Here is a 281,537-nt window from a genome sequence, read left to right as displayed (position 1 = left end):
AAAGGTCATACAAGGGAAGTGTCCAGGATAGGAGAAGTGGAGAAATGTTGGAGTCTTGTGACTCAGGCTTTGGGAGGGGCCTCCTGGCTGGGTCTTCGGCAGTCTTGCTCAAAGTTTCTTAAAGAACCAAACTTCCACCACTTCCCCTTGATATCCCATCCTCAAGCGTATAACCCAGATGTTTTTCCTGATAGACAAGGGAGGTGGAGGCTGAGCTCCCAGCTCCAAAACCAGGAAGTCGGGAGGTCCGAGTGTCAATTCCAACCTTGGGTGTGTTCCTTAACCTCTTGTGAGAGGTTGAATTTGAGGACAAACTAAAGGGAACATGCTTATCTACCTCCTGGGCAGGTTAAAGCCGCAAGTATTTATAAAGCTCTGCTTCAAAGCACTGTGATGTCTTTATTTTCCTGTTCATTCAGTTTATTTTTCACCACTAGGCTGTTTCCTCTACATCTGACTGGGTCACTTTACACCTGGTTGTGGCCTTAAATTGCATATGACCCTGCATAAGTCATTTCAACTCCCTGGGCCTTGGTTTCCCGTTTGCAGAGCACTAGAAAGCGAAGTTGTTATATAAGAGTCTTTTTAAAGGCCTTTGCAACTCCCCTTCTAGATCTCTAAGTGGGGAGATTGGTGTGAGGCATTAGACGGATGAAGTGCATTAGACAGGAGGTGCAGGGTCTGTTGAAGTGTTAGGAGAGTTAAAAGACAAAGCATTGCATGATCTTCCTTGTCCCTATCCCCACCCTATTCTGACGCCACAGTTGGGAGCGTTTGGGGTGAAACTTACTCTCACCTGTTCTGTGAAAGTCCGTGCCAGCTTCTTTCTCCAATTTAATGAAGAAAAAGAATAGGTTCTTAAAATTTTAAAACAGCTAAGGCAACATCCATTAACTTCTCAGTGGCCAAATATTTGGAATTATCTCTGGCGGAGAAAGTATGAGCCTGGCCACAGACTGGTGTTTATCTGATACCTCAAGTTACGTGTTGCTTCCTAGATTCTTTCTGCAAAGGAAGCTGGACTTGCGTAAATAACAACATTCATTGAGTACTGCACGTGGTGCCAAGTGCTTTACATGTGTTGACTCCTTCAGTGCTCAGAGCCCTTTGAAAGATTTTGTTATGTCATGCCCATTTCACAGATGAAGGAACTAGAGCTTAGAGAGAGGTTAAGAAACCCTAGTCCTTACATATGAGAAATGGTAGCTAAGGGATTCAAATGAAGGTTGTCTGGTTCCAATGGCCACGCTCCTGTCCTTCAAAGTCATCAGTGGTTCTCAGCCTTGGGTGCACGTTGGAATCACCTGGAAACTTTTAAATACTGATGTCTGGATCCCACCCCCAGAGATTCTGATTTCATTGGTCTGTAGTATGGCCGGGTTATTCTAAGATGAAACCAAGGTATAGGGCCACTGATTGATTTTATGCATGAAGCGTGTCCTGGAGGCTAAGTGGTAGTGAGTAGTGAGTGGCCAAAGCTGAGATTCAAACCCAGATGCTTCAGGTTCCAAAGCCCATGCTATTAATAGATACCACTGCATATAAATCACTTGAGATCTTATTAAAATTAAGATTCTGATTCAATAGGTCTGGAGTAGGACCTGAGATTTCTAGCAAGCTTCTTCTTGGTGCTAATACCGCTGGTCCACGGACCACACTTTGGCTGGCAAGGAAATAAACCTTAAGTCTTCCTGAGCGCAGGATCTACGTCTGATTAATCTCTCCCTCTGCAGTGTGTAGCACTGGCCCCTCCCTGAATGTTGTCACCTCTAGAATGAGAGCAACAAGTCCTGAACTGTTAATGGCTTCAAATTCAATTCTAGGATGTTTTAACTTTTGCCCAAGTTGGACAGAAGTTCTTGCCTTCTCCCCTCCCCACCTTGCTTTGAATTCCTTGAACAAAGAAACTAACTTTTGGCTTTCCTGTATTGTTGACGGAATTACACCACATCATAGACTTCTAGGACCGAAGAGTTTAAGTAAAGATAGAATTCCTAAATTCTCTTACAACAAATGCCATCTCTCAATTTCAGTAGGTAAAAGGTCACCGAACAATTTGAAAGCAGTTAGTGTGAAGGATCCCTGAGCAGGGCTTCAAATAAGAGTCAGAAAATCTTCCTGCTCGTTTGGCTTGAGAATAATGAGACTAATTCCTTACATTCCCAAAGGAAATTTATCTGCCCCTTTTCCTCGGCCAAGCCTGTTCCTGTCTTCCCTATCTGAGTTAATGGTGTCTCCATCCTTCCAGTGTCAAAACACGAGACGCACCTTTGACTCCTTCCGCTCACTCCTCTCTGTGTCCCAATCCAACACCAAGTCCCGTTGAGTTCCTTCTGTAATCTCTCACATTGGTTACTTCCTCTTTTATCTCACTGTCACCGTCCTTGCCTGTTTTTGTTCCCCTTGCCTGGATTGTTAACACTACTTCCGAATTGGTCTCCTACCGCCACCTCGCCCTCCAGTCCATCCTCCAACTTGCTGCCTGTGCCTCTGCTGCTCAAAAACCTACAGTGGCTCCCGAATGGCTATTAACTAAAGCCCAAATCTTGCTGGCGTTCTGACACTCTGTAATCTGGCCTTAGCCTAGCCCATTTTCCCCACCATTATCTTGCATCTCCATATCATGGACCCTACAGTCTCCCAAATGCCATTTCTCAAGGCCGTTTTCCAATTTCCAAATCTTCACTAATGCTGCCATGCACTTGCTGGGAAACAGTCCTTCCCCCATCTCAGCCTCTTGAAAGTCTACCCATCTTTGAAGGCAAACACTAATGCTGTCTTCCCCAGGAAGTGTCCCCTTCCTATAGCCAGAAGTGGTCTTTCCTGCCCCTTTGTTCCCACTACATAATATAGCATGAGGGTTGAGCACAAGGGCTCTGGAGTTGAGCTGTCTGGATCTGAATCCAGGCTCTGTCACTTAATGGCTGTTTGACCGAAGGCAAGTTACTTACCCTTTCTGTACTTATTTTCCTCATCTATAAAGTGGGGCAATGATAATAATACCCACCTCCTGGGATGGCTCTGAGAATTTAATGAGTTACACACATGAAATGCTTAGTACAGTGTTGATAAATGATAGCAATTGTTACAGCACTCTGAGTAACGCCTGTCATGGCACTGGATGTGTCTCATCTCCCCTGGGCTTAGTACTGTAAGAGCTGGACTTCTATCTTATGTATATTTCTATATTCTAGTGCCCAGCACATGACACACATCCAGGAAATGATTATTCACCACGTTTATCTTTCTAAAGAACTTCCAAACCCCCTCCTTACTACAAAACAACAAACAAATTAATTATATAGAGATAGGAGTAAATATTTGAAGTTAAATTGCCATCTTTGTAGGTATCAAATCTTAGCTGCAATGCTCTGGGTATAAAAGAAGATGTATTCTTATGCCCTGAAATGCATCGTGACATACTTGGGCTTTAAAATATATCAGTTGCTGCTACCACGTAGGAAGTCTCGGTTTGGGGGTATGACATCTTTGTGTGTCTGGACGACTTGTACTATGTGTCACAAGTAATTTGTTTTAATAAGATATTGAAATTTGCAAATTTATTTGCTTTAAAAAAATAATGAGAACAGATTCAAGAGATTAGGGACAGGCTAAGTAAGGGGCCCCAGGCTTCCTATCTGAGAAGTAGATCTGAGTGGCAGATCTGGGAAACAAATGGAGGTTGTCTGGTTCCAACAGACGGACTCTTATCCTTCAAAGTCATTGAATCTCAGCCTTCAACGCACTTTGGAACCACCTGGAGACCTTAAAATTCTGATGTCTGGATCCCACCCCCAGATATTTTGGTTTTGTTGGTCTGTGATGTGGCCTGGATGTACAGATTTTGTAATAAATAATATCACTCTTGCTCATTTATACTCAAATATACTTTCTTCAGGGAGAGAGAAAGGGATGTAGTTGCAGCTAGAACCCCGGAAATACATTAATTAATTTGTTAACTCATTCAGTAACTATCTTCCAGCCTGCTGTGGGCTGGTTACCATTCTAGGCATTGGTGATGAACAAGACAGACAGGGGCTTCCATTCCAGTGATGGAGGCAATAAACAGGTAAATATAGAAACAAGATGATTTCAGGTTGTGACAAGTCCTGTGAAGGAACCAAACAGGGTTGATACGAAAGTGAAAAGCTAGTGAGTGAGGATGTGTTTGGGAAGAGCGGCCATGGAAGCTCTCTCAGAGGAAGAGGTGTTGGAGCTTCCTCCTCAAGGATAAGAAGGAGCCAGCCAGTTAGAGAGCTGATGGAAGAGTGTCTTAGTCTGAGGGAACAGCAGGAGGAGACCCCTGAGGCAGGACAGGGCTCAGTGTGCTTCAGGAACAGCCTGGTTGGATTGTGGTTTGTGAGTATAAGACCAATGGGGCCGCAGCTGACTCACCTCTAACCTGATGGGGACATTTCCTGTCATCTGTGTCTCCACAGTCTGCTGGGTAAAGTCCAAACTCCTCAGTGTGACAGGCGGTCTCTCCAGAGTCCGACTCAGCCTCCTCCAGCTTCATCTCCCATGACTGTGCCCTACACTTGACCACCTTGAACTCTTCTTTGTGCCGTTTCAGACATCTGCACCTTTCCCCTTGCTGGGTCCTCTGCCCAAAATGTCTCCTCCACCTCTTCTTGGTGAAGACTTCCCTCCCTCGAGATGCAGCTCAAATTTGTCTCCTTGGTGAAGCATCCCTCAACTCCCTGCAAAGTGAATCACGTCTTCCTCTGCATTCAAGAGCATCTTGTACATTACAGCCGTTGTATTCTTTTTTTGTGTGTGTGTGAGGAAGATCAGCCCTGAGCTAACATCCATGCCAATCCTCTTTTTGCTGAGGATGACTGGCCCTGGGCTAACATCCGTGCCCATCTTCCTCCACTTTATGTGGGACGCTGCCACAGCATGGCCTGACAAGCAGTGCGTCAGTGCGCGCCTGCCATCCGAACCCCGGGCCGCCAGCAGCGGAGCATGCTCACTTAACCGCTAAGCCATGGGGCCGGCCCCCAGCTGCAGTATTCTTTATGAGTGAGAAGTGCATTTGTTTTCCATTGCATCTAGTCCTCCATGTAACAGCAGCCAGTAGATAGTCAGTGCTTGATAACTGTTTGCTGAATGGATGTTACACAACCATTGGCCTCTCCAAAAGGAGTAGCCTAGTTAATCATTAAATGTGTATCCCTCTATGTAGAATAAACATGGGGAGATTTTCTATTCAAAGAGAGGCTCAGATTTCTACTGTAATGATGAGCACCGTTGGAGAAAGAAGGGAAGCCTCAGGTTTTTTTGTTTTTGTTTTTCAAAAAGAGCCCAGAAATCCCTGTCACAGTCTCAGTAAAAATGCTGTCTGTGAACTGAAGGGAGGATGCATAAAAGGTCAGATCAGGCAATGGTAATAAGAAATATGATTGCATGCTGGTATTCTTTTAATTTGAGGGTTGAATGCAAATTAAGCAGGCATGCCCTTTCTGGAAGCCTTGTTTTAATCAATTCTGCTGCTCTGGTGGAAGAGTTGAAGCTAAAAAGAAAATGATAATAACGTTTCTTTCACTTGCCATCCGAAACGAAGGCATGATGTGATATGACAGTAGTTTGATGGACAGGCTTTACTTATTTATTTATTCTGATTGTCTGTTGAACATGCAGCACTTTTGTGTCACTGGGGTTGTTTTCAAGGATCTGAGGTTCCCAGTGGTGGACTCAAACCCAAGAACTTTCAAGAAAATCCTTTAATGTCTTTTCTTCCATATCCATGTGATGGGCAGCAGGCACAGTTGGAGAAGGTGGCGAGGGTTGTTTTCTGGGCCCCACCTCTGACCCTGTGTGGCCTCGGCAAAACACTTTTCCCTGTGAGCCAGTTTCTTTAGTAAAATGAGGTATTGGACCAAGATCGTACTTAGGCTATTATCCATGCCCCAAATTATATGAAACAGTTTCTCTCCTAGCCAACTTGTTGGGGGAGATGGTGGAGTTTCGATGACTTTCTTGAGGTAGATCCAATCACCTGGGCAGCTCATTCTGGAAATGTCATTAAAATGGAAAGGGCATTTCAAGGCTTTCTTTTAAATAAATCACCGACACTGACATTTGAAGGACAAGATATGGAAGAGAGTCGGAGATTTTGTCATCCATTTCCCTCATTAGATATTGTTTCACATAACTTTCTTGTCAGAGGTGGAATTTGTTCAGAGTATCATCGTGAAGGCTTTGATCTTGAAAGTTAAAGGAGAAACCCTTTGGAGATCATCCCCTACTTGAACTGCCTTCTGATTGGGCCAAGTCCAGTCGGAGGCTCTCCGCCCTCGTGGGTTCAGGCTGGCTGACACTGGGGGCTGGTGCTGCATGCAGGGCAGCATGGAGAGAAGGGTCATTGGTGGGAACAGCAGCAACATTTGGAATACTAAAGGGAGCCCGAGCATCGGAAGCCAAAAGGGCAAGGGTGGGATAAACTGAGCAGAACCGAGTCCAAGAGTGGTTGAGACACAAACACCCTAATAGAAGCATCTGCAAAAGCTGTGAACAGGCAGTATGCAGAAGAGAAAATCAGAATGGCCAATAAACACATGAAAAGATGTTTAACCTCACTAGTCGTCAGAACACTGCAAATTAAAGCCACAACGAGATGCTGTTTTATTAGTTCAGCAAAAAATGTAAAAAGTTGATAGTATCAAGTATGGGCACAGACATGGGGAAATGGGTGTTCTTCTATCCTGCTGGTGGGAGCAGAAACTGATACATTGATACATTGTGTCTGGAGGACAATTTGCTGCATCTACACAAATATAAAGCATGTGTACCATTCAGCGTGTGTACCATACAGCGTTCCACACCTGTAAAAATCTATACTACAGGAGTGCTGATTTAAGTATTTTAAGATGTGTACAAGGATGTTCATTGCAGCATTGTTTGTAAAAATGGACAGAAAGAGATAAATGACCATCAGGAGTAGCAGAGCAGTTGAATGAGTTGCAATGGAGCCATACAATGCAATCCTGGGCAGCCAGTAAAAAGACTCAAGAGACTCTATAGTGACACGGGAAGATTTCTATGAGATATGATTCCTTTGTATGTCAAATTATATGGTGATTATTTGTTTACTGGTCTACCTCTCTTTCTTGACTTGAGCTTCTCAAAGACAGGGACTATGTGTATTTTATCTCTGGCAGGAGCAGAATTAAAACGCAAACCTGATTGGCTCCAAAATCTGGGGTCATTGCTCGCTGCACGCTGAGTTGTCATTTGGGAGCTGGTGAATTGGACTGGACATGGAGGTATGAGGAGGAACAGGAGAGAAAATGGAGAGTGCGGTGACTTGCCCAAGGCCACACAGCTCTATGCTTATGTGGCAAACAGGATCCACATGGCTGCTCTGTCTGATAACTAACGAGATGGTTCACCCCTCGGCGAGACTGGAGAAATACACTTCACTTCTCTGAGGTTTAGTTTCCTCCTCTGAGAAATGAGGCTAACAACCGTGCTTCCCTTCTGGGGTGGTTTTGTGGATTTGGTAGCAAGATGATTGCACGTTGCCTGGCACCATGTAGGTGTGCAATGAATGTGACCCTCTCCAGTTGACAGGTGCAGCCTGCAGTGGGGCTGTGAGACAACCTGGACAGGCAACAGAGCCGAGGTTTTCCAGAGAAGCGGGAGGAGGGCTGACGGAACACAATGCCCCCCTGAACAGTGGCCCCCAGCGTAGTGTTCCCTGTGAGTCAGCTCTGGGCTAATTGGTGGACAATGGCGCTAATGAAAAGGCCATGTTCCCTGACAAAAGCCCCCACCCAGCTCCTGAGCCTGGAGACAGCTTTAATCAGTTGTGGAGCTCTCATTTTGGGGGAGGATTCCAGCCTGCTGGTGACCTGGGGGTGCGGACAACGTCTTGCGCCAGGTCTGGGCTCCAATGTGTTAGCAAGTCCAGTGTCAGGAATCTAGCTGGGGCCTGGACTAACTCATGGAGCATCAGCATGGGGAAGACCTTAGAGACCTATGAACTCCCTTTGCTCTACAGATAGGGAAACTGAGGCCCACAGATGGGAAGGGCTGAGACAGTAGCAAAATTAGGGCTGAGCCTAGACTTCTGACTCCCCACCCTGGACTACTTGCGGGACTGCAACTAGATCCTGAAATGTTGTGCAGAGCTGGATGCGTGGACAACAGAGAGGAAGGGCTTGCTGGCAGGCGGACATGTGAGCGAAGATGTGAGAGTGGGACAAGGAGGCCCATCGTGGAAACCGTACTAACGACAGCGAACACTGACTGGGGCCTACTCTTGCCAGGCGCTGCGCCAAAGGTTGTACATTCGTTGTACAGTGTTCCTCATACTGACACCATGATATAGGTTTTCTTGTTGTCCCCATTTTGCTTTATTTTAGAAGAAACTGAAGCTCAGAAAGGCCACATCATTGTCCCAGGTCACACAGCTGGTAAACGGCAAAACTGGGATTTAAACCCAATTTTGTCTGACTCCAGAAAATGTCTGACCATTTTGTCTGGTCAGTCTTCATCAGTTTTTTTTCTTTTTTTTTGGTGAGGAAGATTGGCCCTGAGCTGACATCTGTTGGCAATCTTCTTCTTTTGCTGAGGAAGATTGTCGCTGAGCTAACGTGTGCCTATCTTCTTCTATTTTGTATGTGGGACACCTGCCACAGCATGGCTTGATCTGCAGTGTGTAGGTCCGCGCCCGGGATCTGAACCTGCGAACCCCGGGCCTCCCAAGCAGAGTGCACAAACTTAACCACTACGCCACTGGGCCGGCCCCAGTCTTCACCAGTCTTAACACAACACGCATGGGTAATGCATGTGGAAAGGCTCGGCACTTTGTGGGCTTGAGAAGTGTGAGCTGTCAATTTCCATGATTCAGAGTCAAAGTCACATTTTTCCAAATGCCTACTAAGTGTTAAGTATTTCCTCATGTATTATCTGTGGATGGTGTGTTAGCTACTATTACTACTACTACTACAACTATTATTAACTATTATTACTACTGCTATTACTATCACCACTGCTACTATGCCTATTACTATTACTACTACTGCTACTACTAATATTCCTATTACTATGATGAGGATTATTACTACTACTGCTGCTACTACTATTATTACTACTACAACGATGACGACTATCACCACTACTACTACTATTATTACTACTACCACCACTATTCCTACTACCACTGTTACTGCTGCTACTACTACTGTTACTACTACTATTACTACTGCTATTACTACTACTACTACTATTGTTATTACCTCCTTTGATCAATGTGCCAGTTCTGCTAGGTAAGGATATTTTCCCCAAGTCTTAGAAGCAGAGCTGAGGCCCAGAGAAGTTAGGTGGCCAGCCCACAGAAACACAGCTGGCTGGTGACAGAGGGAGGCATCAGACTCAAAGAGATAAGCCTAAAGGACGGCCTGGTCAGGTCTCAGGAGGTGGGGAGGGATGGGGCAGGACCAGGCACAGGGCAGCAGCCCCTTCCTGGCTTCCTGACAGTGCTATTGTTTGAAGCCGGTTCTTGGACATCCAGGAAATGGGCGACATCACTCCCAACAAAGGAGAGGAAGCTGCTTGAATGTTTCAGCTCCACCTCATGCGCTCGCCCTGGGGCTGGAGATGGGAGCCCGGCCAAGGCTGCCTGACCCCTCCGCGCAGCCAGGCCACCCAGCCCCCACGCTCGCGTCTGGCCTGCTCCCTCTCCTCTCTGCACGGTCAAATCCAAACCCTTCAAGCCCTGACCAGCAGACCTCCCTGCCTCACGAGACATCCCCAGAGCTCCTCTGATGTCCCTCTTTCTGGGGCCTGCAGCTCCTCGCGTCCTGTTGGATGGGACTCGCCTTCCACCATGCTCCGTGGTGGGATAGGAGGCTGTACCTTTAATTCTGGTCCCAGCCCTGGCTCTGCCTCCCAGGGCCTCAGTTTCACCACGTGTATGGAGGCAGAACTGGTCAGGTAGGGCTGGTCAGGGTCAACTGAAAGGGCACTCTTGCCTCTGATGCTCTGGAATTCTGAGTCTAAGCATCTTTCCTGCCTGGATGAGGAGGAAGGGGGTGCCATGGGCAGCACCTGGGGCTCCAGAAAGAAGAGGCAGTGGAGTTTCAGGGACCAGAGCTGTCACTGAGTGTGGGACAAGGTAACTAGGTAAAGCAGAAATCAAGGATGGTCTTTCTACTGGAATCAGATAGCCCTGGGTTCAAATCCCAGTTCTGCCACTTATTAGCTGTGTGACCTTCTGCAAGTCACTCCACCTCTCTGAGCCTTTGTGTCCTCACCCATGAAAGTCGTAAAGACCTACCTTGCAGAGTGGTTGTGTGAATTAAATGGGTCATGGGCATAAAAGGGGCATGAGGCAAGCACGTGATGGCTTTTTCTTTACTTCGGTGACTTTTCTGGCAGGAATTGGAGTGATGTGGAGAAACAGACACTGCAGCAACCTAATCAAGAAACTCAAGGCTCTGATGGAGTTGGGAGAACACGACGCTCTTCTGTTTCCCGACTCTCCATGATGTGTGTGAAGCAAGGCCCATCTGTGCCTGGTGTTTGGCAAGCCCAAGGGTCACTGTTGCCCAGGGTTGCAATGTCCCGTGAGCTTGTCTTGATATAGAACAGAAACCACAGGCTGTAGGAGTGGATGTGGCCTTGGGGGTGAGCTGATTCGTCTTCAAATCTACAGCACCCGTCAAGTGAGGCCCCGAGATGGCAAATGACTCCCTCCCCTGAGGTCACAGAGCCAGTAGGGACTGGAACCCAGGCCTCCTGCCTCTCAATCCGGGGCTCTTTCCACTGAGGAGGGCTCTGAGAGGATCTGAGAGGCCCTCCCTCTGCCCCCCAGCTGCAGCCCAGGAGATGAGGGCCAGACTCTTGTCAGGAAGTGGAAGAAAGACAAGGTCGTCTGTTTCTGCTGGCAGAGAAAGGACCATCCCTCCCAGACAGCCTTTCTCCTGGGGCTCCGCAGCAGTCCTGACCTGCCCCATCCAGCTGGGGCTGGGGACTTGGGCCCTTCTCTTCACCTCTCTGACCTTAGGCTCCTCTTCTGTCAAATTGACATTAAAAAGCCTCTTCAGGGGCTGCTGTGAACCAACAGACAGGAAGCACCTTGAAGCCCTGTAAAGGTGAGGGGTTGTTTTAGACCTTTCATTTTGATAACAGCATAAATTGAGCACGTAATACATGCCACATCATTGCCCCAGACCCGACAGTGACCCTGTAAGGGAGGATCTCACAGATGAGGAAACGGAGGTGCAGAGAAAGGAAGGATCTACCCAAGGCCACATAAGGTGCCGCTGGCTTGTTTGAGACCAGAACTCTAGTCCCTGCTCTCAGTCCGGGGGAGACCTCTCCCAAATACTATGCTGTCCTGGCCTGGCAGTCCTGCCCTGCTGGGGGTGGGGGAGAGAAGAACAGGAGAAGAAAGGAGGGAGATGGTTAGGATCCCCACCCCCCCCATCATAGGGAACAAATCTCCAGGAAGCCCAGCGGGTGGCCAGGTCCCAGTGCTGATTGCAGGAGATGGCACGAGGGCCCCATGGTTGCCATGGCGACTTCCTGAGGTGCAGTGGCTGTTCCCGCTGAGGCTTTGGGAAGTCGAAACATACCTGGGCAGCCCCTGTGCCCTGCTGGGCCTCTCCGAGGGGGAGGACACACGGGAACGTGGCGTGTCTGCTCACATAGAATCCGCACACGTGTGCGTGAGCTGTGGCAGCAGCAGGCGTGTAGCCGGAGCACGCACGCATGCCAAGGATGCGGAGATCCACGTGTGGCTGGGCGCAAACCTTCCTGACAGAGAGTGGAGCCTCTAGGGATGAGAACAAGCAAAGGAACAGAGAGAATGACAGGGAGGCGCTAGAGAGCACGCCAGGGAGCCACGGGGCAGGAGGATGAAGCTGGCAGGGCCAGATCCTATGGGGCTTTGCATGCCAGGCTAAGGAGCTTGGACCCTCACTTGGAGGCACTGGGGAGCCAGAGTGGGCTTTGAAGCAGAGAGGTAGCATGACTGGACCTGAGATCCTTCCAGCAGCCGATGGAGGATGAGTCAAAGGGGCGAGAATGAAGGCAGGGAGACCAGGGTGGAGGCTGGTCCTCCTTATGTGGTGGTTCCATCGTTTTTAGTTAGCATTTATACTTTCGAACACATACAATGTACTTCTTTATAATGTCTGTTTATTGTCTGTCTTCCGCACTAGGAAGTCAGCTCACAAGAGCGGAGGGGTCTGTCTGCTTTGTTCACTGGTGTATATCAAGCACCAAGAAGAGTGCCTGGTATATAGATAGTTGATGAGTGCTTGCCGAATGAATGAATGAATGAATGAACGAGTCCTGGACGAGATGAGTGGCAGAAGGCATGGAGAGAAGTGTAAGGACTGAGAGAGACTTACAAGGTAAAATGGTTGGTTGGACTAAGGTTGGGTGGGTCACTTGGCAGATGTATCCATGAGGCCCCTTGTGAGTAGGTGAGTGGGCCCCGAGCAGATTCCAGCTCAGGAAGGAGGCTGTGGGGTGATTCCAGGTGGGATACAGGATGCTGGGGCCACGAAGAACTGGAGGGCTGGATAGGGAAACGGAGGCAGACCCCACGTGCTGTGCACTGGGCCTGAGTGCCCTGGGAGGGAGCCTTAGGGCACTGTAACTGAGTGTCCAGGGTCTTCCCTGACTCCTCTGGGGTTGGCGTCTGCAGCATCTTCTAGACTCCTCTGCAACAGACACATAACACAGGCCACAAAGGTGAGCCGCATTTGTCATTTTAAATGTTCTAGTAATACGATTCAAAAGTAAAAAGAAACAGGGAAAGTCAGTTTAATAGCATATTTAACTGAATGCAATATGTCCACAATATTACCATTTCAACAGGTTACCAATACAAAAAATTACGAAGGAGAGACTTGACATTCTTTTTTTGGTTCAAAGTCTTCGAAAATGGTTATGTATTCCATATTCACAGCACACATCAACTTGGCCCAGCCACATGTCAGGTGCTCAGTTGTCATGGGGCCAGTGGCTACTGCACTGGACAGCACAGCTCTTGGCTCTGGAGCCCACCCATCGGTAATGAGGTCCTGGGAGGGGCTGAGTCTGCAGCGGCGCATCAAGGACACCCACTGATTGGGGCGAGGGTCGGGGGAAGGGAACCATATGGGTCAACGCCCAGCCTTTTGCTGCGGGTTTCTTTTGGTTCAGCCCGTCTCACTCGCTCACTGACTCCCTAGACTTTTATTGAGCATTTACGATGTGAGATGCTGTGCTAGGTGCTAGGGCTAGAATAAGTGAATCGGGCATGGAGCAGTCATTCTTATTATAATACTATTCCCGTCTCTAGGTGAGGAAGCTGATGCTCAGAGAGGTTGAGTGCCTTTCTGGAGGTCACACAGCTAGCAACCCTCTGAGCCCTTTCCCCTGTTGCATGGGTCACCTAGATGTAAGTAAAGCCCCCAGGAGGGAGGAGGTTGGGGGACAGGTGGGATCCCCAAGGAAACCCATGCCTCTAGGCTTTACACCTCTCTGGAGACATGTTTCCTCTCCCTCCATCTCAACCTCCTCTCTCCCAACTGCCTGAGCTGTGATGCCCAGGCCCTGGGAACCAGTATTTCCCAGTGAACCCGCATTGAGGCCATCTTCTTCCTGGGTCACACTCAGTCCAGCAACCCTGCAGAAGGGACAGTGATTGGTGGTCACTGCTGACTTGGCAGCTCCAGAGACTGGACCGGAGCCAGCCTGGATGTCCCCAAGCTGAGGCCCATCTCTCACAAGGCAGCAGAGGGGGTGGGATCAGGGACGGGGGGACCACAATTCTTAGCGCTCGAAGGCGTGAGTTCAAGTCCTGACTTCTTTGTTTCCAGTTGGTGACCTTGGGGAAGAGATCTCGACCCTCAAGGCTTCAGGGTCTGCTCCATAAATGAGCAGAGTAGCCCGCCTCCCAGGATGAGGCCACGCGATGGCCCTGAAAGCAAACTGTCCATAAGAAGGGTCACACAGGGCTTGGAAAGAAACTGTTTTTCAAGAAAGACAAACGGGGCCGGCCCCGGGGTCCAGCAGCTAAGCGCGCGCACTCCGCTTCGGTGGCCTGGGGTTCGCAGGTTCGGATCCTGGGCGTGCATCGACGCACCTCTTGTCAAGCCGTGCTGTGGCAGCATACCATGTAAAGTGGAGGAAGATGGGCATGGATGTTAGCCCGGGGCCAGTCTTCCTCAGCAAAAAGAGGAGGATTGGCAGATGTTAGCTCAGGGCTGACCTTCCTCACAAAAAAAAAAAAAAAAAAAGAAAGACAAACTCATGTGAGTTTTTCTTAGAAACCCTGATTCGGTTGTCTCTGGCTGCTGGGGGCCTGGCAGGGGTTCCTCATGAGTGACAGCTCTGAAACATGTGTCTGGGCTCTGGGCTCTGGGGACAAATCTAGCCAAGGGGAACTCTTCCTTTGAGCTCTCCTTCCTCCTATCATTTACTAAGCACCAAGTGCCAAGTAGATACTAAGTTAAATAGCTCTTCTTTACAGATGAGGAAACTGAGGCACAGAAAGGTTTGGTGAGTTACCCAAGGTCACCCAGCCAGGAAGTGGCAGAGCTGGGCTTTAAACCTTGGCCTCCTTGTCCAAAGCCATCGCCTCTGGCCTCACCCAGCACACGGAGGTGCCAATGGGCTGTCCCCCAGGAGTCGCTCGTGGCATCTGCCCTGTGGATAGCCTGGGGACTCTCGGGCTGGGGTCCGCCACGCAGCAGGACAAGCAAGAGCAGGGAGGCTGCGGCTGGGCGCGGCCGGATTCACAGGTTTAAGACTGTCCCTCCGGGCTTCCGGATTCCGTGCCTTCCCCCGCAGCCCCTTCCCCGGCCGCCTCCCTTCCTGGCCTGGTGCTGGGGGTGACCAGCGGGTGGGGTGGCATCCGGCTGGGTCTAGAGCTGTGAAGAGGGTGTCTGGGCAGAGACTGATGGCCTGTCAGTTGGCTGCGGGCACATCCTCAAATTCTTTGTCTCTGTGAGGAGCACGGACTGTGCAGGGGATGGGGGTGGGGCAATGCAGAAGAGCAGCAAGTGGGGGTGGCAAGTGGGGGGAGTGGGACATCTCTGTGGCCTGCGCCTCTGCTCTGGGCTAGCCTTTAGGCTTGGTCTGGGGTGTGTGGGTGTGGATGCGTGTGTAGGCATGTATGTGTGTGTATTTGTGTGTTTGTGTCTGGGGAAGTCAGGCCTCTGCCCTGTGTTTTGGGGCCAGACAGACAGGAGTTTAAATCCTGGCTCTGCTCTCCACTTGCTGGGAGACCGCAGGCAGGTGTCTTTCCTGTTTCCCTCCTGGACCTCTGTTTCCCAATCAATGCAATGGGTCTGTCCAGCTCCAACACACTGTCAGCATGTGAAGCTGAGCTGATGAGAACATTTGGACCTGAAATTCCGGAGGCCTTGGGGTTCCCCCAGTGGAGGGAGCAGCAGGGGCTGAGTCTCAGAACTGTCTGAAGGTTGCACTGAGGGGCTGGTGAACCCCCCAACCCCACAGGGCCTGCCAGTAAGGCAAATGCTGCTCCTCTCCCCAGCCTGGGCACCTGGCTGACTGTGAAGGGGAAGTGGGGCTGTAGGGGGTGGTCAGGGAGGTGGTCTGGAGAACAGAAGCTGTCATCTGTCCTGAAAGAAACAGCCCCCCAGCGCCTGGGCCACCCACATACACAGTCCTGCCAGGTCACTTGGCCCCAAAGGTCCCACATCCACAGACAGACAGACACACGGTCACATAGCCCTGCTCACACAGCCTTCCCTCAAACACACAGCCACACTCAGTCCCGGTCACCTAGCCATAGCTGGGCAGCCACACTCGGCTCCATGGTCTCAGAGGGAGCCAAGCAACCGTACACACGGTCACAGCCCACCCCACTCACACTGGTGTATCTGCAGATGGACCTGTACACACACGCACATACACACACAGTCACAGGGCACACAGGGACAAGCACACAGGCACAAAGCCCTTCGTACAGTCACACGCTGACTTGCAGAATCCTAGGTGCCCTGGGGCATGCAAACCCTGCTGCCAGCAAGCATGTAAGTTCACACATGCACGCATGCCCTTTGTGGGGAGTCAGGGCTGTGCCCAGCTCTTTGCAGAGCCGCTTTGAATCCTCAGCGACACACACAGTGTGGGGCCTGGGGCAATGAGGAGCCCCCTCTGGGCCCCTGATCCCCCTTTAATAAAAGGAGCTGGATGGGGCCCTCCCCCAGCACTCCTCACATCTCCCCATCCTCCAGCACCCCCCAGCAGCCCCCAGCACCAACGTCCAAAGCACTAGGTATCCCTTCTCTCAATCGATGCCCCTCTAGTTCTGCAGGGTAAGTGCAGTTAGCGCCTCTCACAGAGGGGCAAACAGAGGCTGGGGAGGAGGAGGGGGAATTGCCCAATGATAGAGCCAGGAGATGTTAGAGGCAGGATTCGAACCTGGGCGGTGGGCCCCCCAAACCCGCGCCTTCCCCCGGCACCCCCTCCCATCTGCGGGGCTGAGGACCCCCCAGTGTGCTCCGGTGCCCCTCGACCCCAGCACCCAAGGGCCTACGGGCACAAAACCACTTGGCGGCGCTCGAGGGGGCGCGCGTGGGAGCGCGCGCGGGGGCCCGCGTCTCCGGCCAAGATGTTCCCTCTCGGCGTGATTGACAGGCTCGAGTGCCGAGAAACAAAATTGTTTATGCGCTAATGAATAAGGCCCTGATTGCAAGATCCTGTTTGGAAAATTATAGTGCGGCGGCGGCGGCGGCGGCCGCGGCGGCCCAATTACAGCCCGCGCTGCATATTCATTTTGTCTCTCCTTTGCATCGAGATGAACGGGCGGCCCCGCGCCCCGCAAAGGCAACGCCAAATTTAGTCCCAGGTTCCGCACTCCTCCGCGCCATTGTCTGCCCCGGACCACCTGCCTCCTGCCGGCCTGATTGCCGGCCACGGGCGGCCGCCGGGAGGCGAGGAGGGAGGCTGAGAAAGTTCGCCCTGCCCCTCCGCCCTTTACCCCTTCTCTCTGTCCTCCGTCTCCCCGTCTCTGACTCTCTCCTTTTCTCTCTTCCTGTCTTTAGTTCTCCCCCTCGTGTCTCTCTCTGTTCTCCTGTCTCCGTGCTTCCTCGGGCTCTCTCTAGGCCTCTAACTCCGTGCATGCGTCTCTAAGGTCCAGATCGTGAAACACACGGAGTCTTTGCAGCCCTTTCCTCCCCTCCCTCCTCCAGCTGCAGAAATTCCCTGGGTCCTTGGGGACAACAGAGGCAGTGATGGGGACCTGTCTGTTTTGTGGAGGCCAAGGAGATAGGAGGCAGATCCCACTCCGACCTCGGCTTTGAGGATGGAGTGGCTTGGCCAAGCCAGGCTGCTTGGGAGAAAGGTTCCTCCCTGTTCCTGCATCTCCCGCCTCCCCCATGTATCACCCCCACACGTCCTGCTGTCCAGGCACTAGCCTGGCCAAACTACGCTCTCTCACACCTCCGAGACTTTGCAGGTGCTGTTATCTTGCTGGCACATCTTCCTGTCCTCCAAGACCCATCCCAGGTACAGCCCTAAGAAGCCCTCCCTTCTCCCTACCACCCCAGGCAACAGGACAGCGCCCTCCCCTGAGCACCCTCGTTTCCAGGCCTCCTCTGTCATAGCAGTGGGCAGGGGTACACTACATCCTTCTCCAGGGGCCTGACCTGTGAGGCCTGGGGCCTGGGGCCGAGTCACCCTGGGGCCCTGGTGTACAGTTCAGGGCTGAGCAAACTAAGACACCTCCTCTGTGATATGGGGATATATTCACCCCATCCTTGTTGTAGGGTGTTGGTGGGTAGGAGCAGAAATGAGGCTGGGAGGGAGGGCCTGGGGGGCTCCCAGCCCACATGGGCCCCACAAGCCTGGATCCACTGTGCCTCCAAGCCCTGGGCCTGGAGCCAGCACATCTGCCCCTTCTCACTGGGGTCAGTGCCCTAGTCTACAGGTGTGGCCAGGGAGTGTCATGGTGATGGTGATGGTGGCAGGGGCTTTTCAGAGGGTGAGGACCATGCACAGGGTGAGGCTGTGCTCCTCCCTGTCCTTTCCTGGGGCCCCCAGAGTGACAAAGATGCTCCTTCTTGGGGTGGGAATTGGGGGACCCAGATGTGAACAAAAATGGATGACCATATACACCAACTGGCCTAGACAAACATCTCCATTAGAGACACACAAAGTAACACACACACACACACACACACACACACGCACACACACACACTCTCCCAGAAAGACCCATACCACGAGACACAAAGACAGGCTGGTCCCAGGGGCCGTGTATGGGGCAGCACTGCCCTCTGGTGGCTATTCTGGTAATCTGTCTGTCAGGCCCAGACTGGCTTCCTGGAGCCATAACTGAGCCATAAGGAGTTGGGGGGCGGCGGCGGTACCCAGACCCTGGGAACTGGGACTCCCAGGGAGGAAGAGGCATGTCAGTGTTCCTGAGAAGGAGGGTCTCTCGAGTCACAGTTCCCTGCCCCTGTCCCCACGCATTCCCGGAGCAGAACTTGCTAACAGGAGGACCTGTCCAGTGATGGTGAGAGGGAGGGAGCTCTGCAGCACGGGAGGTGTACAAGCTGAGCTGGAGCCACCCGCAGATTGGTGGCCTTACTGGCAGAGTGGACAACCTTGGGGGCTATCACCAGCTTGGGATGATATGTCCAGCTTTATCTTACCCCCACCCGCCTGAACACCCTCCTGTCCAGTTTATTCATTAGCCATCAAACTTCGAGACCTTCTCAGCACCTGGAGCATTGGTGTGAGATCATGAGTGGCGGGAGATGAGGTTGCAGAGGGTGGCAAGGCCACATCTTCAAGGCCAGTCTTAGGAGCTTGGACTTTACTTGGGGGTAACCGGGATCTGGGGACAGGCTCAGACAGGGAAGGGACATGGTCAGATGGGCATGTGCGAGTCAGCTAGTGAGAAGAAACTAGGGGCAGGAGGGCCACCCGGGAGGCACAGCAGTGGCCTGGACCAGGGCAGGGGCAGGAGTGGGTGGTGAGAAGGACGCAGATCCCAGAGTTGTTAAGGAGGTTGACTCAGCAGGCTCTGGTGAGGGATTGGCCATGGTAGGAGGGAGCAGAGGAGGTGAGCATGATGGGGAAGTTACATTGGGGATATCAGTGCTGGATAAGGGGGTTAGGGGAGAGATGATGAGAATGATCTGGATCTGTTGAGCCTGAGAGCCAGGGGCACACCTGGGGGAAGTAGCCAGGAGGCAGTTGAAATCAGGTCTGGTGACATCCACCTGGGAGTTGGAAGGTTACCAACAGGTAGTTAAAAACAATGAAAGATGAGGTCACCCAGGAAGGGCCCTTAGAAGCCCTAAGCAGTGAAAAGATGATGGTGCTCACTCTACCTTGTTAGCCAAAAGGAAGGATACTAAATTGCAAAACATCACACTTACGTGTATTACAGATATTTCATTATCACCAAATAGATGGGTTCATAGAAACTGACATTTTCCTGCCTGTCTTCCTTTTCTGGCACTCCTGGTCTGATGGTGCCCTGAGGCTGCCCCGGCCTGCTAGGTGATCCAGCTGCAAATCCAGGCAAGAGCAGGGAGGTCAGAGGCTCAGGAGACATCAACAGTCAGGGCAGAGGGGAGCAAGAAGCCCACAAAGTAAGAGAGGCAACAGTCAGGAGGTAGGAGGAGAGTGTCTCTTCATTGGGGCCAAGGAAAGAGAATTTCAAGAAAGAGGGTGTGATCAGTCATGTGGGGACCAGAGAGGGCAAGGAGGTGGGGACTGAAGACATGCCCCGGACATGGCAGTGGGGCTGCCAGGTGGGCCCTGGAGCAAACGCTTGCTCAGCAATACGGAGCTGGTCAACCCTCCAGGTGTCCCTGCCCAAGAAGCCACGTTGGGTGGAGAAAACTTGGGTGTCCTTTGACCTTGAGGCTCTGCCAGACTGAGAAACTGGGAAGGGATGATCCCTTAGGGCAGGGGAGGAGAGGAGCTGGCTTGGGAGGGAGAAAAGTAGACCAACACTTCATCTGTGCATCTGCAGCAGAGGTGGCAGTCCCTCCTATGACCACAAGGGGGCAGCAGAAGAACAGGTCATGCTTGAGGCCAGTGTTCTGCGTCTGAGGCCTGTATTTCCAGATCTAGCGGCATGATCTTGGGATCCTTGGGTCTCAGTTTCTTTCCCGGCAAAGTGGGGCAATTGGTCATCATAATCTCTTGGGACCCATTGGGGATCCCCTTCATTTCGTATCCTCCCATCACCCACCTGGACTTCCAGCTTTGCTGAGACAAACCCCAGGACAGAGGACAACTGTGACAGCCCCCCAGCTGATGGCATGCAAGTGTGTCAAGTCAACAGCACAGACACGGAATGCGAGCGGGAACACAGAATGCTGGCCTGACCAATCCCATGGGTGTGTGCAAGGTCCGCAGAGCAAAGACCCGTGAATATAGTGACAGTCTCTGAAGGTGGCTCTGGCTTCCTCTTATGGGGCGTGCTGGGGAGGGGCCTGTCTCTGCCCCTGCGGTCTGTGCTTATGGACAGAGTCCAGCTGGGAGGCCAGAGCCTGGGGCCATAGGCCACTGCTGACCCTCTGTGTGACTTTGTCCATATCCCTGCCCTCTGTGGGCCTCAGTGCCCCTCTGAACAACGGTGGGAAGAGGGCATGAGAGCTTCCTCAGCATCTCCCCATCCTCAGTCCTCTGAGGCACCCCTGCCTGTCCTGGAACCCCTCCCAGAGCTGCCTCTGTGGAGTGGCAGTGTTGAGGGTCAGAACAACTGGTTCCTGGTCTGGTGCTGTGGTCTGACCTTTGGAGAAGCTGGAATGAGGAGTCAGGCCTGGAGTCTCGTTCCCATGTCTGACCAAGTGTGGTCTTAGTTGATCACTTCTGGTGGGGTGGTGGGGTAACCAGAGCTGGCCATGGGCAGGAGTGCTGCCTAGGGAGACAGTGCCCGCCTGGAGGCCCCCCTTCCACTCTGAGCCTGAGCCAGCCCAGGGCAGCCTGCGGGGAGTAGCACAGGCGAGCACTCAGGAACCAGCTGGGCAGACCAACTCTCCTGCTGTGTGACCTTGGACTAGTGGCCAGCCCTCTTTCGCATTGGCGGGGGGACCTATCTGGGATTCTAGACAGCATCTTGCAGGCCCAGAGTAGCCCTAGGATCAGGGTGAAGAGGGGCAGGCAACCCTGGGCCACTCACCTGTCCTCAGGGGCCCAGTCCCTGGGAGGATGGCCTCAGGGAGCCCATCCAGGCTCTCAGGGAATTGGGATCCAACTCAATGAGGTCCTGGTACCAAAATCTTGGCTTGGAGGTTTGATGGGGCAATTAAGGTACTCTGCAGTCACATGGGCTCGGCCACTGCCTGGACAGCAACCCTGTGCAAGTCCCCTCTCGTCTCTGAGCTGCCATTTCCTTGCCCTTCTGAGTTCCACCCAGGGCATGACCTTCAGAGTGCCCTACTCCCACCGGCCTCAGTGTCTCCCAGGAGTTGGGCTGAGTTGATTTTCTGGGCCCTCTCTTCCCCAGGTGGGCCCTGAGCATGGCCCTCCAGGACCTGCAGTGCCAGGTGCACAGTTGGTGCACAGGGGCTAGTAGCAGGGGCCTCCCTGCGGGCCAACGTCTCGGCACTTAGCTGGGCCTCCAGGAGCTGCACCTGCGGGGCCGTGGCCAGTCAGGGCGGGGCCCGCAGGATGGAAGGGGCGGTCTGGCACCCACCCACCCAGCTTATCTGCCCACTAGCTACTGTCACCTGACGTCAGCCTTCTGCATCTGCTGCTGCTGGAGCCTGACCTGAGGGGCTGGGGCCACGGCCGGGTGCCCTGCATAGAGGAGAGGGGGAGGTGTGGGGAGTAGGCTCAGGCGAGGAGGTGGTGAGCTACTCTCCAGACGGGAAGTACCTCCTCATCCCTGTTCTGATGCGTCACCCACCTGTGCGCAGCCTCACACCTGTGCCTGCACACCTGCAGGGGCAGCCTTGAGTACCTTGAGGGAGTGGGAGGTTGTCTAGGGTCTGGGGACCCCAGAGCCCGGAGGTGGGGTTGGCACTGGCCTTGCTGGTGGTGGTGATGCTAGAGTTGAGCCTTCGGGCATCTGTGCCGTCCCTGTTGGGGTCTGCCCTGTGCGGTGGGTGCTGGAGGCTGAGCTCACGGCAAACTTCGAAGGCCCGGGCCCTGGTCCTGCCAGCTCTGCCGTGCTGCTGGCTCTGCACACACAGAACACGTGTGCACAGATGTGGGGGCGGGGACACATGCGCACAGCCCCTCAGGCTCAGGCAGGTGTAAACAGCTCAACCACACGAATGCAGAGACAAGCACCAGTAGAGTCATGGGCTCAGCCACATGTGCAGACACATGTACAGGCCTAGCTAGGTGAACACGAATGTGTGGGCGTTGGTAGGTCTGTATAGGCCTGTATGTGCACGGTCACGCACACAGGCACAGGAAGAAACACAGACCCATGAATGTGTCAACAGCATGCATATATACATATGCACATGTACACGCAAGCAGAGGCACACACGGATGCATGGTCATGGGCATACTCCCAGGAACATGCAGATACACAGGGTAACGTGCCTTACTCAGAGCACACATTGCTCCTCCAGGCCTCCCAGCTGTCCAGATGGGACATATGCCCCACCCCCGCGCTGGCAGGGAAGGCTGAGGGGGAAGGAACTCCACCTTTTTCTTGGACGGGAAGACATGCCAATGGAGGGTGTCTTGGGCGCCATCGTGGGTGATGTAGCCAAACGTCTTCAAGTCCAGGGAGTTGTGGCACACATAGAAGATTCTGGAGGAGGGGAGGTGCAAGGCATGACCTACACCTGCAGCCACCAGGCCCCGTAGGAGCTGGGCCTGAGCAGGTTGTGTACCCGGGGGCTGACGCTGAGCTGAGGGATCTCCAGACCCTTGGATGGGATCCTGTGGCATTAGCGCCGTGCCCGCATCCCTTGGCAGCTCTGGCCTCTGCAGAGAGACAGGGGAGATGAAAAGGGCCAGGCCATGCTCTGGGGTAAGGGTTGTGGGGTCCCAGCCTCCCAGGCAGGAAACAAACAGACCTAGGCCCAGCTTAGCTGGGAAAGAAAAATTAGAGTATGCCTGAGTTCCCTATGGGGCTGGTATCTCCTTGGGACACCGTGGCAGCTGTGACCACAGGGAACTCCTGCAGCCCTGCCCTGAAGATAGTCCTTGAGCAGAGTCAGGACTGGCTGTGCCCTTGGCCTCTCAGGGTGCAAGGACTTCAGCCAGAGCCTGGCCACAGAGGGTGCTGGGAGGGACGGAACCAGGCGAAAGGTCAGAAGCTGCCCTGATTCCAAGAAGGGGGCCACGCTGTGTGGCCGGGGTGCTTGGACTGTACCTTCTCTGAGTGCCCACCTTGGGCCTGGTGCTTTGCAGCCCATTTCTCATTTGATCCTCATCAAACCTCAGACCAGGTGGACATTGGCACTTCCATTTTGGAATTTTAAAAATTGCGATATAATTCACCTACCATAAAATTCACCATTTTAGAGTAGATAATTCAGTGCTTTTTGGTATATTCACAGGGTTGTGCAACCATCACCACTATCTAGTTCCAGAACATTTTCATCACCCCCAAAGAAACCCTGTATCCGTTAGCAGTCTCTTCCCACCCCCAGCCCTTGGCCATCACTAATCTAACTGTCTCTATGGATTTGCCTACTCAGGACATTTCAAGCTAAGGGAACCACACAATACGTGGCCTTCTGTGTCTGGCTTCTTTCATTTTCAAGGTTCTGTGCTTCTATTTTATAAAGGAATAAACTGTGGTCCAGATGATGGGGTGACTGTCCAAAGTTGCTTGGCAACCAGGAGTCAGGCCCGCATACAGTGCTGCCTTTCTAAGGGCCTCAGCTTGGGGTCTGTGGTGCTGGGGGACAACGGAGGAGCTCACACTCCATCTTAAGGGGCAGCTATTACTCAGCTCTGACTGTTTTTTGCCATGGGTGAGGGAGAATGTGGGGTCAGCATTGCCTGATACTAATATGAGTAAATAACGGTAAAAATAATAACAGCTAACATTGTGAATGCTTCTTTTGTGCCTAGTGCTGTTCTAAAGAAGTGCTTTGTAGGCATTTTCTCGTTTAATCTTCATGACAATCCAGAGGCAAGTACTATTATTATCTCCATTATGCAGATGAAGACACCAGAGCACAGAGAGGTTAAGTAACTCAGCCAAGGACATACAGCAAGTTAGTGGCAGAGCTGGGATTGGAACCCACATAGTCTGACTTCACAGACCCTGCTCCTATCCACCTATACAGGGGCACTACCTCTTCCAAATTTTCAGAGGAAAGCAGTCATACAGATTTTAACGTGAAATCTCATAATTTTAAATGTTTCTAAATGTTGGCAACTAATTAACACTGTTTTTCAACACTGTACAGGCTACAGGCCCGAAGCCTGGAAAGTTTGGTTTAACAGAAAGGGAGGGGACACCGACCTGTGGCATTGTCCTCAGCATCAGTGCCATTCCGTCCACGTCATTCCTCCTGACGGTTGTGGCAGAGTCAGGGAGAGCCTGTCCCCAGGAATCCTGGGTCCAGCTGTAGGCCATGCTGCAGCAGGCCGCCCCATGCACCAGTGACCACCCTGTATGTGGCAGTGTGACTCTGGGCCAGGCCCTTCCCCTCTCTGAGCCTCCATTTCCCTGGGGAGAGAACTTCCCCGCAAGATTAAATGCTGTAACTCTGGCGTGGAGTGGCGGCTCGGTAACTGTTCACTGACTCGGAATCAACTGGAGATGCAACAGCCCAGCATGTGGGTGGGGAGGCTGGTGGAGCCAACTATTGTTTATGGGGCACTTGGACAATTCCAGACACGGCGCAAAGCACCTTACACGCGTAGTCTCCTTCAACCCTGAAATCACCCTGCCATTACCAGCCTGGGGTGTCAAGCAAGGCAGCCTTGCTTGAATCTGACACTTCTTAGCGGTGTGACCTTCTGAACATCTCTGCTTCCTTCCCTGAAAGATGGGGAGACGAACCCCCACCTTTAGGGCTGTGGTGGGGATTCGGTGAATTAAAACGTGAACCACTGGAGGCGCTTAGAATAGCACCTCCCATTCAGTGAGCACTTTCTACAAGTTAGCTTTTCTCCTTCTCACTATTAATTCTCATTTTACCGATAGGGAAACTGAGGACAAAGGAAACAATGTGACTAGTCCACGGCAGTGGTTCTCAACCAGAGGTCCTTTTACCCCGGGGATGTTTGTCCATGTTTGGAGGCATTTGTGGTTGTCACGTCTCAGGGGGTGCTACAGGGGTGCTGCTAAACACCATACAATGCACGGGACAGTCCCCGCAACACAGAATTGTGCCGCCCAGAATGTCAACAGAATCAGGGTTTGAGCCCAAGCCGGGGGGCTCCAACAGTGGCTGGTGGGAGTAGGGGACTCTGAAGGTCCTGCCCTGGGTGGAACTCAGAAGGATAAGGAAATGGCAGCTCAGAGACAGTGGCCATGACCTCTGTGCTCTACTGTCCCCGAGGTGAGTCCTGCAAGACCAGTGCTGCCTGGGGCGGAGCGCTGGCCTCTGGGAAGCGGCAGTGGGAAGAGTCCCGTCTCCTGGCGTGAGGTCCCCACCACGCGTGGCTCCTGCACCTCTCCGGGGCTCTGCTGAAGCTGGTGGGGGCTGCTTAGGGTTGATGTTAACTAAAGGGCAGGCTTTGGGGGGTCCTGGTCTCATAGCCCAGCATATCAGAGCTGCGAGGGTCAGAGAGACCACTGGTCCCAGCCCTCATGGGACAATGGAGAAATGGGGCCCTGAAAGAAGGTCACAGCCTGAGGTCGGGAGCAGAGCCAGGACTGGATCCTGGTTTGGGGCCTCCCTGCCCCAGCCTTTCCCCCACAGCCCCTGTCCCTCTGCGGTGGCCAGCAGGCAGGCGTCCCACCAGGGAGCAGAGCTCACATGATGTATGGGTGTACCCCGCTTTCAGCAAACCCCACACACTCCAGCCTGTGCCCCAAACCCAGTCATTTAGAGGGCGATGCGTTGCACGACAAGAGTGGAGCTTTTCCCCCAGGCTCATCAATCCAGGGCCTCTGTAGGGCCTGGCCTTGGGGGGCAGGGGGCCTCTGAGGAGGCTGGGATTGCTGCTGGCCAAATAGCACCCCTGGGGCCACTGGCTGGGCAGCTGCCAGGGAGAAAATGTCTTCATCCCTCAGGGAGTCTGGGCTAGGTACCCCAGGGAGCTGGCCCGAAGCCCATGTCCTGGGCTGGCCGGCACAAGGGGCTGCAGACAGACCCCTGCAGGGTCTGGTGGGCTCATTTGCCCAGGCACTGAGCCCCTCTTTGTGCAGCCCCAGACACAAGGATCTCATGGGAGACAGATCAGGAAATAAGCCAGAAGGATTAGGGTTATGCAGAGGGATGGCTGGAGTTTGGGGGCACAGAGCCAGAATAACCCACTTTTTGCTGAGGAGAGGCAATTAGCACTGGGCTTTGAGGGGCGAGAAGTGGCACTGAAGCAGGAATGCCAAATGGAAGGGACAGAAAATACCAAGACAAGCGTCAGGAGGGGAAGAGCATGTCTGGGCATGGTGGAAGCCCATTCTGGCTGCAAAGTGGGTGGGCAGCCGCGGAGGCAGGCGCTACCGAAGGCTCTGCCAGTGAGCAGGTGTGGGCTTCTCTCAGAGGAGGCGGGGACCTGGCCCAGGGCAAGGGCAGGAAGAGGGGACCTGAGGTCTAGTTCTTAGGACTTTATACCCCAACGCCGCTGCGGGAAGAGGGACGCTGAGGACACTTCTCTCTCAGGCTCAGAGTAGCCGTGCAGGAAATGGGCGTCTCCAGAAGGGCGCACCCTCTGTTCTTACCCAGGCCAGGCCTCCACGGCAGAGGGCTCAGGGGGCCCACCCTCCTCCCAACATCAGAGGCGCCACCAAGGCCAGGATCGGGGTGTGGAACATTTTGGAGAAAGTAGTGATTTTCCAACCCTTAGACTCAAGCAGTCTCCGATTTCAGCAGAACAGAAGGTGACAAAAAATGAAAGAGAAAGAATGAGAGAAACAGAGTCTGAAGCAAAAACCAAGACAGTTACGGACACACGGAGAGACACACAGTAAAAGGGATGAGTAGACGGAAACCTTGCAAAACACGCAGAGACAGTAAGAGACACACACAGAAAGACACAGAGATGTGGGGGAGGGCGTGGAGACAGAGAACACAGGGAGAGAGAGAGAGAGAGAAGCGGCTGCTGCTGGGGCCCTCCTCCAGCCGAGATGTGACTCCTGCCCAGATGCTGACACTGGTGGGGACAAGTCAAGACCCTGCCAGGGCCTTTGCATGTGAGTATGCGGGGGGTGATGAAGGCTGCCCTCTCCTCTCTGTGTAGTGCTAAGCTGGCCCCTGCCTCTCTGAGTACCTCTTCCCCATCAGGCCTCTGCGCCAGGACAGCCCTCCTGAGATTTGAAGATGGAGATAGCCATGGAGTGCCCCAAGTCTCCCCCCTTGCACGTTTACTGAGCACCTACTGTTTGCCAACCACTGTGTCAGTATAACTTCCCTAAACCCTCTCAATGACTTTACCAGGACCCTGAGGCTCAAAGAGTTTAGGCTGCTGGTCCCAGGTCACACAGTAAGTATGCCCTGAGGTAAAATTCAGACTCAGGTCTGTCTGTCTGGAGATCCAAGGATTTTTCCATTGCCCCTTTCATCCTCCGACTCCATGGTTTTAAATGCCTCTGCTTCAGAATGTGCTTCAGTTTGTTTCAGTATTTTTAGGAATTTTTTTCCCTCCCCCGTCTCCCAGGTTTGGTTGGAAAAGGAGAGAGCATGGAGGAGGCAGAGGTGGGTGTCGGAGGGGTCTCCTCTGCTTCCCAAATTGCGTCTGGATCGTTCCACCGTAAGCATGGCAGCTTCTTCAGGCTCACCTCCCTCCCTCCCTGCAATCCCCTGGCCTCTGCAAAAGCTGGAGGAACAATTGCTAATCAGCTTCCGAGGGAGACTGGGGATGAATGGAGGTGCCAACAGCACGCCTCGATTGCTGGCAGCTGGTCCTCCCCAAGCGAGTGCAGCCCTGACGCCGGCTCCTAGCTCCCCTTCTCACTTCCAGTTTTTCCTCCCTCTGCCCGATTTTCTCAGGTCTCTTTACGTTTCTTCCTTGACCTGATGAAGCTACAGGGGTTGAGAGACCGCCCCCCGGCCCCCCTAGCTGAAACACCCCTTCCTTCCCTTGCCTCCCCATGGGGAGGCCCCCATTTTCATCTCTAAGCCTTGCATACCCTACTCCTTCTGCATGGACAGCCCTCCTCTAGCTGGCAAACTCCTACCCATCTTCTAAGGTCCAGCTTACATGTCACCTCCTCTGTGAGGCCCTCCCAGACCTCTCCTGCTCCTCCAAGGCAAACTCCCCCCTCTGGCTCCCATAGCAGTGTCCACGCTGTGATATTCATGGCATGGTCCTCCTCTCCAGTGGCCAGGACAGGGCCTGGCCATGCAGGCAGTCAGTATGGCAGCACGATGTGGTAGGAAGAGCACTGGAGTGGAGTCCAGTGGATCCAGTCATGGCTCTGACTCGTAGTTGGGCAAATTACTAACTTGAGCTGCTTCTCTGACCTGCCTTTATCTGGCTGCCTCCCACTCCTCCTCCGCTCAGGTCTCAGCTTCTCTGCACTTCCTGGGGTAGCCTACTCTCCTCCATCTCTCCTCCCAGGGCTCCCTTTCCTCCCCTCGTCCCACTACGAATGACTCACTCGGTGTCCCTGGGCTCCTATAGGACAGTCCTGATTGCATGGTCACCACTGCACCTCAGCACTTGGGGAATGATGGATGGATGAATGAATGAATGGACACTACCTCGAGTTTCTCATCTGTAAAATGGGGATCGTAGTAAGTCTGCCTTCCCGGCCAGCTGTGAGCATTGGCTAAGATCAGAGTTTGCTTTTTGCCAACTCAGTACTCGTGCTCTAACTATGATATAAATATTGATTGACGGGAACGCAATTCCCCCAAGGCCGTCCTGAGGGATTCCTGCAGGCAGAGCACCTGGAGGCTTCATCAGAGGAGCAGCCTGCTGCTCATGGGAGTGGGGAGGATGTAGAGGGGCTGAAGGATTTGTAGTGTGAGGCTGGAGGCACAGGCCAGACTGGCTGGCCAGGGGCAGCTGTCCCCCCACAACCCAAAACTCCCGACTGAGCCCCACGCTACAGGGGCTGAGGAAGCAAGATCAGAAACGGGGCGGAGGAGGCCCTGGCAAGTGGTGACTGCGGTCCACGCGGGCCGGGAGAAAGGCTGGATGGGGCCTGTCGTGCCGGTGGAGCAGCCAGCGCTTCCCCGTCACAGCCCAGCTCCTCTCCGTCTCCCCACTGCCTGTGAGCCCCTCCAGCTCAGGGCCTGGGGATTCTGCTCAGCTCTGCACCCCCAGCTTAAGACCCGGGACAGGGGGAGTAGCGAGCAAAGTTACCGAGGAAGAGAATGAATGACAGAGATCTGGAATCCTGAGCACTGGCGATGGACCAGCATTCTTGGAGGGAAGGGACAGGGGTGAGGCGATAGAGTCTGAGCCTGAGCTTGATCAGAAGGCAGTTGAGCACCGAAAGCAGGTGGCAGGTCCAGGGCAGGGGCATCTGGACACGGACATGAGTGGGGTGCAGCCTGGCCCAGCCACCTTGGCCACCACTGCCCAAATCTGATGGGTCCTGGCTGAGACCCCCCAAACCCAGCCATCGAGGGCCTCGGCTCAGAGGAAGCCCAGTTCATGCCCTGCCCCTGGGAGGGAGGCCACAGCTGGCCAGGGCCCTTCTGAAAATGGAGCCCGAAGCTCAGAATAGCAGATGGGGCAGAGCTGGTGTCAGCAGAGTGGGCTGCAGGCAGATGGCACTGGGCTGAGCCTGGAACAGCTGGCCAGGCCCGGCCCACTTCTTATTTTTGGAGGGGGAGGCGGGGAAGGTCCCTGCTGTGATGTCACAGAGGCCTGTGCTCAGGTCCCAGCTGCTTCCATGACTGGCTCTGAGACACTCGTCATGTAAGGAGCTTCGTTTTCCTTCTGGCAGAGTGGGGCTGGTCTCAGTGTCCACCTCACAGGGCCTGAGTGAAGATTCAGTGAGTAGAACAAGTCACGCTCTAAGCACAGCACGTGTAGGAGGTGCTCAAAAAACGTCACCTGTTGCTATGACTCAGACACAGGTCTGCTCTTGGGAGCTCACGGCTTCTCAGGGGGAGGCTGCCCTGCCATGAGTAAGCCTGAGATCAGAGACGGAAGAAGAGATGTGGGAGCTCGGAGGAGGGAGCATTATTCTGACTTAGGTGGATGTGGGGAGAGAAGAGCAGGTGCAATGAGGGTAGGCTTTCTGGAGGTGGCAGCCTTCAAGCTTAGCCTTGAAGAACTGGTGGGATTCCCACAGGCAGACATTGGTGGATGCCTCCCAGGCGACTGAATTTTGGGGCCACTGTGGGCCAGAGGATTCCTTTGGGTCCTGAGCCCTTCAGCTGAGCTCCTTTGTCTTCTGCGCTCCCTGAGTCAACACTCCTCTCCCGGGAAGAAAGAGAGGAGGCTTCATCAGGTTCAGGGGGGCCATGTGGGGTGGGGACAGCGTGACCTCGTGCCTGTGGACATCAAGACTGGGGATGGTGGTACAGAGCTGACTGGGATGTGCCCCAGGCAGCCACTGTCGGTGGCGTGGGGTGGAGAGGGGGCTTCTTTCCTCTGCTCTTAGCCTTCCCCTGACCCTGCTCCCTCTCGCCTCCCTCCTAGCCCTATAAGATTATTCCCGGCCTGGGGAAGAATAGGCCTCCCCAAAGCCTTGGTTCTTGGGCCTTAACTTTGCTTCTGGGGTCTCATAAGCCAATAAAAGCAAATATATCAGTCACTTAGTGAGTGGTTATTATGCGCCTGGCCTCTTGATAAGAATTTTCCCTGGATTATCTGGTTTAACCCTCAGTAATTTTCTTAGCCCCATTTTACAGACAGAAAACTGAGGCTAGAAGATGCATCTGTTCCCCTGCCCCTCAGCACCCTTCAGAGGTTGGCAAACAGTGTTGAAGTCCCCCGGCCTCCCCCCAGACTCCTTGGCCACACCTGGTTTCCCCTCTCCTCCCGCTCTCTCCTCTGAACAGACGAATTCTCACGGGTTTGCCCAGCCCGCCAGCACACACCCCTGGACCTGCTCTGGTGTCCCCTTTCTCACATCCACTGCCAAAGGGCTCCAACGGAAGAAGAAACAGACCAGGAAAAGGTGAAGGCAGCGACAATATTTGGCAACCCCAAAGCCAGGCTTATTGTCCCCATGACATAAATGGAAGTTCAGGGCTGGGAGATGTCTCCACTGGCTCCACATATGTCTCAAATCCAACATGTCCAAAAGTGAACTCACTGTCGTCCCCGAAACCTGACGCTCTTTCTGGTTCCATTTTAGTGAACGACGCTTCATCCCTCAGGCAGTGTGGGGACACCCTGAGAGTCACCCTGGACGTGTTCTGTCACTCACCTCCCTGATTACCTCCCAGACATCTCCCGGTCCACCCCCTTCTCTCTGTCCTCACCATTCCAAACTGTGCCCAACACTCGGAACAGTGCCTGGCACATGGTAGGTGGTTAGTGAAAATTTCTCGAATGAATGAACAGGTCAGGCTCTCACCAGCTGCCTCCAAACTCCCCTCCAATCAATTCTCCACTCGGTAGACAGAGTGACATGTTGGAAACTGTCAATCTAACCCCGTACTGCTGTGGTTCCAAACTCTCAGGGTCCCCCCCACCCCACTGTGTTCATGCTCCCCCTCCTGGCTTGCAAGACCCTGAATAACCTGGCCCTGTCGGCCTCCCCAGCCTCCTCTCCCACACTCTGCTATATATAGAGATGTTCCAGCCGTAACACGGTGCTCGTAGGCGGCCAATTGCACAGGCTGTTTCCCACTTCTGTCGTGGCACACGCTGGTCCCTCCGGCTACCAGTCCTCCCCCACTCCACTCCATCTGCCTGGTGAACTGGCTTCAGGAGCTCGTTTAAAGGTCCTCCGGGCCAAGAGGCCCAACTTGACCCCCTTGCATGTCTCCTTCTGACAGCACTTCAAGCTCTGCTGTCACTGATGGATGCGCCTGGCCTCTCAGTGGACAGGGAGCATCCCCAGGTCCAGGGGCCTTGTCTTAGTCATCTCTGGGTGGAAGGAGGTTTCTCAGTGTCAGTTGAACCTGAGGCACAAAGGCAGCCATGTCCAGGTACCCGAGCATGATCTTGTACATTTATCTTGACCAAAAGAAGGTCATTCTTTCAGCTATTTATTAATGCATAATAAATGACCCTAAAACAGAATTGCTTAAAATAACGGCAACTTATTATTTTTCCTGGTTCTGAGGGCTGACTGGGCTCCACTGGGAAGTTCTGCTCCGTGCAGTATAGCTGAGGTCACTGTGGCTGCATCCAGCTGGGAGCTCAGCTGGGCTGGAGCTTCTCGTCCTTGATGGTCTCTCCATGTGGCCTCTCATCATTCTGCAGTCTTCCCTGAGCATCGTTAAAGCACAGTGGTTGGCTTCCATCAGAGAACATTCCAAGATGACAAGTCCCAGTGTGCAAGACCTGCTTAGGCCTTTGCTGGCATCATACTCGCTTAGGTTCCGGCGGCCAAAGCAAGTCACGTGGCCATTACCAGGGCTGGGGTGTGGGTCATCAGTGTAACCGTCTACCACCATCATGCTTCCTTCTTTAGAAATGGCCTTAAGTACAAGTGAGAATCCTCTCCACCTGTCAGGTCAAGGCAAGCCGAGTTAGTCAAAGGCATTTGAAGTGGCCTCTGATCCACTTGCTTTGAACCTGAGGCCCAGCCAAAGTCGGGGCCTGTCCCATTAACCAAGGTTGAGTCTGCAGGTGGGGCCCTCAGGGAGACACCCAACCCCAACGTCTGTGTCGAGCCTCAACCTTGCCTTACCCCTGCGAAGCTGGGTGTTTGAGAACAGTCCCCTCCCATGGGACATCTGTCACTACAGGCAGTAGAAGAGGGAATGTCATTCTTTACTTTCTACCAAGATAGATAGCAGGAGATTCCCCTGAATGATAGCACAAGATTTCCCCACTTCCTCACTCCCCATCTGTCCCTTCCTCATTTCCCTTCCTTCTTTCCCATTTCTGATTCAGGGACTTGGGCTAAATGACTGTTAAGATCCCTTCCATGTCTCTTCTTCTAACATCACCCTTTGGGGGCCAGGTAATGCTGTATTTATTGAGTGCCTACCATGTACCGGGCACTTTACCTGCCCTCACCTAGAGGTCCCTGGAGGCTGCTAAGCACCCGGAGTTCCACACTACTTCCCTTTAATGGGTGGTTCCTGGGATCTGAGGCCCATGGCCCTGGTCCCTATCTGATGTGCACTGTGGTTGTCAAGAGAGAGTTCACTAAACATTTCTGGCTCTCTGCCTTCATCACATGGTAGGATTGCCTCTCTTCTCCAACTCTGAAGTTACGCTTGCTCTGGTCAACGCTATATAAGCAGAACTGTCATGCATCGCTTCTGAGTGAAGCTTTAATAGCCAGTGTGTAATTCACCACGGCCCCCTTCTTCTCACCCATGATGGTCATAGAAACACGTGTTGAAATGGAGCTTCTGTTAGTCTATGACCTTGAGTGATTACCGTGTGCAGAGCCCCTGCTTTGGATATGTCCTGTGAGTGAGAAATAGACTCTCCTGTTAAATTGCTGAGATTTGGGGGACGTTTGTCACTGCAGCATAACACAGCCTATCCTGACTGATACACATGTTCAAGTTCAATGGAAGGGAATACACGGCTGCTGGAATCACCTCTCTGGTCCTCATCGCTAGCCTTTCTGGAAAATGGCAAGACGTTCTTCAAGCTCTCTCAAAATCCATTTGGCAAATTCCAGTAGAAGCCAATATGGGTCTCAGTGGCTAATTGGTTGCGGAGAGGTGGGAGGAATGGAGGAGTTAGGTATTCAAAAACAGAAGGAAATCTCCTCCTTAATTCACCTCTAAACCATCCAGGAAAAGGATTTCTTCTCCAATTGGGCCACTTGGGAACATCAGAGATTTATCTTCCTCCTTCCCTCCCTCCCTCCCTCCCTTCCTTCTTTCTTTTCTCCCTTCCTTCCTCACTCTCTCTCTTCCTTCGACATTGCTTTCCAAAGTTGGGTTACAATTGGTCTCCTAGCAGTGTTGCTGTTGTTTTTCCTGGTACAACTCTACTGATACACTCTGACAGCCCCCAGTTTTTGACCTGGGTGAGGCATCTCTCTTGATTGCACACAGATGATTGCTTTATAAAATATTTTTACACCCTGACAGCTCTCCAAGAGAGAAGCCTGTTAGAAGAGTGCGGTGGCTTTCAATTTCTCTTGACCTTTTAGGAAAAGTAATTTGAAGTTTAGTGTTTATTCTCTGCCCCCACAGGGCACTTGGGGACTACAAGGTAGTGTCATGTTATCAGTTACGTTACTTCCAGCTACGGCTTCACACACCTGGCTGGTATTCCATTACCTGTGAGTAGAGCATCAAGCATCTCCTCTTCTCCTAGGGGCTGGCACGAGAGTCCAGTGAGGGAAGCAGGAAATCCATGCTCTAGACTTAATGCTGATGGCACAAGATGCATAGTGCACACAGCCTGGACCCAAAGACCCAGCATTTCTACACCATCTTCTTCACCAATTTGTAAAATGTCATACTTCCAGCTTGTTCAAGCCCTTAATGAACATTCTGGCCAACCTCCTTACATGGCACAGGGCAAACAGAAGCCCAGAGGGTAGGAGGCCTGGCCAGGGCCTCCCAGTGAGTTAGGACCTACCAGTAGGTGACAGCACGATAGGATGGCAGAATGGAAAGAACACGGACTCAGCACTGGACAGACTGAACTTTGAACGTCAGCTCTGTCACTTACTCACCATGGGGATAAGAGCCTCCCCTTGTCTCAGGCTCAGCTCCCTCATCTCTAAAGTGGGAACCATATAACCATCAACATTTATAGATCACTCAGGTGCAGGCACTTTACATATTTCAGCTCCCTTTACACCGACACTCTGAGATAGGTACTATTATTACTGCTCCACTTTTCAGATGAGGAAAGTAGAGGAGAGAGGAGTTATCAAATCTGCCTGAGGTCACAAAGAAGGATGCAAATTCTGTCACAGGTGGTCTGACTACTCTGTTCTATATCAGGGGTTGGCAAACTACGGTTGGTGGGCTGAATCTGGCCCACTATATATTTTTTAAACATTTTTATTGAGATATAATTCACATACCATACAATTCATATTTTTAAAGTGTATAATTCACTAGCTTTCAGTATATTCAGATTTGCATATCCACCACCACGGTCAATTTTCATCATCCTGAAAAAAGAAACCCTGCACCTCTTAGCCATCACCCTCCATTCCCCACATGCCCCCAGCCCTTGGAAACCACTAATCTATTTTCTGCCTGTAGATTTGCCAATTCTGGGCATTTCACATGAATGGAATTATACAATATGTGTCTGGCTTCTTTTACCTAGCGTCATGCTTTCAAGGTTCATGTATCAGTAACTCATTCCTTTTTTTTTCAAATTTCCATTTTTGCTACAAATCTTTGCGGAATCTCACGTCTTCCTCTTTCTTGTTTTACTCCCTCATTTTGGTAGAGAACATTCTCAGTAGTTCCTCAGAAGCGACACTGAGAATGTAAATTTTTGAGGCCTAGAGTATATGAAAGTATCCTCACACTTGATAGTTTGGTTGGGTATAGAATTCTCCATCACTTTTTGACTCATAATTTTGAAGGCACTGCTCTACTGTCTTCCAGATTCCTGTGTTGTTGTTGAGAAATCTCATGCCATCCTGCTTCCCATTCCTTATAATTTCATTTTCCCCCCACACTGTCTCCCTCTGGAATGTTAGGATCTTCTCTTCACTCCCCATGTACTGCAATTTCAAATGATGTGGCTTGGAGTGGACTCTTTCTCTATTCATTAGGCTGGGTACACAATGGGCCTGTTCAATCTGAGATTAATGTCATTATATACTGAGAAATTTCTTGTATTATCTATTACTTCATTTCTTTTTATTGCCTAATAGCACTCCATTGAATGGATAATACCACATTTTATTTACCCACCTATCGGTTGAGGGATATTTGGGTTGTTTCCGTTTTGGGGCTATTATGAATAGTGCTGCTATGCACATTTGGGTCCAAGTTTTTGTGTGGACCTATATTTTCATTTCTCTTGGGTCTAGACCCGGGAGTGGCCTTGCTGGGTCATATGGTAACTCTGTGTTTAACCATTTGAGGAACTGCCAGATTGTTTTCTAAGCAGCCGCACCATTTTACATTTCTGCCAGCAGTGTATGAAGGTTCCAATTTCTCTACATTCTCACTAACATCTACCTGTCTTTTCTATTACAGCCATCCTAGTGGGTGTGAAATTATATCTCATCGTGGTTTTGATTTGCATTTCCCCGATGGCTAATGATATTGAGCATCTTTCCTGCCTGTTTTTGTAAATAAAGTTTTATTGGAACACAGCCATGCTAGCTCACTCATTTACATACTGCCTGCAGCTGTTTTCTCACTATAGCCGCAGAGTGGCAGCAGAACCTACAAAGCCTAAAATATTTACTCTATGATCCTTTACAGAAAAGGTTTGCTGACCCTTGCTGTAGATGATAGAGCCTTATAATGTTGACCATGAAGGATTGTTTAGGTCAAGTTCCCAGTGTTGGAACTGCTAAGCAAATGTTAGTTTCCTCCCTCCCTCCCTCTCTTCCTCCTTCCTACTTGGAGAAGATAAGATCAGTCCTCCTTCTGCAGCCTACTTTTCTCCCTGGAGCCATCTTCCCCTCTCTCAGGCCCTCCCCTCCAGGTTGGTCTGTTCAGCAGGTGCAGCTGCTCACCTAGCCCCTGTCTTACATCAGCCTTCTCCAGGAGGCTTCCCAGGACAGGGGCTCCACGGGAGGGTGCTGCTATCCTGGGGATCCCCTAGAGGCCACTCACCCACCTGAGGGGAGGGTATGCCAGCATCGGGATTGATGGCATCATCAAGGTAATCTCCCGAGGGAGGAGTGTGCAGGAGGAAGGTGCCTAGAAGGGAAGGAAGCCGGGAGTCATTCCACCCATCCTCAGGATGATAACTAGAGGGGGCCAGGGTCCCCAGGTCCTCCCACAGGGGGTTGGGAGCCTCACTGTGGAGACCAGGGCTGTGGGACCCCAGACTCACTGCCCTCTCCCCAGTGTCTTCCTGGGCTGAGTGAAGGCATTAAAAGGATGTCTTCACGGACAGTGAGCGAGGAGGAGGGTGGGGGTCTCTGGAGTCAGGCTGGTGAGAGGGAGCTCAGGCCGAGCACTTGGGACCAAGGGAAAAGGAGCCTGCTGTGGCCCAAGCAGCAGGAAAGTCCCCAATCCCCTCACCCCTCACCTCCCACAGACCCCGCCTTGTCACTTCTGCTTAACTGCAGCAGACTGCTCACTGGTTTCTCCACCTCTGGTCCTGTCCCCCCCCCCCCTTGCAAGGCAGAATAGGTTAAGGGTCAGGCTCTAGGGCACCATCGGCATACCTGCCCACCTCTTCCAGCTGTGTGACCTGGGGCACCTGCTCACTCTCCTTGGGCCGTGTCCTGAGCTGTAAAATGGGGATACAAATGGCACCTACCTCCATGGTTGCTGTGAGCTCTAAACTGGATAACCCATTTAAGACTTAGAACAGTGTCTCACTCAATAGGTGCAGTTACTTTTATCTCTCAATGCTCATAGCGTTCTTTCTGAAATAGAAATCTGACCAGGTCAGCTCTCTGCTTGAAACCCTCCCAGGGATCCCCAAGGTAGGGGAAGGGGCTTGTTTTGACGCTGACCTTGCCAACCTCCCCATGTCTGTACCGCCCCCACCTGCCCACACCCCATTGCTCCCCTACATCCCCGGTCACCACTCCGGACCTTTCCTCAAGCTATGTCTCTGCCAGGCTCTCTCCTCTTGTCTCTGTCCCCTTCTCTGGGACCCCTCACCTGACTCCTCCCACAGCATGTGCATATGGCGACCAGAGGTGGGAAGGGACGCTCATTTGATAGACACCACGTGACATTTTGCGAGGCCCTGCCACGAAGCAGAGGCCCAGCCCCTGTGGACTTTGCCCACTGTGGATCCCACTGACCCTTGTTGTCTTTGAAGATATCCCCCATTCTTATCCTCTCTGCACTAAGCGGATCACGTATGGCTAGGATTCATTTAAAATTGGAGTCACTTAAAATTTATTTTACGTAGAGCCAGGCGGGAGCTGTTCGGGTTTACTCAGACACTTGTTGCTGTGGGACCTTCCTTGCACCGCATCCGCTCCAGCCTCTTCAAAAACCGGACCTCGGGCGCCACCTGGTGGTGGTCTCGACACTAACAGGGCGTAAACAACCAGGGGAATAAAGCTGTCCTTCAATTGTCCCTTCCTGTCTCTTCCCCCAGAAACAGACTTGCTGTAAAAGTGACAGAACAACAATCAAGGAACTTTTTTTTATTTAAAAATTACATGTTTCCAGTTATCAAAACAATGCATGCTCATTGTAGAAAATTTGGAAAATATAGCAAAGAATAAAGAAAATGTCACCCTAATTCCATCACCCAGAATAACTACTGTTAATATATTGGCATATTTGCTTCCAATGTTTTTCTCTGCATATAATTTTCACATAGCTGAAGATTTGTGTATATATATTTATGTATAAATACATATACATATATATGGACTCAGTTATGTTTAAACATATGCTGAGTACTTGTGTGCACAAGGTCTTGGTGTGGGGGTTACTGTGCGTGTTGACAGATGGGTACTAGTGTCAGACCACCCTGGGTTTGAATCCTGTCTTTGCCTTTACTGGCTGTGTGACTTGGGCAAGTGACTTGACTTCTCTGAGTAACAATTTCCTTCACCATCTGTAAAAGTGGTTAATAATGGGACTTATCCCAGGGCTGTTGTGAAGATTAAATAACACAACAGATGCAAAATGCTCAGTACAGTACCTGGGACAGAGATGTTTCTCACTGGTAACAGATTAACACGTAAAGCTTAGTCCGCCTTTCTGATTCGTAGCAGAAATCTCCAGAAATGGGATGGATTTCTGGGTCTAAGGATATGAAAAGCCTCAAGGTTGATAGTTTGCCAAAACTGAGAGGAAAATTTCAACCAAGATCTCACGTCACCAGCACCACAGCTGTTCTCATTTCTCGCTCTATTCTTACAGGCCCTGTTTACGCAGAATGGTTTTTAAGCATTGTAATTACAATGCTTGCACCAGTATGCTTCGTGTTACATCATCGACATTTTCCTAAGTGGCTAAAGCTGTTACTGACAACATTTAACATAGTTTGCTTAACTGTTTCCGTATTGTTGAATATTGGAGCAGTTTAGTTTTTCATTCATTTAGTCATTCAAGAACTAGTTATTGAATGCCTGCTCTCTGCTGGGCACTGAACCAGGCATGAGGATATGGTGACCAACTAGAACAGTCCACTCCTTACTTGTGGCACTTGGACTCTGGCCAGTGAGACAGACCATGACAAGTCAACAAACAAGTAAAACTCTCCATCAGCTGGGGTGAGTGCTGTGAAGCACAAGGAGAGAACTCTTGGAGAGACCTGCTTTTTTACACATTTGTGTATTTTTTGGAAGTAGTCCTAGTCCCTAATTATAACTTGCTCTTTGTTCCTCGGCAGCCATAACTGAAGCTTCTCTTTGAGGAGTCCCATGTGGGGTTGGATTTTCCACTAACACATTTTAGAGTTTCCTGAGAAGTCAGAGCTCACTGTGGTGTTTGAAGACCTGACAGTGAGCTCAGATGGGCTTTGTCTCCTGTTCTTCCTCTATGGCTTGTATTTCAACTGGTCCAGTCTGCTCCCTGCCCCCTGGAAGACGTGTAGGATCTCCTTCTTAAATCTACTCTCACTGTGCACTTTCCTCACCTCCTTCTGAATACAGGACCTCCACTAGCCCTGGGAGCCTGTGAACCAATCGGCAAAGATGCCCCCTGCGGGTGAACAAAGCCTCGATGAGTGAGGCTGGGTGGGCAGAGCACAACTGGATTTCAGTCCCTTTGAGCCTCTTAAATCGCCTGCACTACTGTACATGGCAGCCCTGCCCACAGCCTCTGGAATGACCACCTCCCCTATTTTCCGTCTACTGGATTCTTACTCCATCTTGAAGACTCAGCTTATATTCTATCTCTTACATGAAGTCTTATCTAGCTTTCTAATTCACGGTAAATTCTGCATTCCTTGAACTCCTAAATAATTTTTTTAACTCTTTTCCTCACTTGGCACTTAATTGTATACTACTTTGTGATTCCTCCTATTTTGCTCTCTTGTATCATTATTTCACCTGAAGAGGTCTGATTTAGATTGGAGAGATCAGAGATGTCTCTGTAGACATATTATTTACACTGAATGCTGAAGGAGAGGTAGGCAGAAATCTAGAGACAGAGCGTTCTAGGCAGAGCGAAGGGCATGTGCAAAGGCCCTGAGGCAGAACACTTTTGAGATGCAAGGCCAAAAGGACTATCTCTTACACGGAATGGTCTTCCCAGATTTGACAAATGAAGTGGGGAACAACTTATGAAGTTACGCATTCATACTAATTTGTGAGGGCCTTTTGTTTTAGCCACTGGAAATGGGGATATAGAGATGAGATAGGCCAGCCATGTTCCTTTCCAGACTAATGGAGGAAGCTAAGATGATTTCCATACAGTGTGACACACAGAACATGGTGGAAAGTTATCATGCATGTCAGCAGAAGCGTAGAGAGAGTAACTAATTCTGCCTGTGGGCAATGGGGAAAGCTTGTTCAAGATGGAGACATCTGAGTGGGGTCTGATGTAGGAGTTTTCCAGGCAGAGACACAAATGAGGAGAAAGTCCAGACGGTGGGAACAGTGCGTTCAAAGGCATGGAGGCAGGAAGAGGAGGGTGATTTCAGAGAACGGTAATCAGGAAGGGTCTCTTAGGACAATTAATGTGCTTGAACTTTATCTGAAGATGGCGGGAAACCGGGGGAGGTTTCTAAGCCGGAGAGTGGCAGGTCTGGCTGTGGTGTAGATAATGGACGGGGTGTGGTGGAGACTGGAGGCAGGGAGACCCACTAGGAGGCTGGTGCAATGGGCTAAAAGCCTGAATTGGGACAATGAAAACAAAGATAGATAAGAGGAAGATGGGAGACAGTTCAGTGTAAAACCTGTAAGACTTGGTAATGGACTGGTTTTAGGAGGACAGGGAGAGAGATATATTGAGCATTTGCAACTTTCAAGCATGGATGACTGAACGAAGGTGGTGCCCCTCGCTGAGACCAGGGATGCCAGGAGGAGAGACAGGATTTGGGGGAATAGGTTGGTGGAGAGAGATTGGGGGGCAGAGAGGGCTTCTTGGTACCATGGACAGCTCCAAGACTCTCCAGAGGCCTTGAAATAGATCAGTGTTTCTTGATCCTGGCTGCCTTAGAATCAGCAGAGGAGCTAATGGAACATGCGGACTCCCAGGCCCACCCAGATGCTCTGTATCAAAGTCTCTGGGTTCTAAATAAGCAGCCTAGATAACTCAGGTGCAGGCGGACAGATGACTACACTTAAACACTGAAATAAAGCCATGGTGGGCTCCAGAGGAAGAGATGAGAGCACCCTCTGCTGCTAAAAAGGAGGTTTGAACCTCTTGAGTTTCTGACTTGTACATTTCAAGGCAGTTCATTTTGGCAGTGAAACTCTGGCCAAAAGAAAGAAACAAGAGACCTAGGGAGATGAGAAAGGAAGACGGGCCACCTTATTTGATAACTTCTGTGTTCCTTTCACCCTATGGTGCAGAGTGTGGCAAAGTTCACTGGCGTGCAGTTACGGTCACTGTCTTCAGTCTGGGGTGCTGTTACCCCTTGCCAACTCCATCCCCTGAAAAACCAAATGTGGCTCCCGAAGGTGAGAGGCGAGAGCCCTCTCTTTGGATTGGCTTTAAAAATACACGGTAACCCAAAAGAATTGAAAGCAGGGACTCGAATAGGTATTTGTGCATCCGTGTTCATAGCAGCATCATTCACAACAGCCAACAGGTGGAAACAACCCAAATGCCTGTTGATGGATGAATGGATAAAGAAAATGTGGTAGACGCATAAATGGAATGTTACTCAGGAATGAAATTCTGACACATGCTACAACATGGATGAACTGTGAAGGCATTATGCTGAGTGAAATAGGCTAGACACAAAAGGACAAATATTGTATGATTCCACTTATATGAGGTACCTATAGTCGTCAAATTCATAGAGACAGAAAATAGAATGGTGGTTGCCAGGAACTGGGGGGAGGGAGTTATGGGTTAATGAGTAGAGTTTCAATTTGAGAAGACGAAAAGTTCTGGAAACGGATATTGGCGATGGTTGTTGCACAACATGAATGTACTTAACGCCATTGAACTGGATGCCTAAGAACTGTTAAAATGGTAACTTTTATGTTATGTTTATTTTACCACAATAAAAAACATGACATAAGAAAGCAGTGGTTAACGTCCTCCACTTGACTGGGAATCTGTAGGGCGTCTCCATGGCTTCCCCACCCCATAAGGAGCTCTCTGAGAACTGGAAAAGGTGTCTCCCCTCTCAGTTTGGGGGCTCTCCCAGGCCCAGCAAGGTGTTTCTACCAATGGCGAGCTGCTCCCCGAGGGCCTGGACTTGTCACTTCCATCATCAGACCAGGTGCTTCCTGATGGCGGAGTTCCCTAGGACGGGTGAGCTTGTGCCTCCTCCCTCAGACTGGGAGTTACCCCAGCGAGTGTGTACGGGGGTAGGGGAAAGCGGGCCTCCTGTTGGACATTTCTGTCTTTCCTGCCCAATCCCCAGGCTCTGAGCCCCGCAAGTGCCCAGCACCTTTCTACCCTCATCTCACTTCCAGCCTCTCCAAGTTCTGCGCGCTCAGAAAGCAAGCGCATCTTCTAGGGGCGGGGGCTTTCTGCCCTCTTCCAAGATGGCCGCCGCCGCCTCTGTGACAAACCCGGTCACGTGGGCACCCTCGCCTATGAGGTGGCTGAGGCTTGGTCGGCGATTGTCCCCTCCCGGGCCCCGTCCCGAGGCGGAGACCGCCCTTGTCAACCGGAGCCTGAGCGATCATGGCAACGGGCTCGGGCGGGGAGCGCGTGGCCGCGGTGGCAGCGGCGGCAGTTTGGTGGCGGGCCGGGGCGGCGGAGCGGCGGCGGCGGCGGCACTGGCGCAGGCACCGGCCCTGAGCGCCATGCAGCGGGGCAGCTCCGAGAGGGAGCTGGCGGCCCGGTGGGAGGCGGCGGCGGCCGAAGCGCAGGCGGCGGAGCAGGTCCGCGTGGACGCGGGCGCGGCCGGGGAGCCGGAGCGCAAGGCGGGGCAGGAGCCGCCCGAGGACCCGGTCCCCGAGCAGCCCCGCGCGGCCGACGACGGGGACGCCCGCGGCCTGCCCCGGCCGCCGCCCGCGCGGCCCGGGTCCGAGCCGAAGGCGGCGCCCGCGCACGGCCTCTGCCGGCACGGGAAGCCCAGGAGCAAGGGCCGCAGCTGCAGGCGGAGCTGTCAGCGGCCCGTCACCGTGGACAGCTCCAAGGCCAGGACCTCCCTGGACGCCCTGAAGATCAGCATCCGCCAGCTCAAGTGGAAGGAGGTGAGGCCCGCCCGGCCGCGTGGGCACAGGGGGGTGGACAGGACGACCTCAGAGGAGCCGGCCAGGGCCGAGGCTGCGCTCCTGCCGTGCGCCACGCTTGAGACTGCTTGTCAGCCGCAAACTGCTCGTCCTTCGAGGCCTAGCCCCGAAGTCACTTCCTCGAGAAGGCTTTCAGACCCCTCCAGGTCAAGTTAGCCACTCCTTTCCCTGGCGCCCCTACAGCCCTGTGGCCTCCAGCCATCAGCACTCGCCTCCCCACAGTGTAGATGTTCATTTATATGTCTGCCTCCTCCGCCACCTCGTGAGTCCCCGGGACCCCAGACCTCCTCTTTCACCTCTTCATTTAAGTTATATTTGTTTAGCATTTACTCTGCGGCTCTTGGGCAGTTGAACAGATGATACTTTGGAGGCAGACAGACCTAGGGTCTCACCACACCCTGCCGCTTAGCTGTGTGGCTTTGAGCAAGGTGCTTCACCTCTTAAGCCTGTTTCCTCCTCTGTCAAGTGAAGCTTATAATACCTCTCTCCTAGTTCTGTTAGTATTAGAAGACTCACTGCTTGTTGTAGTATAGCACAAGTTTGCAATAATCTTACCACCCTCTCCTCTCTGTCTTGCACCATCACCATCACCATCATCAGTATCAGTGCAGGTACTGTATTTTATGTTCCAGGGCTTGGCATATAGCGGGTGCCAGGAAGCAGTGGGTGAAAGGGTGAATGAAGGAGTGGGTTATTTGTCCATGAACCCATTTTAGACCTGATAGGGGCTGGGATGAAGCACCAATGACATCCAGAGGTGTCTGTTGGCTGAGTGGATAAAGCCGTTTGACTTTATTTGCAGCATCTAAGGTTATTTCATGGCCTTCAGGAGTGGCAGGGTTGTGATTTGGGTAGTCAAGTCTGGAAACTCGGACCCAGATGGTCTGCTGATGGAACAGGGCTCTGCAGCAAGCAACATGAGGATGTGGGTACTTAGCCCTGGGCCTTGGCTGTGGTAGACATTCAGGGATGGGTTTTTGAAGATGGAACATGCAGTGAGATGGCCACAGAAAGGATTGATGAGGTCAGAGCGTTGATGTCCCAGCGAGAAGGAATCATATGGTTTGGAGGGAAGTCAAGAATCAGGCAGGGCAGTCTTGCAGGTAGGTAGGGTGACTGACTAGGAAGACTGACTCCAGGTGTCAGGGCCCCCAGCCTGGGTGCTTGGGATTCATGGGAGGACTTTCATGCCTAGGAAACCTGGAGAAAGTGAGGGAGGGCTCCCAGTTCTAGACAGGGTCCCGGGTCCAGGCTAGAGATATGAAGACCAGAACAAGATAAAACTGGAGAACTTGTCAGTGCTAATGAAGAGAAATGCAGGGACTGAAACCAGGCCACAGAGTCAGACAAGCCTGTGCTTAGCTTAGCCCCGTGGGAGAGAGAGATGTGAAGCTGGCTAGATCTTGAGAGATGGAGCCAGATAGACTCAGAAATCAGCAGGCATCCGTGGCGGCCCAGGTTCATTTACTCATTCTGCAACTGTCTGCTATGGATGCTGGGCCCTAAGAATGAAAGATGCTTAAGATGTAACCCTTGCCCTCAAGGACCTTACAGTTTAGTAGAGGAAAAAACGCAGGTAAAGAAATCATTGCAGTAAGTACAGGGCCTCTGCCGCTGCTTCCTGAAATGCTCTTTTCCCTGTTATTTCCCTGGCTTACTCTGTCACTTCAGATCTCTGATCAAATGCCACCTCCTCAGAGAGGCCTTCCCCCATGATCCCTCCACCCACCCTTGCTCTTCTTTATTGTTTTTGTAGCACTGAACTCCACTGGACATCATATTTTTTATTGTTTGTTTATTGTCTGTTTCCCTCACTAGAATGGAAGCTCTGTGAGGGCAGGAGCTTTGTTTTATTTACTGCTGTATCCTCAGGTGCTTGGCACATAGAAGCTGCTCAATCAATTCTTGTTGACTGGACGAATCCTTACGTGATGAGTGTTTCTCTCTCTCCCCTGCTGTGGGAGGGAGAGGAGGACCACCTCAGAAGGACTTCCTGGAGGAGAGAGACCTGAGCTGAGTTCTGAGTGCTGGAAAGGAGTAGGAGTTATTTAGGGGCTGTCGACTTTGGATCCCTTGTACGGGGAGTAGAATGGGCAAAGCAGAGGTCCATCCAGGGCGCTGCACAGAGTTCACTATGGCTGGATTATGGAGTGGGAGGCCGAGGGGTGAGAGATGAGGCTGGAGAAATGAGCAGGGGTCAGATCGTGTGCCACGCTGTGGGATTTGGACTTTTTTTTTGGAAGACTGTGTGAGCCACTGGAGAACCTTAAAGTTCTTCCATTTATCAGCTATGCTGCTTTGGCAAGTGAGTTAAACTCTTTAGGTCTCAGTTTGCCTATCTGTCAGATGGGGTGGGTTAAGCTAGTTCAGTGGTTCCCATTCTCTCTTCCGCTGCAGCCACATAATGGTAATGTTAGTCTACATGAGGACATGCCCTGGTGAACCCAGTGCGGTGGGCAGTTTCCATGGTACTACCTGTAACTGGCTGCTGCACCCCGAAGTCTGCCTTTTTCTCCCGCTCAGAAAGCAGATTGGCGTGTAAGCGGAGATGCTCATTCTAGTATATTTTAAAACATAGTTTGCTCACAACAATAAGACTTTTCTATTAGATGTGTGATTGTTTACCTGGTGTCACTCTTCCCTATTAGTCTGTGAGGTCCTGAGGGCAGGAGTGGTGTCTGACTTGTGTCCCCGATGCCCAGCATGTGGTAGGTGTTCAGTAAGTATTCACCAAATGAATGAACGAAATACTTGCAACAGAGCTCACATCTCGGCTTGACACCCTACAGTGTGGAGTTTGAAAAGTGCCAGGTGGAAAACTTTAAAGTTCCTTCCAGCTTTAACCTATGATTATGGTATTTTGAGTACCTACTACAAAGTTGACTGTGTGACAAGTAACATATCTATAAATCAGGTACGAAGTGCAAACACAGCCTCTCCAGGCCTCAGTTTCCCCACCCATTACAGGGGTGACGTTGGACAAGATCCTCTGTAATGCTCAGCCCTAATGTTCTAGGAGCCGGAATGTCTACTGGGGTCGGGGACCCAGGAAGTGAGCCACGGTGTCCCTTGCGTGTCATGATGTGCTGCTGCTGTAGGATTTGGGAGTCCCCAGCTGGCTGGCTTTGGCAGGGGAGGGTAGGTAGCCCAGGAAAGAAGTAAGGTCATGAACACTAACCAGAGTGAAAGCTTTGTATCTTCTTATGTGTGTGGTGAGGGGCTACACAACACGGTCCGTTTAGCAGGAAGCGATCTCCCTTCCTCCTTCACTGTTCTTTATTCCACAGACATCTAAGAACAATAACAGTAATAATGAACAACAACAATGATAATGAGCCCTTACATACCTCTCCCCTGTGCCAGGCACTCTTCTGAGTGCTTTGTATATATGCAATGATTTGATTCTCCCAACAACCCAGTAAAGTAAATGCCTTTTTGTCTCCACTTTATGGAGGAGGAAATCGAAGTACACAGAGGTTAACTTATGCAGGGTCATATACCTGGTACGTGGCAGAAACAGGTTTTCCATTTGGAACCAGCCTTCAAGTCTGTCTCTTCCCACTGCTCCCTGTTGGCTGTCTATCAGCAGACCCCGGGTTAGGGTTGCGGATACAGATATGAATGGGGTTCACTCCTTGCCCTCCAGCAGCTCCCCGTGTCGAGGGGCAGACACGCATACAGACGATTACAGACCAGTCTGGGAGTTGAATGGGTAAAGGGCCTTCCATACAGAGTAGGAACAAAGGCAGGGAGTTGCATGGGGTTTTATATGCAGGATGGGATGATGGCAGCTTAGGGAGCATGTAGGATAACTGAGAGAGAGGAAGAAGGAGCCAGATCATGGAGGACATTGAAGGCCATGCCAAGAAGCTGAGCTTCTGACTAAATATGATCGCAGACTCCTGCCATATATAGAGCGAACTTCGCTGGCCCACTCTCCATCAGTCAGAAGTGAACCACGCCAACTGTCTGGTGACTCAGTTCTCAGTCATATCCACTCTGGCCAGGTCTAATTCAACTGTGTCCACAATGCTAAATTTGTTTCTCAAGGGAAAATTCACAGATGTTAGCTCTGTAAACTTGTAGTTAAGACAAAAGTTTATTCTAGAATAGCGAATCACGTTTACAAAGTCACTACCGAAGTTGCAACGTGGAAGAGAGGGATGGTTCCCTGCTCATAGTAGATGCTCAGTAAATATTTGTGGAATCGTCCACACAATTCCAATCATCTGAGCCTCTCTCCCCATCCACTGTGTATTCTTTTGCAGTTTTGACACCCTCATTAAAGAAACCTTAGGGAAAAGACACCATGGAGAATAAGTGCCACTATTGTTGTGAGCTGCCCTCCTTGGAGATGTAGGCAGTGTATGTGCACAGTAGTGCCATGGACACCAGCTGGCGTGAACGAGGGCACCAAGAGATTTGATAGAGGGACCTTTGTTGATAACAGTTTGCATAAGCCCCTGTCCCGAGACCTATTACAGTGTGAGCCCTTTGTTTCAGAGAGTCAAAACTGTGTGTTGTTTTCTGAAATGTATCTAGCCTTTCTTCAGAACATGCATACACTTAGTATATTGTCCTACTTATAACTTATGTAACATTAATTACTGTTTATTAAGTATCTATGATGTGTTTCGCATCGTATTAATGCTTTGTGTTCGTTAGAAATTGTATGGAACATTTCCTATGGATTATTTCATTTAATCCTCACAGCCACCCTCTGAAATAGATCCTGTTATCATTTTCAGTTTGCAGATGGGGAAACTGAAGTTTAGAGAGAGGCTGGTACAGGGCTAGCCCAAAGCCACACAGGAAACAAGTGGCAGAACCATCCAGGGCCTGTGTTTGCAGCCTGTATACAGTCCTGCACGGTCTTCTTTTGCTAATCCTTTGCTAAAATCCACCCTGTAAGGAGTTATTCTGTTATTATTATTCCCAGATAACAATTGAAGAAATTGAGGTGGGCACAGCAAGTCAGTGAGAGAGTCAGGGTTCAAACAGGAGGCTGACTTGTTCCAGAGCCCACTTTTTAGTGTGTTTCATAATTCTCCACTTCCTCACCCTCCCATTCCTCATCTGACTCATAACTCTCAGATGGCAGTGGAGTGGCTCAGAAGTAGGAGAGCGATATTCCAAGTAGGACTTAAAATAAAACACATCGAAATATATCCCGCCAGGCAGAGGGAGCATTTGGTGCCTGTACCTCCCGGTCCTCTCTTGTTGCTGCCTTCAAAGGAGAAGTGATTCCGTGCCGTCAAGTGGCCGAGTTGTACTGCTCCCTGTGGAATGTGCGCCTGCCATGTCTCAGATTGCTTCTGGAAGAAGACAGAGTATAAAATGAAAAATTGGATAGTTTAACCTTCCCTCCCTCTCATTTCAATGATAGTCACTTACTTTCCATTTTTTGAAAATAGCATCATATTTAAGAACAGTTTATATCCTACTTCAACAGACATGTTATTTTAACATCTAGACCATGAGGATTTTTCCTTTGCAAGTTAAGCGTGTCATACCATAAAAATCACAATTCACTACCACTGTTATTTGAACAGTACAATATGTGTAATAGCTCCATGAATCCATACTAACGCCTTAAGCAATCCTTAAAAAGACGATAAATTCCAGGAGCTCATATTCAAGTTCTGTAACTACTACACATTAAAATTTTGGTTTCTTAGCAGGTGCTGTAATTGCTAGGGCTCTTTTCCACGTTACATAAACATGGAATATTTGTAAATAGCCTCATTTTTGGTAGCGTTCTGGATTCTGGTTTTGTATCAGCAGAATTGTATGCAAAAATCCAATCGTACATTTTCTTTTTCTTTTAAATCTATTGCTTGAAAAGAACTTATTATAAAAGTAACCAGCTACTCTGTAAGCACCTTCTCTAAAGGGGAAGTGTTGTATCCTGGAGTTGGCATGGACTCTGAGTTCAGACAGATGAGTTAAAATCCTTGTTGCTAACTACTTGTGTGAGCAAACTGATTGTGTGCTAAATACAGAAACTCTCTGAGTCTCAATTTCCTCAACTGTAATGATGGGCTGGTGATACCTATCTTGCAGAAGTTTTGTGAGATTAAATGAGGAAATGTGTGTAAATTGCCTTCACCCAATGCTTGGCACACTCTAGTATTCAGTTAATGTTAATTCTTTTCCTTCTGTTGGGTGATTATAGGCACGGTCATTTGATCTATTTGTTTTAAAACTAGAAAAAAATTGTTATAGAATTTAGTCTGCATATATAGGTTACTGGTTAACCAGAACAGATATGACCAGCTCATTTGAATCGTTAACAAATATTTTTAGACCTACTTTGTGCCAGACTATATTTGGGCTCTGGGGATACAGCAGATAACAAAAACACAAAGATCTCTGCAGGATAAGGGACGGTTACATTTTGAATGAATGTCAACAAGATGTAGTCTAGGTTTAAAATTTTTTTAATAACGCTGATTTCAAGTTCTTTTCTTTTAAAATCAGTTATACTTTTAAGGTTTCGTGAGTTTAATGGAATCTTTTAAAGCCTCCATTCTGGACCTGCTGCCTATTTCATACTGTGCTATATTAATCACATACATCACCATAGGAAACTTATTTTAGCTATTTGAGTGACATCAGTATCTTAACTTTTGTGTTCACAAAACAAATAAGGTGACGAGTTCGCAGAAAGAACTGAGGTGTTATATGTGAATATACCCATTATCTGCGTGGAAGATGCGAATTTCCTGGGCTGATTTCTTTACTCCTTACTTTAATCCGTAGGCAATCCTCCTCACTGACCCTGGGAAGACCATAGCCAGACATGGGTTTGAATCTTGGCTGTGTGACCCTGGACAAGTTGCTTTACCTCTCTGAGCCAAAGGTTCCTCATCTCTAAGAGTGAGCATAAAATACTTGATAGGGTTGTTGCAAGGATTAAATCACAAAATCTTTAAAGTACCTGGTGCTTAAAGTAAGAATACCTGTTGGTTTGGCTTACCCTCTGATGAATTTTTGTGACATCTTAATTAAATTTTATAACGGAAAATTGGTGGTGTGAACAGGCAAATAACCTTGCTATTCCTTTCATTCGTTTTGAACCCCTCCTTTCCTTGTGGTTGCTCCTCTGCAGCTGAGTCATGTCCCAGAAATTCCTCTGCAAAGGTTATTGTTTTGCTGGAGAGAACAATGTTCATGTGTCTCTCTTCCAGATGGACTAGCATCTCTCCTTTCATGTCACATCAAGTCGTGCCTTGCCTTCACAGCTACCTAGACTGCCATTTGTATACACGCTGGTTTCCCTGGGTGTTTTTGAACCATTATCTAGTAATTTTTATAAATGTTTTGTAAGTCCTAGCAGGCCTTTCTGACAGCTCCTTCTCTTCCCCCATCTGCTTCTGTGTCATCTGAGAGTAAAACCTTCTCATCCTTAACAGAGAATAGGGCAGTTTGTCTCCTGTGCTGTCATCCCCAGATACAGTGTTACTCTTCCAAGAAGTCCTTCAGTCCATCTACCTAGAACTCTGAAGAAGGCTGGTTTTCATATTTTGTTTTTTATGCTCGTAGGGAGATTTTATTTATCTTTGTGTCAAAAAAGCAACAATGGAAAATTTTCTGGACATCTTAGATTATTTACAAATACCTTTGTTCAATTTCCAAAAACAATATGTGCTTATAAAGTTCCCAGGTACATAAAATGAAAACCAAACATCCCCACTCCTTGGCTTTTCCTCTTCATCTCTAATTCTTCTCCCTGGGGGTAACACCAGGATTACAGTTTGGTATGTATCTTTCCAGATTGTCTTTCCTATTCTTGTATGTATCAGGATCACTAAATTGTGCTATAGTAGTAAGCAACCATAAAACATCAGTGATTTAATACAAAAGAAGTTTATTTCTTGCTCACACTTAGGGGTTCAATGCGGGATGGTGGGGGTTGGGGGACAGGGGGCTCCCATCATCTTCGTTATTCAGAGACACAAAGCTTCCAGCTCAACACCAGCTTCAGTGAGTGCCTGAGGGGAAGGGAACATGGTAAGTTGTGGGCTGGCCTTTAAGACTTCTACCCAGAAGGGGCTCTGCTCACATTTCATTCGCCAAAGCAAGTTACATGGCACAACTACCTCCAGAGGGGCCAGGGATGCGCAGTCCTGCCATGAGGGGTACGGAGGAGAATCTGCTATCCGTGCTAATGACCACCACAATATAAGTCGTATGTAGAGATACAAGAGATACATATATATTGTATATTAATATAAGCATAAACAATTTTTACTTTATTTTAAATGTCGCAGTTATACTATATATATATATATAGTAATATATAGTGTTTGGCAACCATTTTTTTTAGCAGTGCATCATGGACATCTTTCTCTGTTAGTACATATAGATTTCTTTCATTTTAATAGCCACCTCATAGTCCATTTTCTGGATGTACCACCATAAAATTTATTGATGGATGTTGTTTCCATATTTTTTTTTGCTGTTACAAAGAAATGTGCAGTGAACATCGCTGTACAGATGTTAAGTACTTATTTGTGCAAATACTTCTGCAGGACAAATTCCTAGGAATTGTTGGGTCAAAGGAGACCTGCACTTTATATTTTGGTAGTTACAATCAAATTGCCACCACCGGTGTTTGAGAGTGCCTGTCCTCATATTCTCTCCAATACTGTATCCTATTAATTTTCCAAATCTTTGCCAAACTGGTGGGTAAAAATATGTTCTTTTAATTTACATTCCTCTGATCATCATCAGGGTTGGGCTTTTTGTATAAGTTTGTTGTCATTTGTACTGCTTCATCTGTGAAATGCCTAAATGTATTCTTTCTTTATTTTTGGGGTTGTTTATGTTTATATTTTGTTTGTGTTTTTATTATTGGTTTGTAAATATTATGGGTAGTTGTGTTTTTCTGCCAAGTGTTGTAAATCTTGTTCCCCTGTTGAGTATGTAAGCATCTAATAGAGAATCATTTGCCTTGCATGATCTACATTATTATAACTAAAGTTGTTTTCCTTCCTATTCTCTAAAAGTAGTCCTTAATTATTACTGACTTGTTTGCTTAAGAGGGCAGAAGAAACACACAATTCTACCTTCAGGTGCTATTAAACTTCTAGTGAATTAACATGTTTTGAGCGTGCCTTAGAGTCTTACATTTCTATGGCACTAACTATCTCATGTGGAACTTGCACATACGTTTATCTGAGTTGACTTTCACTTTGTGCAGTGAGTATGGCAGACTTTGTTCTTTCTTTTGTACAGATGTCACTGGGGCGTGGAGTTAGATTTGGGTTTGGATCTCCCACTTCTTAGTTCTGTCACGTGGGGCATGGTGATACTTATCTCATAGGGTCGTGTCCCATTTTAATCACATGTAACATGCATGCCAGAGACAGTGTGCAGGAAGCATTGGTTCTGCTTCAACTCTCCCATTTTTCAGAAGTGTTAAGTGACATACAGCTTAGAACTAGAGGCCGGTCTCCTGGCTCTCAGGCCAGCTCTTGTTCCAGGGACAGCACTGTCCCTCTGAATAGAGTGTGATTTCCTGGCCCCTTAGAAATAAGACCATCCGGATATTAGTGTTTACTTAAGACATTCAGTGCAGGCCTGGGCTTTGAGTCTGGCTGTTAGTTGTATTTAAAAATAACATTTATCACTTGTATAAATAATTTCCTTATACATTGTTTAAAATATTAAAAATTTGGAAAAAATATTTATAATCCTACCATTGAGATGCCATGACTATTTTCATTTTGAAGCATTTCATTCCAGTATTTCTTTTAGACATAAGTTTTATGTTTTATGAAGCTGATAAATAATTATGTTAATGTTAATGTTTGACAAGGCTGGTATAATTTTTTTATGTTAAAATTAAGGCCCATGTTATAATTTAAACATTTTCCCATGCTATACAAACTATTCATAAATGTCATTTTAATTGTTGCAAAAGATCTCATTCAGTGAAATATATTTCATTATTTATTTTCATGTTATTAAATGTCTAGATTGATTCCTCTATTAAAAAATTTTCTGTAGTGTTTTATTCCCCTGTATTTCATATTATTTTCTTAAGATAACTTTTCAGAAATGAAATACTTGGGTTAAAAGGCATGTACATTTTAAGGCTTTTGTAAGATGTTGCCAAATTGCTTTCTAAAAGAGTTGTAATAATTTATACTCGTGTATGAGAATTTCTATAAGTGCTTACTTTTGAAGAATATAATGGCAGGTATTGGAGAAAAGCGTGAAATAAATGAATCTTCTTCCTGCCTTTACCAAATCTAATTCGAATAATCAGTGCCTAGTTCAAAGCAGGGCATTTTGATATGGCTATTTTGGTGTAGCCATTACATCTAAATTGAAATAGACATATCAAAATGTAAAGCCACTTTTTAACTTTCAAATAATGTATTCAGTGGACATGCTTGACTTTCTCCCTATCCTTGACCCTCTCTGCAAATCTAATTCCTTACCTCATCCCTGATCTTCTACCCATGAGGTAAGACTTAAACATTTCACATACAGTTGGGCAATGAAACTGCTGAAAATTTCAATAGGTTATTTCCTAGATTTTGTCTGAATACCTCTGGTGTAAAAGAAGGATACATTAAGGGCTGTATTAAAATATCATATGCCATCAGTAGTCATTAGGGAAATAAATGTCAAAACCATAATGAAATGTCACTTCATATCTACTAGGATGTCTATAACGAAAAACACCGATAATAAGTGTTGGTAAGGATATGGAGAAATTGGAACTCATACACTCCTGGTGGGAATGTGAAATGGTGCAGCCATTTGAAAAACAGTTTGGCAGTTCCTCAAAATGTTAAACATTGAATTACCGTATTGTAGCAATTCAACCCTAGGTATATACCCAAGAGAAATGAAAACGTATGTATACCAAAACACTTGTACACTAAGGTTCGTAATAGCATTATTCACAATAGGCAAAAGGTGGAAACAACCAAATGCCCATCAACTGATGGATAAATGAAATGTGGCATATCTATACAGTGGAATATTATTAATCTATAAAAAGGAATGAAGTACTGATACATGCTACAGCATGGATGAGCCTTGAAAACATGTTATGTGAAAGAAACCAGTCACAAAAGACCATATATTTTGTAATTGCATTTATATGAAACGTTCAGAATAGGGAAACCTAGAGACACAAAGCAGAGTAGTGGTTGCCGAGAGCTGGGGGTGGGGACGCTTTGGGTGGGAGTAGAGGGGAGTGACTGCTAGTGGGTGCAGGATTTGTTTTGGGGGTGATGAAAATGTTTTTAAATCAATTGTGATAGTTGCACAACTCTATGATTATACTGAAAACTGTTGAATTGTACACTTTAAAATGGGTGAATTGTATGGTATGTGAATTATATTTCAATAAAGCTGTTGAAAAAAATGTCATATGCTTATCCAGTTCTCATCACTGAACAGCACTTGTCTCCTAGGTAGTAATTGGAAAAATGCTTCAGGAACTCACATCAGTCTAGCGCCCCCTGTTGTTAATCCTGTATTGCTATATTTCCTATTAGTGGTGTTGGTACTCCTTGGACACCTGTATCTAATGGAATTCTGTCCTGGTGGTACAAAATAGTGGCAGCTGTAACAACACTCCAAACTTTCATCATAAGAGTGAGTTTTGGTTTTTTTAGTGGGTGGGATTTGAATATTTGCTTGAAGAATAAGGTTCAGGCTCCTTATGAATGCTCCATATGAAGCCTTCCATGACCTGAGATGCAGTGTAGCGTGGTGGTTGAAAACGTGGAATTTGGACCCACACAGATATGGGTTTGAAACAACTCACTATGGAACACTGGGAAAATTTTACTCTGAGCCTCAGTTTCTTTATCTGTAGAATGGGCATAATACAACCAGACCTCATGGAGTTGTTTGTTGCTAGAATAAAAAGATATAATCATGTAAAGTACTTAGCTTATAATACCTGGTACACAGTAAAGACTCAATTGAGTATATTTTATTAACATCTGTCCCTAAGCTTCTCAATTCACTTCACATATTCCATGCCTTGAACTTTATCCTCTACTAACACCACATTGCGTGTGGTTCTCTTGTATCTTCATGCTGTGCCATTCCTCTTTACCTTAGTTCATATTTTTCCTTCTCCTTAGAAGGCTCTCTTCCTTTCTTTGGCTAACTCTTACACGTCCTTCAAGGATCAGCTAATGACTCCCCTTTTCCATAAGTCTTCCCTGACTCCCACACACACCCCAGTCTAGGCTAAATACCCTTCCTTGGTCACTTATAGTATTTTATATGGATCTCAATTTGATTAGTTTTTCCAAAGAAGCAACTTTTGGCTTATTGGTCATTTCTATCATATCTTTGTTTTCTATTTCATGGCTTTCTGCTCTTTATTGTTTCTTTTTTTCTACTTTTTGAGGTTTATTTTGTTGTTCTTTTTGTGATGCTAAGTTGGATGCTTAGTGTATCATCTTTTCTAATAGAAGCATTCAAGACTATAAACTTGCCTCTAAGAACTGCTTTAGCTGCACCCACACATTTTGCTATGTACCATTTTTAAAAATCGCCTTTTAGTTCTATGTATTTTAAATTTTCATAAAAATTTCTTCTTCAATCTATGGGTTATTTGGATTGTGGCTTTTTAGAGTTTCTAAACATATGAGGTTATTTGTACTTATCTTTTTATTATTAATTTCTAACTTAATTGCCTTGTGGTTAGGGGAGATTCCTTCTTTCTTTGCTTCTTTCTTTCCTCCCTTCCACATGCCCTCCCTTCTTACTTTTTTCTTTTGCAGTTGTTTGCTTTATAGCCTAATACACGGTCATGTTCTATGTGTACTTGGAAAAGGTGTGTATTCTTTAGTTATTGAATGCAATATTTTACATATGTACATTAGATTAGCTTGTGGATTGCATTATACGAATTTTACAGCCTTAATTACAGCCTTAACATTTTTGTTTGACCTATTAATTACCTGAGGAGTTATATTAACATTTCCCTCTATGAGTATGGATTTCATATATATATATATATATATATTTTTTTTTTTTTGTGAGGAAGATCAGCCCTGAGCTAACATCCGTGCTAATCCTCCTCTTTTTGCTGAGGAAGACCGGCTCTGAGCTAACATCTATTGCCAATCCTCCTCCTTTTTTTTTCCCCAAAGCCCCAGTAGATAGCTCTATGTCATAGTTGCACATCCTTCTAGTTGCTGTATGTGGGATGCGGCCTCAGCATGGCCGGAGAAGCTGTGCGTTGGTGCACGCCCGGGATCCGAACCCGGGCTGCCAGTGGCAGAGCATGCGCATTTAACCGCTAAGCCACGGGCTGGCCCAGATTTCATATATTTTTTGTTTGATTTTTTTTTTTTCCCCACTTCACCCTGTGCTAGTCTGGAAGTTATACGTTCTATTTTTATTCTTATAGTGGTTACCCTAGAAAATGTAATATGTGTATAATGTCACAAAGTCTAAAGTTAGTATCTTTACTCTCCTTTTAACAACACAAGGAGCATAGGATGCCTTCATTTTGTTGCATCCCTCCTGACTTATATGCTTTTGTTGTCCAATATTTTAGTTCTATCTTACTTTACCCTTTTTTGAACTTCACAAATTAGACATTATTATTATTTTAGATAGTCTCAGTGTATTTTAGATTTACCCACATGTTTACCATTTTCTTTGTTTATTATTCTATTTTACAACTCAGACCTTCCCTCTGGGATCATTTTCTTTTTCCTGGAAGTAGTCTTTTATAAGTTGCTGTGGTGAGGAACTATTTGTAATAAACTCTATCTGTTTTTGTTTGTCCAAAATTACCTTCATTTTGCCCTTATTCTTGAGAGATAGTGGTGCTGCACATACAGTGCTAAGTTGAGAGTTACATGATCTTGGTGCTTTGGGAATATGCCACTGTTTACTCACCTCTGTTTTTGCCGTTGAGAAGTCATCTCTCAGTCTACTTTTTTCTTTTGCTGATAAAGTATCTTTTCCTTTCTGGCTGCTTTTAAAATCTTCTCTTTGCCTTAGATGTCTTCAGTGTCATTAGACTTTCTAGGTGAGGATTTCTTTTTATTTATTCTGCTTGGGATTTATTGAGATTCTTGTCTGAAGTTTGGTATCTTTTATCAATTCTGGAAAATTCTCCTCTATTTTCTCTTTCAATATTGTCTCTCACTCAATCTCTCTCTTCTTTCTTCTTGGAGTTCTGAATTAGATGTTTGTTAGACCTTTTTTGAGGTGAGCTCCTGTTCCTTGGAGCTTTAATCTCTGATAATTCTTTGAGGCTTGAGTTTAAACTGAGGATTTTCATCTTGTGCAGAGGCCTCAGAGGGCTCTGCTAACCCAGAACACTTAAAACTAAATTTTTGGTCTTGGGATTTTTAGGTTATAGGTGTAGTTGAATTCTGACTCTGGACTTGCATCAGGAAGTGTTATGGTTAGGCATTCTGAGAGAAGAGTTTTTTTCTTCCATTTCTCCTTCCTTGAGCCAAGGCCAAGTCAAGCCAAGTTTTCTTCTAGTTCACCCACTGAGGATGTGGTCTTGCAGAGGGCCTGGCTTGACAAGGGGGTTTACAATGTGATGCTTGCCTTGCCAGCAGGCATTCAGGGGCCAAATCACATGCAGAGGTCAGACCATTGCCTATGTACAGGGAAAATGATGATTACACTTGCCTTTTGAAAAGTTCACTCTGGCTGCCCTATGAAGAATGGATTAGAGTTCCAGAATAGAGGCAGAGGCAAGTTATGATGCTATTGTAGACCTCGGGGGAGAGATGGTACTACCTGGCACAGGATGGTGCTGGGTGGGAAGGTTATTGATTGAGGTGGTCTGTCTTTTCCCCTGGATTGTAAGATATTCAGTGGCAGGGAGCTTGCATTATTCATCTTTGAGTCTTTCAATGCCTGGCACAGAGAAGGCATTCAGCAAATGTTAATTGAATTGAACTATGTAATTAGTAATGGTTTAGTGCTATGTTTTTGTACTACCTTCAAAGTGACTATTTTCTTTAAAGGGAAATGACATAAAGGGGTTCTAGGACGTGAACTCATCCTGCCTCTGGCATCGCAAAGCTCAAGCCAGAAATAGAGAGCCAGCTGTTCATAAGCTCCTGCAAGCCTTAAGTTTTGGCCGGGTTTACTTTCCATGATAACATAGCTTTCTTTAGCCTGTGCACTTGTTCCTTTCTTAAGGAATCTCAGGCTCTATTTGAAACTACTTGCACAAAGCCTTACCATCTTACTGGATTTTTATGACACTTTCTCAGAAATTACTAAACTTTACGACTCTCTAGGCAGGTTGCAAAGATGTTCCTCTAATGGTATACTATAGCTGTGAAAACTTCTCACTTGTAAGACTTCTCAGAAAAACTGCTCTGTGTCTAGGGAACAAAGGGAGAGGTAAATGGTCCCTGCTGGGTGACAGTTTAATAAGCTTCAGCTCGTCACTAAGGACTGTTGTTCAAAGAGTTTATGCAATACTATTCCATTAGAATCTGCAGAAGTATTTCTAGAAAGTATGGTGAGATAAAGCATACATATATGATTTTAAGTTCTGAGGCCTTGAAGGTCTTCATTATTCATTCGACAAATATATGTTGAATGTCTACTGTGCCCCAAGCTCTGTGCAAGGCACTGGTGGTAACGATACAATCAGACGCCATCCCTGTCCTTGAACCAGGGCCCCTACTGGCCCATGCTGTCCTTTCGTGTGAATTAGAAAAAGGTACACCTTCCTCAAGGAAAAAATATTAAACTGGTCGATATATTATTTACATCTCAAAAACAAATTTGTTACAGCAAATGGATTATTAATGATAAATGATTGTTGGTTATTAAATAATATTTTACATAATATCATAATGAAGTACCTTTTGAATTAAACTTGGAATTCAGAAATATTCTGGCACAGCAAACAAAAATCAGATGATTGGACTGCAACGTGAAACTTCAGATTTAACCAGTGCACTAATACCAATGAAGGATTTTTTTTTTTAAGTTAAAAGTACTCACCAATTATACATCAGATGTAAAAGCAGGTCTTATTCAGAAACACAGTCTGTTTTAGATGTTATTAGATCAACAAAGTCTTTTGATACTCCAATTTGTCAAAGGGGAACAATACATATTATCTTGTTAAAATAAGACACTTGCCTACTACATGTCAGAAAATTCTCATTGTAAATATAAAATTGCCCCAACAAAATCATCTGACATTTGTTTACCAAACCAGAATATTTCTGAATTCCCAGTTTCAATCAAGTACTTACCTTATGATAATATGTAAATAGTATATAATAACTAATATTTGTTATCATGAATAATCAATTTGTTATAGAGTGAAAAATATAATTATAGGGGCCCGCCCGGTGGCATAATGGTCAAGTTGGGTGTGGTCCACTTCAGCGGCCAGGGTTCGCGGGGTTCGGATTCCAGGTGCAGACTTACACACCATTCATCAAGCCATGCTGTGCTGGCGAATGACATACAAAATAGAAGAAGATTGGCACAGATGTGAGCTCAAGGGCCAATCTTCCTCATCAAAAAAAATATATATATGTATATATACATATAATTATAAAATATGAAAAGTGTTCAAAATATTAAAGATGCATGTGTGTAAACAGCAGCATGGCACCCTAGTACATGACCTAAAAAGCCACACATGGTGGCCTTGGAGGCCAGTCTAGGGGGAGCAGAGAGAGCTGATGATTCCAATGTGCGATGCTAAGAGTGCTGTTGGAAGTATGCCCAAGATGTGGTGGGAGACGGAGGTAAGACAAGGTCAACCTGGAGGTATTGGCAAAGGTTGTGTGTGCAAGGGGCACTCAGGTGAGTAAGATGCATAGTCTTTTTGCCGTATTTTGGCTGTTAAGTAGCCTCTACTCCTTTTTTCTGGGTTTCTGCTACTTTCTGGATAAGTGAGGTAGCTAAATTCCATATTTGTGAGGTGTTTCTATTATTAAGTAGACTGCGTTGATCTTCTCTCTTCCTGCCTACGTCTTCCTCCATCTTCAGGTCTCTGCTATCATAGCATGGATCAGCTTTATTGTTACAGTGTGTTCAATTTTCTTTCTTTCTCACCAGATTTTAAATTCAACTAGTGCAAGGGCCACATCTGTCTTGTTTATAATTGTTTATTATGGGATCCTCACACTCTAGTGCACAGAACCTGGCATACTATATAATAAGCTTTAATAGATATTGGCTGAAATGATTTTTTCATTCATTCCTCGCACATTTCCTTATTTTGTGCCTTGGACCCCATTGAGCACTTGGCAAACAGAGAAATGACACCCGTGGGTCCCTCCCCTCAAGGAGCTCACTCCCTGGTTATTATGATCCAGTGGAGGAAGAGCAGCGTTAAAGGGTGGGGGGCAGCTGACTCCGATTCAGGGCTCAGTGAGGGCCTCTGAGCTGAGTCTGGATGGATGAGCTGGGTGAGCAAGGTTTCGAGGGGTACAGGCAGGACAGGTACTCAGACAGGTCTCAGCATGCACGGTAACATTGTCGCAAGCTAGAACAAGGAGAACCGGGGGGACTGCAAACATTTTACTCTGGCTGGAGTACAGAATCTGAGGATGGGAGAGTGATGGATGATGCAACCTGAGAGGTAGGCAGGAGCCGAGTCATTAAGGTCCAGACTGCAATCTGAGAGCTCTGGGGAGCCGCTGGAAGGTTTTAAACACGGGTGTGTGTGTGTGTGTGTGACAAAAATCACATTTGTATATTAGAAAGACCCCTCTGGCTGTGGTGTGGAAGCTGTATTTAGGGGTTGGGTGGTGCACTGGAAAACCTCCTTGAGGGCAGGGAGAGTGGCTTCCTGGTCCATTTCCAGCATCTGGCAGGTGGCTGGGGTATAGTCAGCACCAAAATGATACTTTGGAACTAAGTCAACCTGCAGAGACCAGCAAACTAGGATCACAAGCCCTCCTTGCAGAACCACTGCTGTCCCTTGGTGGAGCCTCCCAGGAGCCCTCTGAGGCAAGTAGGGTATATATCATTAGCTCCACTTTACAGACGAGGTAACTGAGGCCAGGACTAATCAAAAGACTCAAACCCAGGTCTTGGTCGATGCCAAGTCAGGTGCCCTCTCCTCCATCCTGTACTGCAGGGCAAGGTGGGTGGCAGTGCTGGGGACAGAGTTGGCTCACTGGTGTCTTTCTCCCCAGGGACCTCTGTCCTCCTCTCTGCCTAATGTGTCCCTCCGGGCAATGGTGCCCCGTTCCCTGAGCCTCCTTCCAGGCAGAGAGACGGAGGCCCAGCGGGCAGCTGAAAGCTGTCTTCACCAGAGCAGTGGGGAGAGATTTGTGGGCTGCTCGCATCCTCATCGCCTGGCTATCACGCTGCTATTTAATAAAAGCCTCATTGCTTGAAGGGCCATTGAGTAACCAATGATATATTTCAACCTCATTGAGGAGGAAGACGCCGAGTTAAATCAAATTCAGACCGTGTGGAAATAAAAGAATAAAGAGGCTGTTCACATGCATGGCCCTCTCCTCAAGGGAACAAACCATCATCCAGGGTCCGCTGTGAGCCAGGCGCCGGTTAGAAGCTTTCGCATCGGTTTTCTGACTTAGTACTGACAGCAATGCCGACAAGTAGAGACGGTGCTGTGCATTTTGTAGGTGAGGAAGTGGAGTGCCTGGGACACCAGCCGCCTAGAGGAATCTCAGAATCTCAGCCCTGGGTCTGACCTCAAGGCGCCCGCTCCTTCCACTGCCCCACGCTGCCTCCCCTGTGCATCTGTTCTCTCCACAAGCCAAGCAATCATTTGTTTTTGTGCAGAGGGTGAATGGTGTGGAGGTCAGCAGCCTGTGCCAGGTTAGACCGCACACTCCCCGAAGGCAGGAGCTTGTCTGTTGGCCCCCTGGTCCTGGCGGTGCCACACACACAGCTGGATGAGGCTGGTGGGTCCTCACCGCCCTGTGCAAGGTGTCGCTGGCCTTTCTGTCACCCTCTCGTTACTTGCCCTTTTGTCTGTCCTTCCCCCTCCTCCACACTCTGCCCCTCAGAGACACCTGTCTGGCCCTCCTGAAGACAGTTCTGAATCCATCCTGAGACCTTTGCTGGTTAGTAATGAGCAAGCTGATGGAGAATTAGTTGTGATTCCTCCTCGGGGTGTCACATTAGAAGGAGACTATGGAAGATGGTCTCATCTGTAAGAGCCAAAGGGATGAGGTGCCTCTGGTGGGATGAAGGGCCGTGGGGTGGATGTTCTCTCATTTACAGTCCCTACTCACATCTTGGCAAAGCGTTTAAGATCCTTGGAATCTCCCTCTGCTGCCCTGTTAACCACACCCCGCCAGGCGCCCTCCTCCCCCTCCCCCACTCCCAGTTAGATTCTATCTGAACAGCCCATGTTCGTTGGTGCTGCCATTCCTTGCTCACACTGCTTTCGTGGACTGGAGCAGCTGTGGTTCCCCCCATTTCCTGCTGGCTGAACTTGGAGCCCTGCTTCAATATCCAGTCGGTTCTGAGCTCCACCACGAAGCCTCGCCCTCCTTGCAGAAGCAGTGGCTTCTTCCTCTCTGTCCTCTTACCACTTGGCGTGTCCCCTGTGTATATTGCTTTTCACGGGGGATGATGATTTGTTTATGGTTTGAGGACAGAGTGTTCCGTGTGTGTGTGTGTGTGTGTGTGTGTGTGTGTGTGTGTGAGTGTTCTCTAGAGCCCAGCCTAGAGGAGGTGCGCAAGGAGGAATTGTGATGGGAAGACCGTGAGGCTGTGCACCAGCGCTGGCCTCAGCTGCACAGGGGCAGAGATGCCTTCTGTGAGGGGGTGAGTCCAGTCCTATCGCTCTCCTCTCTCTGCTTCTGTCTCTGCCAGGAAAGGCTGCTTTTGTCTGGGGGTGATGCTCCTGGGTCTTCTCTGGGGCCGTCCAGCAGGGTCTTTCGCCTACCCTCACCTGGGAGAGTGACCCCCACTCCGTCCCCTGTCCCGCCCCCCAGTCCCGGCCTCACTTGTCTTCTGTCCAGACACCCTCGCTGCCTAGTAGTGAACAAATGGAAACTTGCTGTGCTCCCTTTGCTTTGAAACATCTCTGACCTGGCCTAGGGAGATAGGGCTCATGTACCCGGGAGCCTGCCCACAGCCCAGGTAGGGACTATCCTAGTCATCGCTGATCCCAGCCTGACTCATAGTAGGTGCTCACTGACCATTGTTGAGTACAAAGGGGTTTCAAAGCCCAAAGCACTTCTTGGTCTTTGTTTTCTTTGTTTGCTGTGTGTATTCGTTAGATGAGGTTAAACTGTTGTGACAGCTAGACTCAGCATGCAAGGGCTCAGCGTGATGGCAATCTATCTCCTGCCCTGGCAGCAGCCTGGGTAGAGTTGTTCGGTCTGGTGGGGAATCATTCAGGGACTCGGGATCTTCCGCCTGTGGCTCTGCCATCCCCTGGGGTCTCTGCGTCATTGACAGCCAGGCAGCAGTAGAGGAAAGAGCGAGGAGGTGCACACACGGGAGGTTTTCTCTGAGTCCTGGAAGCGGCACATATCGCTTCTGCCCACATTCCAGTGGCTGGAGCTCAGGCACACGGTCACACTTAACTGTTGTTGAAGGAAACCTGAGCTGGACAGTAGTGGCAAAAACAGGTTTTATTCAGGAGCTGTTGCAATAAGGGGAAAGAGACCTTGGTATAGAACTGGGCTCACTTCCAAACACAGCATGGACAAGTGGGGATTCATAGCCAAGGAGCAGGTGGGGTCAGTGGATGGAAAATCACTAAGAGGAAACATCAGGGGTAAGAAGTATGCTGGCTAAACCAATTTGACACGGTTCTTGCTGAAGGCAGGCCAGGGTGATCAGGTACCAAGGGTGGACGATGAGGAGTTTGATCAGGTATTGCGGGGGATCAGATACTGAGGGTGGGGGATTCTTGCTCAACTGACTTTAGCAGGATTGTTGCTACAGGGGGGCGATGCAAAGAAAAACACCAAAGCCCAAAGGTGGAGGCCTAGTTGGCATAAGAGTTCAGAGGAGCTTGACTAAGTTTTGGTCAAGGAGAGAGTCTTTGTCATTGCAAGGGAGACTGGGAAATGTAGTCTAGTGCCGTGTCCAGGGAGAAGAGGAAATGGATTTGGGTGAACATCCCACAGTCTGCCACAATGCAGTGTAGACGAAGTACAGGATTTGGAGTCTGCCAAAACTGGGTTCAAATCCAAGCTCTCCTCCTTAATACCTTTGTGGATTTGGATGAATTATTTAGCATCTGTGAGCCTCAATTTCCTCAGCTGAATGATAGGGGATAGTAAACCCCACCTTAGAGGGTGATTAGGAGATAATGTAAGGAAAACCCCAGTGGTACATAATAGGTATCCAATAAATTATGACTATTATTACTCTAGCCATTATTATCTTTATTATTGCCATGTATCTCAATTTTACTGATTAACCAAAAATTTAATAACATGCACATGGTAAAAAATCTACATAGTATAAAAGTAGAAACACTGAAAAATATGTCTCTCCCTCATCCCACCTTCAGTTCCCTTCCTCAAAGGCAACCACCATTAGCGGTTTCTTGATATGTTTCCAGAAATATGCGTATACAAGCATACATATATAAGTAGCCATTTTTATTTACCTAATGCTTTCAAATGATACATTCTATTCTGCACCTTTTATTTCATTTAACAATACGACTTAGCTATTGTTTCATATTAGTATATATTGATTTACTGCATCCTTTTTTTTTATGGCTGCATAACATTCCATAGTATGAGGGTACCGTCCCTTAACTGGTGCCGCACTGGCCCGCATTTAGCTGTTCACAGGGTGTCGCCACTCTATACAGCAGCCATGACCATATCCTTGTGTATATGTGTTTGTGCACCTATGTGAGAATATCTGTAAGATAAAAATCTAGGATTCATACCATGTATTTAATTCTCTTCAAGATTAGGATTTAAAATTTGGAACGTTTTCGCTCTGGTAACTGGTGTGGAAAGAAAGGATTGGGAATTAGAGAGTTAGCTTGTCATGAGACGATGAGATATAAAGTATGTTGTTTTTGTATTTTTAAAACCTTTACTAACACAGACCCTTGTTCCCTATTCCCATAATGCCTTGGATTCCAGATTCCACAGCAGGAATATTTGGCAGATTTATAAACCAATGCAAATTGGCTCCTAGCTTCAGAGTTTATTTTCCCACATAAACAAATTGTCAACCAATTTTCTGAATCCCACACCCATTAAAGAAGTTGGATTCACCATAATAGAAACAAAGTTCACTTTTTTGTTTTGTTTTTAAGTGACAGAGAAGCAAACATTATTGAGTGCTTTCTCTGTGTTAAGTATTTTTTATAGATTATCTCATTTAATCCTTGCAAACCTTTGAGGTGAAAAATATTTTTCCTGTTTTCCAGACAAAGAAAGAGGTGGGTTCACAGAGGTTAAGTAACTTGCCCAAGGTCCTGGAGAACCAAGATCTGAACTCAAGTCTTGTTGACTAGACCTCTCTGTGGGCCTCTCTTGTTCTTAATTAGGGGATTCGGAAGAACTTTCCCAAATGTCAAATACATTTTACCTATTGCATAAACATCTGGTGATTAGCAGTGCCTCTTAAAGATTTTGTGGCTTTTCTGAATTTAGTAGAGAAAGAGAGCCTGTCATGTTCCCAAGCTCGGTATCAGGCATGCTTAGACCTTATGTCATTAATCCAGCAACTCTCAGGCAACTGTACAGTCCAGTCTACACTGTCAGCTATGCTGGGTTTCACTTTTGGATTGTTTCTACCCCTCAGTTCTAAGGCAGGATTGCTGTCTATATGACCTGAACTCCGGCTTGGTCCTTCCCTGGTGTCCTCCCTACATCCTTTATCAAAATTCTCTTAGTGCGTTTTCTGTCTCTTAGCAAAGGAAAGTCATTTAAAGCACTTTCTAAGTTGTATGGCATTATTATTACTAATGACCTACAACCCCCCGCCCCCCAACCACTCTGTTCCTGCAATTCTCCAGCCTTTGAGCTGGCATCACCTCAACTTGAAATCTGCTCTCATTTCTGGAACCTGGGTTCAGTTCTTCCAGCTCCCGGGACATCCATTACCTATGAACAAAAATTAGACATTAGAGCTCTCTCCCTCCCCCTCGTTTTAAAACATCGTATCTCGAGAACCACATTCTAATTCAATCCACCGTATACTGGGAAGGGCCTGTTTTTCCACAACATAGCTTAGAATCAGTGCTTTGTGCCTGTGAATCTCTTTTTTTATTAATGTAATATATCTTGATTAACTGTTGGTTCCATATTAGCACAGTCCTTCTCTTGTTGGGCTGTGCAGTCACTCTTGTTTTATTATTTACTAACAAACATTTGTTAAGGGCCTGATACCTTGAGGCCACCACCTCCATTATCTCATGTATTCCTCAGAAAAAACTCTGCAGAGGGGGTAGTATTAGCCCCCTTTGCAGTTAGGGAAAAAGAGGCTCAGAGAGGTTCATTAACTGGGCCATGTTTCATCTAGTAGGTGGTAGGTCTGAGATTTGAACCCAAGTGTTTGATTCTAAATCCCCAAACTCTCCCAGATGAAAATCAAGGCTTGTAGTTTATTATCTTGCTGCTTCAGTTACTCTACCCAGCTCTTTAATTAGTGATGACTCCAAATCAGTAGCATGTTCCTGAGCCTTATGGTGTGGGGATGGGTCTTTTTTTGACAGCAGTCACATAATCTGTATGAAGTAGTTATTACTTAATCCAGAATGAAAGACAGTAAAAAATCCACAGGAAATCTGGAAGAAAGGAGGGGAACATTTTTATTTGGCTGGCTGATTGATCTCTAGAGGTTTCTATTTTTTTTCCATTCCTTTTCTCCCTGGAAGTCTAAATTTCTTCAAGGAGCTCCACCCAGTTCTTAGGAGGTTGCAGTTAAGTAAATTCCTAGCGTGTTGGGTTTTAGGTTTTCTGAAGCCTTAACTCAGCATGTCCCAAACTTGTCTGATCATAAGAATCACCTGGGGCATTTGTTAAACTTTGATTTCCCAGTAGGAGTGGGACCTGGAGAATCTTTATTTTTTTAACAAGCCCCCTTAGGCCATTCTTATGATCAGACTAGCTTGGAAAACACTGAGAATCATCGCTGGGAATTAGATCCTCTTTGTAGACCATCCTCTTTACATTTGAAGCACAGCTGGTCACATTGTATTCCAGTGGAGAGAACATGAATTCTGGAGTCAGAAAGTACAGAATTCTGACTCCAATCTGACCATTTATAAATTGTGTTATCTCGGGCACATAACAACGTTCCCATCTCGAGACCTCTGCTGCCATTTCTTCTGCCTGGAAACAGGAAATTGTTTTCCTTTCTCTCTTCATCTCCTCTCATCTCCCTTCTTCTTATTCTTCAGCTCTCAGGGGCTCATTTCCTGATTCCCACCAAACCTGGGTCACTCATAATTATTTTTGTAATAATCTGTTAAGTGTCTATCATTCCCCACTAGACTCCAAGCCCCATGAAAGCAGGAACCATGACTCTCATGTTTATTATTTATGACTGTAATATTCATTATTTTTTTTATTATTATGAATCTCACATTTATTATTGCATGCCCAGCACCTAGCAAAGCGTAGCGTGAATGAACTCTGGGCTTTGTTTTCCTCATCTGTGAAAATGGATGATCACCATCTAACCACAGGGCTGTTGGGAGATTTAATGAAATAGTGAGCATGAGAGCAACTGGTATACAGTAGGCATCTAATAAATGTAAGTTTTTGCCTTTGTTTGGAGAATCCACTTATGATTATTGTACCGAACGGAACAGATTATAACCGAGCTTAAGGCTCTTTGCTTGATACACCATTCTAAAAAGTTTCTAGTATTCTTATTTTTTTTTAAATTTTTTGTTTATTGCAGTAACATTGGTTTATAACATTGTATAAATTTCAGGTGTACATCATTATACTTCTATTTCTGCATAGATTACATCATGTTCACCACCCAAATACTAATTACAACCCATCATCACACACATGTGCCGAATTATCCCTTTCACCCTCCTTCCTCCCCCCTTCCCCTCTGGTAACCACCAATCCAATCTCTGTCTCTATGTGTTTGTTTATTGTTGTTATTATCTACTACTTAATGAAGGAAATCATATGGTATTTGACCCTCTCCCTCTGACTTATTTCACTTTGCATAATGCCCTCAATGTCCATCCATGTTGTCACAAATGGCTGGATTTCATCATTTCTTATGGCTGAGTAGTATTCCATTGTGTCTATATACCAAATCTTCTTTATCCATTCGTCCCTTGATGGGCACTTAGGTTGCTTCCAAGTCTTGGCTATTGTGAATAACGCTGCAGTGAACACAGGGGTGCATGTATCTTTATGCATTGGTGTTTTCAAGTTCTTTGGATAAATACCCAGCAGTGGAATAGCTGGATCATATGGTAGTTCTATCCTTGATTTTTTGAGGAATCTCCATACTCTTTTCCATAGTGGCTGCAACACTTTGCACTCCCACCAGCAGTGTATGAGAGTTCCCTTCTCTCCACATCCTCTCCAACACATGTTGTTTCCTGTCTTGTTAATTATAGCCATTCTGACGGGCGTGAGGTGATATCTCATTGTAGTTTTGATTTGCATTTCCCTGATAGTTAATGATTTTGAACATCTTTTCATGTGTCTATTGGCCATCTGTATATCTTCTTTGGAGAAATGTCTGTTCAGGTCTTTTGCCCATTTTTTAATTTGGTTGTTAGTTTTTTTGTTGTTGAGATGCATGAGTTCTTTATATATTTTGGAGATTAAGCCCTTGTCAGATGTATGGTTTGCAAATATCTTCTCCCAATTGTTAGGTTGTCTTTTCGTTTTGTTGATGGTTTCCTTTGCTGTGCAGAAGCTTTTTAGTTTGATGTAGTCCCATTTGTTTATTTTTTCTATTGTTTCTCTTGCCTGGTCAGACATGGTGCTTGAAAATATGTTGTTAAGACTGATGTCGAAGAGCGTCCTGCCTATGTTTTCTTCTAGAAGTTTCATAGTTTCAGGTCTTACATTCAAGTCTTTAATCCATTTGGAGTTAATTTTTGTGTATGGTGTAAGGTAAGGGTCTACTATCACTTTTTTGCATGTGGCTATCCAGTTTTCCCAACACCATTTGTTGAAGAGACTTTCTTTTCTCCATTGTATGTTCTTGGCTCCTTTGTCAAAGATTAGCTGTCCATAGATGTGTGGGTTTATTTCTGGGCTTTCAATTCTATTCCATTGATCTGTGTGTCTGTTTTTGTGCCAGTACCATGCTGTTTTGGTTACTATAGCTTTGTAGTATATTTTGAAATCAGGGAGTGTGATACCTCCAGCTTTGTTCTTTTGTATCAGGATTCCTTTACCTATTTGGGGTCTTTTGTTGTTCCATATAAATTTTAGGATACTTTGCTCTATTTCTGTGAAAAGTGTTGTTGGAATTTTGATAGGGATTGCATTGAATCTATAGATGGCTTTAGGAAGTATGGACATCTTAACTATGTTAATTCTTCCAATCCAAGAGCACGGAATATCTTTCCATTTCTTTGTGTCTTCTTCAATTTCTTCCAGCAATGTTTTATCGTTTTCGGTGTACAGCTCTTTCACCTCTTTGGTTAAGTTTATTCCTAGGTATTTTATTCTTTTTGTTGCAATTGTAAATGGGATGGTATTCTTAATTTCTCTTTCTGCTACTTCGTTGTTAGTGTACAGAAATGCAACTGATTTTTGTATGTTGATTTTGTATCCTGCAACTTTACCATATTCGTTTATTACTTCTAAAAGTTTTCTGGTGGATTCTTTAGGGTTTTCTATATATAAAATCACGTCACCTGCAAATAGTGACAGTTTCACTTCTTCCTTTCCAATTTGGATCCCTTTTATTTCTTTCTCTTGCCTGATTGCTCTGGCTAGGACTTCCAGTACTATGTTAAATAGGAGTGGTGACAGTGGGCATCCTTGTCTGGTTCCTGTTCTTAGAGGGATAGCTTTCAGTTTTTCACCATTGAGGATGATATTAGCTGTGGGTTTCTCATATATGGTCTTTATTATGTTGAGGTACTTTCCTTCTATACCCATTTTATTCAGAGTTTTTATCATAAATGAACGCTGTATCTTGTCACATGCTTTCTCTGCATCTGTTGAGATGATCATGTGATTTTTATTCTTCATTTTATTAGTGTGGTGTATCACGTTGATTGATTTGTGAATGTTAAACCATCCCTGCATACCTGGAATAAATCTCACTTGATCATGGTGTATAATCTTTTTAACGTATTGTTGTATGCGATTTGCTAGTATTTTGTTGAGGATTTTTGCATCAATGTTCATCAGTGATATTGGCCTGTAATTTTCTTTTTTTGTGTTGTCCTTGTCTGGTTTTGGTATCAGGGTAATGTCGGCTTTGTAGAATGAGTTAGGGAGCTTCCTCCCTCCTCAATTTTTTGGAAAAATTTGAGAAGGATATGTATTAAGTCTTCTTTGAATGTTTGGTAGAATTCACCAGGGAAGCCGTCTGGTCCTGGACTTTTATTTTTGGGGAGGTTTTTGATTACTGCTTCGATCTCCTTACTGGTGATTGGTCTATTCAAATTCTCTACTTCTTCTTGATCCAGTTTTGGAAGGTTGTATGATTCTAAGAATTTATCCATTTCTTCCAGATTGTCGAATTGGTTGGCATATAGCTTTTCATAGTATTCTCTTATAATCTTTTGTATTTCTGAGGTGTCTGTTGTAATTTCTCCTCTTTCATTTCTGATTTTACTTATTAGTGCCTTCTCTCTTTTTTTCTTGGTGAGTCTAGCTAAAGGTTTGTCAATTTTGTTGATCTTTTCAAAGAACCAGCTCTTGGTTTTATTAATTTTTTCTATTTTTTTTGGTCTCTATTTCATTTATTTCTGCTCTGATTTTTATTATTTCCCTTCTTCTACTGATTTTGGGCTTGGTTTGTTCTTCTTTTTCCAGTTCCTTTAGGTGCATTGTTAGATTGTTTATTTGAGATTTTTCTTGTTTATTGAGATAGGCCTGTATCGCTATAAACTTCCCTCTTAGAACCGCTTTTGCTGTATCCCATAAATTCTGGTATGTCGTATTTTCATTTGTCTCCAGGTATTTTTTGATATCTTCTTTGATTTCTTCGTTGACCCAGTCGTTGTTCAGTAGCATTTTGTTTAATCTCCATGTATTTGTGGCTTTTCTGATTTTCTTCCTATAGTTGATTTCTAATTTCATACCATTGTGGTCAGAAAAGATGCTTGGTATTATTTCAATCTTCTTAAATTTATGGAGACTTGTTTTATGGCCTAGTATGTGATCAATCCTGGAGAATGTTCCATGTGCATTTGAAAAGAATGTGTATTTTTCGGTTTTTGGATGGAATGCTCTGTATATATCTACTAGGTCCATCTGTTCTAGTGTATCATTTAAGGCCAATGTTTCCTTATTGATCTTCTGTTTGGATGATCTATCCATTGGTGTAAGTGGAGTGTTCAAGTCCCCTACTATTATTGTGTTACTGTCTATTTCTGTTTTTATGTCTGTTAATAATTGCTTTATATATTTATGTGCACCTACATTGGGTGTGTAGATATTTACAAGTGTTATATCCTCTTGTTGGATTGTTCCCTGGATCATTATGTAATGACCTTCTTTGTCTCTTTTTACAGTTTTTGTTTTAAAGTCTGTTTTGTCTGATATGAGTACTGCTACCCCAATCAGGCACCCTATGCCTTTTAATTGGAGCATTTAGTCCATTGACATTTAAAGTAGCTATTGATAAGTATGTACTTACTACCGTTTTTTAACTTTTTTCTTCTCAGTGTTTTAGTAGTCCTTCTCTGTTCCTTTCTTCTTCTATATAGACTTGATGGTCTGTTTAGTTTGACCTCTGTCTGAAAGCTCTACTCTTTAACTCCCCTCCTCCCTCCTTTTATGTTTTTGATATCATATCTAACCTCTTTTTACCCTCTTATCATGGAAATAGATAATTTTTCCTATTTGTGGTCTTCTCTTTTCCCCTTAAATCAGTCCCTTTAACATTTCTTGTAGCACTGGTTTCTTGGTGACAAACTCCTTTAATTTTTGCTTGTCTGGGAAATTTTTGATCTCTCCTTCCATTTTGAATGATAACCTTGCTGGGTAGAGTATTCTTGCCTGTAAATTTTTTCCTTTTAGCACTTTAAACATATCATGCCATTCTCTTCTAGCCTGTAAGGTTTCTGCTGAGAAGTCAGCTGATAGCCTTGTGGGATTTCCTTTGTATGTAACTTGACTTTCTCTTGCACCTTTTAGGATTCTCTCTTTATCTTTAACTCTGGACATTTTGATTATGATGTGTCTTGGTGTGGGCCTCTTTGGGTTTATCTTGTTTGGGGCTCTCTGTGCTTCCTGTACCTGGATGTCTGTTTCCTTCCTTAGGTTAGGGAAGTTTTCATCTATTATTTCTTGAAATAGATTCTCTGCCCCTTTGTCTCGCTCTTCTCCTTCCGGGACACCTATAACACGGATGTTAGTGTGCTTGATCTTGTCCCAGAGGTCCCTTAGACTGTCCTCACTCTTTTTAATTCTTTTCTCTTTTACCTGTTCTGCTTGGGTAATTTCTTCTAGTCTTTCGTCTAACTCACAGATCTGTTCTTCTGTATCCTCTACTCTGCTTTTGAGTCCCTCTAGTGAATTTTTCATTTCCAGTATTGTATTCTTCTTTTCTTATTGGTTCTTTTTATATCTTCCATTTCTTTGTTGACATTCTCACTGAGTTCATCTATTCTTCTCCCCAGATCAGTGAGCATCCTTAACACTCTTTGTTTGAACTCTCTGTTGGGTAGGTTGCTCATTTCTGTTTCACTTAGTTCCTTTTCTGGGGTTTTGTCCTGTTCCCTTACTTGGAACGTATTCCTTTGCCTCCTCATTTTGCCTCTTTCCTTGTGCTTGTGTCTACGTATTAGGTAGGTCAGCTACGTCTCCTGCTCTTGTATAGGTGACCTTATGTAAGTGATGCCTTAGGAGGCTTCCAGTGTGCTTCCCTCAGTTCTCAATGTTCCAGGGGTGACCCCTATGTGGGCTACGTGTGTCCTTCTGTTGTGGCCTGTTTGCTCTCCCTATAGGCGCCCAGGGAGGCCGAGTTATGCTCCTGGCCAGCTGTTGTAATGCTCAGCTGCTTGTAGTTGTTGTGGGCCCTTCAGTCTCTTTATCAGGTGTGGGGAGCCCCAGCACAGTTGGCTGCAACTTCTAATACCACATTTGTGTTGTAGTATTTCTTTTAAGTGAGTAGGCCCCCAGCGTGGCAGGTTGTTAGGCTCAGGGCCTTACAATTGCTATAAGCCTCCAGCCTTTAGGTCTCTTGTCAGCTCTCTGAGGATTGCAGCTGGGTGGGGCTAGCCTCAGGCATGGGAGCACCCAATTGTTTCAGGCTTTGGAAGGTGGGGCAAACCCCCTATGTGGGTCTTTGAGAAGCACAAGTCTTCTTTAGCTGACAAGCCCTGCCACCCACAGGTCCACACACACAGTCAACACAGTCCTGCCCCGTGTGTGCGCCCCAACCTCCCAAAGCGGACCCAGTCTCTCCACGGCGGGAGCCCCACATGCTCCACCACTGCCCCACACTCTCCACCCGCTCCTTGTGCCTGCCCTGCCCCACTGAAGTCGGTTCAGTTGCCAGGCTGCAGAGAATCCAGTCACCAATCTATGCAGGCCCACAAGTTGCCTGAGGGCTTCTTGTTGGGTGGGGCCAGTCTCTAGGGTGGGCTGCCTGCCCTGACTGAGCTGGATTAAATCGGTGCTCTAGCGGGTGGGGCAGACCCTTGGCTAGCAGGCCTCAGGGAGAACTCCAATGGCGTCTGTGTCAGCACGCCCACACCAGGCCACAACAATGGCCGCCGCCAATGTCCCAGTCCCTGGAGAGGTCTCACCCCTCACCGAGATGCACTCAGGGCCTATTAGGTGAGTCTCTTTTCACCAAAGCACTGTGCACCTTTCTTTCTGGTGATTTTAGGATGCTTTCTGAAACGGGTGAGTTTGCGTGTGGGCCCTTTGAGAGCCGGTTTTAGTTTGTTTGTGTACCGGGTTTTCTGGGGGTGCTCCCCAATGTTTTAGTAGCAGGCAAAGTCAGATATTCTGCCACTCCTCTCGATTGTGCTGGGTCCACAAAATGCCCACAGCGGGGGCGCTCCCGGCTCAGGGCCCCACGCCTCCAGGGAGGCTGCGGACCTGTGTGCTGCTCCCGGGTGGCCGTGACGCTGATGGCTTGTGAAGGTGGCGTTTTTCCTCTCCAGAAGGGAGTCTCTGCCTCTTCTACCTCAGTTAGGATTGTCCGTTGTTGCAGGAGTTCCTCTTATCCAGTTTTCAGTTCTGTCTCAGGGGTAGTTTTTCCACGAGTAGTTGTAAATTGGCTGTGTCCGCGGGAGGAGGTGAGTTCAGAGTCTGCCTACGCCGCCATCTTGACTTCCTCCCCCTCTAGTATTCTTAAAGGTTCAGAATTTAGTTTTCTTTTTTTCTCCCAAGACCAAAGACTGTCTTCCACTGGTCTTTTAACTTTGTTCTGGTGACCTATTTCAAGGTCTCTAATAATTTTACCCGATTTCCTGTGGATAGCATATCTTTATTCACTTCGGTGCTGAGAATGAAAATGATATAATTATAGATTGAACTTAATATTTTAAAAAGATCGTGGGAGTTAGAATGGATTTCAAAGGTAGCTTTATGGAATCTCCTTTCCCGGAATTCTTTAGAAAAGAATAAGAACATTGACTTGTGAATATTTCTTCTAATCCTTTGACTGTGAAATCCAGACTGATATTATTAAGTGAACTAAATTCAGAATTTTATTTTGTTTCCCCACCCAGTTAGGAATAACTTTTGGATGTATGACTACCATTTAGAGTTAAAGAGACAGACTTGCTAGTAACAGGCCCTTCCACCCACACACTGGGAAATGGGAACTGCCCCAGTGCTAGGGTGACCAACTGTACTGGTTTGCCTGGGACTGAGGCGGTTCCCCCAGGGCACTAGACTTTGTAACACTCAGACTGTCCTGGGAAAACTGGGATGAATTGTTTGGCCATCCAACCCAGTGCACAGAGTAGCTTGTTGAAGGAGTTGGAGTAACAGTGAAGTAAGCATTAGCCTGCTTTTCTGTTGCTTTAAGAAACAACAGAAGAAGTTAAAACTGCTTTTTTTTTTAATTTTGTGAAAGTTTTTGAAAACTAATTTCACTTTTAAAGCCGCTAAACTAAATATAGGCGGTCTTAAATGTGATTGCTTTTGCACCATTTAAAAATTCAATGGCAGTCTTATAGAAATTAATGGTATGGTATTGTAAAACCCAGCCTTGCCTTTGCTGCACCTGAATGGCTACAGCTAGCCAATTGATGTGACCCATTTTCTAGCGTTAATCATTTTCACTGATATGTTGTGAACAGTTCATCTCTGAAGTATTTTTTCTAGTTAAACATCAATAGTAGAACTGATACTATCACTGATGAATCTTGAAAATAGGTCAGTTTCAAAGAAGGGCCTTAACTCATATAAGTTGTATATTATCACAAGGTAAGTCTCACAAGGTAAAATTTAAAATTATCTTAATATGTATTTATGCCTATCTTATTCCCCAAAAGTATGTAAAGTGGCTTTCAAAAATACATACATTGTTATGTTTTTAAAAAGTTTAGGCAAAAAAATCAGGGCAAAGGAACAATAAAAATGATGCAATAAGATGAAATCAGGGAAAATTTGTGTCTAGAAATGCATGATCTTAAGATCTTGCAGTTTTTATGATGAGACACACATTTGGTTCTGAGCTTTTTGGGTACCAAGGGAAAACAGAAATGTACCAACTGGTAAGTCATGGTGCCTGTAAGATAAAATAAAAGATGTTGCTTAAGAGAAGTGCAGCTTTTCCTAGCACTGAAGGCTGGGAGAGATTTCCGCAGAGGGCCTTCATAAAGGAGCCCCCGTGTGACAGGCCTCTCTCCAACATCCTCTAGTCAATACAGTATCAAGGTTTTGTATGAGATAGCGCCCCTCAGTGCCCTCTAAGGATATGACAACCAAGTGGCAATAAGACGGGTTAGTGCATTTAATACAGTGGTCCTTCCCTGGGGCTGTGCCTCAGTCTCCTGGCAAGCTTTTTAGCATTCAGATTTCTCAGTCCTAGCCCACCTCTAATAAATCAGCATCTCTGTACTTTTGAAAAGCGTCTGGATAACCCTGATAGAGAACCACTTAGAGTTTTTTAAAAAAGATATTCAAAGAGGAAACCCAAATGTCTAATGTGTTTGAAAAAAAATAATTTAATCTCACTAGTATAATCATGAATATGCAAATTAAAACATTGATGAGATACCATTTCACATCAGATTGGCAAAAATATTTAGCTGTAGCTAGCATAGTTGAAAATGTGTGTACTCTGTGATCCAAACAGCTTCACTTCTAGATAAATTCTTATCCATGTGCACAAAAAGATACAATGAGGATGTTTATTGCGGTGTTCTTTGTAACGAGGAAAAATTGGAAAGCCCCTATATTCCATCAGTGGTAGGATGCATAAATCAATTTCTGTTGTGAGTTGAATTGTGTCCCACCTGAAACATGCCCAAGTCCTAACTGGTACCTGTGAATATGAACTTATTGGGAAATAGAGTCTTTGCAGATGTAATTAGGGATCTCAAGATGAGATGATCCTGGTTAAGAATGGGGCCTGAATTCAATGATGCGTGTCCTTGTAAGAAACAGAAAAGGAGAAGACACGGAAACACACAGAGGGCCATGTGAAGACAGAAGCAGGGACTGGAGTGACGCGTCTACGAGTCAAGGAATGTCAAGGGTTGCCAGTGTCCATCAGAAGCAGCAGAGAGGCGTAGAATGGATTTTCTCTCAGAGCTCTCAGCAGGAACCAACCCTGTCGATGCCTTGATTTCATATTTCTGGCCTCCAGACTGAAAGAAAAAATTTCTGTTGTTTTAAGCCACCCAGCTTGTGGTAATTTGTCATGGTGGCCCTGGGAATCTAATAAAACCGAGATCGCCCCCCAAACCACAGCGATACCTGGAAGACGGTATAGTTATGGGGTTCTCCCTCCACCAAGGGAATGAAGACATGGAGCTAATAATGTTCCACAGTGCAGTTGAAGCAGTTTTATCCTGATTTGAGGCTGAAAGAGCCCTTGGTGACCATGTAGTCCAACTCCGCCAATTTTAAAGATGAGGATGCCCAGACAGGAAGTGACTTGCCCGAGACCCTATTGCTAATAAGGGGCAAGCTTGGATTTGAATCCAGATCTGTGTGACTCCAAAGCCTGTGTTCGTTCCACTTTGCTGTGGCACGGGCACTAGAATGTATCCAGTCCTCTCAGATCAATATGGCAGCATGGCTAGACGAAGGAGCTCAGAGGCTGGAATCAGAACACTTGAGTTAAAGTCTCTGCTCCCCATGCTCTGCCAGCACGGCAGGGAAAAGATTATTACCTTCTCTAACCCTTAGGTTCCCCTTCCTGACAGTGAGGCTAAGCTTTGCTCCCAAAGCAAATTGCTCCCTGAATCTCTGGATTGTAAGGCTTAAGTGAGAGAATATATGTGAAAAGGTCTTTATTAAGCTGTAAATCACTGTACAAATAGTAGTACCATTATCATCTAGTCGAGCCTCAGACAAGGAAAGTGAAAACTCAGAAAGTGTGGTAAGCAGCATCTTAAGATGACCCCTAATGACCTTCACACGTGGATTATCCTCTCTCTTTGAGTGTGGGTGGGACCTGTGGGTATGATGAGATATCACTCCCATGATTATGTTACATTATATGGCAAAAGGGAGATTTCCCTGGGTGCGCCTGACCTAATCAGGAGAGCCCTTTGAAAGCAGAGTTTTCTCTGGCTGGTTGCGGAAGAGGAAGTCAGACAGATGTGCTCTGGCTAATCTGGAAGAAAGCAAACATCCACGTTATGAACTGCCCATGGGGGTCACTATGGCAGGGAACTGTGGGCAGTCTCGAGTTGCTGAGTGTGGCCAGGCTGACAGCTAGAAGGAAAACGAGGACCTCAGTCCTACAGCTGCGAGGAGATGAAATCTTTCAAACAGTGAGTATGGAATATGACCCTGAGCCCAGACGAGAACCACAACCCGGGTGACACCTTGGTTTCAGCCTTGTGATAACCTGAGCAGAGAACCCAGCTATGCCGTCTGACCTAAAGAACTGTGGGCTGATAAATGGGCATTGTCTGAAGCCACTAAGTTTGTGTTAATTTTTTTGTGCGGCAACAGAAAACTAATACAGAGAGATCAAAGGTTTTTCTCTGGGTCATAGTGCCATTAAGTGCACATGTTTCTATATCCCTCTAAGAAACTCTGAGCTCTTCTAAGGCTGGAGTCAGACTGGCTGGAGTTGTGCCCTGGCTCTGCCACTTATGAGGTCGAAAACTGAGGCAAGTTACTTTATTCTCTGTGTCTCAATTTCCTCATCTGTAAAATGGGTATAATAGTACTTACTCCTAGGGTTGTTAGCAGTGTTAAGTGACTTTATACATGTGAGGTGCTTGGAACTGTGCCTGGTACATAGTAAGCACTCAGCGAATGTGGTGATGGTAGTTTTGTTACGTCTCAGTGCCTCGCCCAGTAGCTGGCACATAATAGGCACTCAATGAATGTTTGTTGAGTGGATGAATTAATTAATTAGGACCATAATCTTGATCACCTGCTTCTTAATTCTATAATATTTCTACTAATCATTATGGGCAATAGGATACAGATTTTTCCAAAGCTAACTTGACTGGCCAAATTTCTTCAGGATGTACCAGGAAAGCACCAGATTTATAACACCATGAAAATACAGAGGTGTTTAAACTGGTATAAAAGTTTAAAAACCTGTGTGCTGTAGAAGTGGACTGAAAGCCATGAGTGGGCTGGCTTTGCCTTCATAGGCCACTTCAGCTGATCAGGGTGACATCCACTTAATGCAGTTGCCTAATTATCTGGTCATCGGGGAAATGCCAGCTGTCGTTGCCAGCTGAGCTGGGCCATCAATCAGTTTGTGCTGAGTTCATTAAGTAAATTAAAAGGTATTGCTTAAATACTTAGTAGAGGAATAACAACTCTCGGCTCAAGGAGCTAGTGAAAGCAGCGGTTTTTGCCACAACTATTGACTGTTGAGCTGTGACAAATGAGAAGATTTGGAATGTGACAGTATCATTCAACATCAGAAACAAAAGGAGACTCCAAAATTTGATAAGGATGCCCATACACTCTCACGCCCACTCCCACCACATTTGGATTGTTGTTGCTGTTAATTCCTTTTAAAATTCTAAACAGTAAGGTGGCCTAGTGCTGTGAACTGGCCCATCACTCCTGAACTGGTCCACACTGAGAGCATCCCTTTCCCTTCTCACAGCTGCCTTGTTCACCTGCAGAGTTATTACCAAACCCTGGGCTGGAGAAACGAATGACCAAAGCCTGCACACGTCTGCTGGATGCCTCAGAAGTTTCACATTAAGATTTGTTTTGAGGCTTATAGATTCTGGTTCCACTCAGTTCCCCTTCTGTTGCAAAACCCCATAGTCATCCTTTATTCCCTCCACACCGAACTACATGCCATTTATTCCTCCAGCGTCCATTACTTGCCACTCCCTCCCAGGCACTGGGCGAGGCGCCCGGGATACAGAGGTAATTAAAATGTTGCTTCTGCCTTGGAGAGACTTCTAATCATGCTCCCTCATGCTCTCATGACTGCACATGGGGCCCTTTCAGCCTAGACCATGTTCCTCGCTTCTGGGCTTGGCAAATTCCAGCTAATCTTTCAAATTTCTACCAAACACCACCCTTTCCCCCAGAAGGATAACTCATACCCTGCTTCATGCTCCCGTGGCCCTTTGACACTCATCTGCTGGAGTGTTTCCCACTTTGCATTGTGATTTATTTACTAGTTCACATCCTAAAGACAGGAACTGTGCCTTATTTTTCTCTGAATCCCAAGTGCCTGACATTGAGTTGGTGCATAATAATGTTTGCTTGAATGAAAGACTAAGTTAATAAAACAGTATAACTATTCTTATGTAAGGTGTGTAGGAGGGTAGGGGTGGGGTTGGAGCAGAGAATAAATGTGCATTTCCAGTATCTCTTTTACCAGCAGGGGGAGAGATGTGTTTAGTTTATAAATATCCCATCACATAAGCCTTTAGGTTCTATGGTCTGAAAGGCCAAAGAGAGGCTCAGGGTCTTCAAATTTATATGGAGCCATTTTACTTCAAGTAAAAGGGGGTATGAGCTTGATTAACTTGAATCATGTTATCCTATGGAAGGCTAATTTCTATTTTTCCCTTGAATACTTTGTCGTTTCTTGTTTTTTTTTTTTTTTGGAGGGAAGTTTGGGGAGTAGTTGTGGCTATTTATTCACTGATTCAAAGCTCCAGGCAACAGCATTCTGTCCTCTGTGAACACCTTTCAATGCAGTATTGGGGTTGGAGAGTTTAGTCATTTGTTCCTGGTATCCACTGTCTAGGAATGCTGGGGAGGAGTCCCCTTTCCTCTCTGACCCTGGCCCTTGGCTTTTCTTTCTCAGTAACCACCCCAAATGCACACACCCTTTCTTCACTTCTCTCCTCTGTGACTTACGAGTTTGCACTTCTTGCTTTGACTTCTCTCCACTCCCGTTCCTGTATTTTTGATCTCTCATAGGATAGTTCCAATCAGATGTCTTGTTGTCTCCTCAAGCTCAGTACTTCTAAAAGTTAATGCTTCTCTCCCAGAGGCACTCCCATTCCCATTCGCTCTATTCTGTTAATGGCTGTATTGGGCACTGAAATCAGGAGGTGAAGGTTAGGGCAGACAGAGATGCTCAGGCAGAAGGTGCAGGTGCTCTGAGTCAGAGTACTTTGGCAGAAGCAGTTCAGCACTCTGGAGAGCTCCCAGGTGGGGACGACGCCCTGGCTCTTGTCTCTCCCCTGCCCCTTCCCACACACATCAGCCTTAGTACACGCTTCCTTGTCACTGGAGTTCTATGGGTGTTAAAGAAACTTCATTCATTTCTCCTAGGCTTAGTTCTCTGGAGATTAAGGACTTAATGGGGCTGGGTTCTGTTCTTTGCTCTACCACTTACTGGATACACTACCAGAGACTAAGTTACCTAATTGCCCTGAGCCGCGGTTTCTTCATCTGTAAAATGGAATTGCAGTATATCTACCTACTTGATAATGATGTTGTGACAGTGAATTGAGATAGTGCATGTAAAGTATGCAGCACATAATATAAACTCAATAAATAGTAGCCACAATTTTTATTATTCCAGAAATTATTGGTACAACTGTATTAATTCTTCTTAATAGTATGCAATGGTATGCTTGAGGCTCTCATGGCAGTGGCATGTCTCTGGGAGATTACAGGCTGTTTTAGGGGTCAGGAGGAGCACATGAGTTTAGGGGGACAGAGCCCTCCTCTTTTATCTGGTAAGTCACCAGGGAAACCACTTCTTTGTCCCCTGGGTACATTATTAAGACAGGTCTGGGTGCTTTAGGGTCACTACAAATCATAATCAATTGTTGGAACAGAAGAATAGACCCTCATAGATTTGCAGAATGGGAAATACCCTGAATGTGGCAAATAGGAAACAGGCCCGAAGAGATCCAATAATGCCCAAGGCAGCTCAGTGAGTTAGTGGCCACAGGCAGAGGAGGACTGGATCTCCAGGCTCTTGCTTGCTCTTTGCTTGGTCTTTGCACATGCTGTTTCTTTCTCCCATGGGAGCCCCTTTCCCTCTCTAGTCTTGGCAACTTCTCTCTCATCAAGAGTCAGCTCAAATGTCGCCTACCTCTCTGAGCCTCAGTTACCCCTTCTGTTAAATGGGGCTATGACAGCTATTCACATGGTTGTGTGAAGATTAAATGTGACAGTGTGGGTAAAGAGCTTAGCTCTGAGGCAGGCATATAGTGCAGTCATGCGTCACTTAATGACAGGGGTATGTTCTGAGAAATGCATCGTCAGCTGATTTCGTCGTTGCGCAAATATCCTAGAGTGTACTTACACAGACCTAGATGGTATAGCCTACTGCACACCCATATGTGCGGTCGGTTGTTGACTGAAATGTCATTATGCAGAGCATGACTCTACATGCTTAGTAAGATGGTGGCTACAGGCATTACAATGATCTGTTTGTGTCTGCCTCGGCTGCTGCACCGTGAGTTCTTTGAAGGTAAGGACGGTTTCATTCCTCTTCCTATTTTCTCCTCTCCAGCTTTGTCTCCTACTGCTATCCCTCTGCTCCCGTGTGTGGAAGCTCTCAGCATCCCCTGAGCATACCGCCTGGCTCAAAGGCGCGACTTGCTTGCGTGTTGAATGAATGAATTGATGTTCCAGCTAACCCGTGGTGCCTTAGACCGGCTTTCTGGTGGGAGTTGCCATTGTGGAAAGTACTGAAATGGCCTGAGTATCTGGTTAACTGGGGATCAGCTGCCCTAAGAGGCGTCAGGAGTGACTTCGAGAGAAGTTGTTTGATATTCTGGGTGGGAGGAAAGTGCTGCTGGAATGGAAACCTGATTTGCTTTGTTTCCATTTCAGCTAATAAACACATTTAAAATTTTGATGTGGAAGAGACTGGGTAATTTGAGGCCTACTGGTGAACTGATATAAATTTACCCACACTGAGTGAGTAGAGAGCAGGGAGATTACTGCTGATAATTTTGCAAGGCATAATGGAGTTAATTTATAATTTATAATTGATATTAGAGCTCTTTTCCATAGGGTGAATTATGATGGAATGGAGTAAGAGTCATTTAACGTCATTATTTGGTTGTTTGTGTTACCCTTGTGAATTGGAAAATGGAAAAAGAACATAGTGCTAAATTAGTATCTAATCTTTTCAGAGCTATTTGCTAAATAAACTGGAATTTTAATTAAAACTGCAAGCCAAGAGGTAAATCACTTTAGAAGTTTGTGAAGTTTTTCTTTTTCTCTTGCCTAATATAATTACTACTAATAAAGATTCTGTGCTGGTGGGAAATTAGACACCAGAATAAATAACTGGATTGCTGTGGGGCACTGAAATTATGGAAGGGGCAAGGTTATCTTCCCCTCTGCTAACATGGGCTTTTTTTCCCATAGTTAAATTGTTTGGTAACAATTTTGATCTCATTAAAAGTATTATGACCAGAAGCAGAAGCAAGGTGGATGACAGCCCTCCCAGCAGCTCTTGCAGCTTTATTCATATGAGTCAATTATAATGAATGGATTTAATAAAAAAATACAGCATCCCTTGGTGATTAACTCTGTTAACAACGAATGGTGGCTTACCCAGAGTATCATATTTGCAATAATGAGGAAGTGAACAGGAAAAGGAAACTTCATAGATCACAAAAATTGCTACTTTCCAGCAAAAGGTTGTTAATTACTTATCCTCTTGTTATATTTATTGGCTCTATTAGAGGATGAGTAATTATTGTCTTCCTGGGAAACCCATTGGAGCCAGACGGCGCCTTTATTAAATTGGAAGGCTCCTCAGAGTGCTAGTTATCCCTGTGGGATGCTCTCCATTCAGAGTCTCCAACCACCAGAAAGCTGGAGGAGGTGAGTCAGGGATGTCAGCTCGTGGGCGTGAGAGAAGGGCTTCTCTAAAGTGCGTCGGCTGTCCCAGTGGTTCTTACACATGGACTTCACAATGTGTTCTTACTCCTCCCCTGCCCCTACTCCCAGTGCATTCTTTTTCTCTTTGCCCAGTCACAACTGCCACCCTGTCCCCTTTCTTCCAGCCTTGGCCAGCTTCCTCGTGGGTCTGGCTGCCCTCAGTCTCTATCTCCCCTCCATTCTCCATTCAGCACTTCCCTTGGCTCTCCTCTCCCTGCAGGATTGAGTTCGAGCTCCTCAGCTTGCCCCGTGAGCCTTTCATGATCTGTCCAGCCCTATGGACCTCTCCAGCTTTGCCTCCTCCCCTCACCCTGGGCTCCAGGCATGTGGAATTTCCCTGCTCTCCCAGATGCCCTGCCTTCCCTCTGCCTGATTTCCCTTTTTCTTCATCTCTGCCTGGCAAATGCCTACTTCACATCCAGCTCAAATGGCCCCTCCTTGGTTAAACTTCCCTCACCCTGAGCAGACACCATTGCTCCTCCTGGGCTCTAACACAGCACTTTGTCACGTAGAATGCCTCTATCTGTTAATGCATCTGCTTCTACCCTCAGGCTGGCTCCTGAGTCCCTGGACCTATGTTGATTCACTACTGTTTTTCAAGAGGTGGATTTGTTGAGGGCCAGCCTCTGCTTTCTCCACCCTGGGGCATGTCTGGGGACTCTCCCTCTCTGCCTTTCTCACCATGGGACTTAATTAAGTGAAGAACCATCCAGGAGGCTTGCTCTCAATATTCTGTAATTGGACTAATTTAGCTCCTACTATGTGCCTGATGGTTCTGGCTCTGGGTCTCTCATGAGGCAGCAGTCAAGTTGTGGGCCAGGGCCATGGTCTCTGAAGACTTGACTCGAGCTGAAAGATCCGCTTCCAAGCTCACTCACACGGTTGTTGGCAGGAGGCTTTGATTTTCTGCCTCTCTCTAGGCTTCCCCAAAGTGAGTGATGATGAGAGAGAGAGAGAGAGACTGAGAGAGAGAGAGAGAGAAACCACAGTCTTTTTATAAAGATATCCTAATATTGGAAGTGACATCCCATCACTTCTGCTGCAGGTATTGTTCACATAGACCAAGCCTGTGACAATGTGGGAGAAGGCAGCACAAGGATATGAATTCCAGGAGGCAGGGATCATTGGAAACCATCTTAGAGGCTGCCTACCACAGATGGGTAGGTAGGGGAGAGGCTAGAAAGAAGAATAAAATGTCTCTACCCTGAAGCACTCTGTTGGTGGAGAGGCAGTCATGTAAACGTAAATACTCTACAAGGCAGTGGCTGTACTACAGGCATTAGCAGAGTGCAGAGGAAGCATTGGAGAGAAATCTATTAACTCTGCCTGGGGGCATCATGGAAGGTTTCTCAAGTGCAAACACACTGTGGTGTTCTTGTTCAAGAGCTGTCCAGTGACGCTTGATGTTTGGTTGGCATCTTTTTAAATTGAAGTTACTCATTGAGGTGATTTGCTTGGACAGTAAAAATAATAACCTATCCCATATAACAGCAATTTGCTTTTTGCAAAGTGCTTTCCTGTGCATTACCTCAGTCCACATAACAGCCCTGGGAGGAAGACAGGTTTTATTGCTGTTGTTTTCCTCCATTGTAGATGAGCTGCTGAGGCTTAGAGGGGCAAGGTCAGTGTGTCAATGTCTCTGGGTGGGGTGTGGCGGGTCAGGGCTTGAGCCAGGGTCTTCCTAGTCCAAGCGTGGTGCTCTGGCCGCTGCACCTTCCTTGTGTTCCGCTTGAGTGCTGTGGGCCCCTCACTTTAAAGCAGCAGTTTGGGTCATTCGCCCTGCAGATGCATTACACATATGCTCGCCCATATCAAAGCTTATTTGCCACTTTCACGCCCAACCACTTGAAAGACTTTCTGTTCATGAAGAACCTTTATCATTCACAAAGTATAGAAATGTGAATTGTGCTTTCATCAGCATTCACTGTGAAATTTCATTTTGCAAAATCCCTCGGGGGTTTGAACTTACTCTTTGGACTGTTAGAAGAGGGACCCGAGACTCAGTTCCTTAAGCACAAATATGCTCAAAGGACATTTAATGGTTTCAGTTCTTGCACTAGCCTGGCTATTTTGCAAGATTTTAAATTCCTTCTGGGCAAGAGGGAAAATGATTTTGGGTCCACACAGGTGTCAATGCTGAGGGAGGAACTTCTAGTGTGGCAAAGATGGTAGCATGTGGGGTGAGGGTAGGTTAGTTACAATAGATCATATGTGACTAATAAATACAGCTATAGTGATCAGTTCAAGATCAGTTGTGTGCAGTGGTTAAGTTCATGGCCCTCAGAATCAGCCAACCTGGATTTGATCCTGACTCTGCCCTTATTAGCTCTGCGACTTTGGGAAAGTTATTTAATCTCTCAAAGCTTTGGTTTCTTCATCTGTAAATAGGATTAGTAGTAGCACCTTTCTCATAAGGTTGTTGTGAGGATTAACTGAGATAATATACATGAAGTGTTTAACACATAGACATAGTAATAAGCATTACATAAATGTTAACTTTGATGATGGTGATGACAATGTATTATTGGAGTAGCTACTACTCATAAGTTCCTTTATTCATGGATTCATTCATGAAACACACTGCGGATGTTGCCAACAATGGTGTCTGTGAACAACTAGAGGCTTTGGGGAGTCTTTGAATCTCCTAAAATTATATGGAAAATTTTGTGCATATGTGTGTTTTTCTGGAGAGAATCTCATAGTGATTCTTGACGCCCAAAAAGTTAAAAACAAAGTCTATGGTGTGCTGAAGACTTGGTGTTAGGGATACACACATGATTATGAGACTGTCTTCATCTTCAGAGTTCACAGAGTGGTGAGGCAGACAGACTTACAGACAACATGTTGCAGAATGGCCTGTTTTAAGGGTATAAGCAACAGAGGCCACACAGAAGGGAGAGCTGGTGAGACAGCTTCATGGATGAAGGGAGCGAATGGTCAAGCTGAGTCAGAAGATCCCAGGCAGAGGGAATGACAAGTAGAAACCCAGGTCACAAAACAGTAAAGTGCTATATACTCAAATATCAGAAGTAGTCTTGTGCTTACAGTGCAAGTGCCCACCACGAAAGTGGCCCAACTTGAGGCAAGCAGGTTGGCAGAGGGGAGTTTGGGAAGTGTCTTTCAGGCCAGGCTTGGTGCTTAGACTTGATCCTGTGGTCCACGGGAGGGCATTGAAGAGTTGTAAGCAAAGGAGTGACACAGTCAGAACTATTTTACAAAAAAATCCCTCTGCGTGGTGGGGAGACCCTGGCGGAGGGGAAAAGTTGGGGAGGAGGCTGGTGTAGTTCTCATCCAGGCGAGAGATGAGACCTTGAACTAAGGCAGTGGCAGTGGGGATTAAGGAAGGAGAAGAAATTTAAAAATAAATTAGGAGAAAAGGAAGAAGACTTGCTGACCAGCTGGGTACTGGGGAGAGAGAGGATGTCGTGGGTGATTCTCAGGATTCTGACGTTTAATTTTCCTGTGGGCTTAGGACCCGTTGGACACCTGGTTAGACATCCCTGGAGACCTGAGACAAGTGTGTCACATTGTTCCCAGTCCTGTAGATTCCTAGTGTTATGAGGAAGATAAGGGTTAAGCAGGAAATACATAACAGTGCAGACAAATGACAAGCAGACTAAGTGCCGAAGGGATCAGGAAGGTGAGCATTGTGGGCCGAAGTGGTTCCAAAGCTCTCCACATCATTACATTTGATGGGCAGTTGTTAGTTTCCATCTCACTTGGCCTCTCAGCCACATTCACACTGCTCACCACTCCCTTCCTCTTGAAACACTTGCCCCTTGCCTTTTGTGACTCATGCTCTCTATCTCTCCGGTCCCTGCTACTCAGTCTGCTCGGTGGGTTCCTCCTCCTCTCCCCATGACCTACTGTTTTTGTGTTCTGGCACTGGGGTACAGCCCTACATGACCTGCCTCTGCCTAAATACTCTGCCTTATCTCAAAGGACTTTCCTCTTGTTCTCTGTGCCCCAGCCACCCTGACCATGCTTCAGGCTTTCCAGTTGCCATGATCTGTCCAACCTCTGGGCTTTTACACATGTGTTCTCTCTTCCTCCCTCATCTTCTGCCTGCTCTTCCTTCCAGTCTCAGCTCAAACAGCCCTTTCTCAGAAATAAGGTGGCCATTTAATTTGTTGCCCAAATGGGATACATTTGAAAGTGAAAAGAGGTGCTATTAATAATATACCAGGCCAACAGGTGTAAACTGGAACTGTCCTGGGCTGATGCGTACGTGGTCACCTGACTCAGAGTGGCCTTCTCTGACTTCCCAGATGTGATCGGGTCCCCCTGTGCTCTCATGCTCGTGGCTTTCTAGCCTCATTTCACAGCCCTTTCCATGGTTTGTAGTGATGCATTGGAGTGACTGTTTGATTCGACTCTTCCTCCCTGATGGACTGCGTGCTCCATGAAGGCAGATGTGCTCCCATGTGACTTTGGTGCCTAAGACGCGTTGTGCCACATAATTGGTTCTTAATACTTATGAGTGAATAAATTAGTGATGAACTCAGATTTGCATTCTGTGGAGTGTACAAAGCATTTTCGCTTTTGTCATCTTGTTTGGTTCCTATTGCCAGGTTTTCTCCCCTTAATCTACTGAAGACACAGAACTTTTGGTTGCCTAAGATCTCGAAGTTAGTAAGTGACAGAGAAAAGTCTAGAACTCTCAGATCCTCTGACCCTAAATCCAGTTCTTTTCTAAAAAGGGTTGAAGAAAAGGAAAGATGACTTCCAGATTTAAAATCTGGGTAACTGGTGCTGACCTTGAGAAAAATGGGAAGTGGAGAGTCTGAGAAGCATTTGTCAATTTTCAATTGCCCCATGAAAATCCGCATAGCATTCCAGGCTACAGAGAGCTCAGAGTAGAGCTATGAATGGCCCATTAGCCTCAGGGGGTGTAAGCAGACAGTTTTTTTGTTTGTTTGTTTTATTGTGGTAAAATACACAGAACATAACATTTACCACCTTAACCATTTTTAAGTATACAGTTCAGTGGCATTAAATACATTCACATTGTTGTGCAACCATGCATTTCCAGAATTTTTTTCATCTTCCCAAACTGAAACTCTGAACTCATTAAACAAATAACTTTCCCTTTTTCCCTCCCCACAGCCCTAGAAACCACCATTCTACTTTCTGTCTGTATGAATTTGACTACTCAAGCTACCTCATATAAGTGGAACCGTACAATATTTGTCTTTTTGTGTCTGGTTTATTTCGCTTAGCGTAGTGTCTTCAGCATTCATCCATGTAGTAGTAGGCGTCAAAATTTCACTCCTCCTAAGGCTGAGTAGTATTACAGTGTATGTATATGCCAGATTTTGTTTATCCGTTGATGGACAGTTGATGGACACTTGGGCTATTTCCACCTTTTGCGTATTGTGAATAGTGGTGCTATGAATGTTTGTGTACCAATATCTGTTCAAGTCTCTGATTCCAATTCTTTTGGATGTATACCCAGCAGTGGCATTGCTGGATCATGTGGTAGTTTTGTTTTCCACAGCGGCTTTCTACATTCCCAGTGCATAAGGGTTCCAATTTATCTACATCCTTGTCAACACTTACTTCCTTTTTGTTATTTTTTTTTATGACAGTCATCCTAATGGGTGTGAAGTGGTATCTCATTGTAGTTTTGATTTGCATTTTCCTAATTATTAGTGATACTGAGCATCTTTTCATGTGCTTATTAGCCATTTGTATATCTTCTTTGCAGACATGTCTATTCAAGTCGTTTGCCCATTTTTTAATTTGTTTTTTTTTGTTGTTGTTATTGTTGAGTTGTAGTAGTTTTTAAATATATTCTGAATATTAATCTTTCACCAGATATACGAATTTCAAATATTTCCTCCCATTCTGTGGGTTTCCCTTTCATTCTGTTGACAAGTATCCTTTGATGCAAAACAATTGTAATTTGATGAAGTTCAATTTATTTATTTTTCTTTTGTTGCCTGTGCTTTTGATGTCATATCCAAAAAATCATTGCCAAATCAAATGTCATGAAGCTTATTCCCTATATTTTCTTCGAAGAGGTTTTATAGTTTTAGCTCTTATGATTAGGTCTTTGACCCATTTTGAGTTAATTTTTGTGTTTGGTGTAGGGTAAGGGTCCAACTTCATTCTTTGTGCACGTGGCTATCCAGTTTTCCCAACACCAATTATGGAAAAGACTGTCCTTTCCTTTCCACATTGAATAGTCTTGTCATCCTTGTTGAAAATCATTTGACCATATTTGCAAGGGTTTATTTCTGAGTTCTTTATCCTATTCCACTGGTCTATATGTCTGTCTTTACCAGTACCATACTGGTTTTTGTTAATTTATTTTTATAATTTTTTTCCTTTTTTTTTTTGTGAGGAAGATTAGCTCTGAGCTAACATCCGATGCCAATCCTCCTCTTTTTGCTGAGGAAGACTGGCCCTGGGCTAACATCCGTGCCCATCTTCCTCTACTTTATATGGGACGCCACCACAGCATGGCTTGACAAGCAGTGCGTTGGTTCGTGCCCAGATCCGAACCTGCGATCCCCAGGCCACTGAAGCAGAGTGCGCACACTTAACTGCTATGCCACCGGGCTGGCCCCTATAATGTTTTATCTACAGCTGTTTTAGGTTCACAGCAAAATTGAGCAGAAGGAACAGAGATTCCCCATATATACACTGCCCCTGCATATGCACAGCCTCCCCACTATCAAAATCCCATGCCAGAATGGTACATTTGTCACAATTGATGAACCTATATTGAAGTGTCATTGCCACCCAAAGTCCATCCTTTATATTAGGGTTCATTCTTGGTAGTGTACATTCTGTGGATTTGGACAAATGTATAATGACATGTATCCACCACTGTAATATCATACAGAGTATTTTCAATGCCCTAAAAATGCCCTGTGGTCCACCTATTCATCCCTCCCTCCCCCCAAACCCCTGGCAACTACTGATCTTTTTACTGTCTCTGTAGTTTTACCTTTTCCAGAATGTCATATGGTTGGAATCATACAATATGTAGCCTTTTCAAATGGGCTTCTTTCACTTAGAAATAAGCATTTAAGATCCCTCCATGTCTTTTCATGGCTTGCTGGCTTATTTCTTTTTAGCACTGAATAATATTTCATTGTCTGGAAGTACCAGAGTTTATTTATCCATTCACCTACTGAAGGACATCTTGGTTGCTTCCAAGTTTTGGCAATTATGAATAAAGCTGCTATAAACTTCGTGTGCAGATTTATTGTGGACAGAAATTTTCGACTCATTTGGGTAAATACCAAGGAGCACAATTGCTGGATCATGTGGTAAGAGGATGTTTAGTTTTGTAAGAAACTGCCAAATTGTCTTCCAAAATGGCTGTACCATTTTGCATTCCTACCAGCAATGAATGAGAGTTCCTGTTGCTCCACATCCTTGCCAGCATTTGATGTTGTTAGAGTTTTGGATTTTGGCCATTCTAATAGGTGTGTAGTGGTATCTCATTGTTGTTTTACACACTGTTTTGATTACTGTTGCTTTGTTGTAAGTTTTGGCATCAGGAAGTGTGATACGTCCAACACTGTTCTTCCTTTTCAAGATTGTTTTGGCTATTTGGGATTCCTTGAGATTCCATATGAATTTTAGGGTGGATTTTTCTATTTCTGAAAAAAAAAAAAGGTCATTGGGGTTCTAGTAGGGATTGCACTGAATCTGTAGATTGCTTTGGGTAGTACCGACATCTTAACAGGATAAAGTCTTCTAATCCATGAACATGGGATGTCTTTCTACTTATTGAGTGTCTTTCATTTCTTTCAGCAACATTGTATAGTTATCAGTGTACAAGTCTTTTGCCTCCTTTGTTAATTTCTAAGGATTTAATGTTTTTGATGCTATTATAAATGAAATTGTTTTCTTAATTTCCTTTTTGGACATTTCATGGTTTGTATATAGAAAAACAACTGATTTTTGCATATTGATTTTGTATCCTGCAACTGCTGAATTCGTTTATTATTTCTAACAGTTTGTGTATGTATGTGCAATCTTTAGGGTTTTCTACATATAAGATCATGTCATCTGCAAGGAGAGATCATTTTACTTCTTCCTTTCCAATTTGAATGCCTCCTATTTTTTTTTCTTGCCTGTTGCTCTGTTAGAACTTCCAATACCATGTTGAATAGAAGTGATGGAAGTGGGCATCCTTGTCTCATTCCTAATCTTAGAGGAAACGATTTCAGTCTTTCACCATTTAGTATGATGTTAGCTATTTAAGCAGCTTTTTTAAAAGATTTTAAAAAGAGGTAAGATTAAGAAGTCCTGGGACCTATTTAAAATTGTGTTTCTCTGTGTTCTCAGTGCCTGGCACATAGTAATTATTGAATGAATAGATTTTTTAAAAATAAAAGGAAGTTTCTCAAAACTGTGTGAGCTAAAGTCACTTCCGAATGAAGGGTTGATTTGGGATTCACGAAGTGGCAAGGATTGAAGGGCGACCGTAAGGATGATAAGAAGTCATTGATTGTCCACTGACATGGAGCAGGTGTTGGTCCTATTGTGGGCAGCAAAGCCACTTGGATCTTAGTAAACTTGGCCTGGATAGTCTGCTTTGTAGAGAAATCTCTTTGGTTAAGTTATTTTTCCCTTCTCTATATTAGCACTTAACAGCTGGAAGAAAATAACATATGTTGTATCTCTTTGTATTTATGACTGCTGAATTAATAACTTCAGTTCTTTGGATACAAAGAAAATGAGTGAAATGCTATAAATTATAGATGGCAGTTGTTAATGCTTATAGAGTGTGTAACATATGCCACACTTTGGCACAGCTTTGAAATCATGTGAATGATTTAAAGAGCTTCAGTCTGTTTGCCTTCATTTTAATTCGGAATAGCTGGAAAGATTCGATTCACCACCAATTCATTAGTAATGCTCTGTTCTTCCATTGGAACTTAGCCCTCTTAACTTGGAGTAGATAAAAATTCCAATTAACTACAGTCTTAGAATGGGAAAATCAAATGATTTTATTTAATATGTTGGCATTTCTGTTCATTTGGACTTTTAACAAGCAGGTTCTAAATATGAACTAACATGTCCTTACTTTTTTCTTTTAACAAGGGTCATCTGAGTTACAGATTTAAAAAATACCTTCTGTAAATGCAGAACTTCTTGGTAACTTTGAGACGCAGCAGGCTGTAGTGGAAAGAACAGGCCCTTTTGTCTCAGTGAGGGATTTTCTTGTTGGAAATAATTGAAACACTATAGCTTGTGCAAAGAGGAGATGTGTCTTCAGGATACGAGGCTGTCTTACAAAATCCAAAGACAGGAGGGACAATCAGGCTCAGGAGGGTCTGGGCCTAAGACCTGGAAGCCCTAGGAACTTAGGTCAATCAGTCTATGTCTCCAGGGCCACGTGGTCTCATCTCCACTTTTCTCTCTGCACCTGCTCTTTTCTTCTCTCTCAACAGACTGGCTGCCTTTGCTTCTCTGTGCACACAGCCAAGCACAGCTGCCCAGCTCTGGCTTTTTATCGCTTCCAGATCAAGGGCCAGCAGAGGCTGCCTGGCATCTCTGATTTCCAAATTCCTGGAAGAGAGAATCTGGTTATCTTATCTTAAGTAAGATGACCACTCCTGGTTTGTTCCTTTATTCATTCGAAAAGTCTCTATTGAATGCTGGGAACTCTTTTAGGCGTTGGGGATCCATCCTGCCCTTGTGGACTTTGTGTGGGTGGGTGTGGGTGTGTGGATGTGTCTGTGAGAGCGAGAGAGAGAGACACTGTGACAGCTCATTCTTTTGGGACTGGGTTGAGTGTTGCAATTTTCAGAGAAAGTATGGGCTTGGAATTCAGATAGCCCCGGATTCAAATCCTGATTCTTCCCATTTTTGACTCTATGTGACATTGGGCTTATTAGATTACCTCCCTCAGCTCCCATTTTCTCATAAGTAAAGTGGAAATAATCCTTTCTAGGGTAGTTATGAGGGTTAAAATGAAAGGTGTCTGTAAAGTCACTAGTATAGTACCTGCCGCATAGAATCAGAGCTCTGCCCCTCGCTAGTGGTTGTTAGTCAGTAGTGGGTAAGCAGGTTACTTAGCCTGTCTAAATCTGTTTCTTCACCTATAAAATGGGGAAGAATGTCAGCTACCTCACATGCTTATTATGAGGATTAAATCACGTGATGTGTGCCGGGTGCAGGGAATTTGTACATAGTAGACATTGTGGTAGCTGCGCCTCTTATTCTTGTTATTAATCACATTTTTTTTCTCTTTCTTCTAGTTCCCATTTGGCCGACGCTTGCCTTGTGACATCTACTGGCATGGAGTTTCGTTTCATGACAATGACATATTCTCTGGTCAAGTGAACAAGTTTCCAGGTATACGCTGTTACTGTTGGCATTTAAAAATGTTTCTAGGGCTGAGTCTCGGGGTACACTCTTCTACAAAAATCTGACAGTGTTTTGAGATGAAACTCGAGGACACTTAATTGGGACTTGCTGCCTGCACTCCGCCCACAGTACCATTACCTCGGGAGGGAAGTTAACGCAGAGGTAATAAGGACTTAACCCACCAAGGGTTTAAAGATTGGAGGTTCAAAAACATAAAAAGACAGGCTCTCCTGGTCTGATTTTACTGGTGGAAGAACATGGTTTTCACCTTTTGGATTATCAATATAACAAGGAGCTGTTATGAGGGGACCATATTCTCAAAATGCAAAAAATAGAACATTGCACTCAAATAATTTGCAGGAAGCAGAAGGACTAAAATTCTAAGAATATATCACAGAAATGGAGTTAGCAGCTTCCGTTTTCTTTAAGTATCATATTTGGAGGTACCATTTTTCAGACCGAATACACCAGTCTCCATACTGGGAACAATAGGCCACAGACAGCCTCTGGTTTTGCCTGAGGACATCATCCCAGTGAGACTTACCCTGCAAGGTGACTCTTACTGACAGAAAAGTGTCACAGCCAACATTTTAAGATACCCCCCTCCCTCCACTCTCAGCCTCCCCATATACTTTCTCATTACATTTTTAATCTCTACCACCCTCTTCTGCTACAATTGCTATTCTTTTTTTGGCGAGGAAGATTGGCCCTAAACTGACATCCATTGCCAATCTTCCTCTTTTTGATGAGGAAGATTAGCCCTGGTCCAACATCTGTGCCCATCTTCCTCTATTTTATATGTGGGATGCTGCCATGGCATGGCCCGATGAGCAGTGCACAGGTCCACGTGTGGGATCCAGGCCCACAAACCCCGAGCGGCCCAAAGGGAGCGTGGGAACCAAACCACTATGCCACCAGGCCGGCCCCAACTATTCATTATTTTTAAGGGCTAAGTGAAGATGGTGGTTAAGGTTAGTGGGAGTGCTTAGGAGGAGGAGAACATTGGTTAAGCTGGGTATGATCATAGCCAAAGGGTCTTCCACTTATTTTCAGAAATTTTAACATATTGCACAAACCATATTATAGTACAATAATAAATAATTTTTAAAAAGAACATCATCCTGAATCCCATTCCTCATTTAACAAACCACATTGTGAATATCTCTATATTTCCTCCCAAACGTTAACCATGTATATGTATCATTTTTACGTAGTGGCAGTCAGAGTGTAGTTGCCTGAGTATAAGGTATTTTCTCTTAGTGTTATATCATTTATGCTTATCTTAAAAAAGAGAAACAATTTACTCTTTTTCTTTGGCATTCCATGCCACGTCTTTAAGACACACCTCTCAGAAAACCCAGTATCCATGCATTATACACTGGCTACTTGTGCCATGTCCACTAAGGGGTTTTCCACTAGCATGCGGACTACCATAGGCCTCACTTGGCTCAGATTCACTGAGAAGGATATGGGGCAGGAGACACAGCTTGCCAGCCAACCAAGGCCAGGCATTTCTCCCCAGTGGCATCTTTGCAAGGGTTCCAGGGCTAGTCTCTGGCCCCTCAAGTGGGAGCTCAGCTACAAGGAGACGAGATCCACGTTGGTGGCTGTGGATCTGTCTTGGTTTACACACCACATAGGAGCCAATATCTCATGCAACTCCTCCATAACATAGCTTCTATAACATAGTCCTGCCAGGGCCACGCTAAGTTACGAGAATCACCATGCTCAGAAAAGCCTAGAGCTGTGGTCTCCTACCAAGTGTTTATGCAATTTGCCAATCAGGGATCATTTTATCCATATGCCTTGTTGTCTAGTAACACAGCTAAATTTCCACCTTTATTGGTTTCCAGGGGAACAGAGCTAGAAAATTAATCCAATGTCAAATTTGTCCTCAGGGGAGGAGAGAGAGTTTTCTTAGAAGACAAGAACGGTTCTTGTAGCCGGGGTTCTTGCATATGGTTTAATGGGATAGCTAGTATTTTCTCTGTCTTGCTGCTCAGAAAAACTGACTTTTTCATGCCACTAAAAGGACTTCTTGGGATATTGGGAGAACAAAATTTGGAAGAGAACAACTCTTTGAATGAAGACCGAGTTCCTGAGACAGGAATCAGCAAATGTGGCTTCATTTACATGTTCCCCTTCTGTTCATGCCTCATCTAACGGCTGAGAGTGGAAAAGAAGCAGTAAGCATGGCTCTACGTTTGGAACACAAATTATAAATACAGAAAAAAATACCCCCAAAGGGCTAGTTTCATTAAAGGTAATATAAAAGTATTCGTTCCAAAGGAGCAAGTTTGCCCCGTCTCATATTCCACATGCCAGTGATTAGAACATACAATTTTCCAATTTACTAACAGCAATTAATTAACTCTAATGACAGAGCAGGCCCTGGAACCTCTAGGCGAAGGAACGGTGCTGCCACCCCTTCTGCTCTGTGAAAGACAGCAGTCCTTAGCAAGGGGTGATCACAGAACAGTCCGTCCTTTGGGTCCAGTTTATGTCCAAGCTTATCTTTCTCTTCTGTCTCTCATATATCCCATTATCCTAAAAATGCATTTTGTATGCTTTGTATATTACTTCAAGTAAGTCCTAGTGGATGTGCCAGGCAAGTCTAAACACTTCACATGCTGAATAAACTGAAAACTTTTGGATACACATATGGAAGTAATTTATTTTGTTTGTGTCAGCACATTAGATTTTTGCCACTTTTCTGTGGGCAATTTCCTTCAAGATATGTTATTATATCTTAACTGATGAATTAAGACTTTCTATAAAAATTATCTGATTTGGATATGTCTCTGCTTTAAGAAAGTCCAGAACTGTCAATTCTCAGCGTACAAGCAACAGTCTTTTGCTGAGTTTCAGGGTCTGAGATGTAGGGCAGCACATGGCACGTGGTGCCTGAGGGCCCACCAATGAGGAGGGGACGTTCTGTAGAGAGGGAGAGGGCTCTAGTGGGGAATCTAGGGGGGCAGCCATCTGTCAAGTACTGGTGTGGGCTGGGGATACAAAGACAAGGAGGAAGGCAAGTAAAGAGAGAAGTAAAATACAAAATAAGTGCAATGTCAGAGGAAGCTTGGGATGCTGTGGGAGTTTGGAGCAAGGGCACATGACCTAATTCAGATTTGCTTGGGTGGAAGGCAGGATGAGAGATCCCAGAGAAGTGGATTGACGTGTAAACTGAGCCTCCGGGGACGGATGGGCCTGACTCTCATGCAAAACGAGGGAGCAGAGTTGGTGCAAAGACGTAGAATGCTTAAAGCGAACCATTCAGTGAAGGGCAAGTGGCCCATGATGGTTAGCAAGGGTCAAGTATGAAAAGGACAATGGAGAGGTGATAGGCAGGGAACAAAGCACAGCATTGTTATATCCTGAAGGTTGTGGGTAGTCACTGAGAAATTTTTAAGCCAGAGAGTGACTAGCACCAGCTTGCATTTTAGAAAGATCAGTCAGAGGGATGCATTGGAGGTGGGTGGAAAGGCTGAGAGAAGAAACAGATATAGAGCTAAGAGGCCGCTGCAGCATCCAGATGAACTAATCAGTGGCGATGGGAATAGAGGGAAGAGGATGGATCTGAAAGAATGTATTTGTTGTTTGGTGGTTGTAATGTGTTTTTGCCAAGAATTGTTGTTATAATGATATTTGGATTGAATGTGCTCCCGAGGTAGCTAGATTTTGTTCCGTTTTTGTGTTGAGTAGGCCTTTGTGGCCAAGCCTGAGGATCAACCTGTTACGATCTTGGGTAACTCCAATGGGCCTTGAGACTCCGGTGTAGCAGACAGAAAAACCCAGGCCCAGAAGGAGTGGCAGGAGGCAAGCCTTTTTTCCACTCGATAGGGGAACTGACATAATAGGGACATCTAGGGGTAGACCTTATTAAGAAAGCCAGGTAGGCAGTCAGCCTCAGAAGACCCTGACAGAAGGTAGCAGTAGCCCAGTCACTGGTTTAGTCACAGGTGAGAGGACCCCAGCCCTTGCAGGATAGTCTTGGGGGAAACAGAGGAGGAACACTGGGGAGAACAAGGCAAAGGCGTTGCTAAGGCTGCCACTCAGGTACCACCAGCAAAAGACACCTTACCAAAATTGGGGGACAAAGCAATGGAGCCTCAGAAAAACAGCTAAAATCCTCCTTACCTAATTGGAGTACAAAGTTGGGGTCAAAGTTTTAGCAGGGAGGAGCTGATGAGTAGACCAAGAGATTCCACCTCACGTCAGAAGGGGGCCCAGAATCTACAGCAAGGGTCACAGGTAGGGGGCAGGCGCTGCAGCTGCTTCGAGAAGGGAGCAGAGTCTGGAGCCAGCAGGGCCTGGCAATGACCTCCCTTTTCACGTATTTACTTTGGGAACATGTGGTCTGCCTCAGCCAGAAACCCAGCTACTGAGAGAAGATGACACTCCCCACATCTGTCTCTGAGCCACCACCAGCACTTGGTGGGAACACAGCTCAGATATGGCAGAGGAAAAAGCTTTTGGTGGGAAATGGATTGAGGGAGGTCTACACTGGTGCCTTCCGGAGACAGGTGTTCAGGTAGACTTAGGGGTGAGCCGTCTAAAGCTTACCTGCCAGAAGTGTCTGGGAAAAGTATCCATTGGCTTGTAGAGATGCTTCTTAAGTTCGCTATTTTCAGTAGAGAGCTACCTGGAGACAGACACAAAGGTAAACTTGGAGGCAGATCTATTAGCTGGTGTGGGGACTGATGATCCACATTCCAAAAGGAGCCATTGCGTATTTAAAATGAATATTTACTCAGTTTGCTGGACACTGATTTTCACAAGACTTCTCTGGAACGTTCAGACTGCCCTCCTGAACTCACAGCACTTCTGGCTGTGTTGTGTGAGTCCGTCTGACCTGCCGAGGGGCTTCTGAAAGGGAACCTTCCCCTGTCACAATGCGATTAAAATGCAGACACTACCACCACACTATCTGGTCAGGAGGTGCAATCTATTTGGTGTAAGGTGCTGTATTACAGTTAGTTATGAAGGTTTTTAGTTTAAAACTATAACTAAAATGTTAAATAAGTAAAAAGGTTCAAAAAAAGTTGAAATTTTTTTGTGTGTACTTTGTGTTAAGCTCCAATGTTTATAACTCAAAAATTCTAATTTCATGGGGGAATAAAAGAAAATAGCTATAATTTTCAGAATTCATACTTTTTTTGTGTGAAGCTCAGAACAGTGTCTTCAGTGAGTTTTAATTTCGAAGAGTCCACATTAGAGCACAGCTTATTAGTGCTTTTTAAGCTCCTTTAGTTCTCACTTAATCCTTCTCTCTATCCCTCTGAACAAGAACTAAGAACCTGGGCATTGACATCTTGAAGCTGCGATCTTTAGATTTATTGTTTGTTTTTTTTTTTTAATATGCTGAGGGAAGCGAGAAGTAGGTTATTAAAACCTTGATTCTCAAATGTTCACCCTTTGCTTCCTGAACATGGGAGTTTAGAGAAACCTCATTCATTCTAACTGTGTCCATTTGGAACGTGTGATAATTCAACATGCCAAGCTGACATGGAACTTTGTACTTTCTATTAAAAATAACTTTGTTCATCAAATTTCTAGTGTCGGTAATGGAACTGTGTAGCGTCTTTCAGGGCGAAGGCCATTTTTAGTCTTCATTTTTACAGTGGTATTTGCCTTAAGAAATAGTATGCTAAAATTTAAAATAATTTTTACCTATTTGCTTAAAATTTGCTAAGACATGTATTCAGTTTCTTCTCTTGTCAGAGCTACTAAAGATATTACAAGAAAAAAAATCCACCATCCTTTAATGTTTTATAAGTGAGACGTTTCAGTCCCTCTGGACAAATTAATGAGATCTGATCAAAGTCAGCATCAGTACTGGTAACTGAAGAACTCCTACGGGTTCCATTTTTTCCCTTTAAACTATAAATTATCCGATGATATTCTTTCCACTTCCTGCCCTTATTTCAAGGAGACAGATTTTATGCTGAAAGGTGCATATTTTTCTATTTTATACCTTTAATGCTCATGGGCGATTAAAACAAAGCAACTTAATAAGCTTCTCATAGTGTAATCAGAGTCCACTAGATAATATTCTCTAGAGTATAAAATGGGAGGAATCTAAGAAGCATGTGTGGTGGCCCAAAATTAAAGAGGATATTAACTTTTAAGTGTAAGATACAAATGCTTGTTTTTATTCATTATCTAGAGGACTGACAAAGAATGGAATAATAAACTAGGTGGAAATTCATTCTATCAAATTGCTGCTTCATTTTTATAAGGAGAAAAAAAATAACTGTCTTTTACCTCAACTTTTTCATTAATTGGTGGGTCTTTCCAAACCATGAGTCATCACTATGGGGAACAACTCATACCTTTTTTTTTATTCTATCTGAAAAAGTGATTGTGGTGGGAGTGGGGGGGGGCGGTTAAAAGTCCCGAATAATGGCTTATATAGCTTATAGCTCGTGGCCACTGTTGTTAAAACCTCACAGCTTCTCTTCTTCCCAGGCATGACGGAGATGGTGCGTAAAATTACTCTGAGCAGAGCAGTGAGAATCATGCAGAATCTCTTTCCTGAGGAGTACAACTTCTACCCTCGCTCATGGATTCTGCCTGACGAGTTCCAGCTCTTTGTTGCTCAGGTAGATGGCACTCCGTCCCCATGACCCTTGAATTATATTATGGTTGAAACTGTGTCCTGGGTCCTGTGTGCTGGGAGCTGGGGCAGAGGGTCCCCAGGAAGATGAGACTGGTTCAGGAAGTGTCTTAACAATACACAGTAGGTGTTGGCAGCGATCGAGGCAGCCTGCAGGGTTGAACGAGTAGACTGACAGGTAGGTAAACTGAAGAAGTGGGTCTTGACATGAAGAGACAGGCCTGGGGCTGATACTAGGAGCTGGATTGTGGAGTCAGTGTTTGGAGAGCCAGGGAGACAGAGCTGGAGCTGGTGGTCGAGTCCACAAGTGGACTGGACTGAGGCTGTTTGGGTGAATCCTCGAGGTTGTGGTGTCCCCAGCACCCTGTGGTATGACGTGTGGGAGGTCGGGCTTCGTTTCAAGGCCAGGGAGTCGGTCTGACAAACAGAGGGGGCAAACCTTTTAAGTGTCCTACTTTAAATTTCTTTCAGAATCAATTTTCAAATCACCCATTCCATATCAAAGCAATATGTTTGAGCATGAAATACTTCGGAGCCTTCACCAACAATTGTGAAACAGAACCAGTAGGGAAGCTGAATTCAGAGTTGCCATTTGGTTAGTTTTTTAATGGTTTCCTTTAGGACCATTTCAAAGCCTTTGCCAACAGGTTCCACGGTCCATACCATACCTCTGAGGGTAACTGTGCAACAAATGTCTGTCTCCTTGTGATGAAGCTAACACCATTTGTTGGTCCCACTATGTTCCAGGCATTGTGCTAGAAGCTTACCATTATTTCTTTTAATCCTCACAGCAATCTTGTGAAGTTGGTTGTATTATTATCCCCATTTTATGGATGAGGAAACTGAGGCTTTGAGAAATTAAGTGACTTGCTTGAAAATTAGGATTTAAACCTAGAACTTATTTCAACGCTTATGCTTTTTATAGTCTTTATTGCCTGCATGTTGTTTTGGTTTTAATATTAAATTATAAAACTTGTAATAAAATTATGATTTATTAAGCCCCCAAAAAGCTCAAAGTGGTAATTTTTAAAAGGAAGCTGTCTATGGGGTGGTGGTCACATAGGTCTATATATTTCTTAAAATTCATTGAATTATTAACTTAGAATGAGACATTTTATTGTATGCAAATTATAGTTCAATAAAGTTAATTTTAAAAATTAAAGTGAACCATCAGCTGTTTTCCATACTCACCTCCCAATTTCCACTTCTGTGGCTCTGCTCACGCTATTGTCCCTACATGGAATACCTTTCCTTCCCATTTCTACAACTCTGTATCTAACTGTTCTGCAAGGCTGAATTTAAATGATACCAACTGTATCTTCAAAATCAGATAAGTGAGAGAGCATTTCCATCATCCCCCAAAGCTCCTCTGTGCCTTCTTGTGGTCAGTCCCCTCCACCCCCCAGCCCAGGCAACTGCTGATCTGCATTCTCATTATAGATTAGTTTTGTCCATTAAAGAAATTCATATAAATGGAATCATAAAGTGTGTACTCTTTTGAGTCTTTTTATTTCCAGAATTATGTTTTTGAGATTCATCCATGTTTATTGTGTGTGTCAGTAGCTTGTATTTTTATTGGTGAGTAGTGTTCCATTGTATGAACATACCACAATTTGTTTATCTTTTCACCAATTGATGGGCATTTGGGTTATTTCTAGTTTGGGGATATTATAAATAAAGCTGCCATGACTATTCATGTCAAGTCCTTTTGTGGATATATGTTTTCATTTCTCTTGGATAATACCTAGGAGTGGAATTTCTGGATTATATGTTATGTGTATGTTTATCCTTATAAGTTGCCAAATTGTTTTCCAAAGTGGTTCCACTTTCCACTCTCACCAGCAGTGTGTGAGAGTTCTCTTTGTTCCACATCGTTCCCAATACTTGGTGGTGTTAGTCTTTTGAATTTTAGACATTCTAGTAGATGTGTAGTTGTATCTTTTTATGGTTTAATTTACACCTCCCTGATGACTGGATGTTGGGCATCTTTTCATGTGCTTTTTGGTCATTTGAATATCTTCTTTGGTTAAGTGTATATTCAAAATTTTTGCTGAATTTTATGAGTATTTTAAGTTGTAGGGTCTTTATATATTTTGGATACAAGTCTTTTCATATGTATTGTGATGTATTTGTATACGTATTGTGAATATAATCTCCCAGTTGACTTTTCAAAGTCGTAACCTTGAATTTTCATTTTTTAACTCTTGTCTTTTAAAGAGCAAAAGTTTTTAGTTTTGATGAAGTTGAATTTATCAACGTTTTCTTTTACACTTTGTGTGATGTCTAAGACATCTTTGGCTAACTAAAGTTTATGAAGATTTTATAGTTTGTCTTTTTCTAGCAGCTGTATAGTTTTAGCTTTACATTTAGGTCTGTGATCCATTTCAAGTTACTTTTTGTGTGTGGTATGAGGTTAGAGTTGAAGTTTACTTTTTTCCGTATGGATATTCAGTTGTTTCAGTACCTTTTGTTGAAACAATTGTCATTTCCCCCATTGAATTACCTTGGCGTCTTTGTTGAAAACCAATTGATCATATATGTTTTGGTCTGTTTCTGGACTCTCTGTTCCATTCATCTGTATGTTTACTTGTATGCTAATACCCCACATTATCTTGATTGCTATAGCTTTATAGTCAGTTTTGAAGCCAAGTACAGTCATGTACCACATAATGTCGATGTTTTGGTCAACGACAGACCACATATACGATGGTGTTCCCATAAGATCGGTACCATATAGCCTAGGTGTGTACTAGGCTATACCATCTGGGTTTGTGTAAGTACACTCTATGATGTTTGCACAACAACGAAATCGCCTAATGATGTGTTTCTCAGAACGTGTCCCATCATTAAGTGATACATGACTATAGTGCAAGTCTTCCCGCTTTATCTTCAGAATTGTTTGGCTGTTATAGGTCCTTTGCATTTTCATATCGATTTTGTAATCAGTTTGTCCACTTCTACAAAGAAGCCTGCTAGGACTTTGGTATTACACTGAATCTACAGATCATTTTGGAGACAGTGGACATTTTAACAATGCTGAGTCATCTAATTCATGACTTTTACCTCCATTTGTTCATAAATCTTCCTTAATTTATCTCTGCAATGTTTTATAGTTTTCAGAGTACAGGTCTTGCATATGTTTTGTTAAATTTATCCTTAAGCATTTTCATTTTTATGCTATTGTAAATGATATTTTTTGAATTTCATTTTCCAACTGTTTGTTGCTAGTACATAGACATCCAATTGTCTTTTTAATTTTGAACTTGTATCATATGACTTTGCTTGATTCCCTTATTAGTTCTAGAATTTATTTTTTTTAGATTTGTTAGGATTGTCTATGTATACAATTAATTCATCCATAAATAAATATATTTTATTTCTTCCTTTCTAACTTATGTGTCTTTTATTTATTTTTCTTATTAAACTGCAAGACATTGTTGTCTTGTTCCCAATCTCATGATGAAAGCATACAGCATTTCACTGTTACGTATGATGTTAACTATAGGTTATTTGTAGACACCGTTTATCAGGTTGAGGAAGGTGCCTTCTATAGTTTGCAGAAAATTTTCCGTGGCGAATGGGTGCTTAATCTTGCCAAATGCCTTTTCTGCCTCTGTTAAGATGATCATCTGATTTTTCTCTTTATTTTTGCGATATGATGAATAGCATTGATTGATTTTTAAATGTTAAACCAGCCTTGCACTCCTGATATAAACCCCACTTGGTTATGATGTAATACCCTTTTTATATACTGCTGAACTCTATTTGCTGATATTTTGTTAGGAATTTTTGTGTCTTTGTTCATGAAAGATATTGGTGTATGATGTCTTTGGTTTTGCTATGAGGTAAGCCATATTAAATGAATTCACAAATGTTTCTTCCTCTAGCTTTTTGAAGATTTTGTATAAGATTGGTATTACTTCTTTCTTAAATGTTTGATAGAATTCACTGTTGAGGGTATTTGGGCATGGGGCTTTCTTTCTGGGAACATTTCAAGTTTATGAATTAATTTTTTTAACACATATAGATAATTTGTGTGTAAAGGAGAAGGTAATTCTTCTTTCAAAGAATTAGTCCATTTCATCTAAGTTGTCAGATATACTGACATAAAGTTTTTAGAAATAGTATTCCATTATTATTTCTTAATGTCTATGAGATATGTAGCGCTCTCCCCCATTTCATTGCTGATATTGGTAATTTGTGGGTTTTTTTCATGATCAGTCTAGCTAAAGGTTTATCAATTTTATTGAACTTTTCAAAGAACTAACTTATGATTTCATTGTTTTTCTCTCTTCTTTGTCCATTTTCTATATCAATGATTTTTGATTTTTATTATTTTCTTCTTTCTATTTCTTTTGGGTTTAATCTTCTCTTCTTTCTCTAACTTCTTAAAGAGGAACCTAAGTTCACTGATTTTTAAACATTAAAGTAATAAATTTCCCTCTAAGCACTGCTTTAGATACATCTTAGAAATTTTTGTGTATTACATTTTCATTACCATTCAGTTTGAAATGTTATGTAATTTCCTTTGAGATTTCTTTGACCCATAGGTTATTTAGAAATGTGTTGTTTACTTTCGAAATAATTTTGGAATTTTCTAAGTATTTTTTGTTATTGATTTCCAATGTAATTTTGTTGACATTAGAGAGTTTATTCAGTATTATATCAATCCCTTTAAATTTGTTGAAAGTTGTCTTATGGTCCATATATTGTCTGTCTTGGTGAGTGTTTCATGTGCAGTTGAACATAATATGTATTATGGAGTTGTTGGTGTAGCATCCTATTAATATCAATTAGGTCAAGTTGGTACTTGGTACTGTTCACGTATTCCTTACTAATTTGCTGCCTACTTATTCTGTCAGTTACTGAGAGAGTATGTTGAAATCTCCAATTCACATTGTTGATTGTCTATTTCTCCTTTAGTTATGTCAGTTTTTGCTTCATGTATTTTGAAGCTCTGTTACTAGCTTGATAATTTGACTCCTTTATAAGGTAACTTTCCTTATCCTGAAGTCTACTCTGTCTGATATTAATATAGCACTTCCAGATTTCTTTGACTTAGTATTTGCATGGTATATCTTTTTATTATTTTCTTACTTTTAACCTATCTTATTTTTTGGGGGAAGGGGGAGGAAGATCAACTCTGACCTAACACCCATGCCAATCCTCCTCTTTTTGCTGAGGAAGACTGGGCCTGAGTTAACATCCATGCCAATCTTCCTCTACTTTATGTGGGACGCTGCCAGAGCATGACCTGAGAAGTGGTGCATCAGTGCGTGCCCGAGATCCGAACCTGGGCCACCAGCTGCGGGGCATGTGCACTTAACCGCTACGCCACGGGGTTGGCCCCAACCTATCTGTATTTTTAAAGAGTACTTCTTATTGACAGCATGTAAGTGGGTTATGGTCTTTTCTCAAGCTTGATAATCCCTACCTTTTAATTGGTTTGTTTAGCCCATTTACAATTAATGCAATCATCAATATTGTTGGATTCAAATATATCATCTTGCTATTTCTTTTCTATTTATCCTATTTGTTTGGATTAATTGAATATTTTTGGTGTTTTATTTTATCTCCTCATTAGCCCTGTTAGCTATACCTCTTTAAAAAATGTTTTTAGTTTTTCTCCTATCCCTAGAATCTAGGGTTTACAATCCATCTTTAACTTATCACATTTACCTTTAAGTATTACATACTTCAAGTAAAATATAAGCACCTTACAACAGTGTACTTCTATTCCCGCTCTCTTTCTTTGTGCTATTGTCATATATTTTACTTCTATGTTATGAACCCCACAATACACTGTTATTATTTTTGCTTTGAAGAGTCAATTTTCTTATAAAGAAAATGAAAAATGAGTATATTTGTCTTCTATCTCACCCATATATTTATGTTTTCAGTGCTCTTTATTCCTTTGTGTAGCTCCGGGGTTCCGTCTGGTGTTACTTGCCTTAAACTTGAAGAATTTTCTTTAACATATTTCTTGTAGTACAGGTCTGCTGGTGACAAATTCTCTCAGCTTTTGTTTGTTTGGAAATGCCTTCATTTTACCTTCAGTTTTACAACTATTTTGAAATAACTTTTGACTTACAAAAAAGTTGCAAAAACAGTACAGAGAGAGTTCCCACATACCTTTCACTTAGCTTCTCCTAATATTAACATCTTATACAATTACTGAAACTTGGAAATTAAAATTGATCTAGTATTACTAAATAATCTACACATCTAATTTGCATTTTTCCTATCATCCTACTAATGTCCTTTTTCTGGTGTGGGATCCACTCCATGATCTCTTATTGCATTTAGTTGTCATTTCTCTTTAGTCTCCTGTGTTCTGTAACAGTTCCTCAGTCTGTCTTTGTTTTTCATGACCTTGACTCTTTTGAAGAGTATCAGTCAGTTATTTCTGTAAGAATGTCCCTCAATCTGGTTTTGATTTTTTTCATGATTAAATTCTTATTACACATTTTTGGTAAGAATATCACAAAAATAATGTTATGACCTTCTCAGTGCAGCAGATCAGGAGTTACATGATGTCAAAATGTCTTAATTCTGGCGATGATAACTTTGATCACTTAGTTAAGGTAGTGTCTGCTAGGTTTCTCTATTATAAAGTTACTATTTTTTTCCCTTTGTAATCATTAAGTATCTTGTGGAGAGATATTTTGAGACTATGCAGATAGCCTATTTGTCTTATAATTTTTTAAAAAAGTAGTTCTATTTAAAGTATAATTCACATAAGATAAGCTGCAAATATTTAAAGTGTGCAATTTGATGTGTTTTGATATATGTAAAAAGCCATGAAACCATCACCACCATCAATCAAGATAATGAACACATCCATCACCCCAAAATTTTCCTCATGTCCCTTTTTGGTCCTTCCTTTCTTCCTCTCCCTGCCATCTACCTCCCAACCATGGATCTGCTTTCTGTCAAAATTAGTTTGCACTTTCCAGAATTTTATATAAATGAAATTGTAGAGCAGGTACTCTTTTTTTCTTTTTTTTCTTTTTTTGGGTCTGCCTTCTTTCACTCAACATAATTATTTTGAGATTCTTCCATGTTGTAGTATTCATCAGTAATTCATTCTTTTTTTATTACTGAGGAGTATTCCATTGAATGTATATACTGCAGTTTGTTTATACCTTTAAATAGGTTCTGGTACCAATTCCAACGTGTATGTGGGGGTCCCCACACCAACAAGCAATTCTTGGGACACCAGCTATGTGTCCTACAGTTCAACTCAATTCTGTCACTATCTACCCAGAGACAGTATGAGATTCCACAGGTTAAGAGTTCAGTCCTCGAAGACTGCTGCCCCTCCGATCAGGTGCCAGTCGCAAACTCAGATTGTTACTTGTGCTTCTGATCAACTGGCTATAGATTGGAGGTTCCAATAGACCTCCTCCTTGGATTCAGACACCAGTTGCAAGTCCAGGTTGTTACCCGTACTTCTGACCTGCTGGCTATAAATCAGCGATTCCCAGAACCCCCTCCTTGGGTTTGATTAATTTGCTAGAGTGGCTCACAGAACTCAGAGAAACATTTTACTTGCTAGGTTACTGGTTTGTTATAAAAGGATATAACTCAGGAACAGCCAGGTAGAAGAGATGCGTAGGGCAAGGTGTGGGGAAAGGGTGAGGAGCTTCCATGCCTTCTCCAGGTGCACCACTCTCCCTAAATCTCCACGTGTTCACCAACCTGGAAGCTTTCCAAACCCTAGTCCTTCTGGGTTTTTATGGAGGCTTCATTGCATAGGCATGATTGATTAAATAATTGGCCATTGGTGATTGATTCAGCCTCAGCCCCTCTCCCCTCCCCAGAGGTGAGGGGGTGGGAGTGAAAGTTCCGACCCTCTAATCACCTGGTTGGTTTCCCTGGCAACCAGCCCCCATCCTTAGGTGATTTGCAAAAATCGCCTTTATTAACATAAAGCCAGTCATGGTGGAAAGGGCTTGTTATGAATAACAAGACACCCGTTTTTTATTAACATAAAGCCAGTCATGGTGGAAAGGGCTTGTTATGAATAACAAGACACCCGTTTCACCTTTGTGGCTCTGAAGCATTTTCAGGCAATGAGGACAAGAGACCAAATATTATAACAGAAGATGCCTCTATTGCCCTTGTCTCTTAGGAAATTCCAAGGGTCTTGGGAGCTGTGAGTGAAGACCAATATATATGAGAAATATATTTTGGCCATTTGAAATACCTAATAATATATATATTTCTTATAAATCACAATATCGCAACCTTCAACTGCTGCTGGACGTTTGGATTGATTCCAGTTTTTGGCTGTCACAAATAGCAATACTATGAACATCCGCGTACAAGTTTTTGTGTGAACATGTTTTCATTTATCTTCAGTAAATGCTTAGGACTAGAATGTCTGGATCATATAGTAGGTGTGCATTTAGTTTTAAAGAAAGTACTAATTGTTTTCCAAAGTGGTTGTGCCATTTTTTTTATCGTCATCAGCAATGTATGAGCATTCCATTTCTTCCACATCCTTGCCAAAACTTGGTAATAGTCAGGCTTTTTAATCTTAGCCTTTATAATAGATGTGTAGTGTTTTCTCGTTGGTTTTAATTTGTATTTCCCTGATTATTAATGATATTGAACATCTTTTTGTGTGCTTATTTGCCGTCCAAATATATTCTTTCATGAAATGTCTATTCACATTTTGTGCTCATTTAAAAAAATTGAGTTGTTTATTTTTACTACTGAGTTTTGAGAATTCTTTACATATTTTGAATATAGTGTTTATCAGATATACTGATTGCAAATATTTTCTCTGTACTTGTCTTTTCATTCTCTTAACAGTATCTTTTGAAGACCAAATTTTTAATTCTGATGAAGTCCAATTTATCAGTTTCTTCTTTTGTGGATTATGCTTTTGGTGCCATATATAAGGAATCTTTACCTAACCCAAGCTCACAAAGATGTTCCCCTATGTTTTTGTCTACAAGTTTTATAGTTTTAAGTTTTAAGTTTAGGTTCATGATGCTTTTTCAGTTATTTTTTAATATAATGTGAGGTATGGATTGAAGTTCAGTTTTTTTGCACATGGATATCCAATTGTTTCAGAAACATTTGATGAGAATACTAACCTTTCTCCCCCAAATTGGCTTTGTACTTATGTTGAAATGTTAAATATGTGTGGGTGTATTTCTGAATTCTCTATTTGATTCCATTCATATATTTGTCTATCTTTATGCCAATACCTCACTGTCTTGGTTACTATAGCTTTATAAGAAGTCTTGAAATCTGGTAATGTAAGTCCTCCGACTTTGTTCTTTTTCACAGTTTTCTTGGCTATTATAGCCTTTTGATCTGCCGTATGAATTTTAGAATCAGCTTATCAATCTCTACAAAAAAGCCTGCTGAGATTTGGGTTGGTATTGCATTGACTCTATATATCACTTCAGGTAGAATCAACATCTTAACAACATTGAACCTTCTGATCCATGAAGTTGGTATATCTCTCCTTTTATTTAAGTCTTCTTTAATTTCTTTGAGCACATTTTTTAGTTTTTGGTGTATAGGTCTTCCACATTTTTTGTCAAATTTATCCCTAAGTATTTCAAATTTTTGATACATTGGCAACGTTTTATTTTTAAACTTCAATTTCTAGTTGTTTATTTTGTGTACATAGAAATATAATTGATTTTTATGTTTTGATCTTGTATCCTGCAACCTTGAGGAACTCACTTAATAGTTCCAGTAGCTTATTTTGTAGGTTCCATTGGATTTTCTATATAGACTATCATGTCCTCTGAGAATAGGATGGTTTTATGTCTTACTTTCCAATCATCCCTTTGTTTCTTTTTCTTGCCTTATTGCACTGGCTGGAACCCCTGTACAGTGTTGAATAGAATTGGTGAGAGCAGATGTCCTGGGTCTGAACTTGTTCCTGATCTTAGGGGATAAGCATTTAGTTTTTCATCATTAATTATGGTGCTGATGTAGATTTCTTGTAGCTGCTCTTCATTAGATTGATGAAGTCTCCTTCTATTCCTTGATTCCATGGATTCTGCTTGGTTTTTAGTTAGGAGTAGATGTTGGATTTTATTACAGTTTCTTGGGTCTATTGAGATGATTGTGTGCATTTTATTTTTTAGTTTGTTAATGTAGTGAATTATTTTGATTGATTTTTAAACATTAAACAAACCTTGCATTCCTAAGATAAATCCCACTTGGTCATGATATATTATCCTGTTTATATATTATTGAATTTGATTTATTAAAATTTTGTTTAGAATGTTTGCATCTATATTTGTGAGGGATATAGTTCTGTAGTTTTCTTTTCTTTTTTTTTTGCCATGGCTTTGTCTGGTTTTGTTATCAGAGTAATGCAGGTCACATAGAATGAGTTGGAAGTATTCCCTAGCTCTAAAATTTTCTGGAATAGTTTGTGTAGAATTGACATTATTTCTTTCTTAAATGTTTGGTAAAATTCACCAGTGAAGTTATGTGGACCTGCTGTTTCTTTATGGGAGGGTTTTTAACTAAAAATTCAATTTCTTTAACAGATAAAGTCTATTAATATTATCTACTTCTTCTTAAATGAGCTTTGGTAGTTTGTGTCTTTCAAGGAATTTGTCCATTTTTGCATTCCTATAAATATTCTTGAACTTCGTTATGGGATCCAGTTAAGCTACTTGGACATAGATTTTGGGTCTTGTTTTTAAGGTTTATTAGGCAGGACTGGAGCAGTACTCAGTCTAAGGCTAATCATTCGTCACCACAGAAGCAAGAATCTTGTGTATACTCTACCCAATCCTCCATGAATCACGGTTCCTTTGTTGCCTCATGTCCAGTGCTTTGAAAACCGTTGTGTACAATATTTTGTCCATTTTTGTTTGCTTCAGGTGGGAGGGTAAATCTAGTTTCTGTTACTGTCTCTTGGCTGGAAGTGGAAGGCCTCTGAATGAATCATTACATAACAATAACAATAGGAACATTTATTGAGCATTTTTACCTGGAGTACCTATCTTAAAATTCTTTAGCAACCTTAATAGCATTTTTCTGTTATTCATAGGAGAGGAAACTGAGGCACAGAGAGGTTAAGTAACTTTGCCAAGGTAACACAGCTTGGAAGACTGGCTCCAGAGCCAATACTTTTACCTTCTGTGTGATAATATGGGAGACTGTTTGAATAGATGTGTAGATAAGGTACAGAAATATTCCAGAGAAGAGTAAAACTTTGCTGGTGGTGAGAGGATGAGGGTGGGCAGGGTGAAGGACAGATGGAATAAAGGGAGAGAGAAGGCTTCCTGGTGGAGGTGACACCTGACCCCATTTTGAAATGAGTTTACCTGGCAGACTAGCCAAAGAAGAGCACTCCAGCCAAAACCAATGGCTTGTGCAAAGGTACAAAGACGTGAAATAATACAACATGTTGGAATGATAAGCAGTTGGGTGTTACTGGAGTTTAAAAGAAGAGGGTTTGATGGTAGATAAACTGTGAGAAGTAGAGGCCAGATCATGAAGGGCCTTGAATGCCAGGTTAAAGAGCTTTACAAGGAGAAGCCATGAGGGGTTTTCCGTAGGGGGTGGGGAGGAGGGTGGTCAGGTTTTAGTATTAGAAAGGTAACCTGATGGCAGAGTATGGAGTAGATTGCGGGGGTGGGCAGGGGAGGGAGACGTATGGGAAAGGCTGTGCTGCTTGTCCAGACAAAAGAGATGCTGAGGGCTGTGTTAAGACATTAGGACAGGAGTTTTATGCAGAGAAGGGCCAGATGTGAGGAATATTTAGAAGGTGGAATCTGTGGCACTTGGAGACGGATCTGCAAGGGAGTGAGGAAGAATGCAGACGTGATGCTTCCAGGAATCTGGTGCGGGTGCTGTCTGCCAAGATGCCCATGAGGAGGAGCAGGTTTAGCGGAGAAGGTAGAAAGCTGAGCAAGTGCTTGTTGTTTAACTGTTGGCTTTCCGATTTTAGCCGTTCAGCAGAGTCCTTTCTCCTCGGTACGATGGGGAGGTGGGGTTAGGCCACTGCTCCCTGTCTTCCGGTTTTATATTTTAGCATTCTAAGCCCTGAAGTGTCAAAGCCCATTTGATTGATGCTGAAGTTACTTAGAACTGGATAGATCTCTAACATAAAGGAAGATTTCTTTGTGTCTAAAACAGCTTTAATTTAGAATCTGCTGATTCAGGGCCTGGCACATGTAGAATAAGGCTATGAAAACCCCACTCTAGTTGTTTGCTGGAAAGCCCTGACACCACCGCTTATTTCTTATGGCATCTCAGGCAAGTCCGTTCTCCTCTTAGCCCCATTTCTCCATCTGTTAAATGAAGAAATGATCCTAACCTCAGAGCAATCGTGGGCATCCAGTGAGTATTTGATGATGAAATGCTTTATTAGCTGCAAATCTGATAAAAACATGTGGCATTCTTATTTTTAATATCTCCTTTGTTTTTATATAAAACAATGCATTCACATTAAGAATTCAAGTTATATAGGAATGTGTATGAAGTAAAATTGTGAAAAAAAAAATCCCCACTCCTCAGAAATTACTTGAATACTTTGATGTGTATCCTTCCAGCTTTTCCTATGTATAAACAAAAATACACTGTAATACACACAGCTCTTTTTTCTTAAAAAAATGGGATTATACTATACATTTTCTTCTTTAGTCTGCCTTTTCCCCCACTGAATATGTTTTAGACGTCTTTGCCTGTCACTGCTGCATAGTATTCCATTGTATGAATGTACTATAACTTTTAAAATCACTTCCCTGTTGGTGAACATTTAGGTGGTTCTCATATTTTTTCGTTCAACAAATAATGCTATAAGAAACACCCTCATGTAGTATCTTTATACATCTGTGCCAGCATTACCTCCAGGTAGAAATCTCAAAGTGGAATTGTTGCATTAAATGATATGTGCGTTTACATTTTTGACAGGTAAAACCAAACACGAGGCTGTATTAGAAATGGTGTGCTTAATTATGAGGATGAACAGTATCTTGCCACTGCCTTGGAAGTGAACTCTCTAAGAAGTGTTTGTGGGCTTTGCTTTGTGATTCCTGACAACAACAGGAGGAGGTGTGAGGAGCTGTAAAACATTCTGAAACCTGACACTTTGTAGGTATTTTATTTCTCACATTAATTAGGAATAAATTTACTTTGTTAAAGAAAGGGGGAGATCCACATCCCCTTTGCTATCCATTTGCAAAACTGGTACCCAAAAATGATCAGCAGGTGGCACTAGGTGGAAGCAAGTAGGAAATTTCTGAGAAGACTAGAGGAGGATGCAGGCTTTCTTTCCAATTTTAGCAGATGGCCAATAAAAAAATTCCTTGGAGTTTCTTTTGCATATGGTCTTCCATCTGGGTATTTGAGAAAAGTACAGTTTTGTTATCAAAACAGTATTTATTATGGTGAGGGAGTTTGTATTTCATAGCAGAAGAATTTTGCAGTAGATAAAGCCAAAAACCTGTTCAATAATGTTTTGCAGTTTCTTGGAGGGAACCAGCGAGCCTGGGGTTCTTCCATTTTCCTCTCCGGTTACCATCCTAAGTTTGCTTTTATTGATTCAGCTCCTCAAGGCTGAATGAAGTGCATTATTTGCAAAAACTCCAGAGAACTGTGTTCTCCACTGGGTTTAGGAATGAAGAAAATCTGGAGTTATAAGTGGGTCAGAGTCAAGGCAGAGAGAAAACCTACCGTGTGAAGCATATATTTCTTGCTCTGATTCCATGCGTATCAAATAACCTTCTGGTGAGTTGGTTACTTACATCATTTTCCTTCATATAGACAATGTGCTGATTTGGCTAGCGTTGGGTCACCCGATGGTTTATCAAAAGGAGGAAGTTTAAACTCCTTCACATGCCTTCACTCCTTCACAGCAGCTCTACGCTGCTGCCACCTCTGCAGGGTCAGCGCACACCATTTCCAGCCTCTTGCTCTGGGATCCTTCGGTATTCAGCTTTTTTAGGAATTCAGTGGTACCACAGCCTCTCTTGCCTCTGCATCTTGCACGTCTCTCCGTTTGCCTGGAGCACTTATCTCCATCCTTTGTGCGCCTTTCCTACCTCCAAGGCTGCTTTCTTTCACTTGACCAATTTTGCTAATTCTTCAGATCCCTGCATATCTTGTACTTTCTCTATAAAGCCTACTCTGCCCCCCACGTCTGGGAGGGGCACCTTGTTTTTCTCTCTTCATGTACTTATGCCTGCTACACTCTTTAGTGACTACATGTTTAATTATTTTTCTCTCCTGTTCTAAGTTCCACAAGGACAGCGAGTGACTGGATCGGTCTTATTCATCATTGTTTCCCTAGTGTCTATCACAGTGCCTGGACTGTAGTAGGAACTCCAGTGTATTTGCCAAATTGAATTGCAAATTAATACGCAGATGCCACGCTTTAAAATTTTTCCTCTCTTGTGAGTTTAGCCGTCAAAACTTAGCTTCTCTGAGGCCAACGGTATCAACATGACTCAGCCTGTCACTTTGCAAGGGTGCGTGCCAGACTTGGGCCATGAAGAACTTACCAGAATGATGCCATCCAGTGGGATGGTGATCAGCCTGCTGACCTTTCCCCGTGATGCCCTACACAGAGCTCTTACACAGTTGCAGCAAGCTTGGGAGCCAGCATGGAGACTAGAATGCCTTCTGCTTCTGCGACATGGCGTCGCTGGAGGCCAATGCAGTGGCCCAGGGTTCTGGTTCATAACTAGGAAAAGACTGAAGACAGAAGCGAGGGGACTCCAGCTGTCAGAAGAAGGCAGATGATTCAGAGCCGCTGGCAGAGACTCTGTGGGAGCCATGGTTTCACCTCCCCATCTGCTTCAAGTTTTGTTTCCTTGGTTGCCAAAAATAGAACTTCACCTCCTGCTTAGATACATCATGCTGTTCTTGTGCCCCTTGCTTAACAGCTCAATTTGTTTACTGGAAAAATGATATGGTCTGAAACTCAAGATGCCGCTCCTCTCTGGAAAAGCGTACTTAGGCCCTATTCATTAGGAGGTCCTTTGAAATAGCCCAAGTGACAGCTGGCATCTGTGTAGTGCTTTGCAGTTTACCAAGTGCTTTTTATATACATGACCTTTTTTATCCTCACTCAATTTGGGGAGTTGTCATTATCTCCGATTTACAGATGAGGAAATAGAGGTTCAGAATCAAAGGTACTTGCTCATGGTTATACATGACTTTGCAACTGCCAGTGCACTCAGATTTCTGACTTCGTTTAGTGCAAATATTTCCTGAGACCTACTAAGTGCCATGCTAAGGATGCAAAACAAGTTAGATATATCCTTGCCCTATGCAATCATTCAATGTGAAATGAAACACTGGACTGGAATCAGGAGACCTGGGTTCAAGTCCTGGTTTCACCCCTTCCCCCCCACCAGCTTTATTGAGATATAATTGAGATGTAACATTGTGTAAGTTTAAGGTGTACAACTGGATGATTTGGTACATGTATCTATTGCAAAGTGATTACCACAATAAGGTTAGTTAACACATCCATCACCTCACACAATTACAACTTTTTTGTGGTGAGAACATTTAAGACCTACTTTCTTAGCAACGTTCAAGTATATAATACAGTATTGTTAACTGTAGTCACCATGCTGTATATTAGATCCCCAGAACTTACTCCTCTTATAACTGGAAGTTTGTACCCTTGGACCATCATCTCCCCATTTCGCACACCCCCAGCCCCTGGCAACCACCAATCTACTCTCTGTTTCTATGAGTTCAGCTTTTTTTTAGAACATTTTTTTAGAACATTTAAGTGAGATCATACAGTATTTGACTTGCTCTGGCTTATTTCATTCAGCATAATGCCCTTAAGGTCCATCCATGTTGTCACAAATAGCAGAATTTCCTTCTTTTTTAAGGCTGAATAATATTCTATTGCATATATAGACCACATTTTCTTTATCCATTCATCCGTTGATGGACGCTAGGGTTGTTTCCATGTGTGGGCTATTGTGAATAATGCTGCAATAAACATGGGATATCTCATAGAGATAGTGATTTCATTTCCTTTGGATATATACCCAGAAGTGGGATTGTTGGATCATATGGTAGTTCTATTTTTTGTGTGTGTGTGAGGAAGATTGGCCCTGAGCTAACATCCGTTGCCAATCTTCTTCTTTTTGCTGAGGAAGATCAGCCCTGAGCTAACATCTGTGCCCATATTCCTCTATTTTGCCTATGGGATGCCACCACAGCATGGCTTGATGAGTGGCGTGTAGGTCCGCGCCCAGGATCTGAACCTGGGAACCCCAGGCCGCCGAAGCAGAGCACGTGAACTTAACCACTATGCAACCGGGCCAGCCCCCGGTAGTTCTATTTTTAATTTTTCTGAGGAACTTCTATACTGTTTTCCATAGTGGCTGTACCAATTTAGATTCTCACCAATAGGTGGCAGGTGGTATCTCATTGTGGTTTTGATTCGCATCTTTTCATGTTCTCGTTGGCCATTTGTATGTCTTCTTTGGAAAAAATGTCTGTTTGCGTCCTCTGCCCATTTTCCAATCGGATTATTTGCGTTTTTTGCTATTGAGTTGTATGAGTTCCTTATATAAATTGGATATTAACCCCTTATCTGATATATGGTTTGCAAGTATTTTCTCCCCGTCTGTAGATTGCCTCTTCATTATGTTGGCTCTTTCTTTTGCTGTGCAGAAGCTTTTTAGTTTGATGTAGTCCTACTTGTTGATTCTTGCTTTTGTTGCTTGTGCTTTTGGTGTCGTATCCTGGCACCACCTCTTAACTGGCTGTTGGACCCTGGCCAAGTCATCTCTCCCCTCTCCCAAGCTTTTTGCAGAGCATCACTAAGGTCCCTTCCAGTTCTACTCTTTTGTGATTCTGTGAGTTTGGCTTTCCTGGGCTTCCATAAAACTCCCAGCTGGAGTTAAAATCCTGCACAAATTTCTGCTGCCAAGGTTTCAGCTGGAGCACAAAGGGCCTTATGTAATCAATCATCTTCTTGCTAATGCCAGGTCATTGTAGCCCGGGGCTTAGTGAAGCGCTGATAATGAAGGCTGTGATACAGCTGCATCTGGAACAGCACTGTGGGGCTGGCCAGCACAGGCACCGGGGCAATGACAGTCTCCTCACCTCGGCCTCATCCCCTCCTGGGAGGGTGACTGAAGCTGTGTTTGCACACTCCTTCCTGAGTAGTCCTGTGGCGTGGTTGGCTGAGACTAGCAAATATTGGCTAAGCCAAGACAGCCTTCCTGTTGGTTCCCTCTAAAGCACATTCAGAAAGATCCACATCTGCCCAGATTCTCGAAACTCTTGGCTGTTTCTTTTGCTGGGGACACCCTTCCTGCGCTTGTCCACTTGACAAACACTAAGTTTCCCTGTGTCAGAGTTGATGTCACCAAATCCATGAGGGCCTTTTCTGACACCCCCTCTTGCACTCCACCTCCCACTCTCCTGCTGCCCTGACCCATGGACGGCCTCTCTGGGCCCCAATTCCATACAGTACTCCCCCTCAATTATAGGACCCCAAAACACAGTATTGTTTTTTCAGTGTTTCTGGTTGAGAGATAGTGAGGCAAGGGTTTGGGTTCAGTATAGATGTAGGTTAAAATCCTTCCTTCACCACTTTCTAAGTGTGTACCTTGCATAAGGTACTTAATTCCTTTGAGCCCCGGTTTCCTCATCTGGAGCACCATAGGGATGCTATGAGAATCACACTGCATCCCCTCAGTGAGTGGACATAACTTATCTGCTGCCCCTGCTAGATGGGGGCCCCAGGGAGCTGGAACCTAGTCAGATTCACCTCCATCTCCCCAGTGCCCAGCGCAAAGGGCACCCTCAGGCATTTGTGTGAAATGAATGAATATTGAAACAGGTTTTTCAGTCTTAGATGGAAATTTAGGCTGGAGCTAAAAATGCTTAGACAAAGCATTCTGGGTGTTTCTGGCTTATTGGAAATGTGGAATTGGACTTACTTTAATTTTTAATAAAAATCTAATCTTGAGACTATCTCATTATTTTATGATATATCATTTAGGAGAGGAAAAGAGCTAAGACTTCTCTTTGACTGAACATCATCCCAGCTTGGCTTAACTTTTTTTTTTCCCCTTAGATTTTTTTCCCCCAGAGACAGCCCTGTACAGTAATACTTTTTAAGAGTAGATGCTCTACTGTTTAATTTTCTAAACTTCAATTTGGCCCCAAATACATTTAGTGTTTTAAATCACAACTATTATAATCTTGCTACTGATTTATTATGTGGACTTTTGAGACGAATATAATCAGTAGAGGGCCGCTGCTATAACTTGCTTTTTTTCCTCTAATGGCAAGCTTTTAAAAAGAAAAAGGGAAAGAGGTAAGCATTTTTCTGGGAGACTATTTTAAAGGTCAAAAAAACCCTGCTTCCCAAAGTGAGTAAAAGGTCATCTTTCCCTCTTCAATTTTTACCCTTTCATTTCATTCTGCAAAAGTTTTTAGTGATGTCACGTTAGTCACTTGAGATGTCTAATTTTCTGCAAGAAAATGGTGGAGCCCATCTTGACTTCAGTGCCTGTTTCAAAGGGAAATTATGAAAATTGCTCTGCCTGTATCTTCTTGCCTCATCTCCAAGGAAATGGAGAAATCGCTCTCACTCCGCTTCTCCTTCAACTTCTGTGCTGTGTAATTGCTTCTTGGAGGAGTTCTAATGAAAGGCGTAGCGAAGTCGAGATTCGGATTTAGAAAGATGTTGTCATCAAATTCTCCGGCCTCATTAATGAAATGATTCTCTTGTCCTTTCCTCTCACCCAAACACAAACCCCCTTCTCCCACCCTCCTTCTGAAATTAACCCCATCCGTTTTCTACAAGAGTTAGAAGAGTCGGATAAAAGGATTTGTTTGGCTAGAAAAGATCCAATAACAGTGCTTCTCTATCCTTTTGGACCTAATGGCTCCCTTCCATTTTCATTTAACTTTTTATTTTGATATAATTTCAGACTTCCTTAAAAATTATAAGACTAATACAAAGAATTTCTATACATCCTTCACTCAGATAACCCCAAATGTTGACATTTTACCACGTTTGTTTTTTCACTCACTCACTCTCTCCTTTTTGAGAGTAAGTTGCATAAGTGATGCCCTTTTAGCCCTAAACACTTCTGTGTGTGTTTCCTAAATAAAAGAGCATTTCCTTTCATAACTACAATGTAATTGTCAAAATACCATTGATACAATACTACTATCTAATCTAATCATATTCAGATTTTTGACAATTGTCCCAATGATGTCTAGTAAAAGAAAGTCCTGGATCGTGCACTGCATTCAGTTGTTGTGTCTCTTTAGTCTCGTTTAAGCTGGAAGGATTTCTTAGTCTTTGTGTTTCATGACATTGGTATTTGTGATGAGTACAGGCTAGTTATTTAGCAGACTGCTCCTCAATTTGGGTTTGTCTGGGGTTTCCTCATTATTAGATTCAGGATATGCATTTTTGGAAGGAATGGCACAGAAGCAATGTAGTATTTTTCTCAGGGGTATCATCTCTGGGGGCACATGATGTCAATGTGTCTTATTACTGGTGACGTTAACTTTAATCATTTGGTTAAGGTGGTGTCTGCCAGATTTCCACTGAAAAGTTACTATTTTCCCTTTTCTAATGACTAAATATCTTGTGGGAAGATACTTTAAGACTACACAATATCCTGTTACTCTTCAAACTTTCATTCTCTATTTCTAACCTTTCTTAATCATTCTTGCCTAAATCACTTATTATTGTCATGGTTGCCAAATGGTGATTATCTAGCTTCATCATTCCTTTTACATGTGTTAGTTGAGTTTCTACTGCAAGGAAGAACTTTGCCTTCTCATGTATGTATGTATGTATGTATGTATGTGTATTAATGTGGACTTGTGGATTCCTATTTTATTCAACAAGTTATAATCCTTCAATATAATTATTTATTTTGATGCTCAAATCATCCAGGACTTGGTCAGTGGAGCCCCGTGTCCTTCAAACAATTCCTGTTGCTCTTTGAGCCCTCTCTTTCTTTCGTCACAAGATGTTCCAGGCTTTTCTTATATTTTCCCTGCCCCAACCTGGGAACCAGCCAAGTCTCCAAGAAGCCCTAGTTTCTTTTTGTGGGTGCTAAGTGTACTCATTACTCCAGAGGTGTCATTCCAATGCCCTCTCCCTTGTATAAAAAATATTTTGTGACATTCTCTTTACCATCCTGAAATGAAATATAATCAACCTACACACATCGTAAAAAAAACAAACAAAACCCCACCCTAAATGTTCTCTAAAAGAGAAAATAAGGTTCCTTTATGACAAAATGCTATACATTTCAATAAGTAAAGGTTTGGCAGTTTTACACTAGAAGACATAGTGAAGTGGTCACATGTTTGCACCTACCTATAATGAATAAGTTTGGATATAAGAAAAGGAAGACAATTTGATTCAACATTATAGTCTCTCTCTCTATTATATATATATGTATATTTATGTACACATACACCGTATTTCTTTATAGTTCAAATTATTTTTCATATGTAATCACTGCATGTTATATGGGTGACTCAGATACCATAGGCCACCATGCCCTCAGTGATGTGACACTTCTGAAGTATTGAACAATTCTTGATAAAGTTTCAGGAAAAAAGGGCAAAGTATAATTTTCTATTTACATGATTGTTGCATTCCTAGAAAATTGTGATGCTCCATTTAGATCATGTAGAAAATTCTTTTTGTGTATATATGTGACATGGAGCTGGGTTCTAGGCTATCTCCATGTTTATTTACAAATAGGTCTTTCGTTTCACGAAGGTGTGGCAGGACTGCCCAGTGCCTCACAGGCGGTCTGGCACTCAGGATCCTGCCCACCAAATGCCACTAATACTCTCCATTTACTGTGACAAGCAAAAACACTCCTAGAAATTTCCCAAACCCTCCCTAGGTGGCAGTACCAGCCTCACTGAGAACCACTGGTCTGTCTCTATGGAGCAGAAGCATTTCCATCTCTCCTCCTAAAGAAACACAAATACTGTTTTACTGTTTGAAGGTGTTTAATTTGAACACTTTCCAGAATTATGTCTAACATTACAGGTATCCCTGATTCTCACTTTATTTTCAGAGTGAGGATGACTCTGCTCTGTCTCCCTGGGTGGGGAAGCAGCCTTAGGTCACTGCCTTCTGTGGCCAGAGCTTGCACACAAGGAGGGTGTCCACATGAAGGAGGAGGGTTTGCAACCTCTCAGAACACAGCACCATTCTGCAGGCACTCTTGTCATAACCCTTGTTCTCCAGAGAGCATATAGAAAAGATCCTGGAAGCCCTAAGCAGACAAATACCTCCCTTGTACAGATGAGGAAACTGAGACCCAGAGAGGGAAAGAGACTTGGCCAAGTCACACAGCGAGTCAGAGAGACTAATTAGGCCTAGAGTTGAAGAAGTTGGTACCAAAGAATAAACAAATCTTAGGGATTGGAAAGGACCTTAAAGAACATCCACTCTTTCTGGGTGAATCCCCTCCATACCTGGACGGGTGACCAGGCATCTTCAGAAAGGGGCAATTTAATATTTTTCTAGGCAGTTCATTCCACCATGGGACTGTTCTAAATTTTAAAATATTCCTCAATTGAGGCCTTTCTCCCTGTATGTCATCCTCCCTTGCCCGCCCCCACCGGAGGTGGTTTGGCCCTCTTGGTCCGTGGGAAATGTATGTTCTCTGTAGACCCTATGACGACTCTTTAGGAATTTCAAAATGGCATCCAAGTCTCCTGAGCCTTCTTTGCTCCTGTCTCTGGCACTGTACTTGGCACTGAGATTACTGTGACGAACAAGCCTGACGTAGTTCTTGTCCTCATGGAGCTCTCAGCGTAGTGGGAAGGCAAATACCACACGGGTGTGGACACACAGGCTGAGGCTCAGTCCCCACTTCCTTTTCCAGTGTGGTGTAGTGGAAAGGGCTTGGGTTCTGGGGCTGGCCACACCTGTGTAGACACCGTCCCCTGCTACGTGTGTGCTTTGCATTATTCCTTCACTCTGAGCCCCGTTACCTCCTCTATAGAACTTGAATAAGGACTCTGCCTCATGGGGCTGTTGGCAGGTGTACGCGAGACAGAGTATTAAATAAGAATGCTGGAAAGCCCCCGGCACTGTGATGCTCAATGAATGGTCGTTTCTTCCTCTTGCTCTTTTCCTTCCTCCAGTGTGACATGTTGAAGCGACTTCTAGATATTTGGAAAGGGCTTAAAGCTCAGAATAAAGTGATTTATCAGAGTAAAAATCACTCAGATGTTCTCTGCTGCTCTTGGATCTGCCCTTCCTTAGATAACCATGGGATCCTGTAAAAATTATACGGGCAGGGGCCGGCCTGGTGGCATAGTGGTTAAGTTTGCGCACTCTGCTTCAGCGGCCCGGGGTTCGCTGGTTTGGATCCCGGGTACGGACCTACCCCCTGTTCATCAAGCCACACAGTAGTAGCATCCCACATACAAAATAGAGGAAGATTGGCACAGATGTTAGCTCAGGGACAATCTTCCTCAGGCAAAAAGAGGAAGATTGGCAACAGATGTTAGCTTAGGGACAATCTTCCTCACCAAAAAAAAAAAAAAAATTATACAGGCAAAGCACTAACAAGGAGTCCATCCCATTTGAATTCAAGTTGAAGGCAAAAAAGTAAATGGTGTCTCAGATTAATTGTTGTATATTTAATGTTATGTTATAATACATATTGACTAATGTCACCACTGACTAATATCACCATATCACCATGTCTTATATATTGAGATTATAAGCGGTCCACATTATTAATCTGAATATATGTGAGCTCCTGTTGGTGTTCTTCAAGTACATTATAATTTTAAGTGTTCCCTGGTCATGCAAGTCTGGGAAATGCTGGACCAGAGAGGTTTATTTTAATCACCATTAGATGGATAAAGATATTGATGCTGTAGTGTAAGAAATACCCTACTATTTCTTGCACATAGCTCTCTGTGGCTGTTTAGTTTATGGGATTGTATCCTGACATGCTGCCCTGTGGAGGCTGTAGCATAGCTGTCCTGTCCTGTCTTCATAGGTCACAGATGGGGTCTCCCCTGGAGAGGGCGGACTTTCCAATGTCAGTGTCAGGGCATCTACAGCTGGGCAGGGGATCTCTTAGCCAAGCCCCAGGGAATCTAGATGTGCTCCTAGGGCATGGGAAAACACTGTCTTCTGCCATCCAAGGGCACACTTCAGAGCCCTGTCATGCTGAGATGAGAGTATCTATAAACAGAATTATCTGGTTGCATGCTCATCTCTGTATTTATTTCCCCTCTGCTCTCCTTGAGTTATTAATAAAGTCTTCTAAAGCTTGGTTGCATCTGAGCCATGGAGAACTAAGGAAAGAGTTGGAGCCTGTGCTTGGTTCAGAGCATTAAAGGGGATCAGACTCCCCTTCTGTCCTAAGTCCATTGTGGTGGGGACAGTGACTGGTGAGATATCCCCAAACGGAAGTGGATTTGGAGGAACAGTCAGGCGAGCCTGTTCCCACACAGACAGATGGCCTCCACTGCCCTTCTCTGATTTATTGAGGAAGCAGGCAAATTTCCTTCAGGTGACCACCAAAGTTAAGTGACTGGTCAGAGGTCAGAAGGGGGCACTGGGTAACATCTCCTGTGAGCCCATCTGAGAGCTTAGCCAAAGGTTTTGTCCACTGGCCACCTGCTGCCATTGAAATAAAGGGGGGAGGGAAACAGACAGTGTTTATTTAAGGAAAAGTGGCTTATAGAGCCAGCCTTCAGTGGCACAGTGGGAGTTCCTTTGTAAAACTCAGCCCAGCTTGGCTTCCAACCAGCACGCTCATTTAGAACACCACGGAGCTTCACGGTGATCAAAGGCATGTAAAAGTAATTCCTTACATGTCAACACCTTCTTGCTTCTCCTTGAAATTTAAACCAGTGGTTGAAATCCAGCCTTGCAGGAGATCCTGTTCTCACTCTCCTGGCGTAAATGATGAGGCTAACGACGGTCTGGTTCCTGGGCTGGCACTTGGCTGCCCAGCCTGGTTCTCAGAGTGGATTGGTTTCGTGGTTTGTCAGTTTCCAGCCAGTGCTTCTCTGGTAGAGGTCAGACGCTCACCAGCGCCACCAGCACTGCACGGTGTCCATGCCTGCCCGGTGACCTTGAGCCAGGCAGACCCAGCGACAGGCCACGCCCCTGGTACTCAGGGCGGCAAGTGTCCAGGTTCATGGCTCTGGTTCCAGAGTCATCTCAGACTCCCCTTCCTCGCCCCACACTTGCTCTTCACTATTCCTGCCCTCCCGATGTTTTGACTCGTCACTTCCTGTGTGATTTGCAAGTCACCTGACTTCTCCAAATCTCAGATCTCTTATTTATAACATTACTAAAAACAATATCACACATATACACAAAGGATACTAAAGAACAAAACAAAAAAATATTTTTTAAACCAAAGAAGAAAAAACAATATCAGTGGATTTCTCATGGCATGGCTATAGGGATTATGTAAAATAACGAATATAAGGCGGATAGAATGTGCTCATAAATAGCAGTTATTATTGCATATTATTATTAATTACATTTTAAGGTATTAAGCTGTGAGCCTTCCTCTAGGAACCGGCATATGAACCTTGAAAGATGATATGATTTAGCAGAAAAAATATGGCCTTTGGGAATTTGAACGTACACCTGGGCTCAGATCCTGGTCCCCTGGTGTACAGACTGAGCTTGAGGAAAGAACTTATCCTTTAAGGCTCAGTTGCCTCACCTGTGATGGGGGGGAGGGGTGTGATAATAGTATTAGATTGAAACCATATGAAATTGTCAATATCTATATGGCTGTTTTTGACCTATCAAAAAAGCAATTTCACATGGCTCACTCTTTAATGCCTACCTCATAGGGTTGCTTGTAAGGATTAAAAATAACATATGGGACATAGCCGGCACAGAGCCTTCAAATCACTTAGGAAGCTATTGCAATAATAGAGGTAGGAGATGCTGAGACGAGAAGAGGACAATAGGATGTGTTAAGAAGGAGAAGTGTCAGAATTTGGTGACTGGATGGGGTGGGTGATGCGAGAGAACGTAGAAGCCAGGGTGACTCGCAGATTTTGGGCCTGGGGACATGGGCATGTGGTGGTCCTATTTCCTGATATAGGGAACACAGAAGGAGTGGATGAGGAAAGAGACAATGGATTTAGTTTTGGCCGAGTCGAATTTATGCTGCCTATGGAGATGTCTAATTATGTGAGTCTGGAGCCCGAGAGAGAAGTGTGTGCCAGCGACAGAGAATGGGGAGTCAGCGCACTCAGGATGAACTTTAGCTGAGGTCTTGGGAGTGGTTGAAATCACCTAGGATCAGCATTGGAAGTAATGTTACCTGTGATCCCGGATAAAATGTAACAACATCGAACAAAGTGAGACAGCAGGTTGGGTTCCAACAGGCATTTGCCAAGTCCCACTCCAAGCAAGGTTCCATGCTAGTGGGGACAGATGGGCGGAAGAATCTAGAGGTACAGGAGTTATTTTCCCTGCCTTCGAGGAGTTAGCAGTCGAGTTAACTCAGCCTCTTTTTCATAGGGTCTTGGAGTATGGGGAAAAACCTCTAGTTACAAAGAATAAAAGTGAAAATACTATTATACCTCCTGGAGGATTAGATAGCATGCATATACATTGACGTGCCTAACCCGATGCTTCGCACTAGTCAATGGTGCAAATGGTGGTGCTATTTTAGCCCAAAGAACATCAGGAGGGAGGACGCTTGGAGTGTTGCAAAATATGACGTTGATGTTCTTGCATTTTTTAAAAGTTCGATGTGTAAAGTCTGGCGAGAATGTAAGAGCCATATGAGGACTGTGGTGTTGGGAAGGAGGAAAAGCCAGGGCCAGTGATCTGAAGCGCTTCCGATTACAACGTAGTCGTGTACATTTTGAGGTGAGCTAAAGATTATTTAGCCAGTTCGTTAGCAGGAAACCCTCAGGATTGGGAAAAATGATTTTAGCTGGAAGGGGAGCTTCGTCAGCAGTCGAGGGCTGTGTTCTGGACGGGATGGCTCTGATGCCTGCTGGGCTCTCAGGAGGAGACCGTGGGAAGAAGAAAGGAGGAGTGAGGCCTGTGAGGCAGGGGGACAAACCAGGCTGTGGGTGCACCCTGCTGGGTGGCCCAGAGGAGGAGGGAAAGTGAGGCTGCCATCTGAGGGGACCAGGAAACAGCAGAGGGTCGGGAGACAGGCCTCCTCACAGAGGGGAGCGCTATAGGACAGTGTAGGCGGGCCTTCAGACTCCAGCCAAGTAGGTCGAGCTGAGCCTCAGTAGGAAAATCTGGAGGATGATCAAGAAACCAGGGCAGAATAATAAAACATGAAGTAAAGTGAAATAAAAAACGGTACCATGTTAAGTACAAATGCAAGATATTATTTAATCCTCGCAGCAGCTGTACAAACTAGGCGCTATTCTTCCTGTTCCACAGGTGAGGACACTGAATGCACACAGGTGAAGTAGCTTGGCCAAGGTCATGTAGCTAGGAAGTGGCTGAGTGAGGTTTGAACCCAGGTCTGTCTGACTCCGCAGCCCATGCCCTGGGCTCTGCTGCTCCCCATGGACACTCAGACACATGGACCTGGTGGTGGTAAAGGGAGGCTGCAGCCCGAAGGGCCCCCTGTGCTCAGGGATCCCCCAAGGCCCTTAGGATATAGCTTCAGGCCCAGTAAGCCTGGGAGAGCCCCCGTGTTAGGGGAACTAGGGAGAGATGGGAGAGGGTGGGGAGGTAGGGCTGCCTGGCCTGGCTGGTGAGCCAGCTCTCCTCGCACCCTTGCTCCCCTCACTCCGCTCCAGCAATAAGGGGTCAGTGCTGAGAGAAGACCTGACGGGAAAATGGACAGTCTCATGAAATGACTGGTTCCTTCCTACTGAAGAGGTTTTATAGTCCCGGGTGTGTTCTAGAGTGGCTTTTCTGATTGCTCACTAATGATGGATAAATTATGGCCCACATGAGTTTGCTGTTCACTAAAAGTGGAATCCACTAAATTGCATTGACAACAGGCTGGATCTGGGGTAAAGCAGGCAGAGAGGCTTCTCCTGCCTCTCGGTTTTCAAGATCAGAAGGGCCAGCCTCCTGGAGCAGCCCGGGTGACGCTGTGTCCACCTCCCAGGTAAATTTGAGAGCATCTTAGAAAGACAGGGCAGCTTGGGCCCAGGACTGCTGCTGGAGTTCCACCTCCTAGCCGGGCGACTGCAGGCTTGTTACTTGACTCTCTGGGCCTCAACTTCCTCATTCTCCCTGGAATGGAGACTTGAAGATTAAATATGGTGGTAGTTCTGAAAAGCATTAACATTTATTATAAAACCAAACACATGTGTCGTCATTATTCAGAACAAGCAGAGTGTACTTATTTCCAAAGTCTCTTGTGAAAGAACTCTTCAGATGCCAGAATCAATTATGGCAGAAAGAACTTCGGGTTGGAAATCTGGGGATTTTGTTTTAGCTCTGGCTCTGCCGCTAGCTGTGTGGCCTTGGGCAAATCTCCAGTTTCTCTTTTATAAAATATGTGTGTGTGTGTGCATGTGTCTGTGTGTGTGGTAATTCCTTCCTGGCCTGGCAGGGCTGGATGTGAAGACACAAGGCAGCTCTGTGGCTGTGTAGAATCCCGCTTCCTACACTGCTGGCCTCGGATGAGGCAAGATGAGTCTGTCAGCTCGGCTATAACTATGTTTTCCCACAACCAACTCCTTCCTTCCTTCACCTATTAAACAAAAGTTCCTGTTCTCCTTATCTATGTGTCGGTGGTTACCTGAGGGGTAGGGGGTGGGGGGAAGGTGAAAGGGGTAAAGGGGCATATATGTATGGTGACAGATAAAAACTAGACTATTGGTGGTGAACATGATGCAGTCTATACAGAACTGAAATATAATAATGTACACCTGAAATTTACACAATGTTATAAGCCAATAAAATAATTAAAAACAAAAAAGTTCCTACGTGTCAACTGCTTTGAGTTTTCCCAAAGAACCTAGTTGTCATGGAAAGATCACCGACTTTTGAATCTGATCATTTGATCTGATCATTGAAACTTGATTTCAAATTATAATTTTACTGCTTGTTAGCTGTGTGACCTTGGCCCTGAGACTCCACCTTTCTGAGCCTCTATTTCCTTGCAGGGTTGTTGTGAGGATTCACTAGATCATGGCTGAAAGCACATAGCACAGAATACGCTTTCCACAAATGGTGGTTTCCCTTTCCTCTTTCTTACTCATTAAAATAATTTTGTTTCCGTAGGAGAAGTTGGTTTATCTGGCAGTCTGTCAACTGGATATCTATTAACTAATGTTTCTGGGGTTCATAAATGCCATAGCAATCAATCTTCCTAATGATTTCATTTCTGAAAATATTTATTGAGTACCCACTCTGCTATGTACTGGGAATAGTGAGTAAAACAAGGCGTGGTCCTCATTCTCCATGAGCATGTAGTCAAATGGGAGAGACGTCATAACAATGGATAATAATAATAACCCACCATGCGATAACCCCGGCACTTCACATTCTTTAACTTTTGCAATCCTCACAACAACCCTATGGCAGAGGCATTGCTAGTACTTCCATTTTCCAGATGTGCAAACTGAGGCACAGAGAGGTAGGAAAATTGTCGAGGGTTACACAGCCACCGAGTGGCAGCAGGACCAGGCTGGAAACAGCACTGGAGGCAATCTAGCTGCAGCGTCCATGTTCTCAGCTTTCATAATATACTTAACTATGTAGCTATAACACAATGTAGCTCTGAACTTAGACACATATGTAGTTACATTACAGTGTGATAGAGACGAGCTGTAGAAGGCTTAGATGGGAGCGCAGCCATGGGAGCACAGAGGACCAGAGTGGCCACACTGCTTGGAGGGTTGTAGGCCAGGAAAGGATTCTCAGAGGGAAGCTTTGAGCTGGGTCTTAGGTGATGAGCAGGAGTTCTGCAGGCAAAGAAGTGGGAGAGAGGCCGATGGAGGCTAGGGGGAAGCTTGTGCAAAGGCAGAGAGGCATGAAAGAGCGACAGGAGGGAAAGGAGGGGAGTGAGGGGTGGGAAGGGGCAGGAACTGAGGCTGTGGAGGTATGTAGAGGAGCCTGCCCAGGAGGCCATGCCAAGGAGTTGCACATGAGTGGTCAGCTTCAATTCCTTGGGAGTAATTAATGTTATTTCTTTTAAATTGTTCAAGGAAATCTAGGATACTCATCAGTGATAAAAACAGACAGGATTGTGTGTGTGTGTGTGTGTGTGTGTGTGTGTGTGTGTGTGTTTTGCCACTTGGGTTTTCTTAGAAGCCTAGGAGTGGTGAGAATGTTTGACCATGCAGTGGCCGGTACTGCAACTCTCTGCGGGGCTAGTGGCTCCCCCACTAACCATTGGGCTGAGAGGTTTCTTTGGTACCCTTCCTCCAGTTCAAGATATTCCACATCTGGGTTTAAAATCTGAGTCTCACCTCTGCCAGACAGCAGTTCTTATTTTTCCTAATTCGGGGAGAGTTAATGTATCAAAATTAATCATCTGCATGAGATGTTGGACAACATGGCCCGGCTCCGATGAACAGGAAGGGGCTGAGGAATGAGGTGATGAAGTCCTGCCTGGGCTCTGTGGCCAGCGGTGCTCAATTAATAGTCATTCTACGAAGTGAGCTCCTCATCTCCCGCTCCCCACCCCAGACCTGCTCCTCCTCCTGTATTCTCTAAGTCTGTACGTAGCACCATCCCCTCACATTGCTGAAGCCCCCTCTCACCCTTCACCTCCATCCAGTCACCAGGTGCCCCCGAATCTCCCTGTCTCCTTTCCCCATTTCAACCCCATCGCCACTGCCCCAGCTCAGGCCTTCAGGGTGTTGGAGCCCCTGCATCTTCCTGCATCTAATCTCATTCTTTCCAAACTGCCCTCCTCATGGTGCCAGAGTGATGTGGGTGCCAGGTCGCCCACTCGTTGAAAATCCACCGGTTGCTTACAGATCAAACAAGGCATTTTGTGGTCTTTTCTGCCTGCCCCGGCCTCTCCTTCCCAGGTGGGCTCTTCTCCCTCTCCATACTTTCCCTGGGTAACCTGGCCCATTGCAGAAGCTTCAGCCCTCATCAGGGGCCTGATGACCCCAGATCTCTCTCCCAAACTCCACACACACATTTCTAGATGACTGTGGGACCTCTCCAGCTGTGTGCCCTCTAGGTTCCTCAGTCTGACTCCTCCTCTTCCCCCGTCCTCCCCTAAACCTTTCTTCCTCTTCTTTATTCCCTGTGAATATAACCACCATCCACCTAGACATTTGTAAGTTGTCCTACATGCTCCTGTCTCCCTCGCTAGTCACCCAGCTCTGTCAATTTTACCTCCAAAATATTTCTCAAACCTGCCTTCTTGCCCCGCACCCCTCACCCCTCTCGCCAGCCTCAGTTCAGGCTCTTCCTCTCTGCCCCCGACCATCTCCCTTCTCCAGTTCATTTTCTAACAGCAGCCAGAGGGATATTTCTAATTAAGTTGTTTCCTTCTCAGAACCCTTCAGTGACTCCCCATCACTTCAGGACACTGTCCAAATTCTCTAAAATGATATTCAAGGCCCTTTCCCATCAGGCCCTATCTCATACCCAAGCTTCGTCTTCTTTATTCCGCTTCCTCACGTACATCCCTCGTCACTCTAGACATGGGCTCTGGAACGTGACTGCCTGTGTTCAAATCCTGGCTCCACATCCTATTGGCTGTGTGACCTTTGGCAAGTTACTTAACATCTCTGGGCCCCCATTTCCTTATCTGTAAAATAGGGTTGTTGAGGATTAAATGAGTTAATACTAAAGCGCTTAGAACAGTGCCCAGGAGGTGAGTGCTGATGTTACTGTTATTGTTATCGTTGTAATCTGGCCCTGCAGATCTCGCTGGGGAGATTTCCAGTGCACGCCCCACACCACCCACTCTCTGTGCTCCAGCCATCAGAGGCACTTGCAGTTCCCCAGACATATCCTGCTCTCTCCTGCCTCCGGAAAACCCCACTGTACATTCATAAAACCCCAGTGCGGCAGCATGTTCCCTGCTGAGTCCGTCCTCTCAGCCTCACCTGTCTACCTCCCACTCTGCCCCTTGACTGGTCCTTTTCACCCTTCCTGTCTGACCCTTGGTAACCTGACTGCCTCTTTCTCCACCGGCTCAGAAACCGCCTTGAACACTGGGAGTAGGCATTTGCCCTGGGTGCAAGGCTCGGCCGCTGAGGCTGGGAGGGGCTGGTCCCTGCACCCCGTCCAGCCTGTGCTTTGTGACATCTGTTTGTCTACCCAGAGGCTTGTTTTTGCTTGAGATCTGCTGCCTGTGCCACCAACGGTCTGGGCTGCTAAGATTGGATGGAAGCCACCCGAGTGACAGAGGACTGCTCTAACTGGCTTTGACTTCCCGGATACTGCAGACACAGTATTTCTTCAGAAATTGTCCTGTTACCTGCCCCTCGCTGCTAATAATGTTTTGTGGCTTGGTATTCCAGTTGCTGAATTTCTCTCTCAAAATATTTTAGCTTGCTTCCCCCAGATGCCCAGCTGACGTCCCCAAGTACATCATAAATCTCCAGTCCAGGTCTCCTGCTCTTGTAGATCATCCTCATGCACTGATCACAGTGCGCAATAGGAACTCTCCGCTGGTTAATGTCACTCGCGTGTTTGTAACATAGCCTTCAGCTTCAGGGATATCAAGATAAATCATTGTTTAGAACCTGTTAGCTGAGACAGCCACGGCCCTTAGCGTGACCCCTTTATTTTATGGGTGAGTACCACAAAGCCCAGGAGCGTAGGTGACTTTCTCAAGGCCACACAGTCAGAAGTTACCTGACTTAATTGGGACTAGTATCCAGATTTTTTGTTTTTCACTTCAGTACTCTAACTCACCGAAAGCTTTTTCTTTTTTTTTTAATTAAAAAAATTTTTTTAACTTAAAAATAATCGTGGTAAAATATGCATAACAAAATTTACCTTCTTAACCATTTTTAAGTGTCCAAGTCAGCAGTACTAAGTACACTCACATTGTTGTGCAACCATCACCACCACCCATCTCCAGAATTTTTCATCTTCCCTGACTGAAACTCTGTACCCATCAGAATCTAACTCCTCATTTCTCCCTCCCCCAGTCTCTGTTCTATTTTCTGTCTTTATGAATTTGACTACTCTGCGTACCTCATATAAATGCAACCATACAGTATTTATCTTTTTCTGTGATGGCTTATTTCACTTAGTATAATGTCCTCAAGGTTCATCCATGTTGTAGCATGTGTCAGAATCTCCTTCCTTTTTATGGCTGAATAATATTCCGCTCTATGGCTATACCACATTTTGTTCATCCATTCATCTGTCAATGGACACTTGGGTGCTCCCAGCTTCTGGCTATTGTGAGCAGTGCTGCTATGAACATGAGTGCACAACTATCTGTTTGCCAAAAGCTATGCCTTATGTAAATTTTTATATTTAGAGGCACTTGCTGCTGCCTATTATTGCTACTGGTATATTTTTTCCTATTGGGAAGTTTGGAAAATACAAAAAAGCACAATGAAGAATATAAAAGTCGTTTATTTTTTTGTGCTATATATTCTGAGGATTTCATATTCATGTTGCCCATAATTTTAACAGTTTTATACCGACTGAGAGAGAATTTTGACAGGTAGGCCAATCTGTGTAGTAGGGAGAACACTTGAAATATATTTAGGTTAAAAAATATTTGAGACAGAGAGCATGAAAACTGAGTGTGACCTTGGCCAACCCTGGCATTTTAGAGATGAGTTCATTCCAACTATGAGTTTACCTTAACAGTGCTACAGAGGGAAGTCTTGGTGATGACGCCTCTTTAAGACCCCTTTAACATCTTAATAGAGTGTCTAAGCGCTAAGAAGAGTTGGCATTTTGAATGGGGATCTTTTCCAGTCACGTTTCTCAAATATCCACTAGGGGGCAGTAAAAGACACATAAATTTTTCAATGGGGCGCTGAGCATCGAGCAATCAGACCCCTACATCCTCTCTCTCTTTCAGCCATCCGTGCATACAGTCACAAGGTAATGGATTTCACATCCAACAGCAGATTAGGGGATAACAGGAGATACCATCAGCTGTAGCCTAAGTGCTGGTCTTCATCGTGTTCAGGCTAACATCAGTGCATCAAACCTCATTCAATATGTTGGTCCCAGATTGTATTTTTATTTAATTCAAATTAGTCCAGTGATTCTCAAACAGAGTAAACATCAGAATCACCCATCATGCTTTTTCCAAAATACGCATGCCCAGGTCTCATCCCAGATCTATTAAATCAGAATTTCTGAGGCTGGAGCCTAGTTATATAGTCTCTATTTAGATTCTGGTCCATGACTTCTTGCTAAGAACCAGTGTATTAGTTCTTAACTTTAATAACTTTAATAACTCAGGGGAAAGGGTCACCCTTGAGTAAAACCTCAGAGGAGAGTACATATGAATTCTGGAAAATCTTTTTCCATTTTAAAAGTGGAAGTCGTTGAAGGGTCTGATGGCTCTGGGAAGGACATTGGGCATAGCTGGGGGCTTTCCCGTAGATTGTGCCTCTATTGTAACAAGCCAAGAACCTGGACAAAGCTCTGGAACTGGGGGCAATCCTGGCAAACTCTGGATCTACCGTTATAGATCCAAGAAGGCCATACTGAGGGGCCAAACTCTTGAGAGTGAGGCCAGGGCTCAGATACCAATACTGTCTGTTATATTAAGAGAATCTTTCCTGTAGTATCCAGGAAAAAGAGACCTATAATTTTATCTTATCACAGGTAAAAATGACACAGAACCTGTGGTGACATCAGAAGATCTCTGTTCTCATCCTGGCCATCCCACTAGCCAGTTATGAGACCCAAGGCAAGTCATGTCACCTCTCAGAATCTCAGCTTCCCCGTGTGAATTATGGGAGGATTGGATGATGCTGATCTCCAAAAATCCTTCCAGTTCTAAAAAGGCAGTGACTCTATTAGTATTAATAGTCTTGATTTGTGTGGTACTACTCTGGCAAAGAGCACAAGAAATATTCTGTAATGCAACGAATGACAGAGACTATTGACCATGTGGTTTAATTTATTTAAGGCATATACACTGAATTCAAAGGAGAAAATATTGCTTCCGATAATATATTGAACTGTTAGTATCTTCAGCATAGCAAAATCTTTCCAGAGGGAAAAATTACCCATCGGTGCAAACCTGACATTTTTCACTTCTTGATCCATAACTGCCATTTCTCCAGCACGCTTATATTTACTGTAAAGGGCCAAATGTATGAATGCTGTGGATGAATATTAAATAACTACATAAACATCAAGGTCACAGTTCCAAGAAAGGCTCAGTGGAGGGCCCTGGGAGGCTTGCATTGATCTCTTGTGAAGTTCTGTTCTCGAATCCTGCTGACAAGGGGAAACAATTGATGTGGACCATTATTAAGCCTTTAAGTGTTTCTCCGTCATTAAAGATCTTTTACAAGCCCGGAGTAACTGATAGTGCCCGAGGAATTGGCAAAAGCTTCACTTAGAAATATAGGCTGGTCAGAGAGATCAGTCAAACCGAGAGTGCAGACGCCCTGGGTTGGGGCCTGCTCTGAGTTACAGAGTTCAGAACGGTAGGAAGACAGGCCTGTTCTCCTGCTCTTTCAAGCCACAAGCTGCAGAGAGAGTGGCTCCCTCTTGCAAATCCACCTTTACATTTCCTCCGGCTTCCCGCCCCCGGGGGAAACCTCCTCTCCTGCCATCCAATCCCTCTGTTCTCCAGAGCTGCACGAAGGATCTGACAAACGTCTGGGGGAAGTGGGCATGTATGAATTATGCAGACCCAGCGATCCAGACTGTCTGGACTGGTCAAGTGCCCCAGACAATTATGTGAGTGTCCTGCTGACCTGGAGCTGGGAGGAGAACAAATATTATGGACAGAATCTAGTCTCAAAAAGATCTCAACAGACTGAAGGATTGGCCAGGTCTACTAGATGAACCTCATGAGAGATGTTAATGTAAAACTAACATTTGCCGTGCCCTAGCTCTGTGTTAGGTATTGTGCTTAGCTCTTTGCACATTTTAGTTTATTTCTTCTTCTTCTTTTTTCTTTTTTTTTTTTTTTTGCTGTGGAAGATTAGCCTTGAGCTAGCATCTGTGCTAATCTTCCTCTACTTTATATGTGGGTTACTGCCATAGCGTGTCTGACAAATGGTGTATGTCCGCGCCTGGGATCCGAACCCACGAACCTGGACTGCCAAAGCGGAACGTGCCCAACTTAACCACTATGCCACGGGGCCAGCCCCTAGTTTATTTCTTCTTTATGATGACCCAGTGAGGGTAGGTTTTTATATCCCCATTTTTAAGATGAGGAAACGGAGATGTGGTGGTCCAGAGGAAGATGCAAGCACTTTAGAGCCCTTGATCTAGATTCCAATCCCAATTCTGTCCTCAGTTAGCTGACAAGTTACTTCATCTAAAAAATAGCACTAGCCAGGCTTGATGGCTGCCTTTTATGAGTCAGTTTCTGTGTGCTTAGCTCTTTGCATTTTTTATCATGTTTTTTTGTGTGTGTGTGTGAGGAAGATCAGCCCTGAGCTAACACTCATGCCAATCCTCCTCTTTTTGCTGAGGAAGATTGGCCCTGGGCTAACATCCATCCCGATCTTCCTCTACTTTATGTGGGACGCTGCCACAGCATGGCCTGACAAGCGGTGCGTCGGTGTGTGCCCAGGATCCAAAGCCAGCCCGCCAGCAGCGGAGCGCATGCACTTAACCGCTATGCCACGGGACCGGTCCCCTATTATCATGTTTGATCCTCAGAATAATCTTACTCCTATTTTACAGATGAGGAGGGTGCAGATAACCTAAGTAACTTGACCAAGGTCACACAGTAAGTAACAGGGCCAGGATTTGAGCCCAGGCAGTCTGACTCCCATGCCCACACTCTTATCAACTGCTGCACCCTCTCCATTTCCTAGATTATTAAACGAGAAACACTGTACAGATGAGATAACTTACGTAAAGTGCCCAAGATAGTACCTGGTGCATAGTAGGCACTCATCAATGCTACTAGCTCATTATGGTCATCATCGTCATTGATTAAATGACTCACTCGTATAGGCAGGGCCCATTTTGTCACTCATCCACCAAATGTTTGCCAAGGCCCTGCTCTGCCTTGGGGGTCCAGAGGGGAAAAAAACCACAATGCTAACCATTCTTTCTTCCCCCCAGGTTCGAATGGTGAAAGATGGTGACCCCTCCTGGAAGCCCACTTTTATTGTGAAACCTGATGGTGGTTGTCAGGGTGACGGAATCTACCTCATTAAGGACCCCAGTGACATCCGCCTAGCAGGGACCCTCCAGAGCAGGCCGGCAGTGGTCCAGGAATACATCTGCAAACCTCTCCTTATCGACAAGCTCAAGTTCGATATTCGTCTGTATGTCTTACTAAAGTCCTTAGATCCCCTAGAGATTTATATAGCCAAAGATGGACTCTCTAGATTTTGTACTGAGCCATATCAGGAGCCCACCCCCAAAAACCTACACCACATCTTTATGCACTTAACCAACTACTCACTGAACATCCACAGCGGTAACTTTGTCCATTCGGACAGTACTAGCACAGGCAGCAAAAGGACTTTCTCGAGCATTCTTTGTAGGTTGTCCTCCAAAGGTGTTGACATCAAGAAGGTCTGGTCTGATATCATCTCCTTGGTGATTAAGACTGTCATTGCCCTGACTCCAGAGCTCAAAGTTTTCTACCAGTCGGACATCCCTGCAGGGAGGCCGGGGCCCACGTGCTTCCAGGTAACCACTGCTAGTTCCCAGCCTGAGTTCTCAATCTTGGCTGGGCCTATAGGGAGCTCCCCGGCCCTATGTGGGGTGAGGGATGGAGTGGGATGGCCAGAGTGGGGAGGGGTGGCTGTTGGCGTTAAACCAGGGTCTGACTTCCAGTTTTTGATTTGCTAGCTGTGTGATTTGGGCACGTTACTTCCCTTTTCTTATCTGTAAAATGAGACTAATAGTACCTTTCTTAAAGGATCCTTGTAAGAATTAAATGAGATTACGTATGTAAAGCCCAGTGCCTGCCATTCATTTATTCATTTTTCCCTCCAGTAAATTTTACCACCTGCCTAGTAGGGGCCAGGCACTGTCCAAGGTCCTAGTGAGACAGCATGTCAGGTCCCCGCTGGCTGATGCATAGAGTCTGCTATTGTGGGAGACAAATAATTTAAAAAGCAATGAGTATACAGTGTCACAAGCACTAGAATGGAACAAGAAAATTACTGGGAGCTGTGAGATTGTGGGACCATCCAGCATTTTCTGAGTGGGAGTGAGGGTGGTCTGGGAAGCCTTCCCAGAAGAGGCGGCAGTTAAACTGGAACCTGAAATACAAATTAGATGAAGCAGGTGAGACTGGATAGGTCTGGGGGAGACAAAGTGTTCTAGGGGGAGACGTGTTTGCAGCCCTAGGGGTAAGAGGGGAGCATGAAGTGTTCGAGGAACTGAAAGAGGTTCCATATGGTTGGAGGGTGGGGTTTGAGGCAGAGAGGTGGAGGGAGATGAGGGAAGATGAAGTGGGAGAGGCAGGTAGGGGCCAAGTCATGGAGAGCTGAGGCAGTGGGGGCCCCTGGAGGATGTTAGCAGGGGACTGATGCACTCAGATTTGCATTTCTGAAGAACAAACCAGCTGCTGGGTGGAGAATGGATTGAGGCAAGTCTGGGAGCAGGGAGGGAACTAGTGAGCCAGATGCTTTCATACAAGCAAGAGATGATACTGGCTTAGATTAGAAAGGTCTTGGTGGAGATGGGGAGAGTAGATTTGAGAGCCAGTAGGAGGCAGAACGTCCAGACTTGGTGATTGCTTAGGGCTGGGAGAGGGTGGAGAGACGGAGGCAGTGAGGGAGGGAACCAAGGCTGACTCACAGGTGGCTTAGGCACTTGGATGGATGGACAGAAGCCACTGGAAGGGGACCAGGCTTGTGGGGGGAAGGCCAGGAGTTGGGCTTGGACATGCCTTTGAAGTGCCTGTGTGACATCCGAGTGGAGGAGTTGAGTGGACAATTGGACATTTGGGCCTGGAGTTCAGGAGAGAGAGATCTGGGCTAGAGGGGAAGACTGGGACCTCATCAGTGGTCAGATGGTGACTGAAGCCTTGAGAGGCCACAGGGTGAGAAGAGCCCTGTGGGCACCACCTTTTAAGTAAGGGACAGGCAGAGGAGGGGGACCCAGAAAATGTGGCCAAGAAGAAGTGGCTTCAGATACAGAAGGCATCTCAGGACAGGGAGCACCCTAAATGCCAAGGAAGATGTGTTTGGAGAACAAGCAGGTGGGGGTCCACTTAGGCAGGTGCTGCTAAGATGTCACCCAAGACCAGAACTGAAGCTGTCCATTGTACTTACTGACTTCAGCCAGAATTGTCTTCGGTGGAGTGAGGGGCCAGGGGCCAGAGTGTAGTGGACTGAGCCAGAGTGAGGCAGGGAAGGAGACTGGAATGAGGGTAGAGCATTCTTTTGGGTCATCTGGCTGTGAAGGCAGTGGGGGACGTGGAGTCCAGGCACTTAGTAGGCGCACAATTTCCTGCCACCAGATAAATTTGAATGGGGAGCAGATGATAAGACAGAGTACCTCCGGGACCCTCTCCATCTAATCTTTAAAATTATTTTGTAGCAGTTGCTGTATAGAAAAGAACACATGGAACATATACGTAAGCTATGAAGCAGAACAAAATGATCATCCCAAACCCATCTCCCAGCCTAAGATCTCCAATTACTGTGCTTTTCCCCCATCCCATGTCTCCACTCACCCCCCGAGGTAGCCATTACCCTGAATTTTATGTTTATCATTACCTTGCTTTAAAAGTACTTTTATTACACATGAATGTATCCCTAAACAATATATTGTTTTGTTTTGCTTGTTTTTTGAGCTTTATAAAAACGCTATTATAAAGTATGTAGTCTTCTGCCACATTCTTTCCCGCTACGTGTTGATGTGGGTCGTTGGTACCGTTTCATGTGCACTGCTGTATATTCCACTGTAAATAGGCACAATTTGTTTCTCTGTCAATGAACACTGGGGTAGTTTCTAGTCCTCTGTCTAAGACTGTGGCAGGAGAGTAACAGGTAGCACAGAACAAGAAGGGAGAGGGGAGGTAGTGGGGCAGCGTCTCTAATGGATGGGGCCTTCATTTAAAAGCAGGAGAGGAGGCTGGTCCTAAGGTGCAGCCCTGAATCCAGAGAGGCTACCCCGGGGGCTGGGCACCAGTCTTCAGGATTTCCAGGCAGGCTGGTGGAGCCCTTTGGAGGGGGATTTGGGCAGTGATCAGTTCCAGGAGGGCTGGTTGTCATCCAGAGATCTGTCCTTAGGTGCTTGGACCCCAGGCAGGATGTCCGGCTCAGCCATCAGGCAGGTGCCTTAAGGCATTAGAGAGAGTAAGTGGGCAGAACTTGGACGTAGGACCAGAGAAAACAAGTCCTGGCCCGAGCCATCAAAAGGTCAGGGCAAAGGGGACAGTGGCAACGTGGAGGCACCCAGGGGTCATCTGGGGGACTGTGGTCACATCTGTTTGACAGTAACAGCTATTCCAGGAGTGTCATGTGGGCCCGGCATGCATGGCCAAGCCACAGAGCCCTGGCATAGTGCGGGCGCAGGGTGGAGGACCAGGGCGGCAGTTTGCTATGGACAGGCTGCATGGGGCAGCCGTAGGGATGGAACCGGGGCCCCAGCTGTGGGGACTGGAGTGCAGACAGGGAGGGAGCCACTGGTTTGGACAGATCCCGTCCACCCAATGGAACCACAGCCCTGTGCCGTTTTCCATTGCCTGACTGCACTAAATGCTTCCAGGCCTGGGGTCAGGAGAGGAGCCCAGGGCCCAGAGTAAAGCCCTGGGGGGAGCTCCTCGCCTTCCAGCTGTGTGACCTGGGGCAAGTTTCTTCACGGCCCTGAGCCTCCATTTCTTTCTCTCTGAATCACCTACACTCACTTCCCTACCTGCCTTCCGAGGAGTATTGTGAAGTGATGCAGGTGAAATACTTTGACAAGCCATAAAGTGATAGATAAGTGATATTTGTTTTACCATACATTTCAGATTCACAGTGATTGAGGAAAGATTATTCTTTTCTCCTTAGAGTCTTCTCTTGCTTTCTTTATTCTTATCACTTGTTAAAACACTTGTTAGTTTGGATCTCAAACACTTGAACTAGTTTGGAGCCCAAAGATTTAGGGTCAATGCATCATTCTGCCATTGACTTGCTGTGTGATCTTGCATAAGTCACTTAACTTCTCTGTGCCTCAGTTTGCTCACCCACCTCACAGAGTTGTTGTCCAACTCACCTGCGCCAAAGATTATGAAGGGCTTTGCAAACTATGGTGTTCTGTGCATATGTAATAAATTATCTCTGCGTTGAAACCCCTTTTGCTTGTAGCCTGGGCCTGGCCCAGATTGCATTCCAGAACATAAACCCTAGCCAACAAAATTACATTTATCTTAAACATGTGACTGTGACCCCTTTCCAATCACAGCCACAATAACTACTTGGGAAATTGTGATGGCCCAGAGCAGCTGCTGGCGCGGCTCAGGCTGTGGGCAGGTTTCCTGTAATCTGTTGCCTAGGAACGTGGCTGCCCTGTCATTCGGCCTGTCCCCCTGTCATTGCTCAGGCAGCCCCCAGCAACATATCCTCCTGTCAGTCTTCTTGAGGGCAGCAGTGTGACCCTGGCTTAAACAGCGAGGGCCATCTGTGTAGATGATTCATGTGGCAGAAATACACACACAGAGGAAAGATCTCCAGCTCAGCTTTCCAGAACATTCTTTCCCAATTCCATTGCTTGGTCTCTATCTTCCCCTATCTCTGTGTCTAATTCTCTCCTTGGCCATGATCCTTCCCCTTAGATGTCTGGAGGAGACACCTTCCCTACATCCTAAGGTGCTTCTCCTCTTTTTCCTTTGTTCTTTTAACCTCCTCCTTCCCCTCAGCCCCAGACACCCCACAGGAAGGAGGCGAAGAAGCAATCCAGTGATCACACAGGGGCTTGGTTTGAGCTAACTCCAGCTTCTCCGTCCAGCACTCTAGCTGTGAGCGTGGCAAGTTAACCTTTCTCTGCCTCAGTTTCCTTATCTGCAAACAGAGATAATACTTGTATCTACCTCACAGAGTTGTTGTGAGATCCAATGAGAGAAAGCCATGTGGAATGTTTGGCACAGTACCTAGTACACAGTAATCACTGACTAAATGACAGATTTTATTATTATTACATCATTTGGTATCTGTAACAACAGTTCTGAAACTTGTCTATGAAGAAGTGCCTTGAAGTTATAGGAAAGCATGAGATTTTCACATTTTAAACTTAATGGAACACTGGTGTTCCAAGGAGCTTAGTTTGAGAACCGAGTCCTTAGCTTGGTATAGGTTGCCTCCCAGCCTGGCCCCAGCCCAGCGTCCCTGTATCCTCCCTGAGCCCTGCAGGCCTGCCAAACAGAGCCGACTTCTGTCTCTTAGACATAACTTGTGCTTTCCCAGTTCTGCCCATTTGTTCTCTTCTGTTTTGGCCTGGCATGCTGTCTCCTATTCTCACTTTTTTGAAATTCAATGCCTTCCAACAGAGTGCTGCTCAAATCCTACCTTCTCTGTAAAGCCATCCTTGACTACTTCTGATAAACTTTTTTCCTCCCTTGGACACATTCCTGGGGCACCCACTGAGACAAGCCCTGAGCTAGTTGAGGGGCAGGTGGTTATGGATAAGACACGTTTCCTGCCCCTGAGAGGTGCACAGTTTAGTGAGGAAGATGACACATGAGAATCACAATTCCTTGTAATAAATGCTGTAAGAGGGCGTATGCAGGAGAGCACAGAACAGGGAGTAATTTAACTTTGCCTAACCCAGTAAGAAAAGGCTTCCCGGAGGAGGAGATGCTTATGCTGGAGCTTAAGGCATGAAGAAGAATTTGCCAAGCAGAAAAAGGTGAGGGACGCCACACTCTCCTTTTCTCCCTCCTGCCTCATTGGCTGCTGCTTCTCAGCCTCTTCTTCTGGACTGTCGGTGTTGGAGATCCCCAGGATTCAATCCTTGGAAAGTTGCCTGCTTATCTACCACCACTCCTCAAATGATCTCATCTAGCCCCGTGGCTTTAAGTACCAGCTATGTGCTGTTGATCCTAAATTTGTGTCTCTAGTCTTGACCTCTCCTTGAGCTCCAGACTGGCCTATCCAACTGCCCACTTTCATTTTCTACTAGAATTTCTAGTGAGCATCTTACACTTGACATATCCAAAATCAAACTCTTGGTTTCCCTCCCAAACTTAGTCTCCCGTTGTTTTTCCTGTTTCAGTAAGTTAATAGCATTCAATCAGTTATGTAGATCAAAAACCTGTCATCCTATTTCTTCTTTTTCCTTCTTTCATAAATCCAATCCATAAGCCACTGTTGCAAAGAGAGTTTAAAATTCATCCTAAATGTAACCACTTCTAACCAACTCCACTGCTACCATCCCAGTTCAGGCAGCCATCACCTTGCACTTGTAACACTGCAGTAGCTTCCTAATTGATGTCCCATTTGTCACCCTTGCTGCTTATAGCCTATTTTTCTCACTGTAGCCAAAGTGATTCTTTTAAAACAAGTCGGATAAAATTACTTCCCTTGTGTAAACTCTCCAATGGCTTTCTCACTGCACTTAAAATCCTGGCTCCTTACCATGGCCTACAAGATGCTACATGATCTGTCCCTTGTCTTTCCATCTGACCTCATCTCCTGCCACTCTCCCTCTTGCTCACTCCTTGCTGTTCTTCAAAAGTGGCCTCTGTTCTTGCTGTTCCCTCTACCCCGACAGCTCTTCCTTAGCAAGTCAAATGACTTACTCGCTCACTTCATTCAGTCCCTGTTCATATATCACCTCCTGAGACCTGCTTCTGGTCATGATGAAGTCACAAAGACTGGACTTAACCTCCTTCTGCAAACAACTAAAAAGCTAGACAAAATACATGAAATAAATGTTTTCAGATTTTGGACAACAGACAGCTCAGTGATGTGATCCTCGAGGAAAGGGGAAAAAAACCAAGGTGAGTCCTACGGTTGCCTCAGCTTTCTGTCTGGGGCAATCTCCAGAACATGGGCACAAGGAGGGGGAACCAAAATAGAGCCCTGTGCCCTCAATGAGTTGAGGTGACAGAGATGAAAGTTTGGGAAGGGTGAGGTGGCTGCAATTCTTTGGGAAGAACTCTGAAAAGGAGGGAGCCAAGCAAGAAAAGAGCTCCAGAAACCTCATGGGATCCCCATGTGTCTTTGCTGAGTGCTAGGCCGTGCATGTGTGGAGTGCTGCTCCGCAAAGTTGGGCAAAGAATGGCCAGTAAACTGATAAGCTAAACAAATTCCGGAGCTCACACAAAGCAGGGAGACGTTCAAGCTCTGAAAGGCTAGTGTGGATAGTCCTTGATGACTACTGGGAGCATTCAATGGAGACTCTGGAGAAGTTATGCCTTAATGGACCAAATCTTCCCTGGAATGAAAGTTACTCTGGACCCAACCTAGTAAAGCTTAAACAGTAGGCCTTGAAGGTGTCAAACTAATCTGCAAATAACTAACTCCAAAACAGCCTAGCACTTTTTAAAAGAAGACAAAATCCAGACACTCAGCATTATAGCATTTGCAATATCCAGCATCCAGTAAAAAACCACTAGACATTTAACAAAGCAGGTAAAGTAACCCATACCAAGGGGGAAAATCAATAAAAACATACCCAGAAATATTAGAAATGATGAAACTAGTAGGAAAAGGATGTTAAAACAGCTATTATAACTATATACAAAAGTTTAAAGGGAAATATGTGCTTAATGAATAGAGAAATGAAAGCTATTAAAAAGAACCAAATGAAACTTCTAGAGAAGAAAACACAATATCTGAAACCAAAAGTTCACTGGATGGGATTAACAGCAGATTAGACACTGCAGAAGAAATGGTCAGTGAACTTGAAGACACAGCAATAGAATCTATCCAAAATGAAAGAGAGAGAAGAAAATGACTGGAAAAATAAATGAACAGACCCTCAGTGACCTATTGTACAATATCAGTTGGTTTAACATATGTGTAATTGGAGTTCCCTGAGCAGAAGAGACAAGGAAGACACAGGAAAATATTTGAGGATATGGCCAAAAATTTCCAAATTTGTTAAAAACTATAAACCCAAAATCCAAGAAGCTCAAGAGACTCTAAGGAGGATAAACACACACACACACACATCAAAGCTAATCATAATCAAATTGTGGAAAACCAGTGATAATAAGAAAATCTTAAAAGCAGCTAGAGAGAAAAGACAATTATGTACAGAGAAACAAAGAATAACCAAAAAGTTCTCATCAGAAACTGTGCAAGCCAGAAGAAAATGGGATGACAAATGTCACTTCCTTAGAAAGGCCTTCCCTGACCATTATATCTAAACCACCAAACCTTCCCCTCCACCTTCCGTGTCACCTTCTATGTTCTTACTTTGCTTTAATTATTAACTTGCTTGTGGCCTCTCTCTCCACTAGAATGTAAGCTCCAAGAGGGCAGGATGTTAAAGCGTCCTTTGACTTGTTCACTGCTTTATTCCCAGTGCCTAGAACAGTAACTAGTATTTAGTAGGTGCTCAATAAGTATTTGATAGATAAGGTTGTCTTCCACGCAGAAGAATATACAAGCAGAGAGCAGCAAAGCCTCCTAGAACCTCTAATAGTTCAGCATAATTAGAGCCCAAGATGTGCAGTAGTGAGTGTGTGGAAATAAAGCTGGAGTGTGAGACAGATGCCAGGTCATAGAGGAACTTGTAGGACATGCTATGGAACTTGGGTTTCACTCTGTAGGCAGAGATTGTAGGCAAATGAGTGTTACTATTCTACTTGTATTTTAGAAAAATTATTCTGGCAGCCCCTTGTCACAGATGAATCAGAGGGGAGAGTTTGAGAGAGGGAAGCTAACAGGGAAGCTATGAAAGTAGCCAGGGTGAAAGATGGTGCAGACCTGCTGTGGACTTGAAGCAGTGAGGGTGGACCAGATCTAGAAAGCTCTTTGGGAGGTGGAATGTACAGGAGTTGGGGAGCAGCTAGATGTAAAGGATGAAGGAGAAATTTTTGACTTAAGCGGTTGGGTGGATAAGGAATATAGGAGACAAAGTAGATTTTAGAGAAAGACGGTGAATTAATTATCTATTGCTGAGTAACAAATTACCCCCAAACCTCGCAGCTTAAACTAACAAATATTTATTATGTCACAGTTTCTGTGGATCAGGAATGTAGGCTTAGCTGACTGCCTCTGGTTCAAGGTCTCTCAGAAGGCTGCAATCAACAAGTTGGCCAGGACTGCAGTCATCTCAGGGTTTGGCTGGGGAAAGATCCTCTTCCTAGCTCACTCACATGGCTGTTGGCAGGCCTCAGGTCCCGCCTGGCTATTGGCCGGAGACATGAGTTCCTAGTTACCTGGACTCCTCCATAGGGCAGCTCACAACATAGCAGCTGGCTTCCCTCAGAGCGAGCAAGAGAGTAAGAGAATGCATCCCAAGATGGAAGCCACAGTCTTTTTATTACCTAATATTGGTAGTGACATCCCATCATTTCTGCCCTATTTTATTTGTTAGAAACAAGTAACTAGGTGCAGCCCACACTCAAGGGGAGGGAATACACAAGGGCATGAATACCAGGAGGTGGGGATCGTTGGGACCATCTTAGAGACTGCCAAGTACAGATAGTAAGTGTGGATGCATTGAATTTGAGGAGTCTGGGACCGCCCAGTTGGGAATACCCTGGATGCAGATGAATGTGTAGTTCTGGGGCTCAGGAGAGAATCCTCTCTCATTGGAAAGTAGCTTGGAGCCTTTGCCTGAGTTTACAATTAGTGGCTCAGGACCCTATTCTCCCCAACTTCTTTGGAAGCTTCTAGACGTCAGGGATGAAGGACAGATATCTTTGAATACCCAGGGCCCCTCAAGTAGGAGGTATGCAACACCTAATTGCTGATTGAATTGCTTGGATTGGGGCGGAGTATCATAAGATTGAAAAGTTCTCTCCATTTGACAATTCCTACTCTATCACCAAACCAGAAAGAGGTTTTCCCCTTTCTAAGCTGCAGGTTTCTGGTCTGCATAAAATAGGTGTTAGACTAGAGTAGTAGTTTTTCAAAAAAATACAAAGCTTTTTCTCAGTATGTAAAACAGGTAAAAGTTGATCTGATCTGGCCTCCCCAGTGCTTCCCCACAAAAGAATCTCATTTTGAAAAACACTGGACCACGTAAATTCCTGATTTTTCTGCCAGCTCTGATATTCCAGGATTTTATGACAAGATCATCTCTAAGCTCCTCCCAGTTCTGTGATTCTGTTTATTGAGATCCATTGGTGCTACATATTTCATCAAACTTTTGAAAAGAAAACAATTCATATATCCTTGAACCTGTGAAAAATGTAATAAAGCTGACCTTCGTTAAATGCTTACTATGCGTCAGGCACTGTGCAAAATATTTTACATTACATTATCTTTATTTGATCCTGTCTCTCCTACTCGATTGTAAGCTCCATGAGGGGAAGGACTTTGTCTAGTCCACTACTAAATTTCCAGAAGCTAGAATAGTTCCTGGAACATAGGAAGCATTCAATAAATATTTTATGAATGAATGAACTAAGGTATGTACTATTCTTATTCCCATTTTACAGATGAGGAAACTGGGTCTTAGAGCTGCTTAGTAACTTGCCTGTATTACACAAGTTGAAGGCAAAACTAAGATTTGAAATTGTCTCCTCTGGACTCCAAAGCCACTAATGCCGTTTCTTTTTGGTGGGTTAGTAGGAAACTGGAACAGGAGTTAGCATATACTGAGTACCTCCTATATGATGAGCATAAACCTAGGTCCTTTTCGCTTCCATTATCAACTACCCTGCAAGGTAGCCAAGAGAGGCTAAGCACCACACCTGGAGTCGTTTAGCTAGTGTAAGAGACTGAGCTGAGATTGCAGCCCACGTCTTTCTAACTCCAAAGCATTCCTGTACAAGACCCAACATATTCAACTACAGGCACCAACGTTTAGATTCCGGAAACTGTCGTGCCACTGGAGGGTACAGGTCAATACGGCTGATGAGGTTTACCACCTCCCTTCTCCAGCTTTCCTATGGCTTTATATCCAGAAAACCATGATGCATTGAACTGGGAAGAGTCTACCCGGCTGAGAAAGTAGAAGTCCAAACTTCTAAGATGTAGCAGAAAGTAAGCGTTGATGACTAACGATGATAAACGTTGGCACTACAGCCCGCTGTTCTCTGTAGCCTCATCACCATCACGTGTCCCAGACCAGGTCTGAAGTTAAACTGATGATGTCACCAGAGTCTCTTAAAGGCCTCATTACTCATATCCACTTGTCATATATTATTAAGCAGATCTATAATACATGTAACATTCTCTACTGAATTTCCATTCCTTTCTTTTCATGACCAGGGAAAGAAAAATAGACTGAGGATGACTTTTCCCAACATCTCATCCTTATTGCCCTTCGCTGAAGAATAACCTCATCTTGAATTACCCCCAAAAAATGGTCATTCAGGCTCTGATTTCATTAATAAAGATAAAGCTACAGTTTAATAATTATCATTTAACTAATGCATATTCTATACAGACAAGTAAATGGATTTCCCCTCATCTTTTCTTCTTGAGTCCACAGAGGAGGGGATACAGCTATATTTTTTCCTTTCTCTCCTTTGTTCTCCACATTATGTTTTGAAACTTTGTGATTATATCAATTCTGTTAGAAGCTTTCTACCTTATCACCTCCTATAGAAATAATGAGAGTCCTCTCAAGAATCTGACATCCTCGTAGTTGGAGGCTGAATCTAATTAGGACCTGTGATCTCAAGGATGAAGAGGAGTTAGCTAGGGGAAGGACTGTTTCAGGCAGAGAGGACGAGATGCACAGGTGGCTTACCCCAGCATAGGGCTTGTGAGGAATTGAAAGAGGCCAGAAGAAGACAAAGCCTCATCTGAGGCAACATGCTGGATTCTAGAGATGTGTCCAATAAATGGTGTTGGAGTCAGCCGTGGGTGCAGGCGGCTTCGTAGGTACAAGGCTTGTGCAGTCAGACAGCGCCCCGTGCTCAGAAGGGCTCCATGCCTGGTTTAATGCTTTGTTGTCACTCTCATAAAGTTGTTAATACTTTTTGAACAAGGGGCCCTGCATTTTCATCTAGCACTGGGTCTCACAAAGTATATAGCCAGTCCTGCTTGGGTGTGAAATCCAGCTCTGTCACTTACCAGCTAGGCAGACTTGGGGAAATACATTGGCCTTTCTGAGACTCAGTTTCTGCTTCTGTAAAACGGAGAGCATAATCCCTCCTTCAAATACACTCTCATAAGGATTAAATGAGATTATAAATAATTGGTGCATTGTATAGTAATTGGTGCCCAGTAGGTGTCTAATAAATATTTGCTTCTCTTTAGCTAAGAAGGTATATCAGAATCTCTGGGGGATTTGTTGTTCAACATACATTTGCCTGCGTTCTGCTCTGAAAGCTTCTGACTCACAGGTGTGGGTTGAGGGATGAGCAGTGGTTTTGAAAGGGGTCCTTAGTGATACTGATGTACACCAGAGGTTAAGAAAGGAGCCTTGGGTTTTCAGAGACCTGCTAAGAAGCAACTTAATAGAGGAGAGCAGGAGAGGGTGAAATTGATGGACTACCGCTGATCCTTAACATAATAAAAAACCTGTTACAGAAGAAAGAGGTCATCATCTTATAGCACTACAGACAACACCCGTAGTGCTGAAATGCACTATGGGAACTCATCCCATTATCAAGGTTCCTACAAAATTTTCTGCTGTCCATTTGACCTGACAAGTACACCCAGAAGGAGAGGGGCTGTGACAAGAGAAGCCAGGGGCAAGACCCAGGTTGGGGGCCAAGCTGATTTGAATTTATTTTCACCTTAATGATCCTAATGCCATACTCAATTCCCGAAAAGAAATTGTAGCTAGAGGGAGTAATTCTGAATTATGTTTATCCTGCCCAGATTTTAGGCTTTGACATTCTTCTAATGAAAAATCTGAAGCCTATACTACTTGAAGTAAATGCAAATCCCAGCATGAGAATCGAACATGAACAAGAAGTAAGTATTATGGGTATCTCATTGAATATATTGCCATACAACTGAATATTCCCACTCTCATGTTGTTCATTTGGCTAAAAAGATTCAGTATTCCCAAATTTTCACAGCAAAGTTCTGTTCAAGTCTTAATAATTCCAGTTTTGTTGAGCTCTGAACATAGTCTATTAATATAAGACCTTTTCGACCTATGGTAATTTCCCAGCATGCCGTTCTTCCAATTTTTAAGGTCTGCAGACGTAGAAACAGTAGAGCCTTCCCAACAGTTTTGACATGAACTAATTAGTTAGCCTCAGGAGATGAACTAATTGAAATTCTATGAATATGATTTAGCCATGTTGACATGCTTAAATCACTAAGATAAATAGTACATTTAACAGTGGTTATATTTTTCTCCTCCCTAAAAAAATGCATACAAAAGACTAGAAGGAAATACACCAAATATTAATACTGGGTTGTGGGGAGACTATGTGAATTCTTTTAATTTTCTTAACCCCTTTCTATATTTCCAAAGTTTCTACAATGAGCATGTATAATTTTGATAATCAGAAAAACAGCGCTCTTTTTCCTCTTCATGTATTTTGTTGATTTGTAAAAAGAAATTGACATTTTTAAGGCAATATAAGGAGAGCCTTTAAAAAATTCTCGTCTATAGATTAATATAAGCAAAATCTAACAGTAGAACCAGTGGATCTAGTGGGAGGATCGGATACTGATAGTTACTTGGCACTGAATCACTCTCTCCATTGTAACACACAATCCTTCCCCATTCAAGCTTTCTCCAGGGGTGTTTGAAAATGTCCCCAGCCTCGTTGATGAAGAAGTGAAAGTGGCTGTCATCAGAGACACACTGCGCCTCATGGACCCACTTAAGAAGAAAAGAGAGAAGCAGTAAGTGTTTTTTATATCATTTATTTCTATCAACTCTGCTTCCCGTGTCCTAAGCAGGTAGGTTAAGTTCTTGGAACGCGTTAACATTGTGAGTGAGATTTACATATTAAACCATCTAGTAAGTCATATTGTCATATCTAAATATCACTCCCCAGATATAGTGACTCAAAATCAGGAGATGGAGACTTATAATATGAATCTAACATTTGGAGTTCAGCCAATGAATTTCTAGCTGACTGAATCTGGAAAGTCTCTTCTAAAAACACAGTGATAGAATTTCCTCCCATCCACCATTGTTCACATAGTGCTTCTCTTTGAAATCCTCAAGCATAGGGAGAGAAGACAAAACGCTGGAGAGGTGGGCCACAGGTGACTTGGACATGGTAAGGATCGCTCCCTTTTTATTTCCTTCGTGGTGTTTACACACTTGCAGTATAAGCTTTTTGTTTCAGAATCTACAGAGCCAATTTAATGAACTTCTGGCAGTTCTATAATATTTACAACAGTTATCATTTCTCTCTTTCCCATTGGTGGCAGTATGTGCCCCGCCCCTCCCTCCGTGGAATCACCCCTGAAATGAATGACATTTCACTTGGGTATTTTGTTTGTTTTGTTTTTACCAAATTCTTGGCTCTTACAAACCAAGGGTTGGGTAAATATCATTGTGCCTGTTTTAGGCAAAAAAAAAAAAAAAATCAAACACAGACACTTGAGATAGCTCTCCTCATACCCCTGACAAATTAGGTTAACTCAAACGCTTCCAGACATGTAAAGCACGTGTCAGCTGTGCTTCAAGTCTTCAAGGAATGCTGACTTCCCCAAGCAAGTGGTGTTTTGCATGTTCTTCTACTGTGGCCCCCCAGCAACTGGGCTGAAGCCCAAATATTGTTAGAATCACCCTACAGTAGTGCTTCTCCCCTTGGCTGCACACTAGAACCATCTGGAGAGCTTTCATAAATACCAGTGCATGGGCCCCCTCTTCTAGAGATGCTGATTTTAATTAGCCTGGGCCGGAGCCCTGGCCACAGAAATATTTTAGGTTCCCTAGGTGATTCTACTGTGCAGCCAAGCTTGAGCACCACTGCCTTGCAGGAAATGTCACTGGGAAGGAGTATTTGTCATATTCTGAGTCAGGCTGGATGGTGCCTGCTCGGCTGGGTTCTCCTCCAGAGTGTTCTCACTGTGTGAGGCACAGATTGCCATTGTGGGCAAGACTCGGCTGAGAATGTTCACCTGTAGTTGGAATGAGCCGATTCTGCCAGATGTGGCTTCCACTGATTAGAGCTTCAAAGTGGTGGTGTGTCAGGTCTGCCGAATCATTGGAGCAGCTCAGACACCAAGGCAGCCGGGTAATGTGTCCCCTTGTACACACACGTAGCCGCTTTCTTTAGCCATCCCTAAGGAAAAGCAGTGGATTAATTGCAGTTTAGTCAGATTAATTGCAATAAAACTCATTCCTTGAAAATCTACTCTCTAATGGTTATTGATCTCACCAGTAGAATTGAGGTCTTGAGGGACTTTACCTCACTTTGGGGAGATTTTGGTGGCTATCTATGCCAGGATGGCACAGCAGTACAGTTTTTTAAAGATGACCTTGACACATTAACATCCTGATTCCTTTGGTGGGAACAAGTGCAAAGGCCATGTGTGGCCTGAGCCTCTTCCTTAACCTCTGCCACCAAAACCGTGAAGATATGTGAGAGCACCACTGTATTTTCGCATTAAACAGCTTCAAAATACAATTAGCTTCTTTTTCTTATTCTAGTTGTTTTTCTGTACCTGCCATTCTGTATAATCCACATGAGCTGCAGATCTGAAATTTAATAGCGATGAGGCACAGGACCATTGGGAAGGACAGGAAAGGCATTTTACAACTTATCAAGTCACATGTAGCAGCATCTCGTTTTTAATTTAAAAAGCGCTGACTTTTTTTTATTGATAACCAGGAACAGTTAGAAATTCAAGAACCTGACTTCAATTCTAATATAAAAACCCTTTCATATCTCCCTTTTCCTACCTACAGTGTAAGGATATATGTTAATAGCTAAATGTCACTTACTGATATTTTCCCTTAACTTCACCTTTAAAAAAAAACAAAAACCAGCAATGACTGTCCATGAAAGCACTTTGTAATCTGTAAAGTGCATTTATATGTAAGATATTATTATTATCATTTTGATAACTCTACCATGCAGAGAAAAAGGCTGAAATTATTCTCACTCCTTCGTGTAGAAATGTTTCAGAATAACTTGAAAAATCATCATACTTATGCCCACAGAAAATGCACAGTGTTGCAGTGCTGAATCATATGTGTCCAAATCTGAGACCATGTCACGCCAAGGGCAGAAAATGATGTCACACAGACTTCTAGGCTGGAAGTTACCTTTAGAAGCCAGTTTGTTGTGTTTGCATAGGATCCAACCTAAACCTTTTAAAACAAATGGTATCCTAGCCTTTCCCTTCAACTCTTGAGCAAAAACTGGTCTGAAGTATCCCTCATTGTCAGCAAGACTGTTGAAGTGGGTCTTCACTTTCCCCGCACAGACTGAAGAAGAAGGTAGAGAGATGTCCTGGTGTCTCTAAACTGCTCTGGGAAGGTGCAGGGGGCATTAGAAGGGCACCAGACCCATGTGTCCGTGTGTCACACATCTTCACACACCTCGGGGGCTTGCACGCTGGGTCAGTTTCGTGGTGGGACTGAGAGCAGTCCTCGTGCCTTCTGCGGGGAGAGGAACTGGCAATTCTGCTGATACACATCTTGGCATAGTTGAAAGAACTTTCTCTTGAGCTGAAGAGACTGAGATTCAAATCCTTACCTTGGCAACATTACATCACTGTCAAATGGGGATAATGACGTTTAAATGAAACACCGTGAAAAACTTTTAATATATAGTAGGCACTTAATAATGCTTAGTTTACTATTCAACAATAAAATTATCTACTAGAACATGAAAAAACAAACAAAAAATAATGCTTAGTTAGCATTCTCGTTCCTAGTATACTTAAAGTAGAGTTTTGAGTTTAAAACCAATGACATATCCTAAAACGGAAGCTGCTGGATCACTGTGCACTAGGATTGACATTGGAGCTGGTGGTCAATGGAAGGTTCTGTTTCCAGGTAGCAAGATGTCAGCTGTATTTATTTGTTGGGTTAGGAGAAAATGCCTTTGGCCCCTGAAGGAAGAAAAGAGCTGTCATATGAGAACTGTTGTGAACTCCGATGATGTTTTGTAATATCTAGTGACTCTGTGGATTTTCATACCAGGGTACTTTGCGGGCACTGTAGGGACACGGGAAGGGGAGGGCTAATGGGGTGGGACTCTAGAACCACCATATGGTCAGGAAAATCAATGGAGAATTTCCCCTTTCCTCAAGGTATTTGGGCAGCCTAAGTCTTTCTTCTTTTAAAACTTCTATCAGAAGTAGAAGCGAATAAATTGCGTTCCCTGATTATTTTAAAAACAAGGTGATTCTTCCATCAATTGATTGAATTTTGGAAGGTCAGTTTACCCCGGGGGAAGCCATTTTACTAGCATTTTTCTCCTTTTCTTGAATGTAGATATTTCTGGTAACTGAATTCCTTTCTCAGGAATCATAACCCTTTAGGATCCTGGAATGAAGCCAGAGACAGGCCTGGAGGGATCTGAGGGGGTTTTCTCGATATCATGATGCCACGCCATGCTGGGAGCTGGGGTGTAGACTGCTCGCCTCTTATTCAAAAGTGTATACTTGGAACATGACTTATATAAGGCACAGAAGCCCCCTTTCCCACAGTAACATTTCTCCATCCTCTCTCAGTTTCATTTACCTCCCATCACCATAACAACTGGGGTATTACAAAGGCAGGAGTCAGCTGCCAGGGCTGCTTTTGCCCTAATTCAGAGAGGTTGGTCCTCTGACGGCTTCTTTGGGAGCTCAGGCTGCACGTCTTACCTTGAATCCAAACATATCTCTTGGGTCTCGTGCCGTGTTTAGAACAAATAGATTCGGTGAATCCCCAAATTAGGTCGATTCCACATAGAATCTAGGATACTGATGAAACATTCTTAAAAAACAGAGATCAAAGAATCTCCCAAGGGCTCAGTCTCATGGCTGGGGCTTGTAGTTTGACCAAGGAATGTCACTCTGTCCTGTCCCGAAGAAGAATATCGGAAACATATTAATCAGAGATCCTCCAAGGCCACATCCCTGCCCCTTAAATTGGCAGTACTGCTGACTGACATGCCCTCAACCATAGGGAAGAGGGGTTCCCAAATCCTCTAGACTATACATGCCTTCATAAATGGAGAACATTATCTTTCTTATCAGAGATGATTCTTCTGGAAATAGACATTCTTTTAGGAGAATCATTGGACCGTCCCGCCAAATGTCCTGTCCATGTGTACACAGCTGACATTTTGTTGAAATTCTGGGGTTTTCTTGATTCCTAAGGCTTCCTTTGTAGCCAGACCCTACAGATCAGCACACATTGACCCCCAAGAACACTTGAAAATTTCAGGTGAATCAGGAGTCTGGGTCACAGAGAGAGGAATATTTGCAGCTTCATTTGCATTTCATTTACACCACACGTGGTTTAGTGAAACAGGTATTGGTTCCTTAGAGTGTTTACTGAGCACTTACAGAAGTGAATTAGCTCACAGGCCAGTAGGAGAGGCAAGACCCACACATAAATGTCTATAAGGTGGAAAGGGAGAAGTGCCCTAAACAAAAAGACAAATTGCTAAAGGAGAAAAAATGTAGGGAAAGATTATTTCCTGACGAGACGAGTCAAAAAAACACCGACATGGTGGAGGTGGCACTTGAGCTGAGGTTTAAAGGATGAATAATATTCGAAACATGAAAATGGTTGGAAGGACGTCCTTGGTGGAGGAAGCAAAGGCACAGGGCTCTGTTGGGGAACTTAAGGAATTCAAATCAGCTGGAGAGACAGGTGCGTGAAGTTGATTAGTAGAGAGGAGGTACTAACGGGGGGGGGGGGGTCGTAGATGGAGACCCAGAGGCCACAGGGGGGTGGCCTTGAATGTCAAGCAGGAAACCAGAGCTCGTTTTCAAGCTGGAGTACATGAAGGCTTTCAGGGTGTCTGTAAGCCCAGAAACTACACAAAATTTTGAGAATATGTGTATTTTTCCCAGAGAAAAGCCCAGAAATTTCATCATATTTTTAAAAAGTTAAGAACCCAACAGTCCCACTATCATTGGAGGCTACAGGGAGCTGGAGCAATTTGTCTAAGGTTGGAGTGTCGTGGCTTCAAGATACATTGTGCCCTCCATACCTCGAAAGGTCTCACATTTCAGATCGCAGTCAGCAAACCAGAAAAAAGTGCGTGTATTTTCAAGTAAGAACAGACAGGAAATGACTAATGATAAGTGCATTATGTTATGTACAAGAAATAAAACCAGACAACTCTCTTCCATTTGAAAATGTTTGAGCATTAAGTCAGAAGTAACCAGTAAAAGCCTCTTTTGCATGAAGTTTGTCGAGCAGGAACCATTTCCGAGACTTATGGGGAAGGTGGAATTTCCTGAGCTGATGTGTGAGCGTCATTTCAGAGGCCATTAGACAGGAGCCGAGCCCCTCCGCCGGCAGGCAGGCCTGCTCTCCCTCTCGCCTGCGGGAGGAGCAGACGGAAAACCAGACGACCATATGGCCAGTCCATCGCCATTATGGGGAGACGGCAGTGTGGAATTCTGTGTGGGCCCTTCCAGAGTTATTCCAGGTAGTGGTGGGGTAGCAAATGTATTTGGAAATTTCCTTATGAGTCACTCCAGCGAGGCTTAAATGTCTGTGTGCTTTTAAATCAGGAGTTGCTAGCTTTTAGGAAGGAGGCAGTGTGGTGTGGGCTCAGGAGACCAAGGTTTTGGTACCAGTTCTGCTTGGCCTCAGATAAGACACTATAGTTTCCTGCACCCAGTTGCCTCATAAGAAAAAAACATCAAAGGAATAATAATAGCTTCTCTACCTCTTTCACGAGGAGCTGGTTCTGGAGTGCTTACTGTGCACGGCACGGTGGTGTTTACACGTGTTCCCATTTCATCCTCACAACAGCCATGTGCGGTAGGTGCTACTGCTGCTTCTGTGTCATAGACAGGAGACTGAGGCTTGGAGAGGTTGAGTGACATGCCCAAGACCACACCACTTAGAAGCAACAGACAGAGATTTCAAGCCAGGTCTGTCTAGCTGTTGCCTTGAGAAAGAACGGATATGAAAGTATTTGGCACACTAAAGAGATGGGTGCCCAAGAGGGATTATCATTACCTGGCTGGGTTGGTGCCTTCACTGTAAACTTTGGGGCAGGGACTCGTCTCTTTATCTTCAAGCACCAAACGTGAGTAGGTGCTTAGGAGAGATTGATGATCTCCTGTGACGAAGTCTGTGGCCAGCTAGGTGGCCACTTCATTTTCAATAACGTTCAAAACCAGAATGAATAAAATGCAAGCCAACGTGCAGAGAACATCAGCGTCAAGCAGGATCTGTGTTGCGACACAAGAGAGAACAGTATCAGACAGAAAATGATTCACGTGCAGTGTGCGTCCCCGGCTGGGAACATGCTGCAAGTTCAGAAAAAGGCAGTGTGAGCCAGGGATTAGGTTGAACCATATGAAACCATTGACATTAGACCTTTTTTTTTTGGACCTACAAGATTGGCAGTTTCCTATGATTCAGCTAACAGATGGGCTGGAGTGGTCAAGGCAGGCTTCTTGAAGGAGATGGGGCTTACATTTGCTTGGGCTAGGTTTGGTGAGAAAATATAAGTAAGCTTAGGGGAGGAAGGATGGAGGCAGGAAGCTGGGGCCAAGGGGGCAGGCAGGGCTGGGGAGGTACGTGGCCAAGACCGCCAATCATGCTTACAAAGAAATGCTCTGGGATGGAGAGGACAGATGCTTCTTCTCTGCTTTCCATGTCTTATTAAATTTTTTTTCTTGTTATAAAAGTAATATGTGCTTATGGTAGAAAGATTGGAAAATATGAAAAGTGTATAGCATGAAATAAAAACCTCCCTCAAATTCAACTACCCAGAGTTAACATTTATTAACTTTTTAGTTCACAAAAATAGTATAATTTTCTTCTGTCTATATTGTTTTATGGTTGAGGCCAAACTGTCTGTATAGTTTCAGTATGCTATTTTTATTTTTCTCCATTTTATGTGACAGTAATTTCCCCTTCTTATTAACAACTCTGTAAACATCATTTTCATCAATGGCTGGGCCAGAGTCTGCCTCCGTATGGATGAATGTTTGGTTTATTTCCAGCATCTTGTGCTTAAAGCTCTGTATGCAAATTAGAATGTTGTTTTAGCATAGAGAGAGCCCCTGAGGAGGAGGACTGGGGATCCGCTCGGGTTTTTAATGCACAGGTGGGAGATCAGAGTTGGTAGAGTGGGAGCCCTGGAGTCAGATGCTCTGGGGTGAATCCTGGCGCTGCTGCTGAAAATGGTACAGTTTCCTCCCCTCTCTGTGCTTTGCTTTCTTCATCCATAAAAGGGAGTTTGCAGTCGGATGTTTTTAAATCTGCAAAGCAATGAGAACTTCTTAATTTGGAGGGAGGTAAAAATATTGCTTATTCCTAAAAGAATATTTGTCGTGGGAAATGTCCAATCTGAATGTATTTAAACAAGTCAAACTATATATATAACCTGGGGGCTTTCTTTTTTAGGGAAGAAAAAGTGTGAAGGAAGAAGTGGTGGAGTAAGTGGGAAGGAGGCTCCAACAAGTGACAGGTTAATCTTTGGCTGCGAGGATGGATTTGATTTCCCTCTAATTATCTGCTAGATTAAAAGAAATGAAAGATCAAAATTAAAGCCAGTTTTAGTCATCATTTGAAAGCCCTTGGTTATCACACCAAATGCTGGGCAATATTCTCCAGCTGCCTTCTTTCCCTTCCTTTTTACTCAATTTCTATTTTTTCCTTCACTTTAAGCAGCAACAGAGCCCCTCACAGCTGTCATCACAGAGGCTAATGTGAGGGGGGGAGGGTGGAATCCGCCCCCAGGCTCCTCCTCCGCTGGATGCTCACATCCTGAGTGAGAAGCACAGCGTTCCACATCTAATATGGAGCTGGCTGTTCAGTGTGGGCACTTCCTGTCGGGTGGATGTCTTCATTTGTCAGAGAGGATCACTTCCTTCCCCAGACTGCCCATGCAGCACCAGAGGTCAGCCTGGAGAAGCTGCTAACACATGCATGAATGAATGCATGTATGCATGCCCGAATCAATGAGAGTTGAGGGCTCATTATGTGTGGGCCCTGTGCTAAAGGCTGCGTCAGGGATGATGTGAGCCTCTGTGAGGTGCAGGATGCAGTGGGAGCACGAGCAGCAAGGTGAGCGGGATGGAGGCAGTGAGAGGGGCCCAGGCAGAGAAAACAAGCACCCGTGAGGACCACAAGCAGGACAGACGATGGGGCTCTCAAAGCACGGAAAGAACTCCAGCTGCGTGGTTCACAAAGCTTGGAGCTGGAAGCAGTCCAACTGTCCACCAACAGAAAGTGCACTGATCGTGGATATTCACTCCCTGGAACACTATATGTCAATGCAAATGCACGACTGTAGCTCTGAGCATTGATACTGATGTTGAGCAAAAGAAGAAAGTCATGGAAGGATATCTATAGAACGGTTCCAATGAGATGAAATTAAAAACAGGCAAAACTAAACTTTATTTTACAGAGATATAACCCTAAGTGGCAAAAATATGAAGAAAGCAAGGAGGAATGATCAGAGAGTTTAAGATGGTTACTTCTGGGCAGGGATGGGGAGAGGGAGATGTGACCGAGAGGGGCACAGGTGGGCACCTGAGATCCCAGCTGTGCTCTGTTTCTTAACCCGGGTGGTGGCTGCAAAAGGATTATAATTAACAGGAGGTCTGGGTTCAGATCCTACCTCTGCCACTCTTTCTGGCACATTCTTTAACTCTGTTCCCAGCATTTACTCCACAGCAGCATGCTCATAGAGCTCCCCCTGCTTGCTGGCTCAGCTGCTGGGCACTGAAACATCCTGTCTTCAAGGTACCTTCTGCATATCCTCCTGGTGTCTTAATTTACTCTTAGGCGTTCGGAGTTGTGCAGGTGCCTTGTGTCCTTCACAGGCACTTGGCTCCATGCCTGGCGGGAGGCGTGACGGAGGAACGGAGCTCGTGGAGCAGGCAGGGAGGCTGTCTCTGCACCCCCGCTTTAGGGGGCTTCCCCAGTCAGCCTCCCCTTGTACTCCTGACCGTCCCTGCCATCATCGCCCCACAGCTGCACAGTGCTCTGCAGTTCAGGGTCATTTAAAGCCAGTGATCTGAAAGAAAACTCATCCAGCCATGCAAATAGGCAGGGTATGAGTCATGATCCCCATTTTACAGGCGAGGAATCGGAGACTCAGAGAGACACACAGCATCCCACAGGCGTGGGGTTTTGGGACTCTACACGTCAGAGAGGGATTGCCTGTGATAGGAACGTTTACCCATGGTGCAGATCTCCTAGCCGAGGCCTCAGATGGGTTGTATTTCTGCACACCATGACCTCTTTGAGGTCCTGCAGGTGCCAGTGACTGGACTCTGTCCTCAGAGGCCTGATTAGCAAGTGGGACTGGACCTCCTGTGCTGGGAGCAAAGGGTCAAGGAAAAGAAAATATCCCATTGTTAGTTTGAAAGGTTGTTATGTGGGAACATGGCTGAAATTTGCAAGGAGATTAAGCTCAAGGAAAAAAAAAAACCTTACTTTGCCTAAATAATAAAGGTTGACTCAAAGGAGTAGTGAGTTCCCTGTAGCTGAAAGTATTTAAGCCAAGATGAAATAGCCACATATAGGGAAGGAGCACCAGCTCTAGGATTGGACAGGCATGGGTTCAGTGTCTGGTCATGTGATCTTGGGCCAGTCACCTAACCTATCTGAGTCCCGGTTTCCTTATCTGCACAATGGGGTTAATGGTGCCTACAGTGCAGGTTGGCTGTGAGGATCAAATAGGGGACCAAAGCAGATCTCCGGGTACACTGATTCCACAAGTATCTCCTGAGTTCCTATTAAGTGCATGACATATGTTATCTGGTTTAATTGTCGCCAATTTGCATGCACGCCTGCCCCTACATTTGTGGGGCCTGAGAGAGTACACATTCTGGTCCCAGCCTTCTGCCAGGCCCTCCTTCTCTTCCCACTCCTGACTCCATCCACCACTGCAGAGGGTGGGAAGATTCTCCAGTTCACACCCAAGCTCTGCCCACACCAGCCCCCACCCCCAACAGGCTCTCATTGGCCATCCCTCACGTCTAGGGGGGAGCACACCAGAAGCAACATTTGCCTTTGGGAGGATGGACTCCAGCCATTTCAGAGGGGAATTCCAGGGTCCTGGGTACCCAGAGCAGGTGCCCAGAGGACATGGGGCACGGGATCCATGTGGGCATGTCTCTTTGGCCCCAAGGACTCCTTGCCCCAAGGAGGCTGCCGGAGTTCGGCTGAAGTAGGACCCTTTCCAGTGCAGAGCCCAGGTCAGGGGCCCGGTTGCCAGGATCTAAGTGCAGTGTTTTCTGCAAGATTCTTAAGTGGTAGAGCTTAGTTATCTTGGGTGTGCTCAGCCATGAGCCATTCTGGGGCCTCAGCAGCAGGCTGAGAGGAAAGGGACAAAGTCAGGAAACAGGGAGAGGGCAGAGGGCTGGGAGGGATGGGACATTGGGACAGGGCCAGCAGCCCAAATTATAATCTGGGTCAGGGTTCTTATTTCCATGGCAGTGAAGGGAATCTGTGGGCAGGGTGTTGCTATGAGTCCCCGGGCAGTGGCAGAAGGAGCCTCCTGATTCTGGGCTCTCTAGGCAGTTTGAGGGAGAACAGAGAACACAAGTGCCTCCCTTGGGAGTGGAGCTGGGGCTGGGGAATGGGGAAGAGAGTGACAGGGACCAGGCCTCAGCCATCTAGCCTGGAGTTTAGGAGAGAACCACGGCCCTGTTGGAATAGCCAGCATGGCAGCAGGGACGGCACAGCTGGGCGTTAGAGTATGGATCCCCTTCTGCTGGTGCTTTGGAGTCTGCTAATGTGCATCCTGCTGAGGTCAGCACAGGCTGGAGGGCTGGACGGAGGCAGAGTCCTTGGATGCAGGACCTCAGAGCCTGCAGCTAAGTAGGGGCAGAGGGGAGCGGCCGCCCAGGCTGTAGATGGGCGGGCCGCAAACTTTATCGGGGTTTGGGAACCACCTGGGAGTGTGCATTGAAGCCCAGATTGCTGAGTCCCACCCCCAGAGTTTCTGATTCATATGCATTTCTAACAAGGTGCCAGGTGATACCGATGCTGCTGCTGTCCAGGCACGACGCGGCACTTTGAGAACCACGTGCCTGCCAGCCTCCTCCTGTCTGTCCCACACCACCTGAGGACTCTGGGCAGCAGCCCCTGCTGGGCTTTGGCTCTGTGCTCTCAGCCGGGAGTCAGTAGGACTCATCCTTGTGCATAAGAGATGGACGATGCCTCTGGTGAAGGAGGCGATTGGTGACAGTTTGCTAATAACACGGAGACCAGTACGCCCCAGTTCAATACCACTCCACTCATAGCTGGTGTGTATATTGCATGTAGCCACAGAACTGAAAAAGCAAAACAGGGCCACTTCATAAATTCACATGTTTATTAATCTATTTCCTTTCCCTGCCTTTCTGTGCTGGTTTCTTAAGACAAGTAAGATATTAAATGATTGTAAAATCTAACCTTTAAGGCACAATCAAATCCTTTTAAAACAATTCTTCTAATGAGGGAAACATTGCAGATTTTTCATCTCTTCATTCTCTTCCAGCCGGTTTGCAGGCAAAGTCCTAGATGCATTCTTAATTTTGACTCAGCCTTTCTCTACAGCTGAATAAGTCGTGGGGAAAATTTTTTCTCTAGGCAGCAGCAACATTTCTATCTCATCTGCTTGGTTTTGCACTGTAACATGGCAGCTCGTGGGGCTGCTCTTTTGAACCTAGATCCTTCTAGGAATGCATCCTTCGTGATCAGTAAATATATCAAGGTACAGATTTCAGCCATTTAATTATTGAAAATGGGAATGCTTCCTTGCCTCATGAATATTTTAAAATGGAACAGTAGACAAATTGTATTTCATTCCCAAATTTCACTGTAATTCTGAACCACTCCGTATTTCGGAATTATCTGATTGCCCCAGTGCTGTGGGCTCTATTTTTCCTCAGGGAATTTGGTAGCAGAGTTACTTTGTTCCAAACCGTGGAGAAGTCCAAGACATTTATGGGGAACAGGTCATCTTAGCACCATTTAGTTTGTCTTTGGATCTGTAAATATCCTTGCTGGAAATGGACCTTGAAGAAATGCTTTTTATAAATGGGGATGTAACGTTGTATAGTGGAAAAGACAAAAGTTTCTAGAATTCAGTGGGCCTGGGTGTGAATCTTGACTTTTCCTTGTGCTCACTGTGAAATGTGGGTCAGTTACTTAACCTCCCCAAGTCTCAGTTTCTTCATTGGTAAAATTTGAATAACAGTAATAACTACTCAACAGGATTATTGTGATCATTAAGTGAATTGAAGTACTTAAATACATAGCATAACGACTGGACATGATAAGTATTTAGTAAGTGGTAGTTATTTTATAATTATCCTTATTGTTGTTATTATATAAAATGCCTATTACAGTGCTGAGCACATAGGAGTTCAATAAATGGTAATAATTATTATGATTACCATTATCATTATTATAATTCTTACAGATGGACATCTATTAAAAATACAGTTTTCCACTATGCAAATTATATGTTTTATTTTTTTAAGATATTTGAGCCAACAGGAACTTATATAAGTAAATGGACAGCTTAATGAAGTTTAGCAAGATAAAAGTAAATCTACGGTGCCTATATAAATAGTTTAATTAAGATAATCCCTGATGCAAAACATTTGTTCAGTTTGTGCCTCAAATTGAAAACGGGTTCCACAGATTTTTGGGAACTTCTCCCCTCTGTTGTGTGTGGGTAGGGGGACCTTAAATAAGAACAGTCTTCCCATGGAAAGGCAGCTCTGACCGTGGGAGACGACCTGGGCCGGAGTCAGGGTCCCGGGCCTCACTCTGATTTTGACTTTGGGAAAGTCCCCACACTTCTCTGGGCTGTGGTTTGTTCATTTCTAGAGTCTTTGATGGTGTGAAAATGCTGCAATTCTCTAAGTGCATGTGATTTATTCCCTTTGAAAAGAGAGATGTAAAAAATAAAAAGGAAGATTTCATCCTTTAAAAATGCTTAGACTCTGCAAATTTTGCCAGTGGCTTTTAAAACACTAGGTATTAGGTGCCAGCTATTTGAGTGCGGCTTAATTGGAAGTTGTGTTTATTATCTGGAGTGGATGTGCTTACACTAAGTGTGTTTTTGACAGTCTCTCACCATCCACCTTCTTGCTTCCAACCAGAATCGTTTGCTTCTCTACTGCATTCGGAAGAAACACTTTAGGCCTGGTTACGAACGTTAATTAGTTTGAAGAAGAGAGGCACGATTGTGTTTCTAAAAATAGTTCTGGTACAGAAGGCCGTTTTTTGATGCCATTACAATCTGGGTGCTTCATGAGGGTGACATTATGAGGCTTTGGATCTATTCTCTGCCCAAGTTCATTGCTAGCATCTTTGAAATTAGCGACCCAGTGCTTGTAACAGGATAGAATGGTGCTGATCACTGTGCTTAGCTATTGTAGATGTGGCCCAGTGTCCCCCATGGTTTTAATCTTAGCATTATTCGGCCATTTGTGTTCGTGGGAAATCTTTCTTCTGGTCTTAGAAGCCTGTTGACTTGGCCTGTGATTGTGTAATAGTGTGAACGTGTGGTATCGGTGATGTGGACAGACAAGTATTGCCGTGGGCAACAAATATAAGAAAGGGAAGGGACACTGGTGTGGGAGATCCGGGTCCTCGTCTTGGCTCTGCCACTAACTCACTTCAGGCCCACACACCGCAGGCCAGGCACCGTGTTGGGGCGTGTGGATGTGAAGATAACTCAGCATGGCTCCTCTGCCCAGCTCCATCATCTGGGCTGTCTTGATCAGTTCACTGAGAGCCTTGGGCTTCATTGCTGAGGACCCTTCCTGTTCTAATATTCCGTTAGCTCCATTATTGATCATAATAATAGTAATAAGCCTCAGGCTTGTTATTTGGTAGAACTTCTGCAGCAGGTAAATCTCTGGATGAGTTCCAAATTATAGATAGCTCCAAAAGTGTGCTTGGTTTTTGAGCTTGGTTTTATTTTGGGGTTTTTTGGGGGAGAAGGAAGAGGCAGTCTCCATAAACTGGTTCTTAGCTCCTTATTAGTAGTTGGGAAATGCTTTGGTTAATTTTCTATTCTGGGCTCTTATTGGCATTCAAATCGCTTTCTATATTACCTCGGATTACGATCTCAGAGTTGGTAGGGTATGCCGCTATAATCTTCTTGATTTATGATGTCGTCATTTGAAGTTGTGTTTTCTCTTTTAGTTTCTTTTACATTTGTGTTATTTTTGGTGATATCACTCCATTCTTTCACTCTTCTCTTCTTTAAACTATGTGTCCTAGTCTGAATTAAAGTAATTTTACATTCACATGGCATAATAATGCATTGGGCTATTTATCCCGTGTGCCGACATTTAGGCTATCTTTTCTTTAGGAAAGAGCTCTGCCCCTTTCCCAGCTTTGTCTACAAAATGGGGATCAGAATCATCAGAATCTTTGAAGGAGGCCCAATCAGCAGCCCTTTCTTCCACCTAAATTCTGAATTAATTGAGAATAAGACAAAGAATACAGAGGATAAGGGCCAAATGTCACCTTCATTGTGGAAAAGGTGATGTTGGCGAATGTGTCTTGTGTCCATGGGCAAATGAGCCTCCTGATGCTGAATCCAGAGTGAGACTCGCCTGGGCAGCAGTTCCTCCAGCCCCACAAGCAGGACCGGGGACCAGAGCCAGCCCCTCGGAGCAGCCGAACCTGTGCCCCCAAGAGGAAGGGTGAAAGGGAGGAAGGGAGGAGCTGCTTTTGCTCGGTTTCTCCCTCCAAACTCACCAATCAAAAAAAGGCATTTAAGGGCCCGCCCGGTGGTGTAGTGGTTAAGTTCTTGCGCTCACTTCAGTGGCTCGGGGTTTGCAGGTTCGGATCCCGGTGGCAGACATATGCACCGCTCGTCAAGCCATACTGTGGCAGCATCCCATATACAAAATAGAGGAAAATGGGCACAGATGTTAGCTCAGGGCGAATCTTTCTCAGCAAAAAAGGGAAGATTGGCAATGGATGTTAGCTCAGGGCCGATCTTCCTCACCAAAAAAAAAAAAAAACGCATTTAATTTCCTCAGAGGTAGAGCGAGGGTGGGGAGAGAGGCCAAAAATGTTATCCCTGGAACTCTTGTCACATGGAAAGAAACATCAGGGTGGGGAAACTGTGCCTGCCCCCCAAAACAATCATACTTACCTCACAGGAAGCAAAGGAGCAGAGGTTAAATGGAGAAGCTTTGGAGTCTGAAGACCAGGTTCAAATCCCAGTCTCTGCCTACAGGCTGTGTGGTCCTAGATGAATTCCTCCACCTCACAAAACCTCACCTGGGAAGCAGAAATGATAATTGGTTGTTGTGAAAGTTAAGCGAGATAATCCATTAAAATGCCAGGCATATGGTAAGTGCTCAATAAATAATAGAAAGTCAAATGAGACAATGTGTAGAAATGCCCTTTGTAAATTATACAATTTTTTTATGAATTGCATTTATATAGATATAAAGAAATATTATTATTTATGATGGTGGTACTATCGGTAATATTGAATTCCACTTGCTATGCAATACTGTTAGCAATCCTGATTTAGGCTTATTTAAATAGGCTGGGGGTACCCGGTGGCTTGTTATGCATCTCTTTTCTATCAGCTCTTATAAAGAAGATCCACAGGGCAGAAGGAAAAAAGAAAGAAATTAACGAGAAGCTTCCATGCATCAGAATGACCATTCCTCTGATGCCAGCTATTTTTGTAGATTCTCCTGGAAGCTGTCATGTAATTCTGTAGCAGCCATTAGAAAGTCTTCACTCCATTTAATTTATGCTGAAAAATCATTAGTGGGAATTTGACACAGGCCTGGAGCATTCACGCGCGTTCATATTCCGCCGTCAGGCTTCGAGGGACAGCTCCATTTGCCACAGGCAGCCCTTGAAGTGCACTCCAGAAAAAATGGGGAGGGGAGTGATGCAGTTTCCCTTGCCTTCTCTTCGTCCTTCTCTGTCACCATCATCAGCATCACATTTATTGAGCTGTACCACGGCCAGCTACTTTCTAGTTTAATTTTTACCGTAACCCTATGAGGTTTTGTTATCTGCATTTTATCGTTACAACGTTTGACCAGCAAATTGGGCAAGCCCATTCATCCGAGAAAAGACACCGGCTTCTCAAAGACGCCGGGAAGGAGGCTCACATAAGGCCCTTGCAGCTTCCATTGTTATTGACATTTGGTGTGAACCAGCAGAGCGCCCCTTTTCCTGGCAACTTTTATAGCTAATAATATCCAGCCACAGCCACAGCCACGTTTTTTGTTTCTTTTTTCAATAACATTTGTTTTTCTCCCTTGATCAGAAAACACTTGAACATTGCTGGGAGGAGTGGAGATCTCTAGAAGGTCCGTGTTGCACACTCTGCCCTAGGGTCAGACTCTTTCCTCTGCTCTGAGGGAGAAGCCACATGCTCAGCACCAGGTTTTGAGGATATAAATAATTGGCATTTCATTCAATTCTGAAACAGTTTGTGAACCCCTACCCTTTGCCAGGCCCAGGTGGAAATTAAATAATAGTCTCTATCTCCTATGGTCGAGGTAATAAACGGAAAGTGCCTACAACAGTGCCTGGGACGTGGTGAGCGCTCAGATCAGCCATAGTGTGACTATTAGTCTTGGCCTTGGGGAGCTCCCGGTGGGCTAGGAATGACACTCAACAGATGATTCCAGTGCCAACTGGTGAGTGCAGCGGTACAGGGTGCAGCCTGAGAAGAGGCTGCCTAGGTGGGAAAAGACGGAGATCGGGTTGGGGAAGAGTCGGCAGCTGTGTCAGAACGGGAAGAACTGAAGAACCAGGTCTGGGGCAGAGAAAGCTTGGGGATGGCTGGTAACTCTCCTCACTTGTGAGAAGGTTCTTTCAGGGGAGGAGCACATTTATCAGTACGGCTCTGGAGGGAAGAGCTAAGACTAACACATAGAATGTACCAGAAGGCAGATTTTGGATAGAAAGTAGCAAAAACTTTCTAATCATCAGGGTTTTCTGAAGTGGACCAGGGCAGCCTCGAGACCTTGTTCTCTGTCACTGAAGGGCCCATGCAGAGCCAGGTAAGGCAGGAGGTAGAGGAGAGACAGTCCAGGCTTCAGCGGCAGAAACCCAGATTTGAACCAAACTTGCGCACTTGCCATGTGACCCTGGCAGGTCACTTGACTCATCTGACTCTCCATTTCTTGCAAGGATCCAATTACAAGTGTGAAAGCCCTTTATGAGCTGTGAAACATCATATAAAATATTAATTATGCTCATTGTCATCTCACTGTAATTACTGGTGAACATGTTTTAGTCATCTCCTCATAGTAAATGCTTGTTGATTGGATTAATTAATGAACAATGATTTCCCCCCCAAACTGGCCCTGAAACTTAAATTTGGGTCTTTTCCTCAAGGCCTCGTACATAGTAAGCTCCAACTTAAACTATATTGAGTGAATGAATGAGGGGGGAATTAAATATGTTACGTACTGCTACCCAATGTGCAGTCATTGGGCCAAGCACTTTACGTGTATCTCATTCAACCCTAAACACAGTCTTGTGAGACGGCACCGAAAGACGGAGCGTCTGACTCAGGATTACAATGGGGATGCCAGCGCTGTGTGGGAGGCTGGCCCAGCTGGCCTCGTGGCTCATTCTCACCTTTGAGAGTCCATGTTTCTGGGGCAGCCATGTTCTTGGTGAGAAATGTTTAGCCCTGTGACTGGGGAGACACATTTACATTTGGCCACCTGTCCCCAAGGGAGTTAGGCCCTCAGCGTGCAGTAGGTCGCGTGCCTGCCCCCGTGCTGCACTGTGTCCACACTAACTTCACGCAGGCTATGGGGAGCCCAGACAGCAGTGCTTCAGCCACTCCTGAGTAGCCGTGCAACGTCACCCACTCAGGAATGGTCTGACTGCCTCCAGCGGATCACCACAGCCCCAGTGCTTGGCAGTTAGAGTTCAGACCACGGATTTTGGAGCCCCTGATCCTGAGTTTTGCTGTGAGGAGCAATGGTTCTGTCCCTTCCTGGCTCTATGACTTTGGGCAAGCTGCTCTTCAAGCCTCAGTTTCTGTCTCTGTAAACTGGGACAATACCTACCTTATACAGTTACTGTGAGGACTGATGTTAAACGCTTGCTTAGTCCAGTGCCTGCCAATGGAAGGGCTCAGAGGGTGGCATAGAGTCACTATCACCAAGTGACTTTTAGAGTCTCAGACATGGTACATATTACTCGATGAACAGTTGCTACTACATATAATTACTGTAAATGGCCTAATTCCAGAAACATGCATAAAAAGCATTTTCTCCATCACTGTAATATTGAGGTGCACAGCTAGGTTTTTTTTTTGGCAAATATTGAATAAATGAAAACCAGAGTTTAAGTCAGTGACCATTCCCTTCCTACCAGAAGAATTTCCATGTCTCAGTAGAGAGAGCTGCCCCAGAAACATTACTCTGGTCTCTAGTTCTGCCACTGCCATGTTCCAGTTGAGCTAACTCAAGGAAGTGACTCCAGCTATCTAAGCCTCAATTTTCTCATCTGTTAAATGGGAGTAATAGTAGCTACTTTATAGGTTAATAGAGGTTTCAATGAGATATTGTACCCAAGGGCCTGAGATGGGGTTTGACATGTAATAGTTGTTGAGTAAATGTCAGTTCTAGCACCATGTCTGAAAGGGCACAGCTCGGTGCCTGGTGGTAAAAGTAGGCACTCAGTAAACAAGGAGTTTCCTTTATTCCTTTTCAACCTAGAATCTCCTTCAACCCTCTAAAATCTCGGTACCTGCATAACTAGGCTTTATAGCTTTTGAGCCATGACAGAGGAACCAAGCTGTGAGGAAGATGTGCCTCGGTTCTTTGTTCACTGGGGACCACTTGACGCTGAGCTCCGTGGTGGTGCCGGGAGATCGCAGGGGTGGTAACTTCTGAGTCTCTCCTGTCGTTCCTCAGTAGCAGGCTCCGATCGGCACTCCACTGTTGGAACTCAGCACATCTAGGCAGCGCAGGCAGAGACAGGGCCTGCCACGTGGCTTGTTTCAGGGAATGTTCTCTATTCTGCTCCCCGTGGCGGAGACAGGGAGCACCCAAGACACTTTGTTCCACACTTTGACTTTCCTTTTCCACTGCCACCAAGTGACTCTAAGTACACTCAACAAAGAGTGGCATGTAAAATGCATGTTACTAGAAACTACAGGTGGGTATTTTCTACATACTTCAGGTTTATCTCTCCAAACTCAAAAACCCCTTCCATTTTAACGTTTGGAGTTGAAACCTTTCTAAAATGCATTATACACCTGCTTCCTGAAATCAAAAGAACATAATTTGACATTTTTTCTCTTTTCCTGCTGCCTTGGAGTTGAGGCGTGCTAGTAAGCTGGCTCTCAAAAAACAAAGCAAAAAAACAAAGCAAAAAAAACAAAAGCAAACAAAAACCCCCTGATTTGTAGTGTTTGTCTATTTCCATGGTGTAAATATTCCTACCGCAGCTGATTTCAAGCCATCAACGGTTTTTAACAACCAGCTGGGAAGAATCCTGGATATCCATGGGCAGCGTGAGCTCCGCTGCAGGCAGCGGCAGAGCTGGGTGGAGAGGAGCTGGCCGTCAGACCTGGGCAGACCCGGTGTTAGTCCTCACTTTTCCCACTGGAGAGCTGGGCTGCCCGGGACAGGATATTTAACTCGAGTTTCATAAACTTAGATAAAAATGACCACCCTAGGGGTGATGGTGAGGACTCAACAAGGTGGCATAGGTCAGGGCTCCCAAACTCAAGTGCTTCGGGGGCCAAGCAGGTGACACAATGAGTGCAGCAGGCTGGGTGGGCACTCTGGCAAACACCTATAACAGTGGTTCTCAGTCTTGGCCGGGGAACTTCACCCGAGCCTGCGCCCCGCCTCAGACCAATCAAACCAGAATTTCTGGAGGAGACTGTGTATGGTTTCAAACAAACAGAAAACACCACACCCAGGTGATTCAAATGTGCAGGCCAAGTTTGAGAACCACTGGTCCTGATGGACACCTGTAGATGGCTAGTGTGTCACCTCTGAAATAAGTCAACTGCTTGGCACACAGTAGGGGTTACAAAATAGCCTCTGCTGGCCATTAGCCCTGTAGTGCATGGTCACTGTTCTTTGCTAGGGAACATCTTCCTCAATCTCACAGGCTGGCTTTCAGGCATCATTTCTGCTGTGCAAGAGCCTGCCTCTGAAAGCCCCACCTGGCTTTGCCCTGTTGTTTCCAGTCTGCCGTGAGCTGGGCAAAACCAGAGGGCTGTGGGTGTGTTTTGAACCGTACTGTATGTTAAATGGGAACTGATGAGGCTCTGCTGGGGGCTCAGGAGCAAAGAATTCTGGGATTCCACCCCCATTCCCACCCACTCCAATCTCCAGCCACCGTAGCTTCTTGAATGCCCTCAAGTACATCATGCTCTTTCATGCCTCTGTGCCTTTGCACGTACTCTTTTCCCGCCCAGAAAGCTCATCTGCCCATCTTCCACCTGATGAACACCTCATCTCTCAAAGACCAGTTCCAAGCCATCTCCTGGAGAAGCCCTTTCTGCCTCCCCAGGAAGTTAGCCCCAACCTCCTTGGAGCTCTCATGCTTCTGTGCCCACCTCTGTCACAGTACATCCCGTATTGTACTGTAATTATTAATTTATGTTTGTCTTAGTTCAACAAATATTTATTTAGTGCCCATTATGAGCCTAGTACATAATGTACTCGATTTATGGATTAAACATCCTGATCATGAGCTCTTCAAGGGTCAGAACCACATCTGATTCTTCCGTGTCTCTGGCATCTGGCATGAGGCTTGGCACAAAGGGTTTTTTACATATTTGAAAGATGGATGGAAGGGTGGGTGGGTGGGAGCGTCCTAGTTTATGTCTGAGTTCAGGACTGTGATTTAGTGGGATAAGCTTCCTGAAAGGGTGACGTTCCAGGTAAGTGGAATGTTTTTGTGATTTCCAGAAATTTCACAGGGAGATCAATTTCTATGGTAGGACTTGTTCATGGTGGTTAATTGTGGACTACTTTGTTTAAAGGACTTAGACATTGACTTTTAAAACAATTTTTCTCTCCAATATTATCCTAAATGGAAACACTAAACTTAGGGTGAGTTTGGAAAATTGTGAGTAGTTTGGTATGGATGGAAGGTGGGAGTTGTCGGAAGCAGAGAGGATGAGGTAGAAGGGTTGGCAGTGGTTGGATCATAAAAGGCCTTGAATGCCAGGCCAAGGAGCTTTAGATTTGCCCTGTGGGCAGAGAGGAGGAGTCTGTGGACACTTTAGAGGGGGTAGCAGTGGCTGGATCCCTGGTTGGGTAGGAGAATCATTCACTGTTGGCCCATGGAGCAGACCAGATCAAATCACTCATCCTTCAGAGCAGTCCCCTGCCCCAGTCTTGTGTTCCTGCCCTTCCCAGTTGCATAAATTACCTTTAATTATTGCTTTCATTATTTTCACAGCCCAAACTGGCAAGAATGGTCTGATGTAGGGTGGAATTAAACTAATGGGACCTCAGAAGACCTCCTTTGTTCATATTATTAACCTGAGTACTTTTCAGAGAAGATTTTAATAAAAGAGATCATCTGGGGTTTGTTTTCAGCTGCATTTTCCGGAGAGTGCAGGGCCAGACTGTCCTGGCACCTGACTCCCCGCTGTGTGTGCGTTTTTAAAGCAGGTGTCACTCTGAGCTCAGGGAGCACCAGTTTCTAATTAGTTGCTGGTTAAACCACAGGCTTCCAGATTGTGCTGCTAAAATTACTGGTTTATTCAATGAAGAATCCCTAATGGTAATTTTTTTCCACCCTGGAAACAAACATCCAGTTCTTTGCTCACGCCATATTTTTCTGAGACTGTTGTTTTTGTTACTATTACATGTTACCATTACTATTTATGGTGCCAGGGGCAATGCTGGGTGCTTTGCAAATATTATTATCTTGTTGAATTCTTACAGGATTTTTGCAAATATTGTTTTTCCAGAAGAAGAAATCTGGTCTCAAGAGAACTGAGTCACTACCCAAGGTCACACGGCCGGTATGGGTCAAACTCAGCCCCAGGCTGGGCCCATGCCTGTGTTCCTTGCTACAGCCTCTTCACTGTAATGTGCGCATTGCTATTCCCTTGCCCATGTTTAATTGACCATGTTTTCTGCCATAGGAATTTGTGTTTTAGTTAAATAGCATCTGGAAAATAATGAAAATAATTTTAAAATGTAATTTAAAAAATATAGTCTAGATGTAGATTAAATACCACTAATCCTTCACCTGGACTAATGTCATTCCACTTGAGTTCACTTAAAGGAACAAACTCAATATTTCCCCGTGATAGCAGTGAAGTTCCAAATCCTAAAATTACCCCAAGGGCAAGAGTTTAGTCCTCGTGATTATTCACGGTGTAAGCAGCCTTCCTAGGCTATATTTATCATTTCATTAATTTGATCATAGTTTGTTTCTCCTTCCAGGAAAATGGTAATTGTATAAAATCACTTTTGATTAGGGATTTGTAAACGTCACATTAATTTGTTTTTTCACTCTCACTGTTAGCTGTTTACCTGTTTATAATATGAGGATAGATTTTTATTCTTTGATCAGACATGAAAAAAGAAACGAGTGGGCTTATGGAATCATTCATTCGATTATTCAGCAAACACTTTCTGAGCCCCTCCTGTGTACCAGATGCTTTTCTAGAGGGGGAGATGGCGCTGTGAAGCAGACCTATGAGGTCTGCTCTCATGGGTCTTGCATTCCAAAGGAGGGGTAGATGTTAAACAAGTACATGAAACAAAGAAAAAGTAGAAAAACAGTGCTACGGTGCCAATGAGCATGGTGATGGGATAGCAATGGGGGCAATGAGACACGATCCTTCTCTGACTCTTTGTATAGGGGGAGATTGATGCTTCAACCAACAGCTACAAACTCTGGCTTCCAGGCATTTGTAGGTTTAATATTTATTATTATGACTATTCTTGAGCAACATGAAGATCTGTGAAATGTAGCAAGTTGTCATTTTGCTGAGGTGAAAATTATCTTCCATTGTAAAGGAAAAAATTTTCATCTCATGGTAAAATAATTTGGGCGTCAATAAGTAGACGAGGTAAGTGTTTGGGGGGAGTGGTGAGTCTTTCCTGTGCCCATGGAATCAATCCACATAGGTCTTATTTCATGTATTAATTGAACAAACTTTTAACTTAGAGTCTGTTATGGTCTGTATACCTAAGAAGAAAACATGGGCCTCTCAGTCTCTGTCTTTGAAAAGGGAGAAAAAGATGCATAAATAATTACAATACCATCAATCCTTGATAATCATGAGGGACGTATCCAGGGACCTTTGTGAAGCCTTAAATTGACTACTACTTATTGTTATGCAGAAATGAGCCCACTGTTCATTGGTCAGCTGGGCTCATTCACTAGCTAAGTGACTCACTAATTCATACCTGCCTCATGGAAGGGGTGACTCAAGGTCATGCAAGGTGCTTTACACCTGTCATCTCATTTCATCGTGGCCACAGTCATGTGGTCGAGATTATTATCTCCATTCACACTGTTACACGCCATGACCTTCCAGATCACCAATGCCAAGGGACTGCTGTGCACCATCCTAAGTTCTGTAATTCAGGTGTGAGAGGATGTGGGAACACTGAACAGTTCACTTGGTTGGGGGAACTTGGATGCACTGTCTTGAATGAGGGGATGTTTTGCAGAATGGCAGATGCTCATCAGGCAAAGGAAGAGAAGGTGTCCAGCAGAGGGAACCACATGTGCAAAGGCATGAAAGTATGAAAGCACACACTATATTCAGGCAAAAAAGAGATCAGAAACTTGGGGAGGGGAGTTGGTAGGAGATCAGTTTGGAAAGGCAGATTGGAACCAGACAATGAAAGGCCTGAGTGTGTTTGGAGGCGGTGTTGACAGGGGTGTCTGGCTGGCTACAGTAGAGGAAGGGAGGGAAACAGGAATCAAGGACAATCCCAAGACTTTGGCCTGAATGACAGGGGGGAGACTGAGAAGATGGAGTTGCTGGTCTGTACCAGACAAGCATCCCTCGGGGGACAGTCCGAGGATGGGCTGGAGCAGTGAGAGCTAGAAGTCTTTGGTGCCAATTGACAGGTGAGAAATGAGCACTGTGAACCAAAGCATTTGGCAGTGGAGCTGGAGAGAAGAGGATCCACTAGAGAGACCACTCCTGGTTCAACTCAGCAGGCAGCGGAATCAACGGGATGTGATGAGTGAAGAAGTTGGAGGAATCACTGACGCTGGGGTTGAGAGTGAAACAATTCATTTAGGTCAGGACTGCAGCAGGGAGAATAGATTTCAGGGGAAGAAAAGATGTCCAGTTTGGGACAGGTTGACTTTAAATTACGTGGGGGGACTTCCAGGTGCAAGAAGTCTAGAGGCTTTCAAAAAGGTGAGATGAGAGACATCTTAACGCGGGCTGTGAAGGCAGACCACATGGGTCTGCCACCAGTCAGCTAAGTGACCAGGGCGAGGTCCTTTATCTCACTTAATCTCAGTCTCCTCTGTGTGTAAAATGGGGGCATTAGCAGCACCTCCACTGGAGAGTGAGAGAATTATATGAGATACACATATAAGAAACTAACAGGGCACCTGGCACATTGTCAGTGCTCAATAAATGTTGGCTATGATCATTGTCATTGTCATTATTGATTTCATAGCCATCAGCACATCGGTGGTAGTTGAGACCATTGCTGACAATGAGATTTGCCGGGCAGAGTGTATAGAGCACGAGAAGAGAGCACAGAAAGAATAAAAGCAGCTTCCACATCTCTCTCTTTGGGAAGCCAGTGCCCAAGGCATGTTCTAGTATATGGGGCTCACTGTTGTGATGGATGTGGCTTGATCTGAAAGTTTCTTAAAATGAGCTGCAATTTCAGAAGGTAGGGAGTAAGCCACTGGTTGTATCTAGAAATCCTGAGGTTCCCCTTACATAACAGCTCTTCTGAACACACAAGTAAGGTAATGACAGGCGCAGCACAGTTAAAATGTTTTAATGGGGAAAAATGGATGCGAATGGCAGAATCTTAAATGCATTAATTTTCAACATTGTGAAATTAATTGGCTCCCGAATACGGCCCACTCCTGCAGTAATTGGGTTCTGAGGAGCTCCCAGTTTTCCCTGTTACCTTTAGCTGGCATTTCTGGGTTCGATGGTGAATAAAGACCTCTTTGTTTAATTAGCACTGAATCATGTTTTAAGAAGTTAGTAATCCAATTAAAATTGTATTTCCGGTTTATATGAAATAGAAAAAGAAGAGATCAGCACATGTTTTATGGAGCCTGCTCTACACCGTGCAGTGACACAGGCTATCCAGAGAGGTGCTCCTGGCAGGCAGCGCAGGGTCTGCAACTGAAGGAAGCTGTGAAACAATGAGATCAACTCGAGGTGACAAATGGTGATAGTCCAAGGTGCTCAGAAGAGAAAGTGACTCCCTCTGCCATGCGGGTCAGGAAGCACTTTCCAGAGAAGGTGACATTTGAGGTGGGCATTGAAGAACCCCAGGAAGAAAAGGGAAGGATGCCAATCTAATGGGAGGCCAGTTAGGAGAAGTCACAACGGTCCAGGGCTTGCCGAGGAGATCTGCACGAGGCACTGACCCTGCGGCCAGTTAGGAGAAGCAGTTTACCTCTCCTGTGGTGACTAATGGGGTGTGGGTGTGTGAAGGGGGGGATAAATCAAGAAAGAGAGGGGAGGTCATAGATCACATATGATTAGAACTCCAAGGGAGGAGAGATGGGGAAATAGAGGAGGGCAAGGGAAGAGGTTGCAGGTTTCCCATGAGCATACAATTTTATGTAATTTAGAAATAGGATTTATAACCATCAATAAAACACGTATTCAAAAAATCTAACATAGCTATTACCAGCCCTTTGCTGGTAAGCTGTGCTTTGAGAGACTGGATAACTGTTTGACTTGTGCATTGTTGGGATACCTGAGAACGAGGCAGGTCGTTAGGTTACAGTAATGCAGAAAGATGAGCCAGGTTGCTTGGAACGGTGGACGAGGGAAGGCGTTTGTCCTTTCTGGACAAATTACCTTTTCAGGTAGCACGACAGATTCACTCACTTCTCATCCCCACCAGTTCCCCCAGCCTCGTTCAGCCGGCTTCCCTGCATCCGTGTGCCTGCTGCTCCCTTCATCCTCTCTGTGCTGAGCCTCCGCTGATGAAAGGCTTTTCCGAGCTGTCACCGTGTCTGTGGGGTGCCTGACCCCTAGCAGGCAGGCTGGGCAGAAGGAGAGGGGCGCGGAGGAGTGCTGGGGAGTTCTCCGGTGCTTATGGCTGAAGCTTTGTCTTGTTCTTTCTTTTACAAATTTTTTTCAAATGTTTTTGATTATGAAACATTTTAAACATTCAGAAAACAGTACAATGGATATTTAGGCACTCTCCACCAAGATTCTGCAGATGTGAACAATGTTGTCTTATCTGCTTCGGAGCTCTCACTCTCTCTCTTTTTTTTTCAATTATTTTATTGAGGTCATAGTGGTTTATAACATTGTGAAATTTCAGGTGTACATTATTATTTATCAGTGTTTGTATAGACTGCATCGTGCTCACCACCAATAGTCTAACTTTTATCTGGCACCATACGTATGTCTGGTGGGCAAAAGATGTCCCGTTACATCTTTTGCCCACCTCCCCACCCCAGATTGGCCTTGAGCTAACATCTGTACCAATCTTCCTCTATTTTGTATGTGGGATGCTGCCACAGCATGGCTTGATGAGCAGTGTGTAGGTCCATGCCTGGGATCCAAACCCATGAATCCCAGGCTGCCGAGGTGGAGCATGCAAACTTAACCACTATGCCACCTGGCGGCCCCACGCTCTCTTTTTTTTAAAAAGAAATCACTTACAGATATGGCATCCCTTCTCCTTCCCCTCCCCCCCAGGAAACACTATATTCTTTTACTTTTACTACATATGTATATATTTATAAACAATGCCTATGATTATTTTGTCATTTTTTTATATAAATGATACAATACTGTACATGTATCATTCTGCAACCTGCCTTTTTGCCTAACGTGTGTTTCTGATATTTATCCAGTATGATGTATTTGAATCTATGCTGGATCCATATTATTTTAACTGCTGTATAATATTTCATTGAATAAACCACCGTTTATTTATCTATTCCCTCCTTATTAGTTTATCTAGGTTGTTTCCCATCTTTGCTGTTACAAACAGTGCTGCAATGAACACCTGTGCACCCATGCAAGGGTTTCTCTGGGGTCGGCACCTAGACGTGGGAATGGGCATCTTCTATGTTACTGGTTATTTTCCCATATCAGACGTTATCTTTGGTTTGCTGCTATATCCCTTGCACCTATAACAGTGCCTGGGAAATACTCAATAAACATTTGTTAAAAGAATGAATTTTGACAAATTACTCCCCAAAGTAATAGTATTAACTTACACTCCCACTCAGTTTATATAAGTATTTCCATTTCCAGCATTTTTGTCAACAGTTGGTTATCAAACTTATTAATGTTTGCCAGTCAGATACATATTTAGTGGTGTCATATTGTTTTCATTTGCATTCCTATGATCATTAATGATGTGGACCATCTTTTCATAGATTTATTGGCCATCTGGATTTCTTGCTCTGTGAATTACCTGTTCATATTCTTTGCCGTTTGTGTTTTCTTACTGATTTGTAGAAATGCTTTATTTATTTTGGGTAAAAACCCTTTGATGTTTACGTGGGTTGTACATATGGTCTCTCAAGCTATAATTTGATTTTACCTTATTTTAGTTTGCCTTTTGATAAACAGAAGTTTTCAATTTTATACAGTAGAATTTATCAGTTTTATTATTTGTTTGCTAAGACTGATAGTTTTATTTCTTCCTTTCTGATCCTAATACTTTTTATTTCTTTTTCATGTCTTTTGCTCTAATGATTACAGGCATGCTTGTCTTGGTTCTGATTTTAAAGGGAAGGCTTCTAACATTCTACCATTGAGTATGAAGTCAGCTGTGGGGTTTTGGTAGACATCTTTTATCAGGTTATTTTTATACCATCCTTGCAATCCTAGGATAATCCTTGGTAATAATATGTTATTTTTTCATACTTTACTGGATTTGTTTCCAGATATTCTCTTTGGTTCTTTCCTTAAATTTACTTTTTCTTTCCTAATCATTTTTCTTCCCTTGGGGTTTGGTTTCCTTGGTTTGAAATTTTGAGTATTTTAAACACACTTGTCTCAGGATTTTGTGGTTTGCCTTGTCTTTTTCAGGGAGGGACATCTCTTTCAGCTTTCACACTGAGTTTGTCTTTCGCTTCCATTGGCTTACATAGCCCTTGAGTCACCAACATTTGTTAAGTGACTACTATATGCCAGTAGAGTAGGGTGGGGAAAAGGGAAGTCTCTGGACTCCAAGAACTCATTGTGTGGTGAATACTTATACAATTAGTGCTTTCTGTCTGCAAATCCCTTGCACAGCAAAGTGATATGATGGAGGGATCAAGAGCCCAGGATTTGGAGTCAGATGAATCTGGATTAAAATTCTGGCTCCATCAATTGTGAACTGTGTCGCTGTTAGCAAGTTAGCAAGTTGCTTAACTTTTTAAAGCCCCAGTTAACCTCTTCCACTAAAGTGGGATACTATAGAATCTATTTCCTAGAGTCCATCTGACTGTGTGTGATATGAACTGCTGAGCACAGGATCTGCAGAGTGAGAACCAGTCAAAAATAGCTGTTGTTATTATTCTTGTCCATTTTCCCATTTGACCCTCACAACTGCTTTATGAGATACAGATGTTTTAGGGGCATGTGGAAACCTTTAGCAAAACATTATTAAAATGTTGGGTTTTTATTAATGTATGTAAAAGGGCTTTGATATATGTAAAACTTCATGCAAATGGAAGGGAATGTCATTCTCTGGGATGGTTTAAACCCAAATTCTTATCTGCATTTAGATGTGTCAGTACAGGAATTTAAAATCACATAAAAGACCCAGAGAAATAGCCTGGGATGTCTGAAAAGGAGGAAGCAGAGAAACGATTGCAAATATTATTTAACAATAATATTTAGGTGTTACTATTATATTTTTAACATCTATGGGTTAAGTAGTAAAATGTTTCAAAACTATTCGCATGTAGCACCAGTTCGTTTAAAAATGTATGGTTTATGTGCCTAAAATATATTGGAAGGAAACACACTAAAATGTTAGGAGTGATGATCTCTGACCTGTAAGATCATAGATAATTTTAATTTTTTCTTTAAGCTTTTCTGTATATTCCAAGTTGCTACAAAGAGCCTGTTCTAGGAAGCAAAGGAAGGAGCCAGGGCCTGCCTGGCAGACTTGTGTGAGGGCTGCTTGGCCTCAAGGCCCAATGGGACCCCTACTTCCAGGGGTGCTAGAGCTGGGGATCTTAGAAACGCAGCGTCTGGGCCCTCAGAGGGCAGAAGAGAAGTGGAATCTTGTCTCGTCTCTTTCCACAACCCAACTTGCTATTAATGGTCTTAATTTATATCCTCTTGCCAGCCTTTAATGGTTGGGCCGCTTTGATTCTTTCAGCTCGCTAAGCGTTACCTGCCCAGGTAGTCCTATGTAACGGAGATCTTACTATAAGTCCCCGGTGAGGTTCTCTTCTCATGTTCCACCACTTGTGTCTTCCTGTCTCCATCCTCTCATCTTCAGTTCTCCAAGCAGGGAGGATCTAACTGGGTTGGCCAAATCACCCTTTGTGTGAAGGATGTCCTTTCAATGGTAATTAGCTCAGTCTCAGTCACTTACAGACTGGGTTGTAGCAATTACTACGTTAGGCTGCTTTTCTCAGAGCGGCCAGTAGGAGTCAGTGTACCTGGAGACCTTTTGAGACTTGGTGCTCTGTCCAGGCCAGGGCAGCTAGTTTTCACTGAGCTCTTGCTGTGAGCCGGGCACTGTGCTCTGTGCATGACATGCATTATTTCTTTGAGCTCTTTTCTCACTTCATCCAGGTACCTAAGCCAGAAACCATGAAGTTTTCCATGAGCTCTCCATGGGTCCTCTTGAGTTCACCTCCTAAAAATCTCTTGATTCTGTCATTCTCTCCATCTTTACTGACATCACCCTTCTCCAGGTCACCATCATCTCTAGTTTGGATCGCTCTAAGAGTCTCAGAACTAATTTTCTCCTCACCTATTCTGTTTTCCGTCCATTTTATCCTCCTTGCAGCAGCTAGAGTGATCTTTTCAAAACTCAAATCGAACTAGGTTAAGTTCCTGCTTAAAACACTTCAATGGGGGCTGGCCCAGTGGTGCAAGTGGTTAAGTGCGAGCGCTCCACTGCGACAGCCTGGGGTTCGTGGGTTCGGATCCCGGGTGTGCACCGACGCACCGCTTGTCGAGCTATGCTGTGGAAGACAGGCATGGATGTTAGCCCAGGGCCAGTGTTCCTCAGCAAAAAGAGGAGGATTGGCAGATGTTAGCTCCGGGCTGATCTTCCTCACACACACACACAAAAAAACACTTCAATGGCTTTTCATTTCTTCATAGACCAAAGACAGAACCATTTTAAATGCCTGACAAGGCTTTGCATGATCTAGCCTAGACCAGCAGTTGTCAAAGTAAGGTCCTTGGACCCCCGGGTTCTCCGAGATCTTTTCAGAACAGCTGCAGGGTCAAAACTATTGTCATCACCATAATACAGAGACATTATTTGCCTTTTCATTGTGCTGACTTTTGCACTAATGGTGTAAATGCAGTGGTGCGTAAAACCGCCGGCTCCTTAGCGCTACTTAAGACAGTGGCACCAAACTGTATGCATAGTCATTGCTTTATACTCTCCCACAGTTTAAACTAACAAACAAACGAAAAACCAGGTTCATTTAAGAAAGTCCTTGAAGAAACAGTACAAACTATTAATTTAATTCAATCTCAGCCCTCAAGTACACTTCTTTGTTTACTATTCTGCATGACAAAATGGCAAGTAAGCTAAACCATCTCTGCTGCCAACTGAAGCACGATGCTCTTCTTGAGGAAAAGCTCTTCTGTGATTGTTTGGGTTGCAAGCTGAACTAGTCCCCTTTGTCATGGAATGACTGGAAAGTTCTTTTTCATGGAAAGAACAATTAGCAGACAAACTACAGTTATTCAGAATTGGGCATTTGGCAGACATTTTCTTGAAACTGATAGAAGCAAGCGTCTCATTTCAAGGAAAACAACCAACAGCACTTACTGCCAATGATAAAATTAGAACTTTTAAGCAAAAATCAGAATTTTAGGAAACTTGTATCTGCCACCATGGGCTTGACAGCTTTGCAATGTTTAAAGATTTTTCTGATGAGATCAGGGGTGATATTAATGAATGTAATTTTCTGGTATTGTATAATGAATTGCACAACATTTGGAAGATCTGCATAAACCAATGTCCAGTGCATGACATCCTAAAATTCTGCCTGGGTAAAAGATCCATTCGAAGTGCAAGACAGATCAATGGATTTTCCTAACAGAGTACAAAAACTTTATTGCTATGGTTTCAGCTTCTACACTGGGACTAACCTTTAATAAAGTGCCATTTGACAAGATTTGGTGTACGTCAAATTTCCTTCATATTCCTCAACCCAAAACAGATCACAGCAGACTGAATGTAGAAACAGATATGAAACTCCAACTATCTTTTATTAAGCCAGACATTAAAGAGATTGGCAAAAACATAAAACAGTGCTACTCTTTTCACTATTTTTTTGTTGTTTTGGAAAAAATATTTTTTCACAAAAATGTTAGTTCTATTAACATACAATGAATTTATTATTTTTAAATGGATATTTTTTAAGTTCTCTTTCTGATTCTTATTATGGTAAATCGATAGATTGTAAGAATATAAAGCACTCTTGAGATCCAAAAATTTGAGAACCACTGATCTGGACCCTAGATTTAGAGATCTAGATCTCTAGCCTCATCTTATGTCACTCCTAACGTTCCCTGAACTCTCCCCAAACTGCCTTCTTTCCATTTTTCCATCAATTCCCCCAGCCTGCCTCTCTTACGCTTCGGGCCTTTCCACATGCAATTTCTTCTGCCTAAAACATATTTGTTCCCCATTCTCCAATATTCCCTTATTAACCTCTATCCACGCTTACCGTCAAACTCAAGAAAGCTTTCTCTTTCTCTGTATCTGTCGTATCCATTCTCACGCCCTCCTTTCCACAGGCTCCATGTAAATGTATTTCATATGTGATCTCCACTCTACCTTCAGATTTAAATTTTGGTTATGTCCCTCTTTTATCATTTTCCCTTGGTGCCTATTTTACAAGTACCACCCCCTCTGCTGTCTGTTGTATTATATTAATCACCACCCGTCTGATATGAGAGAGGAAAAACTAACCGACATTTCCAATGCTAAGGGAGCCAGCTGATCAATCTTTTCCTTGAGATTTCATAAAATTTTTAGAGGGTTCTCACATACCGCTTTACAGGCTCCGGTATAATTTACTTTGTGGGTTTTTTCAGCTCAGGAAGAAAAGTATTTGTATTTTGTCATTAATGAGGCCGATTTTCTTGTCTCTTGTAGTTGGAAACCCCTGAAGTGTGTGCTTATTTTCGGGATCTGCCAAACTTCCCGTTTTAATGGTACATCGTCTTTTCTCTGAGCTCTAACCCCTTGAAGTGTAAACTCAGACCTCACCTATCCTCAGGATCAGTGGGAATTAGCCTTATTATTTGATTTTCCTTTGCAAAAAAGTGGGTTATCTAGATCTCTCAGCCTGCCATACTGCTGTGAAAGGTTTGACGAGATTTTTCTTTTTGAACTGTTAAAAAAGCCTTCGTACCAGCACAGGCTATCTGTGCTGTCGGTGAGCAGGTCAGGAGCGATGCTTCTGGACGCCGACGATCCTGGGCAAGCCTCTTTTCCTCTCGGGACCTAGTTTTCCCACTTCTGAAATGAACGGGCTGCGTGTTCACTGAAGCTCATCCTGCTGTAAGACTCTGTAATCCAGATGCACCCTGAGAACCTGGTATGTACCCAGATTGTGCTAGCCACCAAGGAGGGGTGCAGATGCAGGAGAAAAAGAGCCTGTGTTTCCAAAGAAGAGTACAGAGTCCTTGGGAAGCAAATATGCAAATCGCTGAAAACATTCAGTGCAATACAGAAATATTCATTTTTCAATATGCATATATGTGTGTGTGTATCTGTGTTGTTTTAGACACACACATACCTTGCGTCCAGCTCCTTGCTCCATCCTGGGGCACGATGGAAGCAGATGAGGAGAGTGTATAAAGGTCAGCTGTCAAGAACCTACAGGCTTGTAATGGAGATAAATAGAACGCACAGCCCACTAGACCCATGCAGCACGAGTGTTGTAAGAAAGGATAGAACAAGAGGCCCTCAGAGCGTGCTGACATCATCGCGAAAAGCTGTAAAGGAGGATGGAGAGAGAGGAGCCAGGGTTGGCACCAAAATTCCTTTGCTGGGAGTGCAGTGGCACTGGTGGAACCCTCTAGAAAACGGGCAGCCAGATCGAGAGGTGAGTGAGGTGGCTAGTCTGATGAGACAAGGCACCATAGGAGGATCCTCTGTAGTGTTTCAAGGCCTATTTCCAACGTTCACCAAATTGTTCACAGTTCATGGGTATTTTAGTTCTATCTGAAATGGAGGATTGAATATTACAGGCTGGAAAGACAGGGGTTAGGTGTCCCCTGTGAGGTGAGATGGGAGGACGAGTGTTGAGAACATGTTACGCACCCCCTCAAACAAGAAGTCTAGTAACAGCAGCTAATTTCAACCTCCCTCCGTCTTCTCTCTGGGAGGGGTTTGCATGCCCGCAAGGAGCTCTGAGGATGGCGGTGGCCTGGTGCCATTAGCATGTGCTCTCTGCCCTGAGCGCATTAGATCATTACCAAGTGCTGTCAGCGTTTGACAAATGGGGCAGCTACTGCTCAGGCAATTTCCCGGTGAATGGCTAAGCCAGGTGGAGTGGGAAGATAGCTGGCCTTACCCAACAGGGAAAGCTAATACTAATCATTAGGTCTTTGAACCTTGCCATGTTACCAATTAATGGTAGAATAAAGTGAAACGAGTAATTAGATGGATTCCAACCCACTGGCTGTGCTTCCCTGCTTGAGTGCCTCCCAGCTCCTTCCTGCAAAGAGCAGAGTACAAATTCAATTACTAGGAACAAGGGCAGTGTGGGATTATGATACTTATTACATTGATGACTGCCGTCTACCAAAAACTTTAAATAAGCACTTAGTATGCACCAGAGTCTGTGCTCGGAAATCTGCATTTAAACATTTATCCTCACTGCTGCCCTGCGAGGTGTGGATGGTGTATCAGCTGCCTTTTAGGGGTGCAAAGGTCAAAGGGCAGAAAGCTGTAGTGATTGCCAGGACCACCTGACTAAGAGGCAGACGTGGGACTGGAACCCAGAGTCCAAGCCCTCTCTCCCTACTGCCCACTCTGCGCCAGACACTATGCTAGTTGCTTACATGCACATATCTCCTTTAATCCCCACACCGCCCTGCGAGGTGGGAAGGTAGTAGAATACAGTCAGCCCTCGGTATCCGTGGGGGATTGGTACCAAGACCCCCGTGGATACCCAAATCCTCGGATGCTCAAGTCCCTTATGTAAAATGGCTAGTATTGGCATAAAATCTATGCACATCTTCCTGTATACTTTAAATCATCTCTAGATGACTTATAATACCTAATGCAATGTAAAAACTATGTAAATGGCTGTTATACTGTGTTGTTTATGGAATAACAGCAAGAAAAAAAGTCTGTACATGTTCAGTACGGACAACCGTCATAAGCCTTTCGATCCGCAGTTGGTTAAATCTGTGCGTGCAGAACCTACAGTGACGGAGGGCTGACCGCATTCGTTCTGAATTCACGCATGTGGGACCTGAGGCGAGAGAGGAGGTGCGTTGCTTGCCGGTGCACATGGGGAATCGCAGGCAGAGCCAGGATGCTGCCCAACATAGATGCCTTCTCCACGCTGTGGTGCCTCTGGGCCTTGTCCACACTGGGATAAATAGCCTGGGGCCCTGAGGGCTGAGGTGCCCTCATCTTGGCAGCTTGTAACCCATAAGGCCCTTGTGACAGCAGTGACCCAGGGAGTTAGGAGCTCTGGTCCTTCTGATCCTTGGCCCAGGGTTCTGGCACTGCTGGTGGACTGGCTGGCCCTAAGTCATTTCTTCTCTCTATAGCAGGTGACCTTCGAGGGCTAACATTCTCTGATGCTCGTTGATATGGGATTGAGTTTAACTCATCACCAGCCATGAACTTTATCATTGAGGGGCCTGTCTTAAGATATAGGACGTGGTTTTAGTAATTGTGTAACTGAGAAAATGAACCAATTTGTAGCTGTATTTTCCCCAAATTATCACTTCGGACTACTCTATAAGCCCGCAAACTATTTGAGTAAAGGAACTCCTAGAGGTCAAGCGCCTTGAAGAACTGAGCGCTTTTCTCTCTCCCCCGGAGCCCGGTTACTGATATTGCAGATTTTACCCCGTAATCTACAAATCTCAGCACACGGTACACCTGGGAGTTTCATCCTGGTCCAGCTAGGAGCATTGCCCAGTTCTCTTTTGCCTCAAACTTACTGTGTGGTTGGGGTTGGTTTCCCTGGACCTCAGTTTTCTCAGATGATGGAATTAAACTGGGTCATCTTTTAGGACCACTCCCAGTGCTCAAATTCTGTGATCTTCTATTTATTGACCTCTCATTGCCTCTCATTTGAGGAATACAATCTTCCCTGTAAGTGAATTCTTATCAAATGACATGCACTTATTCCACTAATCACCAAAATTTAACAGTTTAGTCACTTAAAATTGGAAATCTTTACAAAAGCTTCCATATAGTTGTTTGCTTAACTACAGTAGATGTTAAACTATTTCTTGATGAGTTAGGTTCATCATCTTGAACATCAAACCATACGGACTGGTTGCGCAAAAGAACTGTGATCCACCCCCTTAATCTACAAATGCCCAAAGGAGCAAAGTGGCCTGTCCGGGTCACACAGCTCGAGAGGGGCAGAGTGGGGGCCTCAGAGCCTGCCTCCTGCTTCCGGTCCAGCGCACTTTCTTATCTGTGTTCTGATGAATTGTTGCCCTGAAGGCCTTACCTGTATTCCCAGCGCTCAGTGCAGGACCCAGCACAGAGTGAGCGCCAATTAATATTTAAGGAACAAACGAATGAGCTCGTATCCCCACAGGTGGCTCTGCTTGGTCGCACTGGTGTCTGATTTTAATGTTTTCTCCACCTCTCCCCACCACATTTTCCGTACACACTCCTTGGCCGAGAGAGAAGCTGCAGATGCCCCTGGCTCTCCTAAAATAAAATGCACGAGTTTTATGGAAACGCTCTGCAGTTCTGGGGCCTGTGGGGCTCACTTTATGTTTGGAGGCGGTGTTTTGATAGTTGAAATTGTCTGAAAGTGCGTGTTCTACTTAAAATCACAGAGGTTGTCTCTAGTAGCCTAAAGATTATTTTTTTTGTCCAGATGAGAAGAAATGAGTCATTTTATACTAGCGTGGCAAATGTATGTTGTGCATGTACATAAAATTGACTGAAAGTTTTTAAGATAATCCGTCATGACTATAAAGAAATAGCATCAAATTTTCCAGAAGTAGTAGCCCTTACCAGGGAGGCGCTGACTAGGAGGTGGTTCTGAATATCTTGATCTTTCTAAATCACAGACACCACGTGTCCCATACCCCTCTCCATGCCCTCCTTCCACGATTCTCTATCGTCTACTGTGACACTTTAAGATTGTGGTCCCTGGAGCACCCCCATCGAAATTACCTGGCTGCATATTCAATAATAGCAAAATCTCTGGGCTTGAGGCTAGAAACATGCATTTTAACAAGCTCCTTGACTGATTTCTTGAGCACACCAAAGTTTGAAGGTTATTAGCCTCTATGGTAAGATTCAAACTCAACACGATAAGATAAAAGAGATCCTCTGTGACTGGGTCTTGCCACCTTATCGACATCATCTTCCACCATCTCCTGCCTCCCACTCACCCCACTGTAACACCGAACAAGTTGTCACGAACAACCCGGCACTGCAACTGTTCTTCCTTCTGTTCAGAACACTCTTTCGACCCTTTCTTTGCCCACCTCACTCCTAGACCTCCATCAACAGTCCTGTTCAGGACGATGTCCCCCAGAAGTCTTCCCTGAATTCTCCTAACTTCGAAAGATGCCCCTTTTCTGTGCTCTTGTAGTCCTTACTATTTTATCTCAAAATTATCAGTCTACATCCTCTTTTCACCCATAGACTATGAACTTCCTGTGAGCAAGGTAGGGGGCTCACATGTCTCTAGATTACTTTACCCGGCAGTGCCCGGCACTTAGTAAGAACTCCATCAATGTTTTTCTGAGATTTACTGATCCAAAAAGCTGGATCAGGGTTCAGGGAAAGGCAGTTTATAGAGGATCATGGCACTGACATTTGTTGAACAAAAATAGCAACCATGAAGGTCAAATTCCAGGGGAAAATGTAAAGCCTAGAGAAAGGGTAATTATAGTAAAAATCTCTCTCTGTCATCTCCATAGGCATACATAGAGCACGTGCTCTGTGTCAGACACTGTGCTAACGCTATTTCAATTAATTTTCACAGCAGCACTATAGGGCAAGGTACTATTATTTTCTCCATTTCATTGGTGAGCAGAGTGAGGTTTAGAGACAAGCAGTAGTTTGCCTAAATATAGTGACATCCATAGGATCCAAAGCCCAATCTGTCTGACACCAAAGCTCCTGCTCCAACCTGAAGGAGAAAGACTGAAGGGAGATGTGACAGGTGACACAGGAACAGGAGAGATAGTCCTTGTTGTCAGAGGATGGGACCTGAAATCCCTGCTCTGCCACCGACCAGCTCTGAGACGTGGCACAAGCTGCTTTTCCTCCCCGAGCCTCAGGTTCCTGGCCTGTGCCACAAGGTGATAAGAGCGCCACCTCGCTCCCCCAGGGGAGCACCACCAGGCTCCCCCAGGCCCTCCTGTCTGTGACATCCTTAGCCCAGCACCCTGCACCAGGCCACCACACAGTAGATGCTGGTGGTTGTTTTCACCATAGGGTTGTTCTGCGAATGAAAGGAATTAGTGAATGTGGACAAATCCTTAGTAAACTGCATGGCACTGCCCAAGAGAAGGGAGGAGTTATTTTCAGATCCTAAACAAAGCGTGGGCCAGCAGAGACCAGGAGGCACGGTGGACAGAGCACACAGACAATAGCAAGGGTTGAAGTGCCTGGCGCTCTGTGCCCTAACACCGTGTGTTGGGGATGGGACGTGGGCAACACAAGGCTGCCCTGGCTGGTCCCCACACCCGGGCCCCTCTGAAGCAGAGACTCTTCACATCCAAAAAGTGGTGGCTACTTCCTGGCAGGCATAAGTGAAGGGGAACTTCAAAGTGTGTGTCAGGATCCCCTTATGGCTCTGAAGATTAAAAAACCTCTCAAGAGACGAAATAACCTCAGAGCCTTCACGTGGGTAAACTGGTATCTTTTTGAGAGGAACACAGAAGCGGGAAGAGATTGATATAACAGGGTTTTCAGAGCTCCCGTGGCACAAGAAAAGTGGGAAGAAAAGATAAATGCTTTATCTTCTAAAGAGTGGGCCTGTGCCTTTCATGCTGAGATTAGAGGCCCTGGGTGCCAGGCTCTCTCCCCATAATGGCGATGTTCTTCAAAGGGTGAGGTTGGGGGAGAGGAAGGGGGACCTGCCATCCATCCATTCATTCCACAAACCTGCCCTGAGCAGACACTGTTCCGGGCCCTGGACGAGGCTCTGTGCACAGAGAGGTTCAAAAGACACGTGGTCTGGCCAGGAGGCAGCGTGGGACCCTGGACCCCGCAAAGAGTCTTGGTGCAGGAAGCTATGGGAACCTATGGAGGAATCTTCCCTGAGGAGGGAACCCATGAATTTGAAGAATTAAAAGATGTTTATGAGAGGAAGAGGGGTGAAGGCATCCCAGACAGAGGGGAGGGTGTGAGCAAAGGCCCAGAGTCATGAATGGGCCTGGCGTGTCCAGAACATGATGAGGAGGATCATCAGGGAATGGGCGCACATGGGGCCAGAAGTCTGGCGAGGTTGATGGAGCCCAGGCAGTGGGAGGCCTGGGGGCCTGGGACTCAGCCCGAGGGCTCTGAGCAGCCAACAAGCACAGAAGTGACATGGAGTCACTTTCTCTGGGTTTTTCATTTTTTTCTAAGCTTCAGCCTCAGGAAAAAGCCACACACCCTCTGTTGTCATGTTCTTCGGTACCTCAATCTTTCCTTCAGAAATGTCATGGTGGAAGATTGGAACTGAAATTCTGGTGGGATATTAGAGATCCATCAAAAGAGCCTGTCAGAGGAGAAACAAATAGCAAATCGCCTGAGTCTGGCTCCGCTTTCTTGCAGCCAAGCCTGTTCTCCTTGCCACAGTGAGAGAAAATTCCTGTAATAAGACGATATAGTTGGACTAAACCGGGTTGAAAAGAAACAAAATCAATATTTTGCCATTTGTTTTATTATATAGAGCCCCTAAACTTGCTTACAGACATTTTGGTGAGCTTCCAGCTCCTTGTGACAAATGACCATCTCAGGGAGAGTTAAAATGTCTCTCACGAGCTGGAGGAAATCTCCGGAACGAATTTTAGAAGATAAAGGGAGCCGGGCTTGACGATATTGCTCAGGTTAAAAAAAAAAATGCTTGTTATCCCCATAGGTATTTCTGCAGGAAATTGCCTGGGCCTGTTTTTTCTCTCCTCTTTCTAGAAGTGCCCAATTTCTCTCTGACCCCTGCCTTTTCATCAGGGCCCTGCTCAAAGCTCTTCTCTCCACCTGTCATCTTCTGTGTCATTTTTAACCTTCTCGTCTTCGTCCGCAGAACCCTCACCTGCCCCTCCCCCCGCGTCTCGCTTTGCCAAGTCTTTTCCATTTCCCTCTGAAAAGCTTCTTCTCAGCATCTTCTAACTCTGAATTTACTTTACGATTAAAACAAACAAACCAGCAATCAACAGGATGCATCGTAGAGAACTCGGGAAATGGGAAAAAACCAGGGCTGCGGTCTTTGCCCCTCTCTCTGCCCCGAGTTGTACATCAGCACCATTATTGGGCTGGGAAGGGAGGAAACACTGCAGGGTCCAATTCAAGGGCGTCGCTATGTGCTGAGCACCTACTGTGTGCCAGGCCCTGTGTCGAGCGCCGGGAGCATGAGAGGTGGAAGCTAACCGCAGTCGGTGATGTCTGGGAAGACTTTGTGGAAAGCCAATTACTGCTCTAGTGTGAAAGCAAACACCATTGCAGGAGGAATTCTCTCATTCGAGTATGGAAACTGGAGTATCACTTTCCTGAGAGCTAAAGGGAAGCAGTGTGACACCAGAAAGGGCTCAGACAGAGCCAAACAGATCCGGGCTGAGCCCTGAGTAACTTTTGTTAGCCCTGTGAGCAGGACAAGCTGCTTCCCCTCACTGAACCCCCATTTCTGCACCTGTAAAATGAGGTGCCTAACATCTAAGGCTGTTGGGAGCATCAAGGAGAATATTGTCTTAAAGCCCCTAGAGCAGTACCTGGCCCAGAGGATGTCTCCTAAGTGATGATTCACCTGTTTCCAAAGGATGCCCTTCGTAGTTTTTGAACAAACAACAGTAAAGCGTTAAAAAAAAAAAAATACCATGGTAATGCTAAAAACCAAATTTTGAAAAGCATGAAAAAGAGGAAAAAAGACCTTCAACCCCAACCTCTACCAACAAAACTGATGCTTCTCTAAGACCTCGTCTACTTGCAGGTGTGCCTTTCATATTTTCTTGTAATGTACAAGCTCTTTGAATTCTGCTGATGTTTAAGTGACTATGGGGCATAAACTTTCCCCCTCATTGCTGTGCAGCCCTCGTGATCATTCCTAGTGAACAGAGAACATCCCAGGGTGCAGCTGTACTGCAATTTACCCCCATCATTGGACATTTATGTGGTGTTCAATTTTGTTCTTCTTTAAATAAAACCCCGCTCTGGAATTGCTGAGTAAAGGGAATGCTTATCTTTCAAGATCTAGCTGCAAAGTGCCCTTTTGTTTTTCCAAAGCATTGTAACTGCCATCATTGCCACCGTTCATGCCTGCGTGTGCCCAGTCCCTTGCAAAGCGTTAGGTGCTGCCTTGATGAAAAGAGTTGCTAATTTAGGGTGTGTAAGGTGGTTTTTAAATGTGCATGACTTTGGTTGTTAATGAGCATGAACATGTTTCCATAAACTGTTTATGTTTACTGTTTGGATTTTATTTTATGGGACTTGGAAATTATCTGCCTCTATCCCTTGTCCATTTAATGGTTGGGATTTTGAGGTTGGATACACACACACACACACACACGCACACACACACACACACAGAGTACAGGTGCTGACCTTTGCCCTGAACCCTGAAAACCCTTATTTGAACGTGACCAGGCAGAGGTGGTTACAGTCCCCACTTGACAAGCACACACCCACAGTCCCTGTTTGGGGCACCAGCTTTAGGGTGTGGTCCTCTGCTAGCCGTGAGGACAGTGGACCTTTCCCCCCTCACTATCGCGGTGACAGTAGGGGCTGCCACAGGGTTTCCAAAATCGGAGTCACTTCTTCCAAGACAGAAAACAAATCCTCTCTAGGCTTAGCGGGTCTCAAACTTGTAGTTAGCAAACGAGGTGTTTCTACTGATTGTGGGGGACTGGAATGTCACTGTGGGCTGTATGTCTCTGGCCCAAGGTCAGCTTGCTCCCAAAGAGTTTATTAGTCTAACATAGCATTTTGCAGACTTGAGGATTCTGGGCCCCAGGAATACCTTCAGGGACTCTAGTGAGAAATGCCACGTTAAAAATCCAACAGTGGGGCCGGCCCAGTGGTGTAGCAGTTAAGTGCACGCGCTCCGCTGCGGCGGCCTGGGGCTCACAGGTTCGGATCCTGGGCGTGCAGCCACGCACCGCTTGTCAGGCCATGCTGTGGCGGGGTCCCATATCAAGTAGAGGAAGATGGGCACGGATGTTAGTCCAGGGCCAATCTTCCTTAGCAAAAAAGAAGAGGACTGGCGATGGATGTTTGCTCAGGGCTGATCTTCCTCACACACACACAAAAAAAATCCAACAGTGATGCTTGAGGCGATTACTTGGCTCCAGGGCCCCAGATGACAAGCATGAATGCACACAAAGGCACGGAAATTGGGGGACAACAACATACGTTAAATTTTTTAAAGAGAGTATCAATAAAATGAAAACAGAGAAAGGTAAAATTCTTGGGGGGTACTCAGGGATCTCACGAGAATAAAGGATATTTCCGAAGGGTTATTGGTAAATTGTTCAGTACAGATACACAGTTGTTCCGACTCGGCTGGTTCAACCTATTGGGTCGGGCTCCCGAAATTTCCTCTGGATCGAGGAGGTGGTGTTTAAGAACAACAGCAGCAGCAGCAGCAGCTCAGGTCTCGAGAGTGCTGACTGCCCGCCAGGTAGCGTGCTAAGCTCCTTAAAGATGTTATCTCATAATCCTTGAAGCACAGATGAAAAGGGCTCAGTCTGTGATGGTGTCAGCTTCCCAGCTTCCTCCGTGGGCTCAGAGACAGCTCTTCAGGCAGACGATCAGCCCCTCTTATGCATTTCTCAGCTCTTCTTCCTCCTGATGGAGGAGGCAGCCGAGAACATCTAAAGTTTAGGATTACTCCCTTTATCTGGCCCCAGGCTTCATCGCGGGACTGTCTACCCTTCTGGAACATCTGCTTTGCTTCCATTCTCTCTATTTGATTCCCTGTTCCCTCTTTGTCTAGCCATCCCCAGTTGGAGAGCCTCATAATTGTAATTCTAAAGCTGAAATTCTCAAGGTGCTGAAAAAGTACACAGAAATAAATCAGCAAGTGCCAGAATTTCTCCTAAGGGGGACTCAGCCCTGGGGAGGGATTACTGAGGTTTAATTTACACAACAGCTGTGCTTCTAAAAGGGTGTGTAAATCAGTCCAGGGGTAATTGAAAGACCCTAGGAAAAAAATTGTTACTTAGAGGAATCCTGTGGCGAGCTCTTTTGTAAAACAAATCTTACTGATCCTTCAAGGTCCAGCTCTGATGTCACCTCTTCCTTGAAGCTCTCTCTGATCATCCCCCCTCCCGTGACCGGATTAATTACCCCATCTAAGCACCCTTAGGACATTGGTCGTGCCTTGGCTTAGCACGTGATCCAACCTGCCTTGTGATGTAAATAGATCATGGCATAAAAAACGTGTGAAATGAATGTTTGTCAAGTCAGTGAAAAAGGAACCAGTGAATTAGATTCAACTCCCTGAAGGAAAGATGTACATCTGATTTAACTCTCTGTTTTGCATACCACCGGCAAGGATCTTCCACTAGGATCTCCCTCTTCCATTGGTCAGCAGATATTTGGATGAATAAAGGACTGAAAACAAATTAGCATCTCTTAATTTCAAAAGTCAAAGTAATTCAAAAGCATAAGGATGCCTTCCAGGCTGTTCGCACATTAACTGGATGTCCTTTTTCTCCTTACCTTCCCCAGGCAAAAGGGTCCAGGCAAAGGGGTCCTTGGCCCTCTGTAGTGGGTAAGGGTGCTCCTCTCTCTTTGAGAACAGTGCCTCTCCTATGATGGGGCTGCTCACATTCATGTCATTCACGGGACTGAAATGACCATGGTGCAGTATTTGGTGGCATACACTTGGGGCTATAATCTTAGTCACTGGTCTTTGTGTTAGAGCAGATACTCAACAGTTTCCAGAGGGAAATCTTGGCCTCAGCCACAGATCATCCCTTGGCTCACTCTTGTCGAGATGGGGTGGCCATCTATTCAGTACAATCTTCTCAGGTACATCACCTTAAGAAAAGGACTTCAACCCTACCTTTGGTCTGATTGACCACCAAAGAAAATAGCTTGGGTCTAAATTTACAAGATGGGCTGTCTACTTCCCAGTAGCTTCCTGCCTAGTGACGTCCATAATAGTTTACTGGAAGGATGTGAGATCGTCTGGTCTAGATCGTTGGATCAAGGGAAACCATCAGAGAGCTTTGCTCCTGTGTACCGTTGTTCCCGCTGCCTTTCCTGGCTGCTTTGGTGCTCACCCTGTGGTGGGAGACATTATAAGAAGCATTGATTTTAAATTTACATTGTATGTGTAGAGAACTTAAAACAGTACTTGGCACATAGTCAGATAGTATTAAAGTCTTAGCTATTATTGTTATCATCACTGACGTCATTGTTATTGTCAGGATGTTGTTGAGGACATCATGCCCTCCATCACTCGCTGTCTCGTCAGAGGGGAAATTTCTCTCTGGCATCGGTTCCAGGAAAAGCTGGGCTTCTCCTGGAGCAACTGGTATGTCTTCAGTATTGTAACATCATGTTGTCAAAGTGAATCTTTAAACTTTTCTGTTTCTTTCTTCCTTTTGGCTATCAGGAAGCTTGGAGCCAAATTTGTGACCACCCCACCCCCACCAGCAGCTGTGCAGACTCTTGAAGCCTGTGTCTCTTTGTGTTTAGTTCATCCTTAACCTTATCTTTTTATCCTACCCATGCTTTTCTTTTACCCCTATTTACATGTGGATCCATTTTAAGGCATTTTATCTATCATCTATCTATCTCTGTAAGCCACTTTGTAACCTTTCTTTTAAAGACTATGTATGTGTTTCTTTAAAAAAAAACAAACAAACAATATTTTAAAGTATTTCAAAGGGATGAAGCAACCCAAGTGTCCATCAACCAATGAACGGATTACCAAAATGTGGTATATTCATACAATGGAACATTATTCGGCCTTAAAAAGGAAGGAAATTCTGCAATATGCTACAACATAGATGAAACTTGAGGACATTACGCTAAGTGAAATAAACCAGTCATAAAAAGACAAATGCTATATAATTCTACTCGTATGAGGTTCTTAGAGTAGTCAAACTCATAAAGACAGAAAGTAGAATGGTGGTTGCCAGGGGCTGAGGGGAGGGGGAATGGGGAGTTATTGTTTAATAGGTATAGCGTTTCAGATTTACAAGAGGAAAAGAGTTATGGGGATGGATGGTGGTGATGGCTGCACAACAATGTGAATGTATTTAATACTACTAAACTGCAAACTTAAAAATAGTTAAGATGGTAAATGTTATGTGTATTTTAACACAATAAAAAAACCCCACATTTTAAAGTATTTCAGAGGGATGAAATTTCTGAAGTTATATTGCCATCTTTAAAGTTGTCTAATATTGATTTTAATAAAAAGCACAAACATGGATAGTCTTAAATTTATAATTAATTAAACTAGCCACCATTTTCTCCATCATTTAGTCTAACTTCTGATCTTTGTAAAATATTTCCAGTTTAATTGAGATTTACTTTTTTATTGACACACACCATTCATAGAGAAAAGTGTGTAATTTATAAGTGTACTGCTCAATGAAATGTCATAAAGTGAACACACTGGCGTAAACAAATCCAGGACAAGAAATGGAACATTACCAGAACGCGAGCCCCCCCCCCAGAGCCCCTCCCAATCATTACCCACTGCCCCCTCCCCACAGGTAACCTCCATCTTGATTTCTAACACCATGTGTTCTTTTTCCTGTTTTTGAACTTGATGTACAAATGCAGTTGGACAATATATATTCTTGTATCTGGCTTCTCTCACTCAAGATTACATTGGTGCTATTCATCTGTGTTGTTGCACCTAGTGGGAGTTCATTCATTTTCACTGTATGGAATTATATTTATGAATGTACTAAAATTTATTTCTACATTCTATACTTGATGGGTTATTTCCAGTGTTTGGCTATTATTTCATGTCCTTTTGGGGAACAAGATGGGTAATGGAAGAAATTAAATTAAATGAGTGAATGAATGAACGTATTTTGTAAATTGTCACAGATAGTGCCTCTCTACTCCCCAGTGGCTTAGCTAGGTCCCTCCCCCTGGTTCCTGAGCTTCTTGGACAGCCCCTATATTGTCCTTAATGCCACCTGCCCTAGACCCAGATCGGGTGGCACCATTCATTCATTCATTCATTTATTCAACAAACAAGTACTAAACCTCTACCATGCGCATGCATTGTTTTGGAATCTGGGGGTACATTAGGCATGAAAACAGATGACAGTTGCTACCCTCATGGAGCATGTGGCATAGAATTGGCATAGAATTTCCCCACCCTCACTCTCATATTTCCCATCACTCTGTGACCTCTGGTCAGTGCTCTGCCCTAGAGCGGCCACTCTCCGTTAGGCCTCACGGAGTCTCCCCTGCACGTTCAGCCTCAACCAAGGATGTGAAGAGTGCCCCCCACCCACCATGCACAGACTACTGCTCTCCAGTTACCTGCTCCACACATTCCAGACACCTCAGCTCCCCAAATGCTGATCTCTGCCTCAGTAGCTCAGAGTCTGCTGCTCTCTGCATTCCTGGCCCGTGGTCTGTGAAGCGCCTACAGGCTGAAAGCTGGGTGACTGGGGCTCACCTCGTGCTTCCCTTTGTTCGAGGATCACAGGCCTGCGCTGCCTGTTGTCCAATGCTAAAGACACACTCCTTAGAAAATTTGCCTAGTTTTATAGTTGTTTAGGACAGGAGTATAGTTTGCTATCACTCTGTCACAGCCCAAAGTGGAAGTGTATGCCTGTCTTTTGAATGGCCCCATATTATTCCGCTACATGGGCATAACTTAATTCTAGTAGATTTTAAAAGTGCAATTTATTTCCTATAGAGCAATGAGAAATTGAAGATTTAGAGATTATAGTCATTCTTGCCCTCAACTCATGCCCGCTTCACCATGTGCTACGGATTGCCTTTCTTTTTTTATTGTGGCAAAACATGCATGACAACAAACTTACTACTTTAACAATTTTAAAGTACACTGTTCAGTGTCGTTAAGCGTATTCATAATGTTGTGCAACCATCAATTCTAGTAGATTTAAAGGTAAGTATATTTATTGAAGTTAAAATTGACTTCTGGCACATAGTAGAAAGTATTTGTTTGAATAAATATATAATTGAATCCTGTCACTGGAAAGAATGTTTTTGAATTTTTGGGAATGCTTTTGGCTACAGGTAACTGAAATCCCAACTTAATTTGGCATAAATAATAAGGAAACGTACTCTCTCCCATAGAAAGACGTCAGAAGCTAAAGTAACTCTAAAGTTAATGTGGTGTCTTGATGACATCATTGAGCACCCACTTCCTTCCATCCTATGTTCTTCCATCCTCAGGAGTGGCTTTGTCCTCAAGTCTGTTCCCCTCCTAGTCACAGGAAGGCTACAGCAATTTTCAGGTGTCATATCCAAAAACAGCAGCATCTCGAGATGGGAAAAGGGACCACTCTACTCCTGTGTCTTTAAAGAGCAAAGAAACTTTTCTCAGAAGGCCCTTCGTAGATTTCCCATCACATCATATTAGCTAGAATTGAGTCACGGTCCCAAACCTAAACCGATGTTGTCAAGGGGAATGGGGCCCCCCCGATTGGCTTAGACCACTGGGAACTCACCCCTTCACTGGGCCCTGGGCTGGGGTCAGCCCCCCTGAAGCACTTGGCCTTGAGGAAGAGCATGGAATTCTGTTAGGAAACAGAATGTGGGTTCTGTTAGGAAAAGGGAAGGGAGGAAATGGATCTAGGATGCGTCATCAATCATGTCTTCAACAGCTTCCCAACCCAAAAATAAATCTGCCTAGGCTCCAAGTAAGAGACATTTACCTGGTGAGAAATTAGGTTTGTCTGAATAAAGTAATGAGAATCTTAACTGGAGATCAAGTTTCCTAACAATTTTTCCAACCATCTGACTGTCATCAGTTACAAATCAAACTCTAACGTGGTTAACCATCCTCAGGGCTCACATAGCTCATGAGTCCTTCAGCCGGGATGTCATTTCTTTCGTTCTTATTTCCGGCCGTCTTTTCAGGCTCAGCTCAGAAAGCACTTCCTCTGAAATCCTTCTCTGAACCCCAGAATCAAAATGAATTTGTCCTTTTTCTGTATTCTTTCATTCTGCTTTGCATAACCACTGTATAGCCAGGCTTTTTTTCTTCATTTCTTTGTTTAAAAAATAATAAAAGTAATAATACATCTTCCTTGTAAATAATTTAAGTGATATGTAAAGTACATAAATCGAAAAGGCAAATCTTCCCATTTTCCCAGCCCCACTTTCCAGTGGTAACCACTCTAAACGATTTGCTTTTATCCTTCCAAACCTCCTTAGAGGGTTATCTAAACCTCTAAGGAGAGGTAAATTCGTTTTGTCATTGTTAATTTTTATACAAATGGAATCACAGTATGTCCTACACTATGCACGTGTCATTTCTGTGGCTTGCTCTTTTTACATCTCAACATAGTAAGAACATCTTTCTGTATTAGTAGATCTAGATCTAGATATTATTGTTTCTACGACCTGAGTGTTATTCCAATTTGGGGCCTTACCATGCTTTTTATAACCAATCCCTTAATGATGGGGACTTGTTATTTCCACTTTTCCACATTTCAAACAGTGCTGCCAGGAACCACCTTGCGTGTGTGTGTGTGTGTGTGTGCGTGTGTGTGTGTGTGCGTGTGTGTGTGTGTGCGTGTGTGTGTGTGTGTGCGCGTGTGTGTGTGTATGTGCATCTTTGTCTACATGTACCAAAATTTCTGCAAGAGAGATTTCTAGAAATAAAATTGCTGGGTCAAAGAATAGGTGATTTTTAAATTTTGATAGCTACTGCCAAATTTTATGAGGGTGTTTTGGGGCCAGCTGCTGCTGGTGTAAGATAAGTAATTTCCAGACTTTCAGGCTTTATAAACCAATAAAATTTAAAAGACAAATTGTGGAGATAACATAAAGAAAGTAGCCAACACTTTATTTTTCCATGTGAGGACATTAAAAAAAGAGCAAGTATCAATTATTAGCTTGAACCACGTGCAACTGACATTTGTGTGTCAAAATAAATAGTCTAATATCTGCAATTTCATAAGGTTTAACTGAATACTATTGTCATGATTTCATGAAAGAATGGACGCTCATGCTCACACGTTCACACACACACCTTTATTTTCTGTTCTCATTTCACCCGTTGTATGGGTGAACACCTGATTTCATGTCCAGGAATCACCGGTGTAGAGTCACGACCAGGGGCTCTCTGCTACCACCACCACCAGTACCTGTCTCTTCTGTAACTAGGAGAGAGGTTTGGTCATGTGAAGAACCACCTGGTGGGAGAGAATGGAGAAGAAATGGCACATGTTCCTGCCCTGGGTCCCTTGCACTGGTTTTGAGCCCCTGTGGAGAGGGAGTAAGAGACAGCAGCTGATGAATCTGGGTGAGAGGACCTGTGCGAGGGCAGAAGCCGGACCCCAGGAGCCACATGTGGTACAGGCTCTCCCTGGTCCCCGGTCCTCTCCCCATCTCTCTGTGGAATCTAGCTCCATTCAAGGGCTGGAAGCTTAGGGAACATGAAGAATGAGCCCTCTTGCCATGGCTTGGCACTCATGTGACAGCCCATCTCAGATGCAAGGCCACTCCCAGCAGCCTTGTGGGCAATGGAAATGGACCCTTGGGAGTCTACGCAGGAGAGGAAGCACGGGAGGGTGCTGCGTGATGATGAGGGCTATGGCACTGGTCACAGGTGCTCGTGATGTCTTCATGGGGAACTCTCCGGAATGCCTGAGTGATCTGCTAGTGATAGCGAGAGCAGGGCGGGACTCTGGCTCTGTTACTGAGCAGGCTGAGGGCTACTGAGATAGTGAACATTTGGACTTACTGTTTTATTTGAGGGTCCTGCCTGTAAACTAAGCTCCTTGAAGCCATGGACTGTGTCATTTTCAACTTTGATTCCATGCCCCCGCCCCAACCCAGGCCTTGCGAGTAGTAGGTGCTCAGGTAATTTCCTTGTGCTGGGATTAGCAAACTTACCCTGTAAAGGGCCTGATGGAAAATGTTTTAGACTCTGCCGGTCATACTGCCTCTCACATCTACTCATTTCGGCCATGGACAACACGTTGATGAATAGACGTGGTTGTTCCAATAAAACTTCATTGACAAAAACAGATGGCAAGTTGGTTTTCGACCCAAGGGCCATAGTTTGTCAACTCTTGCCGTGTACTATGAAGGAAAGAACAAGAGCAGACTGTCTTAGGATCAAATGCTACCTTCGTTACTTACAAGCTGTGGCACCCAGGTCAGCTATTTCACCTTTTTGAGCTTTACTTTCCCCAGACGTAAAGTGGAGATAATAGTTGCCACCTTCAGGATTGTTGTGAGGGTTGAATGAGATAGTGTATGTGGCGAGTCCAGCAGAGCACTGGCGTGTAGATGGAGTAGGGCTCCAGAACGGCCATTCTGGAGCGTGAACCATCCAGAGCCCCCGACCCCAGCTTCCTTCCCCAGCCCTGTCCAGGGAATAACATGAAGGAGCAAGAGGCAAGGTTTTTAAGGACTGACACAATGAAATACTTGGGACTTTGATTTGATTTCCACTCAAGCACTGGGCAGAGACACAAGGGCCCTGGTCCTCCTTACGCTTAGCCTTCAGGTGTCAGTTCAGTAGCATCCTGGTTTTATTACATCCATCACAAGCAGCTTAAGGCTTCCAAAAACACAGCCCCAGACAGATGTTGAGCTTGTCTGGGGATTAGAAATCTCCTTTTCCATTAAGCATAAATTAACTTAATCACCAGGTATGAAAGATAAGCAACATAAATAGCATTCCCTGCAGCTTTCATTGAAATTAAAATTCTATTTAAAATTTAGCTTGTATTTTCTAGGACTTGAACCCCTTCAAAGAGATAATATCTGCTGTAAATTTTTACGCTGACAGAGTGGCAGAGATGAATGTGCCGGGGACGGTGATGTACTGTGTAATTTAACTTTGCCTCCTGGTCTTCTTTTCGCCCACGGATGGATCTGTACATCTTAAAGAAATAATTAGTCTCGGTAAGATCTGGTCTTTGACCATTTTCAGAAGCAGTCAGACTGATCCAAAAAAATGAAAATCTGAGTCAAGATTATGAAGAGCAAGGTACTTCAGATCTTGTTGTTCAGATCCGTGCTGTGGAAAGCGCCCTTAGGAAAAAACAAACAGGAAGAGAGGAACTGATGACGAATCCCCAGGGGACCTCTACAAGGAGCCCTCCTTGGCTTGGCCTCTGCTTGTCTGGGGCAGAGCGGGGTGAATGGAGAATGGGGACAGCAGTCAGGGTTCATTGCGTTTCTTATCAAACTGCAGGAGAGACTGCCTTGAGGGAAATTCAGCAGCGTCAGCGTGGCATTGTGGAAAGGGCGTTGGAGTCAGACAAACCTGGCTTCCGATCCTGGTTCTTTTTTTTCTGACTCCAATCTCGGGCAAGTCTCATAATTTCTCTGAGCCTTGGGTTCCTAATCTGTAAAATGAGGAAAATAATGCTTGCCTAATAGGATCATTGTGAAGGTTAGAGATAATCTTAGTGCCCGGAACTCATCACATTCTGGGTGCTTGCTGAATGGTTAGTACTATTTATTCTTTTAAGAAACAGTTGTTGAACATCTGCCATGTGCCAGATTCTAGACTAAGTGCTGAGGATATAGAAAGTCATAAAATACAGCCCCCACTCTCAAGATGCTCACAGATCCAACAGGGCATTGAGACATAGAAACAAGAAAATCACAGTTTAGGGTGACAAGCCCAACAGTGGAAGCATGGACAAGGTACAGAGGTGACACAGAGAAGAGAGTGGTGTGCTCTAGGGGAAGACATCTGCTAGGTTTTAATGACATAGAGAGGCTCGCACAGTATGTGATCAGAGAAGGGCCTTCTAAGCAGAAGGGACAGAGAGGCAGGTAGAGGCATTTCCTATTTGGAGGATTATAAAGAGTGGTATTGTTAGACCGGGAGGAGGGGCAGGGAGAGAGAATCATAGGATGAGTGTCTCCTGATGTGGGTGCATCCTCTGAGCACCTGGATTTGAAGTGCTCTGGATGATTCCTCGGCTTGGCCAGGAGGCCTACCAGGCACCACGTGGTGCCAGCCACATACCCCCCGAGGTACGTAAGACCTCCAGACCAGAAGGTGTCTCTTCCAAAAAGGAATCCCACTGTTGACTTTAATGGAGTTGCAGATTTGAGAGGAGGCCAGTGGTAGAGTTGAAAATGCTCTGGATGAGGAGGCCCAGGCAGCTGGACCCCAGTTCCTGCTCTGTCTACCCACCTACATACGACCTCATGTCAGCTTCCTGAGACTAGGGCATGCTGTCTTACCCATCTCTGAGTCCCTAGTCCAAGGCCTGCCAACTAGTAGAAGCTTGAAAATGTTTGTTGAGTAAATGCTGAGATACCCCATCTGACCATCTTTATCTTCCTCCCTCACAGTGCTGCTCTGAGGGGGACCAGGGTGTAACGGGTGAATGCACTGGGCAAAGTCTCTGGATTTATTCAAATATAGCTGTGTGATCATCACCATTATTGTTAAAAAGAGTTGTACACCAATTAGAACCTGGACCAATGTTGAAAAACCAGTTTCCCCACCCATTAAAAAAATCTCTATATGATTATTACTACTGGTTTTCTAGTTTAACAAAAGCCAGCATGTGCCCTCTAAAAATATGAAAAAATGCAAACCACATAGTTATATTTGGTGATTTGCCTTTTTAGTATTGCAGAGTTGACTTGTAGTCAAAACAATAATTATATTTGAGACTCTCAAAGATATCCATGTTCTTTCCTATGTCATCTAAAAATGTTAATTTGCAAGAAAAAAAATTGAAATTGTACCTACCTACAAAGCAAGCATTATCTCAAAAAATTTAAAAAAAAAATGTTTTCCAACTGTCTTGACAGCTCAAAGCATCACTTTCTCCCCAAACCCACAACCCTTGGTTTTAATGATAAATATATCCTAAAGGAAACCGCTGCTGTTCAGGCTGGAATCGGTGTTTGGTTTGAAGCTGTAATGATACACCACTGTTTTCCAAACCATTCTATTCAGCTGACAAGGAAGCTGTGAAGGAGCTGTAAGTTTCTAAAGCACTGCTCAAAATACAGGGACATTTGCTATCGTAGCAGAATGTTAAGAACCTGTTATGGGGAACAGGACCTGCAATCAAGCCCTGCTGCTCACAGCAGATCAGGAACGTGGCTGAGCCCAAGTGATAGCCGAGTGGTATCAGGTGTGCCTGCTGAGACAGTGTCAGGGTGTGAGACTTACCCAAGGTCATGTGCAAAAGCCTAATTAACTTGTTTGCCCCAGGAGACCAATTGATGGGGCTTTTTAAACTAGCGTTCAGTGTCTGCAAAATGTAGGAGACCACGGTTATGTTCTGGTTCCGCACTTGCACGCTGTATTGTGTGGATGAACTAGTTATCCCCTTTGGGGCCTCAGTTTCCTCGTCTGTACGTGGAGATAGTAATTTCTGTAGTGCTCACGTTATGGCATTGCTTGGAGGATCCAGGGAGGTAACAGGTGGAAACTGGAGTGTTGAGCCCTGGAAAGGATTGTTAGTGTTGTTAGCAGTCCTGCCGACCCCAGGGCCTGTCCGTCTCTCCGTTCTCCACTGCCCCAGAACGTCCCTGTCATTTGGAACCATCCAGGTCCTGCTTCTGCAGAGCTGCCGCCGACCCCCTCATCCCGGGGGAGTTCCCTAACCCCCAGGAGACAAGGTCAAGAGAAGCTGGTCCCAACTCTGGCTCTGTTCCTCTCTTACTGGGTGGTCCTGGGCAAGTCATTTCCCCGCACTGGGCTTCATTTCCTGAGACCTAAAAGGAGAATTTGGCCTAAGAGATTCGTAAAGTTCTTCCGACAGAAAACTTTAAAAGTCCATGAGCATTTACAGTTCAGCTCAAGCTGGCTCTTGTCAGTGCTGTAAAACCCAGGCTGTTGGAGGCCCTGGGGGGAAGGAGGCTTTGGATTCCCCTGTTTTCTAAATGGTCTCCTGTTTAACCCTTTAAGCACCGAATCCTTTCAGTTTTATTGGGAATCTTGGCCTTTTAAATACGTTTCAGTGAATTTGACTTTTTCTTTGGATGATGATTCTGCACACTGCGTTTAGACGTTCTGTGATGCATTGGTGCCCCTGAAGAGCCCCTGGGTTCTTGTGTCAGCTTTAGGGAGTTTTTCTACTTCCTCCTCTGCTTTCGGACTGACAGCCGTCACTTCACATACTGCAGATTGCATGGTTGTGGCATCCTGTCTCATCCCTCGTAATTGGCTGGTTGTACCGTGCTGCATGATCACCACGTTTGTTAGAAGTATGAGTAAAGTAAGAGTACACAGGTGGGGAGTGAGGCCCCAAGATACCCTCCTTTCACTTACAAACGTAAACTTCAGGGCATGAACTTAGAGATCTTGAGTTTGGCTCCTCACTTGCCGCCTAGCTCTTCGTAGTTCTACATAGATAGAGAGGGTGGTTGGGTGCCTGAGTTCTCGCAGGGGAGAGATTTCTCTCCTACCTGCTGTTCCCATGGTAATTGCCATATTGGCCCTTACCCTTGATCTCCCCTCTCTCACCGTTCTTCCACACCCTCAGGCTCCACCCCCATTACTCAGCTTCCAGAACTGTGCCCTTTCCTCCCACGTTTCAGTTTGTTCACACATGCAGTTTCCTTTGCGTGAATCCAGGCATTCCCCTCTTCCTCCTGCCTCCTCGAAGCCTCTCCCCAAGTCTTTCACCTCTGAGCCCCAGGATCGCTACCTCGTGGAAGCCTTGGAAACCCGCCCTGAACTCTCGGGTGAGCAGAGCGCCCGGTTGTCCCTGTGCCCTCCTCTCGATTCACACTCACGCCACACTGAGTGATCTGTCTGTGTGGGTGACCCTCTACCAAATGGGAAGTCCCCCCGGGCCACGACTGCCTCGTTCAGCTTTGCATCTCTAGTACCTGCACAATGCCTGGCCGTGGTACTCGATTAGGGTTGGAAGAATGAATGAATAAACTAATGAATAAATGAATGAACAAGTTGACTACCTGTTATGGGCCGAATTGTGTCACCTCTGAAATTTGTATGTTGAAATCCTAATCCACAGTAACTCAGAACATCACCTTATTTGGAGATAAGGTCTTGATAGAGGTAATCAAGTTAAGATGAGGTCATTAGGGCGGGCACTAATCCACTCTGACTGGAATCCTTATAAGGAGAGGAGATTTGGACACACGCACACAGAGGGAAGACCATGTGAAGACACAGGGAGAGGACAGCCGTCTGCAAGCCAACGAGAGAGGCTGGAACACCAGTCCCTAGAGGACAAGCAGCCCGTCTGCATGTCATTCCTCATAATAGATGCTCCGACTAGTTGAAGAAATCTGGGACTAGATGGGTAAACAAATGCAGAGATAAGTAGAGAAAACCACAGTTGAAATGAAAAATGACTATATTAGTTACTTCCATATTTTATGAATTCCCAGTGCAGCACTGTCAAAATGGGAGATGGATCTCTTTTCATTGCTCATGAAACACCAGCACATGGCAGGATCTCTCACAAGTACTAATTATTCTGCTTGGTGCCCTAGGCTGGCAGTTTCTAACCTGGACATGGGAAAGCTTGAATGGGTGTTGTTATGACAGCTGCGTTAGCATTGCTCTTAGCCAAGTAACTGTCCCCTGCCTCACACACCATAGAAGAGAGAAACAAAGGCGTCAGGACTGGGAGGAGCCATAAGGTCATCTATTCCAGCCTGCCCATTTTACAGATGGGAAAACTGAGGTTGTTGGAGGGAAATGGTATTCCCTGGGTCTCGTGCTAGTTTGGGATGAATCCGGGACCAGAATCTGAGTCACCTGATGCCTGGTCTCCTGCTCATTCTTCTACCCACCAGAAGAAGGTTTCTTTTCCCTTCTCTTAAGCAGTCCACATGCACTACGTTTGGGTGCTAGATGGCCCTGTCTAACCTGCATAAATAACCCTCTTTTTCGTTCTCCCACTTCTTCATCTCCTTCCTTCTTTAGGAGGTAAGGTATCATTATCCCTGTCTTACAGATGAGAACATGATCCTCAGAAAGCTTAAGTAACTTATCATGGTCATAGGATTAATAAGCGGCAGAACAGGGATTGTATCCCTGGCTGTCTTACTCCCAAACTTCCCACTACTCCATGCTTTTTCTTAATGAATCTTTATCCCTAGGCCTTAGATATTTTTTCCCAATTATATGTAACATATTTTAAAATATCCATTTGGTTGGAAGTAATACATTTTTCATGGCAAACCAGCACATGTGTGAGAATCCCTAGAGAAATTTGTAATAAGATTTAGCAGATTTCAAAGGTCTTACTTTTCCTTGGCAGGTTGCTACCAAATGGAAATGAGTGAGCAGATGATCTAGACGTGGCAGGGGCTGACTTGTGGTGATTGCTTGAAAGAATCTTGAGTGATTTGCAGATAATTGACTAAAGGAGGTGGTTTCCAATTAACGGAAGACCAGACTATCTCCTATCCTATCCGGGTTTTGCATGCATATTTCCCCTCGTCTATGGATAACCTTTTAGTAGGATTGAAACTATCATTGTTTCTCCATGAGCTCTGGGAAGGCAGAAAGAAGTTCTTATTCCTCTCTGGATTCCATTACCTAGCACAATCCTACTACCTGGAAGGTACTCCATAAAAATCTGAAATAACGAATGAATTTTTCTTTCATTTTGGAACCACTGACATTTTAGAAGAAATACTCTCTTCTTCTGACCATTGATCTCTCGACAGTCTCTGGGCTGGAATTGGACCTCCTTCCACTTCCCTTTTTGGATCTGTTCTATACACCAGATTTCTAGCAAGGCACAATCCATATGCTTACTGGCAAATTGAAAATCAATTCTCATCCTGTTTATGAGTGCCTGTTATGTGTTGATCTCTCTGTTGAGTCTTGGGAACCACACTAGGTTTGCCTTCTAGGAGCTCCCAGCCTAGTGGGCGACGTGAACAAATAACTCACATATGATGAAGACCAAAGGAAGTGTTAAACAAGGCCTGGCAATGAGCTATGGGAGGAAGGGTGATTAATTCTGCCCGGAGGAAGCAGGAGAGGGTTCACAGAGATGACAGATATTAAAAAAATTATTACATAAATGAATTCTGAGGAGCTGACATCCCAAGTTCTCACTCTACACAAGAAACTCAAAAATAGAGTTCACCGTTTCCACTTCTGGCTGTTTAGGGTGCTGACTCAGGCTCAGATTCATGGCTTTGAGAAGAAGAGTCTAAAAAATAATTAGAGATACAAATCTCGATGACTCTTTCCTATTATTAGGAAACTGACTGTGGGTCACTTGAAAATATTGCTTAATTTCATTACTTCTAGTTTCACATACTCCTATGTGAAATATTTTTAAACCCATATTTGTGTTGAAATTAATAGAAAAATGTGTCACCCTATTTTATTGTGATCCTAGTAGTTAACTTCAGGGCAAACAAAAGATTATAGATAAAAAAGCTTTGAATTGGCAACTATGAATTTATTCCTTAGCAACTTACAAGGTCATAGACTAAAGCCAGATTGTATATCAAGGGCCTTAAAAATGTTAATATCTGTTGACTCAGAAATTTCACTTCTGGGGCTTTACACCAAACATACAATCCAACATTACAAGAAAAATTTGTTGTGTAAATATGTTCATTCAAATAATGAAAAATCAGAAACAATCTAAATATCCATTAACTTGAGAGATAGTTATTCAGTCATTAAAGATATTTATAAATAATTTTGATGATATGGCAAAATGCTTATAATAAAATGTTAAATGTAAAAGCAGGCTATAAAACGGCATGTATGGTATGATTTCAACTATGTGAAAAAATTATATTCGTGGAAGAGGACTGAAAGAGAATTTACCGAAATATTAAAAGTGATCATTTCTGGATAGTGAGATCATATATGAGAGTTTTGTTCTCTTACCTATGTATTTCTATATTTTTAGTGTCTTCCACAAAGAGATATATTACAATATTAAAACCAGCATAATGTTAGAGAGAACCCCCACAACTTGGACAAGAGGATAGGAATGTACAGGATAGGCCAGCACATTCTGAGGTTTGAGGGCCTGGCAACGTGATACAGAGAGTTAGCAGAACTTTTTAAAGTGAAAGAATGTGACCAACAAAACTTGGGTTTGTTCGGGTCCATAGCTGTGGGCCCACAATAGCGGGACAAGCATGGAAGGCCAGGCACAAGTCAACACTGGCAACCAGGCATGGTGACCTGGTTTCACGAGCTCAGGTCACTCACAGCTGGACCCAGAGAGCACGAAGGAGTATGGAGAATGACGCCTGCTGCCCTGGTGGGAGAAGCAGGCAAGGACTTGGCAGGGGGCCCAGTCAAATGGGGAGGGATCCTGTCAGGGTGTCCTCCTAGTGAGAAACTCCTAGAGTACCAAACGGGCACCAAGGCTGAAGGCCATTTGGGTGGAATTGACCACCTCCATGAGGATGGGCTTGGTAGCTACTAGAGTCTGACGTTCGTCTTAGGCATGAGAATTCTAGGCTTAGGGCAGAAAGAACAACACTGGGGTAAAGCGATTGAGATTGCACCTGCTGGGCCAGGCCTGGCTCAAGGCTTGGACAGGGTTGAGCCAGCTGGTGGAGTCTCAGGGCTCTGTGGGACTCCAGCCGTGTGGGGCTGGCTGGTGTAGCTCCAGGTGAGCCGTATACTAAATGCGCCATCGTATATAAAAGCCGAGCAGTTGTAGATCTCCCTTTGATGATCATTATTGAATATGGAAATATTTTTAGTTGTTGGTATTTTCTCCAAAGAGAAAATGTTGTTTCCAAAGAGTATGTCATAAATGTAGGAATTCAAACAATTTATGTTTCATATTCAGGCTTAGTGTGTGAAGATAAGTCGGCCTGTACATTTAACCCACATTGTATTCGGTATCCCTGAGCTGCGCTGGAAAAATCTGCAGACCCCTAGCTATAAAATGACAGGTTAAATATCATTCCATTCAAAGCACAGAAGAAAAAATACACCTCAGTGTTTTCTTTAAATACTTTACATTTACCTAATCCTTTCAATTACATCACTTTCTCTGTTCTTCATGACAGATTTATGAAGTGTCAACGTGCCAGTCCAGAGATATTGGTGACTGCCCTATGCAAGCCACTGTTTATACATAGGAGATATGTGTATGTGTCTGTGTATAAAACGAGTGTTTTAAAACATTTTATAAAAATTATATATACGTAATCTCATATTTTATGTATATTATGTGTATATATTTATATAAAATAACACAGTCCTCACACCAACCTTGCAAGGGAGATATTGTCCCCATTTAAAGGATGAGAAAATAGAGGATCAGAAGAGCTAAGTGACTTGCCCAAAGTCACACAGCATCTAAGTGGCAGAGTCAGGACTTGAACCCAACTCCGATGTCTCTTCCTCTTCCGGCCGGCAGAGGACAGGCTTCCTGCTCCTGCAGCACTGGGATCTGTGCAGTAATCCTCGCAGGTCCTCCAGGCTCCCTCACTGAAGTTCAGGCATCCACAGGTTTCCTTCCACATACCTTTCCGTGCAACCACGGGCATCTCTGTTCCCGCATGTGAGATATGTGAGTCATTCCTGTTGGGAATAATTAGAAAAAGAGGGCCTGAGGGTGGGGAAGCGAAGAGGGAAGAGGGAGAGGAGAGAGGCAGCAAGGATCAGGTTGGCTGCTAGAGCTGTGAGTGAGATAAGAGAGCTGAGGGCCAGGGGCTGGGACTTTAGAACTGGGGAGAGGGATTATCTGGGTGAAGGGGGCTGCTGGGATGGGTTCCTTGGTCTGCAGTTAGGAAGTGGCGCTGAAGCCCCCTAGTGCTAGTAAGCGGCAGGAGTGTGTGGTAGGCATGTTAGGAAGCTCCTCTCCATCTGAGCGCCTAGCTAAAGGTGGGAACATTCCATTTCACATTCATAGCTTCCTGTGACTCTGGTAGGTTCCAGAAGGTAAAATTCAACAACTCTTGAGGAATCCTGGTTGGATTCAATAACTCCTGGTTATTAAGTTAGAGATAACTGAATCTTTAGATGGTGGAACACACACACTCACACACACACACACACACAGACACATACACACACACAGAAATGAGGCTCATCATAAACTTCATCTGCAGCAAAGCAAAACCTATTCCAGACATCTTGTTCAAGCTGCAAGGGAGAAAGATCCTGAAAAATATCTAGGGAGCAAAGTGTAGCAAGTTATTGTTCCTGAATTGAAGCAATATAAGCCAAAGATAAGGAATGTTATTTAGTCCTCTGTCTTTATCATTTCATTTCGATGAACATAGGACTTTGGAAAAGGGCTTTAATCAGTTTGTACCTGTCTTTGGTCCCCCCGACTTTCTTCTCAACCATGAGTTCTCCCATCTTAAAGATTTTAAGCATCTGACCTTGAGGATTTTGAGACAGAAAAGGTTTCTTGTCTGTGTCTCAGTACCTACTACATCCTTTTGCAACTCTCTTCTTTTAGGTGTCTCCTGGCACTGGATGTAAGCTCCTTGCAGGCAGGGACACTGTCTTATTTATTTTATATCCCCTGTGCCCGGTGCTTGACACATAGGAGGTGCCACAGGGAAATCTGCTTCATGCCAACTTGAAGACGTTGGTACCTGCGGCTTTGTTCAAACCATTTGAGAGAACGTGGAATCCAGGATCTCACAGTTCCCTCACCACGGGCTTGTTTATGGTATCCTGGTCCCTTCATGCTTTGCAGGCCGGGTGGAGGTGGCCTTCTGGGCCGTCCTGCAGCTGCCCTGTAGAAGTTTCTTGTATTTGTCTCATGCGAAACCGCTTGCAAAAACATAGTTCATTATGCTTTCTGATTTCAGCTTTCCAGATATCTATATGGACAGAACACACAGATTCCCTCCAGTTTCTGACAGAGTGTCTTCATTGAAGCTTCAGCTTTCGAAGCTTTCCATAGTCAGGTACTGGCCAGTCGAGTCGACATAGCTGGAATATTCTGCATCTCCTACACCTGTAGCTTTGTCTCTCAGTAAAGTGTGGTCCAGCAGCATGGGCAGAGGAATGGGGTAGCAGAAGTAGAGATGATGTAATTAAGACCATCCCCGATTCTCCCTTAAGCAGTGGGAAGCAACCTGGCAGAGTGTGGGAAAGATGGGTTTTAAACAACAGAAAGACTTGACATGATCCCTGTTTGGCCATTTATCTGTTGCGTGACTTGGGACAAGTTACTTATCTTCTCTGAGCCTCAGTTTCATCATCTATAAAATGCAGATAATGGTACCCAACTCATAGGATCATTGTGAGAATTAGAAATAATTTTTTTGTAAAAGTGTGATCACACCTGTGTTAAATCTCACGTACCACACACACGCACACTCACACTCGCATGCACACATATGGAGAAGGATAGAGAGACAGACAGATAGACAAGAAATCCTGGAAAGAAAACACCAACATGTTAGCAGTGACTATATGTGGGTGGTGAAACAAAGGGTGAATTTTTTTTTTCATTTTTCTGCTTTTTGGTATCTTTAAATATTTTTCCCATGAATGCATATTGACTGTATAATTAGAAAAATAGAAAATAAGCCATGAAGCGTAAAATAGGAAAAAGGAATAATAGGCATTAAGTACCAGGCATAAGTTGGCACTCACTAAATGGTAGCTATTTTTACTAATTAGTCATTATGCCTAATAATAATAATTAGGAGTAATGATTTCCTCTGGGACCAGAGGTTGTGAATTAGGCTGTTGGTGGTGGCTGATGACTCACAGCTCCCTTTCCAGTGAGAGGGAGTTCTGGGTTCACTTCGAACTGGGGCCACCCCTCACTTGCCTTCCTGATCCCTCTGCCAGCACCCTGAGCTCCAGACTCCACGTTTTTTCCCGCTGCTGCCTCCCTCCGCTCAGAGCAGCCCACAGACCGTGCTCCTGCGCCGTGACCGAGGGCACGCAGAGGTCTGACGCCATGGAGGCACTCCTCAAAGGAGAGTGGCAGTGGTCGTGGCAGGACATTGCCATCCCTCTGGTGATGGCAAGCCATTTGTCTAGGGGGACAGTAAGAGCAAGGTTCAAGAGTCACATCTATTTCTTCTGTTTGGAAAGCAGAGAAGGTCTCTGGGAGAACTTTCCCAAGATCTAAAACTAACTCTTGCTGCTAGTTGGAAGATTATGAAAGTTAAAAATGTGTCTCTCTCTCTTCAATTATTAGTATAGTGATGATAATGGTCAGGATTTAGCCCAAGTGAGAGTTTTAGACTAAACTATCAAATTCCTTAGGGTCCAATAGGTTCAATCAGAGAGAATTAAAACTCACGTTAAGGAAAGCGAAATCCCTAACTAGTTGTGTGACCGTGAGTGATCAGTCACCCTCTCTGAACCTGTGTCCTCAGATGTAAAATGAGAGATCGGCACAGCAGGTCCCTGAGGTACCTGGAAGTTCTCAATTCCATGACATGCTGATTATAAATACACTTGGTTCTGAGAAGAAAGTGGACTTGGAGGTTTTCTCTGTTTGGCAGGCAAGCTGCCAAAATGTGAAGGCTCAGACAGGAAAGAACAGGAATTCTCTCTGGGGCCGACACTTATCAGTGTGGCCCCCCAGAGGTGATAAATGATGGCAGGACTTCAGCTGGCAGCTTCTAGAACAGTGGACACAGCAGCTCCTCCACGGGAGCTGGCAATCCCTGCGTTGCATCAGAGTGCTGACACTGAGCTGCTGGGTGTGCAGGGCTCACCCTGGGCCAGGCACAATGGCAGATGTTGCACGTATTGCCGTTGTCTCTAATCCTCAGGCGCCTGCAACAGCGGCACTGCGATTGTTTCACAGATGAAGCAGCTGAGACTTGAGAGGCTGGCTCGCTTTTCTCACTAGACATTTTCTGTGTATCCCAGTGTGCTCAGTGCATGGCACTGGGAATTCACAAGTGAGCATGAGGATCCTGCCCTCATGGAGCTGGCAGTTAGAAACAGCTACAGACAAGTAAATTAGCAACTATAGTGCGGTGTGAAAAGGGCTTCAGCAGAGGTAAAGACAGTATGTTTTGAACATGATGAAGGGGCCACCCACGCCAGTGGAAGGTGGGGCAAGGTGGGGGGAATGGCATTCCAGGCAGAGGCAACAGCATATGCAAAGGCCCAGGGGTGGTAAACCATAGGGGTGTTGGCGAGCACTGCAGTCTGGCTGGAGCTTACATGGGAATGTGGTAGGACATGGAGCTAGAGAGGGACACAGAGGCAGAGCATGAAAGGACTCAACCAGGCCAGAGAGTTTAGACTATATCCTGCAGGCAGAGAGGAGCCAGTCACTCATGCCTTCAGGAACTCAGCCAATATTCATTGAGTGCCTACTATGTGCCAGGACCAAGGAGTGGGTAGTGAACAAAACCATCAAAAACCCCTGTCTTTGTGAAACTGACATTCTTCATTGGGGCTGGAGGGTGAGGCCAGGGGAGGACAATAAACACAGTAACCGAGTAAAATCTATACTCTCATAGATGGTGGTGAGGTGACAGGTGACAGCAGCTTGGATTCTGGGAAGTGGCAATGGGGACGGAGAGAAGTGGGTGAACTGAGGTGACAAGACTTGGCTACTTAATGTGGGGGAGAGGAAAGATTAATCTCCTCTCTGGTTTCTGGCCCTGGCCCCGGGTGGGTGGTAAATCTCTCCTCTGAGTCGGCGGACAAAGCTGGAGGCTCGGGTTTGGGGTATAAGATGATGAGCTTAAAAGTAATTTGCCTGTGTACACCCCTGTTCACAGCAGCATTATTCACCATAGCCAAAAGGTAGAAGCAAGTCAGATATCCACTGATGGATCAATGGATAGACAAATGTGGTATAGACGCACAAGGGAATATTATTCAGCCTTTAAAAGGAAGGAAATTCTGACACAAGCTACGTGGATGAATCTAGAAGACATTATTCCACATGCAGTCGCAAGAGGACAAATATTATATGATTCTACTTATATGTACTAGAGTAGTCAAACTCATAGAGACAGAAAGTAGAATGGTGGTTGCCAGGGGCTGGGGGAGGGAGGAATGGGGGTTAGTGTTTAATAGGTGTGGAGTTTCAGTTTGGGAAGATGAAAAAGTTCTGGACAGGGATGGTGGTGATGGTTGCATAACAATGTGAATGTACTTAATGTCACTGCACTGTACCCTTAAAATGGCTAAAATGGTAAATTTTATGTTATGTATATTTTACAAAAATGTTAAAAAAAATTTTTTATAGTAATTTGCCCAAAGTCGCACAACTAGCAAGTCCAGCCCAGCTCCAAGGGTCCTCTTGCACTGCTTGCCTCTGATTCTGAGCTCTCTCTGCCTCTAGCTCTTCCCTGTCTTCTGGATTGGCTGAGATCTCCAGGTGAACTTACAAGGCATCTCTGGGCCTATTTTTCCCTCCCTGTAAGGTGGAGATGATACTTTATAGGGTTGTTTCTGAGATTTAGAGGAGTTCACACACATCACATGCCTGACACAGAGGAAACTCTCATTACGTCTCATCATCCGTTATTACTATTCTTATGTCAGAACACCCCAACTTTGGTAAAACAGCACAGCCCTAGTCTAGAATCCATGCTCCAGCTCTTGTGGGCTGTGTGATCTTGGGCACACCACTTAACCTGCCTGAGCCTCAGTTTCCCCCTATAAAGAGGGGCTGATGGTTCCTGCCTGGCAGGGTTGAGGGCAGGACTAAACAGGACCTACGTTCAAGGCCCCCAGTGCAGCGCCATAGCCTCGGATAAACAGCAGCTGTTACCGTGTGGATATAGCATCACAGTTACGCAAGGAAAAAATTAACACAGTGACATGACAAGTAAATTTAACATCCTTCTCGACTTCCACACCACTGTACGGGCAGAAACAGCACCTTCCTTCTGGTAGCTGAGGTGTTCACAGAATCCTGAAATTACACCTCTGCATTGGCATCAGTAAGGCGTCTGTGTCTGATTTGTTTTTACAAAGAAGAGCTCTTCAGCCAAGTGTAAGTAACAGTGACTGAGCCCCTGCTCTGGGCCTGGCCCCAGGCTGCCAATGGGAGAGTCAGAAATGAGTCAGACAGGGGCCCTGTCTGCAAAGAGCTGATATTGGCTCCAGGAAGAGCCAAGGACCTTGTCACAGCAAACTGCACCGGGAGTTGGGAAACCTGGGTCCTTCCTGACCCCTAAACCCAAGTGCCAGGAAACCTTGGACAAATCACTTCCCGTCTCCAGAGCTCGGTCCTTGTCTACATGCAGAATGAGGATCTGGAACTTGCCTGTCTCCGTGACCGGAAGCCCTTTCCTTTCTAAATGCATTGATTCCTTTGCCCGGTGGCCTCTCTGGGAGAGTCTGCAGGGCACAGGATATTTAGGGGAAGTTGGACCAGGGTGACTGCCTTCTGTGCGAGACAGACCTGGCCTTGGGAGCTTAGTGGTCAGCCAGGATGCGCCTGACCTCACGGGAGGCTGGGACCCCAGCGGCAGACTGGGGAGGAGTGGGGACACAGAGACCCAGACTAGAGGCCAAAGCTGCAAGGATTAGGAACGGAGACTCCACAGCGGGGGAAGCTCCGGGCTAACCAGGAACCGGGCACGGCTCCCTCCAGACCCCACTGTGGGCTGGGGCTGCCGGAGTACCCCTGAGCCTTTCGGTCCTGACTCCCAGCTGCCCTGGCAGGAGGAGGCAGCCTGTGAAGGCAGGCGTATCCTGAGCTTGATCTGCCTGCCCGCAGGGCGGGAGCGCCTCTACCCCATCACATCCCTACCCCAGCAAGACAGGAGAAGAGGACAACTTCTGTGTGGTTGCTCTCAGGAGCTTTCTGCTTGGAGGATCTTGAGGACTGTGCTTCATCGGCCCACGTTTCCCCTTCACCTGTGGGACTACGGGGATACTGTTCCGGCACTTTCCTAATTGCTGGCCTGCCTTCTGGTCCTCTCTCGGTCTCGTGCCAAGGCACGGTCTGCTCATTTCACATGGGACGCTGCACCGTGCTTTCTTCTCTCAGGCTGAGTTGAGTCAAATGCGGCAGAGCTGTGTTGGGCCCTGGGCTCATTGGTATGTGCACTGGCATAGCGTTTCCTGGTCAAATTCTCAGTAGCCAGCCGAAGTCGATTAGCGTGGGAAGAGAAATTGGAGGTTGTCATTCAACCACTGCTGCCGTCCATACACGTGAAGCCTAGGGACCTGACTCCCTTGCAGAATTAAGCATAACCTTTAGAGGGATCAATTTCAGAGAGCTCGCTACCCTCTACCCTCACCTACCCCACAACCACTTCACTACCAGCCAGATTCAATGTTGCTTCAGGTCTGCGGCAGCAAGAGAAACCTCTCGGGCTGCCCACATGCACTTTATGTTCTTGAAGAGTTTGATGGGCTTCTGCCACTTAAGAAATTGGTCACATTTAGAAACATTCAGCTTCAGTGAACATGTCATGGCTGTGTAAAGGAAAAACATACTATTATCTCTAGAGCCTGCCTGAAACAACAAGCTTGTTCCTGAAACAGATGTTTTGTGAAACCCACCGTGACAGCCTCGTTGGAGCTGGAGATGGGCCAGCGCTTAGTTACCAGCCTCACAAGGACACAGCCATCTCTGCTGGCTCCCCGCGCATCCTCCGCACCTGGGCTCTGAGGAGATACTCCCTGTGGCTCTTCCTTCTGGCTCTTGGGTTCTGAAGTTAAACATTTTACAAGCCTGATATTGTAGACAGAGGCAGTCAGCCAGACAGAGAAGTTTCCAGGATAATGACTCAGAATATTTTAGTGTGGCTCAACTGCATTTATTGAGGGCCTACTGTGCGCCAGCCACTATTCTAGCTGCTTTCAGTTGCATTATCTCACAGTAACTTTCTGAGGTTACCCATTTCGGAGATGAGGAAACTGAGACCTTAAATTGGTTTTCTGGGGCCGCTGTAACAAGTTACCGCAAACTGGGTGGCTTCACACAACAGAAATGTATTCTCTCACAGTTCTAGGAGCCAGAAGTCTGAAATCAAGGTGTCAGCAGGGCCACGCCCCCTCCTAAGACTCTAGGGGAGAATCCTTGCTTGCTCCTTACAGCTTTTGGTGGCTCCAGGCATTTCTTGGTTTGTGGCAGTATCACTCCAGTCTCTGCCTCTGTCTTCACATAGCCTTTTCTCTGTGTGTGTCTTGTCACGTCTCCCTCTGCCTTTCTCTTCCAAGGATACCTGTCACTAGATTGAGGGCCCACTCTAAATCCAGGATAATCTCGTCTCGAGATCCTTAACTTGATTACATCTGAAAGACCCTTTTCAAATCAGGTCACATTGACAGATTGTGGGGGTTCAGCCTGCCACAGACCTCTAGCTATGATCTAGTTGTTTCCCCAAGGTCACACGGTGAGCAAGGGTTGTAGTGGGGAGTAGAACCAGGCTGGCCAGCTCTAAGCTAAGACCCTTGGTCAGGTCCTCACTGCTCAGCCATCAGGGCTGAGGCAGAAACATGCTACCATGGGCCTCTACTCTTAGGAAACCTATGACAGGGTAGGCAGGAGCTTCGTGTCCCGGTTATGAGTGAGCACTCTGAGTCCAACAACCTGGATGACCTTGGGCAAATTATGTCACCACTCTTGTGTCTCCTATGGAAAATGGGAATCATATTGAGAATAATATAACCTCAGTGGACTAGGGTGAGGACCAAATGAGAGAACGTGCTTAGCACCCAGGCTGAAATCAGCAAGAGCCCGGGCACCGTGACCCCCTAGCTCTGTGGTTAGCAACCGTGCTCCCTGCTTCCACCTGCTAGGACTCCTGGAATACTGGAACTAGAGCCTCTGAGTGGCAGAGGGACAGTGGGAGGCTTCTAACGTCCCTAGAAACCAGGGCGAGGAGGAGGGAGAAGCCAAAGATGACTTCAGGGTTTTGAGCTTGGCTCCCTGGGAAGATGCCAATTATAGGTGCCAAAAACAACATGGAAATAGCAAGAAGCAGGTTTCTGGGGGTCTGGGGAATAAATCGCGTTGAGCTTGGAACTCTGGACTCACTGAGATGCAAGTGGGACATCTCGATGGATTTGACTGGCAGGTGTTAGACTTAGAAGGTGACTCTTAGAAGCTACACAGAGCTTAAGGGTGAGGAAAAGAATTGAACCTGTTTGGACAAATTCAAGTACTGTCCCAGGTTAAGCCTTTTAGAGGGCAGAAAGCAAACTAGATAAGAGAAAATGAAATTAAGGGTCAGTACTCACTGGTTCATGGTCAGCACACTCAGTTTTCTTGCCTGTAAAATGGACACACTGCTTTTTTCTCCCCAAACTCTTGCTCAGGTTGCATTAGCTCACGGATGAGAAATCGCTCCATAGATTGAGCATTGAACCATAGCAAGAGGCAGCCAGTATCGGCATCAGCCACATTTCCCCAAATGCTGGGCGTGACAGGAGAGGCACAAGTGACGCTCTCCCTATTTCTGCATCCTGGCTCATTCTCCAGGTTTGAACTGGCCCTTCTGGTGGACTCTAAATCTATTCATAATCACCGAGGGAACTATATAATAAAAACTGGAATTTCTCCGTTCCCTGGCCAGAGGTGTACTTTGGCCAACGGTTTCTGTTTTTTGTAAAGACAGATGAGAGTGCTTATCGCCGAACCCAGTGGAGCGCTCCTGCTGAGCTGACCCCATCCCTGGACCGCCGCCTCCCACGCATCGCCCGTGCCCTCCCGCTTGTGTGTTTGGCAGGACAGGGTAGGTCAGTCGACATTGCCATGACAACCAAGGAAGCAGCCAGCTCTGACTTCAGCTCAGTGCTCCTCAGTAGAGAAACTAAATGATAGACTCTCATTTTCTTTCTTGAGCTGGGGGTGGTACCCACCACATTCCCGTTGGCATGGAAATCTTTTACTCCTACCAGGTGAGCTGGTCAAGTGGGGATGTTAATTTATTTGAACGAGTGTTTGGAGAGGCCACTGTGAAGGAAGGAAGTGTCAGTGCATGGTGGTTCTGGTCATTGTGTCACAATAAGCACACTGCTGCTTAAGCCTGTCTCTCAGGAAAGGAGGTGGTGAGTGGGTGTGGCAGCCTCTAGACCCCAGTCTGTGCGTCTCCAAATCTCTGAGATTTTTATGCTGCCTTGTATTGAGGACCAATGACATGTCTGGCATTCTACGAGGTTCTTTAATTTGGTATTCCATTTAGTGCTCACTAAAACCCTGTGCCTTTGGTATTATTGTCACCACTCTGCAAATGAGGAAACTGATGCTCAGAGAGGTTAAGTACCTTCCCCAAGGTCACTCAGCTGGTAAGTGGCAGTGTTGGAGCTAAAACCCAGGCCTTCTTGATGCATAATCACTACAACTCTTGCCACTCTGCTGCCCTGCCTTAACCTTGTACTTGAACTTATCTCAATCTCTCTAGAGTCTCTAGAGCCATCGGGGAGACATCATCTAAAAAATGTACCGTGATAACTAAACATTTAGTACTTCTGTGAGAAACACCACTGCAAACTGTCTGGATGTCTGCTTGGGGAATTGTGCAATGACAAGAGAAATTAAATACTTTAATGGATTTTGACAACAACTCTATGTTCGGGGAATTCAAATTGCATAAAAAAAAAGTTAGACTTTCTCTCCGGACCTGACTGCTAATATGCATGCCTAATTTATTAGCTGCATTTTTTTAAAATCTAATTTTGTGAGAACCAAAGTTCCTGGAGGAAAAGAATGTTATGGGTTGGAGGAGGCAGTGAAATCTTCCTGGAGGACGTTGGGCTTGAGCTGACCCGATGTCCCTGATTTTTAGGGAGGGTGTTCAATAAATATGTGTCCAGTGGGTGATGACAGCTACCACTTCTTCTGCACTTACTGTGGCTCCAGCCAGGGTGCTGGCTTCCTGTTTGATGTCACCCACTGAATCGCTGGACACCTCTGTGGGGTGGATTCTATCGTCCATCCCTGTTTTACAGAGGAGAAACAGAGGCTGAGCAATAACGCAGCTTCCCCAAAGCCATACGGTTAATCAGGAGTGGCACCAGGATGACTATAATTCTTGTTACCATAAATTATTGTTGTTGTATTATTACCCTAAGCCTGGTGGTGTAGCAGTTAAGTGCTCGTGCTCTGCTTTGGTGGCCCGGGTTCACAGGTTCGGATCCCGGGCACGCACAAATGCACCGCTTCTCAAGCCACGTTGTGGCGGCGTCCCATATAAAGTAGAGGAAGATGGGCACGGATGTTAGCCCAGGGCCAATCTTCCTCAGCAAAAAGAGGAGGATTGGCATCGGATGTTAGCTCAGGGCTATTCTTCCTCACACACACAAAAAAATGGCTCTAGGGATGGGCCCCATGGCCTAGTGGTTAAGTTTGGTGTGCTCTGCTTTGGTGGTCTGGGGTTCAGTTCCTACACCACTCATTGGCAACCATGCTGTGGCAGCAAACCACATACAAAATAGAGGAAAATTGGCACAGATGGTAGCTCAAGGTGAATCTTCCTCAGCAAAAAAAAAAAAAAAAAAAAAGATGGCTCCATAGAACCTTAAGCTGAAATTGACACTCAGAGGTCACCCTGCCTGTTTTCTTGCCTTCAGGCAAAACTACACCAAATTCTTTGCCCTATTTGTCTAAAGAATACTTTCTTACACAGTCATTTGTCAGCATGGCTTTTGTTGCATCCCCTAGTAGATGTTGAGTACTATGAGAAGAACAAAAAGGGATTCTATTTTCAGCAAACTCACAGTCTGTGGGGGAAAGAAGCCACAGACATAAATGGCCATAATATAAGTTTAGAAAGTGACAAATTCCACAAGGGAGGCGCAAATGAAGTGCCGTGGGAAATCCAGAAGAGAGGGAGGGATCAGGGAAGGCCGTGGGCTGGCTGGCGTTGGCAGTGAGCTTTGAAGGGTGCGTAAGATTCGAGCCTGGCTGTTGGTGAAGAGTGAGCAGGATGGAGGCATCCGGGCACAGGGCTACATAAGCTCCTCGGCACGAGGGGACCTTGGAGTCGTCTCCATGTGTAAATGAGCTCGCCCGGGGGGACCGAGTAGGGCAGGAAGCATGACAACGACAGAGGCTTAGAGGACCATCTACCACTGAGGGTCCTCAGAGGAAGAAAAACAGAGAATGGAAAAACACCGTGAGACCAGACCAGGGGAATGCATGGGCGCAGAATGAGTTTCAGAAAGACAGTTGCCAGCTGCACGCTATGAAGACTCTACGAAGAAGCTGACCTGGAGAAAGATCAAGGGGTCAGCGGCAATTAGGAGGTCCGTGGTAACCCTTGAGAGAGCAGTGTGTTTGGAGCAGTGGAAGCAGACACCAGTGTGCTTACGCTGAGTTCAGGAGGGAACCAGGCAGACAGAGCGACCTTCTCTAGGTCACGCCCCACCGGGCCAGGGCTCTGATGGTAGGCTCCTAGTGGAGGGCCAGCAGAGAACCCTCTTTGCACTGCCTAACCTCAACGGAAGCCTAAAAGAACAGGGTCTTGGAAGTCAGACAGACCCAGATTACCAACTGATACCATTTAGGAGGCTTGAGTACTTTATTTGAATTCAGCTTTGTTTGAAAAACAACAACCGCTATCACTTACAGTCATGCCTTGCATAATGACCTTTCTGTCAATGATGGACCACATATACAACAGTGGTCCCATAAGATTAGCACCATATAGCCTAGCTGTGTAGTAGGCTATCTAGGTTTGTGTAAGTACACTGTATGAAGTTCACACAATGACAAAGTTGCCCAGTGATGCATTTCTCAGAACATATCCCCATCATTAAGTGATGCATGACTGTACTGAGTGCTTACTGCATGCTAGGTATGGTTCTAAATGCTCTAGGTGTGTTAGCCCATTTAATTCTCAAAACAGTGCTGTGACATAGGTAGAATTATCATCCCCATTACACAGATAAAGACACCAAGGCACAGGAGGTTGAGACTTTTCCAAGGTCACCAGCTGGTTAGCCACAGGGCCCGGAGTCCAACCCAGGCGTTCTAGCTCCAGAGTACACATTGATATCTCCATCTTAAGGTCTCAGTGTGGCTTAACCGGATAATCAATGTACAGGAGAGTTCCTGGCCCCTAGGAGGGGCTCAATAAGAGTTACTCCCTTTTCCCCGACCAAATACAAATGTAAAGTCAGGGCAGCCTTGCCTGAGAAAGGTCTGTGGAATCAGCCCCATGAGGCCTCACTGACATTAGTGAAAATCCCATACAGAATGACACACAAAAAATTGCCTTGGAAGCTGGGATGCAGATGCCATCAGCCCCTGGGCCACCGTCGAGTGAAGGTGGTTTTGCATTCAGCACCCACACTGCAGGGATTGACCAGCAGCCACACTGGCACCCCTGGTGGGGAGAACCCTCAAGGTGAATCAGTGACGAGTGAAATTCACACGGCGAGCAGATTTCATCTGAAATCTGAGGGAAGGATATTTGACTTGGGATATGCCTACGAATCCCTGGGTAAGGGTTCATTGGGTGCACAGTATACAAAAGAGAATTCGGATTACCATAGAAAAAGAGCTGGGTTGGGATGAAATTGAATGCCAAAACGAATTACAGTCTAGGCGGAGGATAACTTCTACCCCTGGATTCCCCCCACTTTTTGTCTGTATTCACACAGCCCTATACTTTGGTGCAGAACTGTGTTTAAACATTAAAAGGCTTTGTGTTGCAGACAGGCGCTGGGTATGTAATTAAAAGGATCCCTTCATTAGCAGAGCTATACAAGGAAACCTCAAGTTGGCCTTTTCTGCTCATTTTGGAGGTGGTAAAACAGAGGCTAATACAACCACCGATTGCAATTGTCACAGAGACAGCGCCTTGCTGTTGCCACTAGGAAACCTTTGTTTTCCCGGACTATAGACGGGATCTTCCCAGTAACTGGGAGAAAAAAGAGGAAGAAAGATTCTTTCTGGCACCCAAGAGCAGAGGAATGTGGTGGTCTTGGGGTTAAAAATGTGGCCTCTGGAGCCAGGCCACCCGGTTCCTGTCCCAGCCTTGTCACACAGGCAGCTGACAACCTCTCGAAGCTTCAGTATCCTCAGACGTAAACTCGATTTAATAATTGTGTCTAATCAATTGGATTGTCGTGAGAACTCATTGAAACAATGACTATATTTGCTGCCAGATATTTTGAGACCTACTGTGTGCCAGGAACCGTGTGGGGACTATAGACACAGTCATAAACAAGCGAGAGCAGTGCCCACCCTCCTGGGCTTCCAGTCCAGTGAAAGAAACAAGCTTCCAACAGACAGTGGCACAAATAACCATTTAGGTGTGGTTGTGACAACAACTATGAAGAAGAAATGATGACGATGATGATGATGTTGATGTATGAAGTCTGGAAGGTGATATGGAAAGGAATGGTTGATTCTGTCTGCAAAAGCTGTGCAAAGCTTTTTGGAAAAGGTGATATGGAATCTAAGATGTGAAGGATGAGTGTTTTTTTTTTTTTTTGTGAGGAAGATCAGCCCCGAGCTAACATCTGCCACTCCTCCTCTTCTTTTTTTTCCTGAGGAAGACTAGCCCCGGGTTAACATCCATGCCCATCTTCCTCCACTTTATATGGGACGCCACCACAGCATGGCTTGACAAGCGACGTGTCGGTGCGCGCCGGGGATCCGGGCCGGTGAACCCCAGGCCGCCGCAGTGGAACGCGTGTGCTTAACCACTTGCACCACCAGGCCGGCCCCAGGATGAGTGTTTTTCAAGTGGATAGCTTGGGAAGGAGCATCTACAAAAGGAGGGAAGAGTGTGGAATGTGGAAGACAGGCGGGCAAAGCCCCCGGAGGGCCTGAGCTCTCTGCTCCAGAGTAAGGACCTGGCCCAGCGTGCCTTGGGCAGCTGGCGCAGGCAAGGCTCGTAACTTGAGAAGTCTTTCTCCAGGTTCCAGTGAGAAGCTAAGCACAAGCCCAATTATCCACAGAAAGACAGCGGCCAACTACTTAGTGGGTTTAAAGAGGGGCTCCGCAGCCCTTCAGGCAAATGGAGTCCTCCTGCCTGCCCGCCAAGGTACCGGCAGAGTCTGAAGCTTCTCAGAATCAGAATTTTGGCCACTCTGGAATTTCAGCTCAATAGAGGTGTAGTTTTTTTCTTTTTTCTTTTCTTTTCTAAGGGTTCTGACAGGAAGTCAGGAGGACAGGGCCTGCCATCGCCACCACCTCTTCTTGATGCCTCACCTCAATCAAGTGGCTTTGCCTCAACTTCCCTACGTATTTCAGAAGGAAAATGAGATGAGATGATCACTAGTGCCCCTTCTAACTCCACAGTTTAGCTGTTTTCTTTATGTGCGGGCAGCGATTATCTCTCTCTGGGTATTATTTTGTGACGTCGGTAATCCTCACTTGAGAACCAGGGTATCAGATAAGGGGCAGTTATCCAGTGAGGCCCGAGAAAATGAGACTCATTTAGAGGATTTATTTAGGTTGAGACAAGAGGGCAGGTGCAGCCTGACCCTAAGCAGCCTGCAGTGAGATTCCCCAGACCGCCTACGGGCAGTCGGGCAGTCTCGGACAGTCGAGGAGCAGGAGGCCCGTCTAGTGTCTAGTTAGGTGGGTTTGGGAGTGGGGCAGAATGTCAGAAGGTGGTTAAAGAAACCCCATATTCTCCTGAGTTCCCAGAAGTGTACACCGATCTCTCCCATTGAGGCTGGTAACTAGACAGCAACCCTCTCGAGGTGATGGCACATGGAGGATCAACACAGCCGTGGTTACAATCAAAGTGGCTAACAGGTATCTGGCCCCGGGCTAAGCACCACGCATCCATTTCTTCTGTAATTACATCAGTCTTATAGGTTAGGTACCGTTATTATTCCCATTTTATATAAGAGGAAACTGAGGCTTTGAAGTTATATGACTTGCCTGAGGTCACCTAGCTAGAAAGTACAGAGCTGGGATTCCAATGGTGCCTCGGTTTGCCCCTAGGGCCCATACCCCAACCATGAGGCTGGTGCCTCTCTGGGAGGAGCTGCCTGGCAGCACCCATCCCTGGCCTGTGTGACAGCACGTTACATCGACTCTAACTGCCCGTGCTGGGAGACAGAAAGCAAGAGGGACAATGGTGAAAACTCTCACTCTGCGGAGGGGCAGAGCAGATAGAGCCCTGTTAGAAAAGAAGCTGATTGGGAGGTCTTTGTAAAATGAGCTGTCCATGCCTCCATCCGGAAAATGAGAGGACTGGGCCTGATGACCCCTCAAGGCCCTTCCAGGTCTGAAATAGCGTGAGATCTGGGTTTGCGGAAATGGGGGCATAGAGCAAGGCCTCGTGTTTGTCCTTTTGTTAATTCGTTGCCTGGCCTGGCAGGAAGATGCTCCTGCAGCACTTCGGCCTGGCAGCTCCGGGAATTCATCCCGAGCAGGGACAGAGACTAGTCTCTGCTGTTGCCGTCGGGGCCTTCATTAACTCAGACATGCGACAAACACAGTGTGTCAGTGATTTGTGTGAGCCCATAGCTGTAAAATAGGGCCTGATTTGTTTGGCAATCAAAACAGAACAGCCCCGTCCACATAAGCGCTAGTCGCTCCCAGACCGTCCCATAGAGGTCAGTTACCCCCGAGCAGATTCATCAGGATGCTTTATAGACAGGCTGTGTTTTTGAGGCTTAACAATGCAACAGTTTTGTGCTGTGTGCCCTCCCAGCCACTCTCCCTCGTAAGCCTCACACCCCATAAGTAAGAGACTTCTCTCCGTCATAAGGGAGGGGAAAATGGGTTCAGAGAAGCTGCGTTAACTCCACTGTGTTGTGACATGATGGAGTGGAACGTGCCTGGGCTCTGCACTCAAACAGATCCAGGTTCAAATCCTCCCTCTCAGCCATTTAGTAGCTAAGGGACCTTTGGAAAGTAGGTGAACCTCTCTGAAGCTAATTTTTCTCATCAGTAAATGGGGGCTACTTATAGTACCTAATTCGTAGGAGCATTGCCACGGTCAAACGAGATGTTAGAGGTAACCCGCCTGACTTGCAGGTACTCAGTGCCCAATAACTCCCCGTGTATGGAAGCAGCGTAGTGCGGTGGTTAGACACAAGGACTCTGGCACCTGTCTCCTTGGGTTTCTGTCCTGGATCCACAACCTGTTAGTCTGTATCTTTGTGCCTTGGTTTCCTCATCCATAAAATGGGAATAATAATAACACCTACTTTGTAGGATTTTATCAAGATTAAATTTTTTTAAATTGCAGTTCCTGGTACAAAGTAAGTGCTACCAATATCGTCCCCATTGTGTTTTGTTACTGTTGATGCTGTACCATGCTCTGGATGAAAGGGATCAAGGGAGGTAGAAGTGACCAGGTGAGCGTTGAGGGGACGGCGGCATGAAGGAGAGCGGGTGGGAACAGACCCAGCATGGGACTGGGTCCTATAGGGACCAGAACATCAGACAAAGACCCCTCCTTAAGCCCTTGTCCTCATCAATTTGGAAACGCATGCCTCGCCCATTTTGTAGTCTATCGCCTTCTCTTCAAATAGGGTAGCATCACCATCAAGCAAATGGGGCCTCTGTGACGGAAGAGATTCATCAAGTGACAGAGCTGGGCTACATGGTAGTTATGTTTATTTTTAGTGACTTCATCCTCCGACTCTTTAAATTAGCTGCTGGGCTAATTTAAGGGACTTCTTTGGCGCATGGTTAGCAGTTTCTTCAGGAATGCCAATGTGCATTTGAAATCCCCAAGTGACTGGGGGACATGTCTTGTCCAAATGGCGGGGAAAGGAACCTGCTCACCTCCCTTTGCCAGGGCAGCACCACTGCCCACCAGGCTCTCCTGCCAAGCCATGGATTGCGGGGAACAAGATCCAGGGCGTTGTCTCCCCTTCTGTCCTCCATAGCCAAGCAGTTGCCAAGTTCATCTTTCACCCCGACCAGTGATTCTTAGACTTTAGCCTGCATCAGAATCGCCCTCAGGGTTTGCGGGCGGCTTAACCGGCTTGCTCACAGAGTGTCTGAGTCCATAGGTCTGGGATGAGGCCAAGAATTTGTGTTTCCTACAAGTTCTCAAGTGATGCTGATGCTGCTGGTCCAGGGACCATGCTTTCAGAATCATTGCCCGAGAGTATTCCAATAGCTTCCTAGCTCCGTCCACTCCCCCACCTCAATTCAGAACACACACTGTGGGCAGACTCATTCATCTTTACCACATTTCTGATTCTGCCACTCCTTTCCCCCAAATCCAGCACATTCTTCTCATCTCCTACACTACCAAATCCTAGCACCCTCGTCTGATGTTCAAGATGCCATAAGACCTAGACCCATGCTGGCTTTCTGGTCACGTTCCCACCTGTTCCTCTTCATGTACACTACCAAGACGCAGCAAACCAACCTCCCTCCGTATGCTCTAGCTTCCACCGCTAGGTGGTCACCTGGCCCTTCCACCCTGCTTAATCATTGTTTATAGATAGGTCTTGTCTTCCCCTTGGTCACATGCTTCTGGATGGCAGGGACTATGTCCACCTCACCCGTGTATCTGAGGCCCCTGGGACAGGTAAGTGCTTGGGAAATTGTTCAGGAATGAATAAATTATTGAAAGGATGCTTAACTGAAAATGGAAATTATTTCTCTGTGAGAATTCAAGTACTTTCTCTGAAACTAGATTTTAACCTTGCTCTATCTACCTTCCTATTTTGTTAATTTCTGGGAATATAGACAGTTTATACAGAAGAAGAAAAGTCTTCAGTTTGATTTAAATTACATTAGCACTAGAACTATATAGTGAACTAAGCATAGAGTGTGTAGTGAGACAGTCCTGAGTATAAATTCTGATTCCACTATTGATTTGTGATGTTGGGTGAGTATTCAGGTTCTCTGGACCTCAGATTCCTAACCTATAAAATGGGACTAGCTACCTCATAGAATTGTTTGAGAAATAAATGAGATAATATACATAAGCTGCTTGGCACAAAGCTTAACATATAGTAGGTCCCTGATAAACAGTGATGATTTTTAACAGTAGGTTTCCCAGGCAAGATAGAGATAGGTGGCTTTTCACAAGAGTTTTAATGAAAAAGAATTCCATTTTATTTTTGAGACAATGAGAGAGAAAACATTCCAAGATTCTTTGCCCTATTTTAATGAATCAAGGATACACCAAATTCAATAAAAAAAATTTACCCCAAAGGACTGGTAAACTTGATTTATATTTTCTTTACCAGTCACTTTTATTTCATAAGCTCAACATTTCCATTAAAATGCTATTAAGTAAGAAAAGGATTTTACAGTATTTGTGATAACTTGGATCTCAATGTGATAATTGGAATTATCTCCAGCAAAGACACTATGTCTCATCGTTTTATTTCCTCTTATATATCAGCTATATCTTTACTGCCTTCTTCCAGTTGAGTAAAACCACTTCCCTCCGAATTTGTGGTTTTGAGTCCATGAAAATCATGTCTGTGGCTTTGATGGCCCTTTTCATCTTGAGGTTATTAATTGGGATTCAGGAAGAATGGGAAATAGTAATCATCCAGTAAGTTTAGCAACCCTTGAAAGAAATGTGAAAGGCTATTTCATAAAAAACAGGCTCATTCTGTGCAGCTCTGGGAGAGGATGGGATGCAGGCTACAGACTCTGGAGGGAGACGTCCTCTGACATGCCCTTGGGGAAAACCTTCCCAGCCTGAGAGGTACCCAGGAGGGGGTGGGGTCCCCATCACCAGGGCAACCCAAGCTGAGGCCACTGCCCTGGACCATCTGCTGATAAAATGACCCATTAGCTGATGTCCCTATCTACCTGGGATTAAGTTTTCTGCTCCAAAATGACATCATTGTGAAAATGTTCTGGAACTAGAGAGTGGTGATAGTTACACAATATCGTGAATGTATTAAATGCCACTGAATTATACACTTTAAAATGGTTAAAATGATGAATTTTATGTTACGTACATTAGACCACAATAAAAAAAAATAGATGACATCATTGGACGGAACGACCTCCAAGGCTGCTTCTAGCTGTAACATGCTATGTTTCTGAGAGGGAGCACATGGCTTAAGGGTCCTACGCCAGACTCTATTTAGTCAGACAGGCCATGTAGACAGTCAATATCTAACTGAGGGGGAAAGGTTGATCAAATTATGGTTCAGGCATAATACAGAATATTACATGTCCACGAGAAATGATGCTCATGAAAACACATGTGGGAAGATACTTGTGATGTAAAGTATAAGAAGAAGGATTTAAACTACATGTAATGTGGTCCTAACTGCATAAATATAGATGAGAAATCAAAATATTAGTCATGTTTATCCCTGAGTTGTGGGATTACAAATGATTTTGATTCCTTTATACGTTTCTCAAAATGTCTACAAAGACCATGAATCACTATTATAATATGAAAAAACTATTTAAAACCAAATAAATAACAGGACTACTATTTTGTAACCCCCAATGTGAATCACGACGTGCTTTAGAATAATGGGGTGGCAAAGTGGACAGAGCCCTGGTTAGAGGAATTGATTTATAATTCCAGCGTGCTTCGCCACTCTACCTCAGTTTCCATAGCTGGAACACGGCATAATATCACAGTCTGCTTCACAGGGTATGTGAAGAGCAAATCAGATCATAAATGTGGGACAGTTTTTTTGATTAAAGAGTACTCTGAGCTTTTCTCATTGTCATTGAGTGCGTTCAAACTGTACATTTCCAAATTTTCGCTTTAACAAAAACTTAATGAGTGCTTATAAAGTCAGTGATTGCCACTTATCCACTAATTTAAGAGCTAATTTCCAGTAACAGGGCTGCTTTTTTTTCCCTCCTCTTTCTTCTTATAACCTTAATGCGAAAACATTTTATTTCCCCTGAAAAGTACCCACCTGACTTTTATTTACTGTCTCAAGGTGAAGGAGATGATGATAAAACCAGTTCAGCTGAAGGAAAATTGCACCATCCCCTTCCGCCCCAGGAATGTGTTCTTCTGCCAAGGAATCAGGCCTTTCCTTTTTGTAGGAGGGAGCGTTTGCTTCCCCAGAACCATCCACACTACTGAACTTTAAAAAGGGTTTTCCTTCACGCTGTTCTGGTTCCGCCCTCTGCCTGTCCTTGCTTTGAGACCAGCATCAAGACCCACTCAGAAGGAACTGTGAGCAGAACTTACAGGACTTTGTATTCACGCAAGGGGGTTCTCTTCCTAGAGGCTGGCTCCTTGGACCCGTGTGAAGAGACCATTTTGGCAGAGCTGTCAAGCACGCTGTTTCTCTATCGAACTTCTTTCCCATTTAAAAGAGCTTCCGGGGTACAAAGCATCATAACCTTGATGTTCTATTTAGGCTTACCTTGCTGTTCAAAGCAAACTTGCCCAATTCAACAAATTCAATGAAACATTTCCCAAGGACTTAATACATGCCAGGTGCTATAGAAATAGAGTGGAATAAGATGTGGTCCTTGCCTTCAATGAGCTCACAAAATAGTCAGAGGGATTGGCATATAAACAAATGCAGTGCAGCATGACAAGGGGAACAAAGAAGCTCATCTAGGGACAGGAGTGGGACATGGAAGAGAGTCATCGGCGTGGTCAAGGAGACACCTGAGCTGGTTTTGAAAGTGGAAGACAAGTGTGCCAGGCAGCCAGGGCCAAAGGAAGGCCTCATGGGCCAAGGAGAGCTGGTATGAAGACCCCAGCTGTGGTGCTGATGGCATGCGTGGAAGTGAGAGCCCTGAGGACGAGGTCATTTAATAAAGAAAAGAGTAGAGAATGGCCTTGGTACTGAGCTCTGTACAGTGAGACGTGGTTCTAATTTTCCTGGGTCAATTAGCCAATTGGGCAGTATTTATTGACCATGCACAACGTGCTCAGGGTTCTGCCTCAGGAATGGACATGCAGATGGGAAAGGGTTACACCCGCCCCAGATCTGCTATGGGCGGGACAGGAGACAGGAAAATGAGACAAGGGGCAAGTGCAGAGAGAGGCACAGAGTGTGGAAGGGAGCTGGGTGCCCAGGAGCAGGGAGTCTGTTTCCAGGCCAAGCCAATGGGCGGTAGCATGGCGCAGTGGGGCGGTGGGGGGAGTGTTCAAGGTCTTGGAGGGAATAGTGTGTCTAGGGCAGTGATGGGAAGTGAGGAGAGTGGAACAGAAATCGGGAAGGGCCTTGAGTACTGGAATGAGGAGTACAGACTTAATTGTGTAGGCTCTTGGGAGTCACTGAAGAGTTGTGGCAAGCAGGTGACCCGACCAGGTTGGTTTTAAAAGGGGTGCCTGGGGTACCAGTGTGGATGATGGATCTACGGATGGGAAAGGCTGGAGGCAGGAGGCCCTGTCGCTACAGTCCAGGTGAGAGTGGACAAGCCCAGGCAGGGGAGAGTGCAGCCGGTTTCGGGAAATCCTGAGAAGGCAGGACTGGCTGTAGAGGCAGAGGGAGAGGAGGACTTGGCATTCATTCTTATGTAACTGGTGGACCGTGGTGACGTTCAAGGAGATGGGGAATGCAGATCTGGGGTGAGGGGAAGTGGTCATTTCAGTCTGAATTGCCTGTGGGCCATCCTGAAAGTCAAACAGGTGGTAGTTGGATATGTCTGGAGGTGAGAAGAGCAGTCCAAGCTAGAGGTAGATATTTGAGAGTTACTAGCTGCTAATTTTCTTGAATATCAGAATAATTTCAGAATAAAATATCCAAACTAAGCAATCACAACACTATGATCATTTTTTTTTTTGTAAGAGTTCCAAATAAGAAAATAGTTAAGCCAGAAAATGTAATTGTGCCTATTCCTAGAATTGGGTAACTGATGTATCTTTGCAAATTGTTCATTGAACTGTGCCTCTGGCTTCTTGCCAGCCCTCAATGAGATTTTTATATTTCTTAATTATTCAATTACTACCCCTAAGTAGGAGTTTGAAATCAAACCCAGACTGCTCCATAATAGAGTACTCGTTTGAATCACGAGCACAGTAAAGGAAGTTGTCCATATTGGGAAACCAGGATGGTGGGACGGAGGAAGCGGAAGTTTCCAGGCCTGGCTCTGCCCTAGGTTCAAGTCCCGGCTCTGCCACACACCAGCGGTGTGAGCTGGCCGGGTCACTTCTCTGAGGTCAGCTTTCTGGTCTGCACCCCAAAAACACTGATAATACCCACCTCCCGAGGTTGTGAATCTAAAGGAGAGGAAAACATGCGAGGGAGAGTGCCCTGTTTGCTGTAGAGCCCCCCGCAGATGTTGCTTCTATCATTAATTCCTCATGTGCTTCAGGTCTCAGCAGCTTGAGAAGCCATTAGCCACGAAGGAAGATCCTTCCGACAGTGAGCTGGCCAGCGCCTCGGACGGCAACACCACTCCCGAAGCCCACCTGCCCTCCATCTGCCTCAAGCAAGTGTTCCCCAAGTACGCAAAGCAGTTCAACTACCTGCGCCTGGTGGACAGGATGGCAAACTTGTTTATCCGGTTCCTGGGAATCAAGGGGACAATGAAGTTGGGACCAACAGGCTTCCGGACCTTCATAAGGTCAGTGAGACCAGCCCCCTCTGGCTTGAGATTCGGGCAGGGTGGAGTCCAGCCTCACATCTGGCTGGACCAATCTCCCTGACTGCTCCTGAGAGAATCTGTGGTGCCCGGTCAGTATCCCGTTTGGGGTTGAGTTGGCCCAGTGGCTGGCACTGGACCTGGCACGTAGCAGACTCTTATTTGTTGAATGCATTAACAAATACTGTGGATGTGACAGCATTCACAACCTGATGCTTGTGGTTAAAAAACAATTCTGTGCCACCTTGAACGAGGTGCTTAAACCACATATAAATAATTGCCCCTTGGACTCAGACCAACCTCGTGCATCTTAAGCTGGGGTGATGTTCTCCCAGTGGTACGTGGCTGTGTGCTGAGCATTTACGAAGCCACAGCAGAGAAACAAGGCACATCTTTCCAAAGTGTCAATTTCAAGAGAGAAAAGTTAAATAATTCAGTTGATAAATAATTCAATATGTTTGTTCTATTATAAAAAATAACATGGTTATATTATAGAGTATAATACAAAATTTGCATTAATTTTAAAGATAAAACATGAGATAAAGAAATTGTGTTTTTGCTGCAGCCTACAAAATAAGCCATTGCCACTCAATCTCCTGAGAATTATTTGTTAACTTGCCTCTACCCCCTGGGGCACTTTGGGGCCATAGAGGAGCACTTACTAGCTGTGTGACCTTGGGTAAGTTAATGACTGTCTCTGAACCTCAGTGATCCTATAAGATGGGGGTGAAACGACCTACAGCCTAGGATTGTGTGTTCTACACCTCAGAGAAACTATCTGCCAGCGTCCGATGTGGCTGATGTTTTTCTCATCATTGGTTTTAATATTTCTACCTTGCACCTCAAAGTTACTCTCTTCGTGGTTTTATTCACTAAAGCAAATAATTAGAAGTCTTGAATCAGAAATCATTTTTGTCATACTCTTTTCTCCAAATGAATTTTATAAATTCTAACTCTCGCCCTCTGATATTCCTGAGAGGATGGTAAACAGAAGCATCAGAGATTTTTGCCATTTCAGGCACCCTAAAGTAGTGTTTGCACGGTGATTTTGAGACAGGCTTTGTGTCACTGTCGGAGGAAAAAAGAAAGCCCTGGGGAAAGAGCACAGACTTTGGGGTCTGACTTCAGAGCCAAGTACATTACTTAATAGCTGTGTGGCTTTGGGCAAATCCTTTATCTTCTCTGAGTCTCAGTCCCCTCATCTGTAAAATGGGAATAATCACCCCTGCCTGGCAGGGTTATCATGAGGTTAGGATGTAATATATCATAAAGCACGTGGCCCAGTGCCTAATTTACAGAAGCTCTTTGTTAAATGGGAGTCTTGTGGTTATTATTTCCATCAGGCAGTGGGAGTTTTCAAGAAAGTCTACAGGCACATGTTGTTATTTCCCTGAGAATACTACCTGATACCCTCTGACTCATTTAGGAATTGCATTTGACTTATAGTAACAGACACTCATCCATAAGTGGTTTAAATAGTGAGATTAATTTTCTCTCATATAACAGCAAGTTTGGCAGTGGGGGTCCTAGAGCTGATTAATGACTCCACAATATGATCAACACCCCACTCTCTGTCTTTCTGCTCATCCATCCTAAGTATGTGCTTCAAGTTTCAGGGTTGCCTTATGGTTACAAGATGGCTGCTCAAAATCTAGCTATCATGGTCGACTTCCAGGCAGGAAGAAGGAAGGGAAGAAGAGCAAAAGGCCTCTGTCAGACGCTTCCTTTTAATTCCTAATAAAATTCTACTAAAACATAAGAGAGAGGGGGAGATTTGAAAACATACCTTACGATAAGAATCACAACCTCAGTTGCCTCCAGGGGCGTTAACAAGCCAGCAGGCCTGATCTAGAAGAATGGGGAGGGTGGGGTTGTGGCAGCCTGGAGAGCACCTGCCCCTACAACAGGAAGGGGTGCTGCTGGACTAGGATCACCAGAGGTTTTGATTTCTCAAGAGAAGCTAGAAATACTGATTTTTATGTAAAATCTCGATACATGTATATTGATGTTGGCAATTCAGAAAATAATTTTTAAACACTGTATGGGTTTAGTCAAAGCAAGACTGCCCATAGAGACCACAAGTGTGTGCCCTCTGGTATGAGAGGCCGAGGGACATATTAAGACCACTGCTGTCTTCATGCACAATCTGGAAAGCAAAACAGAACTGAGAATAGTTCTAGCAAAGAAGATTCCTGAAATGCTCTCAGACTGGACTGGATGATGTCAAAAATATCGTGACAAATCTGTCTGTATGTGATAGGCTTTATGATTTTCCATCCCTTTGTTCTCTATCTTTAAGGACATTTGCATGAAAAAAAGATTTTTGTGATGTTAGAGACTATTAGGTCCCGCAGCCGTCATTCCCAATCTGCGGCGGAGCACTGTTAGCGGGAGTGAAGGTGACCGCGAGAAGGGAGGGAGAGGTATGTCTTCACCTCCCTCCGCACCCTCTCAGCACACGTCCTGAGTAATTAAGGACGCAGGAAGAAATGGAGAAAACATTGCACAACCATTGACAGATTTTTCTTTTTAAAATGCACCAAGAGATCCCGACAGCGACTGAATCGTAAAAGACGATATTCTCTGCTTTTAGATTTCTCTGAGTATGTTCAGTCTTGCTAGCTAAATTTAACAGCAAGCGTTTTCTCTTGCTAACAACTCCTCTCTCTCTCCTTTCCACTTCAGTTTAAATTGTGCTTCATTATGAATTAATAATATTTATGCCATACGTTAAAAGTGCCCTTCTCTGGAGCTCTGCACAGGAGACATATTTGCGGGCTAGATAGAGACTCCTCTCAGAGCTGCCCCGTGAACGCAGGAGTTGAACTCGGCTTTCACCTGTCCTACCCACCCCTTCTCTCCAAGTTCCTTGAAGAGAACTGGAGGGAACAAAATCGCACACAATCCGATTGAATTTATTTTCAGTGACCATCTCTCATAATGTGCTGCATAGATCAGCAGTTTTAGGAGTGAATTATGCTAATGCCAGTCTGGACATATTCTATTTTTCTTTTCCACCAAGAAATGAGAAATAATGGACTCTCGTTTTCTTGTCTAGACTTAACTCTATCAAACCAGCTTTTCGTGTCATTTCCTCAGGAGGCGCATAATAGTAGCACAGATTACCGTGAATTAAGCGCCTCTTTTCTCTGTCTTTTTTTTTTTTCCATAATAATTGGGTGGGTGTGGAGACTTTTCTTTCTCTAAGAAGTAGAAATTATCTGATTCTTCAGTTTGACACCTTTCTTTGAGGGAAGCGCATTTTTGTTGTTTGCCTTCCATTGGATTACTAATTTGGGGGGCATCCTATGTAATTCGCTAAGAACACGTTTTCCAAATGTATCCTACATCAGAATTTGACATCAATTTGCACACGCGGCATTTTCCATCTCCAAAGCAGATGATTAAACAGTTTGCCAAAACTGGGTTTATCTCTAGGAAATGGAGGCGGCTTCTCCGCACGGTGAGCATTTGCTTCATGTGAGGCCTTTCCACTTGGTGATCCCTGCTCATCCCTGTGTGGTTTCTGATCCTGGTGTCCTTTTAAATTAGAGAATAGATTTCTCCTTTTCCTTTTTTTCCCCTTCCCCTCCCTTTTCTCATAAGGAGATATTAATATGCTTCATAATGGATAGCTTTGGGGGGTTTTATTCTCTGAGAGGCAACATGGTGTGTTAGAATGTTCTGGAATAGAAGTGTTAGAGGCCTTGCCTCTCCCCCTCTGTCATTAACTCCTCAGTGACTTTCAAAGTCCCCCTCTTCTGTGATGATCTCTTTCCAGCAATATTGTGAGATTCTATGCCTGGGATATCAATAGCCTGTAAAAAATATATACATTATAAGCCAGGGTTGTCTTTTTCTCCCCCTAGATGTTTAGATAGTGGGGTTTTTAAAAAACTGAATATTGATCATTTCTTAGCTTTCTCCTTGTAGAAACTTCTCCAGAAAAAATAAGCTTCTTTTCCTTCAGAGAGAAGGATGAACACAAAAGAAATTCTATAAATAGGATTTTATGGCGTGGAAAAAGTTGGTTTCTAAATTTCCCACACAATGTCAGTAGTTGTTGAGAGGAAACGGGGATGGTAATTTCAAATCTTTCTATACTTGGGCTTCTAATGAACTTGAATGATTTGTTATTCTCTCCCATCATATGTGCCCAAATTCCTTTGATTCAGCAAAAAAAAAAAAACCAAAAAACCATTTCTTCAAACTGGTTCTATGTCAGGGAGGCAGGCTAGGAGCCGTCATTTGCCGCTTCCCTGTATGTGCCAGGCACCGAGCTAGTCCTTCAAATAGCTCTGTATGGTGAGTAGCCTTATTCTCATTGTACAAATAAGGAAATTTACATGCAGAGAGCTTCAGGGACTTGCTCAAGATCACACAGCAAAGTCAAGATTCAAACTCACGTACATTTGACTCCAGAGCTCATGTTTCCCATGTACATTTCGAGCCTATCTTTTCCTAGGAAATTTTGTGGCTTTTCATGTCACCATATTTCTCAGCCTTCTCTTCTACTAAAGAATTTATCCTTCCACTCATTAGTCATTTGAAGACCTGCATCCCAGGTCCTAAGGGGAAACTGTTGTCAGTGATGAAGAGCTACCACGCCTTCGTTTTTTTACCCTGGACTCTGAGCTCATTTATACCCAGTGAGGGTGGTACCTGAGACTGCATCAGCTCTGCATCACTCGCTGGGCCCAGAATACCACCTACACACAATGGACACAAAATAAATTCTGTATTGAGTGGATGCATGGATCAAAAATTCATTCCAAAGTCTCAACCCTTGGAGTCATTTCCTGTTTGGGTTGACTGAGAATGTTTGTTGACCGTGGGGACAAACCAGGGAGAACTTGTCTCTATGTGACCCTGGTGGTCTTCCCCCAGCCTTATATCCCAAAGCTTCCCAACAGGGCCTCTCTTACCAGGCCCCACCTGAGTCTTTATGTCTTGAATGCTGGGTTCTTCCTGTGGCCCTGGGCTGGGCCACCTCCCCACTTCTCCCCAAAGCTCCCAAGCCCACTGCTCTATCCTCCAGGGGAGGACTGGGTATGAATCCCAGCTAATGTCCCTTCTCTTGAGTCTCAACTTACCCATCACTGAAATGGAACTAAGAAGACCTCCCTCATAGAGTGGTTGTAAAGATCCAGAAAGCTAATGCTCAGGAAAGGGCCTGGCATGTAGATGGTCCCCAAGAAATGCCTACAGAATCAAAACTCTTTTAAAGCATTTCCTGCTACTGCAGCCAGTACAGAGCCCTCCTTTCCCTGTCCCAGATGGCAGCACAAGCTGTGATCTACTGGATTTGCAGGCACCACTAGGAGGATGAGTTACCTTGGGAAAGGGATCAATGGAGAATTCTCTTTGGTAAATTACGGTTCCTGCTAAAGGTTTGACGCTTCTATTTTGTACCTGTCAGGAAAAAGAAAACTACATACCATTGGTCAGTTTGGTTTCCCTTTTTACACTCCATTAACCCTCCGAGCCAGCCAGGCAGAGCTCCCATCCCGTGGGGGGCAGGCAGTCCAGAGGACACTGATATGATAATTAGAGAAAACCAGTGGCCGTTCCTAACGAGGCTTTGGAAATGAGCAGCGCAGGTTGTTAGAATACCTTGGGAGCAACTGGCGCATCATCCCGGTGGGACCCAATAGAGATAGCCATCTCGGTGACAGGTGACGTGAAAAGCTCCGCGTCCACTGACATATTGTTACTGGGGCTCAATAACGGTGCACTGATGTGCTTTGAAGTCTGCCACAGTGACTTGTGATTGAAATACGAGCAGGAGCCCAGGAGGAAGCAGGATGTGAATTGATGGCCTGAGAAATGCCTGTGGGAAGAAAGGAAGGAAGGGGGAGGGTGGGAGATAGTGTGCTAGCATATAAGGAGCACCAGCCTCATCCGGGCACCATACTGGGCACACTCCCAGCCACCATTGTTAGGGGCATGCATGGGTTTGGAAAGGGACCTCTGGAATGCCCAAATCCTGCTTGCCAATCAACCCCTGGCCTGGTGGGTTCCTAAGGAAGCTGTTCACACAAGGGATGATGACAAATGGGAAATCAAAGAACCACTTTATCATTAGCTGGGGCAATGGAGGTGGACACATTTGGAAAGTTGAAAGCAGCATTGAATGTAGTTCAGCCAAATGGACAGCTGGCCCGGGGGTCTAGCTTTCAGGAGTCCCAGAGCAAATCCAGCCCGCGGTGGGACTTGCCTCCCAGCACGATCCTGTTCAGGAGGGCGGTGCGCCTGGACAGACCAAGAGCTACCTACAGTCTGAACAGAGAGCCTGAGCCCTTGCACCCAGATACTCTGACTGGCGAGCTCCGTTTCTCCAGAATGGACAGGGCCACTCACTGAAAGGTCAGCCTCAGGCAGCCTCTGATGGGGCTGAGATGGTTCTAGCTCCAGAAGAGGGAAAGGAAGGGGAGAGAGATCAGGAAGGGAAACAATTGTGGGCCAACCAGGTGCCAGGTGCCGTGCCGGGTCCTTGGCATGCACTGCCTCATCTCATCTTTACAACAGCCATGTGGACAGATATTATTCTCTTCATTTTAGAGACTAGTAAATAAAGGCATAGAAGGTTTAAGGCAATTGCCCACAGTTACATAGCTAGAAAAAGCAGCAGAGCCAGAATTTCAATCCCGGTCCGTCTAATGCCCGAATCATGCTCTTTCCAGTGAGCCAGACTCCCTCCCCACATTTCCAGACCAAAAAAGCACAAGTGAGGAGGAGGAGTAAGAAGATTCTCAACACCCATCTGTGGCTTGGACAGAAAGCACCATTGCTGACATCGGACTGAAAACCTGGTTCTCTTCGCCTCATGCACCTAAGCTAGGAGAACATCCGAAGCTCAGAGGCCGGCCCCCTCCCCCCTCCTCTCGTTTCCAGGTGACTCCCCTCAGGTCAGGAGGGGCTCACCCAGCGATGCTGCCTCAGCTCACACAAGGGGCGTGGGCCAGCCTGTGCTGTTCTGCTCGGTAAATCTTGGGTTTACTGTGGCTGATCGGGGCCTGTAAATCTCCAGGTGACAGATTAAGCTGGATGAAGTACAGAGGCCTCAAGCCCTTGTCTGTAGCTTTGGCCCCAGGGACCCATCTGGTGAGCATTGCCAGTGGGGAACCACTTCCGGACAGCCGTGCTGCCTCAGCCTGTATCAGTGACATGCCATTACCATTGGGTCATCCGAGCATGCCACCGTCAGCCGCCTGGACGCTGGCAGGAGAAGGCAGCACTGCAGGTCTAGTTTTATTCCTCCTCCCGGAGACTGATGGACGTGAAGGTGAAGACATAGGGTTTCTGGAACGTGGTGCTCCCACTTCCCTTTCGGAGCAGGCAGAGACGTACACCGGCATGTGTAAGGACAGGCTGACACACAGCGACTGTAATAAAGACTGCCTGTTTCACAGGTGACAAAACGGAGGCTCAGCCGGGGCTGTCCAGCCTCTAAGAGGCAGAGCCAGGCTCAACTCAAGACTCGCCACCCTGAGGTTCTTGCTCTTCCCAGCCCTTTAGATCCGTAATTAACCCAATTACAGGAACCCACATGACCTAACCTCAACTCGTCTTTGTGGCCTTCTCTCCCCAATTTCCCTGCCGTGCCCCCTTCACTAGCTCCAGCTGTGGGAAGGGAGGGCCTGCCGGGTGGGGAACACAGCCGAGGCGTGGAGGCAAGGCAGAAGCGGACGGGTTGGGTCCGGCAGTAACGTGCGCCTTCTCCTCTCCGGCAGGACCTGCAAGCTCAGCAGCAGCAGCTTGTCCATGGCCGCCGTGGACATCCTCTACATGGACATCACAAGGAGGTGGAGCGCCACGGCCCTGGACCAGCGAGGGTCAGGTACCCGAGGACTGGCCGCCACCCCGCCCCGCAGGGGTCCAGACAGGGGCGGGCGGCACATCTCCTGCTCCCTCTTGCTAAGCGTCAAGGTTGGGGAGGGAGGAAGTTTATCCTATTAGCTCGCTTAAGGGATTGAGCTGAGTTTGAATTCAGGAGCGCAACCCTGAATCCTGCTACCAAGGCTGTGCCCACCCAAATTCTAATTCCACCATTAGAATCCCTGGTCTTTGCTTGAGACTTTGATTCCCTTTATCCTGGGGATACTCAGTTGTTCGTTTATTCATTCATCCCTCAGCACACATGGACTGAGCATATGCTGGGCCAGGCCCTGGATGGAGTGAATAGTGCTTGGTTCTCACTCTGAGAGAACTCACAGATGAGGGTACCGTGATGCGGGCTAGGATGGAGGGTGATGCAGGCTAGGGTGGAAGGAAACAGAGAGGTTATCAGGGAACCCAGAGGAGGAGCTCCTCATCAAGGGAGGCCCAAGGAAGACTTCTTGGAGAAGCATGAGTGGGATAAGCCTGTGAACAGGGTGGGACAGACTCCTCCAGCAGGGGTGTTGCCTGGCCTAGGCATGGACACATGTGAAAGGTTCAGGTAACCCCAAGTAGCTTAGACGGGCTGACTCGAGAAGGGAAGGGGGAAGGGGCAGAGATGGGGTTGCGTGAGCTATTGAGGCCTCGAACACCACACAAAAGAGTTTGATCTTGAGCCTCTAGGTTATGCGGCGCCAGTGAAGGCTTCAGTGAGAAGAATCCACCGTTGGGGGAAAGAGTTTCTGATCTTTTTCCTCACAGAGGGTGTTTTTCTAAAAAGTCTTAATGACCAGACCTGACATTTGTACAGTTCATCACAAAATTACAAAGTACTTTCATGCATATTCCCTCATTAAATGTGCCCGTGAACCAGTGCAGTGGGTATTACCAGTCTCATTTCACAGATGAGTAAATTGCAGCTCAGGTGACCTGGGCCCCAGGCTTCCCTCCCTGTGAAAGGGACGCACAGAGGAGGCGCCTCACAGAGCAGCCTTCCCCTGTGATTCGGGGAGAGGCCACGAAATCAGGGGTTGGGAGATCCAAACTAGAATTGACTGTGCCATTTCCTATGATGTAAGCTTGAAAAGCCATTTCACCTCATCTCCATTTCCTCTTCTGGAACAGGGCCAAAATACCTGCTCTCCAGGGGACCCCGAGGCTCCTGGGTCAGGGGGCAGGAAAGCCGGTGGAAGCCTCACAGGCAGTGCAAGGCAGTTAATCTTATTAGTGGGCGCCACTTGGGGAGAATCCTGGGGTGGGTCTGTCTGACAGCAGGGTGCTCCTTGCCAGATCCTGCCCCGCACCTGTGGTCTGCCCTGGGCAACAGCTCCGTAACCACAGGGACCAGCAGGCCCTTCATGCAGGCAGGGCGCTCAGGCATCATTTGCTGATTGGCTTCACAGCTGACGATGATGCTGTTGCTGCCAGTTGTTGGGCGTTTCCTGCCTGCCAAGCACTCTGCCGGGCACTCCGCATGTGCAGCGCTGGCTGTAATTCTCCTGGAGGTAGGCTCCATGATCTCCACTGTATAGAGAAGGAAACAGGCTCAGAGGCATGGCTGGGGGGTAAGGCTCTAACACCACACTGCCACCTAAAGTGCCCTTCCGGGTTGCTTTATCCTACTAATTGGTCCCAGAGTAAGATGACGACCCAGCTCCCTACGGCTCCCCTTGCTTTAACTCAAATGCAAAAGTCGGGGAATACCAAGACTCCTATCGCATCTCTGCAGTCAGAGCTCCCTTACAGCCTTCCCTGGCAACCAGGAGAGGCATGAGATGGAGCGTCTTCAGGGGAAGTAGGCAGATTAATTATCATCTCGACGGCCGAGAGCGCTCATGTGACAATCGAGCAGCGGGCTTTTTGCTGACGCCTTCAGAAAGTGAAGGAGTGTTTGCTCTGTGAGTTGAATGCGAGGAGTCATCACAGGATCCTGTGGAGGGGGCCAGATAAGGGGGTGGGGGGGGCAGTGGAATTATTAAATATTGAAATTGATCAGGAGTAGCAGCAGGAAGCTATTTATCCTGTTTTATTGCTTCAAACTAGCATTACCATCTGGCCCATTGTTAATTCTGAGTAGCTTTGCATGTTTTGTTTGCCTCTTAAATTGCTCCCTGTAAGCGGAATCCACGGGCGGGTGTCCACAATCAGGCTTGGATGAGGCTTTCTGGGGTCTGCTGGGGTCTCTCCGTTCTGCTGACCAAGCTTAGGGGATGAGAAAAATACTTATTTTTAGCACATCTGACAAGCGAATCTGGGGCTGGGATCTTCCAGGCCTTTGCCACGCCTCAGCCCCTGAATGTGTGGAGTAATAATAGTTAGCAGTTAACTGCAGTTTTGAGATTACTTCCTATGTGTGCACATCACTGCCAGTTCTCACATCAGACCTCTGAGATGGGTAATCATATCCCATTTTACAGACAAGGATCCTGAGGTTTCAAGAGCAAAAGTGACTGGTCTGAAATCCCATAGCCAGTGAGTAGCAGAGGGCAGATTTGAACTCAAGTGTCCCGTCTCCTGGACCAGGACACCATCCCCAATCCAGGGCCACACAAGCAGTGCTTGTTCATTTGAATTACTGCGGAGGGGGCGGGGCTTGTGTGGCAAGGGGGTGAGAGGTCAACGCACAGAGCATGGGGCCCTCAGGAGGACAGAACTGGAGTGGGAGGTGGCACTTGTCTCCCCTTCCTTCTTCCTTGGTGCCTGTATTCCTGTTTCCATGGCTCCTGAAAGGAAATGACAGGGTCTAGGGGGTATAGATAGAGGTGCCTGGGCATTAAAGCCAGGAATGAGAACCCCAACTGTGCCCATGGACTCAGGGGCACTGCTGTCCGACAGCTGGTGCAAGCCAGGGCCCAGTTCTTGCCTCCTGAGGAGGCTGGTTAGACACCCTGATTCTCAAGGAGAAGGAGCTTCTGAAGCCAGCCGTGTTCTTGGGACCATTCGGGAAGCTACTGGATGGCAAAAGAAGACATTTGTGGTTGAGGGGTGCTTCTTCCTTTTGGAAAGCATCAGCAGAAAGACCACAGAGTCCTTCCTCCTTCCCTCCATGGTGCAGAGCCGGGGGAGCCTGAGGCCCTTTGTTCCGGTTAAGTCCTGGCCAGAGGGGTGGGTGCCGTGTCAGAGGGGGGGCAGCTTTACCTGTCCCAGAGCTGCTGTGGGGCTGACAAGAAAGAAATCTGAAGAGCAGTAGAACATGGGTTCTCATTTTCAAAGGGCACGCACTCACTCATTCAGTCATTCAACAAACAGCTAATGAACATGTTACCAGGTATTGGGCCCTATGGGAATACAAAGGGAAAGTAGTTACAGATCCTATTCTCAAGAAAAAAAATAATAATAGAGACCACTTACTGAACATTTACTATGTGACAGAAACAAAAAATGCTTGTTATGAATTATCTCCTTTAGTTCTCACCCAGCCCTGTGAGATAAGGGCTGTTATTCCCATTTGATAGGTGAGAAACCTGAGGCTTAAAGAGGTGAATTTAAACAGGTGTGTCAAGTGTTACAGTGGGACCCTGGGATTTGAACCAGAGCAATCGGCCTTCAGAGCCCATTGCCTTTCCATTATACCCAGCATCTTTCATAGGTGAAAAGGACGCCCCGTTGACAACTGTGATAAGGTATGACCAGAGCTCCGATGGGGAAAGCAACAAAGGAGGGGTGCAGTGAGGGTTCCGAGAGAGAACACACACAAAGCACTCAGCGAGGTGTGCGGCCCAGAAAAGGCCTCACTGTGGGATCTGTATCCGTGAGGGCCTGGCATGGCCCATAGCATGCCAGAGCATCTCACTCAGCAGTCAGTGGATGTTTGACAAGCAGACAAACGCCAAAATAAAAAATGCCCTACATCCTCGAAGCAGGGAGTTCTGAGTGTGAGGACCATGGCTTATAGGAGTGGTGGTCTGGTCGGACAGGGTGTCCTCTTTCTCTCCTTAAGGTCCAGCATAAAACACCGGATAGACCATTTGGATAGACCATCACCCCACATCCAACACCAACTGCATCCACCTGCTCATGCACCGTCCCTTTCTGGCAGCCGGCCCAGACTTTCCTTCTGCCCTAATGAGACTTTGGTGCCCACCACGGGGGCTCACCCAATTCCTGATGCTGGAAAGCTTTATGCACCTTTATGTAACCCATATGAGGAGAACCTGCTCTTGAAATAGAGAAGAAAATGGTGTTTAAAAAGATGAGTGAGGAGTGATGTCAGCATCATGCCAGAGTGAACTTCCCACATTGAACTCTCCCCCTCTAAGACACAACAAAAAGGACATTGATATTCCAACAGAAGCTATTCACACAACACGGGACGTCTGAGGCACCCAGGCAGCCGTACACCTGAGGACAGAGGTGCTGGAATCCCCAGAGGAAGTGGTAGGAGGTAAGAGGAGCTCATTTCCTTCCCCAAGGACTGTGACCCAGAGACTGAGACCATGAGGCTCTCAGAGGAGGGGGAGGGGCGGCTCGCCGGCGCTCTCCAAAACCCCTCACAGACCAAGGGGAGCCCCCTACAGAGAGAGCGGAGCTGTTGCTAGGGTAGTTTCGGCAAGCTAGCCCCTCAGGAGAGCAGAGAGCGACAGTGAGATGAGAAACCTCTGAGATCGGGAAGGCGAAAGTAAGCACCCCTTCCCCACCCGGCCCACCCGACTGGCGCTTCAGCACAGCGGAGCTTCAGCTCAGCCCCATCCCCAGAGGCAGCGGCCCCCAGGCGCCCGGGCCCCACCAGCAGGGGCAGCGTGACGGCCCCACCCCCACAGGCAGTGGCCCCCAGGTGCCCGGCCCGACCAGCAGTGAGCCGAGCTTGTGCCCCCTCACCAGAGGCAGCGGCAGCTCAGGCCCCACCACGCCACAGCCCCAGCTGCTCTGGCGGGACCAAGCCACAGCCCCAGCTTCCCCGGCTTCCCCATGCCACGTCCCCAGCCCCTTCGGTTTGACCGCCCCCCCGACCCCTGGCTCCAGCGGCTTCGGCTTAGCCTGTGCTCAGGCTCCAGCTGACTTGGGGCCAGCAACTTTGGCCCACTGCACTCCAGTTCCAGCTTCTTTGGCCCAGCTGTGCTCCAGCTCTTCCTTCTTCAGCCCAGCACACTCCAGTTCCAGCTTCTTCTGCCCAGCGGCACTCTAGCCCCTGCTTCTTTGGCCCAGTGGCACCTCAGCTGCAGCTGCTTCAACCCACCCACACCTGAGCCCCAGCTGCTGTCTCTCAGCTGTTCCCACACTTCCCCCCCAGCAGCCTCCACTCACCACGCCTCAGATCAGCCAGGGGCTGGTGACAGTGCCCGCAGATTGAGACAGGCCAGAATACCCAGCCCTTGACCCCCACCCAGCAGCAGCAAGAGGAAACTGTGACCACATATTTTCACTATGAGGAAAGGTAAGCCAACACCGAAGGCACCATGCAAAAATATATAAATCTCCAGACCAAAAGGAAAATGACAAGCACCCAGAAGTCAACTAGGAAAGCGCAGAAATATATAACCTTAATGACAGAGAATTCAAAATATCTGTCATAAAAAAGCTTAATGAAATACAAGAAAACAGACAGACAATTCAATAAAATTAGGAGTTTCTTCACAAAAGAGATTGAAACTGTAAAAAGAAACCAATCAGAAATCTTTGAGATAAAAAACACAACAGAGGAGATAAAGACAAATCTGGAAGCCTTAAGCATCAGAGCTGACAATATGGAGGAAAGAATTAGCAATATTGAGGACAGCAATGCAGAAACGCTCCAGATGGAGGAGGAAAGAGAACTAAGACTAAAAAGAAATGAAGAAACTCTCCGAGAAATATCTGACTCAGTTAGGAAATCCAACATAAGGATTATAGGTATTCCAGAGGGAGAAGAGAGGAAAAAAGGAGCAGAGAACTTGTTCAAAGAAATAATATCTGAGAACTTCCCAAACCTGGGGAAGGAGCTGGAAATACCAGTGAATGAAATCAATAGATCTCCTAAATATATCAACACGAAAAGACCCTCTCCAAGGCGTATAGTAGTAAAGCTGGCAAAAGTCAACGACAAAGAAAAGATATTAAGGGCAGCTAGACAAAAAAAAAATAACATACAAAGGATTTCCTATCAGGCTGTCAGCCGATTTCTCAACAGAAACTTTACAGGCTAGGAGAGAGTGGAACTATATATTCAAAATTCTGAAGGACAAAAACTTTCAGCCAAGAATACTCTATCCAGCAAAAATATCCTTCAGATATGATGGAGAAATAACTATCCCAGATAAACAAAAGCTAAGGGAGTTCATTGCCACAAGACCCTCACTACAAGAAGTGCTCAAGAAGGCCCTCATCCCTGAGGAAAAAAAGAGAAAGTGGATTCAAAGTTTTGAACAAGGAGGAAAATAAGTTGACAAAACCAGAAAAATTGCAGTCGTCTACCAAAATAGATTAGCAAACACTTAAATATAAAACCAAATATCAAGGGAAGGTAAGCACCAAGCATAAATATAACTTCATCATGTTAAACACGAACTCACAACACAAGAAGGAATAAGATGTGACAACAATAACTTAGGAATGGGATCGAATCAACTTAGTCTAAGGGAATAAGAGGCCATCAAAAACTGGACTATCACATCCATGAGACTTTTTATACAAACCTCATGGTAACCACTAACCAAAAATCAGAACAGAATCACACACACTAAAGAAAGAGAAAACTAAGAGAACCCCCATATAGAACTACCAAACTAAATTGGTAGTCAGAAACACACAGGACGAGAAACAAAAGAAATGCAAAAGGACTGGAAAAAGAGCAATAAAATAACAACAACAAGCCCACATATATCAATAATTACCCTAAATGTAAATGGACTGAACTCTCCAATCAAAAGACACAGAGTGGTGGGATGGATTAAAAAACAAGACCCAACAATATGCTACCTCCAGGAAACACATCTCAGCTCTAAAGACAAACACAGGCTCAGAGTGAAAGGATGGAAGACAATACTCCAAGCTAATGGCAAACAAAAGAAAGCAGATGTTGCCATACTTATATCAGACAAAGTTGACTTCAAGATAAAACAGGTAATGAGAGACAAAGAGGGGCAATATATAATGATAAAAGGGACACTCCACCAAGAAGACATATCACTTTTAAATATATATGCACCCAGTGCAGGAGCACCAAGGTACATAAAGCAACTATTAACAAACCTAAAAGGAGATATTAACAATAACACAATAGTAGTAGGGGATCTCAACACCCCACTCTCATTAATGGACAGATCATCCAGACAGAAAATAAATAAGGAAATAATGGACCTAAATGAAAAACTAGATGAGATGGACTTAATAGACATATACAGAGCACTCCATCCAAACACAGCAGATTACACATTCTTCTCAAGTGTGCATGGAACATTCTCAAGAATAGATCATATGTTGGGAAACAAGGCATGCTTATATAAATTTAAGAAGATTTAAATCATAACAAGCATCTTTTCAGACCATAATGCTGTGAAGTTAGAAATCATCTACAAGGAAAAAACCAGGAAAGTGACAAAGCTGTGGAGACTCAACAACATGCTACTAAACAACCAATGGATCATTGATGAAATTAAAGGAGAAATCAAAGCATATCGGGAGACAAATGAAAATGAAAATACACCGTACCAACTCATATGGGATGCAGCAAAAGTGGTCCTGAGAGGGAAACTCATAGCAATACAGGCCCACATTCACAAACAAGAAAAAGCCCAAATAAGCAACCTGAAACTATGCCTAACAGAATTAGAAAAAGAAGAACAAACAAAGCCTAAAGTCAGCAGAAGGAGGGAAATAATAAAAATTCAGAGCAGAAATAAATGAAATTGAAATTTTAAAAAACAGTAGAAAGGATCAAGGAAACAAAGAGCTGGTTCTTTGAGAAGATAAACAAAATTGACAAACCCTTAGCCAGACTCACCAAGGAAAAAAGAGAGAAGCCTCAAATAAATAAAATTAGAAATGAAAAAGGAGAAGTTACAACAGATACCACAGAAATACAAAAGATTATAAGAGAATATTATGAAAAACTATATATCAACAAATTGGACAATCTAGAAGAAATGGATAAATTCCTAGACTCATACAACCTCCCAAAACTGAATCAAGAAGAAATAGAGAACCTGAATAGACGACTCACAAGTAAAGAGATTGAAACTGTAATCAAAAACTTCCCCAAAAATAAAAGTCCAGGACCAGATGGCTTCTCTGGAGAATTTTACCAAACATTCAAAGAAGACTTAATACCTATCCTTCTCAAACTATTCCAAAAAATAGAGGAAGATGGAACACTTCCCAACACATTCTACGAGGCCAACATCACCCTGATACCAAAGCCAGGCAAAGACAATACTAAGAAGGAAAACTACAGACCAATATCCCTTATGAACATAGATGCAAAAATCCTCAACAAAATATTGGCAAACCGAATACAGCAATACATTAAAAAGATCATACACCATGATCAAGTGGGATTTATACCAGGGACACAGGAATGGTTCAACATCCGCAAATCAATCAATGTGATGCACCACATTAACAAAACGAAGAATAAAAACCATATGATCATCTCAATAGATGCAGAGAAGGCTTTTGACAAGATCCAACATCCATTTATGGTAAAAACTCTCAACAAAATGGGTATAGAAGGAAAGTACCTTAACATAATAAAGGCCATATATGACAAACCCACAGCCAAAATCATACTCAATGGGGAAAAACTGAAAGCCATCCCTCTGAAAACACGGACAAGACAAGGGTGCCTACTCTCTCCACTCTTATTCAACACAGTACTGGAGGTTCTGGCCAGAGCAATTAGGCAAGAAAAAGGAATAAAAGGAATCCAAATAGGCAACGAAGAAGTGAAACTCTTGCTGTTTGCAGATGACATGATCTTATATATAGAAAACCCTAAAGAATCCATTGGAAAACTATTAGAAATAATCAACAACTACAGCCAAGTGGCAGGGTACAAAATCAACTTACAGAAATCAGTTGCATTTCTATATACTAACAACGAACTAACAGAAAGAGAACTCAAGAAGACAATCCCATTTACAATTGCAACAAAAAGAATAAAATATCTAGGAGTAAATTTAACCAAGGAAGTGAAAGACCTATACAATGAAAACTATAAGACATTATTGAGTGAAATCAATGATGACATAAAGAAATGGAAAAATATTCCATGCACTTGGATTGGAAGAATAAACATAGTTAAAATGTCCATACTACCTAAAGCAATCTACAGATTCAATGCAATCCCAATCAGAATCCCAAGGACATTCTTCACAGAAATAGAACAAAGAATACTAGCATTCATATGGGGCAACAAAAGACCCCGTATACCTAAAGCAATCCTGAAAAAGAAGAACAAGGCTGGAGGAATCACAATCCCTGCCTTCAAAACATACTACAAAGCGAGAGTATTTAAAACAGCATGGTACTGGTACAAAAACAGATACACAGATCAATGGAACAGAATTGAAAGTCCAGAAATAAAACCTCATATCTATGGGCAGCTAATCTTTGACAAAGGAGCTAAGGACATACACTGGAGAAAGGAAAGTCTCTTCAATAAATGGTGCTGGGAAAACTGGACAGCCACTTGCAAAAGAATGACAGTAGACCATCATCTTTCACCATACACAAAAATTAACTCAAAATGGATCAAAGAGCTGAAGATGAGACCTGAAACTATAAAACTCCTGGAGGAAAATATAGGTAGTACACTATTTGTCATCAGCCATAAAGGGATCTTTTTGAATTCCATGTCTACTCAGACAAGGGAAACAAAAGAAAAAATAAACAAGTGGGACTGCATCAAATTAAAGAGCTTCTACAAGGGAAATGAAACCAGGATCAAAATGAATAGGCAACCCACCAGCTGGGAAAAAATATTTGCAAACCATATATCTGACAAGGGATTAATCTCCATAGTATGTAAAGAACTCACACAACTGAATAACAAAAAAACAAACAACCCAATCAAAAATAGGGCAGAGGAAATGAATAGACACTTCTCCAAAGAAGATATACAGATGGCCAATAGGCACATGAAAGGATGCTCAACATCACTAATCATCAGGGAAATGCAAATCAAAACCACACTAAGATATCACCTTACACCCGTTAGAATGGCTATAATCACCAAGACAAAAAACAACAAATGCTGGAGAGGCTGTGGAGAAACAGGAACCCTCATTCACTGCGAAGGGAATGCAAACTGGTGCAGCCTCTATGGAAAACAGTATGGAGTTTCCTCAAAAAATTAAAAATAGAAATACCTTACGATCCAGCTATCCCACTACTGGGTATCTACCCAACAAACCTGAAATCAACAATCCAAAGAGGCTTATGTACCCCTACGTTCATTGCAGCATTATTCACTACAGTCAAGACATGGAAGCAACCCAAGAGTCCCTTGACTAATGATTGGATAAAGAAGATGTGGTATATATACACCACGGAATACTACTCAGCCATAAGAAAAGACAAAATTGTCCCATTTGCAACAACATGGATGGACCTGGAGGGTATTATGTTAAGTGAAATAAGCCAGAAAGAGAAAGACAAACAGTGCATGATTTCACTCATATGTGGAAGATAAACAAACACATGGACAGATAGAACTGTTTGGTGGTTACCAGGAGCTAGGGGGTTGGGGGGGTGGGCACAAGGGGTGGAGGGATGCACTTATATGGTGACTGATAAACAATAATGTACAACAAAAATTTCACAATAAAAAAATAATAAAAAATAAAAAAAAGAGTGAGAAAAAAATTCAAAACTAGTAAGAAAAAACATGCACATTCTGAAATCTAAATCTCAGACCATCCTTTTCAGTAGGCTTGTTTCCTATTGCTTTGTTTTTTTTTCATTGGGCCTCAGGTGCATAGAATTGGATTAATCGTATTCTTGGTTCGTGAGACACTTCCATCCTGGTCCACGGGTAGCCTGCTTTTATTTAGTTAGCTTTTTGAATTAGTTATTTTTAATAATGGAATAAGCATCCACAAACTCACCACCCAAAACAAAAGCTAGGACTTGACAATAACCCACATCTAACACGGGGCTCTCCCCAATACCAGCCCATTCCCCGCCTCTCCCCACCCACGGAACCCTTATCTGCGTCCTGTGCTCGTCGTCCCTAAATAGGCTTGTCTTCCTCTCTGTTCCAATGTCAATGACTGTTGAGGAGCTTGATGGAATTTAGTCATATGCAATCTCACACTCTCCAGCAGGCCAACGTTAATTGTCACTTTAAAACAAGATTTCAATTTCCAATTCCAGAATTTCTAGCAGAACACGGAAATCTAAATGAGGGCGCTATCAGCAAAACTGGGGTGTGGTAGCCCTCTCCTTGCCCAGAATCAAATGAAGAAACCAATTTGTCAGTGAGAATGGGCTATTTCATGTAAATTGCACTCACGTGCTCCTCCTTATCACTGAGACTGTGCTCCCGAATCTTCCCAGAGTGGAATGGCACTTCTCTGCAGTGAGAGACGAGGACGTCATCAAGATTAGGCAGTATCTCTGGCGTCATCTATGAGACAAACAGTTCACTGGCAGAGGGAACACGTGAGCCCAGCACCAGGCATCTTGTCCGTCTAACCCACCACCGACATCCGGGGGCTCCTGAACCTTGGCAGTTCTCTTCACTTCACAGCCAGACCCTTTGCTGTTTAAAGATATAGGTTAAAGGTCCCTCTGTAACCAATGGAAACATGATTGCAAAGCAAGAAAAAAACGGGTTGGAGAGTCTTTCCAACCCCTCTTCTCGACCCATTCGAGTATGCACGCTGCACACACATGTGTGCACGGCACACACACACGCAGACTTTGCTTGCAGAGGGAAATCTAAGAATGGTATAATTTAATGTTTGATATGTGCTGCAAACTCTTGGACCAAAATAGGAAACTTTTCTTCCACTGCTTGAAGAACGCCTGAGCCATGTGCCCCCTTCCTGGGGCTGCCTTTGTTCGACCAGCAGTATAACCGCAGCGCTGGGCTCTGGGAGCAGACAAACCTGACTTCAGTCTGGCCCGATAACTTGCTAGCTATGTAACCTCTGCAAGTTATGTAACTTCCTATAAGTTTCATGTTCATCATCTGTAAAGTAGAGATAATAACAGTGCCCACCTCACAAAAACATTGACATGGAGGAAGTGAGATGAAGCGGGGGACACGCTCAGAGCAGGGTCTGCTGTAGGAGAGGCTCAGTGAGCAGGGCTGCTGCGATGGTTACCACGTTGCTCTTGCTGCATCCCTCTCAGGAAGCGCTTCCTGGGCGCCTGCTCATGCCAGGCACTCTGCAGGTGCTGGGAACAGACAGGAAGAAGTGCCTGCCTGGAGACGCTCACAGCCTGTGAGAGGGAGGGGACACGCCGGCCACAGACGGTCCCTCGGTGCCCGACAGAGCACCAGGCGCTCCTTTCCTTTCTCTCCAAGACTGCTGTCTCCTGCCTTTAGGCTGGACTGTTGCTTAAACAGCCTAGTGCCTGGCTGCACCCCCCTCCACCCTCCCTCAGCCCTTTGCCCCTTTGCCTTACACGGCACTGTTGTGGGGTTTGTCTGGGAAGAGGAACCCATGTGTCCGACTCAGGAAAGTGGAGGCGGGTGGGTACTGTGGGGCTGGGGAAGGCTGGGGAGCTTTAGCAGGAAAGGCAGCACCGCCAGCCTCGGGGCTGCTAGGCCTGGAGAGCCAGGACCGGCTTCTCTCCGTTTCTGTTTGCCATAGTCTCTGAAGAACAACTTTCGCCATTCCTTCATAGTGTCTGCCTTCATACGGGTGGGTGCTCGCTGCCCTTGGCTGGCTGTGGCCGCCTCCAGCCCTCCCTCTGCATCTCCTTTCAACTCAGAGCTGAACATCAGCTGCCTGCAGTCGCCTGTCTCATGATTCCAACACTAGGACAGAGCCCCTGAGTGAGCGAGGGCCCGGCAGATTGGACCCCCTCCCCTCTGCAGCCACCCCTCCCATCACCAGCCCCACACTCAGTCACTCCAGCCAGGGTGCCTGGCCTCCTTAGATCCTCCACCATGGGCACTTGCCTCTGCTGGAAACCCCGTCCCATCACACACCACTGCCCGAGCCGTCTCCTCAAGGAGACTTCCTCAGCCCTCAGTCTGGGCCAGGGCCCCCTTCCCATCAGCTCCAACAGCATCCAGCCCTGCTCCTTGACAATAGGGCTAATTAAACACTGTGGCGTGAGAATGTGGCATCTGCCCTTTAAACTGGACTAACCTCCACAAGCAGAGTTGTTCCCACCTAACGAAGCCTAGCACTGGGCCTGGCTCATAGCAGGAGCTCCACAAACATGTCGAACGGACAAGGAGTCAGGGCGTGACAATCCGCTGATCCTGTGGGTGTCTGAGTCTCATTACTGTCTCTCACCAAATTTCCTCAGTCGACTTATGCAAATCATCTGCCTCCTGTACTTTCATCAGCTGGAATGAGCCCCAACTGAAATGTATTTGGTTAACGATGTACTGAAATATTTAAAAGTATTTTTACTTGGAATGTTTAGCGAAGCCTGGCTTATGCATATACATGGACGGCCCCCTCCCTCTGAAACATGGGCGGCCGCCCATAACCAGCCAGGTTTCTCGCCGCGCCTTGAACGACGTGTCTGGCACAAGCAACATTCTTCAGCCTTGAAATTATCTCGAAGTCAGATGGGCCTCCCTGGATGTATGCCCTACACGCTTACAAAATAGTCGGCGTCAGAATTATTTTTAATAAAAGCAAGGGAGCCAAGAGAAATGCCAGCTCGGCCTCTCCCTCGCACAGACACTTATCTTCGGGGTGTGCTACCGTGCAGGCTGCTCTGTCTGTAATTACTTTTCCCCTCCGTGAGTGCCGCCAGGAGATGTGTTCACACCCACAGCCCCTTTGTCAGGTGAGCGCCTGTTCTTCATCCTCCTCTCTGTCACCTGTCACCTCCAGGGTGAAGGGAACAGGATCTCCGCCCATTGCCTGGCCCCACCCCCCAAAGAAAGAGACAAAAGGAAAACAGTGGAATGGTTTTTTATGCAGCCTCCCCCTTTTCTTGTACTTGTTGCTTACCATCCCAGATCTTGCAGGAACAGTGGCAGCAGGATGGAGCGTTGTGGGATAGCGTGAGCGACTGAGTCAGCTGGCTGGGTTCAATCCCTGCCCCCTCCCATCTGGGAGCCCTTAGAGGGGGCACTCAGCTCTGGGAGCTGCATTTCCTTTAAAACGGGGCCAATGACATCTACTTTGGGTTGTTGTAAGGATTTAGTAAGGAAGCATACGCCTGGCTCACACTGGACAGGGTTCCTGACATCTGTGTGTGTTTATAGATTACAAAACAGTTTTCGAATCTAGTTGTTCACTGAATGCTCACACTCCTGGTGAGCTCAATCTTATTCCCAGGACCCCATTTACGGAGGAGGAAACCAAGGCTCGGAGGGGTAGAGACGGGCTTGGGGGCAGAGCGGGAACCTGAGCCTCAGTTCTGTGCTGCCTTGGGAAGTGACAACAGTCACAAGCTAGTGAAGATGGAGGACTGTGCCAATCCCCAGATGTCCCCAGGCCCAAGAGCCTGACTCAATGACTGAGGCATCCTTCAGGGCTGGGCACAGCTGTGTTTGGTAAGAGGAGGATTTGGTCCTTGGTCTTGGCTCAGGGAGACATTAAAGATGACAGACACATCCAGGAGTCTCCTCCCCAAGCCACCACGACATCTGCTCCTCCTCCAGGCGGGGAGTCAGTATACATGTTCACATGCACTTTACTGTTACAAAACACAGCACTGGATACTCCAACAGCCCTGCTATTTAGAGTTGAGGAAGTGAGGACTAGACAGGTTAGGGGCCACCTTCAATGGCGCCGGGCTAATATGTGGCAACGATTAGATGAGGCCCAGTGTCTCCTAACTAAATCTTCAGATTTATACCTAAATATTTTATTTTATTTTATTTTGGTGCTAATGTAAATGGTGCTGTGTTTTTAATTTCAAATTCCAATTGTTTATTGCTGGTATATAGGAAAGCAATTAACTTTTGTATATTAACCTTGTATCCTGCAACCTTGCTAAAATCACTTATTAGTTCCAAGAGTTTCACTGTCAGTTTGTTGGGATTTTCTACATTGGCAACAAGGTCATCTGAAAACAAAGACAGTTTTATTTCTTTTTTCCCAATCTATATACCTTTTATTTTCTTCCTTTGTCTTACTGTGTTAGCTGACTCCTAGTACAATGTGGAACAGAAGTGGTGAGAGGGGACATCCTTGTCTTGTTTCTGATCTCAGGGGAAAGCAGCTAACTTCTCATCATTAAGTATGATGTTAGCTGTAGGATTTTTGTATTGTAGATATTCTTTATCAAGTGGAGGAAGTTCACCTCTATTCCCAGCTTGCTGAGAGCTTTCTTTTTTTTAATCATGAATAGGTGTTGGATTTTGTCAAATGCTTTTCCTATAGCATGTGATCATGTGATCTTTCTTCTTTAGCCTATTGTTGTGATAAATTACATTGTTTGATGTTTGAATGTTGAAGCAGCCTTGTATACTTGCAATAAATCCCATTGGTCATGCGATATAATTCTTTTTATACATTACTGGATTTGATTTGCTAGTATTTTGTTGAGGATTTTTACATCTATGTTTACAGGATATATTGGTCTATAGTTTTCCTTTCTAGTAATGCTATTATCTGGTTTTGGTATTAGGGTAATGCTGGCCTCATGAAATGAGTTAGGATGTTTTCCCTCTGTTTCTATGTTCTGGAAGAGATTGTAGAGAATTGGTATCATTTCTTTCTTAAATGTTTGGTAGAATTTGTCAGTGAAACCATCAGGGCCTAGTGCTTTCTTTTTTGGAAAGTTACTAATTATTGATTCAATTTCTTTAATAGATATAAACCTATTCAGATTATCTCTTTCTCCTTGTGTGAGTTTTGAAAAGTAAATTGTATCTTTCAAGGAATTGGTCCATTTCATCTAAGTTACCAAATTTGTGGGCATAGAGTTATTTATAATATTTCTTGATTATCCTTTTAATGTCCATGGAATCAGTAGTGATGATCCCTCTTTCATTTCTGATATCAGTAATTTTTAATTACTAATTAATAGTAATTAGTAATCTTCTCTCTGTTTTTCTTGGTTAGTAATCTTATCTGTTTTTTCCTTGGTTAGCCTGACTAGAGGTTTATGAATTTCATTAATCTTTTCATAGAACCACCTTTTGGTTTAATTGATTTTCTCTGTTGAGTTCCTGTTTTTAATTTCATTGATTTGTACTCTAATTTTTATTATTTCCTTTCTTCTGCTTACTTTGGATTTAATTTGCTCTTCCTTTTTCTAGTTTCCTAAGATGGAAGCTTAGATGATTGATTTTAGATCTTTCGTCTTGTCTAATATTTGCATTCAATGCTATAAATTTCCCTCTAAGCACTGCTTTCACTGCATCCCACAAAATTCAGTAAGTTCTAGTTTTATATTCATTTAGTTCAAAATATTTTTAAGTTTTTCTTGAGACTTACTTTTTGACCCGTATATTGTTTAGACATGTGCTATTTAATCTCCAGATATTTTGGGACTTGCCAGCTATCTTTCTGTTACTGATCTCTAGTTTAATTCCATTGTGGTCTAAGAGCGTACTTTGTATGATTTTTACTCTTTTAAGTTTGTTAAGGTGTGTTTTATGGCCTAAAACGTAGTCTATCTTGGTGAACATTCCATGTGAACTGAAAAGAATGTGTATTCTGCACTTGTCAGATGAAGTATTTTATACATGTCAATTAGATCCAGTTGATTGATGGTGCTGTTCAGTTCATCTGTATCCTTACCAATTTTCTGCCTGCTGGATCTGTCAATTACTGATAGAGGGGTGTTGAAATCTCCAACTATAATAGTGGATTTGTCTACTTTCCCTTGCAATTCTATTGGCTTCACCTCACATTTTGACACACTGTTTTTAGTTACATACGTGTTATAAGGATTGTTATGTCTTCTTGGAGAATTGATCCCTTTATCATTACGTAACGCCCACCTCTATCCCTGATAATTTTCCTTGTTCTGCAGTCTGCTTTGCCTGACATTAATATAGCTACTCTAGCCTTTCTTTTGGTTAGTGTTGGCATGATATATCTTTCTCCATCCCTTTACTTTTTATCTACATCTCTATGTTTAAAGTGAGTTTCTTGTAAACAGCACGTAGTTGAGTTTTGGGTTTTTATCCACTCTAACAATCTCTGTCTCTTAATTGATATATTTAAACCATTCACATTTAAAGTAATTATTGATATAGTTGGATTAATATCTACCATGTTTGTAAGTGCTTTCTATTCATCGTACTCCTTCTTTGTTTCTTTTTTATCTCCTCTCTTTTTCTGCCTTAAGTAATTGAGCGTTTTATATGATTACACTTTCTCTCTTCTTTCAACGTATTGATTATACTTCTTTTTTAAAAAAAAATTCAGTAGTTGTCCTAGAGTTTGCAATGTACTTTTCCAGGTAATAAGTCCGTTTTTAAATAACACTATGCCACTTGATGGATAGTGCAGGCTCCTTATAACATTGTATTCCCAATTCCTCCCTCCCTCCCTGATAGCATTCTGTCATTCATTTCACTTATTCCTAAGCTATAATCACCCAATACATTGTTGCTATTATTACTTTGCAGAAAGTTATCTATTAGATCAATTAAGAATAAGAAAAATGAAAAGATTTTATTTTACCTTCATTTATTCCTTCCCTGATGCTCTTTTCGTTTTTCTTTCTTTCTTTCTTTCTTTTTTTTTTTGGTTGAAGAATATTCACTCTGAGCTAACCTCTGTTGGCAATCTTCCTCTATTTTGTATGTGGGTTGCCGCCACAGCATGGCCACTGACAAGTAGGCCCCTACCCAGGAACTGAACCCCGGGCCGCCGAAGCAGAGTGCGCCACACTTAACCACTAGTTGACCAGGCCAGCCCCCGCTGGTGCTCTTTTCTTTATGTAGATCTGAGTTTCTGACCTACATCATTTTCCTTCTTTCTGAAGAACTTCTTGTAACAGTGCTTGCTAGGCAAGTCTACTGGCAACAAATTCCTTCAGATTTTGTTTGTCTGAGAAAGTCTTTATTTCTCCTTCACTTTTGAAGGATAATTTCACTGGATACAGAATTCTAGGTTGGTGAGTTTTTTCTTTTAACATTTTAAATATTTCACTCCACTCTTTTTGCTGCAAGGTTTCTGATGAGATGGCCAATGTAATTCTTATCCTTTTTCCTCTATAGGTAAGGTGTTTTTCCTCTGGCTTCTTGAGATTTTCTCTTTGTCTCTTGTTTTTCTGCAGTTTGAATATGATATGCCTAAGAGTAGATTTTTTGGTATTTCTCCTGCTTGTGATTCTCTGGGCTTCCTGGATCTGTGGTTTGGGTGTCTGTATTAATTTTGGGAAATTCTCAGCTATTATTACTTCAATGATCTCTTCTGCTGCTTTCTCTCTTCTCCTGGTATTCCCATTATGTGTATTTTATACCTCTTACAGTTGTCCCACTGTTCCCGGACATTCTCCTTTTTTTTGTTCTTTTTTTTCTCTTTGCATTTCAGTTTGTGCCGTTTCCATTGACACATCTTCAGGCTCACTGATTCTTTCCTTGGCCACATCCAGTCTACTGAAGAGTCCATGGTGGGCATTCTTCATTTCTGTTACACTGTTTTTTATTTCTAGCATTTCCTTTTGATTCTTTCTTGGAGTTACCATCTCTCTACTTACATTATCCATCTGTTCTTGAACGGTGCCTACTTTTTCCATTAGAGCCCTAACATACTAATCAGCATTATTTTGAATTCCCGTCAGAAAATTCCAACATCTGTGTCACGTCTGAGTCTGGTTCTGATGCTTGCTTTGTCTCTTCAGAACATGTTTTTTTCTTACCTTTTAGCAAGCCTTGTAATTTTTTGTTGAAAGCTGGACATGATGTATCTGGTACTAGGAACTGAGGTAATCAGGCTTTTAGTGTGAGGTTGTATGTTAATCTGGCTAGAAGCTGGGCTATATTTACTGTTTGCTGCAACTGTCCATGCCAGAGGCTTTAGTTCCTTGGTTTATTTTCTCCCTCTGTTGCTGTTGGGTTTCCCTAAGAACTCTTTCTTAAATAGAGTCTTTGTCTTGCACCTCTCTGGATGGTAATCCACTGTCGTTATGCTAGAGCCCCATTGATGTGGTGATAAGGTGCTGGGGAGAGAAAGCATTCTGTGACCTTATGATTAAATCTCGGTTTCTTAGTGGGCTTGAGCCCCTAGACTGTGCCTTTCAGAAGTGTTTCTGGACTTTTGTCCCCCTTATGTGAGGCAGGAAGGCTGGAGAGGCTGGAGTTGACTAACTGCCTTCTTTTCAGTCAGATAAGCCTCTGGTAAAGTAATTTCCCTGGAGGACAGTCTTTTGTTAGGGAGAATGCTCTGGTCATATTTCAAAATGGTTACTTTCCTCCTACGCCTCCTGAAGCATGAAGGATTTTTCTACAATCATCGACTTGAGAACCTGGTGGGGCTCTGGAGGTAAAACCACAAGAGTGTGGAGGACCCTCTAAGATTGGGCCCCCAGGAGTTTTTAACTGTCCATCTAGTCCCCACTCAGCACCCAGAAATTCTTCACTTACCAATTAGTGTTCCTACCAGTTACTGGTTCCAGCAGCTCTGTTGCCAGTAAGCTGATCTCAGCCGTGATCCTCTGTATTCACTTGTCTGTCCTGTTTTCAGGATGGCGGTTTGCCCCATGACCTCAGTTCTCTGACAGATGTAAGAAAAGTCATCAATTTTCAGTTTGTTCATCTTTTTTCTTGTTGTGAGGATGGGAGTGATGACTTCCAAGCTCTTTACATGTTGGAGCTGAAACTGGAAGTTTTCTGTTAGCGTTTTACACTTTTCACACCAGTCCTGAGAGTTAATCTTTTTACTCCAGGTTACAGAGAAGAGAGCTGAGGGTCAGAGAGGTTAAGTAATGTGCCCAAGGTCACACAGCTAGTGGATGGTAGAGCCAAAATTCTTTGTCTTCAGATTCTAATGGTCTTTGAGAAACTGCACCAATCACAAGCATTCCAGAAGTGTTTACCATCCAGGCCCTGTCAGAGATTTTCCATGGAATTCCTAGTGAAATCTAGGCTTAGTCATTTAACCTCATGAGTCATCTGATCAGTTGTCTGTCTCTAGGCAAGAAAACGGCCAAATTAGCCATTTAGAGCCTTATCCAGCCCATAGTTCACCATCTCTCACGTGGGGCCAACTTCAATATTTGTTGGTTGCCTTCCCCAAATTGTGTTCACCTTACTGGTGGAGAATCATAGTGTTTAAAACCAGAAGGGCCTTAGAGATCATCTATTCCAAGGCCCTTGCTTTACAGATGAGATCTTGGTGAGTCCATGGAAGAACCACCTTCCGTCCATTGGCTGTCTACCTCTCCACCCTGCTCTTTTTCCTTGATCTTTTTAGGATTAATTTAGACACAAATTTTTTTTTTTGAAATGGTTGCTCCACAAGTGTGTGATGAAACCTACACTCTGCCCCCACCTTTGCCTCATGGGAGAGGGGAGAAGGCAGGGGCCGTGCCCTTGGGGTGCTCTGCATCTCGTGGGAAGACTTGGGAGACTTCCAGTGGTCAGGCATCCTTGACCTCCCTAAGTCCTCCCCAAGGTCTAGATAGACCAGTGGTTCTCAACCACTCAAATCTCAAATTGCCCCTGGGGGGCAATTTCCCCAGGGGATGTTTGGCCATGTCTGGAGACATTTTTGGTTGTCACAACCGGGGAAGAAGGGAAGTTACTATCGGCATCTAGTGGGTAGAGGCCAGGGGTGCTGCAAAATATACTGTAATGCATAGGACATACCCCCCACAATAAAGAATGATCTGGCCCCAAATCTGAAAACTGTCGAGGTTGACACACCCTGAGATATAATATGCCCACTCAGGATCTCCACATTAGCTCCAAGTATACTTGAAATAGCCACATTTTCCCTTCGCTTTCCTAAAAGATAGCTCCTGGGGCAGTGGGGGCAGTTCCCTGTGCCCCACCACAGTCACGTGATACAACTACCAACCAGCTCAGGGCAAGGGGCAGTGGCCTCTTGGGAATGGGTGCACACCTGAACCGTTCAGTGAGACCTTACATGATTGAGGTGCTTTCTTCTTGGTAGCAGGTGGGTGTCTCTGCCCACACTTCCCCACTGATCAGGTCTGTGAAGGGAGGAGAAGTCTTATGTAAGCGCAGCCTCAGACAACCTTCTGTCACTTTGGCACTCCAGGGCCTGGGAAACCCCCTCCCTCCTGAAGTCTCCAGAACGTGGTTCTGTTCTGAACAGGCCCTGCAGGGTCTGCTTGCCACCTGCGGGATAAAATCTGAGCTCTTCTGCCTTGGAGATTGGCTTGGCTAGACTCCTCTCCATCCTCCGCAACCCCAGCCACCCTCTCTTGCCACACATCCTGTGCCACAGCCATACGGGCTAGTCTGGGCCAGGCGAACATGCTTCTCTCCATGGCTCTACTATGCTTTTCTCCCTGCCTGCAATGCCCTTCCCTACCTTGACTGGCTGGACAATGCCCCCATGTGAGACCCTCCTTAGTGAAGCTCCCAGGCCCCTCTCCCTGCCTCCCTGCCCAACGGTCAGTCATACTCTCTTCCATGCTCTGTGGGTTCTCGGCACACCACTCCAGCAGGGCTGAACTGGCTGGGTCATAAGTGTTTGCATATGTCTATGTCCCCCTCCACCTGCCCCCAGAGGGTGCTGTTGCCAGTGCCTGATTCGTAGCTGGGGCCCAAGGCCTAGCACAGCAAAAGCTTATTGAATGAATGAGTGAGTGAGTGAATAAATGAATGAATAGATGAATAGAATGTCACTGGGATCTCATTATTCTCAGAGTGGCTACTTCATGTGATCTCAGGCTCTACCCCTTCTTCTGCCATTGATGCTGTGTGATCTTGAACAAGTCACTTGCCCTCCACGCTCAGTGCGCCCATGGTAACCAGCTGTAACCATGTAACCATGGTAACACCCCCACAAGCAGGTTCCATGCGTGGTCCCAAGTAGAGGAGGTAACAGAATCCTAACCGAGTTCAGGATTCTTCCTAATTCTCCATTTGTGGTCGCCCCAACTAGCCCCCAGACAATACCACTCCTGAGCAGGAGAATAGTGAAAGAAACATTTTTGTGCACTAATAAAATTACCTCCTCTAAAGAAGGCAATTTGCATGTTAATGTTTTGGGTAATTCTGTGCAGCTCCAATGCCCTCAGGGCTGCAATTGCTCTCTGACAAAGTGACAAAAATAAACTCCTGCATAAAAGAGCATTTCTCTTCTCTCTCGTTTGTGCTCTAAAGTGACATTCTTAATGTGACTCGAGTTGAAACCAACTTCTCTGTCTTATTTTTGACACTGATCTGCCTCCCGTCACCTCTCCAAGTGACAGGCTGGCTCCTCAGAGCTCCTCAGAGGGCTCTCTCCTTGGGGACAGGGCTCGGTCCTCTTGGTGTGTGGACACCTGCACCCCTAAGGCTCCAGACTCTGGTCTTCTGTAATTCCAGAAGGCACAGCCGCTACCTGGAGGGCAAACATGGGGAGCAGGGAAGCGGCCTTTGGTGGGTGAGTTAGGGCAGCCTAACTTCCCCCAAATTGCCTATTTTTGGGAAATAAAGAACAACTACAATGGGAGATTCTGAGCCTTTGCCCTCCAGGGCAGCAGACTGTTTATCTGCCAGGCTTAGCCCCTCTGATCCCCTAAAGATGATAAAGAAAGGAGCTCAGATTTCCAGGGCATCTTCCATGTGCCAACACCAAGTGGGGCCCCTCACGTCAGTGTCTCTCATTGAGCCCCCACAAGAGGACAGGAGCCTAGCAGGGTAGGTAGAAGCTGAGGCTCCCAGAAGTGAAGTGATGAGCCAGGGTCCCCTCGCAGCTGTGAGGTTGACCCTAGGTTGAACTTATGTGTGTGTGATATAAAGCCCAGGTTCTTCCCACCCTAAGTGGATGCTAAAGGCATGCTCATAAAATCCGCCAATGACCCAAGCAGAGGGCAGGGAGGAGACGATTGACATCTACCAGACACCTACCACGTGTGCCGTGCGCTACACCTGCAGATTGCATTCAGTCAATCAACCAATGTCCACCTCCCACACGCCAGGGGCTGGCTGTGATGGCACGTGCAGTGACCAGCAAGTCACACCCAGGCCTCACACCCCTGACAGTCTGGTAGCAGAGACAGACAGACATTAAACACAGAAATAAGGATGTAATTAAATGTTGTGATGAGTTCTATGAAATCAAATAACTAAGTTTTAAGGAGAACAGCAGAGAAAACCTAATTTATATTAGAAGGTGGGTCAGGGAAATCCATCAGTAACATTGGAGCTGAGATCTAAGCGCTACCCAGGTGAAGACTGAGGGAAAGTGTGCTTCTGCAGAGGGAACAGCTAGTGACAGGGGCCCTGAGATGGGAAAGTGTGCATGGCTTCTAGGAATTGAAGGTGGGGGGTGGGTGGCATGAAGGAAAGAGGGGTGCGCCGGCATGCAGGTGGCTGCAGCAGTAGCAGGGGCTAGATCCTGCAGCGCCCGCCCTCAGAGCAGGTTAAGGAATGTGGATTTTGTTCTGAATGTTGTTGGGGAGCTTCAAGAAGGAGGCTACGTGACGACTCGTGTTTCTAAAAGGTCACTCTTGATGCTGTGTTGGCAGGTGGCGATGGTGGAAGTGGGGAGACCAGCCAGGAGGCTGTGTGGGAGTCCAGGGAAGCAAAGGCCTCTGAGGCAGGCCTGGGGGGCGATGGTGGAGATGGAGAGCAGAGGTGTAAAGTACATGGGATGTTGGGGGGAGGGAGGGGCTGAGGAAGGGGAGTTCCAACAATGGCTCTCAGACTCTGGCTGGAGCAGTGAGGTGGGTGGACATATTATTTATTTATTTATTTATTTATTTATTTATTTATTTATTTATTTATTTATTTTAAATGGTAATTTATTTATTTATTTTTATTTTTGTGAGGAAGATCAGCCCTGAGCTAACGTCCATGCCAATCTTCCTCTTTTTGCTGAGGGAGACCGGCCCTGAGCTAACATCTGTGCCCATCTTCCTCTACTTTATATGGGACGCCGCCACAGTATGGCCTGACAAGCGGTGCGTTGGTGCACGCCCGGGATCTGAACCCTGGGCCACCAGCAGTGGAGTGCGCGCACTTAACCACTACGCCACGTGGCTGGCCCAAGACATATTATTTATTGAAATGGGCTAGGATTTAGGGAAAAGCAGGATCAGAAGAGCAAGAGATCCATTTCTAACAGGCTCTTTGAGATGCTAATGAGACATCTCAGTGGCAAAAATGCTGTCTGGCCTGGAGATAATGATTTGGACGAGGGCATTGATTCATGGAAGATATTTAAAGCCTAGGGAATGAATGACAGGAAGACAGAGAAGGGAAGCTTGGCCCCAGCAGAGACCCCTGCAGACCCCACACCAGGGAAAGCAGAGAAAAGCCAGGAGAGACACAGAGCCCGAGCCAGGACTTTCCAAAAAGATACCAAGGAAAGCTGGAGAGTGGGATGTTACAGAGGTGGGAAGAGGGTGTTTCCAGGAGGGAGGCTTCCATGCTGTCAAATGCTGCAGAGAGCAGGAGACAAGGAGAGATCAGAGAGAGAAGGTGCCCGGTCATTGGGCGAAAGCAGTTCGGTGGAGAAGTAGCGAACCGATGCCCCCACTGGTGATCGGAGGGGAGGCTGTGGGGACAGTGCCGCGTGCCAGCATCCCTTTTGGGCAGTTTGGCTGAGCAGGGAGCAGAGATAGAATGGTGACCAGTGGACACGATATCAAGGCAACCTTTCAAACAATGCAAGACCTGGGGTGTGTTCGATGGCCACTGGGCATGATTCAGGAGGAGGGGAGAAATTGAGGATCCGGTGGCCCCAGGCATTGACTCCAGACTACAGAGCTGTCCTCCTGCTGGTGCTCCCCAGGCAATTATCGGCTTCTTCCTTTGCATTCTAACCCTGTCCACTCCTGGTTCCACACCCCTCTCTGCCTCCCCACTCCCCCTCCCCTCCACCAGGTGAGGGCTTGCTCCTCTCTGTATCTTCCTGATGCGTGGTCAGTGAGTGTTGGTGCAATTGAATGGCACTAGTTCCTGCCTTACAAGTCCTCTCAGAGCAAGGCCATGGTGGGGAAGAAGAGTTAGATTTGCTCTCTGGAAAACTGGGGCCGCTGGAGAGGCTTTGCACATTTCAGCTCAGAGGCAGAGAGCACACAGTGAGAAGGGGCCTCCTGGGGAGGTGATGAGCGCCCCACCGCTGGAGGTGGCCAGGAGCGGGCTCCATGACTGTTATTAGCAATGTCAGGAAGAGCAACCAGAGCTCAGAATTTCACAGGGAAACTACAGGGAGCCAGCAAGACAGTACTAGAAACCGTGCGTTTTCTGCTAACTCGTGACTGTGGCTCTTTCCCTGCCTCTCTGAGAGACAGCACGCCGAGAGGGTAGACTCACAGAGCCTGGGTTCGAATCCCCACCACCACCTCCAGTCTGTGGGACTCTGGGTGAATAGCCTTACCTCCCTGCACCCCAGAAGCCTGCAGCACCCAACTAACAGAACCCAAGAAAGCAAAGTTTCACTATGTCTTTAACCACAGGTGAACAATCGAGGGTGAAATGGGGGGTCATAAATGCATCTGCCACCCAGATTGTGTTTTGAGGATGAAATAAGAGCTTTTCACAAAGAGCTCAGCACAGTGCCTGACACACACTAAGCAACTACTCTTATTAATTCTTACTATTTTGAGTGTTGTTATTATCCTGTAAGAGGCTGGATGGTGTTATCTCTGAAATCCTTTCCAAGCCAGAGATTTGACCACTTGCTGAGGAATCAGTGTTGAGCCCCAGGAGGTTCCACTGAAGCCATAAATCCCACGAGAAATGTCTGGAACAGCACGACGGAGTTGCAGGAAGCGGTGACCAGTCCTGTAGCCCGTCTTCCCAGATGGTGACTCAGGAACTTGTGTCTGTGTCGTGGTGGAATCAGGGGTGACGCTGGATGGGACTGGAGTGGGACCTCTGGGCCACTCTGCACCAGCCAGCGGCGTGACCTGTGATTAATGAAACGATGAAATAGCTGCTTCCGTCTTTGATTCTGTTTGTTATTTGGGTGCCACGGGCTTCTGGGGGTAATGATTTTTCCGCAAGTTCTATTTATGGTTCATTCCTGACACTTATTAATTTTTCCATCCAGCCAAGGACAAAGGTGAGAGTGACTTGTTGTTGCTGTAATGCTTGAATACAATGACTGCGTGTACCAACTTCTGTTCCCGAGCTGTGGGGGAGCAGAAGAGCAAGGCTCTCCCTTTCTTCCTTAAAGGATGGGCCTTCAGGAGGTTTCTATCTGGTTTGGGGGACAGGCGGCATACAGCAGCGGTGGGAGCCCCAGCAACACCACTCTCCAACGGTGTGGCCTTGGGCGAGTGGAGTGTGACCTTGGCCAAGTCGCAGGCCTCTCTGAGTTCAGACCCCTCGTTGGCACAGTGTGAATGTTAGCGGTACAGCCTCCCAGGGTTGCCGTGAGATTAAAGGAGCGAGTCAGGGAAAACGCACAGCATGAGTCCTGGCAGGCAGAGCGTCCTCAATAAACGGGGTTTGTGACTTTAGTTATTACCATTTTTAAAACCTTGAGAAGCCATCATCACTCCCAATGCTTCTGGAACCCTGAGAAACCACCTAGTCCCCCGCTCATTTCACAGAAGGGGAGAGTGAGGCCGGGGAGGGGAAGAGACTGACTCAAAGCCACTCAAAGCCACGCGGTCCGCAGGGGCAGAGACCATTCGAGAATCCAGGTCTCCTGACCTCCCCGCAGGATTTGTCTTCTTTGTAATCCCAGTCAGTTTGCTCATTTATTCCACAAACAATTGTTGAGAGCCTGCTCCGTGCTGGCTGGAGATGGGGGTGAAGACTCTCTGGCCTCGTGTGGAGACGAGCTCTCTGCAATCACAGAAGAAAATGAAACCTATGCCGTGATAGCTCTCCAGGCGGAGTGAGGTCAGAGTGCAGAGATCCAAGTGGGCAAATGACGGAGGACTCATTCTGCTATGTTTTAAACACCGTATCGGGCTTGTTCTGGGTGATGCCTTGTAAAAGCCACTTGGGGCAGATATTACTGTCCCCACTTTACAGACGAAGAAATGGAGACCCCGAGAGGTGAAATGACCTGCTAAAGACTAGACAGCTACTAAGTGGCAGAGCCAGGACCCAGACCAGCCCAATCTGACTCTCATCACTATTGCACGGAGCCATATGCCATCTCCTGGGAAATGCCCAGAATTCATCTCCCGTAAGGGAGTCCTTTGAAATCCCAGCCCCGGGCCTGGAGGCACCGTGGTCATGTTGGGGGGACCAGGCAGCAGCAGGCAGGGAGTGGGCTTCGAGGCATCCTGAGGATGGAGAGAAGAAAGATTCTTGCGATTAACCACCTCAGAGCTGGCACAGCCGCACATATAGCTCTTGTGGGAACATTCCACTCACAGATAGAAATCACTAAGCTAATTCTAGTCAAGATCATTCAGCTTTATTTCCTACCAACGATCCCAAACCAAAAACTTGTATACTTACACATTTAGAATTTCACTGTGAGACAGAAACATCTATTCTAGGTGAGTAATAAGGAAGAGATTTAAAGGTTGGGGAGAGAGAAGGAACTGGCAAGGCGCTGTCCTGGCCTAGCACAGCAATACCTTGAGATAGAATTCCTAGCAAGAAGCTCAGGTATTTTGAGAGGAAAAAAAGCTCATATTCAGTCTGGGATAATCTCCCTGGCTGTCGACAATGATTTGGATTTAATTATATCATATATGCAAATGTGCTCTGTACACTGTAAAATAATACATAAATGTCAGATGTTAGGAAAGAGCGTGGTGTAGGAAAAAGAATGTAGGTTTGAGAGTCAAGAGAGGCACGGGTTTAAATGCTGCCTCGTCCACTCAGGGGGGACTGTGACAAGCCGCCTGGCCTCTCTGGGTCCGTGTTCCTCAACTGTACATGGGGAGTACTTGTAATAACATCCTCTTCTGAACATCACTCTGAGAACCAGAGGAGAAAATGGATATTCTTTGTAAATTGGCAAGTGCTGTGCACACGGAAGGTATTATTCTTGTTTCCATCCTTAAGCCCCAGAATAGATGATGGGATTATGGGAGAGCAGCCACCAGCGCTTTCATTAAGTCCTGTGTTCGAGGACCCCTCCCTGGAAGTGGAGAGGAGAGGACTCGAGGCCAGAAGGAGCCCCTGGGCCCACCCTCGCCCGGCTGATTGACAGAATGAGGCCATGGTCTGTCAGGGGCCGCCTCCCAATATCCAAGTGGCCGTCTTGGGTGAGAGACGTGTGGATGGCTACAACTGAAATATATTTCAAAGGCTGCTTTCTCCAGCGACACCCGTCGACCCAAGTGAAGTTTCAAAAAATACTCCACAGCTTATCTTCAGGCATGGGAGGCAGGTGGGGAAAGCCTGTTTGCAGAGACGGACGGATCTGCCTGCTCCTTCTTGCTGACATCCAGCAGAGATGGATGAGGCCCATCCCTCATTCGCTGCAAGGCGAGTGTTGTTTCTTTCTTCTAGACGCCTAGAATTAACGCTCCGACTTGGCCGTCTCTTTGAAGCAGCGGCAGAGTAAAGAAGTCAGGAGAGTGGATTTTAGGGTCTGCCGTCTACCAGCTATATGACTTTGGCAAGTCTCTTGAGTGTAAAATGGGATTGATGGCAACACTGCTTCGTAGGGTTTCTGGGGGATTAAGTTAAATAACACATGGGAAGCTTTAGCCCAGGGCCTTGCATGTAATGAGGGCTCAATAAATATTAACGGTCATTGCTTCCTTTCGTTACTTTTACTGTAACAGGTCACTAAAGCAATGGTACCAAAGAGATGCTTCCAACTCCAAGTCAGAGCTGTAAGGGTTTTTCGGGGGGCTGGTGGAGGAGCAGGGAAGAGGGGCAGGATTTCTTATATTCCTCCTAAATGGCTCAGGTAATCTCAGAGACTTGGTTAGTGGTAAGAGAGTGTCCCCAAGTGCTGGATGTGCCTCAGCCGAACTGAGCATTCCAGGGTGCTATGGACTGAATTGTGTCCCCCCCACAGATTCATATGTTGAAACTCTAACCCCCAATGTGACTATATTTGGAGACGGGAAGTCTAAGGAGGTAATCAAGGTTAAATGAGATCATAAGGGTGGGGCCCTGATCCAATAGGACTGGTGTCCTTATAAGAAGAGACAGCAGAGAGCTGGCTTGCTCACTCTCTCCACCATATGAAGACAGCAAGATGGTGGCCGTCTGCAGGCCAGGAAGAGAGCTCCCACCAGAACCAAACCCTGCTGGCACCCTGATCTCAGACGTTCGGCCTCCAGAACCGTGAGAAAATGAATTTCTGTTGTTGAAGCCCCAAGGCCATGGTATTTGGTTATGGTATTTGGCAGCCCAAACAGATGAAGATGGTGAGGAGGGGTGGGCAGTGGGATTTCAGAGGAGAAAGCTCGTTCTGTGCCTCCCCAAATGTTCTTGATTGCCCACAGCAGAGCTTGCCCAGCACTAGGCTTCTCAAAGACCACGCTCTTAGTTTCTTTACTCCACGCCTCCTCAAGAGCCCTTAAAGAGATAGCCAAGTGGGAGTGTTCATTCCAAAGGTTCCTTGATCATCCATGGGTGCAGAATCCCCAACACTGCAATTACAAGGGCGGTTTCTGGGGCCTCATCGCCAACAGATAGAATCTCCAGGGGATGGGAACAGGAACCTGCAATTCTGGAAAGGTTCCCAGATTATTTTATGCATAGGATATTTGAAAACCACCGGCCTTGAAGGGAGGTCAGTCTCCCAAGCCTGGTGCTGGAGCCCTCCTTCATAAGGGCTCCTGACTTGCCCTCACGGCCACATCCAACCCATTGGCAGATCGAGGATCCATTGGCACTACCCCCAGACTCTATCCAGAATCTCATCACCCCTCACCTCCTCCACTGCTACCACCCCGGTCCAAGCCACTGTCAGCCCTCGCTGGGACTAGTGCAGTAGACCCCTTACAGATCTGCTTGCTTTCGTTCACATGGGCCCCTACCACCTGCTCTCAACACAGCAGCCACCCTGACCATGTCACTTCGAAACTCCCCAGTAGCCTCTCATCTTCCTCAGCATGAAATCCAAAGTCCACCCTTGGTCTGTAGAGCCCTCTGCGGCCTGGCCTGCTAGAACCCTTGCAGTCTAATCTACTTCAGTACAGACAGAGAAGGGCAGGGCCTCAGAGAGGGCAACAGAGCTCTGCCCCACTTAGCGATCAAGCAGTGATGCTGGAAGAAACCGGGCTTGGGCCGGCCCCATGGCTTAGAAGTTAAGTGCACACGCTCCGCTGCTGGCGGCCCGGGTTCGGATCCTGGGCATGCACTGACTCACTGCTTCTCTGGCCATGCTGAGGCCACGTCCCACATACAGCAACTAGAAGGATGTGCAACTATGACATACGACTATCTACTGGGGCTTTGGGGAGAAAAAGGAGGAGGATTGGCAATAGATGTTGGCTCGGAGCTGGTCTTCCTCAGCAAAAAGTGGAGGATTAGCATGAATGTTAGCTCAGGGCTGATCTTCCTCACAAAAAAAAAAAAAAGGAAAGAAATGCTGTACTCTTAAAAAAAAAAAAGAAATCAGGCGTGTGTGGTTTCTCAGAAACCAAGGGAGCACGTAATGCAAAGTTGGAACCACTTCACAGTTTTTCAGCTCCACCATTAGTCTTTTAAAAATAACTGTTTGCTCTCAATCAGAGTATCTTAAAATACAGATATTTTTAGCCCAAAGTCAAGCTTCTCGAAGTTCAGGGCCAGGTCCTTTTGTAAATAGGCCCCTTCTTGCAGATGAACTGTCAGGGTATGTACAGACTGGACTCAGCAGCGGGGAGGAGGCGGAGGGGGAAGGGCTGGGGTTCTCAAAGTGGGGTACCTGACCAGCAGCCCCCTCACCACCTGGGAAGGAGGTAGAAGTGCAGATTCTCAGACCTTCGGAATCAGGAGCTCTGGGGGTGGAGCCCACAGTCTGCGTTCTCACAGTCCCTCCAGGGCCTCTAAACTCGGAGAGCCTCTGGTCTGGATCACCTTGGTTTTGTAAGCCAGCTCGTCATGTAAGAGAAGAGATTTCACAGGTTGTCTTTCCGCTTGCCCTTGGCTTCCCTCAGAGTCCTCGGCTGTCAAACGGGAATGACCACACCTGCGTCACAAGATTGTTAAAACCTTCACAGTCCGTTCCAGTCGATTAAATGGGTCTTGATTGCTGCCTGCCACATGCTGGTCTGTGCCGGGCACTGGAGACTATGAAGAAGATTGGGACAATGTCCTTGCCTCCAGGAGCACAGAATCCCACTGGGGAGGCAGCCTCATACCCATCGATTTGTCCCAGTATATGACAAGAGACAAGAGGATGCCCCAAGGATGGGCAATTAACTCCACCTGGGGATGGGCCAAGGCGAGCTCCACAGAACCAGTGACCTCAGAGGCTGGATTGGGGGTATTTTAAAAATATACATTTTGGGGCCGGCCTGGTGGCACAGCGGTTAAGTGCGCGTGCTCTGCTTTGGCGGCCCAGGGTTCACAGGTTCGGATCCCGGGTGCACACCGACGTACCACTTGTCAAGCCATGCTGTGGCTTGTCCCATATAAGGTAAAGGAAGATGGGCATGGATATTAACCCAGGGCCAATCTTCCTCAGCAAAAAGAGGAGGGTTGGCATGGGATATTAGCTCAGGGCTGATCTTCCTCACCAAAAAAAAAAAAATACATTTTTTTCTAATTATTATCAACAATGAGCATGCATTGTCTTATTTGGAAAATACAGAAAAGTAGAAAGAGAGATATAAAAATATGCTGTAAGTCTAACACTGCTCCCCCAACCCCTGCTGTAAATAAGTTGAAGATGAATACCATTGTGGACCTTATGTTTTCCTTTGTAAGGAATATTTTGAAACACTTGAATGATTCTTAAAACTTTCACCAAATTGCTTTTCAAAAGTCCACAGCGATTTCACCACTGCCTCACTATTATCATTATTTTACATTTTTGTTAGTTTAGTGGGTGAGCAGTAGCACCTCTGGCTTTGATGAGATTGGATGTTTTCTCTCTTACTTGCTAATGTATGTGAACTGCCCATTCACGGTCTTTGGCCATTTGGGGACTCTATAAGGTTGAAGTATTTTTAACACGAAATTAATTATGAAACCAAAATTACATTAAAAAAAAAAAACAGATTCCGAGAGTTTTATTGCAAGGGAATAAATCAGAAATGAAAACAATGGTGTACCACGTGTTTATTATAATACTCTCAATAATAGTGAAAAGATGTAACTAGTCTCAGCGGTCGGCAGCGGGGGGTGTGGCAAAATGATATGCAAGTCAAGATTTGATGGAATATTATGCAACCATTAAAATAACATTATGAAAGCTGCATAGCAACACAAAAAAATATTTACATTGGTGCATGATGTCATTACAACCAAGTGAGAACATGTCTCCTGTGGACAAAGAGTGGATGGAAGGTCAGTCAGCGAAGACCCTTGGGTTCTAGAGGGGGGGCAGTGCGTGAGCTTTACTATGCTTCTGCTAAGACTCTCACGGTATTTTATAGTAAGTAATAATAAGGAAGGAGAAAGACCCAGAGAGAACATATCAATAGTCTGTGGGGCATCTGGAAAAGGCTGGAGTCTCCAACCGGGCGGGGGCTGCTCCTTCGTCTGAGGCCCAGCTCACGGCTCCGGTGGGAACCCCAGCAGCCCTGCTCCTGGAACACAACAAGTTACTTAGGGGAAGCTTGCTCCCTCTGGTTCTCCTCCTCCTCCTCCCCCTACTCCCATCCCCTCAAAGCCTTAAGAAGGTTAAATTCTCTGAAGTTCAGTGAGTATTGACTTGGCTCTGACCACTGTTCCCTGGGCCACCTTGAGGAAATGAGGATCAGGAACAATCTCTTGTCAAACTCACAGCCCCTTAGAATGGCCGATGTGGGGGCCAGAAACCCATGTGTTCATGGTGCTCAGTTTGGGGTGCCCTCTTCCCAACCCTCATCGGCCTTCGGACTCGCTCAGACACTCTCACCAGGGCTGGGCAAAGCATGCAGGGCCATCGGTCAGTGTAGACAGCCCTCTTCCCCAGTCCCTGGCCTGAGGAGTGTTTGGTTTGCTTTTTTATTTTGGTGGAAGGCAGGGAGGGGTGCAGTTTGAGGTCAGGAGACCTGCTTCTGTCGCTTTCCGGCTGTGTGACTTGGGGCCTCGTTTACCGCTCCCCCTTCTGTAAGATGAAGATGTACACAAGGATTCTACAGCATCGGGAGTGACGGTGGCTTTGCTGGTGACGGGGAGCCAAGAGTCCCTTAGGCGAGTCCCTGTAGGTGAGGGAGGTCTGTGAGGGCGGGCTCTGAGCCACCACATCTACCTCACAAGACTTCATTTGAGGAATAAAACAGAACAAACCAAGAAAAAAAATCAACAGCACCCCACAAGGTTTCGATCACTATAAAAAAATTGAAATCCCTGGACTGGAAGACGTGCTCAGGCTGTTATAGGTGTGGGACTCCACATCACAGATCACTGCTCACTTTGCCCCGACACCTTCGGTGGCTCCCGTCTTACTTCTCTGGCCTTCGGCTCTCTCCAGAGTCTGGTCCAGCGGGCCCCTCCCCAGCCTGTCCTGCTGCAGGCACCCTGGTTAATACTGGGCCACACGCCCCACCTCTGCCTTGCTCATCCCTGCTCTTCGCCAAGCCCACCACCTCCAGCTCATGTTTGCCCATGAAAGCCCTACCCATTCTTCAAGGCCCAACTCCAGTGCCCCCTTGCTACAAGCTGCCTCTGCTCCCCCACCCCCTAAAACCCCCAGGCATTGGCTTCACTGTTTCCTGTAGGTTCTACATATTTCCATCGAAGCCTGTCTGTCCTCCACAACTATGTTCTTACCTCTGGAGTGTTCTTGGTGGAGATGCTCAGGAGGGGTTTTCAGGAATAAGGTGCAGAATCAGCAGTGCATGAGGCCTGGGTTCGAATCCCAGCCCTGCCACTTACCAGTGTGTGACCTGGTAGCAAGTTATTTCGTCTCTCTGGGCCTCAGTTTTCTCCTCTGTACAGTGGGAGTGGTAGTGAGGATCGGAGCACCTGGCATAGCGCATCGGGCTTGTGCAAGAGTCAATAATGTCCATTCCCCTTCACTTCCACTTCTATCTTCCATATACATATTTAAACTTTTTTATATCAAAGTAGAACATATATGCAGAAAGTTTGCATTGTGTTTTTTCAAAGTAATACATGTGCATAAATTCACATTCAAATAGTAGCAAAGGGTTTGTAATTAAAAGCAGCTGCCCCTGCCTTACCTCTTTCCACCCTCTAGAATTTCCCATTGCTTATTTTAAGATTGCATATGTGTTGACTATAGAAAATCAGGAAACATAGACAAGCAAAAAGAAAACTAAGTATCACACACTAAATCTCATTTCTCATTTTAGAATGTCTTCTTCCAGATGATTTAGCCATGCTTTCTTTTTCCCCAACAAAGGTCCTCATTGTATTTTTTCTGTGCATTATAGCTCTAATCACAATCTGCCTTCAATTAAGGGAAGGAAACTAATATTCACTGAGTAAAAGGTACTCAGTCCTTGCTACTCAGAGTGTGCTCCAGAGAGCAGCAGCACAGACACCACCGGGAAGCTTGTTAGAAATGCAGAGTCTCGGGCCCCACCCCAGAATCTGCATTTTGACAAGATGGTGGAGATTGGCATGCACAATAAAGCTGGGAAGGTTCTGTAAACCAGAGCTACTCAAAGTTGCAATCCACGAACTGTTCCTGACAGTCCTGGACAAGTGGCTTAAGCCAGAATGTGATGGCGTGCTGCTTCCTTTATAGAGAAGACTTGCTACAAAATCCTGCCGGCTGAACTAAACAATGTGATGGATGAGGAGAGTGCTTACAGTCTCGCCCAAGCTCCTTATCTCGTCAGAGACCAGGGACAGGCACTTCCTGGACTTGGCACCCGTCTGCCGACCACACTTGGAGTAGCACAGTTTAGATCACAGTCGGGAAGTTGGAGGCTGGGACTGCAGTGGGTTTCTCTGGCTTTGGATCTCGGCCTCTTCCACTCTGCACGTATCTGACCGCCCCCCCCCCCCACTGACTGTGACACACACACACGCAGGCGTGCACACACACATGCATGCACACACATGCGCACATACCCCCTAGGAGAGCCCCGGCCCGGAGTTGGTGATTATAAAATATCTGTCTCTTGGTTAGATGCGTTTCCCTGCATCTCTGTCTGCACCAGGCCTCTGTTTACATTAAGAGGATTTTCCACCGGGGTTACCGTTGTCTTGATCAACTCCTCCTGTCAGGGCCAAACAGAGCAGGGGACTTGCAGAGCATGTGGAATCAAGAGAAGCCTAGCAAAAAAGCTTTGATGGACTTGGAAAGAGAAAAAGAACAACTTCTCAGCTCAGTTCAAGTCCCCGACACAAAAAGAGCTCTCAGATCCCAGGGTCTGTATATAATCCAGCATTTACAAACTCCAGGCCAGGCTTCTGCCTGCCGGGACAGAGGCAGGTGAATAAGGCGTCTGAGCCGGGAAGCAAGGCCACTGGGAAGGTGCGGAGCGGCAGAGTGGAGCCAGCCTTGTCTAAAAAGCTGCATGGCATTTGGTCCAGCCTTAGTGTCACCCTCCCCAAGAAGCCGAGGGAATCCCAAGAATTTGGATCACAGGGTTCATTTTTACTTGGACATTGGGAAGACTCAGAACCTTTCATGCAGCACAACTTAGTTAAAAGAATTGGGAGTCAGACTTTGAATTTCCAGACCACTAGTCTCTGGCTGTGTGACCTTAGGGAAGTTACTCAACCTCTCTGAGTGTTAGTTTCCTCATCTGTAAAGTGGGGCATAATAATACTGACCTTGTAAAGGTGTTGTGAGGGTGAGTGGCAGTGTCTATAAAGTGCCTAGAACCAGCTTATTCATTCATTCACTCGTGTATTCAGCCCATCTATATTGAGCACCTTCTGTGCTAGTGAGCTGGAGCCCACGATCCAGCAGGGAAGATAGAGGTTGTCACAGAACCGCACAAATACGCACAGAACAGCTGCCCCAGATGCTACAAAGAAAAGTGCAAGAAGCCTGTGCCGGGGCTGGCTCTAATCTGGGGATCAGGGAAGGTTTTACTGAGCAAGTGATTGTGAGCTCAGATCCCAAGGATAAGCAAGAGCTTATGAGGCACAGTAGGGGAAGAACATTCCAGGTGCACAGTGGGGACTACTATTAATAGCTTCCAGAATATCGTTTTGAGTAGAGAGACGGGGTCAGGTTTATTTTACTTTTTGAGGTACAATTTACATACAGCAAAATGCACAAATTTTAAGGTACAATCTGATGAGTTCTGACAAATGCCCACACCAGTGTAACCAATATCTCTATTAAGATATGGAGCATTGCCACCAGAGTGGGCTGATCTTCATGACTGTCTCCCTTACTATGAAAGGAGGGGCTGGGTTTTATGGGAACACTTTATGGTGGTGCAGAGAGATAGGCTTTGGGCTGGGTTTAAATCTCAACTTCACCACCTTCTACCCATATGACTTTGCCCTGGTCTTTCCGCTTCTCTGAGACTTAGTTTCCTCATCCGTAAAATAGGGTTAATTAAACCTACTGCACAGAGTTGTTTAAGGGATCGAATCTGCAAATGGTTGTAAATGCCCCGCTGGCGCCTGGCGCACAGTAGGCACTCTGTGAGTTAGCTATTTCGTTTCCAGGTTGGAAACAGTAGTGGGGAGAAAGCCTAGTGGTGGGAGCCGGGTGTGCCCAGGGCAGTGTGCTGAGCAGCTTTCGCACACACACCCCTAACGCGGATCTCTCGTCCACAGGGATGTGCCTGCAGGCCTTCGTAGAGGCTTTCTTCTACCTGGCTCAGAGGAAGTTCAAGATGCTGCCACTCCACGAGCAGGTGGCCTCACTGATCGACCTGTGTGAATACCACCTGTCCCTGCTGGACGAAAAGCGTCTGGTGTGCGGCCGGAGTGGCACCTCGGGGGCCCGGCCCCCTTACAGTGGCACCCCCCAGGAGCCCACCCCCGCAGCCCATCTGGCTGAGGGCAACCCCCCACCCTGCGCAGACGGTGCCCAGAAGCTCTCCCATTCCAGACACGCTCTGTCCTGAGGGCACCTCTGTGCTCCCGGAAGAAGAGCGAGCCCTTCAGGGCTGAAGGGGCCCCCCCGGGGCTCCCTGCCTGGGAGAAAGAGCAGGCGGCCGGAACTCCCGCCTGAGATTCCCTGTCATCTCCTCCCTGTGCTGCTGAGCTGCGCTTTGAAAGGCTGATGCTCTCCTGCCTTCCTCCCGGCGCCTTTTGGTGCTCCACTTGCTTGCACGTCATCAGTGGACATACGACATCCAAACGTGACAGATGGCATCTTCTATTCTGGGCTCACAGGAAGCAACAATGGGGGTAAAGCTGTTGCATTTGGGGCACGGGACACCAGCAACCCCAAGACTGAGAGCTGTGGAGAAGAAAGAGCTGGAGGGGGCCCAAGTCCCGGGTCCGCCGGGGCCTCCGAGAGAATGCTGGTTAACGCCCGAGAACAGCGTGTGTACTTCCTACCACCCCTTCTGTGACAATGGAGTGGAAATATCGAGTAGGCAGACGCGAGTCTCCCATCCCGATCATGTGCTACACAGGTGTAGTTACAGATTAGCCTCATTTCCTTCATTGCTTGCCTGTTGCTGCAATGTTTGGTTTGTTATTAATTAAGAAATAATTAACTCAGAAGTAACTAAGTAGGACTCATAGAGTCTTGGAGCTGGCAGGAGCCTCAGAGGTCGTTTTGTCTGATTTTGTTTGACCTTGACCCCAAAGCAGGAGTCAGTCCCACTGTCATGTGACCTCTGATTGGAGCCCTCCATGGGTGAGGGGCTCGCCATGTGGCCAGCAGCCTCACAGCAAGCACTGCCAGAGGGCCCCTCTAGTCCCAGCACGTGCTGGGTGCCCTGGTGGGAGGAGGGAGGTTCTGAGGGGAGGGAGACACGACCTGGGTGGAATTAGAGTGAGCAGGAGCTTGATGTCAGAAGTGTGAGGAAAAGGGGAGCCCACGCTATCCCTTCCACGAGACCCTGTCCTGGTCTCCATCCGTGTCCCCCAGGCAGTCCCCTTCTCAGAGGGGAACCCTCTGGGGCAGCCAAAGGTGGCATTTTGGAAAACAGCCATGGGCAAGTCAGGGTCTAGGCCCACGGACGACAGGCAGACAGGAGACTGCTCTTGCAAAGCCAAGCTCTCCAGAGATTTGCTGGATGTGGAGTTAATGTGGCCCTTTCCAGAGGGTCCCCTTTAAAGGATCCTGGGGGCCCTGGGAAGAGCTGACCATCCCGCCACAAGTGAGGAGGATGAAAGGTCTTTGAGGGCATTTGCACGGTGCCTGGCACACAGTGGGACTCAGAAAATGCTTGGAAGGTAGGATAAGCGAGAGAGTCACGGTCAGCAGAATTGTCTCCTGGACCAGAGAGCGCATCTCCCTTCTCCTCTTCCTCTCTTTTCTTCTTCCTTCTCACGTCCTTCCCTGTCTCCCCATCCAAGTCCCTGTCACTCGAAACAATGGGAGCAGTTGACTCAAAGTCCCACACAGAGCCTGGTACATAGTGTCTGTTGAAATGACTGACTTGGATTCAGCCTCCTAGGAATATTTTTAAACCTAAAGAGAAGGTTGTTGATCCAAGATCCTTCCAACAGTTGGTGAGATAGTTGAGAGCAGGGGCCCTTGTTAATCCTCGCCTGACCCTCCTCCCCGCCAGAAGCCCACTCTCAAGGAGCAAAGCCTGCTTCCCCTGCAGTACAGCTCCTGTCCTGCTGCCTCCTCCCCCTGCTCCTCAGGGCACAGGCAGAGCCCAGGCCGTTGCCCTTCCCCCATCCAGAGGGCCCCAGCAGTCGCTGAGCCCTGCAGAGACCACACTGGGCTCTTCGGTGGCAGGAGACACTGTCTTTCTAGAAAGAAAATAAATGTCTTTATTTTCCCCAGCAAAAAGCAGGACAGGTGGCCTAAGATGGAAGGGGCAGGAGGAACCCGATGTGCATCAAGTGCCTCCTACATGGGGGCCTTTTAGAGGTGTCGTCAGCTCGATTCTCCAGTCTCTAGTTTCATAATGCTGTTCCCACTTTCAGATGAGGAAAGAAAGGCCTGGGGGGGTCACGTGGTAGAGCCAGGCCTTGGTCCAGATCTGTTAGTGGACTCCAGAGCCCCATCTCCTCTATGTCCCTGGGTGACACACACACCGCTGGTGGGTCCTCCCTGGTCTGGGGCTCCCTGCGGTCCCCGAGGGTTCTGCTCACCGTCACACAGTCTGCTGGTGTGCACCAGGGCAATCAATGTTCCTAAATGGTCCGCTGTGAGAAACAGAGCTTGAAGACCCTGCACCCGCTCCTCCCATCCCTGTAGCCGGAGCAAATGGATTTCACGGGGAAAGACCCCAGCAAATGCGTCTCGGCACACTTGTCAGCAGCTGGGAGCAGCAGTCTTTTAAACAAAGCTTGAACTTTACATCGCTTCTTGAAGTTGGTTTCCAGAAAACATTCACTTGCAAAAATGGAGTGCAATTTTCAGGTCCAAAACCAACCAAGCACACTGAATTTTTTGGGAAAAAAAAAAAAATCAATAGGTTGAATTCGGCCACATTGTTTGGGGTGATATGAAGATATCAGCTCTCATGGGGAGGAACGCCCCCTCCCCATCTCTTGCACGTCATCCTGCCAGGTCACTGTCTAGAAGGAGCCCCTCCTCTGCAGACAGGACCCTGAGTAAGCTCCACACCCACTCGTGTGAGTGTTAGGGAAATGGGGGCCATTTTACAAGAGGCCAGTGAGTGACAGGTGGGGCCCTTTTTTCCCAGTGCCGTGGAACAGGAAGAATCAGAGGCTGCTGCTCATCAGAGTGAGTGATGCGAGACTTCCCCCGCCTCCTCGTGCCCAGCAGAGGTCTCGCTGGGTTTACCCTCTTTGGTAATTGGCCGCTCATTTTGCGGGGTGTAATTGAAGTGACAGCAAAAGCAGGTGTTTCCTTCCTCCTGGAAGAGAGGAACCGGAGCCCGGACCCAGGACCCAGAGATGCTGCGTGTAGAGCTGAGGCCCCTGTGCTGGGCCTGTGGGACAAGCCCATTCCAGAGAAGGGCTCTCAGGATCCAACCCCACCTCTTCTCCCCACTCCCTCCGGCACTTCCCCCGCTCCCACTGATGTGCCCCCACACGCAGTGCAGCCACACGGGCCCTCTCACTGTTCCCTGGCCCCTTGGAGGGCCAGCACTCCAGAGTGGGTTCAATGAATGGATGAGAAGATCAAGCTCAGGCCGTTTCAGCTTGGGGTGCGTCACTGGGCCACTGCCCTCTACCCTTGTCTGCCGTGCCTGCCCCTTTCTGGTGCTCAGACAGCTTCCTTCCCCTTCCATGCTGGCCTTACCTGCTCTCTTCCTTCCTGCCT

At 45.6% G+C, this 281,537-nt stretch overlaps 1 protein-coding gene across 1 annotated transcript; it reads left to right on the top strand.

Moving 5' to 3' along the window:
• Nucleotides 1-43,025: 43,025 nt before the first annotated feature.
• On the top strand, nt 43,026-278,976 carry TTLL11 (tubulin tyrosine ligase like 11). The gene is made up of 9 exons (XM_058523936.1): nt 43,026-43,471; nt 94,260-94,356; nt 100,837-100,970; nt 137,103-137,678; nt 149,882-149,977; nt 150,750-150,865; nt 232,927-233,178; nt 240,930-241,036; nt 277,946-278,976. Exons 1-9 carry the CDS (start codon nt 43,079-43,081, stop codon nt 278,236-278,238), a joined length of 2,064 nt encoding a protein of 687 aa, XP_058379919.1. The 5' UTR covers nt 43,026-43,078; the 3' UTR covers nt 278,239-278,976.
• The last annotated feature ends 2,561 nt before the right edge of the window (nt 278,977-281,537 follow it).

This window comes from Diceros bicornis, chromosome 28, assembly GCF_020826845.1.
Source record: "Diceros bicornis minor isolate mBicDic1 chromosome 28, mDicBic1.mat.cur, whole genome shotgun sequence".
In the NCBI taxonomy this organism is placed as follows: Eukaryota; Metazoa; Chordata; class Mammalia; order Perissodactyla; family Rhinocerotidae; genus Diceros; species Diceros bicornis.
Note: the sequence above shows the minus strand (reverse complement) of the source record. Positions and strands in the feature narration are given on the sequence as shown.

Excerpts from the sequence above, each read along its gene's own strand:
- TTLL11 (XM_058523936.1), top strand. The coding sequence starts at position 43,079 with ATGCAGCGGGGCAGCTCCGAGAGGGAGCTGGCGGCCCGGTGGGAGGCG. Across the intron at positions 149,978-150,749 it reads GAATCGAACATGAACAAGAA|CTTTCTCCAGGGGTGTTTGA; the intron begins GTAAGTATTATG and ends TCCCCATTCAAG. Across the intron at positions 233,179-240,929 it reads GGCTTCCGGACCTTCATAAG|GACCTGCAAGCTCAGCAGCA; the intron begins GTCAGTGAGACC and ends CCTCTCCGGCAG.